Genomic DNA, 217,630 nt, shown 5'->3' on the forward strand with positions numbered 1-217,630 from the left:
CTGAGATACGAACATACTATTCGGTTGCCCTCTCGAGGGTCACAACTGTACGCTCCTGGCAAAGTGGGCCTGTTCCTTTTCAGAAGGCAGGTGAGACCCGAACAGCGGGTTTCCCCAAGTCTAATGCACGCGTCGTTAACGCAAGCCTGAGGTGCACGTAGCAGGCTGCGTTTCTTGTGACTCTCCAAGACTAGCCTCAGTCCTGGATGGAATCATATAAATAAATATAAGACCCAACATCCACAACCTGTAGATAAAATCTGACAGCAGTAGTTTTCAAATAAAATCACAGCTCTAAAGCTTTCAGTGGCCGTAAAATTGGAGTTCAATCTTTACAACAGAAGTTAAGAGATTATAAAACAGGCGAGGTCTGTCAAGCAGACTGGCTAACTGCTCAAATCTAAACTTTTATTTGGGATGTACTTCTGCTTTTTAGCATATATTTTTCCTGTTATTTCATCTCATTCATTTTATATTTGGGCACTGTTCATGCTATCATAACTTCAGAATTACAAAATCAATCAGGCCGTTATGAATGTAGTCACTTGTTTACAGTGACAGGCAATACAAAGTTATTTCCAACCACATCAGTTCCTAATTTAGAAACTGCATCATTCTACAGGGACAGTTTAACACGTAATTTGCTAGCTTCAGTTAAAAAAAAAAAACACACATATCTGTTTTTCTTCTCTTCAGTCAGCCTTTCTGGCAATTTTGTTTTTCTGTGCTGTCTTTATTTGTCTGTATTAAGCAGCACCCATAACTGGAGCAGAAGGTCAGTCATTCCAGAGTCAGAGAAAAGAGAATACTTTCCAACTGCCTGACATTCCTAGGCACAAATTTAAGGGTTTCTAAAGCAAATGCTGTAGTGCTGTTTGTTCGGCATGACTCTTAAATGCTGTAGAATGTCGTTCTACCCAACATTCTTGGATTTGCCACAAGACTAGTCATACTGCTTTAGCCAAGTCAAACTTACATTGAACTCAGCTCTAAGATGAGAGAACAGCAGGAAAAACATTACAGAAAGTAACGGCAGGATTAATGAAAACAGGTACATGTGGAAGGTCTCAAGAAAACTGTACATAGGTATATTTAGGCATTAAGTTAACTTTTTGATGAAGTAGCATCATATGCATCATCATCTTAGGCAAGATGGGAAAATAAACCACTGAGGTTAAGTGTAGGGACTATGCACATTAAACTGAAAAAACTTTCATTTACTGTTTTCAGTGCTCTTACGCAATAATAGCTACAGCCCTCACTGTAATGGAGACAAGATGTGCATCCATCAGGCTATAGCTATATATATCACATGATGAAAGATTTACCCAAAAGTACTCTTACCTACTTCTTTTTCCTGTTGCCATTTGACAATGGGACAAATGACTGGCAGATGGCAAGTTTACTATATTGCCACTTTTTTAAACTCCCAACTTGCACACATTCTGCAAGTCTGCACGTACAGGGCTTGGCTATGACATAAAATCATTCTTTGAATTGTACAAGACACTGCTACAGCATTTTCTAGAGGAGTGTTTAATTACATTACTGTAAATCAATAATCATTATATCTACTTCACAGTCTCGACTTTAACTTCAGCAGAAGTTAAAGTCTTTTCTTTTTGCAAATGTTTTTAGTCATACACTAGAATTTTAGTATTCATATTTCTTTCAGTTTCCAGGATGGAAAAACAAATAATCCATGTATGAACCAAAGACATAGGAGCGTATAAACTCTGCAGGTAATTTTAAGTAAAAGGAGTAAGATGAGATAATGCCATTATCCCAATTAGGAAAATTTAAGTGGGAAAGCCCCTCCACAAAAAAAAAAAAAAAACAACCCAAAACACAACAAAATGAAAAAAAAAACCCCACAACTCTCTTTAAACCAACAAACAAACTTCAGATCATTTCGGCAATCAGTTTGCAGTACAGTGTTTTGGCCCATCTCTAAGAGCAGCCTAGTAAGCTTGAAGGTGGAAATTAGTAGTTGTTGTAAATTTGTTTTTAATTTGGCTTGGTCTCTGAAGAACATTTACTTTAAAAGTATACATTTTGCAAAACTCACTTCATAACATTAAAATTATGTAACCACAGAAGGCCAGTACTATGCAGACACTAACATTTCTCCTTGTGGTTTCTCATGTAATCTCGGTCATATTGTCACATAACCACAGTAGCCAACAGTGACAGAAAACTGCAAATAAACATCTATTAAAAAACAAACAAACAAACAAAAAACAGACCATTAACTTAGGGCAAAGAGATCGTGGCCTGATAGGCATGAGATATTTTGAGCCCCCTCTCAAAGACATACTATTTATGTCCGAATTTGAACAAAACGGGCCTGTGAAGATGACTGGCTGACCCAAGCAATACAAGTACTGATCCCTCTCTCCCCCTTTCTCTAAACGTAAAAAATACAACTGTGCTAACTTCCAGAAGATACCCCAAGAACATATGTAAAAGAAAAGGGTTTTACGTTTGTGACAGTTTTCAATAACTGAGTTTCCATTTGCCAGAGAAGGCATAAGCCTCTGCTTAAGACAGAAATTCTAAAACAGCTGAAGTCAACTGGTCACCAAAGCAGTTACTCATATTTTAGTCCTTGAGAAATGTTCTGTTCTCCAGATTTTCGGTAGCCAACAAGGAAATCAACAAGGTTGAAATCATTGTCCTAACTGCACTGGGGGAAAAAAAAAAAAAGGAAAGAAAAAATTAATGTTCTATATACTACCAGAGGTGAAAACATACTATATTTAACTTAACCTCAAGCAGGAAATATGTTGTTAAGTCATCCAGTTGAACATACCCTCAGCTTTTCATCCAAAAATTCTTTATCATTAGCACAGCCACTCTATCACAGAAAACCCTCTACAATCATCCTTCCACTGCTCCTGTCGCGTTCCAAACGTTCCTCAAACTGTCTTGTCTCTCCTCCCTATTACTGTACCCAGTTTTCTCCTGAAGCAGTTACTCTCCTGCCCCTTGCCCCTTTTTGCAGTTTTAGATGACCTATTTTTACATTCAGAAACTTAAAAAGTCCTGAAAACTCTTCAGGAGGAAGCCAGACTGAGATTGCTTACAGTGCGTGAGAACGTGGTAAAATACAGTTATAAAAAAGTCACAGTGTAAATAACTTAAAAGGTAGGAAAATGAGATTAGAAATATTGACTACTAAGCAATGTAAAGGAACAGAGAACATTATTTGGATACAAATAGATATTCTACATTGACAAAATAACATCACTCGCTAAAAATGTTCTCTTTAATAAATATAATTTAGTTTGCAAATCTAAATCTAGAGAAAAATTCACCTACTGTTAAGATAGTCCCAAGAAGTACCCGTTTGCCAAAGGTTTGTTTAATCCACAAAGGTAACTTCCTGGCCTGTTAGAGGCAGTCATCCTACGTTTGCATAATGTGTCTGTAAATTAAGTCACAAGAAGCTACTGTCGTATATCTAACAACGTACGAACGTTGTAAGTTCATTAAAACATCCTAAATTAATCATTGAAAAATGAAGCTATACTTCATATTAAGATCACAAACAGAATCAGAAATGTTAACTAAAAGCACAGCTAATTACGAATATTTCTTAAACAGGGGAGGAATACAGCATAGGCAGCTTCTGCACAGCTATTTCAGTGAGTTTGATTGTCCATGGCCACAGCTACACTTTGTTTTTAACCAGTTGTGAGATGGCTGCAGAACAGTTCACTGATTAGGCTATATAGGGGAAAATTTTGAGCCAGCTTACATATTTGGTCTGTACCTATTTATACTTTTTAGGAAGAGGAAGCTGGCAGCTCCTACCTATTGTTTAAAAACCGTTTTCATATTGCATAGGCTGGCGAGGTAATGAACTCCACAGTCACAGCAGACCTACAGCTGGACTTTACTTGCTATGTCTAGCTCCAGGTTAAAACCAAAAACACTGGCGTTAAACAAGGTATAATATTATTACATGCTGTAGTAAACATACGTAGTCAACCTGTGCCAAGACACTTCCTTCCATAAATAAACTTATGTAAATCCAAAAAAAACCTAAATACTGGCTTTAATCTGAACAAATTTTTAGCGAGCTTAATTTACTCCAGGACAGGCTCATCTTATATTTAGGAACTGAAAATTTGATACACTTTTAAGGTTTACATTTTCCAAAGTGTTACTTTTTTGTTAAGGCATTTTCCCTTTTTGAAGCAATTAACTAAATTAAGTGAATTCTGTTTGCACCATTTTCTACATTTTGGCTATTTAGTCTATAATTCTAGATCACAACTATGTTTCTCTTCTCCGCATGATCTTTTCCCGTCAGATTTTAACAGAACATTAAAACTGTATTCATTTCCCAGTCACCTTTTCTAGAAACAAATACATGTATGAAAAATTTGCAGAAGACCACTTCAGAGGATGATATAAAAAAAAAAATACAAAAAGGTTAACATTACTTTTGCAGAAATAAGTAAACATAAATCCTTTTTTTCTTCTTGTTATAGATTTTTTCCCACAGGAAAAAACAGCTGGGTTTGAGCAAAGCATACAGTCATAGTCCAGAACATAATAAGATCTAGGTTTTTTTTTTTTTCCCGAGAACACAAAAATAGGATTCCCTAAAACAATCTTTGCTTTCCCAACTATTAAGATATGACTGGCAGTGGTAAACCTGAGTGCAAAGACTACACAGAATCCAAAGCCAGCTACTAAAATGTGGCTACAATAAATTAAATTTTTTAAAAGTCAAAGTAAAAGAAGTGATTTCAAACCATTTTGCAAACCTATTTCTTATTATATATAGATTTTCATTGTAAGAAAAGACTTCTCTTTGACACAGCAAAACCTACCAAGGTCCTCCCTCCTGCCCTTTTTACTCATTGAAATTTAACGCTCCTTCCTGCAAGTTTGATGGTGGTCCTTTATACTCAAGTTTTCTTTCACTTTTTAAACGTCTCTGTTACTCAGTTTTTCTGTTACCAATACTGTTGTGAAAGCCATGCTACCTAAGCATCATGTGACATTATTCTTTCATCACCTTTACCTACAGCTATGGAAACTTGGGTACCTACTATGCTACCACGTTTTCCTGCTTCAGTTTACATACAATGACTGAGAATAGTTTAATAGTTTTAATAACCTACTGAAAGCTGACTAAAAGGACTAGCCTGAGGAATGCAAGACGGGTAAACGCAATATTTACTGGTTGTTTGATATCCTTGCACAAGATTAATACTTGTGCTGATCTTTATGTCATTTCTTTGGACACTGGTATATGAACTAGCTAATATACTAGTACTAGCTAATCGCTAATATAGTACTTTTTAATTGATTCCCTTGTTTCCCTTTGCTTCTAAAATATGAATCTGCAATCATACTTCATACAAACTGTGGTTATTTGTGCAATTTCTCTCTCAGCTTTGCGTCTAGCAGTAATTCTCAATACTGTTGGCGAGAACAATGCCTGCTGCATTTTTTCATGCAGTAATCATTTTCATGCAATGGTATCGTACAGAACTTCCTGGGTTAATATTTCCATTTTTAACAACATTTTATGTACCAGAACAGGACTAGTTTATCTGAATATGAGCCAGTAATGCCTCTTTTATTACAATGCTCAGATTTCTTTCCAGCCTTAAAGAACTGGATATGATCTATACAGAGAGAGAAAAAGAAATATTGCGGCTAAATACTATTTCTCAGTTTTCAAACATACATTTAATACTGCATATACGTGCTGCCACCTTGCCATTTTTAACAATACAGTACATCTTTTCGATTTAGAGTCAAATCCCAGTAGTTACTGTTGAATTAGGGTATTCAAGCTCTTTTAGTAACAGCTACTAAATTTTCACACTTTTTCTATCATCTCTTCTACTTTAGACCAGTGCGTCTATGTACTACCTGTAGCTGACAATGTACTCCAGAGAGCGCCTTCTATCATTGCATGTGGTTCTGCAAAAGGAAACAGAGAAGAAAAGGGGATGTTTCTTCAGAAAAAAGCAGGGTTTTTTCCTGCTCCAAGGCTACTGGAGGACTTTGCTGTCTGTTTGCTCTGCAGGTCTCCCTATGGACCAGTAGTTGACTTGCTTAGTTTGTAAAGCTGTGGTATGTTCCCCAAAGTATTTAAAGCTTGTCTTTCGACGTTCCTGTCTCACAGTGCAATTCAGGCAAGGACTTTTGCTCTGGATATAGTCGAAAAGCTTCACAGAGCAGCGCCAAAGTATCTCCACTTCAAAACTACCCTAGCGACTTTCTTAGCAAGGTTTGTGTTCTTACCCTGGACATGGGCCTCAGAGAGGGTCCTCACCCTCCACCCAGCGTGTTGTCTGGGCTTACTCTGACCTCCAGGGAAGGCCAGTGTTGCCCCTCCTGAGAGTTCCCTCCTGTCTATCTTTTTTCCTTCAGGCAGCAGCACTGTCTACGCAAGCTATTGCAGACCATCCTGCTTAGCAAAGCACCCAGGCATTTCTCCCTAGAGGACAGCCAGACCCAGGAGGGGCCGATGGGATCACTCCAGCCCCGACAACTCACCCTGGCTCCCCCCCTGTCCTGCACCACACGCAGGCCTGAGCTGCTGGGATCACAGCACTCAAGGAGATCAAGGGTCCTGCTATAACTACAGATAATCCAGAGAGGGAGGCAAGCAGAGGCATTCGCTTCCTTTATCTGGCTGCAAGAAGGATAAGCCTAAATCCTCAATTATATTTCCCCTCCCTCCCACCCCTCCTCTAGTCCAGGAGACATAATCTGGCATCTGGCCGAGGCTGAAAGGCAATGTTTAGGAACAGGTACAGGAAAGACTTGATGTCTCAGAGGGAGGGGAGGGAAAGAGTAAGCCTGCAATCTAAAAGCACCCCTCCCAGCAGACCCTGATTCTGCAGGCTCTCACCTTAAATCAGCCACATGAACGAGAAATCTCTCCTGCCCCAGAGCCTGGAGAAACTAGCCATGGTCGATGCCCCCGGGAGATGGCAAGCTCAGAGGTGACCTGCTCCTCCTTCAGGTAGGACTGACCCCCTCTGTCCTGGGCAGTGCCATCTTGCCCAAGCCTGGCTCCCAGCTTTGAGGCTCTCCTCAACTCCTACCAGCTGCAACCCTGCTGAGGCAATGTGGCTTCCCTGCCAGGAGCTGCCCTGCTCAGACACCTGCACTGCACCGGCACAGCCCCACCGTCCCCATGAAGCTCTGCACTATGAGCAGAGCCTACTGGGGATTCCCAAACCAGATGGTTCAGGGACTACCTCTGCTTGAACCTTTCCCCCAAGGCCAAGCAGCCCTAGGAGCTTCTCAGCACTTCCCTGCAGAGATGGGCTGAGGAGGGCACTCGGCAGAGCAGTGCCACTGTCCCATCCTCAGCATGGGGTAGGGAAGCCTTTGCTTCAGGAGCCCTGAAACAGGGGGTCAGTAACTGTCATCCCCAGGGGGGCGGTGGGAAGGTGGTCCCAGGGTTTTCCATCTTCCCCTCCACATCTCCAAGTGAGATGGCTCCCTCCAGCCTTCTGCTGGGGGTGGGGAGGAGGGTCTGCAACTGCCCTCCCCTCTGCTCACCCGCCCATCGCCTGGAGCGGCTGTCATGGCAACACGTGCTGGGGACTTCACTTTAGTGAAACCTGTAGGCAGTGCCTGGATAGTTGGAACAGGGAAAGGAGCAGGTGAGCAAGCGAGACAGCCTTGGCTGCAGCTCACAAAGAGGCTGACCTGGACCAGCCCCTCTGCATTCAGTGCAACAAACCTATTTACCAGTGTTGGCACAACACACGCAGGTTTGCAGCCTCCTGCACCCCAAGAGAGGGGGTTGCCAACATTAGCCATTCAGCTCTCCTCCTTACAGCTTGGCAACATGCCCATACTGACAGTGATATTGCCCCAACACCACCCCAGGGCCCCACGTGAAGATATGGGCAGTGGAGGGTTTGAGCTCCATTGGACAAAACTGGGACCAAGCACCCAGTCTGCATGACTTTCTGGGTGCTCAGCATCCATCCTGCTCTCCAAAGGGCAGACCTGACCTCTTGACTCACTGAAACACCTTGGTAAGTTTTCTCCCTCTTAAAAGACCTCAAACACCCGTTAGGCACTGCAGAGAAAATATCCATTGCCTGGCACTACCAAAAACTCTTTGGGTATGGTGGTGGCTCCCATGGTGGTAGGTGGTGGCTGCCCTCCCTGGCCATTTCCCAGGAGCAGTCCCAGGCTCTGGCACCAACCAGCATCACCCGTGGATAATGAGAACAAGCTGAGAACGGAGCTTTTTCTTAGGAATCCCACTCAGAGCTACAGGAGAGGCAAGCAGTGCTTTGCTTTCAGAGCTATCACGACCAAGTCATTCCCTCACTTCAGCATACAGTTGCCTAGCAGCCTGGTGATCTTCCTCACCATCCAGCTTCCCAGCCCTTGGAGAAGGGATGCAAATCCTGCACACGGCACCCACCCAGTGCGGTGCCTCGCTCCCAGGAACACAGCACCAGCAATGCAGTGGGCAGTCCTGACTCTCCCTGGGTGCGGAGCAGGTAGGAGCTGGGGGAGGCAGATCCATCCAGGGAGAGCTCCAAGAGGCCCATGCCAAAGAGCTTGGAGCTGCCTCTGAGTTTTTCTGATCTTCAGGAGACTACAGTCTGGCTGAGCCCACTGGAGAGACATGGTGCCATCAGGAAGACAGAGCGAAACCGGAGCTTTCTCCCTGCTTCTCATCATTGTTGGACCCCATCTCTAGCAAAGCAGACTATTGCATAGCTCAGCACTGTGAGGAAGGCCGTCCGTGACTTCAGCAGCATCTCTATCACACGACAGGCCAGAATACCAGTTGCCAGGGATCCCAGCAAGCCATCAAGCCAACCATCCTCACAAACATTTCATACCTCTCCCCCTGGCACTGCACGCACTATGACGAACCTGCTCACCAGGGTGAGCTTGGTGTGCTGCAAGAGCCCGAGGCGTAAGGGCTGAGTCAGACACAGGGCTCCAAGCCAGAACCCCTCTGCAATCCCCAAATCCAGTGGTCCAGACATATACAAACCCTGCTCACAGCTTGCTTACCTGATACCACCTATCTTACCTCTCTAGAGAAGGGGCAAAGCCAGCAGGTCTCCCTGTGTTGCGATCACCAGCCCTGCTGTCCAAAGCCCAAGGAGAAGAGGTTCATTTGGGATCTGCTCACATTCACAAAATGATCTATTCACGGACACCATAAGAAAAAAAAAAAGCAGGCAGTCCGCATGCAGAAGTTACTGCCATAATGTTCTGGCAAGATCTCTCCATTTCCCCCAGCTGTAAAATAGAAGTACTTACATTTACCAAAGGCCCATGAGAGATTTTTTTCTGGGTATCATCCAGACATAATTATCTCATTCCTGGAACTACTGCTCAGAGAGAGGGGAGGAAATCTGGTACAACAGAAAGCATTTGTGGTTGATTTGCCTGAAAATCTCAGCCTTTTTCCATCAACTAAGCTAGGTCCCCTATGCACCCCTTGGGCTGGATCTTCACGTAGCAACAGATTTGCAGAATACATCTGCTGAAGAAGTCAGTGGGCTTTCCTGGTTTGATGACACTTGAAAGGGCTGCTGCCTGGCGAGGCTGGGGTCCAGGGTCAGTGGGTGCACGTCAGATGGCCCAAGAGAAGGTGCAGAAGATGCACAAAGTTCTGCATGTAGTTGCCTGCCACCAAGGGCCCACAAGCAGGCCTCAGCAACCAGCTGCAGCCAAAAGGACATCCATGCTCACCCCAACCTCCCCTCTCTGGAGGCAAAGCAGCAAAATATGTGCTCTGTATTTGATGCATCCCGCTCGCAACACACAGCTGAGGAAGAGCTTCCGGTTTATAGGGGGATTATTTTTTGAAATGGGAGACACCCAGAAGAAAACTTGGACAATATATTGTCAAAGCAGCTTAACACTTCATGGTGCAAGGGCAAATCTCCGCAGGCACTGAGCAAGGTCCTTACAGTGGGCACCTTCAGCTTTTCTTCCCAGATGCTGCCCCTGAGGAGCCTTTGACAGCCCTCTGCTCCCCATCTCAAGGAGAACCTCACAGGGCCATGGTGGTTATTGAAACCACCTGTAAAATGGGCAGCTGGCAAAGCTGCATCTGCTGTGCACTGTGTCTGCTCTGCTGGGAATTTAGGCAGCCCAAAAGTGCAGCTGTGCCATTGCGCGCTTTTCTCCAACATCTGCCTGTCCTGCTAACTGGAAAATCATGGAGCCGCTGCTAATTTCATTAGCAGGCCCATCAAGTGGTTCATCAGACTGTGATTTCCTGGCTTGCCGCCGCGAGAAAACAGGCAGGATCTGTTCTGAATTCGCAAAGCTGTCCTCTGGGGTAGTTTGTCTGAAGGCTTTAAGTTTCCCAAGTGGATTATTATCTTGGATTAAAACTGGGGAAGGGAGTACTTCTGTCTCCCCAGGGAGAAGCCAGAATATCCTCTAAGCTACGAGCAGCTCCCCAGCCCAGAGGCTGAAGCTCTGCTTGACCAGCGACAGGGCCAGGGCCGGGCAGGGGCGCAGGCTCCCACAGACCGCAGCTGCCACTGCCTCCGCCCCGGGCAGCAGAGGCTCCGCAGCCCTCCCGGAGCTGTCTGCCGCTGCAGCAGCGCTCACCACGATCCCTGAGCCACGGAGGGCAAAGTCAGCTCAGAGCTATTGTCAGCAAAGAAGTGACACCCGCTGGTTTTCAACCTGCCGCCCGTGGAGAAGGGCAGGGATTATGTGCACGGGGCAGGCAAAGGGCAACCGAGAAGTGCCAGGAGGCTGGAAGAGGCTCCGATGTGCCAGTTGGAAGGGGCCACAGCTCCATCCGAAAACACTCAGAGCTGTGTTTGCAAATGCTCAGCTGCTGAAACACGACCCCACGCTTTGCACAGAGGCGCCCGGTGCTCGGGACTGAAATCACAGCCCCTTCCCTCCCTCTGCCCTTTCTCCACGGTCTCCGTTTCGGGGGACATGCCAAGGCCAGGGTGCTGCGGCTGCCAGGCACAGTGCCGTTCTGCGGTTCACAGCACCCTCTCCTGGCTCCAGCTCTGCATCCGCAGGACGAAAGCCGCAGATGTGCTCAGCACCCAGTGGGACAAACAGGTGCTTCTGCAGCCCCTGGCCCACTCCTGCACCCCGAGCGGGGCTGGGGAGAGGGGAGGCTCTGCCTCCGCCACTTCTGTGCCCTCCCCACTGGCAGCAGTCGGAAAATGACGAGCAGATGATGTTAGTGTTAAATTACAGGACACGGAAACGCTGGGAAACAGGGATTCCAGCATTAAATAAACAATCAGAGTAGAAGTCAGTTCATCTTTAACCAAAATCAAATTTGTGCTAAAAAAAAAAACCCAGAAAACTCTAAAATTTAATTCAGAGAGAACAACATCAAACTTTTCATTTTACCCCAAATTGGTAATTTAACCTTCCCAAACACATGCTCCCAAAAAGAAAGGCCATTTTTTGAAAATGGATAACTCCCACCCAAAATGAAGGGATGTAGCCTCATTTTGGAGGGAAAAGGAAGGACAAAGCAAATAACCTAACTTTTCCACCATTAACCTTTCTGGGCTGATATCTCCCCTTGTGTCTCCCCATTATTTTAGCCAAACTATTTGCTGAATTTGGCCCAAAACATGAATTTCCCCAGCACCCCTGAAATGCCTGTCTCCAGTGAACTTCCTTCTCCTGGGAAAATAGCCCCAGCCCTGCAAACTAGCCCCTGCAGACTAGGTGGAGAGGCGCAGGAGGTCCCAGATGCCTGCACACAGGATCGGAGCGACCTGGGCAGCAGAAACAAGAAAGCAGGTTGCATCTCATAGTCCCAGCTCTTGCCTGGCACCATCAACCCAGTACCAGGAGGCCAAACCAGTTCGTCTAGTGACGACAAGCACCATAGCAGAGACTGGAAGGCAGAAAGCACAAGGCCAGTTCTTGGCCCTGAGTGATTTGTTCAATCTGCATCTAAAGTCATGTCCTTCCATAGGACAGAGAGCTTGCCAGACCTTGCTGTTCCCAAATTCAGTGACGAACACTGCAAGATATCGAGTTAAACAGACCATATTTTTATGTTAAGGTGCTAAATCTGTGAACCTAGGACCAAGTGACTGCTGTACGGGCACCAATGAAATGCTCCCCACTCACAGACAGTTACTACAGGGACTGCTAGGGCTACAGCAGTCTCTGAAGGTTGGCCCAGCTCGCCCCCGCACAGGAGCCGCACGTACGGCAGGCAAAGCCCCCCCTAGCCTCTCCTGGCCGGGGGCTGGGGCCAGCTCTGGGAGCCAAAGTTGGCCGTGGGGGACTCTGGTTTAGGGTAGGTGCCTCAGGTGATGTTAGTGCTTATGCTGGGGTTCCTGTGTGAGAGTTTGCAGGGTTGTGGCGGCCTTTCCTGCCTTGCACCTCTCACCAGCAAGCTGCTCATGCCATGGAGCCCATAGGGCACAGTACAGCCAGGCAGAGTTTTGCTGGCGGCTTAGAGGGCACCACATTTTCTCGCACAAGCAAACACTTCCCCTTGACTCTGCCACTCATTTCTCATCCAGAAGGCAACTGGCCTGAAAGACCCCAAAACTCCCACAGAGGGCAAGGAAACCTCCTGCCTAAGAAAATAAATGCGCTCTGCGCTCTCTCTGAGTTACCCACTCCAAAGTAAGTATGGGCACAGTTGGGTCCTACCACTACTTTGTTCCTTTAAAATATATCATTTCAGTAAAACTTTTCCTGGCACCTCTAGCCATCACTACGTAGATGAGAGAGACAGTTACTGTCTTCCCTCTGTACGTAGCGTAACAGGCACTGTCAGTCCAAAGAGCAGTGTTTTTTTCCCGATGTATTGTACTTGTCATCTGAGACTTCTATAGTCAAAATGAAATTCATGCTGCCTCTGGAGCAAGAGGGTAGGAGGGCTTGGAAACACCATCCTCCAGGAAAATGCGACGCTGTGGGGCTGCCTGCACCAGGTGGAACTCAATAGCTCAGGCAGCAAATACAGCAGAAGGGGAAAAGAAGGTGGGTGGGAGGGTTGCAACTGCCTGTCCTTCGAGCAAGATGCTCAACTTCTGCAACACTGTGGAGATGACCTATGTAGTGACAGTGACCCAGACAAGCCTCCCTGTTTACAGACATGAGAGGCCCAGACTTAGCTTGCTTAGCTGGGTTTACATGCCCCACAGGTGTGGAGTTACTCAGTGCACAACGGGTATTTATCTACTGTGGTGTGATTTACAAAAGCCAGACCCAAAAAGCATTTGTAAATATCTAGCCTGTGATTTGGTCTCTCTCACTGGGACAGTTTGTTATCTGACAGGAATCTGACATCTTCTAAAGGCCGTCTTCCTCCTTGGCCCTGTTGTGAACGGGGAGGTGGCACGCAGCAGGCTCTGTCCACTGCCACTCTGTGCCTCCTTGGCGTGCATGAAAGGTCAGCAAGTCCAGGTATCCCTCCACGCAAGAACCTGGACGATGATGTCCCACGTTCTATTAAGGCAAAGGGAAAGAAGGAGGTGTGATGAGTAGAGACCTTTTGCAGAAACTGGAAGGAAACATTAGCAGTAGCATAAGCCATCCTCCTCTTTTTACTGATCCAAGCCCAAGATCTCAGATCAAGGCAGTCAGAGAGACAGGCCTGAGGGAGAACAAAGACAGTCACCTGATTTGGAGCCATGTCAAGAGCTGCACCAAGGCAGTAGCAACAGCAACGCTAAGGACTTGAGACTCAAGTCCCTAGTAAAGCAGCCAAAGGAGCTGCCCTGTGAAAAAACACTGCCTCAGTACAAGGCAGGACATGGTCTAGCTGACCAGCGTGTCTCCTCATTGCATCCCACCGGGATGTCCCTCCCCATTCTCAGACAGGCTGTCTGAGCTATCGGAGAAGTCCTCCAGATCTTGCTGCCTCATCTTGGACTCCAGAACAGTGATGCGCTGCTTAAGTTTCATCTGGGCAGCATTGTACTCTGTCAGGAGCCGGCCAAAACGAATGTGCAGTGTGTCCAGATTCAAGGCCAGCCTGTCCAGCTTCTCCTCCACGTTCTTGTCTTCCATGCTTTCCTCTGCAGCTGACTCATCCAGCAGCCCTTCCTTGATCAGGATCTCCCGGCCACGCTCCTCCAGGACCTTTTTGGCATCAGGATACTCCGTGACTGCTTCCATCAGGTCTTCCTTCGACAAGCAGAAGAGATCGGAGTAGCCCAAGCTACGAATGTTGGCAGTGCGTCTGTTGCCCATTTTGCTCCCTTTAATATTGAGGATACTGATCTCACCAAAGCAGCCTCCTGCGGTCAGCAAAGCATATTGTGTTGTTCCATCATCTGCTACCACAGCCAGCTTCCCCTCCTTGATGATGTACATCTCCTTCCCGATGTCTCCTTTCCGGCAAACATAATCCCCTGGGCTGAATACCTGAGGACGAAGCTTCAGCACCAGCTCCACCAGTAGACCTGCTTCACAGTCCTGGAAGATCCTCACCTTCTTCAGTGTCTCCAGATGAACGTTGATGGCAATCTCTGCCCTTAACTTGTCAGGGAGATTCTTCAGCACTTCCCGTTCATCCACTGCCTTCTTGTTGGTCCACAGGTAGTCAAACCACTTGATGACTTTGGTTTCCATGTCTTTGCTCACCTTGCGGAACTGCATGTAGTGTTTGATGGCATCAATTTTTGCCTGGAACTCTGCCCTGGTGGCATTCATATTGGATATCATGGATCCCACATTCCCCACAATGGTGGCAAAGATGAGGACACCAATAAGGAAATCAAAGATCACAAAGAGGTACTCTTCATCACGCTCAGGAGGAGGGGTTTCTCCAATAGTAGTCAAAGTCAACGTAGACCAGTAGAGACAGTAGACATACTCCCGGGTGAGATACCCGTATTCAGGGTCTGTGACGTTGGGATAGACCCAGGTGTCCTCTCCAAAGCCTATGGCTTTGGAGATGGCATAATAAATGCATGCATTCCAGTGGATGATGACCAGGATGTAAAGAACCAAGTTGCTGATCCGAAAGATATTGGGGTAGCTGGTTCTGGTCTCAGTCCTATCAAAGAACTCAAACATGCGGGAGAAGTGCAGCAGCCTGTTGAAACGCAACTCAGGGCGGTGCAATCCCACAGCAAAGTACACCAGGTCTGTTGGCAAGATGGAGAGAACATCCAGCTTGAACTGTAAGGTGTGGATGTAGCTATCCCGTAATTTCTTCAGGTCCTTAACCAGAAGACCCTGTTCCAAGAAACCTAACAGAGAAGCAAATAGCAGAAGTACCCTGACTTATGTGCAACTCTTCTACAGACTTTTTGATAAACATTTCACAGCGTGCCTTTCACATGCATGCATATACACACAGAGTCATTCAAATATTACTAATTCCACCTGATCTACGGAGTCTACAAGCTTTCGTTACCCCTAAAGCTTTTCATCTGGCAAAAGCCATGCAAAGATATCACTTAGGGATTTACTCTATTGCCTCAAAGAAACTGGGATGCAAAGGTTTCCCTCCTCCGGATCATGAATTACTGCAAGTTCTGGACGAAAAACATACAGTGGCCTGCCCCATTCTGAGAACGTTAAATCCTACCATTTTTCCCTTTAGATAATCCATTAACTGAACTGATATAAAATCAGAGATACCGACCTTCAACTATGCCCGAGTACTAATACTAATGTGAGTAATTTTGTACAATTATTCAAAGGTGAAGTTGAAAGCTAGCATGAGTAATCTTTCATTCTGAAGCTTACTCTATTTCTCACGTCTTTTAATTATATTCTTTCTCTGGAGGCTCCTTCATGCTAGCAAGTGCCAAGGTAGACCAAACCCCTCCTTCTAATGCACCTATAGATCCCATCCCTTGCAGCTCATCTCCACTTTTAGGGAATTAAAACAAAGCACTCACAAGCTAGGATGCTTCCTCTCCTTACCTGTACGCAGACGGATCACTATGTCCCCTATATAGATACAGTCCGAGATGTAGTCTAACACCAGCCAGAGGACAACATAGGTCTTTTGTAGGTCACTGAAACAAGCCCTGGAGGAGGACCACATAATGGGGTGGTGAGACCACTGAACACCCTAATCATCTCCAACTATTACCATCTCCAGTGGTTCCAGGACTCCTAAACTCTACAGCTGAGCTTGGTAACTTGCCCCCTCTACTCCTAGAAATTAAACCCCTCTTCTCTGAATCATCTGCCCTCCCCTGACTTAGGTAAAGAAATGCTCTTGAGCCACCTCCCAAATGCCCCTCGCAACCTTGCAAGCAGCTGCATCCTGAGATGACAGTCCTTTTCCGCCAGGGCCAGACAATGGATGCTCTGCCTTTGCACTGCTGCAATCACCACAAAATGGGAGGTCCCTTTCCTTTAGGTTCCCACAGGCCCCAGCCCCAGCATGGCCAGCTTCAGTTGTCTGATACCAGCCTGAGCCACAACTGCCAGGTGAATAGGCGGGACGGGGGAGACAGGGACCCTATAAGCCTTCCAGCTCACCTGGCCACAAGCAAGCACCAGTTATAGAGGACAGGAACTGCAATGACAGCCAGCCAACGGTAATACCAGTCCCCTGCAGGGTCCACCACAAAGATCTGCCATTTCTTCCTGGAAGCAGAGAGAACCCAGGGCTGGCATGCAATGTGTGGATCAAGGGCTAAATGTAGAAAATAGGGTTGGAAGACAGCATCCAAGTCACCTCCTTCATCCTTTGTACTAGACTGGCTTAAACATAGCTGCAGCTTGAGTGCCAGTCTCTAAGCTAGGACCAATGCCAGGAGTGCTGAGTAAAAAATTTCAGCACTGTTTAAGCCCCTTTATCCCCAAAACTGTGCTTGATAATGTACCAGAAAAGGAAACTGTAACACAGCAAGGCAAAGCAGGTGGCCTACGTGCACACAGCATATTAGTGGCAGAGCGAGAAACAGACGTATAGAAGAAGGTAATCTGAAAACTTCTCATTAGATGACATTGCTTTTCCCAGAAAAGGTAGGGATTGGAGCCAGACAGATTTTTAAGAATAATATTAATTAGAGCAGAAAGAAAAGTGTGCTGCCAGGTCAGCGGGAGCACCAGGAGGGGCTGCCCAAACAACAGAGCAGTGGCCTGGGCGGATGACATTGCAGGGCTGCCATCGCCGCTCTGCTCACAGCTGCCTTCTTGCAGTCTGTTCAGCCCTGGGTCCAGTCTTTGAACTGTTCCCAAGTGCTTGATCCAGCTTATCTTGGGACTCTGAGATAAGATGTGTGGGCTCCTGTGGCCAGATATCACTGGAGAAGCCGGGGAACAGAAACTCTGCAGCTGAACTGATAGGCTGCTGCAGCCTGGTAGAGCAAAACTCCGTCTCGCCCTCCCTCCCTTCCAGCTTTTGAACATGCAGAACTCCCTCCAGCAACGGGAAGAACAACTCCTTCGCCAGCAGATTGCCCTGCACACCCCACTGCTTCTGACACCTTCAAAGGCAAAACCTCTGCCTTGAAGCCTGCTTCCCTGGTGCCACGCAGGCAGCAGCGCCCACGGTGCCCAGAGCGTGGGGATTAGCGCCCCAAGCAAAGCCAGCAGCCATCATTCGCATATGCTTTGGGTACAGCCACAGACAAGCAGGTGGTTCAACCTTCCCTTTAGAAGTGGGGAGAAAGAGCATCCTTTTTGTTCAGAAATGGGTCAGTGTAGAACTTAAATGTTTTCTGAGAGAGACTGAGATGTACGACAGCTGACACAAGGGAAGCATTGGCTCACCTACAGCCAGCAAGTAGTGTTGTAACACACACACCCCACAAGCACCAGTAACCTCAATAACTGTGTTAATCATGCTAGCAATTTCAGCCCTAAATCACCAGTTGTGACTACAGCAGGTGGCCAGAGTCACTAACGTTATTTGGCGGACATATACAGTACAGCTGTCCCCTCTGACAGCAGGGCTAGGGTAAAAACCAGAGGCTGGAAAACCAGGGGCTGGGTTAACCCAGAAAGAGGGAAGAATCAGCTGCCTGTTTGTGAAGGCTTTGCACCCAGTCCTGCAAACCACCGAGGCTCCCGCTGCCATGCCTGGCAACTCGTGCTCAGATTTAGCAGAGCTGGGCCTTTCATCCAAACAGCTGAGGACCTAGAAAATAGCAGAAGTTAGCATGATCTCTCCAGGGGTTGCTTCTGAGAGCCACAGTGCTCTGCCTTCCAGAGATTTGTGGGGTAACTCCAAATATACAGTCCTTCCCCCCCCCTCCCCCGGGCCTTTACCCGATCCCTTAAATAGAGTCAAGCTGGCAAAGAAGTTGCATTTATTGGGCGTGATGCAATAGCACTTGGCTCTGTTGCCACATCACCTGCGGACGCAGGAAACCCTCATCCTGCCAGACTCACCTCAGAAAAGGAACAGCTTCCCCTACGGAGCCACAGCACCAAGCAGCCCCTTCACAGCAGCCTGCAGCTCCCTCTTCCTCTGATAATTAACAAGCTCCCTTAAACTCGCAGGGCAGAACATTTTTCTCCATGACTAGTAAAGTCCCCGATACAAGCCTCAGATATTTTTCTGCTACGGAAAACAATTATTTCTTGGTGTTCTAATTACCATGTAAAATAGTAGGGTCCAAGCTAGTCCATGAGCTTTGCCCTTTAATTAGTCAGCAGAAGAAAAGCCTGGTTATTGCTTTTCACCAGGTGCGTGAGCTGAGGAGATGAAAGGGCTGCAATTGAAAGAGCCTTTTTAGAAAGCTGCCCTCACAGTGTCCGCTCTTGGGGGAGGCAGAGGCAGCAATGCACTCCCTTCATCTCCCTTTGTCCTGCAGATGATGAAATGAGACTTGCGAACGCAATGCCTTCGTGTTTGCAATGGTCCCCTGAGGGTTTCTTCTGCAAGCAGCTCCTGTTGGGAGAGGGATCCTGGCCCCCGCTCAGGGCCAGGGTCAGAAAATGTCCCAGACCAGGGACAGGGGCTGTGTTGCCTACGCAGCAGCCTGGGAAGGCCAGGCTGGCTGCCAGGAGAAGGTTTGGAGAAGACAGGGGACCCTCTCCACGGCTGCCTTCCTCTCGAGGCAGATCTGCACCTTGGGGCCCCGTGACTCGTTCCCAGCCCCATTCCTCCCCTCCCCTGGGACTTGGCACGCCCCCATCCGTGTCCATTTGCCTATGCTGCCCGGAGGTCCTGAGCACCATGCACAGCTGACCTCCAGCCAAGGACAGCAGAGGCCTCAGGGAAGGGACTCTACTTTTTGTTTTTTGCCTCTGTCTCCTCGCCCTCTGGATCGCTGCTGACATCCGCAGCCACCGTCTGGAGCTCGGGGCCCTGGATCCGCTCAAGGAAGGGGTCAGGCCTTTGCTGCTCCTCGTGCAAGCTTTTGCTAGCCCAGTCTCTCAGCACCAGCACCAGGCGGACTATCCTGGACAGGGGAGAGAGGCAGAGTCAGGGAGGAGGTATCTGTGGAGCCAGAAGAGAGCAAAAACTTGAGAGCAAGCCCTTGTAGGGAGCTGAGGTAGCGCTCGTGCTGGTGCAGAAGCCCATGGCACGCTCAAGGGTGTTTATGGCTGAGAGGAAAGGTCTCACAGCCCCCTGTCAGGCCCAAACATGGTCTTTTTGCCCCTTGCAGTGACAGCATTGGAGCAAGACTATACGAGCAAGACAGCGCGGGGCCCACCCTCGTAGAGTCCAGCGGGCCCTCCCCAAATCCTGCTGTCACTTGCCACGGGGACATGAGCGTGTAGGTGACTCAAGCAGAGCTGAGGCTGCCTGCAAGGGAAAGGTGCCCTCGGGCACAGCCAGCCTCCAAGCCCTCCCGGGGCGCTGGAGGTGATGGAGCCATCCTCTCCTCCGCTCTCTCCATGCACACTGCTGCATGCAGAGCAACAGTTTGCAGAAGTCAGTCCCTGCTGCACTTGAATGATATAAATTGTGAGTGGTGAGCCCACGCAAGCCCCCAGTGTGCCTCTGCCTGCAGGTACACTGGGGAGCACCCAGCTCTCTGCAGGACAGGGGAAGCCGTCTGCGCACTGCCTCCTTCCAGGCAAGGGAGCAGACAGGCAGCCTGTGTGCTCCCTAGCCCAGCGTGGTGGGAGATGGCATGTACCACTTTTCAAGGCAAACCCAGAGCAGGAAGGATAGAGCACTACTTATTCAGTGTCCCTGCAACATGATGACGTTTGGCAGCCCTTTCCCCCATTTTGTCATGCATATTTCAAAGTCAGGCTCAAAAGACTCTGACTCAGCCTGCAGCTCACAGGAGCTGTCCTGGCACTCGGGGTCCACCGCGCACACGAATACCTGGCCAGGGCTTGCCGCCCTTGGAAAGTGGGAGCAGCCAGCTGCTCTCCGCCATCCGGAGGAGCATCTCCCCGGGGCTCCGAAGAGGCGTCATCGTGGGGAGAGCAGGCCCTGCAGCAGGGAGAAAGAGGGTCACGGCCAACTGTCCTGCAGCAGTGCCTGCCTGCCTACAGCCGCCTTAGGCCAGCTGGAGGAAGCAAGCACTTGGCATTCGTCATTGCAGCCCTGCCGTTGCCCCCTGTGGCATGGGCCCATCAGGTTTTGATATGCACACTGAGGTGGTCTTCCTCCTCTCCCCCTGCCCCACTGGCACCAGAGCAAGAACCATGAGCCCCGTCCCAGTGGCACGTGGCCAAGGATGGCCGCTCTCCACTCCCAGACAGGCTGGGCTCTCCCAGAAGGTCCCCAGTGCCCAGAGCCTCCTTGAGCCCTTCCTCAGAAATGCCCCCCCTTTCCTGGACCAAGGACTGGCCTGACCTCTGGGTGCAGAGCGCCACTGTCCCCTCGGTGTCATCCCCAGCTTGGGCTCGGGCGGGCAGATGGGGAAGGTGGTTGGCTGGCGAACTCTGCAGGCCGTTACTCTTCATCGTGGTCCTCTATGTGAGGGGACCATGGGTGCACACCCTGCCCCAGGAACCTCGACAGAGCAGAAAGCAGCTGAGACCGGCTGTGCGCGGAGCAGGACACGCCATGCACTGTGTGGGGCCAGCCCCCTCCTGCTTTACACACAACACACTGAGACATGGCACGACACGGGAAGAGAAGGTAGAAACTCACGGGATTTGCCCGTTCAATGTTTCCATCACCGGCCACCACTGACATGGCAGAGCAGGCAACAGCAGCCCCGCAGAGCATTTCACCATCGCCAAGAGATCTCGCAAACCACAGCAGTGCAATTGCACCCGCCCACGCCATGCGGCCCCGCGGTGATGCTGAGCTCTCTCCGGCTCCACAGCAATTGCTGGGGCAACAGTGCTGATGTGCTAACAACAACGAGGGAGCTGCTCCCCATGGAGCAGCAGCAGCCCCAGGGCAGGAACAAGGGTGCACACGGCAGCCCAGCACAGAGAGGCTGCTGTGCCGGCAGTGCTGCAGAGACATTGCACGAACAGCACTGTTTGCATTAAAGCGAGCTGACCACCTCCCCTGGCACTGAGACCTGCTGGTGCTCTGGCCGGCAAACCCCAGGTCTAACAAGGGCTGAAACCTCCTCTGCATCAGCAATTAAGGTTTGCTCTTGAAAGAAAATGAGCCTTGCTGACGTTCTTGCTGGCAGCAGCTACCCTCTGGGTTCAGGGAGCGGTGGGGAAAACCATGTATTTATATACGAAGGCTGATGCGGAGCTGTTAAATCTGGGATGTCACTGGAGTTTCTTATCCAAAGAGCAGGAGATTGCCCTGCAGAGCTGGCTCGGCTTTCCCTCGTGCTGGCTCCCCCACACCGCACACAGCCATCGCCGTCCTGCGCCGCCCCTAGGCACCTGCAGCCTCACCTGCCTGGGGAAACAGCCCGGGATTTCAAAGCCGAAGTCACAGCAGGGAAGAAAGGAAGGGCGCCAGGAATGCCCTGCCCGAGCCAGCCGTGCCCCGGGCCGGCACAGGGTCTTGGCACAGCCTGAGACGCTCCTGCCCACCCAGCCTCCGCGGTCCGATGGCGGCTGCATCTCCCCGACCGGGAGCCTAGCTTTGCTCCGCGTCTCCTGCGCCCGCAGCGACCAAGCACGACCAGCTGCGCGGCGCTCGCGGGGAGCGTGAGGTTCAGCACGCCGCACTGCCGTACGTGCAAAGGCACCTCAGAAAACACAGATGTGTGCCCTCAGGGCTGCCCGGGCACACGGGCAAACGCCGACCGGTGCCCACCTGCACCGCCGACCCCTTCCTCATGGCCCTGTCTCCTCCACACCCTGGGCACGCTAAGCCCTCCAAAACCCCCAGACAGGGACGAGACAGGGAGCAGGTGCCTGGGACAACGCGCTCCCGCGCTCACACACGCAAGCGTGACCTACCCGCAACCGGAGCATCCCAAAACGCACAAGAGCCGCCTGCTCGGGGCAGGAGGAGTCGGCACAGTGGGAACCGCGCGGAGTGGCAGCCGCCGTCCACTTACGAGTCTGGCGTCCCGGTCGTGCGGCCAAGCAGCCCTCGGCCCCGAGACGTCGCGGACCCACGCGTGGGCCAGCGCTGCGCTGCTGTCAGCGGCTTTGCTCCTGCCCAGCGCGGGCTCCGCGCGCCCCAGGAGCGAGCGGGGGCTGCCAGGAGAGCATCCCTCCCCAGAAACCTCCCCGGGGGTCACTCCAGAGAACTCGCGCTTTTGATACGCCTGTTGATCTGCCGAACAAACCCAACGAGGCGAGCAGAGCAGCTGGCGGTCTTGCCCCTCTCCACAGCCTGAGCAAGGCAGCGGCGCCCCGGCGATGGCAGCGGGGCCTCTGCGGCGCCCCGGGAGGGCGCCTGCCTCCTCGCCGCAGCGCGCCCGTCCCCTGCGCGGCGAGGTGCACCTCGGAGGAGTTAATCACACCGGCTCTGCGCCCAGAGACGAGAGGGGAGGAGGGAAAGGCTGCGCGCAGGGCTAGGCCCCCCCATCTCCCTGCTGCACACCCCGCCGGCGCGCAGCCTCCCGCCTCTCCCTTCCCCTCGCTGGCACCGCTGGTGTCTCCCGCAGCAAAGCCCGGCCCGAGAGCGCAGCCCCCCTCGGGGCGCTGGGGCCGGGCACTCGCGAGCCCTCGGCAAAGCCCGGGGGACGGTCGTTCCCGCGCCTGCGGTAGGGGTGACCCCCAGCTGGGAACCGCCCTTCCCTGCTTCACAGGCTGCGCCACCGCTACTGCTGTGCTTGCGGATTTGCACGTGCATCCAGGTTTTAACATCCTCCATCCAGGTACCTCTTCTCACAGAGCAGGAGGGCAAACGTACTGCTCCGGACTCCCAGAGAAGAGAGCTGCTGAGCTTGAAAACGGTCATGAAAAACATCTTTCACCGATTCCTGCCCTCTTAGTTTGTTTGTAAAGCTGTTCTAATTAGCAGTTGACAGAAAATTTGTATCCCCAAAGCACACAGGAAAGAGGGCAGAAGTTTCCCCCTTTCTCCCCTTCTTTCCCACAGCATCCAGCCGCTGGCTGTAGCTAAGGTTAAACCAGTCCCTGCCACGCATGCGGCGTCATGCACAGTGTGCAGGGCTGGGCTGAAAGCGCCACCATCCAGAGTCCCTTGGCTATTAGCAGTTTTATTGCTTTCCTTTCAAGCCTTAATTTCCACCTCTTCTGATCTCACTGAAAACCTGGAAAGCAGGAAGCCCCAAGGTTCAGTGCTCAGAAGGAAATCGGGAACTTTTGCCCTCTCTCATCAAGCTCTTCAGGCTCCTATGTGTCTTCACACGGTAGAGCAGCTCCTTCGAGCGCTGTGCTGCACAACACACTTGAAGCGCTTTGCTGCAGCAGTGGCCCTAGGGGACACCCCGCGCTGCCACACAGGCCTGCCCTGGTACAAAGGACAGCCAGGAGGAGGAGGATGGGAAGAGAGAAAGGGAATAAATAAAAACATCGCACCCCCAGAAAGTGAGGGCAGGGACACTGCAGCAGGAGAGGCCACGGAGAGGTGCTCCTGTGATTACAGGTCTTGCTCTCCTTCTTAATCCTCTTGCACGCGCACAGCCCGTGCATACACGCAGGACACAGCTGTCTTCCCAGGCGCTTGCTCCTCATTGCTGCATGCAGCCCATCTCCTGGCTCCCGCCAGCATCACCCCCTCTGCCTCCAGCACTGTGGCATGCGAAGGAGCCATGCGAGAGGGTGGCACATCCGAAGCAGCAGCTCCAGGAACTCGTTTATGTTATTCATAAACGAGGAAGCTTGAGATCTCCCTGGCTTGCCCTTCTTCCACCCCCAAAATATTTGTCACTGACTGTTTGGTCCTCGCTGCCCCCAGCTCGATTTCCAGGTGCGGCTATGTTTTAGTCCGGGTGGACTCCTGCAGCCCAGCTCACCCACGCTCTTTTCAGCCACTTCTGTGCCTCAGTTTCCTTCCCTCTAAAGCACATGCACGCTGTTAGATTTGGGCTTTTTCTGTGCCTTCTTTACAGATAAAGCTAGGGAACATTATTCTCAAGGGCCAGCTTTCCCAGGAGCCGGGGGAACAGGCCCTTCCTCCTGCCGTGAGACAGCCGCTCCGGACGCGTGCATCCAGGTGGAAAGAGGGCAGCGAGAGATACTGGGGGGCTCGCCTGTGCAGGACTCGTGCAGCATCTGGGCAGCCTGGCAGCTGGCCTGACAGAGAGGTTTCAAGCCCTCATAGCAGGCGGCTGCCCTCAGCCAGGCAGAAGTAGCACCGTTAACCAGAAACTCTCCTCCAGATTCTCCTGGCAACCGACATTCCTGTTTTACACCAGCAGGCCAAGTGGCTTGGCACTCTAGAGAGATCAGGAGCCAACATCTGATTAAATATACACGCACGGCACCAGCTCAGGGTCCTGCTGACAAAGGAACAAATCTTACCCTTTCCCAGTCATGGGGAAACCAGGATCTGACTCCTCGGTTGGTGGAAGAGACATATCCAGACACACTCAGTTTATTCACACACATATTTTTATGGATCAGTGTTTCCAGATTTACACCAGGAAGCATGCCTTATGAAAAAGCCATATTGTATCCTCTACAACTTGTCAATAATTAGCCTTCAAGAACACATACGGGGTTAGATCCAAATGTCTCCAATGCACACTTTCAAGGTGTTGTGTCCCCAAAGGGTCAGCCCTTCTCACCTTAAACTACAGCTTGGGGAAAAAAAAAAAAAAAAAAAAAAGCTTCTTCAGAGCACATTTACAGCTCACAGAGAAAAGAAACCAGCTGAACAAGTACTTTCCAAACAATGCATTTTCCTGGCATGGCTCTCACAGAGGCTGTGGCAGCTCCCTTTTCAAAAGATGTGTACAAAACAGTCCATGTTGCCACCTCTCCTTCTCTATTTCCTTCTCCTGCCCCTCCAGAAAAGCCAGTGAGGAGAGCTGGAGTGTCAGCCCAGCAAGCCACACTCCAGTCACCCTAGAAGAGCCGCAGGCAGAATTTGTATATGCATTTGTGTAAGGTCGCCTGGTAACCCTGACCGCATCCCTTAGCCACGAATCACATGAACCATCTGTGCAGCAGTGCTCACACAGTCCCTTATGTGCCCCCTGCTGCTGCACTCTAAGCCAGCCCAGCCATCAGGAGATCTTGGCTCTCATCCACAATAAATCTCACCTCTCTCCTCAGCTCAGATATTGGCCACAGAGCCACAGGTTCAGACCTGCAATTACTTGTGGGACAGTTATTTATTAGTAAATGTCTGGCTGCCAGATTTACAGGCACAGATAGTTGATGCAGCTGCAGGCACAAAACACCTAAGTATCCATGTCTGTAACTAAGCAGCTGGGACATCTGGATGTCTTGCAGTTCCAGCTACAACTATTTATAGGTGGAACAAAGAGGTCCTGTTAAAGCATTGCCAAGACCCGATTCCAAGCCTGCAGGCACAACTCCAGCAGATGTTCTGGATAAACCACCAAAAGCATCTCAAAGTCACCTCACTACAGCCTTGAATTTCAAGTGTCATCACTCACTATGGGCACAAAGCATCCCTCGACCTCCAGACACTGTTTTCTATGTGTTGGTTCCCTTTCCTCCACTCCTACCTTTTCCCCTTACATCCTAAGGGTAAGCATTGACCTTGTCTTCATGCAGCTCTCTGAACAGCCTGCGGCTTTAGGGTGGTATCAACAATCCCAGTTCACATCCACCCAAAACCACGCTGATGGGGAGGTCGTGGCAGGGGCGGGGAGGAGAGACCTCTGCTGAGCTGGTCCAGCCAGGCATGTGGGACCCAGGTGGCAAAGCCCACTGCAGATGCAAGTGGGCTAAGTTCCAAGGAAGCAAAGAAATAGCAAAGCTGTTGAACTGGGCTAGTCATTAACTAAAGAGCATCTGGGCCAAGAATTCCCCTCACCTGTATTATGCACCATTGCTAAAGTTACAGTTTGGCAGCTGCTCTAGGAGTGATCTTGCCCTCCGGCACTGCCAACCTAACAAATTTATACTGCTGCCCAAGCGGACAATTTTCCGTGAACTGTCTGGTGCTATTAATGTTGTTATGAGGTCTTATTATCCAGAGACTCACCATGGGGAGGTTTTTCATTTAAATCTCACAGAGAAACAGCCAAGCTCCTGGATAAGCCCAGGCCTCGCTCTTACAGTCACTCTGGATCTCAACATTTGCAAACCCTTTGCTGAACTACATCCAACAGGATGAGAGCCAAGGAGATGGTGGCACAGCAGTGGATGTAGGGATGGGAGCTCCCAGCTCCACCAGATTCATCCCTCCTAAGCAGGCATAGGAGAATTGGCAGTACTGCATCCACTTAAGAGCAATTGCTCAAGGAAGAAAAGAAAATCTATCAGTGTAAAAATGCACAACCACTCTGTGCAAGCTTTGGGGGCAAAAGATGAGGAAGAGACTATAGTAATTGGCTGAGGAATTTTTGAGGTCTGGACTGAGTTGTCCAGCCTAGGATGCTGGGAGCCTGGGAAGGTAGCCAGGCCCACCACTGCCCAAAACTGTAACAGGACCTGATGCCAACAAACACTCAGCACCTTGGTTTTGCATCTCCTCTGGCAGACAGCTCAAGGAGTAGAGCATGTCTCATTACTTCACGCACTACAGACACTTACTGCATCACCACCTACTTCTTGTGAGACCTTCGCAGCATCTTCCCAGGCAAGCATTGACCCCATCAAACAGGCAACATGGCTGCTGGTGTTCACGGAGCATTTACAGTCATAGCTCAGCCCTGGGACTATGCCTGTTGGGCCATATTCAGTGTCATTCCCCATCTCTCCCTAACACCCATTTCCAGGTGCTCTGGCACAAGGTCCAGCTTCATCCTTTTCATCTCACCTCCCTCTGATGCTAGAGTATGAGAGAAGGATGCCATCTTCATTGTAATCAGTGCCTAAGGGACACAGATCCTCAAGGGCCTACAGTGTGAAAAGCAGATCAAGGGGAAGAAACACATAATTTTACTGTTCGTAAATATTCGAGCAAGGATTCTTTCCCTGCTCTCACCTGCCCTGCCAGGATGGGGAGGGAAAATCAGGGCACAGCAAATCTTCATCTCCTCAGCCAGAGCCACGTGTTGATGAGGCAGGCAGAGATCAGCACGGAGTAGACAAGAGCTTCCTTCCGACGCCAGCCATTGCACTGCTCCTCCAGCACCTGGAGCCTCCCCGAGATCCTTGTCAACTGCAAGGAAAGCAGCGGGTCCATTATCAGTCCTGGGGCAAAGTGCAGGACACTAGCAACGCCCCAGAGATGCAGGATAGCAATGGATGAAGGGATGGGAGCTGCCACCTGCTTCAGGTCCTCAAGAACAGATGCTTCAGGAAAAGACCCTTCCCATCTGGACCCTTTACTGCAAGCAGATGGAGAGTCTGGCTGCCTCCTGTAGCCCCACAGCCCCTCAGTGTAGGAGCCTGAAGGGTCAACAAACATCTAGGTCTTTTCCTGCTTCTCCATTAGAAGCATTATCTGGGTCTAGCCTGGCAAAGCCAGCAAGCCAGGATGGAGCAACAGACCCCTGGAGCATCCCCATCTAGCCTCCTGCAGCTTTCCCAGGAGACATCTGCAGTCCTTCGCCCTCCTCTCTCACCTGTTTTCTCATTGCTGCCATCTCAGCCATGCCAACCTCTTCCAGGGAGCTTTCCAAAGCTGGGCCTGTCTCCTGGGAACTGGGGAGAAAAACAGAGAGGCAAATGGGCAAACATTGCTCAAGAGGTACAATTACCTTCCTGCACACATGGCCCTGCTGAGGAAAGCACAGGGGCTCAGCCAGCCCAATTGTGCAGGCAGCATGTGTGTGGCAAGGCCATACCACCCAGGTGCAGCATCAGGAACAGGAAACAGCACCTGTACAGCATGGAATGATTTCTTTTTAATCCCCATCATGCATATTTAGACCCCTCCACCATGCACCCCACAGTGATCACAGCAAAACACACATGCTGCAGCAAACAATAAAATAAAAAAGCACATGTTTTTATTTCTTCAGGGGTCCAACAGAGAGAAAACACAGTATTTATCAAGCATCCGTTTTCTATAGCCAGGGGAATTCACTGGGGATTGGATAAAGCATCATTAGAGCAACTCAGGCAAATACAGATCATAGGGCCAATGCCGCAACGGAGGGATGATTCTCATTTACATCGGCAGGTGAGGATCTAGCTGGTGGGAGGCAGGCATCAATGGGGGAAACTATCTGAGCAAGTGCATCAGTCAGCAGAAAAAGGGTCCTGTATTTACTTAGACAAGGATTTGTTTCCCTTCAGTACCTCCAGATCCCAGAAGCTCACTTTGCCCTCACAAAATGTTATCACGTTTTGCCCTTATAGCAAATTTTACTTGCAACTTTAAACATAAACAAGCAACACAAGTATGCACCAGTTTCTTCATCCCTGGAGACAAAGCAGCCACCCCTGGGGTTAGCGAACAGGCTCCTCTTAGAGAGGCAACCTGGCTACAGGGCCCACAGCACAAAGAGCTGCATCTTAGGAGTACCCACAGAATACAGTAGATCCACAGAGGAAATCAAAATTGCCACGTTCTGTCTGCTGTTCCCAACGTCATAGACAGCCTTACAACAGTTCATTTATAATCCAAAATTCCCCTGTGCACACCGATAACTCCCACGGACACTTGCTCTGAAGATCTGACAGAGTGTGAGTTAATGAGCATCTAACACCGCTCCCTTAGAGACCACGGGGAGGAGACCATTTATTCCCATTTGCAACATGACATTGATCTTGCTGAAGACAAGCCAAAACAGTGTGCAGAGATTCAAGGTGTCTAAGTCTGAAAAATACATTCGTAAGCTATCACCTCTACATAATGTAGGTGCTGTGTAAAATGAAAGTCACGACAGACCGAATATCCAATTTCCCCCAGCACAAAGCCATTAAAAATGGACACATCCCACAGCGTTTAATTGAAAGATCTCAGTTGATAGAAGTGAACACCCATTACAGGAGAGGCTAGAAATTACCTTCTGATGACTCATACCCTTCAAGAGGTCACTGTAATGGAAATATTCCAGTCTCTGTCCAAGTCCAGAGTTTTCTTTATTAAAATTTCAGGAAAAACAAGTTGGGTCAGTCATCTTTTATTTTATTATTGTGTGGGGGTACAAAGTTGTCACACGTTAAAGAAGACAACTTACGCATTTGAAGTGATGCAAACTATCAAGAACAGGCACTCCAAGGTTCTCAGTTTCAAAGGGAGACCAAGACCTGGGGCAGAGGCATGGGACTGACGCCAGCTACGTTACAGCAGCTCACCAAGTTACCACCTCTCATGACACCATAGCCTAAACCTCCTCCACTGCTGAGGGGAGGAGGGAGAAGATCTTAGAAGGCCACTAACAAACCAGATCTGTTAGCATGCCCAGACTTCTTTAAAAAGCCACATCTGAAGATAGTCAGCTTCATGGGTTTACAAGCAGGGATATCATTTTGCATCATCCACAAACAGGCCTCAACTTTGCTGCTTGCACCTTCACGCCAGCTGGTGAGGGAAGATGCAATGTGCCACTGATGGCATAGATGATGTATGTACATTGTCATATCCCTCTCTCCTCTCTTTCTGTCTGGAGATTTTGCTCAAGGAGAATTGGAAGAATTGAGACACTCCATGACTCCTGAGTGCTCAGCAGCCTTAGAGCAGTGGGGACATGTAAGGGCTGTGAAGAAGGCTGTGAATATTTTAAACTTGCTGCAAAAGCACAGCTAACAGTGTGGTACACTGAGAGTGGCTCCAGCATGTCCTAAGATGCTGAGGTCACTGCCTACCTGATCCATGGAGCATGCAGGCATACTGCCTCCTGGGAGACCCTGGCCATAGGAATTGGCTATGGGTTAAGTAACTCAGCGCAGCCAAAAAGCAGTGCAGCAGTTCTTGGAAAAGGTAATTTGACGAGGATATAGCCAAGGGTGCTGGGAGATTGCAGGAGACAGTGTCCTGGTGATAGGCTCCAGGTCAGGCAGCCTGTTCTGGATCTTGATTCCTTTCACACATTTCTCTCCATCGAGCTATCAAAGCATGCAGAAGAAGTAGCACTTGCTTCGCTCTGAAGACCAGTTGAAATCCCAGGAATCTCATAGGAGGTATTAGATCACTTAGGGTAACCAAGGCAATGGTATTAAGCTAAGCAGGAGACTAAAGCTCGGCTGTGTTAACAGGGAATATGCAGGCTGACTGCACTAGACACTCCGGAGCCAAGGCACCCAAAGCTGGTGGACAGGATAAGTAGGGCATAGGGACAGGAACAGGCTGCACAGGATCATCCTGCTGCACTGCTCCTGTGCTCTGCAGCCCTGCGAGTTACAAAGCTCATGCCTGGTTCATGCCATAGTAAAGCAAAGGCAGGTCCTTGCAGAGCGACAGGACGTGGCTCAGGACAAGCCAAAGTCACCTGGACGGCACTGAGTCTTGCAGAGTGTCCCGGACACGGTGGAAGAGCACCTGGCCCAGGAGGCACATGGTCTGGAAGATGTTCTGCACAGAGTAGATCCTGCCCGTCTGCGTGAGGAGGGGGAGTGGGGCGCTGCGAGTGGGCAAGGGGCACGTGTCCAGCCTGAGGTGCACACAGAATCACGCCTGTCATTTCCCAGCCTGGTACAGCACAAGCACAGTTTAATATTTGGTGGTGCCCTTCATCCTTAGAACAGCTCTGAGCCTTGCCAGGAACACCGCTAAGGAGGCCATCAGCACAGACCTCCACCTCACTGGGCGGGAGAAACCCCCTCCAGCAGCCAACAGGTTCTGAGGCACTAGTTTGACTCATGCCAAGCCAGTTGCGGCAATGGATGGTCACCAGACCATCATCTCATAGGGATCGCAGAGGATAGCTCTCCTGCCACCCTGATGCAACCCTTGACTTACAGGGGGAAAGATGGTTCTGTTTTGGGATTAATTTAGAGACAGTCTCCCCACTGGAGAGAATTTCTCTACTTTCCCCTTAACTAGCTTTGTGCAAGAGTAGGATTTGCCTGTCACTGCCTCGCATTGATCTGGATCCTCACCCCACCTTGGGGCACCAATGCCAGAGAGCATCAAAGAAATGCAGACAGCAAGAGGTGCTGATCCCTACCCACCCCAAACAGTTCTGGGTTAGTGCTCACCGCTCGTGGTGCTGGCCTGGGCTGTGCAAAGCCAGCTGGGCATAGTCACCTGGAGCCCTCTCCCGCCGTGACCTGCTGCTGTGATGGCCCTGTTGGCATCAAACACAACCGTATTAGTGCGGAAACTGCACAAGGCAGCTTAGGCCGGCACGCGCTGTCTGCAGTACAAGCAGCACAGTTAGCATGAGGAAAGCATTCAGTGGCAGTGGCATTATATGAGCCCCGAACCTGGAGTGCCAATGCCAGAGAAGGTGGGAAGACATGCTCGGAGCAGGAGGAGGGTTAGCAATGAGGAGGCTGCCTGATATGGGACTCTATTCAGATGAAAAATTTCTTTTTTTTTTTTGTTTTTTCTTTTTTCACCTTACTTCACTGCTTATTTCCTCACGTTTCACTTGGCAACGTTAAACTAACACAAACCTGGGAATAAGCTTAAAAGCGGGTTGTTTCCCAGTCTCCTGCCTCCAGCTGATGGGGCATCCCTGTCCTTGCAGCAGGTGTGAGGCCAGTGCTCCACGTTCGCCTGCCAGCTTGTGTCCTGGAGTTGCGTTCTGGGGCGCAGCCATGCCCCATGTCTCCAGGACAGCCCTGACACCCCACGCCTCTGGGACAGCCCTGACCCGTCACCCTCAGCAGTGCCCCTCCGAGCAACGCTGCTTGGTCTCGGCCAGTCGTTGAGGTGGTTCCCTCTAGTTTCACCCGTAGTTAGGGGCTGTGCAGCACCAAGGAAGGGGAATTTAAAATTTCAGCTGAGAAGGTGGATTCTGAGGAGAAAGACCTAAAACTAACAAAGCCAGGAAAGGCTCTTGAATCCTAGGTAGGTAAAAGCACTTCAGAAGGCAGAGCAGCAGCTCCAGGCAGTCAAAATAGCCCTACTCATGTCAGAGGCCTCTCTCTGAATTAGTGTACACAAGGTTAAAATCTGCTTTTAAGCCTGATACCAGATTCTTTTATGCTGCAATGATGAAACAGCTGTCTTACACTTGACCCAGGAGAAACAGTGGTTGAAACACGACTTCAAAAGTACCAGGTGGGGGGTGGTGGAGGTCTGAATCACAGCTTGCACCTACTCCAGCCTATTTCCCACTCACAAAAAGTGGTCGGAGACCTGGCTCAATCCATGTCCCAGCATACAGCAGCCCAGCACACAGGTGTGTACTGGTTATGGGGAGAGAAAGAGATCCCAATGCGCCTACACCCTAGCTCCCAGGTAAGGGTGTAGGAAGTAGCACTCCAGAAAATGAATTCAGACTTGGGCTTATAACAGATGTCTGGAGAAAACCAAACCTTGGGATTGCTCCCCTCCCATGCTCCCACGGGCAGCCCCATCTGCTCTCAATACAGTACCGATCGTTTGCGTTTCTGGGTGCTTGATCTGCTGGCTACACGCAGAAAAGGGAGTTCCCCAAGTGCAGCAGGCTGAACGGAGGAGTCTGAGGATTCGTGACCCACAGTAGAGGGGACCTTCCTTTGCTGGTCTAGCAGGATAGGCCTCGGACCAGTATCCATTATTTCTACAGAGAAAACAGAAGAAAGAATTAAACCAGCTGGAATGTGCCCCTTTGCGCTCAGGACAGGATGGAGGAGAGATCCACCTGTGTAGGAGAGCCAACCCTGTGTCTAGAGTTACCAGAAAGTACATCAGAAAACCAGGTCTTACAGATGTGAGATGCGGGATAGCCAGGGGAGGCAAGGAGGAAAGCCATTGGATGCATTGCTCCAGGAAAGCAGCAGCACCAAGGTTTGGGGGCTGTCTTTCAAAGAGAAGGGCCATGGGTCTTTGCATCCCAATGTGTGGAGTCTACCAAAGGCCAACAGGGAACTATAAGAGATGTGGAGGGACAGATTCCTCCTTCCCAAACGCTCACCCCAACCCCCACTCCATTCTCAGCCTTGTCGCCTGCAAAGATATCCTCTCAGGCACGCACTAAAATATCTGTTCACTTAACCACCCCTTTTCCAGGGAAACATTCTGGTCCTCATCTTTGGGACCAAGACCTGTCCTGCCTTCTGTTGGTTCTATTTGCCCACCTTTCCCACCATGCTGCCCTACCTCGTGGAAGAAAGCTGACATCTGCCTTTTTCCTCTCCGCTTGCACAGCAAACTGGTGAGGTCTTTATAATGGGATCCTTCTCCCTAGGGTGTTACAGAGTCCCACCAAACCTCAGCTACCCCAAAAATAACCCAAATCTTTACCTGCAAGAGAAATCCTATCCGGGATGTGCATCCGAAAGGAAGGAGGCACATCCTCTGTCGTCGGCTCCTCGTTGACAGGGCTGAAGCCATCTGCTACCTTCAGCCTGTTGGGTACCTGCATGCTTTGATTGATGGCTTCTGTAAAGAGCAGGTCACAGCGGACTCGATTCAGTTCCAGTCCCCAAAACGGCCACATCTTTTTTGTTTTCCTCTGATCGCTTAGGCAGTCTAGGATTTCATATAGAGGAAGAAAAAGCAGCAGACTGCTGAAAGATAGTGGTAGCAAACACCTCTTCAAAACCTGGCATTTGCCTAGGACAACGTAAGTGCTGCAAGGCAGTTAAAATATAGAGAGAATCAAGGTGAAAGACAGACACCAGAGGAGCTATCCCAGAGAGCGGGGTGTCCCGGGAAGCCCAGCGGCTGGGGCAGGGGTACAGGGCCCCAGGCAAGCTGACAGCTGCTACAGAGGGGAACTCCAGCCCAGCAAGACGAGAAAGGAGAAAGGTCCTACATCTGTTAGGAGCACACCTAGGAGTTTAGCACCGAACAGCTCAGTTTATAATGAGTAAAGGGCAATAGTTCAACACATCCACGGGAGGAGTACAGCATACAGTAAGAACTAGTGAAAAAAGAAAAACATTTTCCTTCCTGAAATTTTCCTTCCCCTCCTTTGCAGGGGGAGCTCATTTTTGTGTTCAGATGCCTTCAAGGAAAAGTGAGGCTTTCAAAGAACAAAAGACATGCTTGGATGATAATATTCCAGATTAACACAGGAAAGAACCTGCTCTGTGCCTCAGTTTCCCCTTGGGGGGGGGAAGGGGGGGAAGGACAAGTTGCGAAGTCCCAGGGCTTTACCGCTGAGAATCGCCCTGGGACCCCTACCTCCTGGGTGCAGTTTTATGGGGCAAGACAAGCAGAGGGCGAACAAGGCATATGTTTTGGGGAGGGAGGCAGGCGAGGGCTGCAAGGCCAGCCCCCCGGCGCTGATCCCCAGCGCCTGGACGAGCCACGCACACGCACAGCTCCCTCGGCTCTCCCTGCTGCCGTCCTCGGATCTCGCCATGCCCAAAAAGGTCCCCCTTTGCTTCTAGGTCTAAATCTCCACCATACAAGGCACGCTTGCTGTCCAGCGCAGCCCAAACAGCCTTGGGAAGGGGAGGTTTGCTCTTTAAAGCTCAAAGGGGAAATACAGGAGGAGTCAAGCAAGCATGAGCGCACATGGGCCCTCACTGCTTTGATTACATCCTGGGTCTATTTTTAGCACCTCAGTGTCTGATTTCCAGCCCGTCAGGCTCACTCCAAGCCCACAACAGCAAGTGCTGCCCACCGCCACCTTTACTGACGGCCCTCTGGGCATTTTGGAGCCCTTCAGTTCCCTCCCTCCTGCCCAGCCACGCTCTCCAGCAGAGAAGGCCCTCCGGGCACGACAGGGCCAAGCGTCTAGACCCAAAGCCCAGGAGGTGCAAACAGTCTTTTCCCTGCTCCAGACTGGAACGGGGGCTGGTTCAGCCCTTCCCGGCCCAAGCGCTGCCAGCGCCAGAGGTGGCCAAGGCAAAGCCGGACGCACAGCTGGCTGGTTTTCAGCCAGGTTGGTGAATTCACGGGCTTCTGAGCGGGCCAGCGAGCACCGGAGCAAGGAAGCAGGATGTGTCCTTAACAGCAGCAAGCTATTAACTCACTCCTGTTGTCCTGACCAGCATCCAGCCCCAGCCACATTGGTCCCACAAACGAGTGGATCTGGCTCTGGGAATCCATTGTGGCCAGGCAGGGTGGGAGAGACAGTGCCTAGGATGATCGGCATCTCCAGCGATCACCTGCCTCACTCTGCTCTTTCCTCCTCCTTCATTAAAAACTTTTTAATTAAAGAAATGGAAACTCACCCAGCATTAGCTGCAGCAACCTCCTGCTTCCAGCCGTGTGTAAATAAGAGCCCATCTCCACAAGCTAGGTTTGCAAATGCCAGCAACAGAGGTGTCTGCGGGCACAGCAGCCCCTGGGCTCATGGGACCCCGGCCGCCCCACACTTTCTCCACTAGCCACCTCACAACCCCTGCCCAGGTTCAGCATGTCTTCGCATGTGGGGTAGGTAGAGGATCTGAGGCACCAGCATGGGTGACACCAACCAAGAACTGTTCAGGCATCAGCAACATCCCGGTCCAACACTCCCTCTTCCATGGGCCCCTCATGAGACCTCCCAGTGCCTGTGGCAGCAGAGGCCGCCCTGTACTCTCCTGCCCCAAACCCCCGCTATACCTCTGCCCAGCCATGATGCCCACACCCTGCTTCTGCCCACCACGGCCCCAAAACCATAAGAAAAGAGGATTTTTCCAGGGACCTCCCCCCACCCGGGCGGGGGTCAGTAAGTCCCAGGGCTGTCCCAGAGCGGTGTCAGGCACACAGAAGGAGCGCACGTCAGGCCTTCAGCTCCACAGCCTCCGGCCAAGGAGGCCAGAGGGTTTTCTTTAGCATTTCTGATGCTTTAGAGGAACAAACACCCGCACTGTTTTCATGGCCTGCTCTCTGTGAAACCAGCATATATTAATAATAATAAATCTAGAGGGAAGATCCATTCATTTTCTAATCACCTATGAAACAGCTGCAGCTCCCAAAGAGCAGAGATGGGAGGGGAGTGAGAAGCAGGCTCTGAGAAGACTAAGCTATTAAGACAAAATAAAATTCAGCTGTCAAAATCCATGAGGATAGAAGGCTTAAATGGCTGGATTTCCTCCTTTAACTTTCTTTAGGGCTTTTCTATTTCCTGCTGAGCGATCCCCCTCACGTCAGCAGAGGGAGACGGCTTCTGAGGCTCAGGTCCTGCCGTTCTCCTTGCACGTGGAGCGGCAGGGAATTTCCGGCTCACTAAGCCTGTGTGAGCAGCTCTAGAGCTGGGCAAGCCAGGAAAACCTACCCGGGGGGGAAATCGACACTCTCACCCTGCTCTCCCCACCAGCCTGGGTGGCCCCATACAACCTGACTCGGGGTACCAGCCCTGTTCAGCACTTGTCCTTTACCTCATGGGACCAGGATGCTGGCAGTGGTGGGAGGTGACACTGCTTGCAGATGCACTCTTTGGCTTGAGGCTATACCTTGTCAAACCAAGAAGAGATGTACTAACACAGAGAAGGATGGTTTTTCACCAGGCTCAGGTCCTACAGGCTACCACAGACAAGAAGCAGAGCCAAGCAGGCCACAGTAAAGCCCAGGTAACCCGCTTTGCCTTCAGCATTGCCCAGCCTCAGCTTTCCTCCAGCAAGCACCGCGGGATACCCCAAGCAGCCAAGGGCTCAGGGATCCTAAACACAACATCCTTGCTCCGATCAGAGGGACTCCAGGAGCAGCCCTGCTCACAGAGGAACTCATGACGTGCGCATGGAGCCTGGCTAAACACGCCGCAGCGGTGAGACCTGGGATGAGAGCGGTGCAGGGCTAAGGCTGGGTCCGCAGCCACAGCTACCCTACGCAAGAGCTCGCAGGCCGGCAGCCTGCTCTGGGTAACGCTCGCGGCTGTGGGCTGCGACAGGAGACAAAACACCGCCTCAAAGACAGGGTCTTGCTTCTCCCTGCCTCTCCCAAAGACCGCAGCTCAGGCCAGGGAGCAGCAAGCATGGGGCAGGATCCCACGGGAGGGAGCCCCCTCCACCCCCCGAGGGCGCTCCTGCCAGCGCTGCCCTCTGCCCCGCCGAGGCCAGGGAGCTGGCAAAGCCAGTACCTGCCGTGGCTGGCGTGGCCAGGAGCCCCGGCAAAGGCTGCCGGGAGCTGCTGAGCACTCCCCGCTCCTCCAGCCCGGAGCTGCCGGTGGGCCCCTGCACCCTCCAGCGCCCCAGCTTGCAAGGGGCAGGGGAGGCAATTACTTTTTTTGCAGTTTAAGGCAAGTTAACTAACCTGTAAACAACTGCTCTTCCTGCCCCGTGCAGCCAGCCAGGAGGTGATGTCAGCTAGGGCCCAAACCCTCCCATCCTGGCAGCTCGCCTGGACACGCTTAAAGACACAGCCGGGCTGGTTAATGAGCCGCAGCAGGTACTAATCCACGTGGCTCCTTCCCTGCGACAGCCAGACATCTGCCGAGCTGGTCTCGCAGGCAGCCTGGTCCAGACCCCCTTCCTCTCTGGCTCCTGCCCAGCTGTGGCGTAGGACGCGAGGCAGCAGCACGCGGCCAGCGTGTCCTTCGTGGCTCCGCACACCGCACAGCCCCAGAGCGTTTCACACCGAGCCCCGGCGGCTTTCGCCTCCTGGAGCTAACGGCTTGTCTCAGGCCATGGCCACGCAGCAGCACCAGAAATAGAAATCAGAGCCACGCTGCAAGCACCAGGCCGTGCAGTCTCCTGGAAGGGCTCCAAGATGAGGCTCTCCTGTCGGTCCTAGGAGCTTTTCTCTCCTTTTCCACAGAGAGACTTTATTGTTTGTACCAAAACACTGCACAGGCGCTGCAGCTGTGCACAAGAGCTGCTTTGTGATGGGGCCTGCGTGCACAGCCCACGGGCTAGCAGGCACTGTCTAAAAACTTGCATGAAAGTGGCATTTGTAGGGGTGCAGCTCCTGTTGCATGTTCCCCAGTTAACATCTCAGCTCTGCTGTGCATCTCGGTGCACCTCTGATTACACAGGGCGACCTATAAAGGGGAATGAGCTGCACCCACATCGTGCCAGCAGCTAGGAGACAAGCAGCCTGGGAGAGGAGAGACAGGACAGCAGTAGTGAGGAGCCACGGATTCTACCTGGGCTGCCTTCTGCCCTGATCACAGAGGTAATGAGTTTGCTAGCCCAGTCGAAAGGACTGCCTTTTCCACGGACAAGACCCTGGATCACAGCACTGGGCCTGGCCCATGCAGATCTCCGGGCTGAGGGAGGGGGAGTTTTCACCATGAGGTTGTTTGTCAGCAGGGCATCTCTTACGTTCAAACCAGATCCTTCGCGTGGCTCCCAGAGATGCTCCCAGTGCATCTCTGTGCAGCTGTGAGGATGCAGGGGCCCAGCTCCTTGCCAGGCAGGAGGGCAGGCTTTGGCCATCTGAGCACGGAGCTGTGCCAGAGCTAATCTCGTCTGCCCCTCAGGGGAGTCTGCAGCGATAAAACGATCCATTTGGGATGAACGACAGTTTTAAATACTTCTGAATGGGGACAGAGTCCAAGGCCTGACCGTAAAATCCGGTTTTGAAAGAGCTTAAAATAAATCCCATGCTGCCCTAGACTTGCTATTTAAAGGGGATTATCTAAGAGGTTTAGGAGCATATATGGGTACATCAAGACAACCTGTGTACCTAAATCCCCTCAAAGACTTTAGGAAATGCCTCCACACTTCATCTACCAGTCAGGGCTCGCAGGACGCTTCTCAGATCTCACCACGTGCCTGGGAAGTTAGATGCTTCTCTATGATAGGGGTGACTTAGGGCTTCATTCCCAGCCCCACTGCTGCACACCCTGGCTCTCCAGCCCTGCACCCAGCTGCACGGGGGAGCCCGTCCCCTCCTCGCTGCTGACCGTGCTGCAGCCGTGCCCAGAGGGGTAGCGGCACCGTTGTCCCACAGCTGCCTCCATGACCCGCACACCTCCACCCCACCGTGGAGCTGAGCCAAGCGCCCGCACAAAACACAAACCCAGCTAAGCCCAGGGAGACATCCCCGGTCCCAGGACTCTGGGAAAAAGCAACCCTGCACCACTCAGACAGTGAGGGTTTTTTAATAAATAACTTTTTGCACAGAAATATACCAAGTTTTACAGAATACAAACTGCAGGGACAACGACCAAGCATCAAAGACAGAGGATCGAAGAGCGCCCTTCTGTCTCCCTCTGGTCTTTTCCAGGCTCTGACCCTGACGCTCATTGTCAGGTCTTCACATAACCCTAGTTTGCTAAGGCCGAGAGGCAAAGTAAAGGCCTGGGAGGAGACAGACAAGGTGCCGGCAGCTGCAACCCCCACAGAGCTTGTGTCCTGCCCCAGCAATGGCCACGCTGGGTAAACCTTGGCTCTGAGCTGAGCGGACCTGCTGCAAGAGCATTGCTGGGACCAAGGGGGACGGTGGGGTGCAAGGCCACAGGCATACAATGGCCTTTCGGTGCTGGTGGAGAGATTGGTGCTGGGGTAAACCCCCAAGGGGTGGCAGTGCTGAGTGTTTCTGGGCTAGCCTGGGCCGGGGGTGGTGAGCAGGACCTCTTTTTTAACGCATTGTACCTGGGAAAGGCAGGCCCATGGCTTGGACTCTGCAAGTGGCTGCCCTCTTGGCACAGCTCCAGGAAATGGGACACGCTTGTCCCATAGCAAAGTGCCTGGCTGAGCCCTGCCTTGCCACCGCAACCACCCAATCAGAGGTGCCAGGGCTTGACCCTGCTCCCATCCCACGGGGGTCCCCAGCTGCCGGTGCCCAGGACGTGCCGTGATCGGTCAGTTCTCACCTGTGCAGCTGTTTCTCGAGGCAGCTCTGATTTTGTGTCATTTCTCTTCCTGGTTTTGCTGCTTTCCGGGGTTGTGAGGTCTCTTTGTTTCTCTCTGACTCATTCCTTTCTCCACTGAAGACTGGGAAAGCAAGGGAAAAGCCCCAGGGTGGCCAAAAGGAGATGAGAAGGGTGGGGTGGGGGGGCCAAATGCTCCACTTAGGCCCTCAGCAGTCGCATGGGGTCTGCCCCCTAAGCCAAGGGCTCATGCCCCAGTCAGGGGCTCATGCCTGCAGGGAACGGGATTGAAAGGAGAGGAAGGGCAAAAAGCCAGCCCAGAGCATCAGTTCCTGTAAGCCCTTCACCTCCTTGCGATGCCCCGGGGAGGTGAAAGCCATGGGTCGAGGTGCCCTGGGCTCAGGCCAGGCAGGACAGGGCAGGGAGGTTGCAGACCATGTGGTTAATGGGTCCCCTGTTCGTGCACACCTGCCCTTGTTTTACCCCGTTAGCCTGTGGTCCTGAAACCCAGCACAACCTACTAGGCCCTGTCCCCTGCTCCCAAGGGACCAGCCCAGGAGGGAGCACTGCATTTTCAGCTCTCCCAGGGGCACCAGCATGAGATCTCCCCATGTGTTCCCAGACAACAGAGGGATCTCTCAGACCTCTAAGATCTAGAAAACTTCTCCACACCCTAATATTTCCCTATGCGAGATGTTTTTGCCCTCCCCTCCAATAAGATGAAATCAAGGGCCCAAGCAGGGTCTGTTCTTACAGATGAGGAAATTAGAGGCAGCGTCGGAGCAAGAGAGCACCGACTCCAAGGGGACAGACCCTGTCCCACCTTCCAGGCTGCAATACAGCAGCTGGGTTGGCAGCTAAAGGCACTACCCGACCTGTCTGACGAACAATCCCTGTGCTGCAAGTCTAGGTTGGGGCTGCCTGGGCTCAGCTACACAGCAGGGTCCCACTGCAATCCTCATTGCCCTCACTACTCCTTCTAGTGCCCCCAGCTATGCAACCAGCCATGAGATGGAGCAGCAGCTGGCCCTCCATGGCCATGGCCACCAAGCTTTCTGCGCACCCGAGGGTCTTGGAGCACAGCAAGTCCCACAACTTGCCTGCTCTGTGTGATGAAAAGCATTGAAGAGAGGGCCAGGCAGGACAGAGATGTTTGGGGTAGGGAAGGAGGCAGTTTTATCTGCTCCCGGTAGAGAGGGTCCATCGACATTCTCCTGCCTGAAGGAGACAGTGGTTCACAGCTGAATGCTGGGAGAACAACTGAGACGTAGGCCTGCATGGGACCAGGCCAGGCAGGCACTCTGTAACTGCATCACACCTCTGTGGGAGACATCCCACCTCTGTTCAAAGCCAAAGGATCACCTTTGGCTCAAGGTCAAAAGATCTCACAAGCCAGTTCCACCACAGCCAGACCCCCTGCTCCCGTCATACCCTGGAGGGCTCTGCACCCGCTCTCCACTTGGCACCCTGCAGCAGGAAAGCAGAGGCCATCAGGGAAGGAACTGCTGGGACACTATTCCAGAATGACTTACCTCACGGACGAGATCACCACAGGCCTTCCCTCCTTTCAAAAGGGTTCTAGATCACAAAACACTTCCCAAGCTGCTCCTCCCTGTTCTCCAAACAAACATTATCTCCACAGGCATCACAGGATAGACGGAGCTACCCACCGTCACCTGGTAGGTAACCCACACATGGAGGGAACTTTCGCTTCTGAACACAAAGTGTGGACACTGACTGTGAGAACAGAGAGGAATTTGGAGTATCCCTCCTGCATCCCCAACTCCTAATCAGAGCCCCAAGCAGTGAAACAGGGTCTGGTGAAGACTAAGGTCTCAGCGCATCATGAATCAGCCCCAGCCAACTTGGGCATGGAAAGGAACAATCCCAAAGACCCCCTCTGTCCCAACACCCATGGGTGCCTTCAGGCTTGTGAGCCAGTGTGCCCATATGGTAGGGGTCTGCAGAGCCCCAGGGAGGCAGCAAGGCTGTTTTAATCATGGGAAATGTTATGTCTGTTTGAAGGGGAGGTGAGGAAATCAAATGCACCATGGGGAGACCCCCACATTGAGCCAGTAACAAGCTGCCACTCTGCTCTGGCTGCTACAGCACTTATGTGAGTGGGGAGCGGGTGGAAGGAGATGTCCGGCTGGACTCCAGAGCCATCCCCATTCCCTCCCCAACCCCACTTTGGGACAGCTGTTTTTGGTAAGGAGGGTAAGGCTATTCTGTGATGGCACCAGCTTGTACAAGTGGGATGGGGTATCGATTGGCACAGGAAGCGGGTCCCAGGCACGGCGAGGGGTGGGTGTGAGTGTGAGAGTGTGTGAAGTGGCAGGACAGAGGCATCAGACCCACTATTTGCCTGCAGCAGGGGCAGCGGCCACGATCTCTTCATACTTGGGTGGTGGGTCATTGTAGGAGATGCTGGTCTCTTCACCACTGCTGCTCTCTGGGTGCCCTGTCACCTCCTCATAGGAAGGTGGAGGGGTGGCACTGGACAGTCTGGAGAGGACAGAGACCGAATGCTCTGGTGGGTAGAGGGTGCCATCTTGCTGGGGAGTGCCCACTGCTCTGCCGTCTCCAACCACCCGGTTGCTCGCTTCTCGCTGATACTGGGTTTCCCCTTGGCTTTGCGACCGTTCCCGGTACACCATGACTCTGGGGAGGCTGCGCCCTGTTCGGCTGGCCAAGTAGCGGTTCTGGGCATAGGAAGGGCGGTGGCGGGTGGCCTTTTGAAGCTGGCACCTCCAGATGATGAAGAGGGCAATGACTATCAGAAGAGCCACTCCTAAGAGGGGGACCACCACATACATAGCGTCTGAGCGCTCTGTGCTGTGTCCGGGGTCCTTGACAGAGTAGACGGAGTTGGTGTAGCCTTTCCAGAACTCCATCTGCAGGAGGAACAGAGAAGCAATCATCATGTGCTTGCACGTGGGACAAGCACTGACCACCACCAGCCCCGGTGACAAACACTGCCATCCCTGAGCCCACAGAGGAGGCAGAGCCGTTTGACTGTCCCCCACCACCCTCACCAGGGCTCTGGCCCATTCTGCCAACATCTGAGGCACTGTGGCAACGAGAGCAAAAAACTATATTTATAAACACACCTCCACAGTGGCCAACAGCCCTCATGCAAAGCAGATAACAATTTGGCTAATACCAGCCCCAGCCTGGAGAACTGCAGACAACAGGAATTTCTTATACGTGCTGTGTGAGTGCCAACTTGACCTGGAGCTGTGGTCAGGGTGGCCTGATGCTGGCAAAGCTGACAGCATTGCCTGGAAAGGGAAAGGGGTACTGAAGCATGCTGTCCACAGACAGAAGACAAAAGAGGACAGCACAGACCATTCCTTCCTGTGTTTTTCTTCTGTACCCCCAGCTCACTGAGGTGTAAGCACCTCACACATCCACGGGGGAGTAGGGTGGGACACACATACCGTCTTCTCTTTGTTCTCGAACACTTCCTTGACCTCCTCATAACTGCAGACCTCCTCAATGCACTCCCGCTCAATGGTGCCCTGTCGTATCTCCTCCAGGAAGCCATTGGCTCGGGGAAAGCGCTTCAGGAGCGAGTGGGCATTCCTCGCCCCCAGGAACACTGCAACACACAAGGCAGAGAGATGATGAACAGAGACAACTCTGTGCTCACCTCTGCCCAGTCAGGCTTTCCCCATCTGCTGGGCTGCAGCACAGGATTTTGGTAACGCAGACCGCGAAGAGGCATCTGAGACAACAAGTAAACCAGGGCTGCAATTCACCCAAGCTCCTAGTACAGCAGAGTGCCCGTTGAGGGAGAGCAGACCCAGAGGTGAGCAGGGCTCTTGGGGTCTGCCTGGAGACTCCAAGCACCAGTAATATCCTTCCACCTGGGCTGAGATGCTAGAGACATAGGAAGTGACAGGTTCAGAGCACACAGAACAGCTTAAGAAGAGAGAGAAGGCTCTAAGAAGACTCGCTTTCAACTTCCTGCCCTTGACAAGATTTCATCCCACTTGCTGGAGGGCAAGCAAGATCCCAGAGCTGCGGAGTGGAGCCAAGCCTATGTGGCGTAACAGAGGGCCAGCACCAAGCCCAGCACAGTTTGTCACCTCAGTCACCAACACACAGTTCATTGCACAGCATTTCACAGTCCCCCTTCCCATCACCCCAGAGCCTCCCCTCTTGCTTCATACATCCACAGTCCCCCTTCAGGCTCGTTCAGTCCCTTCAGAACTGGGGATGAACACAGGCACCTCAAAGCAGAAGAGCCACCCAGCGTTCCTCCAGCGAGCACCTCACTGGAGCGCAGCTATACATGCGAGCAGATCCAGCACTGAGGAGGAGCCAGGCTGGGGATAGGGGAACTCCCAACAAGGGGACACTGGGCCCCCAACTCAACAGGCTAGAGCACACCTGGCAGTCAAGCTGCTTGAACAGATTTGAGGAAGTCTTTCAGCATTCCCCAAGGACGATGGGAGAAGAGGCCAACCTCCTCAAATCCTCAAGTGCTTAGCATCACCTTCAAAGGAAGGTGGGCCAGAGGCCAAGCAGATCTTCAGCAAAGCAGTCAGGAGGGCACGAGACAGCTGCCCCAGGCCCAGCAACCAGCCACCATAGCCAGGACCAAGCAGTACCACCAATAACTTGAGGACATTGCCTGCCCACCAAATAATTTTTTCAGGACAAGTAGGTTCTCCTGAGTTTCCAGGAGGGCTCTGGCGGTGCAAGACCAGGCCCCTGCGAGCAAGACAGACTGTGCACTGGAAGCTGGCATCCAGGCTGGCAGCTGCTGCAGGGTCATACAGTCTCAGGAGGCTTCAGGAACTCTGTAGAGAGCCCAGAGGAACAGGTGCACCTTTGCCCTGGACCAGGCCCAACAAGGGCAAACATGGGGACCACACAGGGGAGAGTCAAATGTTGAAACAGACCTGAGAAACTTCTCATCAAATAGCCTCACATCCCCATTCCTATTGAGTTTTGGTGCAGAGGCCTTGCAGATCTTCCTCTGCTCCCAAAGCCAGGAGGCTCTACCTTGCCCACATCAGCCACCGAGATCTCACCAAGGAGCATGCAGTCAGGAAGCCAGCGCCGGCATTTATTTGCCTGCAAGATTCAACCCTTTCTTAGCCTCTCCTGCCATATTCCGCAGTAGGGAGACCTCCGTGGGCTGCAGGGAACAAGCACCTAACAGGACAAGCAGCAGCCCAGAAAGAGGCAAAGAGGAGAAAGCAACTTTCCATTACAGATCGTGACCCTCCCAGCATCCAAACAGCCTGTGCACGTATTTCATAAGAGAGCATTTCCATAATGCAGCTCAGCACACCCAACTGCAGGCAGCCACCAAAATGGTGGGATGGCATCAACTCTTCCCACCCAGCCACATAATCCTGCCACTTCCCTTGAGCAAGATGAATCAGTTCAGCTGGCTGATCCACAGAAACCTATTCACCTCAGGCTTCACCCTCAGGCTTAGTCTTCCACTGGATCAACCAGATGAACCAACTCATGCTGTAGCAACATCAACAGATACAGGACGAGGCAGCAAGGGAACAACTGGATTCTCCCATTAGACCAGCTTAGCTGTAATGCAAAAACACTCCTTCAATAAGGAGCTTGGTAAAGGATCAAATGTAACAGTAAAAGGTTACCCACTGCTGTCATTAGGAGCCTTTTACCAGAGAGAGTGACAGGTTTCTTTCTGCTTAACTTTCAATTTATCCAGCTCCTAAAACAATACAGCAAGATATTTGTGAGAGTATTTGCAAACGCAAAGACAGGGATAGGGCCGTCGTCATAAGCAGTTACTGCAAACTACGCCAACCCATGCTCAGAGGGCTTTTTTTTGTGCTGTGTGGGTACATTTTTCCCCTCTGAGATTTATTAATGGCTTGCTTCAGTGAGAGAGTTTGCAGAGGGTTGAACCACTGAGGTGTGAATGAAGAACAGCATGAATGATGTGAGTCAGAGACTTTCCGTTAGAACCAATTTTATTATGCAAACCTTTTTTTCCTTTTTTTTTTTTTTAAAAACAAGGGCAACCAAAAAAAGCGTTAAGAGACACAGAAGATATCTCACAGGAAGGCAGGGGTCAGCTTGCCTTGGCTTTCCCAGTTGAGGAGGACTATGCCAGCGGGACAGGGAGCAGATTTTCAGGCCTTCTCTTGAGCCTTTCCAGAACAAGAGATTTCACAAAGACACCATCTATTCCGCAAACATCCCATCCTTCACTGGAGAAGTCTGGCCTCAACTCCTTTGCCTCGATCAGGCTGCAGTACCAACTTTCCCCTCCTCAGCGCTTCAGTCTGAGCCTCTTTCCAACTTCCTTGGCACATCTTGGAACAAGAGGCTTGGCTGCACATCTCAGGCTGTCACGGTTTTCCATCCCTGCAGATACCAGTCACTTGCCCCATTCCCTGCTTTTCTGAAGTGGCCACTAGGATGAGAAATAACAACAAACAGGCAGGCAGCTATCAAGAGCGATGTCTCAACTGAAAGCACCCTGGGATAGAGGCTTGTGCCTCTCCCCCCACCCAGTCTCCCTGGAGGGTTCTAGAAATGGCAGGACAGTAGAAACATAAGTTATTGCTCCCTCCCCTCTTCTACATGGAAAGAAAGTGCAAAGAGTTCTCATATGCCTGGGGACAAGAGCAGGAACACCAACAGCCTTAGTAAACAAGAGCCTTGAAAACTCTTCTCTTGTCTCCTGCCTGGGACCCTCAACGCTCGTGAGAGGCAGACAGCTGAGCAGGAGCAAGTACTGTCCCCCAAACTACAGGGCAGAGGAAGGACTTCCCACAGCCCAGCAGTGTCAGTACTGACCCTTTGTGCTTCCCCAAGTCTTCCTGCACCAGCTAGAGCACTGGTGTTCAGGAAAGGTCAGAGCTTTAGGCAGGGGGAACAGGAGCCAAGGATTGGGTTCACTACCATCCTTCCTATGTTTCCTAAGGTGCTGCTGGCTCCTTGCGGCAGGCAGACTGGCTAGGCCATACCACTACCCTACAGCTCTCCTCCCTGGCATGCAGAAACACCCTAAGGGCTGCTCCTCTGCAGAGTGACATGCAACTGTGTCTGGAAGGAAGCAGCCAGGGCTCCAAGCCAGGCACTATGGGAGAGTGCAAGCAGGTGACCATGCTGGCCAAGGGGACTGCTCAGCAGCCAGGGTCACTGCCACCACGAGGGGTAACTCCCACAACTAGCACGGGCTGCTGAGCAGGAACCCAGAGGGTGAAGCTCCAGGAGGGAGAAAAGGCAGCAGCTGGAGGAGGGCAGGGACCTGGCTGGGTACGCTCCTCATTAACAGTGGATTAAAACTGTATTTTAAAAACATTATTTGTGACAGAGTTTGAAACAGCCTGAAGATCTCTGCTCCCTCCCCAACATAGCACAGCACAGATGATAAAAGAATGCATACCTGTCATCCCTGGAGTCCTCCTCCTGCCCAGCTGGACTACTGCCTCCACCTTCATAGCTGGCTCCGGTGACACCCCGAACAGATCCCGAGATCACAGATTTCTAGTACCTCCCTGTCCTGTCCATCATCGTCCAGGCAGTTGAGAACCACCGTCTTCCTTGTGTTCCCATCACATAGCTGCGTGCAGCCTCCATGCAGGCTGCCCAGAAGAGCGAGGGGGGAGGGTTCAGTCCAGCTCTTGACAGACCACATACCTTTTTCCACCCTGCACCCTAGCTGGGCTAGCCTCAGCCCAGCTTTAACCAGGCCAGCCCCAAGGCCTGCTGGTCCCGAGCAGCCACGTCTGCTGGGCACTCATTCAGACGCCAAGACCCAGCACGCTCCCAGCGGAGCTTACAGAGCTGTTACACAGCTGCCGAGTCTCCACTGGAAACAGAGGCCGAGTGAGCGTCATCGGCCGCACACACTACGGGGCAGCAGGGCCCTCAGGCTGCGAAATTTGTGGGATGCAACTCATGGGCCACCTCCATGAGGAACATCATTGTTAGGAGATCCCTGTGCAGACCAGCGACCCCTGCAGAGGGGCCAGTCAGTCCAAAGAGCCTTAAGGAGGCATGTCTTGCACAAATGAACCCAATACAAATAAAGGAACACTGCAGCATACAGGGAGCCCTGGAGAGGTCAGTGCTTCAGCACCACCTATCAGCTTCCACCTTGCACAGGGAAGAGAGAAGCACAAGACAGACTGGACCTCAGACCTTGTCCAAAGATAACAGCCAGTGGAATCTGCTCCCCACAGAGAATAATAGCCCCTCTCCCCTCAAAAAGCACAGTCACAGGCACCCTTTCCTTGAGAGGTGGCTGCAAAACACTCCCCTTCTCCCCTGCAGCGCCACTGCCACCTCTCTGCCTTGAGTGGGGAACACTTACTTGCCATGCTGCCTCACTCGGCTACTGGGGGCTCCCACCTACCTGCAGGGAAGAAAACAGGAGAGTCACTGACAGCTCAGACTTCAGCCCAGCAGCCCCTGAAGCCCAAGCCCTCCAACACCCAGGGTCAGATCCATGGAGAAAGCAGGGTGCTATCTGGTGGACTGGAACTGTTCTCAGTCAAGCACTACCTCTTCATACAGCGAAGGGCTCAATCAGCCTCCCCACCCAACATATGGCTGGACAGCCCGAAGCTGCCCAGGGCACCCTCAGCTCTCAGGGAACAGCCCACATCAGCACACTCTGAAAGAGACAGCAACCTTCCACCACCCACTAGGAAGCTGTTTGGACATGGCCCATCTATGCTGCATCTCCAGGGCACACGGCCAGAACTACCTTGAGAGCCCCCTCAATAGGAGACAGGTCTGTAACAGGAGTACCCACATGACACACAGGAGAGAGGTCTGGAGGAGAGACATTCAACAATTTGTTTCACCGTTACTGGATTTTGTGGTTCATGTTTCCAAAATGCTTCCAAAAATCCAGCGTCCTCAGATTAACAACTTGCCTAGCCAGAAGATATCTGCTCCTCACTCCCTATTTGCAGCCCTCCTAGGAAGGGAAGGCAGAAAGAAAAATCAGGCCCAACCTTGCAACCTGTCAGGCACTTTGCTTACTTTGAGTCCACAAAAATCAAGGATGCTCAGACAGGGTCAGCTTCCCCAAAAGACAGACTTCAACACACCCAGCATGGGACAAAGGGCAAAAAGGAAGAGGCTTCCCTTCACTTGGTTAAGACATCCCTAAGACAGTCAGTGAAACATCTCCACCCAACAGAGAGATGTACATGAAGAGCAATCAGGGATGCTCTGCTGAGTGCAGAAAGTGTCTGGCACCACATTCTTCCTTTGCCTGGCCTGTCAGCTGTCATCAGCTGCTTTGGGCACATCTCTGCTGTACTTGTACAGCAGCTAGGCCATCAAGGGCCAGGTCCCTGCCCAAGAAGCCCAGATTGCTGACAGACATCCTAACTAGAAAGGGAAGAAGAACTGAGATCAGGAGAAGCCCAATATCTCATCAGGAGATCCAGCCTGTGTATCAGAAGCTGCTGGGAACAGTCTGCTACTCTTCCCTCCCAAAAGAGATTGATGGATACAGGTAAGGCAGTCATCTTGTTTTAGATCAACCTCACAGTCATACCAGTTCTCACTTCTGCAACTCCTACCCACAAGCTGCAATAAAACATGGCTGTACTGTTTCCTCCACTGCCATAAAGCATACAGCATACTACATAGCAGGAGAGAAAAGGATATATACCTCTTCTAAAATACATTTGGCCAAGTTCAGAGCAGCAGCAACAATGCAAGAGCTGCACACCTGCACACCCAGGAAGGCAGCACACCCCGGAAGGCAGCTTTTCTGCTGGAACATCACCTTTTGCACTTCAAAAACTAAACTAAACTAAGACCTGTAAGAGTGAAAATGTATTTCTGCAGAAGCAGAGTATATCCTTCTCTGCTCATAGGAGGAATTTCTTACCCATTTTTTGCACTTTGTCTTTTCACTGTGCTCTAACGCTGAGCTAAACACATGAGCAGCGAGCCCCCTTCTCCTCCACTCCCACACACCACCTGCAGATCAGACCCTGGCCAAACTCAGCTCTCCTCACCTTCAGCAGGGCATCTGTGACAAAAAACACAACTCAGTCAAAAGACACAGGTGACAGGACCAGCCAAACTCCTACAAGGATTTATTCTGGATGAAGGAGCAAAGGCAGTTAGTAATAGCAGGAACTAAAACATCCAGGAGGTCAGATATCCAGTCTTAACCCAAAAGCACTTTAATTAGCTCACCTGAAGTGAGATCAGTGACAGCCATTCAATGGGTCAGCAGTGCTAGAAACAAATTTCTTAAAAGGCAAGAATCCAGACACACAGAGGTGCTGAAGCATCACCACCAACACAGGCAGTATTCATCCTCACCAACAGCCCACTTCTGAGTAAAACTAGAACTTCTCCCTGCCAAAACAAGGCTTCATATGGCTTCTGAGATTCCTGCACCAAGAATCCTGGCAAGAGGCCAGGCAAGCCTGGAGCTGTGTGGCAGGCAGCGTCCAGAGCCAGAAAGCAACCCCTTTAAAACAGTTTGTGAAACTCAGATTGCAAAACTCAGACTGGAATTCAAGCAGAAGCAGAGGAAAGTAGCAGAACAACAGAATTACATAAATCAGATCTGCCATCTACTGCGCCTCACAGCCCAGACTCAAAGGCTGTTTACTTTCCTTTTGACAAGGAATTGCATACCTGATCTTGCTTCTCTAAGTCATTTTTATGGATCCCTAGGAGCTTTTCACAGGGCTCCAGGATCTGTGCATCCCAGGTTGACACTCACTCCCCCACACAGGCTGTGTCATCTATAAGCAGAGATTACCTGACCTGCTTTTTCTGTGATCAGTTTTTATTAAGAAAGCCAAGCCCACAAGATTAAAGAATACACCACATGGAAAACTTGCCATAGTTTCCATAACACAAAAACTTTGTACCACAGGTTATTACAGGCAATAAGCACCACATCCCCCCATTTGACAGACAGCAGTATCGAGTCACAGAAATAACACTGGACATTCAAGACCCGATTTGTCAGTGCCACAGGCTCCACAACCCATGTGGTTCATCAGGCAATGTATTTCAGGCATAAGAGCACAGTGATGATCAGTTTGGGAAGATTTCTTTAACTTTTTTCCAAAGAGGAGGGCTGACGCGCCCAGTATTAGAGCTCAGAGATTGTTTATTCCAGTGCAACAATAAACCTGGTCTACACAAGCCTAGAAGCATGACAGGTGCCAACCTGGGTGTGTGTGAAAAAGGAGGACATCCCAGATACTCGGTTCTATTTCCACGTGCAAATTCCTAACCACCTCCACCAGCTCCAGCACCTCAGATGAGCAGGAAAGCTGGACCACCGCCCACTCTGACAACACAGGAGTAACATCCGTTCTCTCTCCGCTCAGCCAAACAAGCTGAAAGAAGCCTGAAGCTGAGGAGGCTGACCTCAGCAGACGCCCACCCCATCCAGGTCCCCCCTGCCGCCAGCTCCCAACATGCAAGCAGCATTCGCCTCCTCTATAAATACCCCTATCAATAGGAGGTTGCTAAGGCAACCGTGAGGAGGCGCGAGGGACACAGTGATGAAAGCGAGGATGATGCAGTCACACATTTGTGTCTCCCCCGGGCTCCCCCCATCTCCGCCCCCGCTCCCGTCACTGTTGCCAAAGGAGGAAATCGTGCTGGTAAAATATGGTGCGTGCGCGGCCCCTGCCCCCAGCAGACTTTGAGTAGGCATGCGGGGAAGAAGCGGGCAGACTGGGAGGCAGCGTCTCCTTGCCAGGTTTGGGGGCGCTGGTACGGGTTGGGGGGGTGATGTGCGGACCATAGCACTCTGTAAACACCGATGACGTGCCACAGCATACAGGGAGGCTGCCGGATCTCTTGGTATCGCACGGTTGCAGCTGCCAGCAGCCCAGCAAGATTCTAACAATATTAGGGGTTTCCCATGCCAAGATCCACACTGAGGAGAAGAGGCTGCACTGGCTCTGCTTGCCAGAGACTGTGGGGTCCATGCAAGGTGCCAGGCAGCTTCAACCTCCCAAAACAGCCCTCAGAGCCAATCTCATGTGGCCTGCTCTTATGCTGCCCCCCAAACAGCCTCCACCCTGACCCACAGGACCCCCAAGGCAGCCCTTGTCCTCCCCTCCCTCCCGCACCCTTCCTTCCTCTGCTCCTCTCCATGTCAGCCTCCTCCCTGCCACAGCCCCAACATTGTCCCTGCTTTGCCTCAATGCCTAAGCCCAACCCCAATCCTTTCCATCATCCCCAGTTTGTTGTGTCATCCCATGTTAGGGTCTCCCACTTAACTTCCCTGCAACCTCTTATCAGTCTAAATATGTCCCTAATATGTTCTTCCTACTCCCAAATGAACCTCATCTTCACATCCTCTGCCCCACATCCATGGTTCTTCTTTTCTCCAAGTGCCCAACAGCACCTTCCCTCTCCAGCTCCGAGTCTCGATTCCCATCTACAAACCAACACTCTCCTCCCTCCCTAGCCGCACCACCTTTCCTCCCCTCCCTATAGCTTTTGCCCCATCGCCCCATCAATCCATAACTCTTTCCATATGTGTACCTTACAACTCTTGCCCTAAGCACCCCATAACCCTCCACATCACCCCAACCAACAGTTCTTAAACCTCCATCATCTCACAACCCTCCCCTCACCCACAGCTCCTGCCCCATCCCCATAAGCCCCCCATCACTCCACCCTACAAGTCCTGCCCCATCACCCCATGGCCCACCCAGCAACTCCATAGCTCCTACTGCCATCACCCCATAATCACCGCTGTCATCCCACCCCAAAACTCCTAACCCTCTTATCCTATAGCCCTATAATATAGCCCTCCTCCCTTCACCCCACAGCTCCTGCTCCCAACACCCCATAACTCTGCCCATCACCTCACCTCCGAGCTCCTGCCCTCATCTTTCTCCTTGTCACCCCACCATACAGCTCCTATGCTGTGCACCCCACAGACCTCCTCTTCACCCCACCCCATAGCTCCCTGCCACCCCACAGCTCGTGCTTCCTCAATCCGCAGCCCTCCTGCCACCCCACAGGTCCTGCCCTCACCCCACAGCCCTCCTGCCACCCCACAGCCCCTGCCCCTCACCCCACAGCCCGGCCCGTACCTCATGGCGGCTCCCGCCGACCCCTCGCCTCGCCTCGCCTCGCGCGCCGCAACCGCAACCGCAGCCGCTCCCGCTCCCTCCCGCCGACGGGAGGGGGAGGCGGGGCAGGGCCGCGCTCCCGCCTCTCCTCGCCCAGGCGCCGCCTCTCGGCCAATCGAAGCGGCCGCGGCCAGCACGCACCGCCTCCTCATCTCGCTTGCCCAATGGGAGCGCGAAGGGGGGAGCGGGCGGACCTCTAGTGCCATCCCCCTCCCAATCCAAGAGAGATTGGGCGAGCCTGTACCCAACGGGCGAGTGCCAGGGCGGGACCGGGGGGGGGGGGTTGCCGCGGGGGGTGCTGGGAGCTGTAGTTCCGCCAGCGCCCCCCGTTGCCGCGGGTGGCGGGCCGGCTGGGCGCGGCGGGGGGGAGGCCTCATGGCGGCCCAGAGGCGGCCGGGGCCGCCGGCAGGTGCCCCGGGGCTTCCCGCGCCCCAGCTGGGCAGGCCCGGGAGGTGCCTCGGGCAGGCTGCGAGAGCTGCCCACGCGTCGTTTCACTGCCCACGCTGCATTCCTCTGCCGGGGCGGCCGAGCCGGGGTGGGCTCCTCGGGCTGCCGCAGCCCCGCCGAGCCCCGCGCGGCGCACGGCCGAGGGCAGCGCCGGCGTCCGGCTGCTCCCGCTCCTCTGCCCGTCCCTTCCCCCGCCCCCGGCGGCCTGCCGTGGCGCTCCCCGGCCACGCTGCCCTGCGCGGGGGCCGCCTCGGTTGGCTCCTCTGCCAGCCCTCCCTGCCTGCCTCGTGCAGCCTGGCCGCACCGCCCGGCCAGCACAGCCCTCCTCAGGGTGCTGGGCCACCCTCGGCCCGGGCCAGCTGGGCTCCTGCCTGCTGCCTGCGCGTCCAGCCCCGGCTCCCCGCGCACGGGGCACCCTCACACTGCGGGGGCTGCGCGCCGCAGGGAGCCTGCCTCCCCGGAGGGCACGGCCTCCTCTTCGGCCTCCTCTTCCTCCTCCTCCTCCTCCTCCTCCTCCTCGTCCTCACTGTCCGAGTCGTCGTACAGGCTGAGGGTGGCCTGCACGGGGAAGTTCTCCAGCAGCTTCTCTCCGACGCTGTACAGATAGTCGAAGGACTTGGATTTGGGCCAGAGGAGCCTGCGTGGGGAGAAACGTGCCTGAGAAACCCCTGTCTTTCGAGCAGCCCCAGCCCAGGCACGGGGCATGGTGCAGAGCTCTGCTGGCCACCACTGCTGTGGCCCTGGGTGGCAGAGGACCTACCTGACCGGGTGCTGGAAGAGCGCCAGCGCCTTGTTCCCCATCCCGTTGTTGGGACCGCTGTCCCCTGTCACCTCGTGGGGCCGAGCCTGGGGAGACACAGCCCAGAGTGGGCACCTGCCCTGGTCCCGCTGCCCCCTCCTCATGGCCCCGCACGCGGGCACCAGCCAGAGCACAGGGCCAGGAGGTTTCAGGAGGGTGGGCGGCAGCAGGGTTGGGGACGTTTTTCACCCACCGGGATGGTTTAACACCCCCCCAGACCTCGCAGCCCCAGTGCAATGCCCTCAGAGGCTCAGCCTCCGCTGCGACCTGCCTCTCCCCTGGCCTGCGTTGCGTGCATCATGGTCCCTGCACCCCCCCAGGGAGCTGGCATCCAGACCTCACCAGCGGGCTTTTTGCCAGCGTAATCTCCTTGCCGTGCTCAAAAGCTCCTGCCCAGACACCTGCTAACCCCCTGAGGAATGCCCGCCGGGCCCGGGAACAGGCGGCCCTTTCAGGCCCCCACAGAGCCCTCTGTGCTCGCCGCGCTGCCCGCCGGCTCTGCCCGGCGCTGCCCCCGGGGCACCGCCGCGTGGGTGCGCAGGCTGCTCCGCCAGGGTTTCCCCTGCTCGCTGGCCCCTTCTCCTCCGGCATCTCCTTGTGGGGCCCCACCACCCTCCACGAGGCAGATGGGCTCAAGGTGACCTCGGCTCGGGGCCGGAGGGATGTCGGGATGCAGGGACCCTCCAGAGCCTGGGGGCCCTTGCAATGGGTGAAGGTGTCTGGGGCAAGAGAGGGGTTTTCTGTCTGCCCCAGAGAGGGACCCCGATCCCTGCGGTAGGAAAAGGGGGACCTGGCAGGGAGCATAAAACTCACGGTATCTGTCTGCTGGCCGATCGCCTCCTCATCCCGGGGCAGCCATGGTCTCCAGAGAGGCAGGGCTCTAGGGGGAGAGCAGACTCAGCGTCGTGGCAGCCCTGGCCCGTTCCCCCCGCGCCGTCCTCGTCTGCACCCCAGCTGCACGCCCGCAAGGCTCAACCCAGGCTGGGGCGCCAGACGTGTGCGGGTGCGTTCATGCCACCCCGACAGCAGCGCCTTGGCGCTCCTCTCCCTGCTCCCCACCCAGGGATGCGGCACCCCCTGGCATTGCTCCCTGGGGCCTGCGCCCTCTCTCCCGCCCGCAGCCGCCGGGGTCGGAGCGAGGAGCAGCACAGCCTTCGCCCCCAAGCCTGGCTGGAGCCTCCTCCGCACCCATCGCTGCGAGGTCTCCCACGCGCCCCTGCCCTCACCCACCCTCCTCCAGCCCCCAGCTGCAGCACCCGCGGTACCTTCCCCCTCGCTCGAGCGGCTGGGCAGGGCCAGCCGCGGCCGAGGGCAGCCGGGGCCAGGCGGCAGGCAGGCGGCAGGCGGCAGCTTCCATGGTGGTGGGTAGAGGTGGCAGCGGTGTCCCCTCCGAGGTCGCAGGCCCTCTGCGAGGACGCCTTTATAGCCCTGCCCAGGCTGGTGACTCACGGATTCTTCAGGGCAGGGACAGGGGAGTGAGGGGCCGGGGGTGCAGGGGACAGCGGTCCCCCGGGTGTGAAATTTGTCCCAGTTGTGTAAACAGAGGGTCAGGGGGAGGCTGGGAGCAGGGTGCTGTGATCTCCGGTGGAAAAGCAAAACACAGAAGGGAAAAGTTAGACACCATTTGTGAGAAAATCCCCGGGGGGTCAAAGGGGCAAGGGAGGGCAGAGGCAATTAACAAGGATGATTAAGTGCTGTTTGTAGCCATTTGCATAAGGCAGGGGGGACTTGGGGAGGGATTGGGAGTGCTGGGGCAGCATGATGGGCATGCGATGGGCATGCAATGGGGACAGTGTGATGGGTATGAAATGGGAACAGTGTGATAGGTATGAAATGGGAACAGCGTGATGGGCATACATTGGGACAATGTGACGGGCACGCAATGGGACAGTGTGATGGGCAAGCAATGGGACAGTGTGATGGGCATGCAATGGTGGCAAGCACAGAGCAACTAGGAGGTGGCTGAAGGGACGCAGAAGAGAACAGGGAGGGAAGATGGACCTGCAGGAGATGCACCTCAGCCGTAAGGCAGGGCAATAGCCATGCTCAGAGGTTCACAGACCCTGTTGGGCTCACCCAAGGGAATGCCAGGCCCTGTCCCTGCACTGTCAGAGCAGCAGGAGAGCAAGGGCTGATCCCTCACCCCAGGGCCAGGAGCAGGGCTGGCCCCAGTGCGAGCCAGATGAGGGTGCAGGGTGGCTGTTTGAGATGCAGAACAGGACAGGAGGAGTGAGCAGAGCCCTGGGGACCAGGGCCTCCCCTCCAGCTATCTGCTCTGGGTGCTTGCACCTGTGTCATAGGTTGCTCCAGGAACAGCCTCTGGGGACCAACTGCCTCCCCAGTTTCTCCCCTCCGGCAGGAGAGGCCTCAGCCTGCACAGCCCACAGCAGTGCTGCGGCACAACAGTTCCACTTTAGGGCTGGAGCAAAGGAACAGTGGGATTCTCTTTGCTGAATCAATGCAAAAACCCCACACAGAGCTGGCTTGACCAGAGACCAGTTAGGACATTCTCCGTTACTGAGTGTCACCTTGCCCGAAGTGGCAGGAGCTGGAGGCCCCAGGCACATTGCATCCTCCCGCACTAGATCCAGACTGGCATCGCCTTGGACAGTCCCACGCACCACTGAGCCACAGCACGGCACACGCTCGCCATCCTGCAACCCACCGTATCGTTCCCTCTTTGATCCTTTGCTGGGTTCACCAACGCTAAATGCATCCGCAGAGCGCCTCGAGCCCCTGGGCAGGCCGGCAGCCTCGCCAGTGCATGGAGATGGAGACGGCAGGCACGCCGGGTGCTGAGCACCGGGACAGTCAGTCCCTGCCTTGGAGCACGGCAAAGCTCAACCGTGGGTGTCCCTAAATGTTCAGCACCCACCTACTGGCTGAGAGAGCTCGGGAAGCGCTGAGTGCCTGCCCTCGCCTGGGAGGGCAGAGCTGTGCGCTCCCGGCAGCGCCTCCCGGCCGGGAGAAGACACCATCACGGGCCCTCTCCCACTACATGCTTTTTTCATCAGAAAATGTCCCAGCCCAAACTTTGCAAGGCAACATTCCCACTGCAGGCAAGAGGAGAGGGTTTCCTCGTGGATACAAAGCGGAGGAGAGCAGGAGCATAGTGAGCCCTGCTCGCATGTGACGTGGGTGCGAGGACCTTCGGCCCCTCCCGAGACCCTCCCAACCGTGTAGAAATGGTTCAATATTTACTGCAGCAGAGACGGGACATTCGGCCCCCGCGGTCCGTGCTAGGCCCTGAACGGTGGGCCGTGACCCCAGCTCCGGGCGGGCAGCTCTTCCCTCTCGCCCCCGCAGCGAACGGCCGCGGCCGGGAGAGCGGCACAAGGCAGCCGCACGTGGGGTCTGCAGGCAGGTGAGGGGAGTCGGGGTACCTGAGCCCCCCAAGCTCAACAGAGCTCCTCAAACCAAGAGCTGGGGGAACCGTGAGGGGCCTCCCGCCACGGCGCTGCTCCCCGGGGCTGCGCTCCCTGCCCGCCTGGCTCCCCCCGGGCTTTTCACAGTCTGGACGGTACCCGGAGGTAGAGAAAAGCTTCTCCCTGCCACGCGGCGAGGCGGCCGCCGCCGGCCCGGCCCCGCCAGCCGGTCCTGGCGCTCGAGGTGCTGCGGGCAGGCAGGTCGGCCTCCCGGTCCCCAGAGAGCGAGCTCCAATTTGGAGCAGAAAAGGAAAGAAAATAGCAAATGGTGCCTGCCCCTCTCCATCTGCGGCACCGCGACACCGCTGGAGGGGGCACGGCGCGAGCCCAGCCCTCATTACCGTCCCCATTTGCTCCTCATTTGGGCCAGGAGTTTTACAATAACAAACCCCGGGGAGGACGAGCGGGGCCGGGAGGAGCACGCCGAAGCCTGAGCCTGCCGCGCGGCCGGGGAGGGGGGGGTTTCCTGGCCCGCCGACCCCAGCACCGGGCACGCAGGCCCGACACGGGCACGTGGAGAGGGGCCCAGGGTGGCCCGTCTGTGTCGGGGCCGCCGGGGAGCCGCGCGGCGTCCTGCGCCGCCGGGGGGGGCAGCCGCGCGGCAGCTCCCCTCGGGCCTCGGGAGCCGGCTGGGCCCCGGCATCTAAGGGGCACGAGACGCGTGCGCCGTGGGGGAGAAGGAGGATCCGGCGCCCACGCCGGACGGGGGGTGGTCGGCCCATCTCTCGGGGCGCTGGTGCGCTGTGGCGGGGCGGAGGCGATATGCCAGGTCCGAAGGGCGCCGAGCGCCGCGGGCGGCCATGTCCCCGCTTTGCCCGCCGCGGCTGGCTCCCCGACGTGGGGCATCCCACGCCACCGGCCCGCCGCCGGGACGGAGGCAGCAGGGAGGAATTCAGCTTCGCCTCCGTAGCCCGCAGCAGGTTCCCGTCCTCACCTCTACTGCCCTTCGCTCCACCCCGTCTTTTCTGGCTATCTTTCCCCCCCGCCACACAAGCCCCCCAGCCTGTTCCCCAAGCCGCACGAGCAAACACCTACCCTGATAATTCATACGAAACAAGCTAAACAAGGCATCGCAGCTCCCCAGTCCTTCCCGACCCCGAAAGGGTTTAATTCTGCTCTGTGATAAGCCTCTGAGCCAGGCTAAGATTTGCGGATGGATTTTGCAAAGCTGCAGCTAGCAGTTCGCAATCCTTTATCCCTGCGGGCCGGGCCCCCTTGCCGCCGGCGCTGCCCCAGGAGCCTCCTTCCCCGATCCCCGACCGCTCGTGTCCGCGGCTCGAGCTCCCCTCGGCCGCCCTCGGCCCAGCTCCGCGTCTCCGGCCACCGCCGTAAGTACAGCAAAGCCCCGGGCACTTCCCCGCGAGTGCACCCCAAGGAGCCCCCGCGGCGGGCTACCTTACACCCCGTTAGCAACACCCGCAAGAAGGGGGCAGAAGGGCCCAGGTTGGGGCTTGGGAGAGGAGACGAGAAGTTGGGAAAGTTTGGTACCAGACGTTTGAGGTGCCAAAGGGGAAAAGGAAAGGAGCAGAGACCTGGGGAGGTTGTTACAGCCTCAGCCGGGAACTTTCCCAGGGACCGAGGCTGACGGCCTGGCGGTGTTAGTGTTAATACAGCCTGGTTTCGCAAGACACCCCAGGATAGGAAATTTTGAAATAAGGTGAAGGGAAAGACAAACCACCCTGCGGGGCAGTGTCTGCCAAAGCCCGGCCGCCCGTGCCCAGGGCAGCGGGCTGGAAGCGAGGAGGCAGCAGGGCCCTCGGGCGGTAAAGGAGAGACTCGGCCACCACAGGCCCCCGCGAGCCGTGCCCCGAGCGCGCCCACCCCGCGCAGGACAGGCGGGTAAACATCCCCTGGCGTCACCCCACTCGGCCCGGCGCTCCCAGGAAGCGGCCCATGGGCTGGCCTTGACGCGCCGCTAGTGAGTGCCTGGCCCTGATGTAACTCTGCCCTCCGCGGACCTCCGGGCTCTCCCGATGAAGCAGCCGTCACTGTCACATGCCATCCCTCCCAGTCATCCCCCTGCAGCTTGGGCGGGAGGTTGGACAGCAACAAAACGCCTTAGGTGAGCCCAGCACAGAAAAGGGGACAGGGAGCAATCCCCTCCTCCAGCTCTCCAGGGAAGCTTCGGGGCCGCCACCCAAAATCACCTCCGGCAGGTCCTGAATGAGCAATGCACAGCTGTAATTTTGGCTTTCTTGTCAGAGGACGTAGCGGAAAGCTCAAGGTTGTCTGGATTCTCAAAAGCAAGTTGATGAATTCATAGCAGTAAAGGAGTATTTCCATGAAATGCAGAGATACAACACATGGGTGCCGCTAACACCCAGCCGTCAGCCCTGCGCCAGTGATGTGCCGTGGGTCCCCATGTGCCAGGACAGCCGGCTGCCGGGGGAAGGCAGTGGGCCCCTCTACACTGCGGAGGCCGCCGGCGCTTCACTAGCGGGGCCAGCTCAATCCCTTCCCGCGCCCGGCAGCAGCGCAGCGCAGAGGAGGGCTTTGGCGGTCTGGCGTCCTTCCCGGGCAGCGCCGCTCTGCCTCTGAAGTTCAGCCGGGAAGATAGCAGAGGTGAAAGGGCGCTTGGCATTTCTCCGGAGGCTTGGGTCAATCGTTAATCAGGGAGGGATTGCTTTTCACTCCTCCAGGTAACCTCTCCTCCCCTCAGCTCCCACCCACACGCCGTTGCCCGCACAAAACCAGTGCCCCCGGGAGCAGGGTGGAGAGGAGCTGCTGGCCGGGCCATGGGAAGGTAGGCACTTGTGGGAGAGCAACCAGCGAGCCGGGTGAGAGGTGGCGGCACAGCGAGCCTTGGGGAGGTGACACCTGTGTGCCGACATGGTCTCCATGGGGCTCCAGCTGGTGGGCTATGCCGTGGCCTTCCTGGGCTACATTGGCACGCTGACGGCCACACTGCTGCCCAGCTGGAAGATCAGCTCCTACATCGGCTCCAGCATCGTGACGGCCGTGGGCTTCACCAAGGGGCTGTGGATGGAGTGTGCCACATACAGCACGGGCATCACCCAGTGCGACATCTACAGCTCCCTGCTCAGTCTGCCCGCCGACATCCAGGCAGCCCAGGCCCTGATGGTGAGCTCCAGCGCCGTCTGCTCCCTCGCCTGCCTCCTCGCTGTCATGGGCATGAGGTGCACCGTCTTCATGCAGGGCTCGCCGGCCAAGGACAGAGTGGCGGTGACAGGTGGCGTGGTCTTTGTGCTCGGGGGGCTGCTCTGCTTCATCCCCGTGACCTGGAACATCCACGTGGTGCTGCGGGATTTCTACAACCCCCTGCTTCCCGACAGCACCAAGTACGAGATCGGCGAGGCGCTCTACCTGGGCATCGTCTCCTCCCTGCTCTCCCTTATCGGTGGCTTTATCCTCTGCGCCTCTTGCCCTCCTCGGGACTCGCAGGACACCTACCGCAGCACCTACCAGCCCCGGCTGCTGGCAGGTAAGAGCCCCCGGCCCTCCATCAGCCAGACGCAGAAGACGAAGAGTGAGTTCAACTCCTATAACCTGACAGGATACGTGTAGAGGGGCCCCACAGCTGCCTCAACGACACGGTGGGAACCTGGCCGGCACCTCTCCCGGCTCTGCGAAAACTTCTGAAGGGAGACCAGTAAGAGGAGAGGCCACAGCAGTGTCTCTCATGCTCAGCCCTCTCACTCGCACACGTGCGCTCCAGGGATTCCAATCTGCTCTCCCCACTGTTCCCCCGAGAGCCTTGCTACTGTTCTAGAGATCTCAGCTGATTACCTGAGTTGGTGAAAGACCCCGAATTTGGCTGCTGTTACCTGCTCAGCACGGTGCGGCACTGTCGGCTTGCAGGGAGCGCTCCTCATGAGCCTGGACGGGTGGAAAAGCAGCAGTGCCTCAGCCTGGGCACGGGCAGCCGCGCCACAGGAAGACCTCGGCAATGCAGCGACAGCAGCCCCAGCAAGCGTGCCAGCCCCAGCCGCCTCCGTGGGGTGTTCTCCAGCGTTAACCCGTTGGGTCGCTGCATGTCCTGCGTCACGGGGCCGAGCCGAGGTGTTGCGGGGGGAGCTGGGTGTCCGCGCAGGCCCGCTGCGGGTCAGGAGTCACCGCTGGAGGGTCGAGTGCTGATTTCAAATTGGTGTTGCAATAAATCTGTGTTTCTAGCTGGGCTGTGGCTAAGCTTTCCTCCAGCACCGAAGGGCTCGGGAGCCTCCCCACGCTGCAGGGGAGCCCGGCGGGGGATGTTTCGGAGGGACAGGGTGAGCACATGCCCACCCACTGGCTGATCCCACTGCAGCCAGGCACTGCACCACCGCGGCATGACGGCACCATGGGTGCTGGAGAAGGGAAGGGAGCAGACCAGGGAAGGGAGCAGACCGAGGAGGTGAGCAGCAGCACCAGTCCACTTTTGGCCCTGCATAAGCGCCGGGCGGGAAAGCAGGGGCCAGCGAGGCAGTCCTGCCTGCAGGGTCCGTGCCCGTGCAGAGGCCGCTATCACCGCGGCTGTGGTCCAGGGCCGCCTGCCCCAGGCAGCGCTTCTCGCCCAGGAGAGACGTGGGGCGGCAGCAGATCTCACGGGGAGGGTCAGGCAGGGCTGTCGGGGGGAGCGTAGGGAGCCCCTTGCTCTGCTCTGTCCCCCTCCTCTCACCGCACAGCTTTGCCCCAGGAGCCCGAGGGGGACGGGTGCGCGCTGGCCGGGGGCAGTCCCTGCCCGACTTGCCCTGGGAGGCTGCTGCGCGGCCGCGAACGCCAGCGCAGCTCTCCTGGGTGCTGGTGGCCCCTTCTCACCCGCTCGCTCTCAAAGCACCTGCAAGGACCAGGTGAGCTCAGCTTCATCCTGCTCCCGAACCCGCCCTCCCTCCGAAAACCCTGAAGCCCCTTCACCAAACCCATCATCTCCCCCCATCCCGTGCTCAAATCCGCTGGCCACATGCAGGTGCCACGAGGCCCGGGGCATGCGGTGGGTGGACCTGCCACCCCCAGGTCTCCGTGCTGCACATCAAGGTCCCTGGTGCCTAGCCCCCTCCTCGGCGGGCTGGGCAGAGAGGCAGGACCCCACTGACCCTACTAGCTTTTATTGGAAACATCATAAAACGAGAAATAAAACCATTACCAGGGGAGCAGGGGTAGCTGCAGGTCCTGGCTGCAGAGGGCTCCTGGCCACAGGGGTAACAGCGCACGGGACCAACGAAACCCTGCCCCATCACAGCCCTGGGCTGCTCCAGCGCAGGCGCAGGGCGAGGGCGGAGGTGGGGAGGACGCAGCGGACGGACAGGCAGAGGGCAGGACCCCTCTTCTCCCCGCTCCCCTGCCAGCCCCTCGTAAAGCAATATAGATTAGGTGCTGGAAAGCAGGGCACTGGGTTCCTCGCTCAGGCGTCACCGTTTCCATCATTAACCTTGCACAAGTGAAATCATGTTTACCTGTTGTGCTAACGCTCCTGATAATCGCGTGAGTCACGCTTTCTCCCCTCTTTGCTGAGCCAGAGGCCACCCCAGCCACCCCCACGATAACGGAGAGGCTCCTGAGCAGGGGCCACCGAGGCTTTTGAGGCAAAGGCTGATCACCCACCTTCCACGGCACCGGGACGAAGCCCGAGGCGTTACCGGGCACCGCTCCCACGGGCAAACGCGAGAGCCCGGGCGCAGGGAGGGGAGGCACAGCACCGCCAGCCGCTTCCCGCAGGGGCTGAGGCACGGCTTCGAACGGGGGCCCTGGAGTTCACTCAAGTCCTTCAACTGTAAATGTTTTGCTTCTTGGCAGATGACGCAGAGAGGAGGCTTGAAAATATTTGGCAACAGCCGTGCTGCCTCCGCGTGTCAGGAATGCCTGCGCTCAGCCCTCGCCCCTCGCCTCCTACCTGGGGCTGGAGGGCTGGCGGGGGCCGCGGAGCCGGCACAGCGCTGCCTGTGTCTGCGGCGAGAGACTTCCCGAATTCAACAAAGGGGCGCTTGAAACTCTCCATCTGGAGCATTGCGGCTGCTGCTTTTATTAACGCCTTAATTCAAGCACCAGAGAGAAAATTCCCATTTTTAACAGAGGAAATTCCCATTTTTAACAGCGTTGGCACATATTGCCCACAGGGGAGAGAGGCTGGCGGCAGGGTGAGGGGCCTGGGTTGATAAAGCAAAAAGCTCCCATAGGAAAAGGCCCTGAGGGCGAGACATGACTGCAGGGCCGAGGAAAGCAAGGGGCTGGAGACGTCTCGGAGCACACTGCCCCAGCGGAGGCTCTCCGAGGGCAGCAGGTGCCAGGGGGAGAAGTAGTCTCTGTAGCCACGCTCCTGGCCGCGCCGAGAGCTCGGCTCAGCCGAGCGCGCTTGGGGTCTCGCTCTGCCTTTGAACATTTGGCCAGAGCAGATGTGCCCAACCTCGGCAGCCGGCGCGGGGCCGGAGTGGCTGTGCCTGCACTGCTGTTGCAAGACGGTGAAACCAGAGCCGTGGGAAAGGCAGTGAGGAAATCCCCTGGCTGCGGCAGCGCATCGGCAAGAGGGCCACAGGGGCAGCGAGCTGGGGCTTCTTGCTTAAAGGCAGGCTGGAGGCCAGGGAAAGGCACCGAGTGCACAAAGACAGGTTATCCCCACCTCTCGCCATCGCCCTGGTTCCTGTTACTGAGATAAACCAGGTCTTTGAGGGCAGGTTGGAGGCGGCCCAGCCTGGGGCTGGAGCAGATAGGAAGCTTAGGTTGACCCGGGAGCCTCTTCCTTCTCATGGGGCTCCAGCACCTCGTTGTAGAGCAAATGTCACCAGAACTCAGCATTTGGGTGGCTATGCCGAGCCTGGCCAGAGCGATGGAGCCAGCCCCGCTGGTCCCATGGCCCTGGAAGAGCCCATGGACCGCTGCGCTCCTTGCTGGCATCGTGGGGAGGGCTGGCACCTCTCGGCTCCCACGCTTTCCCAGGACCAGCCTGGTGCTCGAGTAAACAGGTTCTCAGGGCTTTCCTGGCAGGAGAGCCGTGGTAGAGCAGGGCCCCAGATGGGACACGAGGGATGTGAGCGGGACATGGAGTGGGAAGCAGAACAGAGCCACCACCTTGCAGGGCACCATCTTCAGAGCCGGGGAGTCTCGACCTCGCTCAGGAGGGCCAGGGCCTCGCTCCGATGACTAATCCCCTATTGTGGGGAACGAGTCCTTCCCTGCTCACCTTCTTGTGCCGAACGGTGTCTCAGATGAAAAGAGGGGGCAATAAAATATTAACATGCCCTTATCTTCAAAAGCAATAGAGGCACTATAAACTTGCCCAGCACACAGAAACCTGCAGCCGCACCTGGGCCAGGGGCCACAACCTGATCGTACAGCTGCGAGAGCGACGTTTTGGCCACGTTGCCTCCACCCAGCACCTACACACCAGGCTAAAATGACATGTGCTGGCGTCCAAGCCTTTTGCAGCCAGCCCTGTCCCCCACTGCCACCCCTGGGGACCTCTCCAGCCCCTTGCTGTCTTCCCTGCCTGGCACGGCAGTAGTTTCCCGCTGTCCTGCCCTGCCTCAAAGAAGGGAGCGTGTAGCACCCGTCTCCCCCGGGACATCCCACCCCATGGAACACCCCCTAGGAGGGGGCACAGGCTCGTCCCCCTCCTCAGCCAGATTGCACGCCTCCCCAGCAAACCTCACCAGGCCAGTGGAGTTTAGCCCCTTTCAGCACCCTAGAGCTCTGCCTCCTTTCTTGGCCCAGGACCACTGAACAGAGGCAGCAGCGACACATCTGAGTGAGCTCTCGGAGGAGGAGGAGATGAGGCACTGGCAGGGACCATCTCTGCCCACAGTCCTCAGTGCAGCCCAGGGAAGGTACTCGGACGTGCAAGGCAGGAGGGGAAAGAAAATTCAGGCCAAGTTCCTTGTGGGCCGAGGCACCTGGAAACAGCCTCCGCATTCCTCCACCCTCCGCCTTTCTCCCGGCCATGGCCCACAGCAAGCTCCTAGCTCCCTCCCTCGCTGTGCCTGGGAGCTTCCCAGCCCCCTGGCAAAGAAGGGCTGCCTTTTCAGAGGGGTCTGCTAGTAAGCAAGAAGGCAGTATGAGGAGGAGGTACTGGAGTACCTGGGGGGCAAGGCACCATCCCCTTCCCTGGGTGTAAACCAAAGCCAAAGATGCAAGCTCACATCCTCCTCTCTAGGTGCTCTGAATCACCGCTGGTCCGTCCATAACCAGCACCCTCTGGAGATGTCGGGGAAGGACAACCTCATCCTACCCCAGTGAGCTTCTAAAGCAGCCGTTCAGGGGAGCAGAGGATACTTAGCAGGTTAGGCTATGGAGGCAGGCTGCTCTCAAGCTCTTCAAATCATAACTTGCAGGCTGCAGTAGGCATTCACCCAAGTCACATCCTGTGCTGGTGGGAAATGGAGGTATACCCTCAAACCTAACCATGCCCCAGACCCCACTCTAACACCAGTGCTGGTGGCCATGCTCTAGCCCAAAAAACAGCAACCTCAGGGTGTCTGTGCATGCTGCTCGGTTGGGAATTACATCATCCTTTACTCTCAAAACATTCTTGCCCTCGCAAAAACCTGGGGACAATTTGTCTCGAGTCACACAGCTGGGACAGCAAGGCAAGACTGCCAGTGACCAACTGTTCTGTTTTTGCAAAGGAGGTGAGGGGGAATGAGAAATCAGCGGAAGGGACCAGGGTTGGGATCTGAAATGAAATCATTGCCCTCTCCTACACGGGAAGGAAGCAAGGAGCTGTGGGAGGACCCTGGGACAGATGGGGGAACCTGGCAGTGATGCAGGAATACGAAGCCAAAGACCATGCCAGCAAGACCGCAATAACAACAGTCACTGCACAACTAGAGTGCCCTGGGGTTGGGGAAAGCAAGTCACAGGAGTGAAGACTTAAGGTGCCAACAGGCAATAATAGCAGCAGCAAAATTCACCTGATATTAGGGAGTGCTGGGAATCCCACAGGACATCGCACCGAATCACCAGCAACTTCTCTGTCCCCACACTGAGGTGTGAGAAGAAACAGCCACGGCACCTTTGTCCAAGGGATGACTCAGAGCAGGGCTGCAGGAAAGAAAAAGCAGCAGCAGCTCAAGAACACAGAAAACAGGGAAGGAGGAAGATCTTTAAAGAAAAATATGAGGGAAATGGCGCAGAATGAACTGCACAGCACAGCAGGGGAAATGGATCTTTGGGCACAACAGAAGAGACTGCTAGAAAGCGCCTTCCTAGCTGGGTTGGGATGGCAGCTCAGAAAGCTATCAGGAGAATTATGAAAACTGTTTGTCGTAGAAACCCACATGTTGCACCCGTGAGGAAGACAGGGGTTTGATCTTAAAGGCATTATACTAACTTAACAATCATATTTCTCTGTAATTTGAGTGCAATCTACACTAGAGAAGTTTCAGATTAGTGATCTTGGCAAACCTGGCACACATGCCCTCTATAGCACCAAGAACAAGCTTTATCAGTAGAGCCAGCACCAATTCAGCAAGTAAAATCAGCTATATCAGCAAGAAACACTTTTATAGCAGTATAAAATAAGCTATGGCAGGGATTTTAGAAATATTGGTAAAAGCAGATCATTCACCTTTAGTGAAAATCGGTCCTGGAGAACCAGGAAGGACCTAGAGAACTGAGGACTAATTGTACCGCACCCTCAACAATACCACCACCGATCTCTGGTTAAACAGCAGGGCACCACAAGAAAGAGATCAAGACCAGAGGATCCTAAGACCAATCCATGAACAAAATGAGCCACAACCACATTAAACGGTCCACGGAGTAACTCCAAGCAATCCAATTTACGTGCTCTTTTACCTCCATGCTCAGGGTACATGGGGACACTTGAGGGCTGCAATCCAGGAGCACTAACATTTTGGGAACTGCTAACCTAAATTCACATCTACAAGATATTTAGGCCCAAGACATAGCAGGGCTCCTCCGGAGAGCTTGACGTTGCACACCTAGAAAGTGCCAGTTGACTTCTTGGAGCCTGTTTTGTTGGGCCAGATCTTTAGAGACTAGAGCACCCAGGGAAGGTGCTTCCCAGCAGCCCCATGCAGGCCATGAGAAGAGCCCATGGAGGTGCTAGCAAAGTAGTTTCGGTCTTTCATGCTACTCTGCTGTGCCATGGCTGCAGTTAGGAAGCAGCCTTCTCACTCCAGCTCCCTTCCCCGGAGAGCAGAAGTCTGAGGGGCTCACTGACGGCACCCAAGGACAGACAGCAGCTCTCGTCTGCACCTGGGTCAAGGGACAGGGACCCTCTTCCAGTTTGTGGGCAGAGATTTCAACCTCCCAGAAGCACCGCCTGGAACAATGGCAGCAATGTCCCTGCAAAGCATGCCAAGAGACTGCAAAAAACAAGAAGCCATCCCATAAGCACAGGAACCAGGGACGCCAATAGGGTTTCAAAGGATGGGCGTGCTCTGATGAAGCTTTTCTCACACAGGGGAACTTACCTTTTCTTGAGGCAAGTACCTTTTTTTTCCCCACAAAACTCATAATACCTCCCATTTCTGGGATGTCCAGACCACTGGAACCAGGCCAAGACACGCATCATAAACAGCACGATTGCATTAAACTCACTTCTTTGGAAAACCTATCTCTAGGTATTTCAGATCACCAGAGCAAAGTCCCAGAACTTACTATACCTGGTAGATGGCTCCTAAGATGGCTTTGACAGATGTCTTTTCCTCACCCAGATTTTTAGCCCTTTCCTTTCTGGGGAGAGGGGAACGAGGAGGAATCTCAGCACTGGGGCCAAAAGCAGCTCCACCTTTCAGTCTGTTTTCCAAGCCGTACAGAAGCTCAGGGAGTTTGTGGGTCTTAAAGACCAGGCCAGACCTTCACCACCACTGGCTCCATGGCCCAGGTGCCCCTGTGCCCTTTGAACTATTCCTCTATATTTTTATAGGCAAGACCACAGTGCTCTTACTTAGCCTTGGATTTTCCCCTGGCCTCAGTAAAGGCCAGGCTCTAAATCTCCAGAACCCAAGCAGGAGACAGGGCAATTAATCTCTGCTCAGCCCTATCTTCCCTGTGATTGCAGGCTTCCTCATTGACATTCTCCACTCCCCAACACACCTCACGTCTGCGGGGTTTCCAGATGGCAATCCAGAAGTCAGGTCACTCAGGCCACGGCCGCTGGCCTGTCCCCATCTCCACGCAGGCAGAGGAAACACAGCTGATTAGAGGCAGCAGTTGGTAAAAAAAATAAAATAAAATAAATAAAAATAAAACGAAATTAAAATAAAATAAAAATAAAACAAAACAAAACAAAAAACCAGATCCTTGATCTTGAGGTGAGGAGAGTGAGCCTGTTGTGACCGGAGGCATTCCTCAGTGAAGGGAAGGACCTTGGTGCCCCAGGGCAAAGCAAAGGAAGAGGCAAGTGGCTCACAGCACAAATCCCCTCCACTCCGCACTAGGGGACAAGGTAAAGAACTGCTGCTGTGGGGGGTCTTAACATAAATTAAGTCTCCCCAGGCAGAGCTGTCAACATGAGATCTTTGTGGGGCCACGCAGGTAACATCTCAGGGCCTGCTCACACACAAGGATCTTGCTGTGAATTATATGACCTGCTTCCTAAAACTGCAATATCCCATCTCCCAGGCATGCTATAGGGGCTAGCATCACATCTATGCCCCTTGGGCTGATTCCTGCTCACAAATTTTAAATTTACAACTGCAAATAGGTTAGTGTTACTGCACAGACAAATCCAGATAATTCTCCTAAATTCAGCATTGCTACCGAATAAAAGCCTTATTGGGGGAATAAACATGGCCACACACACAGGAAAAGCAACTCAGCCTTGTAGGAAGAGACAAGTTTATCCTCAGTTGTCCTTGAGTGCAGCTACCCTTCCCAGCGGAGGGCTGAGCTCCCACCTTTTCCTACAGGAAATCTCTGTAAAATGGGAGGAGGTTGCCCGCAAAACACCATGCTAAAACTCCCAGCTTCCCGGTGGGACAGAGAAACCCACACCACTTGCACTGCTCTCCTGGCTGAATTAGGCTCTTCCCTGCCTCCTCATACCTCCTGTCTGAGCTGAGGTTGCAAGGGGACACTTGCACACTTTGTGTGCAACATTGAGAAGTAAAGAGTTAAAACAGGTTTAAAAACAAACAAACAAACAAACAAACAAGTAAAACATCCCCACAAAACAGGCCATATTTCCCTTCTGAGCCAGGGCTGCCTGCCGCAGTCCCTCTTTTATGAGGGACAGCGTGGTGCTGTCTGGGCAGAAGCTGAGAGCTCCGGGAGCAAAAGGGTTTGCCAAACGGGCTTATCTTTGAGATCCTTTTCAGACTTCCTCACCTGCAATGAGCATTTATCTTCGATATACAACTTAATCTGCCCAAACTACTACGGCACCAGCCTGCCTTGGCATGGGTGCTAGCGAGCGAGCTTTGCAAGATGTAGGAGAGAAGTGCCAAGTTTCAAAACCAGGTACCTTTGATACCAGCTTATCTAAGGAAAATAAATAACTGTACTGTTTGCCAAGCTACATTCATTTAGGAAATGCCCCATCACACAACTGTTTCTGTTATTTCTTTATGTTGTCATTTCTTAATCTGATTTATTTTTCTCAACGACCCTGTATCAGGGCAGAGAGCATATATTTTGCCTTGCTGGTAATGTAAGACACAGTGGTGAGAGTATGAAACCTGCAAACTGCTCAAAAGCTGTTAAAACACTTCTAAAGGCTCCCGGATCTGCCTCTATCAACGTTTGCATCGCAGCTGCCCTTTGCTCGCCACCTCCTCACTCAGCACAGCTCACTCCTATCACTAACACCTGCGCGGCTGTTTGCTGTACATCAGGCAAATGCGTCACCCTTTCCCCGGGGCACAGGAATTAAAACAGGAGGAGCTTCGAGCTGTGCAGCCCCTGTGGATTTTCCCCGCTGCGGCAGCTGGGTTGCTGTCAAAAGGCACAGTCAAGGGAGGGTTCCACGCCTGCAGGCCTCTACCGCGGACCAGATCATTGCCAGCCCCACTGCTATCAGGTCTTGGAAGTGCTGGTGCATTTTGGCTTCTGCTCCTTAGAGGATCATTAATGCCCCAAATTGCCTCTGCTTCCTCCTCCCCAGCAAGCACCTTACCTGCCGTCAAAGACCACAGAGAAACGGTGACGTTTCGAAGGCTCCCGTGCAGAGGCGAACGCGCTGCTCCCCACGAGCGCTCACCTCCATCCCTGTCGAGGAAAGCTGCAAACATCCAGCAGAACGGTGGCACAAAGACCTTCGCAGACAAGAAGCAAAGAGGAACTTAACTCTTCAGACATAAAGTCTGCTCCAAAAGAAATTAATTACCTAGATGATAAGGAGAAGCTGACAAAGGTCTCCAAGTTCCCACCATGACAGCCAGGCTGGCAAAGTATCAGGAAAGCAGTTTTTAGTTTCCATTTATAAAACAAAGTACAGGCTGCTAAGATCAGTTACTAATGCTATTTAACAGCCTTTGCTATTTTTTCTAGCAGTGACTCAAGAGTGTCGGAGTTGTGTTGAAAAACAGGCAGAGTGTGAAAAAATGAGAAACACCGGAGGTGTCTGGAAATAACCTTTCAAAAAATAAGGTCACAAAGTATTAGGGATAAACCTCAGATCTCAGAGCTAGCTACAATGGGATGGAACAAACAAAATGCAAAGAGGAGCAACAACTGAGGTAACTAGCTTAACATATACATGCTGAGAAGAACATTGAGATCAAGCCTGAAGGAGGTGTGCACATTTCCTGCTTTAGCAGCATCTTTGGAGAAGAAAATAAGGTTCTATCTCTTCCTTTACCAAAGGTAGATGATTCAAAGGAGGACTGGCATATGGGATAAAAAAACGCAGCACAGTCAGAACGGTGACAGCTCCCCACAATAGCTAGCTATTTTGCACCTTGGAAACGGCATTTCATGCAACTGTAAAATGAGTGTAGAAGCATCCCAACCATGCAAAAGGGAACTCTGACTCATCAGCATTTTCCTGATGGAGATTCAGTCTCCTCAACAGCTCTATTGAAAATTAAATGCCATGAGGGCACAGTATAAACCGCCCCACAGTTTGAGGACCAGCTGGTGAGCTGTAGAGAGAAAAAGTGCAAAAAAAAAAAAAAAAAGTATGAATGGAGATAAGACATGCTACCTTCAAACCATGCATTGAGATAAGGGAGCTAACCTTAAAACTCAAGTATTACCATGCATGATACTGACCTGAAAACACAGAAAACAGCACAGTCTGAAAACATCAGGAGAGGTCACAGAAACAGCTCTGAGATCTAGAAACATGAACTGAAAACAAAATAGGATTCAGCTAGAAAAACAGGAGGAACACAAGTCAGAAATGGTAGACAGGCACAGCATCTACTGACTGCAGAAAAGCCACTGCTGGGGCTCAGCTCCTCTAAGTCAATCATTCTATACCTCCAAGAAAGCACATTTAATTTAAAAAGCTTCCAAGCTGGAAATAAGCAAAGGCTAGAACGATATTGAGGATATATAATATTCTCTTGTCTTGGTCTTTTAACTTCTTCCCATGAACCATGCTGGAGGCAGGACCTGGAGCTACAGCCCACCTTGGTCTGAGCATGGCCATCCTTCTGGGTCGTGGCCGGCTACTCTCAAGCCCCTCATCTGCACCCAAACACCTCACGTTCCTACACATTCCCCTTCCTGAAAGAACAGCCGTGCTGCTGGCTATAAAGAGGCTAAGAAAATAAGCCTAAAAAGAAAATCGAATGGGAAAAGCTCCCACACAAGACAGCACCTGGTCAGCCACGCTAGCCAGCACCCTGCAGAAGAGCTGCCTGCACACCCCGACGTCACTGTACAACCAACGGTTCCCATAGCTACACGGGAAGATAAAATTAGCTCAAAGAACCTTGTCTCGCTCCATTATTTAACAAACAAAGATGCACTTAGGAGAAAAACGCAGGCAAGGACCCAGTTTAGCTGCTGCCTGGGCCAATTGGGCCTGTAACTGGAGATGGCTGCCCAGAGAGCCAGGGTCCAGCTCCTGGGCCCCACCACGTCGTACTAGGGACAGAGCAAGCCAGCCATGTTAGCCACAAGAGGACTCTTGCCCGGCAGTGCAGCGTGTCCGGGCTGCGCTCCCCTGGGATACTTGTTATATCAAGTGCTGGGCACCCGCTGCCAGCTTTCCCTGCCTCTCTGCTACTCAGTCCAGAGTGCTGAGGAGCAAAGAGGCCTTCAGCAGTGCTCGCTCGCCAGGCAGGACACAGGTCAACTGCGCAGAGCTGAGTCCGTGCTGCAGTCCCCACTGCTCCCACCGCCACTGGGTTTCCACTGCCTGGGGAACGCCAGCTCCCAGCCATGAGAGCAAAGAGCCCTGCTGGTCCTGCAGGCTGGGGCACGGCTAGAAGGGAAGACTCTTGCCCCACCAGAATGATGGCCTAGAGCACAAGTAAAGAAACCAGGGGTTTATTAATGATACTCTACAAAAGCACAGCGGCAGGAGAGAACGGACTACTCCAACATGCGGTTTGTCTCCAGTACAGTCTGCAAGATCTCATCCACCTGATCCGATTCAAAGTTAATCTCCTGGAGCTCCAAGTGTGGGAGGACCAACGAGAGAAGCCAGCTCACGTTCATACGCAGGTTCTTAAGTTTCTCCATAACACTGTGGGCAAGAGGAGAAAGGCCAAGAGAGGAGTCAGTGGCACAAACCTAGATCCAGTTCCTCCTGTCACACACTCAGCTGCTGTCCTCCTTCCTCCCAGGAGTACTATGTGCCCCAGGGGTTCTTTGCTCCACCCCACTCTTATCTCCGCTACAGACCCAACACTGTGCAAGTGATTCAGCAAGAACATGTTACAGTGCAGGACAAGCCAGAGTAGACAAAGCACCTTTTTGTATGGCATTTCTGAAGCCTGATCAACTATTTGGATTCATCTGTTGATTCCACCCCCTCACAACAGCAGGATCCTCAGTTATAATCCAGTCATCAGGGTGATGGATACCAGGATAGCAGTGTCCTATGGAAATGGCAGCCCACAATTACTCCTGCCCTCTCCCCCACCTTAGGACCAACAGGGACAACCAAACCAAGTTCTGACCTCTTCACATCTCCTCTCTCTGGGCCCCTGCAGGAAACTTGTGCCTCTCTGAGCACTTCTAAGTGCATCTCTGTCTCCTTGAGTCTCTCCATCAGCTCAGCCTTCTCCTCTGTGGACCTTTCCAGCTTTGCTTTCAGCTCCTGCACCTCAGCTTGGCAGTAACCCATATGTTTCTTGCTCCAGTACAAGCCTTCAGTCTCCTGAGCTCTGAGCACTGCCAGTTCCTGCTGGCTTTTCAAGAACTCTGTTTTCAGGTAGCACTTCTCATGCTCTATTTCCTCCACCTGAAATGGGAGAGGAAGGTGCACGCATAGAAATGACACCAATCAGCAAGATAAAAAGAGCTTTGTCAGGCCTGAAGGAGAAATGAAGAGTCAGCAGATAAAGGAAGAAGCCCACTACCTTCTTTATGGAAACGTCTCTCCTGCGCAACCAACTTGGACCAGCCCTCTCCAGTACCCTTCTAACCAGTTGGGATGCACAGCCACAAATTAGTTACCTTGCACCGGAGCAAATCCCGCTCTGCTGAAATATTCTTCAGTTCCACAGAGATATTCTCCACTGCTCTTCTCATGTTCTGCTCCGTTATATCCTCTTGCTCCCCTGGGTTCCAGACCTGCAATTGTCCTCCTCCTCTGTCTCCAATCCTGAGGCATGGGGCCTTCCTCACCTTTGGCCTGTCAAGTCTCTCTTTCCACCCAAAAGGGAAGAGTTGAATGGGAGCTTCACCACCCGCAGCAGCCTTCGAAACACCAACAACTGCCACAAAGGGTCTCTTGTCCATGTCCTTTGTGCTCCTGTATGCGTTCACACAAACGCTCAAGTCTGCAGCCTGTCTTTCTGCTACTAAGTCTGGCATTTGGTTTTCCAGCTCCCCCTGGACCGTGCCAGTCCCTTTCTCATCTCCTGCTGAGCTACTGGGTGATGCTGGAGTGTCTTCCCTGCGACAGCATCCATCCCAGTGTGATGCACTGTTAGCGTGGCTGGGGCTGCTGAGGGTGCCCGGCAGTCCTTTGAGCAAATAGGTGTGCAAGTTGCCACCTACATTTGTCTCCTGTTTTATGCACATAAGGTCTTCCCTGTCTTGGTAAGGTACTGCAAAACTCTTCCCAAGTGGGGAAGGAGGGGGGCTGGGACAAGTCAGATCTGGGGGTGAAACCTCCATCTGCTCCTCATGCTTTTCCAGCAGCTCTTCTTTTATAGTCAAGTTGGGCTTGCTACAAACCAATAGGAAAAAAAAAAAAACACAGAAAACAAAAGAGACAGAGAGAGAGAGGGTAAGCAGGCAGGAGTGCCCCCAATCCACAACACAACTAACCTCATCCACCAAGTAATTTCTGTTCGATACCTGCTGGGGGAGAGATAAACCAGCAATCTCCTAGGACCACAGGGATTACAGTGGGATATAGCCCACTGCAGGGGGTAGCCAAGGCTGCCTTCGGGGTGGAGGGAGGAAAGAGTTTGTTACAGGGTTGTGAAGGTGTTGGCACTGACTGACAGAGAAAGGACGCTGGCTGAGCTGAAACTAGGAGTACTTAAAAATACCAACTTGACAAGCGTTTCTGTTCCTCCTTCTGTCCCACCCTGCTTCACTTCCATGTCCGGATGTGAGAAGGTGAAGCAGCATTTGAGTCCCGCAGACCCATCTCAAAAAGAGAGGATGGGGAAGATGACCAAGGACAGATCCATGCTCTCCTTCTACCAAACCACATCTCACCAAGCCTTGCCACACTGGCCTTGGCACAGATCCAAACATGACGACAGAAGATGGGCCATGATGCGGGCCAGGAGCCTGCAACCTACTACCTACCCTGCTGTCAAGGAGGTGTTTGGTTCTTGAGGTCCAACTCCTGTCTGACTTGCAGTGATCTTTTTGAGAGGAGGGGGAGAGGCAGTGTTCCCATCAGCAATCTTTTCCTCAGGCTCCAGCTTCACAGTGCAGGTGAAACTGCTGGTCCGAGCCGGCCAGGGCACTAATGCAGAGGATGACACCTGGGGAAGAAAGAAACACGTAAAAAGGGTAAGACCACAGCCCTCAATATGCCACCATGGGAAACCAAGCCTTAGCCAAGAGGAAAGAGGCACAAGAAGACAACTGAGCCCCTTTTGAGCAGGTTCCACCGGCCAGGTATTAAATCAAGATGCCCTAACCAATAACCATCCTTGGGAGGCAATCAGCAGAGATCAGTTCCTAATCCCTCAGACCATGCCTTCTAGCATCCATTTCACCAGCAGTGACTGACCCCAGTCCTGGCAGCCACACTCCAGGGAGCTCTGCCACCTGCGAGCCCAGCACAGTCCTCCTTGCGATTAACGAACTCACACCAAATATTCAGCGATGCTGTCCCCAGAGCAAACAGTGCTCCCTTCCCATCCCACTATCTTATACCACAGGTGGCACAGTTCGTGCTTCAGGCTGCAAATCCTTGATTTGGGGGATGGTGCTTTAGTTCCTCTGTGCTTCGACAAAGCACCTGTTGCTGTGCAGCGAGAGCTTTCATGCTTGTTATAGATAAACATGCAATAGACAAACCAACTCTCTTTCTACATACATGCACCTGGGATAACACGAGATAACCATGTCAGGGAGGAAAAATGAGCAACGAAGAGGAGAGCGGAGATATTGATGCTACTACAGCATGGAAGAGATGACAAACATGAGTGAGGACAGAGTTACTCCCAGAGAGCCTCCAAGACTCAAGTCAGACCAGATTCTCTGTGACAGTGATCAAACTCTCATTTACTTACGTGCACTGCAATAGGCAGGTTTACTAGAGATGGCTCACGGGAAAAAAAAAAAAGCGTGCGTGGGGGGTGAGAAATCCCCTGTCCTTACCAGGTTTGTCCTTTCCAACTCACTGAGAAAAACACTAGTCTAGCATGCGACATGAAGGTATCTTTGGGAAGAGGGCATGCAGAGACACTAGGCTGGGGTTGGAGGGCCACAGGAAGATATCTGAACACCACGGTGAGTGCTGGGAGGGAACTGTCCCTAACGGTCGGCCAACCTGATCACATGCTGCAGTGTCCAGAGCTGCCCGGAGAACCCATCCTGGGCAGCCGTGTCCGAAAGACAGTTCTCCTGAAAATTCAAAACATCAGAGTCTTTATATAACTGGTTAACCTGAAAAAAGGGAAGGAGGCCACACAGAATCAACCCTGCAACCCCAGGAGAGGAAGCAGAGAGCTTGCCACATCCTCTTCTAGCCAGGAGAGACAGTAATGAACGCACTGGGACTACGCAGGACAGGGTCAGGATGTGCAGAGGGCTAGGACTGCCCTGATCCCTGTTACTGTTAAGAGTTATAAACATAAGCTGTGCATAAATAAGAATTGGTGTCTCATTTTATATGATGCTCTCTCTTCGCCTGTGGGCTTCTCTCTCAGCAGGAGGAGGGAAGGAGAACAACAGTGAAGCAGGGATGAGAACCTGCCAAGCCCTGCAGCGCTAAGCAGGCTCTCCCCACGCTGGCTCTCGCAGTCATCTCCTGTCTGTCTCACCTGCTGTTCCACACTCTCCCCAGAGGACGACGACGACGACCTCCTCCTCTTCCTCTCTGCACTCGGCTCCCTAGACCATGGAAGGGAAAAAAGGAGCAAGTGTGCTGTCATACGGAAGGGTAAGACATTCTCTCTGCCAGAAGACGGAGCCTAGGATGCAGGAGAAAAGCTGCAGACATCTCCTGCACCAGCAGTGACCACGCAGGAGGTGTCACTGCTGGGCAAGGAGACACCTGACTTCCCTCTTGCCTTCTGGCTCCAGGTAGCTGAGCGGCAAGTTGGGACTGGACACTCTCACCCCTTCTTGCATTTCTGGCTGTAGCTGGGGCTCTTCTCCTCATCGCTGGCTTCCTGCTCCTCAGGTGCTGAGCAGTTTCTGCAAGAAAAACAGTCCATCACATCTCAATATGTGAAAGAACAGTTTGGCTCCTCCTTTCACCAAAAATCTCCATGGTTTGGGCATCTGTCCTACTCCTTTAGGAGTCTCTACTCCTTTAGGATTTCAGATAAGGTAAGGCCATGGAAACAGCTGAAGAGTCAAACATTGCACTTAAGGACAGAGGGAGGAAAAAGAGCCACTTGACTCCCAGAATAACACAGATGAAGAGCAATGAAGCACAAACCATGAAACCACAGTTCAGCACACCAAGTAGCATGCCAGCCATTCTGTTTCAGTTTTGAGTGCACTGAGAAACGCATCATAGCCAACCTGGGGAGCACAGACCACTAATACCAGCTGCTTCAAAGGAAAGAAACTGTCACCGTGATTAATTTCATGGCAACAGCCATGTCCTGAAGCACATGGTACAAATCCTGCACATATGAGTTCAAAAAGAAACGTAAGCACTACTGTGGATCTACCACAAGCTGCTAAGTCTCCATCACAGTTACTCGCTTACGGTCACAGTTATCTTTACATCACATCCCTCCTACTTGCACCTCCTCTCCTCTGACAGAAGTGCTGCTCTGCTTCTCAGGATTTGTGCAGACCACCCTTATTTTTTTTAACCTGGCTGTCCACGACCGAGGAAAGCATTACAAGTATGGCCGTATCATGAACTCCAGACAGAAAGTTTCTAATATTCTCTAGCCTTAAAATAAACCTACTAACCCTACGCGTAACTTCTTGATGGATTTATCTTCGCTTTTCTGACAGCCACAGGCACTGCAAAGATTTTCACTGAACTGTCCAAAATATTCTTAAGCCTCCCTCTTCAGATGATACTGCTAACTTAGAAACGATCTGTATACATAGGCAATCCTAATTATTCCTTTCACAGCACGTTACTTGTCTACCATTGTCTACTTTACTACTACCACGTTACTTGTCTACTTGTCTACCAATGGAAGAGCTACTTGCTCTTCCATTAGCTTGCTGTCTGATTGCTTAGTTGAAGCAGGTCAGTCTCAAGATACTCACAAGTCCCACAGCCCATTTGTCTGGCCTGACACAGAACTGTCTCCCATCTGTAATTTCTTTTGCTTCCTCTTTCAGATCACTGACTTTTTAATGCATCAAATAGCTTTAAATTGAGGCAGTCCTATGTTAGCCGCCTTGTCTGTTGAAAAGTGGCTTTATTATCTAGTTTCTATGCCACAAAAACTTCCCCCTCATCCCAAAGCCAAATGATTTCCTTAATGGCTTATCATGAAGACTATTTTATTATAGCCTTTGTGGAACTCCAAATTTCAGTGCATAAAGGCGATTCAGCTATTTAAATTGATTGCTGAAACTTGTTAAAAAGAGAAAAGGATTTTCAGTAAAATCCACCTGGTTGGTCTCAAGTCTTAAGTACTTGTATCAGTTCTTACCACTTGGCACTTCAGTTGATGCTCCTGGTAGGGAAAATTTTTTTAATTCTCCAACAGGTCAGCAGATTCCAACAAGAAATCGTGTTTCGTTCTTAGTTTTGCCACTTGATAGTAATTCAGTTGGCCCATTTAACTAAAACCGATCCTATAATTTAAACAGCTGGTTTCTGCTAGCTGAAAGTCTGCTATTTTAAGTGTATCAAGAAAAAGAGGTCAGGCAGTGACCAAAGCAAGCATGTACTAAAACAGTGCTATAAACACTGGCTTCTGTTTAAGGAAGAGACAGAAAGCAAATACGCTAAGTCTGGAGGAGAATGGGAACAAGCTACCAACAAGTTTTTTGGTAGGATTTTGCCTCCATACCTGCATTTTCCAAGAAGAGACCGGACAAATGCCGGTACGGACCTGACTCTCACGATCTCCTATTTTAAGGGATCTCTGTACTCACAGGTGCATGGACAGGAAGCAGGACACACATTTGACACAAACCATTTGCATTTCAAGGGTGTGGGATGGCAGGGAGAAAAGCCACCCACAACTCTATCCATGAGTCCCTACCTGTATTTGTGGAGGGGATGGAGATAGCAAAACCACTTTTCTGGTAACAATGCGAGATCAACCCGGTCAGGGAGTTTCCTCCATTTCAGACACTCCTCACATTGCACCCACGTCTCATCTGGTCTCTCTCTGCAAAAACCAACACATCGTCTAAATATCTCAAGTGTGCAGCAAAAACACCAGGAAAGGCCGGTCAGTGCAACCGCTGCCACCCGACCCCGAGGCCCGTGTGGCACAGCACAGGGCATGGTCTTGGGTGCTGACGTCCTGCTCTCCCAGGAACACCTTGCCCATGGCGTGGCATCCCTCCCACTAACTAAGGGGCCAAACTCCACAGGTTCAAACCGTGGCTCCCAAAATGAAGGAGGGGTCCAGTCACCTCTCTACTGCCTCTGCCCCTCCTGGTGGCACACCCCCATCCCACCTTGGCTGAGGAAAACCCTCGGGCTGTTAGTGCTGATAAACATCAGAACTGGCTCTCACGCTATTACACAGCCTGCATCCGTGCTTCCCAAATTCATCTGGGCCATCTTCGCTTTCCAGTAGGCGTTGAGTTTCTGTCCCAGCACAGTAACTGTCCGCCTGGAAGGGAAAACACTGTGAGAAGCCAGCAAAATCTCACCAAGCAGCACAAGAGGCAGCATGAGGAACAGCCAGGGCAAACACAAATCTCTCCTCCAAGAGCTCAACTCAGACGTGCAATTGCAGGTTTTATGTTGGCTCCTAAGCAGCCCTATCATCTCATCCTCCCCACAGTCACAAAAAAGGTGCCAATATCATTAAAAAGTATTCAAACTTCCTCTTCCACTCTCCGAGGGCAGCTTTGCTGCCTAAAACGCTTACCTCTCGGGAGTGACACTGCTTGGACGTTGGGAGTTGCACACACCTTCCTTCCAGATCAGGGCAAACCCAAGGCCTCCCAGGGGACCCAAGGGCCAGGTAGCGCACAGGAAACCACTCGCCCTGGCCACAAATGCATGTGTAGCACAAAAACACGCTAGACTGCATCATGTGGCCACACAGAGCCAGACCAAACCTTCGTGGCTAACAAGGTCTGACTAGTCCTATCCAAATTTGAGTTCTGCACAGACTCAAGCTCACCCTCCTCCCCTCACACCCCAAAAAGGGGCCATCACTTCCTTGGGTATTCTGCTATTGAACACATATCACAGCACTAAGTCACACCAAGAGCAAAGGGAGCAGAGACTGCCCCAGCTGCAGCTCGGTATTCAGAGAGACCCCAGCCACACTCAGCACCGAACACGCAACCCAGCCCTCACAAGGCTCTTGCTGTGACTCAGTCTGCGACAGAGCACAGGGTGCAGGAGGCAGGACGTTGGGTCCTTCCCTTCATCAGCCCAAGGGTGTTTCCTTGTACATCCTTTTGCTTATCAGCAAATTCCTAGGGCTCGGCTGACAAAGACCCCTGCCAATCAGCAGCACAACCCTCCTACACCTCGAAAAGATACAGATAACCACTAAACTGCAACGTTAGCAAAGTCTGGCAGGGGGCGGAAAGTTAAAATGGGCAAGAGCACAGATGTCCACAAACATTGCACCTCACAGCCCTCACTTCCTGCTGAGGAAAGAGCCCTGCGAACTCAGCCACTGAAGTTCTGCGCTATTTACTCTAATTTAAGAACAATTTTCTAGCAGCATAGCAAAAATAAATTGCTTTGGTCTACTCTGCCTGAGCCTCACTTAACCCTGGCCCAGGTTTTAGCTTGCCAGAAGTCCCTTTCCCAAGTGCAGCCTTCCCTGGCGTGTGGAGTGCGGCACCCCCGGGAGACAGGAGCCCTGTTTATTTTGGAGGAGTTTTCTTAGGGCTGGATTCCTGTTGGCTGGATGCCAGGGCTGGATGAACACACAGACTGTGTCCATGCTTCAATTCAGGGCTCTACATTTGCACCAGGCTTCCCAGACATGCAATTCTCCTTGCTCTCTAAGGGCAACAAAGATGGAAAAAAATGACCCAGTCTGGAGGTATTTCAGAATAAACAGTCTTAAGAACACGTGTAGTGGCTCAGACCCAAAGCTATATCACAGCAAAACTCTCCCCAAGCAGCAGCCCGGGGCACAGGCCTCTCTTACCGATATTCCTTGCTTTCTTCAAAGTCCTGTTTGTCGTGCGCTGGTTTCAAGAAGTTGCATTCAATTACCCCAATGACACCCACGCCTTCTCCCTGCATCGGGGCCAGCAGTGAAGAAAAGGAGCTGTTTTAGCCAATTTTGCTCACAACAGAAAAGAAACAAGTCCCCTGGGGAGAGCTGACACCCTCCTAATCCCCCAGTTCAGATGTTGCTGGCAAACCCATGGCTCGTCCCTTGCACACCAACGTATGAGCTACATTTGGCTGCCAGTATTTGCATGCGCCACTAGCAAAAATCCCTGCAAGGGTATTTGAGGTAGGTACTGAAACTTTTTCTTCAAGGACACAAGAGCACCGGCTGCCTTAAGTAACATGCCAGAATTATCTGCGGCTGAAGGTGTGCCACAGCTCTGAGATACTCCTGCAAGATAACGGCTAGAAGCAACTGCTTCAGAGCCAGCTTCCCATCAGAGCCAAGGCGGTCCTGCCAGAGCAGATCCACCTAGATCACCCTGGAGGAGAGGCCAGCTGCCTGTCCTCTCACAGCTCCTCTAACCACAGCAGCATCACACATCAGCTGGACACCTCTAGTTCCTAAAAGCCAGTCAGGCTCCCACCGTAAAGATGCACACTCGATCCTTGGGACACAGCCTCAGAAACACCAGGTCTGGTCTCCAGGCTCAACTCTGGCCACCGTGCAAGAGGGAAGCCCTATGTCACAGCTGCTCTTTGCAAAGCCCCATTCTCCCCTCTTCCAAATAAAAAAGAGCGAAAGACCAGTCCAGCCACTCACCTTCCTTTGGCAGCCCACTTTCTCATAGGACTTGATAAGCCGGTTATTGTGGTACATCATGATCCCATAGTGGCTTTTGTTCTTGCAGTTGAATCCAAAGGTGATCTTCACTCTTTTGTTCTGCAGAAAAACTCATCAAGGAGCAATAAACCAGGAGCTTTGGGGAGCGGGGAGACAAGGAGGAGCTCAATGTCCCAGGAAGGCCGCAGCACGCTGCCGCTCCCCTCAGCACAACACCTGCCCTCCTTAGCAGGGAAACAGTACGCAGCCTTAGCCCGCTTCGAATGACATCCCCGCGCACGCAGCCAACAGTCGCAGATAACGGCAAGCACGACTGACTGCAGGCGAGCTGGACACAGCTGCACTGAGTGCAGCCAGCCTGCTACTGCCAAGTCAAAACACACATTGGTGAGAGCTCCCAGAAAGGCTCTGATCCTCATTTATATTACGCTGATAACAGGAGAGTCAAGATTTGGCCAAAGAAACAGCCTCAAAGCATATCACAAACAAGATAAACTAATGACTAAGTTTTACTTGTGATTAAAAGATATAATGGCTAATGTTTATAAAACTAAAACAAATACACACAGTCAAGGCTGAAGAAACCTTAACAACTAGTAATGACACCATGGGCCAGCACAGCAGAAAGAGCTCGCTTTCAGCGCACTCCAGTTTCACAAATTCAGTTCTGGACAGACTGCTATTGGGGATGGGAAACTGGTTTTAGGATTAAAATATTTAATCAATCATTTATTGCTTAAAGATATTTTTAATTTGCTTATTCCTTAAAGTTAGAGCTCTTGTATTTGCAATGTTCATACACACTGCATGCCTTCCACTACATGCCATTGTATATAACAGATGTTATCCTCCAGATCTCAAGGAACGATTATTTCATGCACAGTGACTATGAAAAGCCAACGCATCTTTGACAGCAAATGGAAATGCACTGCCACTGCAGTTTTCCAACCTCCAGTCTGCTGCACTTCTGCAAATCATCTCAAAAAATAGTGGCTCAGCAGTTGCCCCGAAGAGGGCAACAAGCATACAAAATCTTAACTACTGGTAAGCTACAACAGCAGGAAAGGACTTGTGTCTTCATTCTCCAATTCCTGACCGAGTAAATGGAGATGGAATTTAAGCAAATAACATTTTTTCATATTTGACGCAGACACTGATGCAAGCACAGAAACTTGCGACACAAAACTACCTCTTAAGCACATGGGAGGAGGGGGAAAAAGATGCTCAGATGTAGTTCAAAACATCTTAAGCAAAGTTCTTTCTGGAAGCCATTTGAACACATTTGATGGCCATATAGTTCTTTGCACTTGGCTTTGACCTGGAGACACTCTTCTCCAAAAGGATGTGTCCACAGGTAAGCCAAAAAAAAAAAAAACAATCTTACTCCCAAACACCCAATAGGGGACGGAAAAAAATAAACAAAACAACATGCCCTAAGAACTCAAATTAGCAACTTCTAGTCAGTCAGGAAAAAGTAAGCAACCAACTGAGGAACGGGACAGAAAGGCAGAAAGCCTTTTCTGGTCTCTGCTCTCACTTTTCATAACGTGTTTTTTCCACTAAATTGAAATAACATTGTCATTTAAAATACATTTCAGAAACTATTTTCCCAAGCAAAACTGACCAGTCAGCAAAAGCCTTGAGCCCCTCTCCACCCCATCCTCCCTGGACACAGAACGTTGGCCTCAGTGCATGGCAAGAACTAGCTCAAATTCAGCATGAGCCCTGGCACCCCTGCTCCACCAGGAGCAGCTTGGAGGGATCCTTTCTATCTTCACATCAAGACTTCGCTTCTCAAAGGTGACCAGAAGACAGGAAGGAGAAGATATTTCAGCCTGTCTGTTCATTTATATCCTGCATTTCTCTGTGCCTAAACCTAGCTGCAAGGCTGATCTGGACCCCACAGAGTGCTGAGGCTGCTGTGGGAGCAGAGCACTGAGAGGTTGTCAGGAAGGATACGGCAAAGGTAGGCTTGTATACATCATATTCAACGTTCGCCAAGCTCTTGGAGATCAGCTGAGTGCTCACCTTCTTCTGCCGCAGGATGATCTGCATGCGAGGCTTCAGGTACAAGATACTGCAATATGCCTGGGAGAAGGGACAGCACAACAGAACAGGAGAGAGAAATTCCAGGTATGGGGAAGACATCGGACGCTCCATCGGTCCCATATAATCATTTTCAGGCAAACTCAAAATCTGCGTCGGATTCCACATCTTTCATCCCCCACAAGGCACCAGAGGAAGGTGGCCCACCATAACGTGACACTAGACAAGTCACCCACACTGCTTGCCTAGGAAGCACAGAGCAAGCCTGGGGAAGGGCCACCCGGCTCCCTTTCAGCCCTCAATAACTCACCCGTAATGAGTACTCTGTCTCCGGGGCAGGAAACTCTTGGACCATCTCCTGACAGGGCAGAACCTTTTTGCCAGCAATCTCCACATCCTCTGCAAGGAAGTCAGCTAACCGGATATCATACTCGTCCGTATCAAAATCCAGCTCCGGCTTCCCATCTTTATTTCTGAAAAACATCAGACACAAAAATAAGGACAACCTCTCCCATTCATCTCACACCACGGTCCAAAGAGGAACCACCTTTAACACAATCACACAAGAGTCTCACACCTAGAAGGACAACTTAGTGGGACTCCACTACAGGGAAATCAATGACCAAAATCATCCCTTTGCTCTTGAACCTGGCATCAAAAGACACAGCTTCCCTGAGCAGCCTGCTCTTCTGTATCAAGGTCCCAAGGGAACAGCAGATAAAGCAGTGTCTTTCACAAAGCCCACAGATTTCATTAGTCAAACATTTAATTGCAGGTGTTTCTCTGCAGAACACCAAAGTAGTATAACATTTCACAATAGGTGATACACAGAAACATGGAAGTTTTCCCTTGCGCAGAGGGGAAAAGGAAGTAAAAGGATTAATTGGTTTGCTTTAAAAAAAGAATGAGTCTGTAACAGACAGAACTCTTGATTTCTCCCAACTCCCAGGGTGGCATCCCAACCACTCAGTCGCACAGAAGGAGGGGGGAAATCCCTGTGTTGGTTCCCCCAGCACTTCCCGGGGCGGGGGACACAGCACACGCTGAAGGAGGAGGCAACGCTCCTCCCCATAGCACGAATGCTCTTGGTGGCTCTGGCCACGGGAGGGAAAGGGAAGAAAATGAGCTCCACTCAACACAACGCTGAGCCCCCTCTTATCAGTGAAATCCCCTCGGCTCACAGCTGCTCTTCACATGCATTTTACAGCAAAAGACAGCTTCTTCTCACAGCCCAAGGCAATTAGGCCCTTGTGCAAACTCAGTGCCTACAGCACAAGTGCTGCCAGGGAAACCTCACGTGCTGAAACACCCCAGCCCCCTTCCTGCAAGCAGGCTGGCACCGCAGAGCTCGGGCAGCGAGCAGCAACAGCACGCAGCTCAGCCCCAACCCGGTCTCCTTTGGGAAGCAGGTAACCATTTCGCATAAGAAGTGGCTGCACTGGACGAGAGTGGGCTTCAACCCTCCTAGGCCAGGGACCGTGCTGAAGCCACCTGCGCTATGAGCTCTTCCTGCCTTGCTGTGGGTACGCCTGGCCACCCACCACCTGGCTGGCCACCCACCACCTGGCTGGCCACCCCGATGCCTGCCCGCCCCATACCTGCGGATGTTCCAGATGAGGATGCGTGTGCCCTTCTTGCCTGGGATAGCATCAAATTGTGCCAGCAGCTCCTCCCTGGTGTTGAAGAGGGTATGCTGCAGGATGGCCTCCAGGCTGGGCACAGAGTCTTCAGTAACAATTATTTTTTCTAGAAGCCACAGAGTCAAGGAGAACAGGGTTGCCCAGTCCCCCTGCCTCCCTTTTGCCAAGAGAGGTAAAAAAAAAAGCCCCAGCTACAAAGAGCCAGCCCCAGGCCTGCCACACCAGAGAAGCATAACCCACTATGGACTATCGGAGGAGGGTCTCAAAGAAAGACTGAGCCAGGACAGGCATGACAGCAGCGTGTTTTGCAGAAAAATACCCCATGTACCGACCTGGGCGGGGGGCGTGGATGCAACACAGCAACACCGTACCAGCCAATAACGAAAGGGGCTGTGCAAGCAGTGCTGTGGAGCTGCGCGTCCTTGGTTCCCTTGACACGATGGCAACATTGCCTGAAGGTATTCCAGCACACCAAAGCAGCACCGAGGGTCGTTCCCGGTGCACAACGGCAGCACGGAGCAGAGCTGCTGGGCTGGGGAGGTGTGCATGGGCTTGCATGGGGAGGAAAGAGACAGAAACAGGTAGCGCACAGGTCAGTGGCATGACTGCAAAGGCTTTCCAGGAGCCAGGCTGGCCTTGATAAGTGGCAGATACGCCCACCAGATGCACAAGTGACAGCAGCATGCTGAAAGCAGAGCCTGCTGCAGAGGTGCTCCAGATGCAGCACTGACTGCAGTTATTCGCACCGCCGCCAAGCCTCACACCGTGTGCGGGGGCTCAGGGGCAGGCATGGGCAGCTGGACCCTCAGTACCGCGGCAGGGCCCCCCGGGGCCCTTCGGAGTGGGGCGGACAGCTCAGCCACTTGGCTGAGAAAGGATATTGTTTTGCTGGTTGAACGGCACCAGAGGAACTATCACTGTCTCCGCATGGACACGTTCCAGGTAGGTCTGGGAGAGCAGCCCCACGCTGAGGGCCCCGCCGTTCTTGGTGAAGACGATGGCATCCTTCCCCAGACGCATGGAGCCAGACTTGAAGCCACTTCCATACACCCCAATGCACGGATGGTTTCTCTTTACAGCCTTCTCCGTGAAATCAAAGCTGAAAGTAGACGAAGTAGAAAGAGACTGGAAGTAGGGAGAGCCTGCTGCGCTCCAGGCCCAGGTCCACCTTTCTGCCCGAAGCACTTGGCAAGGGAGCTCAACTCCCATCCGACAGGCAGAGAAGCAAAGATTCAGGGTGGAAAGAGGTTTCTCTGCTGCAATACCACCCACAGCATTGCAGCGCACATAAAGCAGCCAAATCTCCTACCTGCCAGTCCTACACTCCTTCCACTGTGCACTGAAAACCACATCGAGGGAGTGGAAGTGCTATCCACAGTAAGCATTTCTTTAGCACCTGGGGAGGGACTCCAAGCCCTAACCAACCCAAAGCACCTCTACAATGTTTTTCCATTAACAAATAAGGAAATCAAGAGGCAGAGGAACAAGGCAACCTGCAGCCCTGCACATCCAGGCCACCAGCCAGCCAGGGAGACCCCATGTGCCTCTTCTTCCTAACCCTGCACCAAGCCCCACCTCTGGCCTCCTCCACAAACACCAGCACCAGCACGGGCATGACCTGCTCCTCCACTACACACCAAAGCATGAAGCAAGAAGCAGCAGTAGGGGAAAGGAGGAGTGCTGCTTTGTGGTTTTGCTACGCTTCAGCCTAGCCTGTTCTGATTTTGCCCTAGACCTGCTTATAATACGTTGCTTCCCCCCCGGCCATCTCCCTCTTACCCTCTTCTTGCCTTCTTGCACTACCACAGGGGAAGGATTTTGCAAACAGCTTCCAGCTGCCACTGCAGTGTTGCACCAGGGCTTCCCCAGCTCCTGGTCTGTCACCCTCCCACTCCAACCCACAGATGCGCCAGGGCCAGCGAGAGGACAAGTGTGAAGCCCAGGGCACCTCCTTCCTCTGTTGAAGCGAGGGTAAGAAGGGGCCAGGGCTTCTGGTTTTCACTTCCTGAACCCCTCTCGCTTTTCTGAAGCACTGTGGTTTTGCACTTGCTGCATTTGAAGAAATGACAGTTGCTCTGCTTTGCTCCCCCACCTTTTCACTGCTATCAAACAAAACAGTCAGACAGGAACAAAATGAAACCCTAAGCCCTTCAATCCCACCCTGGAAATGACCGTGCTTTGCAAAGCCATCTAGAAAAGGAGCAACTCATGAAGCAAAACTGAAGCCTGGACAATTTGCAGTGGCGGTAGTTCTGGGAGAGGAACAGCCACAGTCAGAGCGAGGAGCAGTCCCAGCCAGGAGCCATCCCTGCCCACAAAGGCACTGCTGGCAGGAAGAGAGGGCCTGGCAATACCAAGAAGGGAGACCCCGGAGGCAGGCTGGGTGCCTGCAAGCAACGGAACAGTCTCCTAAAAGCATGAAAGCAGCAGGTTACAGGAAGAAACAGCCTTCTGCTCTATCCTGACTTCAGAAAAATTTATCAGTCACTTGACAGTTTTTGCGTGCTGTAAGTGGCAAGTAATGTCCTGTCCACTTGGGCACATTTAGTGACCTCTGTGGATTTTAAGAGAAGTTCCAACCAGTTTACTACCATCAACAAATAACACTAGTCTGCTCTAGAGTAATTCAACCACCCCTAGCAGATAAGCTACAGCAGAAGGCAAAGTGCAGGGGGGTTGCAATGAAACACTCCTGCCTCCAGCCTTGAAAAATTTTAGTCTAGAGACAATCAAAAGAGCATTCAGAAAACACAGCTGCTGCTTTAGCAGGAAAAATTTCAACCTGGCAAATGCTTCTCTATGTTGAGGCTACAGCCCGAAGTGCCCTGGTAAAGTTATGTTGTCTTTAGAAGGTTGGTATCACTGAGCTCATCCAACTGAAAGCTTAAAACCTATTTTTGTTGAAGTTAGTTATGTAATTAAACAAAAGTCCTAGTGAACTGAACTTCCTTGTCACACAATGTCACACTTAAAATCTCTGCTATTAGCCTGTTTCATTCTCTGTCAGCACTACCAGAAAAGCCTTCCTTACACCACAGAGAAAGATTAACGTGATATAAACACGGCCTCTAAAGCCACAACTCACTTCAGCATCCACAGAGGAAGGCAGACGAGAGGGGAAGCTCCTCTCTAACGCGAGTCTGCAGAAAAAGACTCTTGGTTTGACTTCAGGCGCAAATGTTCGTTTCTAAATAGATCTTATCTGCGTCCCTGACTGAAAGCACTTCCTCTGCTTGCTGCATGGTTTGCACAACACAGCTCCAAATGGCTTATGGCGGGGCATTTAATAACAAGTAAAAAGTTGGCTACAAGTCCCTAGACTACCCATTACATCTTGAGGCAGACTGTGCACCTATATAAGAGTAATCATCTTAAACCCTTGCATGCTGGGGGGCTAGCAAGGAAGGAAAAAGCACGGAGATGTATGCCTTCACGCTGGACGCCTATGAACCGGAGCCAAAAGCAGCAACGCTTACAGGAGCGAGGGGAGTCCAGGGCGGCTGCGGGGTGCGGGCAGGCGCGTAGCTCATACCTGAGCATGCGGTGCAGCTTGTGAGGGGTCATTCCTGCCCCGTTATCCGTAAATGTTAAACAAAGGTGACCCTTGAGCTCCACGACATCAATGCAGAGAAGCTTCGCTGTGACACCGGGATACGAAGCATTGTCTATGGGAGGAAGAAAACTAGGCAGTCAGAACTACGCTGTTACCCTCAATCCCTCCCCAGCCCCCTTTGCCCTCTGGTCAATGCTGGGGAGCAAAAGCAGTTTCCCAAATCTTTTTTCTCCCAAATGCAAGGGCATGTCTAGAAAAAGACGCACCATGCTTGCTGAAGCTGCCGGTGGCAAGAAACGGCTCGCTCGTCCCGGGAGAGGGAGCGGGGCCGCGGCGGGGATGCCTCGCAGCGCCGGCGCCCGGCTGGACGCTGGCGCCGGCCAACGACCCAAGGCGGCCGGGCACCGCTCGCTCGCCCGGGCGAGGGGCACGCGAGTTAGGCGGGTCAGGCCAGCCGCCACTGCAAGCGACTCCTGACAGGAACTGGGCGCTCTCGAGACGCCCGCTGGGCGCGCCTGGCGCGCTCCTGAGACACCGCTTCCCGGGCCGCTTGGAAGCGCAGCAAGGAAAGGTGCTACGCGCCCTCGGCCAAGGGCCCAGCACCGAGGCCGAGCCGGGCGCCGGGCCCGCGTCTCCTGCAGGCCCGGCCCGGCCCGGCGACACCCCGGGGCGGCCGCGGGCTGCCGGCCGGCGGGGGCGGCCGCCCCCGCCCGGTGCTTACCGAGCAGCTCGGCCACGGCGCTGAAGGGCCGCGTGTGGCTGGTGCCGTTGCTCTGCAGGCAGCGGGGGCTCATCTGCAGAGACAGAGACAGCGGCGGTCAGGGCGCGGCGCGGCGCGGCGGCGGCGGCGGCGCGGCGCGGCGCGGCGCGGCGCGGCGCGGCCCGCACTTACGGCGCCGAGGCGGACGCCCTGCTCCGGGCCCGGCCGGCGGGCCATAGAGGCGCCCTCCGCTGCCCGCCGCAAGATGGCAGCCCCCGCGCGGCGGCGGCGCCTCCGCCGTACGGCACGATGGCGGCTCCCACGCCGCCTGCTCGCCTTCACGCGGGGTGGCTTCAGGCGCTAACGCCCCTCCCCGTGGTGTGACATGGCAGCGCCCGGCGCCGTACAACATGGCGGCGCCCCGCAGAGCCCTCCCCGTCTACCGCGGAGGCGCTTTCAGGCCCCCGCGCCCTCCCCTCCCGCCCGGCCCGCGCCTCCAGGCGGCGGGGAACCCATCGCACCATCTCTGTCCCTCCCCCTTTTCCAAATTCACCATTGACCTTCGTGGATAATCCCCAATTTCCCACCTTGCTTGAGAGGGCCACCTGAGCCACGTATCCCCAGGCTTATCCCCCCCCCCCCGGCCCCAGGCTCGTCCCCCCATATCAGGGCTCGTCCCCAGGCCCGTCCCTGCGTCCCTGGGCTCAGCTCCAGGTCTGTCCCCCCCCCCCTGTCCCCCCCCTCCGTCCCTGGGCTCGTCCCCAAGCTGCCCTGCGGCCACCTCTCTGCCCCGGCCCCACAAGCTGGGCCACTCTCGCTCCCGCATGCCCCAGGTGAAGAGGGCCCAGCTGGCGAGTGCACAGCGAGTCAGGCCGGCCCCAGAGGGGACCCCCAAAGGTACCGGGCAAAAAGGGCCTGGCCAAGCTCCCAGCCGGAGCTCGGTGGCACAGCTGCAAGGCCATAGCCTCTCCACAGGCTGCGAGCTTGCTGAAAACCAGATGCCCGTGCTCGAGGCTGGTGCTTTGCCCTCCAGAGGGGGCAGGACAACTTTCGGGGGGAAGGAAACGACAGAGTCCCTGGGGACCCACCTGTGGCACAGGTGTGCCCTCCTGCAAGGCCATGGTGGATGGCTCTGTGTGCCATGGGTTTGCGCTCCGGGGTGCGAGGCCACAGAACCGTCCCCGCGGAGATGCACAATGGCTCCGCGGCGACGCCGGCTCCTCAGGACAGAGCGGCTCCGCAGGCCACAAGCCGCTGTCCCAAACAGTCTCCAAGCGTTTTGCATGCCACATGGCTCTTGAGCCTCCAAACTTTGAAGAGCAAAGTGTGCCAGCACTAGGGCAAAGATGGTTTGCTCAGTGCCTGTCAGGCCTGGGCAAAGCCAAAGCCTTTCTTCTGGGATTTGATTTTCCAGTTTGCTCCAAACCTGAATGCTCTCCTCCCCAGCAGATCAAGCCTTTGCACTGTGCAGCCTTGGCCAGCATCCAGATCCATATCTGTGCTTTTCGTAACTTGTGCATTTACAAGGAGGGTAATTGCAAAAGGAGTCAAACACACTGGAGGGGGAGATGGCATCAGGGAGAAAAATGGCTGTTCTTGGTAACGTTCGTCTCTTCGCTGCATGGCTATATCTAAGATTGCAGAGGAAATCTGCAACTCAATTCTGTTGGGAAAGACTTGGTTCCCTCAATCAGCCTCAACAAGAGCGTGAATGTTGCTCTCCCAGAAATGGTAGAAAAATGTGGGAAGCATATGACATTAGCTTGCCTCGTTCACAAAGAGAGCTAAAACACGTCATCAGATCAACCACGGCATCTGTTGCAATGGTTTCTTATGAGAGCTACCAAGCTATAGGGCTTTTAGAGATCAATATTGAGAAGACAGAAAGAAAGAAAAGGGGCAGCATTTCTCCCTTCTCACAAAGGGCTGTATCTGCTGCTGCCAGAGAATGGGCAGCAGCCTCACCACTCACTACAGCAGTAAGGAACTCCAGCTCCCAACACAGAGGCCAGACACAATCCTGCATCATAAAAATGCAGTACACTTGGTTCTAGAAGAAGGACTTGCACTGGACAAAGGCAAATGAACACATACTAAGAAAACACAATATAAATGCATTTATTCATACGGTTTCCTCTCTTCCTCCTTCCCACAAAGGGCTGAGAAGGCAGATACAGAACTGTAGACCAGGAGGAAAAAGCCAGTATACCCTAACAGAGTAAAGACAGTGCTAGAACTGTATACAGAAGGGCACAAACACAGCTCTGATCCTCACACAACACTTAAAGAGATCCTCAGGTGCCCTCAAACCAGAGTCAAGCCACACACTACACTGGGAGAGGCCACATTCACCCCATCACCCTGACCTTCCCCGCTGGCTCAGGCTAGGAAGGAGCTCTTTCCCACATCACTCAAAGAGCCTAGTCCTAGCTCTCGCCTTTCCCCACTTTGAGATTTATAGACCTGTATGTTAACTCCTGGCAGCAGTCCTTTACCGTCCCAGTTCTGACCAAGGCGTTCCCAAGGCCTGTGCAAATCCACAAGGTCCCCAGATTATCCATCCCTTACTTGGCAGGTGGGTTCTCTCCAGTACAGGAAGAGGGGATGGCAGAGTTGGCCTCTGATGAATGCCCCTTGCTTTTCCCAAATTCAATAACCAGAGGCTTCCCCTGCAGATTGTACCCATTCACCAGCTGCATAGCATTCTGTGCTGCCTGAATATCTGCAACAAGAGAGTAAAATGGGCTCAGGTCACCAGCCCCAACACAAACCCAGCAAGTTCTGGCACAGGCACACGTGATGTTGGCACAGACGCTACTGCCTCACAGACCCTTGGTCAGCACCACGATCAAGTGCAGGGCTGGGATCGCCCAGCCAGAGTGATGGTGAATACAGCACATAACAGACTGCATCCCCTGTGTCTTGGTGGATCTCTCAGTCTAGGAGAAAGACTGCTGACATGATACAAAGGCGAAGGACTGAATTCACCTCCTGCTCCATGGAGCATTGGCTTGCACCAGCCCAGTGCCCTGTGGAGTGGAGGTGGCACCTTCAGGAGTCAGAAAAGAACTGAGAGACACGAAGGAGCAACTCACCAGGGAAGGTAATGAAAGCCTGACCCCTCATCCGGCCACTCAGCAGGCGAAACTGGACCGGTGGGCTGTTCTCCCTCTGGAACCGAGCAAACAAGGACACTAGCTCCTTCATCGTCACTCGAGGACCCAAGTTCTTCAAATACAGCACCTATTCCCAAGAGAGAGGGTCAGCTGGCCTGAGCCACGCAACTCAGTCCCAGCCTGTGCACCTCACATCGATGAATTAGTTCAGCCTCTCTGACACCCCAGAGTTCATCCTTCCCCCTGACACTGACAGTGGAGTTTGAAAGATGGAGGTGGGTGTGCAGAGACAGGCAGCACTGGTCAGCATCATCATGCTGTCTCTGTGCAACTTGCTGATGGCTCTAGTTATTTATAAAACATCACCAGCTCCAGGCACCGGTTAAGCACAGTTTGAACAAAGTCCTGGCCAGTCTCACTCAGGCCCAGATGGGCAGAGGACATTTTGCCTAGAGAGCCCCCAGAGCCAGGAAGGACCAGGGTCTGAAGTGCAGCTATTTGCCAGGCAGGCTGACTTCCTGCTGTGGTCAAAGGGCCCCTTCTCTCCTACAGCAGAGGCTGCTCCCCTTGGCAGGGAGGATCAAGCAGGCACCCTCCAGACAACAGCCATTTAATAGCAAAGATGAATCTGCCTGATGAGAGGGCTTTAGCGCATGGTAGCTGGGAGGATGAACACATCCTGGTTACATCTCAGCATACCTTGCTGGGCTCTCCAGGATGGTAGGAGGCAAACCTGGGGATACTCCGGAGTTCTTCCTCTGAGAGCCGGTTCTTGCAGATCTCCTCTTCTGGAACAAACTCCACGGGGTCTTTTATAGTCACAGGGCTTGAGGGGGGCGGGTGGGGCTTTGTTGCAGGCAGGCTGGGACTTCCTTCCTGCTCTGCCTGCTCTCCCTGGTCTGAAAGCGATGTTTCCTCAAACGCAGGCCGCTTTGGGGCCACAGAAAGGGGCAAGCATGGATCAGTCCTTGTAGGCTGGAGTTCCTCAGGCAACTGCTTGCTCAGCAGCTCTTGATAAACAGTCTCCAGGTGAACCATGGGGTCCTTTTCATTTGCTATCCTCTTCTGAGTGTCATCTAATCCGCCACAGAGAAACACGATAAAGTAACTACCACCAACAACCTGGAAAATGAAGACTTCAAGAAGAAACAGACAGGATCCCAAAAGAGGAGAAGCCTTGTTTTAGGCAAACCTCCATGCACCTGCTATCCAGGACCTGCAGATTACTTAAAATAGGAAGGGAAATAAACAGCACCCAGCAAGTGTTGATATACCAGCTCAGGACAGACCTGCAGAGAGGAGCAGCTTCACCAGTGCTTTGTACAGAGCTCATTTTTCTACAGATGATCTCATTAAGCTTATCTGCAACCACATTTCAGCACAGCCTAATAATTCCGTCCCCACACCTTCCTCCTCCTGCATGACCTGGATGTACCATGCTGATTTAACTTGGTTTTTTGCTTCCAGGACTTCCTCAGGTTAAAGTCATGGATTTAAAGAAGGTCCATATCACGGATATACCAATGATATGTCCTTTACTGTATTTAATGGAAGTGAAGACAGAAATGAAAGGGGCCTCTCCCAGCTTACCAACCTCAACTTTGAGGCCTCTTGGTTTTCCTAGTTGCAGCAACATTGACGTGACACCAGAAGGGGGAGCAAGGACCCGAGGCTGCTAGAGTCAGCTGTACCTTACAGAGCGGTGTTTTAGGAGTTCTTCCTAACCCTGTCGGCTATTTAACCCTGTCTTATACACAAAACCAGTCTCAGGCAGGAACTTCACCTCTGCATGTTCTCCAGCTAAAGCATAAGGAGCAGTTTACATCATCGCTGGACAACACTAGAGTCTCCATCCAAAAAGTCACATTAAACCACAGGCTAGGGGAGAGCACTGCTGAGGTGAGAGGTGGTGTCATCCCAAGCACAGAGCACCCACCTGGGAATCAGCAATCAGGCTCCGTTTCCACCTCTGCTACTGACTTACTGGGGGGCCTTTAACAAGTCACTCCTATTTTTTCCCTGCTCTGTGCCTTTGCTTCCCTCCCACTTTTGTCAGAATGCTGTTAAGTCACAGAAGGGACAACCTGTAGCCCTTCAGAGGCCACTTGTTTCACCCAGTGCAGCTCTGTCCTCAGTGGGGACCTCCAGGCTCTCCAACATGGAGTAACATCGGCTCTTACTCCACGTACTGGGCTGGGCTCTGCACTACGCACAGCACACGTCAATGAGATCCACAGCCCTCCAAGCATGGAGATGGCTATGTAGCGGAGGCTGGCAGGGCGGTTCTGAAGGGTTTATCTGTTTCATACAAGAGAGGAAAATATCTCCTCCTACACAGCGCTAAAACAGAATGATGTCTTCATCAGGGGCAGAAGGCCAGACAGAAATGTGTTGCACTCCCACGTACCTCAGCTCTCCCTGCCGGAGCAAAGGCAGGAACAGCCTCAGGCCCACGTACCTTGGTGGTAGAGTGCCCGGAGGAAGGAATGACGGTCTGTTCCCTGAAAGAGCGCATTTTCAATCTCCATCTCCCTCCGGCTCAGCTGCTTGCTGCCAGCAAACCTCTGGGGTAGGGAGAGTATGCGCTGACGCTCTTCCATCTTCTCCTGGATGGCATGGAGTCGGTCCTGTGTGGCCTCAGGGGCCGCTCCCAGCCCTGAACCCTGGAAGACAGGCACAGCTCTGCTCAGAGGCAGCACATGCCTCCCTTCAGAGGCCTGGCTAGGAGTCAAACTTCACATCCTCCAACTCTGGAGTGGGTGCAGCCAGGAAGCATCTGAAGGGCATTTCTGCTTTTCCCCATGGATCTTTATCAGAATCCAGAGAACACGTTGTCTAGGGCTGTAGGTGGATTTTCTTTTCTCAGACTCTGGCAGATCCCTCTGCCTCAGGCAAGAAATCAGGCTTTCTCCCTCCATAGATCAGAGTCTAACAGAGATTTTCCCAATGGTATCTCTCCCTTCCCTCCTCTTTGCATTGCCCTACATCTGCCCTGCTTCTATTCACCATTTTACAGCTTCCCTGGAGCACAAAGGGCTGTTTATGTGGAAAAGCAGTTCTGGGAAATCATTTGTCACACCTTGTTTTCAATAGAGCTGCAATTCAGCAGCTGAAAATAAGATAAGCCTGCACTGATCCCTTGCTGAGAGCTCCACAGGCAATCCGGAGTCCTCTTTGTCTCAGCTGATTCCTCCTTGATGGAATATTTCACTTGAGGCCCTCCATATACAAAGTTGCACATCTCTGCTAGACTTGAGCTATCTCTCTAAATATTATTCTCCTCTCACGAGCTGCAGGAAATATACCCTAAGGTCACTGACTTTTTCTTCCAGAATAGTGTTTGCCATTCTAATTTTTATTTCTAAATATCCCTGGACTGATTTTGTACCAAATTTAACAGATTGTGCTGTTGGCATTAATTTTCTCTTCAAAAGGAACACCACCCCCCTCCTTAACCCAAGCCTGAATGCAGGCTACACCAGGGCTGGGTTTGCATTTAAATACTGAAGTAATGACTTCAGTTGAAGAGAGGCAAACCCATGATTACCACTGACTTACTGCTTCCTTCCACACACAGCTACTGCTCAGCAAGAGGAGGCTGAGTTGGAGGGAAGCCAAGGGTCAGCTCAAGTCCTGTTTTGTACCTTCTGCTTTGCCTAATTAAGAGAAAGACACTCCAGAGCACTTGACACAGAATGACCCCAACAGCCCTTGTCTCTGGAACTTGAAAGGAATGGGTAAAGGAAGCGAAAGGGGGAAGCTGCTTCCCCAGCCTGCTTTGGCACTGCTTTGCTGCAAACTGCACCCCAAGAGGAGTATGTCATCGCAGTGACGTACTTGGTCAAGCAGCTCTGCACTGCTACTTCTATTGTTCCCTGAAGAATCTGCAAGCCCCTGAGGAGCACGTGCAAACTTCCTTACAAACAGCTATCCCAAGCCTGCCATGGGATCCAGGGAAGTGTCAGAACACAGAAAGGAGGTTTTGGTGCTTTGAAATGTTTCCTCCTTCCCCTCCTCCAGATTTTAATTCCTCCTTTCAGGGATAAACAGGTGAAATGATTTGCTCAAGGTCATCAAGGCGCTCTGTGACAGAGGCAGGAAAACAGTCAGCTCCCAAGGATCACCTTTCCTGTCCATTACAGCTTTCTGCACAGACTCTTTAACCAAAGAAAACAGGCCAGAAAAAATGTCTTACCCTGCTGGTCTAAAGGCAAGAGATCACATGGAGTGGTTGCTCTTTACTAGAGGGATTACACAGCACTTGAATTTTCTATAAAGGTACTGCAGGCTATGAGGTTGAAGAAACTTGAACAGGTACAGGTCACAGAATAGAACGCGTCTCACCTTCTCTGTTGAAGCCCGGTTCTTCCAGAGCAGAATCTCCGAGTCCGAGAGCCCAAGTTCCCGGAGAGAAGCAGTTTCCTTGTCGCTCTCCTGCAGGGCCTGGAACTGTGACAAGGTCAAAGCCCCCGCGGCCTCTTCCCCAAAAGGCTTGTAAAAAGCTGCAGGGGCAAAGCATCTCCGCTTCGATTTGCACCTGTAACCCAAAGCAATACAACAGCAGAAACTCCTTCATGCTGAGAAACAGGGGGAGTGGGAAGGGGCCGGCTTCTCCCACCCAGCCACTATTTGTCCTGCCCAAACTAGGCAGAGATTGTTTCTGAAACACAACCCAGGCACACTCCCCAGACCCCTGCCTGAGCCCCTGCCTAAGTCTGCTTTTCTCTCCGGTAAGTGGCCTACTAGGTCAAAATAAATTGCTGCTGGCATTTGTCCCAGAAGATCCAGAGTGCTTATCTCCCACTTGTAATGTCCAGGCAAAAGATACTATAAAGGAAGCAGGATTTGTGCAGCTGTTTTGGCTTACATGACTCACTGCATGAACCATCTTCCTGGTTAGAAGGCCCCAGCCCCAGTGCCCCGGGCTCTGCTGGCCAGATCAGGACTTACTGTTCGATGGAAATACTGGTATCGAGCTGGTGGTGAAGGAGGCTCTTCAGCTGCCTCTCTCCTTCTGTCTCCAAGTCTTCCACGAGGAGATCATCGTTGGACAGGCTGGTGTTGACCCTGGGGCACACAAAGGCAACACAGAGGTGGTAAATAAGGCAGTAGAAAAAAACACTTACAGTCCACTACCTTTAGTGCACAAGGAACCATAACTAGCTTGACCAAAAAACCTGCCACTAACATTAACTAGCAAAGCATACAGATTTGGGACTATTTTGAGAACTTCAGAAATACCTCAGGGAAGGTGATTTTTTTTCCTCTCTTTTTTCTTTTTTAATTACACATACAATCTTGTCATTTTTATTTCTGGAAGGTAGTTTTGTATTATCTAAATAAATATTGCCTAGTTTCATGTAACTCAAAAAAGAAAAAAAGAAACAACAAAACTATGAACAAGAAGAAAAGAACTTGGGAATTTTAGCAGCATATGCACATATACAAAGTTCAGTTTGCCCTTCCTAGGGACACCTAGTTCCATGCACAGATACCGCCTCCTGCTTGTCACCCAGTACGAAACACACCCTGGAAGGAGCACTTTCGTGTCTCATCACGGGGCTGGAGGGACCAGCTGCTTCCTCTCTCAGAGACCATCCTCCCACATTTCTGGAGGCACCATACGTTTCTGCCGAAAATTTCAGCGATGCAGAATCACACTGTTAGCAAGATCTCCGATCAACCTTTTGTTGGGATGATAGGGGAAACCTATACCTCTCCCGGGTAGCTATTTCAAGCTGTCTCAAAACTAGAAAGGGAGGCAGGCATCAGACAAGATGCCAGCAAGCAGCCCAGTTTCACATAAAAGTTTTCTTTGCCACCTTCAGAACCAGAAACTTCTTTCAGTGAAAGCACAGGCTACGTCTGAAGATAGAGAAGTGTTTGTCTAACACACCAATCTTATCTGAGTTTTCTGTTAAGTAAGAGGCTTTGTGTTTTAGGCCTCTTCCTTATTTTTCCTCTGATAGCTTTGGGCAAGGGGCTATGCAAACGCAGAGGACAGGGATGGCACAGCGCGTGGCCGGGGCAAACAGCACTGCGGAAGCCCTCAGCTGCCTGCGCTCCCATACTGAGGACAGGCAAAATCTGCCTTTGAAGAACGAGCTGGCTGGAAGGACTGACCACAGCACACCTGAAGAGTTTTATTTTTCACCTCCTTCCCCGCAAAACATAAGTTTCAAACACATCAAGAAACCTGCAGAAATTACATGCCCCATTAGGCATTTAGTGACTCCTTGGACCATAGTAAGAGTTTCACGCTAATAAAACACAGCAGTTTTATCCCTTTTGGGTTCTGAGGTAGCATCAGCTGTCAGAGGGTCAGCCCTGGCCCGCGAGAGCAGAAGTAAGAGGGTTTTGCCATGGCCGGCCCTGCCGTCCCGCTCATCTCACAGGGGCCTTGAGCTCGCCGGGCGGCCGAGCGAAGGGGCAGCCCGAGGGCAGCCCAGCGCCGCGGGGACCGTGGGGCACAGGGTTGCACAACGCCAGCCGGGAGCAGCCCCGTGGGGCAGGCGCCGGGAGCCCTGCGCCCCGTGCACGCAAGGCATCCCCTCGCTGTCTCCCCCACGCGCAGGTCGCATGCCCCACGGCACCCGCATCCCTTATGTACGCACCCCATGGCATCCCGGCACCCACCCTATGGCCCCACAGCCCCCCATCTACCTACCCCACGGCACCCCTACGGCCTCACAGCCCCCCACGACACTCCTACAGCTCCACAGCACTCGCGTCTCCAACGCACCCCTCAGCATCCCTGTGGCCCCACACGCCCCCCGCCCCGGCCCCGCTCACCTCCGCATGGCCGCGGCCCCCCGGCGGCCCTTAGCTGCCGCCCGGCCGGGCCTCCAACTCCCAGCAGCGCCCGCGAGCGGCGCTCCGCCCGGCGGCGGGAGGTGGCTGCCGCGGGGGCTGCCGGGACGCGTAGTGCGCAAGGCCCCGCCCTGAGGGCGCCGGCCCCACCTCGGCCACCCGGGTCGCTTCGTAGTCGAGCCCCTTGCAAATAAGTTACGACCCACACTCATTTAAGTAGCGAAATAGCTCCATTGGCCCTTGGGAGCGGGAGGGGCTCCAGCCGCCTTTCGTCTTCTCGAAGGCCCCTGCCCCACCCCCTTAGGGGCAGCAGGAGAGGGAAGGAAGTTACAGAACACCATTCAAATCACTAGAGCATTGAGAATAACTGACCCCCTTCTCTTGTTCCAGGGGCCAAGACATAAGACAAGGTGGGGGGGGAAGGGGAGAGAAGGTAAATGGAGAATAATACATGCTTGCCTCCACTGAGGCGGCTGCAGAAGCCGAAGCCTACATGTAGAGTAAGGCAGAAGGCAGTAGTGGGAGAGGTCTGCTAAAGAACAGTGATTGTTCATTTTCCAGTACTAATAAAAATATACTGGAAGGTGCATTGAAATAACATTTTAATCAGAAAGTGAGGATGTTAGTATGTCTCTTTAGAGTCTTCAGACTTTATTCACTACCTTTTCTGCACCTTTGCAACTGAACAAGCTCCACTACCACTCACAACAGAAATACCATTTTTCTATGTGCACATCTGGTATTTTTAATCACAAATCCTGCTTACATCCAGGTGCTTTAGGTACACTTGAAGGCACAAGCAAAAGAGCAGTTTATTGCCAAAAAAACAGGAAACAAGCCCAATTTTCAGTATATGCCAGCCTGTTATACTGGGTATCTGCATTTGTCAGACTTCTACAGCTGTTGGGAGGACAGCTGCTCATCCAGCCTTCTCTCATCAGAACCTGAATAAAAGCTTATGAGATTCTGTTTGAAAATATCTAAGTTACATTTAGGCCTAACAGAGCTGGAAAGCTCAGCTGTGAAGTTACATAGAGCTCAAGCCCCTTAAAGGTAACAGTTTGCATGCACTTAAAAAGATTAGAGAACAAAAGCACATACTTTCAGCAGAACCTTTATGCAGTCTGTCAGACCAGAGTCACTGAATTCCAGTAAGACAGTACGAAGACTAGCTTTGGCATAAAAAACAAAGCAGAGAGACTTACTGAAATAAAAAACAAAACAAAGAAAATAAATCCCAATCACAATTTTAAATCCATGTTCCCACCAACTTCAGTTCTCTATGTAGACAGGATTTCAGGTTAATATTCGAACACCATTGAGTCTTTCAATCGAATGTGATTCGAAAACTGCGCTCTTGCTCCTTGCGGCGACTCTCACAAACCTTTGTTACCTCTTCTACCTTTCTCTGCAACAGGGCTGGGGGAGAGAAGAAAAGAGTGACCAAACAGCCTCAAATAAAACCCTGCACAGTTTAGCCTGCAGAAGGAGGAAAAAAGCATTTTCAATTTTGACATTTGCTCAGGTTTGACTTGCACAGGGAAAGAGGAAAACCCAACACAAGACACTGCTAGCTCTCCAAGGCAGAGAAGACTGTTCCAAAAAGTATTTGGCATTCAGGGACCAGCAGGCAGATTCAGTAGAGCCTTGGAGCATGATGTGACACTTTGCCAAACTAGTTTTAGGCCCTTGCAGTTTCAGCACACAGCACTAGACAGCAGAGCAAACCCTTCCTGAATAGTAACAGTGGCTGGCCTTCAACTTGAGAGAGTAATTGCTGTACTGGAGTTTTTCCTACCCACCTCATGCTAAATTAGTTTTGAATTTAGCAAGTCACAGGTTAACCACAATCTGTTAGAAGTCTGTATACTTTCTTGCAGAATGTCACAATTAGGACTTTTAACTGTAAATACATAAAAGTGCAATCACAAAGAGCTGCAGATCACTTGCAGTCACATTACAGATCACGCGTTACCTGCAGATCACTTATTTAGCAATATAAAGGCAGCTAATCAAGTGTTTAACAACTTTAAATACTGTAGCCATTGCAACAAAGAATTTTTGGTATACACTAGAGTAATTTAATTCCATGGAACCTTATCAGGTGTTATTCAACAGGTCTATGGCATTATGTCAGTCTGTAGCTTGGAGATATTCCAGTTTAAGTTTTTTCCACAGTGTGCCAAACCCAGAATCTTCTAGTAATATACGAAGCAACATATCCACTTTCAGTTTGGAAGTTTTCAAAGATCCACCTAGCAGAAGTGATTGACATAACTCTGCTTCGCTATCTCATATCTAGTCTCATTTAATTCAAAACTCAGGTACAACCAAGAAAGAGCACCTAGTTGAGGCAAAACTTAAGAACAAGGCTTTGTCCATATCCTCCTTTCACTATGGCCATCTTGAGTAGTGTCAGGCATCTGTTCAGCAAGCCCATTTAATTGGTTTGGCATAAGAGAAGCTGAGCAAATAAATTGGCATTAATTTGATTAAAGTGCCAAAGTTGCATCTAATTCTTGAAGTCAAATAAGTTAATAGTGAAATAGAAATGTATGCCTGGAAAAAGCTAATTTGCTTTTGTGAAACAGCCCTGGAGGGGTCTCATAGGAAACAATTTGTAACTTCATGTACAGTGCAGATGTCTTACTTTTTTTTTAAATCAAGAAGTACTGGGAATGCATCCTTCCCAGGCGTACTCTTCAATTACTAATGGCAAAGCCTATTTTAGTTACATCAGAATTGCACGTTCTTTTGCGATGTAGCATTTAAGTGCATAGAACAGGAATTCTTCTCCTTGCCAAGAACCCCATAGACACAATGAGTCACATAACCATCCCTTAAAACTATGCAATTTGAGGCTTATTACTTCTTTCTTGTCTGAAGGGCTTTCTCTACCACACTGAATCGGAACCATTTCTTTAGAAGATGTACAGCTCCCACTAAAGTAACAAAAAAGATTAACTGACAAAAAATTACTTCCAGCACAAAATGACTGATAGAAAAAACCACTCTCCTTTCCAGTAAGCTTAAAAGAAACAAAGTTAACCTGGAAGACTGCTATTTTCAAATTCACTCTGTAAGCAGAGTCAAAATTCTGATGTCACAGGAGACATAACACCTATCAATTTCATGATGAAATGCATGCTTGGCATACAGAAGTTAGCACAGATCTTCTAGAAAAGACCAAATTCAATCCTGACATAAGCCAATATTATTTTAAAAACAAATCAATGGAAGTGCGCCCACTTTCATCCAAGATGAATTACACCAGTATGAGTACTTTGACAGTACTGCAACCAGAAGACTGCAATTCAGTGTTGGAGAGAGCTGCACCACTTTAGCCAACAACGCCCCCTTGTGGGGGCTAACATCACTTAAAAACAAACAAGTAAAATTCTTGAAACATGTCCCCCCACCCTTTTTTTTTTTTTAAAATAAACTATTCAGCCCTGGAAGCATTCTGGTATACTAGTGAAGAGTGAATCCAGGATAACAGTAACTACGCTATCAATTTCTCACTATGAAGTGCACCTTCTGGTCTGCATTATCTTTTCAAGGTATTATTGCTGTGACACTTTCACACCATTACTCAAGAGTTACTACTCTAGCAGCCAGATGAATGGTGCTCAGAATCTTACCCCAGCTTGGCTTTCCTGCAGTTTTCAGCACGAGGCTGATAACACTAACACCCCTCACACCCAGAATCCAACTTTCCTATTTCAAAGGGAAACATAAGAACATTTCAGAGGATGACATGTTTAAACCTTATTGCTTCTTCTATGAAAATAGTTAAGTCCTCTGCTTTGTACTGATACGTTTCAAGTAGTGTTTTTGGTGAAACATTAGCAGTGCATCAGGAATCACTTCTCAGTAGCACCCTTTTCAGATAGATCAGAAGGAGATTTCAAGCAAGGAAGCAACAAGTGTACTTGGAGGCAACAGGAAAGAGGTTCCTCAATGATCTTCAGGAATTCATTTTTGTTCAAGAAACTTCTGCACATGCATGCGCACACACTACATGCTTCACATTTTTACTCTTAAAAGGCTGCATGAAGACTCTCACCTGAGTTCTGGTCAATCCACTGCAATGAATCCATATGTGCATTCAAAATTTTACAGATCTGCTGAAGCTGAAGAGAAACAGAAGGTGCAAGGTATTTGTTACAGTACATAAAAACCAAACAGCAGCAAAAGACAGCCTATCCCCGCACCGTGAAACATGAAGCTGTCAAGTTTCTCATGTACAGCTATGCTAACTTAGCAGTTACTTTCCCAAAGTCTGTGCAGCAACTATGTTCCATGTCTTGTTGGAAAAGAGAAGTAAACAGATTTGCTTGGAGTATATCCCTGTGGTTTGGTCTTACTCACTTCAGACCTCAGATGCACTGCAACATTAATCACATTAGTCTCAACATTTCAAGAATAAAACTGAAAGGGAAAAAATTGAATCTGCAATACTCTGTTGAGAAGGAAATTTTTACTAGAAAAAAGGAAAACTTATCGGTAAAACCATAAGGAGTATTACAATCAATTTAATCTATGTAATAAAGAGCTTGTAATTCAGATCTCATTTTTTGAGGATACAGTAGGAAAATAAAAAAGCAGCAACAGCTATGGCATTTTGTACAGAACTTACATTTGCCACAAGAAAGATGCAAGTGGCAGAGAAGGCAGCAAGATCAGAACTCTGAACTGCCTCTGAAACAAGTTACCTAGGCAAGAAGTAGATAAGAAAAAAGTAACCAGAGTTCATACTAGAATGAGATATTCTGAAAATTCTTAACGTAAATTCCAAAGGAATTTTATGAGAGCCAGGCTGGTTTGTGTTATGGTAGAAGGACTTTTACCAGAAGAGAACCATCCTGAGGACAAAATAAAATACTCTTCCCAAGGTTGAAACCACAAACTGCATATCCACAGACAGACAAGTGAAGAGTTAGAACTGTTAAAATTTTCTGTCCCTTTACCAACATGCAAACAAAGCTTGGACTTACTGGGTCACTAGTGTCTGCTGGGCCTCCTGATGTATTCAAGTGCTCAATGATGTCCTTGAGATCCTGTGCCATACGCTTTAACTGAGCATCTATGTTTTCAGCCAGTTTATATCTGCAAAATGCATGGAAACCAAGGTCAGAATGTTTACAGTGAACCTCAGAAGACCTGCTCCCATTTGCAGTATCTTCAGAAGTTAGCACTCATGCCTTTCAACCAAGGCATGGCATATACATGAAAAGTACACTGTGCCAGGCATTCTATTACATAGATCAGGCAACACCTAATGTCTTTCCTCTCATGATAATCTATGGAGACAGATGTGCAATATTACCAAGGGCTTTCTCAAAGGTCAATGCCAGAATTGAAGTGTCTTAACCAGCTGGTTAGTTTAAGATTCACACCTCTTGAACCAAACACTTCACCTTGCTAAGATGCAGTACTTATAACATGCTTACAAGGATGCTTGAGCTGCACAGAGCGCTTTCTGCTCTCATCACTTCTGTCATTAATCACTTTAATAGATTATGCCAAAAATAGTAGCCTTTTCCAAAACAGCTAGTTAGGCCCACATTCAAAGAGCTTTCACGCTGATGAAAGGGGCTTCCCATTGCAATTCCTCCATTTCTAATGTGTAAATTGTCATGCATAAAACAGGATTACATATTTGAAAAAGGCTATTGATAGTTCAATATTGTCATGCACCCCAGCTCTACTTCTGAGCAAACATCACCACACTAGTCTGCTTATCACACGTTCAAAGCACATTCGTCTTACGTTCTCTCCCTTTCTTCGTCTGCATGCTGCAAGTAGATAGTCCCACTCTGTTCCTTCACAGACTCCTCCAGAGGAGTCAGTAAGTCTTCCAGCTCTTTCTGTTGCGACAGAATAAAGTCTAGTTCCTGATCCAGTCTGAAAAGAAAAGAAACATTACCCACTGAACACAATTTAGATCAGGTTTAGACACAGCATACATTCTAGGACTTGTATACAAAACCACAAAAAGATGCAAGCAAAACCATCTCAAGTGTCCATAGTTTCTTACCTCTTCTGATCAAGCTTCACTTTCTCTACTTCTCTGTGCAATGAGGTAATCTAGAAACAACACACATTTAATAATGATACCAGGAAAATTCAGAGATCAGATCATCTGGTAAAAAAAGAGTGGAGGAACTAAGATAAGCACCACGCAAATACATTAGAAACAGGTAGACATTTGTAGACTAGAATATTCAATAAAGCTTTGGTTTTGAAGGCTGAACTCTAAGGTAACTTGTTCACATAACTCAGATTTTCAAGCTCTGATGCCTAAAAATCAAGACAGATACGCATCCTATCTTTAAAAAGCAAAGAGACCCACTAGATGGCTTGCTGTTTCTGTAACACTGATGTTTTTGCTTACTTAAATTTTTAAAAGATCGGTATACCAGAGGTCACCTTACTTTTTCTCCGTTCTCTATCAATGTCCGATCCCAGGCATTAACTTGCGTAGCTTGATGAAGGAAGTGTTTCTCTTGATCTTCGAGTTCCAGACTCCACTTGTTTATCAGGCTCTCAAGCTGGGCATAAGTCATCACTGGAGGTGCACTGAGAAGAAGCATGAGACAGTACAGAGCACAAGGTCAAAAAATAAAGGTATAAACATGACTATCTGCACTCATTTCCCCTTCCTCGGACACTAACATTAATATTGCTATTTGCCCATATCAAACAGTTACAAAAAACCCACTCACCTGGTTGTTGCTGTGGTTATACTAGCTGTAGAAGTCACAGCTCCAACAGTAACAGTGGTAGTTAATGGCTTAAGATTCAAAGCAAAGCTTACACTAGGAGCAGAGGAAGAGCCTGAAAGAAAAGACTCATATTAAACAACTGAAGAGGACACATCTAACAAGTCAAGAACAATTTACAGTTCTAACCCCAATGCTGCATGACATCATATGTCTAAGAAAAAGGGAACCCCATCTGAGAGAAGCAGAGAATGATGCACATCTTGACACCATTAATAGTGATGGACTTTAAATACCTGGAAATAGCTCTAGAATGTGAGATTGAATAATGTCCAGGACAAGTGCACGCTGTCAAAGAAACACAACATTAGCATGGCCCACACCCTTTCTCCATCTCCAGTTATTTTAATACTGGATCAAATAAATCTACCAGCACACCCAGTTCTTGCCCCTGCATGATTGCTGCCACAATGCATTTTGCAGATGGATTTCTAAATTTTTTTCATGCTCTAAGGAGCATGAGTCAATACTGTCAGCCAGTCATACAGCACTTGTATCCGTTGATCTCAAACTCTTCAGTTACTCCAGAAACAAGCTTTAAAAAGATCCTGAGAGCTGGGCAGCATCCATGTTACAACACTGGAAACATGGGTAACTGTGGCCAGAAAAGGATGCTCATCCCTGAATCTCAACACTATGTAACAGCAAAGTCCACTGCCAGTTTTCACATGAGGGTTGCCATTTAAACACAGCACTTCTCTTTGCATTTTAGAGGAGAGAAGTCAGTGAAATCCTTCAATCTGAGACAGGAGAAACAGCAGAATGGAAACAGAGGAAAAAGACACAGCTCTCCCTAACCCTTCCACAAGTCTTGACCTCTGCCTTCTTTCCCTTCCACCATAGACACATCTCTCCCTAGCCTCTTAAATCCACTCCATGACTACACAGGAGGGATAGAGCAGTAACTAATCTATTTTACTTGACTTACTCCAAATCAGAACAAAGTCCTAAAGGTCCTCGCCCAAGGTCTCTTTACCGCGGACGCAGACTCTCAGAAGTTGTAATGGAATTTGGGGGACGGAAAAGGAGGATCAAACACCAAACATGTGTTGTGCTACTTTCAGTTACTGGAGGGAATTAGAAATTAGGATTTCTGTGCTGCTACATCAGCATGGCTCTTTACTACTACAGAGCACTGAAGTCAGTGTTTATTTACAGCATTTGGTTCTTACTAGTCACAGTGCTTGATGCTGCAGTTGTTGTTCCAGGAACTTTTAATCCAAATCCAAGAGTTCCAAGACTGGTTGTGCCAGTGGAAGAGGCACCAACTGTAAACAGATGATAAAAGTAAGATTACCCTATTACATAAGCGCTCCCTTTGAAAAGTTATGCTCTTCCCATCTCCCCTTGATCTTTACTTGCATTAGCAATGATCACCATTTAAGTGAGGGAGCGTGCCAGCACTACATGAAGAAAGGCATACTGAAACTATAAAATAGCCAGAGTGCTCTGTGATCCATTCAGGAAGTTCTATCAACTCAGATACCAAGCTACCACCATTTCTCTTCACTTATTTTAAAGTATTCCACACTTAACTGCTATCAACTGCCAAAATAAGCAGATGATACTGGATGCTGGCAGATATGAAACGCTACCTTTGAAGGATTAGCTTCTCAGATATTATCAAAAATAAGGGTAGTCTGCATGAGTATACTTGTTAAAGCAATACAATTTCATATACTACAGAAAGCATGCTGGTTACTTCTTCACTGCCAGGAAACAGCTTACCTATTACCACATACAAATAATGGCTCAGACAGCTTGATACACTGAGTACGCCCAAAGGCTTAAAAGCATTCTTAAATACAAAATTTAAAATTAGTTTGTGAACTAGAGTAAAAATTCAACCATTGCAGAGCTACTGAAAAATTCAGCAATTTATTAAGCATGTATGAAAGATCTCTACAAGCTACAAGTGAATACTCAAAAACTAATGAGTATGGCTTACACATAAAACTGCTGAAGGTCCTTGGGAGTAGCTACCTAACTTCTCAGAGCTGGGTGTAAGACAGTATTATAGTATGAAATAGCTATATAACAGCTCTGCTAAGCATTGATTTTTTTGGCCATTTTGCTGTAGCTAATCTCCATAACCAAAGGAAACTGAAGTGTTTCATCTAAGCAGGTTGAAACAGACGGAAACATCTCATTATAGGTTGGAAACAAAAGCTATTAGGACTCCAACCAAACCCTACATACTACCTAAAGTCACTGGAAGACAGAATATTTCCTGCCACAAAAAATCAGTTTGCAGCAAAAAACATGCCTGTTATTGCCAGAGGAACTTGCAAATATACAGCTGTGTGAATATTTGGCTTCATCGCATTGCATCTCTACTTCCACAAGCCACTCCGCTCCTAAAGATGGGGTGTCAACATCTAACATAAGAGTCAAAGCATGACTTCCATCTGCCTTTAACATGACTCATGGCATTGTCTAGAACATAGCTAATGCACCACTAGAAAGCTCAGCTGTGGTAACATTCCCCCCCCCAAATGAACATACAGCTACAATTGCCACTCTCGCCACTCTCTGCCTGCCCACTGTGAAATTAAATATGCTTTGTTTTGTTTCTATAACTAACCACTGAAGAAAGTTTGCCATGAAACACGAGGGGAAGGTGACAAACATCAAGAACAGCCGAATGTTTTAATGGTCTTATATTACAAGAGCATCTGAAGCTTCATTACTGACAAGATACTAACAAGTGTCCTCATCAATTATTCCTCCAATATATTAATTCTGTAAGTGGTAACTTACGTGAGAGGCCTGTGGTGGTGGATGATGAGGTTGGTGCTGAGGAACTTGCTATAGATGCAAACAGTGTAGGCCCAGTTGAACCAAGAAGGGAAGTTGTGGTGGTAGCAGCAGTTGTAGAAGCTGTGGATGTTACTAGAAACAGAACAGGCATAAGTCTCATACAAGCAGATCCTTGTCAGGCTCTAACACACTTCAGAAGAATCAAGCTGAGAACACGATACAAGTTTGTCCGTTTATGCTGTTTTTTTAATAGGTGCAAGAGAATTCTAAACTTTTTCCCTGTACTCTTCCTCAATTCTATCTTTTCCTAAGTACCCTTTGCACTTGCTTGTGCTTCTGTTCCATAATGCCCTGCCTGCAAAGAACTGCAGAACACCGTTCTGCACACGGGACAGTACAAGATCTAGTATATTAGATAAGATAGTTCAGTGAACTTCCACAGATTACTGATGCCACTGTAAATTCACACTAACAAATATATCCAGCCCATTTCCAGACTCCACTAGAGAGAACTAAAATCGAGATAGGCAGGAGCTTCTCTACACTTTGAGCCATTACTTCTCAAATCATTTCCTACCTCCAAGTTTGGTTCCAAATGACAGAGTGGGTGCCTGGCTTGTACTAGCAGTCAGCGTTCCCGTGGGTGCGCTAGTGGCTGCTGTTGAAGTCAATGATCCAAAGTTTAGACCTGGAACAAGAAGTAGCATAAGTAAAAGAACAAGAAAAGACGAACCTGTTGCTACAGAGAGACTGATCACTGCATTATTCAAGTTAGTAGAGATAAGAATATCTATTAGGAAAATATTAATATTCAGTCTAACAAATAACCTGCACTATCAAGGAAATTAACTAGAGCTAGCAAGTTCCTTTGTTACATAAAGATTTTAAAAGACAATTTTGCAATAGATTAAAAACAATTCTAACCTCAGCCCTCACTGCAGACTGATGATTCTTCCTGAGGCTTGCACTATCACCAACAAGTAAATTGAAAGTTGCAGCCTGAGTTTTTGCTGGACTTTGCAAAAGACAGATGTGTTTCCTTGGTTTAGCAGGAGTTCAGCACCCTGGGCAGGGCCCTCCCCTTCCTACCACTCCCTACCCTGCCTCTAGGCCTCTCCACCAAATCCACCAAAAATATTCTCCAAACACTTTGAATGTAACTGACACTTCTGTTCAGTGGCAGGTTATTTCTGCCTCAGTCTCCAAACCCCTTAAATAATATTTCTCAAACACCACTCAAGAGTCCCTATCCATAATGCTCAAGCCCTACCCACAACAGCCCAAAAAGTACTAACAACAAAGTCATTCAAAATCCTGCAAGGCAAATTGAAACACGAGAGAATCCACTGTTACCTCTTCAGTCATTTTCCTTCTGTGCCATTTTACACTGCATCTGTCTACCTTTATCCCCTCCATAGTTTCAAATTCACATACACAGCCACAAAACAAAGACTGGCCATTCAGAATTTAAGGAGGCAAGACTATAAGCTACTTCATTTCAGCATTAAGATCAAATATCACAAGAACCAGCTAGAACAAGATGCTGTTCTGAGAAACTTCCCCACATAAACAGGTGTTTTGCTTCACCAGATTGACCTAGCCAGGTGACACACTCACTCAGTTCATTTAGACATACATACAAACTCTGCCAATTGCTGCAGGGTTAAGAAACAAAAGGATGCAGGCATATCTGCTTAGGTCCTAATGGGTGCATTTTTGTGCCCACATTATCTTAATGATCTCAAAAAAAAAAAGCATTTGATTGATAGGCAGAGTTCAATATATGTTCAAAAACATATGAGTTTAGAGACAGCTATTTCCCATGAAAACAGCCCGCCAAAGCCTAAACGGTAAGTGTTACTCCTAACTGGAGACCCTGGATAAACATCTAAAGGAAATACCAATCACAATCACCAATTCCATTTCACATCACCAGAAGCTGAAGGGGGCTTCAGAACCTCACACTCCACCCTCCCCCAGGTGCCCTCTATGTTGGCAGGCCTCCCCATTACAGCCTGCATTTCCAGCCCAGGCACTTACCCGAGGACTGTCCCCCAAGGCTGAAGGCAGTTGCCGGCTGTGTTGTTGCTCCTAGGGTGGCAGCAGTGGTGGCAGCTGCAGCAGCAGGCGCTATTCCAAAGGTCAACCCTGTGGGCGCTGCTTGTGGGGTTGCATTGCTTACAGTGCTGATATTGAAGCTGGGCGTTCCTGCCTGAGTCGCACTGCCACTGGAAAAATTAAACCCTCCAGTTGTCCCAGACTGAGTGGTAGTGGTGGTGGTAGTACCAGTAGAGCCAAAAATAAAGCCAGATGGAGCTGCTGCTTGACTTGAGGGCACACTAGTTGGTGCAGAGCCACCAAACCCAAAGCCTCCTGTGATACCTGTAGCTTGAGTTGTGGTACTGCCTCCCAAGTTTAATTTTGGTGCATTTCCCCTAGAAAAAAAAAAGTAATCTATTTGAGACACATTCAGTGAACTACAACAAATCAGCTTTCTCACAGACTATTTGCTGACAGCAGAAGACATCTTAATTGCAGAGACACATACGCTTCAGGTTCATGTTTCAAGCTAACTGCAACCCAGTTTTGGCACAGATTGTATTAGAATTCCTCTCATATGGACTTTGTCAAGTCCACTTTTACTGGACCCCTCCTTAATTACCTCCTCCCATCAAGATATTCTAAAACATTTAGGAGTGATGTAAATAAAAGTTTCTTCTCACAGATCTTAACCATCCTTGCCACCTCTGCTTCAAACTAACACAAGACTTTTTCCAACTACCTTCCCACTGCCAGTCTCCATCCAACTCCCTTTCCAGTGCTTTCGCATGGAAAAGAGACTTTTAATTTAAAAAATAGAAACACTACAACAACAGAAGGCCTTCCTGAGCAGCAGCAGCTACATATTTAGAAAAAAAAGAAAGAACGTAAGGTAAGAAACAAACAGTATTTTTTGAAACAGTGAAACCATTCTTTTGTATGATTTTCCATTAATATAACTAACTGTCCCAGGGACCCTTCTTAGAAATGGTACCATTCTGTAAAGCAAAAGGAAACACTAAAAAACCCCCAAGAAGAACATCAATTACTTACCATTCTCTAGTTCCTTCCCTTTCCAAGCCACGAGGTAGATGACAAAAATAAAATCACAGTTCACACCTACACAACATCTCTTTTCCATTGCTATCAATAAAATAAGATCAAACCTTTATTCTACTTCTATTAACACTACCTAAAGAGCACTGCTTGAGTAAAATCAGAGCAAACAGTATTTTCCTGGGCTGTTTCATCATTCTTCTACTTCAAAATGAAAGCAATATCTGAAAGAACAGACAATTCTACAACTTCCCATTCCAAAGTTCATAGCCTCTTGAAAGGATTGAATGGCCCTGCTTGGGTAAAGAAAGATTCTGAGCATCCCCAATTTTGATCGCAAAGTAAGAGGCAGATGATGCAAGATCCCAAATTATTTTTGTTTTCATTCAACCAGCATAGACTCATGTCTCAAGAGAAATAACATTAACATACAACTTGTAACAACAGAATAAATCACAGAATTGATTGTTCTTAATATCCCATTGAAAAGTGAACACAGACAAAGAACAGGCCTCATTAAAGGCTTTTCTGAGCATACTACATGGCAGCACAGATTCAAGCCACAACAGCAGCGGGCTCACTCTGTCCGGAGGTACTTTCCAAAACGCTTCCAAAGCGCCGGGCCGCTCGGCGGCGCCGGCGCCCCCACCCCGAGAGCGCTGGGCCGCGGGACTCACCCCAGCGAGAACACGGCGCCCGCCGGAGCCGCCGTGGCGGCGGGCTGCGCGCCGAAGCTGAAGCCGGTGGGCTGCGCGGTGGTGGCCGGCGTGCTGAGGGAGAAGAGCCCGGCCAGCTGGCTGCCGGCGGGCGTCTGCGCCGGCGTCCCGAAGCTGAAGCCTCCCGAGGCGGTGGAAGTGGAGAAGGAGAAGCCGGTCGTAGCCGTGGTGGCGGCAGCCGTCTTCGGCATGCCGAAGGTGAAGCCGCCTCCTCCCGCCGCGCCCGACCCGAAGCTGAACTGGTTCATGGCGACCTGCGAGAGAAGGGTCGCGTCGCCGTCAGGCCTCGGGGGGGGGGGGGGGGCGCGGCGGGCCGGGCCCGCTTACACCGCCCATCGGGCGGGGGAGAAGGGGAAGGGGTCCCGGGGAGCGTCCCGGGCCCCAGGCACCTACCGGACCGGCGGCGGCAGCCTCCCGCGCCGCGAGCTCCCGCTCCTCACGCGGCGCTCGCGCCTGCTGATGACGCTATTTACGCAGGCTTCCGGCCGATAGAGCGTGACGCCACCGCTCTGCTACCGCCCTTCTCCCCCACCTGCCAATCGCCGACGGGGCTCTCACCGCCCTTACAAACTATTGGCTTTTTTTGCCGCCGCTCACCGGCGACCACCTCGGATTGGCTCGCGGGGTGAGGCGGAGCGGCGGGCTCCTCGTTACTGCGGCAACGAGGGACGCGGCCGGGGCCGGGGCCGGGCGGCGGTACCGCCGGGGCCGGGGCCGGGGCCGGGGCCGGGGCCGGGGGGCGCTTCGGCCCGCTGAGGCGGCTGCTCGCTGCGTGGCGTGGGCCGGGCGGCCGCGGGAGGGCGGGGGCCTGCGGGGCGGTGTGCAGCTGGAAGCGGCCGGGGCACCGCCGGCTTCTAGCGGCGCAGAGCCGTCCAGCCCGTGAGTGCTTCCAGAAAGTTCCGTGAAGGCCAGAGGCTGCACCGGCCTCCCGGTGCTGCTGTGGGGCAGATGTTAGACCCTGGCTGGCTGGCAGCTGTCTGAAGTGGGTGGGGAGAGCTGACCTTTCCTCGCTCCTCCTCCCCTTCAGACTTGCCCCTGGCTTCCCCTTCTAGGCCCACCGTTGGCTTTTCTGTTTTGGAGCAGGTTATTTGGTGGCTTCAGTGCTCTGTACAATGGAGATGGTTAAATCTCCTAATCTCAGAGCTGTTTGGTCAGGATGAATAGGGTTGTGCTTTAAAGGCTTTGAGATGCTACGTGAATGGGACTATATGGTTATATGTAAATTTATTGAACTAATTGCTAAGTACAATCACTGTTCCTGGATTTGTTCCTGGATTGTGAGAACCTGGGCTAAAGGAGGATGAAAATTCTAGATAACACAGTATTACTGGTTACAAACTGAAAATGGCTTCTCTGGAGGCAGCAACTGGCTTCTGTGGAGGCAGCTCAGATCTCTCTGCACCTCACTTCCCTGTGCTTTATGTTGTTGCAAGACATATGAGCTTGCCTCTGGCACTGTACAAAGTCCCAAGTCAGCTTGAACGTAGAGCTGGGCCTCTCCTAAGCCCCCCTGGAATAAGGAGGCCAGAGAACCTGGTGTGAAGCCCTCTGCCTGGCTCCTCAGGGAGCCACATAAAGTCCACAATGCCAAATATGAGCATGCAGCAAGAAATTCTGCTGCCCTCAACCTGGCCACAGTAGCAGAAAATCCATGTTTGCATGGGGCTGTGCCAGAGCTAATAAGCACTGTTAGACTTTGAGCTGTCTCAACAAACGCTTATGGAGCAAATTTGTTAATAACCTGCGCATGGATAAGGGAAAGTTGATATGTTCCACTGTACGTATGCTGGCATCTCACGTAAGCTTTAGGCCAAAGTTTATCCTTCTAAAACACAGTAGGAAGATAGTTTGCATTTGAGGAAGGACAGTCTAGAAAAGGTGTTGTTCTTTCTTCATCTGCCACTTGTTTTTTTCTGCACAGGTCAGCAATGGATATGGATAGAGATGGTATTTCCTCCGTCTCTTCTCTGCAGTCCCTTGCCAAGCTACTTAGTGAAGCTCAGGAAGATGATGATGACGACAATGACTATGGGGTGAGTCTTCCACAAGAAATGCTGCTTCTTCTACATGTTGTACCATAGTCTAACCGTGTTAACTAAGAAGCAAACTTGGCTTTTCCCAGCATGAGTAAAGAGAGAATTAAAGCCTTACAAAGTTTTGGATGGACTGAAACAGCCAGAAGGTATTTTTTGGGTAACAAGCTCCTGGGCGAGAAAATAAGGAAGATGCCCCAGGAATAGGAGAGATTGTGATCACAGAATGGGAGGAAGATTTATTTTCTCAGCCTAAAGGAAATGAGAAGATGTAGTTGAGAGAGCATTAGGTACTTCAGACTTCCCCCTACTTTTCCATGAAGGCTGCCAGAGATGAAGGCAATTACGGCTAGATACAAAGGAATACATATGAAGAAAAAAGTTGTTGTTTAACTTCTGAGCAAAGACTCAGAAATATCCAGAGACAACTGAGTGTACTAATTCTGTGTGTCAGGCACTGAAGAACTGTGGAGATAATTGATCACTGAAGTACAATAGATATGTTGGAGATGGTAGAATAGGGAAGGGTGAGTAGTCATTCTAAGATGAATGATCTGAATGATTAATGAGAGAAATATCTTTCCATTTGTTCATATCAGTTCATCTCAGGAGTAGATGAAAATCACAGTGCCTGGAAAATGTCCTTTGTTTCCACAATATACTACTGCTGGTTTTATCTAGGTATGCGTGTGTGCTGAGGAGAAATATCTGTGTCTGTTATGCCCAGGAGGACCACAGGTGCCCCGAATTGCAATGTACAAGGCCGCAAGGAATGTTCAAAACTCTTTGAAAAGTCTCATAGGATTTGAACAAGTCTTTTTATGAGCTGGATAACAAAAATGGCACATATCTCAGTAATCTTCCCTAACATCACTCCTCAAAGAAGAGCCAGCTGGCTGCCCCAGAAGATGTGCCCTAATAGTAGCAGTAGTAATAAACACTTAGGATGAAGCGGGTGCATTTCCTTTGAGATTTCTTTTCAGTAGAAGGTAGATGTGATCCTTCACACTCTAAACTACCCTTCAGCTCTTTTATGCTTGCTTTAAAAGGTAGTATTATTGCTGTACACCTTTGCAGTAAACATCCCAATTAAACAAAAAACTTGTTTACATCTTACTAATAAAATGAATAACACTTCAGAGACAGAAATGCAAAATTGCCACAAGTGATGTCAATTAAGTCTGAGTCAATCTTCTGGGTAATTTGAAATCTTTATTTTGATTTAATGTTCTGTGCATATGAGGCACTTTTATTAAAGAATCTTCATATGTATGGAAATGCTTCACATTGGCCTATTAGCACTAAATTGATTCATAATTAGAAGACAATATTGTTGCCTCATATGATTTCCAGTGTTAAAAGGAATCCAAATGCTGTGACAAGATTTGCATGTAGCACCCCTGGCTTGCTGCAATATTTTCATGGCAGGCAAAGCAGGACAGTTTTGTCAAAATGCAATGGAAACTAATACTCAAAAATTAGTGCATCTGTCTGTAAGACTGTAGTTCTGAGTTCTATTTAAACCCAATGTATCAAGGTCACTCTCTGCTAAGTCAAAGTGAGGAACAGGGCATGTTCAGTGGTTCAGTCATGAAGTTGAGAATACTTTTGGATTCTATCACTGATTTGATTGACCCTAGATAATATTTTGTATTTATTGATGTTATTGTTACTGATTTGAGCTCTGTGAAAATTAATTGAAGTTCCATTTGGCTTTTTTTGCAGCCACACTGTTCTGTTAGCACCATGGCTCCGGGTAATATTGGACCAGTAAAGAAAGAGACCACTGGTAAGAAGAGTTGTTTATACAGTTGAGCATTCAGTCGCACATTAGCAGAATAACACAGCTGTACTAAGAGTTAACTACTGACACAGCTTGCTTCAAGAAGTGAGTGGTCACTGGCCTCTGAGACCAGTAGCACTGAGAGGGAAGTAGCACTACCGGTTTTACAATTACCTTGTAAAATACTCCTTTTTCTAACAGCTGAAACACAAAATATGAAGGGCAACAGAAAGGGTAGCTTCAGAAGGTAGCAACCTCAGGTAGAGATGATAAACAGGGTACAGAATACAGCCTGATCACGGGCTGAGGGCAGTCATAACTAAGCAGCGAAAAGCTCTGTATAAGAATTGCCATTGAATTGTTGATGCTCCCTTGGAGCAGACAAGGAGGATGGGCTTTGACATACCCATCCGAAAGGATCTTCAGAGAGTAAACTGCATGGAACTGAGTCCATCCTTCTCAGGAGGATGAAAAGCTACTAAGCTTACCATGGAACAGACATACCGTATTCCCCCCAGAAGTCTCACAAGCCTATTTAGACAAAATACTGGAAGAAAAGTAAGCTTTATTCAGTGCTGCCTTCAACATGCTGAAATTCGACAGACCAAGAGAAAAATGTATTTCAGTTTTCCTCCTCACTACACCTAGCTCTTTGCCAGGAAACCCAGGGCAGTTAAGGCACTTCATCTGACTCCAGGTGTTGGGGCAGTATATAAAAAGACAGACTTTCAAACAACAAGAATCAAAACCTTGAGGGTTCATAAATTTTTTTCAGCACCTTGGATTGTATTCAGGAAAGAAAGCAACCCAAGCATAGTCTTAGCAAAGCTGATATAACGTTCTTCCTGGAGCTAATACCATCACATAATTGGGCAACTTAGTTATGAACCATAAAAAGGTCAACAGGGACCAGGAAGTGTGTAACAAACTGTAGCAAATATAACAAAAAAGACTGTTTTTGCTTGAGAATCCAAAAATAATCAGACATCTGTCTATAAAAACTTTCAAGCTGAAGATTTACCAGCTGAATAAAAAATACATTTTTCCAGGTGGGATAGGCATAAACCATGCTATTCTGTCAGTAAACTTTAATGAGTCTTCAGTACCTTATCTGGGTTGTGCTCAGTGGTTAATGGTAAGAACTGGATTTATATGAGGAGAAGAGATTCTTTTGTAAACATCTCGGCTCACTTCAAATCTGCTGTCATGGGGCTTGGGAAAAGATAAATATTTCAGGTACTTCTACATATTACCCGTTTTGAAATGCTACATATTTTATGCCTGAAATCTGGATTTCCTTTACACAGAGGTTGGGTAAAGGAGATTTAAGCTTAAGAATTGAAAACATCCTCCCTTTGCCAGTTCTCATTCGTATGGTATCCAGGTGAAGGAGACTGCAATTGTTAAAAAATCTTTGTATCAAAAAGATATATCATAACTACAGCCTAGAAAAACATATGTTTTTAGCAAACCTAGAAAAAATAGACATTCTAAAATATGATTGTGTGATTTCCTTCTTATTATCAGTTACAGGCACTTTTCAAGTGAAATCCGAAAATACTAAAACTATTTGGAATACAGCGGAGATACCAGAGGGATCAGAATTTGATGATACCTGGGATCCTAGAGAACAGCCAGAGTAAGTGTAAGCGAGCTGAGACTGCCTGCATGGGTTTTACATAGCTTTGATGGAAATGTGTTAAATAACATCTACTGTGTTTGAGTGAAATTCAGCCATCTGAAAAGCTTGTGTCATGGAAGGACAAAGGAATGAATACTGATTGTTGCCTTTAAAGAAGCAACAAGTGAAGAGGGATTTGGCATTCAGCTATATCTCTGCATACATTTTTTCTTGTTTGAAACTTATCACCTGTGAGGTATAGAACACGCTCTCTATTTGTGTTGTGGTCCCAATGGATGTTTTCCTCGTGCCATTTTTTCTTGACTCTTCCTCTCTCTGCTCGGGAAAGGGTGGCATGCCTCATACAATTATGCACTGCGTTGCACAGATCAGAAGAGTAAAAATCTTTGTAATAGTTCATTAGTTCAATAGTTCATAGATTAATTCATTGAAAATGGCCCAAAAGGAAAACAGATGATTTGAGAGGTGCATCCAGAGCTATTAGATTTCTCGTTGACTGAGAGGAATTGTTACATGTGCACATGAACACTGGAGATGTGAAGAAAACTCTTGCCATACACTTTTTCCAGCAGTATAGAGAATGACTCAATTTATTTTGCTCAATTTACTAGGAGTAATATATGTTCTAAATACAATATTTAGTTGTATTTCCTCATTAATTAAAGCTCGAGAGAACATATGATACCAGATTTTGTAGTGTTCAAAATTAGACAAATTGATTTATAGAGGAAGAAATTGAGTGTTGGCCAAATGCAAAATAATTAACATTAGACAAGAAAACACTCTTATTCTTATGCTCCAAGAGTATCATGAATGACAGAACAGAACAGTCAGAGATGTCATTATGTGACAGTATCCTTTTCCCAAGATATTGTGTTGGTTGACTAGCTGATAAGTATCATATTCACTTAGGGATGCTTTCCCTGCTCCTGCAAAGGCTGATTAGTGAAGTAGAGGGAGTAAAATGAATACCTTGGAAGGTGGTGTGAATGTTCTACACATCTTCCAGGCAACTGTGTCATTCATGGCTCTGAAAAAAAAGCTGGTGCAGATGTCTTGAAGACTTGAAGGGAGATTGGCAAGGAGGAGAGAGAATGTGATAAGTACATGAGTACTGATAAAAAGATTTATGGTCCTTTGAGAAATACAGCCTCCTTTACTCTCCTGCCCCTTCTCCAGTGTGGTGTGAGACAACTACTTTTCTCTCTCTGTCTCTCAGGTATGAGATTTTATTCAAACAGCGGGTGGGAACAGAGGACGTCTTCTTCGGGATGAGCAGGAAAGACCCTTCCACAGCATGCTGTGAAGACATGGTGGTATGCTGAGCCTGTATCTCCCATCCCTTCTCTGTAGCCTCTCCCTGCAGCCTCCTTCTTTCAATCTTGCTCTCTTCTCAAGACACAGAACATAAACATCAAGTTATATTGTTGCCTTTGGCCTCCTATGGGATTTTCTTGTATCTTTCCACACACTTATAGATGATATTTACCCTTGCTAATCTGAAGAACTCATGTAGCTCCTCAAGAACACCGTACTCAAAAGAGAAAGAATCAGTGCAAATGTTTCCCGCCTACAAACTTGAGGGAAATGAAAGCAGCTCCAACATGATGTGAGGGACTAGGAAGGAAGAGACAGTTTTCCTCTGCCTGCATTTATTGCAAAGTATGTGAGTTAGCAAAGTGTTGCAATACTGTGTCTTCAAAGTTACAGGTATCAGATCCTGTCCCATTACTATATAATCAGGGACTTTGCTGCTTTCTAAAATTCAGGAGAGATATAACTGCTGTATGTTTTTTCTTGCTGAAGCAAGCTGGCCTTAGAATATACAAACCCACGGGCTTTTGGTCAATGTAGAATACCTGTTGAGTATGTTATCAGCTCAGGATTTTGTAGAAGATAAGGTATCAATATACATCACAGAGCTATAGAAAGCAATGATTATCACTTTCTCATATTTTCTCTAATACAGATTACCTGTTCTGAATGTTGCTTTTTGACACTAGCATCAAAATGATCATGAAGACAGAAGATCTCTTATGGTTTATAGGGTTGCACGTCTAATCACAGCTTTACTTCTACTTGTCATTTCAGATTAAAATCAAACTGCCAGAGACAAAGTTCTTGGACATCACTTTAGATATCCAGGACAAGGTTCTTGACCTTCGAACCCCCCAAAAGTAAGAGAATCAGAACTGATAGAGGTGTAGTTAATATCTTGTTTCTATGGAAGTTAAACCAAGCCTTCATTAAAATACTATCTGGAAAGCAAAGGTAAAGATGCAGATGGAATTATTAAATCCATCGGGACACAGGAGAAATAAATACAGACAAAAATAATTACAGTCCATTTTTAGGCTTGTAGTGTGCTAGGGTCAAAACCTCTGATACTGGTCTAGCAAGAATAGCCTTAAAACAGTTTTTGACTACTGAAACAGCCAGCCTTTAAGGGCCCAAAATGTTTGTGACAAATTGACTGAAGTTGTGAAGGACTACTTGGGAATTTGGTTTATAAATGCTAATTTATACAAATACACAAATGAAGATGCACAAAAACGTGCAGATACAGTTTCAGAGGTTGACATTGCAATTGCATCCATGCCTGGTTATGTACACAGAGGGATGGAATTATTACAAGGTTTTCCTAAAGAGATTTCCCTTGAGTTCTTGCTTTCTGTAGGGCTGCTTCATAACTACAGCAAAGACAGCTAGAAACTGACTGACATATTCTATGACTTCCTGGGCTTCGCACAATCTTCATGCATATTTCCCACAGCGTGGAATAGCTAATAATCACTTACAGAACCCATAGTTAGCAAAAGATGTAGCTTAATGCAGTACTGCAGATGTCGGAAAGCCTCTACATCCCTTTTTTTTTTTTTTTTTTTTGCAGTCTTACTTTTTGGTGACTCAGATCTGCCATTATCTTCTTAGTATCCAGCTGTCTCAAGTCACAAGCCTAGCAAATAAAATGTTTACTGTAAATCTAATGGATGCTTGGGGACAGTCTAAGCCAGTGCTGACTTCACAAATATAAGTGCAAATCCTGTCAGTATGAAAGAAGTAAATAAGATTTCAAGTTCTACATACCAAAAAACACTGTGTTGTCACAGGGTGGGAGGGGCTCAAAGGAACTGTTTCCAGCTCTGTAGTCCTGGGGCTGATTCTAAGCCTATCTAGTTTTAAAGACTTCCATTTTATGCCAGCTGGCTCCTTTCAGTAGGCAGGATGCAAAGGTGCTCTGACTGTACCTCTTCCTTTCAGCCATGGCTCCTGTAACACAGAGCTGAAAAGGTCTGTGAAAAAGAATCAGCATGACTCAAAACCCAATTTAAAACAACCCCCATCTATGCTACTATGTTGTCTTGCAGGGCTGTATAGTGTTTGGCTGGGCAGGTCTCTTGATTCTCAAGTCTCCTTGCTTCTATTTGCACTGTCAATAGAGCACAGGTCCATGGTCCAATAGAGCACTGGCCCATCGTTCATATTGTTAACATAAAAGCTCTGGGATAAGAGGGGAAAGAGGCCAGACTCTTTGCGTGAGCAAGTGAGTTGAGCTCTCATTAATGAAAGAGTTGATCCAAAAGGCTTACTGGCCATTCCAGGAAGAGCTTTCTGCCTACTGTAGCAAAGGACTGCAGGATGTCTCCGGAGTCCAAGATCCAACATTTCTTTGTATATTATGTGCTACAAGTAGGGGATCACTGAATTTATCTCTAGCATAGGTGGAAAAAAAAGCCCAGAGATTTTATAACCCTAAGTCCACTCTCATACCTGCACTTTACTTTGTAGTATAGACACGCCCTTTGTGTAACTGGACTGGACAAATCCTCTAATTAGGCTGCACCAGTTAATTCTTTTTACTAGGGAAGACAAGCTGCTAAAGGCACACGTTCAGGCCTTAGGCATTATTCAATTTTTTTTCGTTTTTAAACACCAATACAACATTATCAATGCAGCTCCTCCTTCCTCTGCATTTAAAATGCAGCACTATGTAGAAGCAGAACTGTGGAGAGATCCCACAATCCATCATTGGAAACTGTTGTCATAGCCACAGCCAAGAGAAAGAAGAGAGTAGTGTTGGAAATATTCCAGGGCCTGCATAACTGTGCACTGGGTATTGCAGGTGCTCCACAACCTGTCATGAGCAGGGGAATATGCTGAATTAGTGTTTCTTGATATACTCTGATAGGTGAATTGCTAAAGTAAGTTGCAGTCCCATCTCAGTTGCTCACCCAGTCTGAGGCATCCAAACCCACTGTGTCCTGTTTTATAGGAAGCTGTTGCTGCACCTCCCCTACCCTGTGGACAGCAAGAATGGAAAAGCTCACTTCTTCTCTGAAGAGGAGATCTTGGAAGTCACCTTGAGGATGTCAAGAGAATTTGACTTCATTAATTTTGCCTGATGAATAGAGAGGTGGAGAAAGTTTGCAAAAAAAGATCACTGCACATTTGAAGTCTTCTCAAGACCTAATTGGTCATCAAATAGGAGATTGTTCCCCTTGAACAGTCCAGGGGGAAAATCCCTGGAGAAACTGAATGAGTCAGGAGGAATAAAAGAGAAAGGAAAAGATATATTTAAAACACGCATAGGTTTGTAAGCTGGGGCTGTCCAGCTCTTGCTCTGCTCTGGTTAACGTTCTGCTTCCTTCAGTCTGATACAGGCCTGGGAATCATCCATAGGAGATCACAAATTCTATAAGCCAGGGAAAGTCTTTCTGCAGTTGTGGCTGATAAGTAGCACAATGAGGCTCTGGCCCATGACTGTGTTTCTTAGTGACTGTTGCCACACTTGCAAGTGATAATATTCCTACTTGGTCTCCTATTAGAGAAGCTGAGAACAAGGCCAGTTCAGAACTCACTTTTAACTATTGGTGAGGAGCTCTAAGCTTTTCAGGTGTCCGTTTCCACAGCTGAAGCTCCTTTACACTGGCAGAAGAAGGTACCCTGCTATAGTTGGACTGTTGAACAGCTCAGCTGTTTTGAACAATTTTTGACAACGTGTGGTTCAGTGTCATCTATTCACCAGCTATTCTTCTGATCTATCTTAGTTAATAAAAGAGTGTGTTCTAATGAACTGTTCCAGTTACCTTCAACTCTGCCTTCTCTGCATTATGTCCTGAGAGACTTCCTAGAAGTGAGGTAAGAGGAACTTTGAATAACAAAGCATCATTTTCTTAAATGAAGCATGAAGCATGGCAGAAGCTTTTCTATGGCTTTCAGGTCCAATCTAGAACTGCACATGTGGGTAACGAAGATGTTCTTCTTTTACCAGCTGCTGGGCTAATACATTCATTTAACATTTTGTCAGTCATACAGGAAGAAAACAGATATCTGCTCAATGATCCAAATGGAAAGGACAAGCAGGGATGTATTAAGGATGCTTAGCCAAGATCTTTGAGGCCTCTTGATAAAGTCTGTCAGTACCAATAAAAATGAGGGCAGGAGAGGACCAGGTGCCTTTGCAGACAACTTGAGCCAGGCCTAGAGTTAAGGCAGGCCTAAAGTTAAGCAGGAAAGGATGAGATGCCTTTGCAGATCTTGTCCGCACAGTGGCTTTAGTTCCAGTTCTGGGGATTTTTCTGATACATCTACCAAAGCCTGGAGCATTCTTGCTTAAAACATGGAAGACTAGGCTGACTTCCTTCAAAATCTCAGGAGGAGGGGAAGAGCAGCATAAAACAAACACCCAGAAGAGAGACTTGCTGTGGCCTCAGACTGAGCTGCACATCATGTCCCCCTTAAGTCTCCTAGGTCAAGCAGGATTTTGTTTTATTTATTTATTTATTACAAAATGTACCTAAAAGTTGAACAGTGGGCATTGCACCACTGTTCTTGTTCTTAACTCTGGAGGACATGAAACGTGTTTGTGCAGCGGCTTAGCAGCAGCAGCACTCCTTTGTCTAGTGGTGCCCTTCCTTGCCATAAGGCGCTGAGGACAGAACAAGAAAAGAGGGTCCAGGGAGGCTCTTTACCATTCCTGAGCAGTATTTGTCGTCATGACTAGAGACTGAGTATCACCTCATTACAGAATAACTCCACAGTCACCTTAAACCAGCCTTTTTCCTAGTTGCAAAAATCCCTTTGACGGAAGCCAACATTTATGGAAGCTTTTTGAGTCTTTTTCTTCATCAGCACTGGCTCCTCTCCTCTTTATAGATCTCAGTAGGCATCCTCAGATGACTGCAGATCCCTTCTTTTTGATGTCATTTCTTTTACAGACACTTACTGTAGAAACACAAGACAGGAAAAAATACAGGAGCTGGAAGGCTCATTAGCACATTGCTGGACACTTCATTTTAATTTCTGGCAGTGGTTTCCTTCAGGTTAAATAGATCCAGAAAGTTTTGTTTACCTAACCATACACATGCTTGTTCTCTAGTGGCTTAGAAAAAAACTAAATATTGAGACTCTTTAGAGAGTTCAGAAAATACTATTTAGTTACTTCTATACAGCACCTAATTAAAACAAAAAACAAAAAAGAAGTACAACTGATTCAGTTGTTTTAAAGTGCTGATTTCTGTGCAGAAAAAACATCAAATCTCATCAGCCTTGAGGGCGTAGCTATACTAGGATCATTTTGACACTATTTCTACAACAGTATTTTCTTCCCTAAGGTAAACTATACAAGAGAAAATGTTGCACACAGGTCTCCCCAACAGACTTGGCCAGCAGGGCTGAATTAATCAAGGTAAGAAGGGTACAGTCTCCAACGTTACTAGCCCAGAAAAAGCCCTCAGAAGACAGGCCAAAAGTTGAGTAAAAACTGAACTTTGAATGATAGGCAAGTTCTTTCAAATTCCACTCCAACAAACAATAATCAAAACCTAGTCTGCAAATTGTTTCACAACATCACATTCAGAACAGCTAAACATCCCTCTGAAGGGTCATTCACGTGAAAGAAGCTCCTGTGCGACTTTCAGGAACACATCCTCTAGCTGTAAGGGAAATGTTTGCCTATTTTGATCTAATTTCCACTGCCACAACAAATCAGAAAGTTTCAAAATATTCAGCGTATAAGTACTCGTCTGAGCACTTCATCTCCTTTACTTCCTCTCTCTTCTTTCTCCCTGTTCCCCTAAAACAATGCATAAAACATTTCACTATAAAGTCTGCAAATGAAACAAGTTCAAAGACAAAGCTCTCCTGAGTCTTTGACATGTTAAAACTGCACTGGATTTAAAATTTGATTTAAACTGCCCTCTCTCCACATACAATTTAGTAACGCCAGATGTTACAAGAGAGTAATAATAAAATCATAAACAATAGTTTGATTTCTATGGATGATCTTATCAAAAGTGCCAAATCTGAAAGTACCATTAAGGGCACAGAACTCTAGTCATATCGGACCTTTCTCTCTTTGTACCTCTACAGGTGCATGTGCAGGTTAGTGTGCACAAACCCACACGTACATTATTACTGTAAGCTAGAATTTTCATGCATAAATAAAAGGGCAGAGGTAAGACTGAGCATTCAGTCTGATCTCAATGTCCTGATTTCTAAACATTTAATTCCTGAGTTTAAATATTACATTTTTCATTAGGTTGAAAATAGTTGCTCATTCTAATATATGCAAAATGTGGGGATATTTTTAAGGCAAATTTTTTTTTCAATTCTGTATTATGAATTCTTTGCCACCATGTGGCAGTACAGCAACATCTCTCATCACAGTTTGGATGTTTTCCAAAAACATTTAGTTTCAGAGCACCTTCAAATCTGATACTAAATATGTACTGTTAGACGTATTTCCTTTATTTGTCCACCTTTCAGTTTGTCTCAATTCAATTTTTGCAACCTTCTAAGTCCTATCCATCTAACTGTACAAGTGCATTTAGAGAATAATACTTGAGTATGTAAGACTATAATATTCATTATTTCTATGAAGATTTCCTCTGTGTGAGGAAATAATAGTTTCCGTATGCCTCTCTGATGGTGCCAAAATCTCTTGTTGTAATTCACAGTTTCCAGTTTTGGCTTCCAGCCTCCTTGGCTTTATTAGTAATAAGGTGTGTACGTAGCTGTAGTTTAAGAGAAAAGAATCAGGTGAGTCTGTGTGCATCTATATAATACGTGCGTATGTATATATGTAGCTGTACTGCAATCTGGCACTATTTGGGAATGATAGGTGCCACACAGGCAAGAATGCGACTCAGAATGGTGCAGCCCATAGAAGAGGGGTTTGTTCTGGGGTGTTCCCCAAGAGTTAAGGAACCCCTTAACGTGGTGCACCACAGCCAGAGTCACCACACCGGGTTTGCCCTCCAGTGAACCCATGAGCCCTGAGCGAACCTAGGCAGCAACACACAAGTGACGCAGCAGTCTCACACTCTAAGCACCTAGGTACTGTGGAACTTTGCACTGAGTTAGCTGTTGAACATCCATACTGTTACCTGTTGAACATGCATACTGTTATCTGTTGACCATCCTGTTGACCATATTGTTATCAGCTGAGGCCATAGGTTCTGTTGTGCGCGAGTGCAGCGTGCCTGGGAGCCAGTGCGAAAGCCCAGGGAGAAAGCGCCGGGCTGCCACGGTGTGGGGCTGTGACGGGCATCCCCTGCCCTCCCTGTCGCCGTGGCGTGATCCTGGCCAAAGCCAGGCTTGGGCCCAGCTGTGCTGGTGCTGGAGCGTGTGTGAGTGAGTGAGATGTGTGCCCCAAGGCCTGGGCGTGGGTGAGAGCAGCTCATTGAGAGGAAACACCACCCTCACACGGCGTGAGCTCTGCCTCCTCTTGACCTTTATTGCCCCCGTTGCCTCCCCGTGCTGGTGGCTGTGTGCGAGGAAGGCGCCGGCCCGAGACGGAGGAGCGCGGTGCGGGCAGGCGGGGAGGAGGGCCGGTGCGGTGGCCTGGTGTCGGGGCAGGCTCTTGCTTTGCGGGCGCGCGCTGGAGCAGGCGCTGGGGCTGGGCAGCGGCAGCAGGCTCTTTGCGTGTTGTCCGGCGGAGTCGTGGGTGTGCGAGCCGGTGAGTTTGTGGGCAAAGGGGCCGGTGCTTCGCCGGGGCTCTGCTGGGCTCAGGCTGACGTGTTTTGGAGGGCCAGCGTTGCTCTCGTTGTGCCTCAGCGGCTCTGATGCCCGTTTGCCAGAGAAGGGCCCCAAAGTCGGCGTCAGCGTGCCCAGCCGCCCGGCCTGCCGCCCGCTCAGGCCTCGTCGCTGGTGGGTGGTTCGGGTCCGTCTGAGCCAGGCGCGCCCGCGCTCGTGTTGTGCTCGTCCCGCTCTGTGGCGCTGAAAGGGAAGCAGTGGTTGCGTGCAGTAGCTTTCTGAAGGGAATATTGCCCAGCCGCAAAGGAAAGGGAGCGGGAGACTAGGTCTGTAAGCCCACAAAGAGGCCGCCAAAGCCCGCGTGCCCTTGAAAGGGGTGCAGGATAATCTGCCAAACGTGTCTTGTGCTTTTGCGGTGGTGCGTACCTGTCCAGAGAAGCGCTTCTGCTGAAGTCGTCCGAGTCCGGCGTAGGAGGCGGGGAGAGAAGAAAAAGGCCACCGTATGGACAGTCCTCGTCATCGTCCCAGGTGCTGCAGAGCTCTATGCTTGCTGTGCTCGGGGAAGCACACCTGGAGCAGGCACGCTGCAGGCTCGTGGGAAGCTGTGAATAATGACGACGCGTCAGGGGAGGAGCGTTATGTGGGTCCGAGTTTGACGAGGGGAAGGTTGGGAGGGACTCGCTCGGCTGGAGCGTTTTGTGCCGGAGGCAGAAGAGAACTCACCTGCTGGCAGTGGCCAAGGGTCTGCAGAGCGGATGCCTCGACGTCGTTCTCTGGAGACCTAGGAACGGCAGAGAGAGGTGTTACTTGTCCTTTGGAGCGGAAGACTAGCAGCGCGTTGCCTTTCCGTAGGCTAAAGCCAAGCCCTTTGCGCGTCCTAGTGGGGAACGCGTCCTTTGTCCCGTTTGCCAAGGAGAGCGCCTCCGAGACTAGCAGGGCTGGGAGTCTGTGGTCAGGTATGGCGCCTGTAGAAGGGGTGAAAGTGCCAGCGTGGGAGCTTTCTGGGAAGCCTTGACAGTACAGGGAGGCTGAAGGGGAGCACTTTGTGCAGCTGCGTAAAAGCCGCTTTGCAGTTGTGCTGTTCCTTCTGCCTGGCCACGAGAGCGGCAGGGCAAGAGAGGACGCCAGCGAAGGGCGCTAGCTAGTTGGATTTAACGCGTTTAAGAGTCATGCCTGGAAGTCCTTCAGCATCTGTATTTGGGGGCCTGTTGAGGGCAGCTGTAGGCTTCCCGGCCGCTCCGAGGGGTGGCCGAGACCTGGACGGAGGTGAGCCCTTGGCTGTGGCTTTGTGCCCATGTTTGTGCTGTCCGCCAGGTGTGGAGCAGGAGGTTCAGCGCTCCCAGGGAGTTGCCCTGGGTGGAGCCTGACTCATGCTGCGAGTGGCTAAAGCTAGGGACCTGCCCACGTGGGGAGCTGCTTTGCTACCTATCCCTTGGGAAGGGAGGTGACTTTTCAAAGTTACTTTTCTTTGCCGGTCTTGAGTCGGCAGGCAAGCCAAACGCAGCACGTGAAGACGACCACAGCAGCGATGAGCGTCAGAGTGTTTGCGACGATGATGATGGCGGTGTGATTTAGAACGCCCGGGTCATCCTCTTCAAAGCCGCTGAGGAAGGTTACTGCAAAATAACGGGCAGACAGGAGAGTTTATATGAAAGGTGCGTGCTGTGGTAGGTCAGAGAGAGGAGGAGGAGGGGGAGGCTGAAGAAAGAAGAGCCCCAGCAGAGCGGCACGTGCTTTTCTGTTGTGGGGACATGATTTCCCAGCACGGGCAGGATGCCGTGCGGTGTAGGAGTTGAGGGCCGGAGCACTGGGGAAAGAGTGCCGTCCTTCTCCTCTCCCCTCTGTTCCTTGTGGTGGAGTTGCTCCTGCTGTCCTGGCGTGTCCTTGCTGCAGTGGGAAGAAGGGGGAAGGAGGAGCCTGTTGTCATCAGCAAGACGGAGAAGTGCCGGGAGGAGGGTTGGCAGGTGCTTTTGTGTCCCCAGGGAGGGCAGCATGGGAGGGCGGCGCAGGCGGCTTTGGAAAGCCGCGTCTGTGCCCGAGAGCTCCTTCTAAAGCGTGCTCGGCTGTGAAAGGGACGCGTCTGTTCTCGCGGTGCCGGCAGGTGCTCCTAGGCGCCAGCGGAAGCGCTGGCTTCCCCCTGGAAATTCCTCCTTAGCGAATGTTAGTTGGGGGAGAGGAGGTTTTACGTTGGAGCGCGTACCTTCAGACGACGCTGAAGCCTCTCTTTCCTCCGGGATGGGGAAGGCTCGTGCGAAAGCACAAAGCCAGAGGCACACCAAGGCAGAGCAGCGAGCCATGTCTGCTGGTACTGCCAAAGCCGGGTGCGCAAATGAGGCGCGCCGGGCAAGGGGGGCCCTGGGTTGCCCTCGCAGTGCTGTGACATCACAGATGGGCGGAGAGACCTTCTGAAGGTGTCATGAGATCCTCACAACGGGCAGCTGAGCGTGCGCGCGGCCTGCTGGCTCCTTGCACCTGGCAGTGAACAACTGCGCTGTCGGTGCCGCCCGCTCGCTCTTCTCCTCTGCGCTTGTCCTTAGTGCTACTTCGTGGAGAGATGGTCTTTCACGGAGCCAGGCAGGCTGGGCAGATGAGCCTGCGCAGGGCCTGCCTAAGACTGGGGCGGGTGCAGAGAGCGAGGCTAGAAGGCCATTGGGCTCGGTGCGTTTCACGGCAGTAAAACAAGAACCGCAGTCAAAGAATAGCCCTGTAAGGGAGCGTGTGAGTGGGTACCTCTCCTTTTTCCCCCGTGCCAGGCAAACGCTTCCCTTTCCCCAAAGAAACGGAGGCCGCGGTGACCCTCCCGTTCCTTCTCGAGCGGCCACGCTGCCCCGGCAAGGCAGTGACCCCCCGGCCGAGCCCGGCCCCTGCCCGCACAGAGGAGGCAGCAAAACAAGTCCGCCTGGAGCTTCCTGGGCTGTGAGGGAGCCTGTGGGGGAGCCTGTCCCCTGCTGACTCCCCGGGGAGTGCACAGCTGCATTCAGGGCCGCGTCTCTGGCAGGGGTGGGAAGCGAAGGGGAGCGTCTCCAGAGGGAATTGTAGCCTGTGGGGCTCGAGCGTGTCCCAGCATGCCTTCCGCCAGGGTGAAAAGGCCGCTTGGCTGTGCGGGCTGCTGCGCTCTCAGCACAGATTGCTAAGGGGAGTGTAAGTGAGAGCTATGTCGGGGGGCACCTTTACTGGTAGGAAGTCTTTGCACGTCAGGGGAGTCCAGTGGGGCCCTTTCCACCATCGCGTCCCTGTCTTGCGCCTGTGCGTGTGCTGTTGGCAGTCACGCGGGCTTTTGAGGAACAGTGCTGCGCGCACAGACAGTGCTTGCTGTGCCTCAAGAGAAATGGCTGTGGCACAGCAGGAGAGAAAGGAGCAGCTCCAGAGCTGTGCCTGGGGACACAGGCGGATGCTGCTTGTGCCGTGGTGCGTCCAGGGGAGGGCTGAAGGGTGAGCACCTTGTCTCTGGAGCAGGGTGCAACTGAACTGGGATGTGGGTAAGGCACAATTTTGTGGGCGTGGTGACATTTGGGGTGCAGGAAGTGGGTGTAGATGCATTTATGGCCTCCTCCTGGGATGTGTGCTGCCTGGTGGTGGGCGGTGGTGGGTTATTTTTCATGTTGCGATGGCTGGAAGGAGGTCTTGTTGGTCTGAGCACTTGGAGCGCTGGTGTGGAGGCGGTGTCTAGTGAAGACACGGTCAGCAGTTGGTTTGTTGCTTGTGGAGTTGCTGCTCGCATGAGGTGAGATGCTTGAGGGCAGAGAGGTGTTCTTGCAGACTGTGAGCGCAGGGCTTGGGCTTTTCGGCTGCTTTGTGTCACAAGCAGATACCCTGAGTCTCTCAGTTGCCCTCGGGTTGCAACGCAGCGTCAGTAGCAGTGTTGTCTGGGGAGCAGCTTGTGTGAGGCCTGGCTGCCCCAAGGAAGAGTGTGCGGAGCTGCTGGAGCAGAGCTGCACGCAAAGGTTGTGCTGGAAGGCATCGAGCCCTGGAGTAGTAGAGGTTGGAAGGGCCACCTGGAGGCCACCGAGTGCAGTGGCCTGCCCAAAGCAGGTCTACTTAGACCGGCTGGCCTCGTGCAGTCGAGTCTCCAACTGCCTGAGTCTGGGAAAAGCTGGCGTTCCTTCTTCACGGCATTGCAGTCGCTGGACCGCGTGGAGACTAACAGAGGTGGAGCGTGCGCTTTCGGCTCTTTGATGGTGTGATGTGCGAGTTGGTGCAGGGAGCAACGAAGCCGCGACCTCCTTGTGGAGAGGCCCCGGTGGCGCGGACAAGCTCTGCGGCTTGGTCCTCCTTTTCTCCAAGGGGCCGGGCTCCCAAAGCATCTGTGCGAGTCACGTAAGAAATGTGACCCTTTTTGCCAGGAGATGCAGGAGCAGGGGCGCTGTGTGGGTTCAGCAGCTATTTTCGAAGCCCTGTGCAGGGGTCTTTGGTTATTCTGCCACCGTGTGGCTGAGAAAAGGCCGTGGGCCGAGGTTTCTGCAGTTGGGGATGAGAGCGCGATTCTCCGAGCAGGACCAGCCCAGCACGTCCTGGGGGGTCTCGCAAGGGCTGGCCGTGAGGTTTGGGCCTTGGCACAGCCTGCTGTCAGGGAAAGGGGCTTTGCAGCACTGGCCCCGCGGGCACGGTGGCGGAGTGCTGGGAAGGGACCCTGGGCTTGGCTTGGCGGAGCTGGGGCCCCTTTGGCAGCCGTGTGCGTGGGGGAGGGCACGGTGAGCGGCAGAGGAGGGCTGTCAGCCTGCCCGAGAGCTGCGCGCCACCGGGGCGCAGGCGGTGGCTGTGGCAGTGCGGTGGGCTTTGCTGCCCAGGCCGCGGGCCAGAGCACCCGCTGCCTTCGGCCCCAGAGCCATGGCGGGGCTCTGGCCATGCCCCGCGCGGCTGCTGCCGAGGGGCCCTGAGGCTTGGCTGCCGGGACGCTCTCCAGCCCCGCGCTAGAAAGCCCTGGGAGGCGAGTGCTGCTCGCACGGCCGCGGGAGGTGCGGAGCACGGAAAGGCAGCCAGCTGTTGGCAGGGTCACGGTGCTTCCCCGCAATGGCAGGTGGGCACCGAGTGCAGCGTGCCTGGGAGCCAGTGCGAAAGCCCAGGGAGAAAGCGCCGGGCTGCCACGGTGTGGGGCTGTGACGGGCATCCCCTGCCCTCCCTGTCGCCGTGGCGTGATCCTGGCCAAAGCCAGGCTTGGGCCCAGCTGTGCTGGTGCTGGAGCGTGTGTGAGTGAGTGAGATGTGTGCCCCAAGGCCTGGGCGTGGGTGAGAGCAGCTCATTGAGAGGAAACACCACCCTCACACGGCGTGAGCTCTGCCTCCTCTTGACCTTTATTGCCCCCGTTGCCTCCCCGTGCTGGTGGCTGTGTGCGAGGAAGGCGCCGGCCCGAGACGGAGGAGCGCGGTGCGGGCAGGCGGGGAGGAGGGCCGGTGCGGTGGCCTGGTGTCGGGGCAGGCTCTTGCTTTGCGGGCGCGCGCTGGAGCAGGCGCTGGGGCTGGGCAGCGGCAGCAGGCTCTTTGCGTGTTGTCCGGCGGAGTCGTGGGTGTGCGAGCCGGTGAGTTTGTGGGCAAAGGGGCCGGTGCTTCGCCGGGGCTCTGCTGGGCTCTGGCTGACGTGTTTTGGAGGGCCAGCGTTGCTCTCGTTGTGCCTCAGCGGCTCTGATGCCCGTTTGCCAGAGAAGGGCCCCAAAGTCGGCGTCAGCGTGCCCAGCCGCCCGGCCTGCCGCCCGCTCAGGCCTCGTCGCTGGTGGGTGGTTCGGGTCCGTCTGAGCCAGGCGCGCCCGCGCTCGTGTTGTGCTCGTCCCGCTCTGTGGCGCTGAAAGGGAAGCAGTGGTTGCGTGCAGTAGCTTTCTGAAGGGAATATTGCCCAGCCGCAAAGGAAAGGGAGCGGGAGACTAGGTCTGTAAGCCCACAAAGAGGCCGCCAAAGCCCGCGTGCCCTTGAAAGGGGTGCAGGATAATCTGCCAAACGTGTCTTGTGCTTTTGCGGTGGTGCGTACCTGTCCAGAGAAGCGCTTCTGCTGAAGTCGTCCGAGTCCGGCGTAGGAGGCGGGGAGAGAAGAAAAAGGCCACCGTATGGACAGTCCTCGTCATCGTCCCAGGTGCTGCAGAGCTCTATGCTTGCTGTGCTCGGGGAAGCACACCTGGAGCAGGCACGCTGCAGGCTCGTGGGAAGCTGTGAATAATGACGACGCGTCAGCGGAGGAGCGTTATGTGGGTCCGAGTTTGACGAGGGGAAGGTTGGGAGGGACTCGCTCGGCTGGAGCGTTTTGTGCCGGAGGCAGAAGAGAACTCACCTGCTGGCAGTGGCCAAGGGTCTGCAGAGCGGATGCCTCGACGTCGTTCTCTGGAGACCTAGGAACGGCAGAGAGAGGTGTTACTTGTCCTTTGGAGCGGAAGACTAGCAGCGCGTTGCCTTTCCGTAGGCTAAAGCCAAGCCCTTTGCGCGTCCTAGTGGGGAACGCGTCCTTTGTCCCGTTTGCCAAGGAGAGCGCCTCCGAGACTAGCAGGGCTGGGAGTCTGTGGTCAGGTATGGCGCCTGTAGAAGGGGTGAAAGTGCCAGCGTGGGAGCTTTCTGGGAAGCCTTGACAGTACAGGGAGGCTGAAGGGGAGCACTTTGTGCAGCTGCGTAAAAGCCGCTTTGCAGTTGTGCTGTTCCTTCTGCCTGGCCACGAGAGCGGCAGGGCAAGAGAGGACGCCAGCGAAGGGCGCTAGCTAGTTGGATTTAACGCGTTTAAGAGTCATGCCTGGAAGTCCTTCAGCATCTGTATTTGGGGGCCTGTTGAGGGCAGCTGTAGGCTTCCCGGCCGCTCCGAGGGGTGGCCGAGACCTGGACGGAGGTGAGCCCTTGGCTGTGGCTTTGTGCCCATGTTTGTGCTGTCCGCCAGGTGTGGAGCAGGAGGTTCAGCGCTCCCAGGGAGTTGCCCTGGGTGGAGCCTGACTCATGCTGCGAGTGGCTAAAGCTAGGGACCTGCCCACGTGGGGAGCTGCTTTGCTACCTATCCCTTGGGAAGGGAGGTGACTTTTCAAAGTTACTTTTCTTTGCCGGTCTTGAGTCGGCAGGCAAGCCAAACGCAGCACGTGAAGACGACCACAGCAGCGATGAGCGTCAGAGTGTTTGCGACGATGATGATGGCGGTGTGATTTAGAACGCCCGGGTCATCCTCTTCAAAGCCGCTGAGGAAGGTTACTGCAAAATAACGGGCAGACAGGAGAGTTTATATGAAAGGTGCGTGCTGTGGTAGGTCAGAGAGAGGAGGAGGAGGGGGAGGCTGAAGAAAGAAGAGCCCCAGCAGAGCGGCACGTGCTTTTCTGTTGTGGGGACATGATTTCCCAGCACGGGCAGGATGCCGTGCGGTGTAGGAGTTGAGGGCCGGAGCACTGGGGAAAGAGTGCCGTCCTTCTCCTCTCCCCTCTGTTCCTTGTGGTGGAGTTGCTCCTGCTGTCCTGGCGTGTCCTTGCTGCAGTGGGAAGAAGGGGGAAGGAGGAGCCTGTTGTCATCAGCAAGACGGAGAAGTGCCGGGAGGAGGGTTGGCAGGTGCTTTTGTGTCCCCAGGGAGGGCAGCATGGGAGGGCGGCGCAGGCGGCTTTGGAAAGCCGCGTCTGTGCCCGAGAGCTCCTTCTAAAGCGTGCTCGGCTGTGAAAGGGACGCGTCTGTTCTCGCGGTGCCGGCAGGTGCTCCTAGGCGCCAGCGGAAGCGCTGGCTTCCCCCTGGAAATTCCTCCTTAGCGAATGTTAGTTGGGGGAGAGGAGGTTTTACGTTGGAGCGCGTACCTTCAGACGACGCTGAAGCCTCTCTTTCCTCCGGGATGGGGAAGGCTCGTGCGAAAGCACAAAGCCAGAGGCACACCAAGGCAGAGCAGCGAGCCATGTCTGCTGGTACTGCCAAAGCCGGGTGCGCAAATGAGGCGCGCCGGGCAAGGGGGGCCCTGGGTTGCCCTCGCAGTGCTGTGACATCACAGATGGGCGGAGAGACCTTCTGAAGGTGTCATGAGATCCTCACAACGGGCAGCTGAGCGTGCGCGCGGCCTGCTGGCTCCTTGCACCTGGCAGTGAACAACTGCGCTGTCGGTGCCGCCCGCTCGCTCTTCTCCTCTGCGCTTGTCCTTAGTGCTACTTCGTGGAGAGATGGTCTTTCACGGAGCCAGGCAGGCTGGGCAGATGAGCCTGCGCAGGGCCTGCCTAAGACTGGGGCGGGTGCAGAGAGCGAGGCTAGAAGGCCATTGGGCTCGGTGCGTTTCACGGCAGTAAAACAAGAACCGCAGTCAAAGAATAGCCCTGTAAGGGAGCGTATGAGTGGGTACCTCTCCTTTTTCCCCCGTGCCAGGCAAACGCTTCCCTTTCCCCAAAGAAACGGAGGCCGCGGTGACCCTCCCGTTCCTTCTCGAGCGGCCACGCTGCCCCGGCAAGGCAGTGACCCCCCGGCCGAGCCCGGCCCCTGCCCGCACAGAGGAGGCAGCAAAACAAGTCCGCCTGGAGCTTCCTGGGCTGTGAGGGAGCCTGTGGGGGAGCCTGTCCCCTGCTGACTCCCCGGGGAGTGCACAGCTGCATTCAGGGCCGCGTCTCTGGCAGGGGTGGGAAGCGAAGGGGAGCGTCTCCAGAGGGAATTGTAGCCTGTGGGGCTCGAGCGTGTCCCAGCATGCCTTCCGCCAGGGTGAAAAGGCCGTTTGGCTGTGCGGGCTGCTGCGCTCTCAGCACAGATTGCTAAGGGGAGTGTAAGTGAGAGCTATGTCGGGGGGCACCTTTACTGGTAGGAAGTCTTTGCACGTCAGGGGAGTCCAGTGGGGCCCTTTCCACCATCGCGTCCCTGTCTTGCGCCTGTGCGTGTGCTGTTGGCAGTCACGCGGGCTTTTGAGGAACAGTGCTGCGCGCACAGACAGTGCTTGCTGTGCCTCAAGAGAAATGGCTGTGGCACAGCAGGAGAGAAAGGAGCAGCTCCAGAGCTGTGCCTGGGGACACAGGCGGATGCTGCTTGTGCCGTGGTGCGTCCAGGGGAGGGCTGAAGGGTGAGCACCTTGTCTCTGGAGCAGGGTGCAACTGAACTGGGATGTGGGTAAGGCACAATTTTGTGGGCGTGGTGACATTTGGGGTGCAGGAAGTGGGTGTAGATGCATTTATGGCCTCCTCCTGGGATGTGTGCTGCCTGGTGGTGGGCGGTGGTGGGTTATTTTTCATGTTGCGATGGCTGGAAGGAGGTCTTGTTGGTCTGAGCACTTGGAGCGCTGGTGTGGAGGCGGTGTCTAGTGAAGACACGGTCAGCAGTTGGTTTGTTGCTTGTGGAGTTGCTGCTCGCATGAGGTGAGATGCTTGAGGGCAGAGAGGTGTTCTTGCAGACTGTGAGCGCAGGGCTTGGGCTTTTCGGCTGCTTTGTGTCACAAGCAGATACCCTGAGTCTCTCAGTTGCCCTCGGGTTGCAACGCAGCGTCAGTAGCAGTGTTGTCTGGGGAGCAGCTTGTGTGAGGCCTGGCTGCCCCAAGGAAGAGTGTGCGGAGCTGCTGGAGCAGAGCTGCGCGCAAAGGTTGTGCTGGAAGGCATCGAGCCCTGGAGTAGTAGAGGTTGGAAGGGCCACCTGGAGGCCACCGAGTGCAGTGGCCTGCCCAAAGCAGGTCTACTTAGACCGGCTGGCCTCGTGCAGTCGAGTCTCCAACTGCCTGAGTCTGGGAAAAGCTGGCGTTCCTTCTTCACGGCATTGCAGTCGCTGGACCGCGTGGAGACTAACAGAGGTGGAGCGTGCGCTTTCGGCTCTTTGATGGTGTGATGTGCGAGTTGGTGCAGGGAGCAACGAAGCCGCGACCTCCTTGTGGAGAGGCCCCGGTGGCGCGGACAAGCTCTGCGGCTTGGTCCTCCTTTTCTCCAAGGGGCCGGGCTCCCAAAGCATCTGTGCGAGTCACGTAAGAAATGTGACCCTTTTTGCCAGGAGATGCAGGAGCAGGGGCGCTGTGTGGGTTCAGCAGCTATTTTCGAAGCCCTGTGCAGGGGTCTTTGGTTATTCTGCCACCGTGTGGCTGAGAAAAGGCCGTGGGCCGAGGTTTCTGCAGTTGGGGATGAGAGCGCGATTCTCCGAGCAGGACCAGCCCAGCACGTCCCGGGGGGTCTCGCAAGGGCTGGCCGTGAGGTTTGGGCCTTGGCACAGCCTGCTGTCAGGGAAAGGGGCTTTGCAGCACTGGCCCCGCGGGCACGGTGGCGGAGTGCTGGGAAGGGACCCTGGGCTTGGCTTGGCGGAGCTGGGGCCCCTTTGGCAGCCGTGTGCGTGGGGGAGGGCACGGTGAGCGGCAGAGGAGGGCTGTCAGCCTGCCCGAGAGCTGCGCGCCACCGGGGCGCAGGCGGTGGCTGTGGCAGTGCGGTGGGCTTTGCTGCCCAGGCCGCGGGCCAGAGCACCCGCTGCCTTCGGCCCCAGAGCCATGGCGGGGCTCTGGCCATGCCCCGCGCGGCTGCTGCCGAGGGGCCCTGAGGCTTGGCTGCCGGGACGCTCTCCAGCCCCGCGCTAGAAAGCCCTGGGAGGCGAGTGCTGCTCGCACGGCCGCGGGAGGTGCGGAGCACGGAAAGGCAGCCAGCTGTTGGCAGGGTCACGGTGCTTCCCCGCAATGGCAGGTGGGCACCGAGTGCAGCGTGCCTGGGAGCCAGTGCGAAAGCCCAGGGAGAAAGCGCCGGGCTGCCACGGTGTGGGGCTGTGACGGGCATCCCCTGCCCTCCCTGTCGCCGTGGCGTGATCCTGGCCAAAGCCAGGCTTGGGCCCAGCTGTGCTGGTGCTGGAGCGTGTGTGAGTGAGTGAGATGTGTGCCCCAAGGCCTGGGCGTGGGTGAGAGCAGCTCATTGAGAGGAAACACCACCCTCACACGGCGTGAGCTCTGCCTCCTCTTGACCTTTATTGCCCCCGTTGCCTCCCCGTGCTGGTGGCTGTGTGCGAGGAAGGCGCCGGCCCGAGACGGAGGAGCGCGGTGCGGGCAGGCGGGGAGGAGGGCCGGTGCGGTGGCCTGGTGTCGGGGCAGGCTCTTGCTTTGCGGGCGCGCGCTGGAGCAGGCGCTGGGGCTGGGCAGCGGCAGCAGGCTCTTTGCGTGTTGTCCGGCGGAGTCGTGGGTGTGCGAGCCGGTGAGTTTGTGGGCAAAGGGGCCGGTGCTTCGCCGGGGCTCTGCTGGGCTCTGGCTGACGTGTTTTGGAGGGCCAGCGTTGCTCTCGTTGTGCCTCAGCGGCTCTGATGCCCGTTTGCCAGAGAAGGGCCCCAAAGTCGGCGTCAGCGTGCCCAGCCGCCCGGCCTGCCGCCCGCTCAGGCCTCGTCGCTGGTGGGTGGTTCGGGTCCGTCTGAGCCAGGCGCGCCCGCGCTCGTGTTGTGCTCGTCCCGCTCTGTGGCGCTGAAAGGGAAGCAGTGGTTGCGTGCAGTAGCTTTCTGAAGGGAATATTGCCCAGCCGCAAAGGAAAGGGAGCGGGAGACTAGGTCTGTAAGCCCACAAAGAGGCCGCCAAAGCCCGCGTGCCCTTGAAAGGGGTGCAGGATAATCTGCCAAACGTGTCTTGTGCTTTTGCGGTGGTGCGTACCTGTCCAGAGAAGCGCTTCTGCTGAAGTCGTCCGAGTCCGGCGTAGGAGGCGGGGAGAGAAGAAAAAGGCCACCGTATGGACAGTCCTCGTCATCGTCCCAGGTGCTGCAGAGCTCTATGCTTGCTGTGCTCGGGGAAGCACACCTGGAGCAGGCACGCTGCAGGCTCGTGGGAAGCTGTGAATAATGACGACGCGTCAGGGGAGGAGCGTTATGTGGGTCCGAGTTTGACGAGGGGAAGGTTGGGAGGGACTCGCTCGGCTGGAGCGTTTTGTGCCGGAGGCAGAAGAGAACTCACCTGCTGGCAGTGGCCAAGGGTCTGCAGAGCGGATGCCTCGACGTCGTTCTCTGGAGACCTAGGAACGGCAGAGAGAGGTGTTACTTGTCCTTTGGAGCGGAAGACTAGCAGCGCGTTGCCTTTCCGTAGGCTAAAGCCAAGCCCTTTGCGCGTCCTAGTGGGGAACGCGTCCTTTGTCCCGTTTGCCAAGGAGAGCGCCTCCGAGACTAGCAGGGCTGGGAGTCTGTGGTCAGGTATGGCGCCTGTAGAAGGGGTGAAAGTGCCAGCGTGGGAGCTTTCTGGGAAGCCTTGACAGTACAGGGAGGCTGAAGGGGAGCACTTTGTGCAGCTGCGTAAAAGCCGCTTTGCAGTTGTGCTGTTCCTTCTGCCTGGCCACGAGAGCGGCAGGGCAAGAGAGGACGCCAGCGAAGGGCGCTAGCTAGTTGGATTTAACGCGTTTAAGAGTCATGCCTGGAAGTCCTTCAGCATCTGTATTTGGGGGCCTGTTGAGGGCAGCTGTAGGCTTCCCGGCCGCTCCGAGGGGTGGCCGAGACCTGGACGGAGGTGAGCCCTTGGCTGTGGCTTTGTGCCCATGTTTGTGCTGTCCGCCAGGTGTGGAGCAGGAGGTTCAGCGCTCCCAGGGAGTTGCCCTGGGTGGAGCCTGACTCATGCTGCGAGTGGCTAAAGCTAGGGACCTGCCCACGTGGGGAGCTGCTTTGCTACCTATCCCTTGGGAAGGGAGGTGACTTTTCAAAGTTACTTTTCTTTGCCGGTCTTGAGTCGGCAGGCAAGCCAAACGCAGCACGTGAAGACGACCACAGCAGCGATGAGCGTCAGAGTGTTTGCGACGATGATGATGGCGGTGTGATTTAGAACGCCCGGGTCATCCTCTTCAAAGCCGCTGAGGAAGGTTACTGCAAAATAACGGGCAGACAGGAGAGTTTATATGAAAGGTGCGTGCTGTGGTAGGTCAGAGAGAGGAGGAGGAGGGGGAGGCTGAAGAAAGAAGAGCCCCAGCAGAGCGGCACGTGCTTTTCTGTTGTGGGGACATGATTTCCCAGCACGGGCAGGATGCCGTGCGGTGTAGGAGTTGAGGGCCGGAGCACTGGGGAAAGAGTGCCGTCCTTCTCCTCTCCCCTCTGTTCCTTGTGGTGGAGTTGCTCCTGCTGTCCTGGCGTGTCCTTGCTGCAGTGGGAAGAAGGGGGAAGGAGGAGCCTGTTGTCATCAGCAAGACGGAGAAGTGCCGGGAGGAGGGTTGGCAGGTGCTTTTGTGTCCCCAGGGAGGGCAGCATGGGAGGGCGGCGCAGGCGGCTTTGGAAAGCCGCGTCTGTGCCCGAGAGCTCCTTCTAAAGCGTGCTCGGCTGTGAAAGGGACGCGTCTGTTCTCGCGGTGCCGGCAGGTGCTCCTAGGCGCCAGCGGAAGCGCTGGCTTCCCCCTGGAAATTCCTCCTTAGCGAATGTTAGTTGGGGGAGAGGAGGTTTTACGTTGGAGCGCGTACCTTCAGACGACGCTGAAGCCTCTCTTTCCTCCGGGATGGGGAAGGCTCGTGCGAAAGCACAAAGCCAGAGGCACACCAAGGCAGAGCAGCGAGCCATGTCTGCTGGTACTGCCAAAGCCGGGTGCGCAAATGAGGCGCGCCGGGCAAGGGGGGCCCTGGGTTGCCCTCGCAGTGCTGTGACATCACAGATGGGCGGAGAGACCTTCTGAAGGTGTCATGAGATCCTCACAACGGGCAGCTGAGCGTGCGCGCGGCCTGCTGGCTCCTTGCACCTGGCAGTGAACAACTGCGCTGTCGGTGCCGCCCGCTCGCTCTTCTCCTCTGCGCTTGTCCTTAGTGCTACTTCGTGGAGAGATGGTCTTTCACGGAGCCAGGCAGGCTGGGCAGATGAGCCTGCGCAGGGCCTGCCTAAGACTGGGGCGGGTGCAGAGAGCGAGGCTAGAAGGCCATTGGGCTCGGTGCGTTTCACGGCAGTAAAACAAGAACCGCAGTCAAAGAATAGCCCTGTAAGGGAGCGTATGAGTGGGTACCTCTCCTTTTTCCCCCGTGCCAGGCAAACGCTTCCCTTTCCCCAAAGAAACGGAGGCCGCGGTGACCCTCCCGTTCCTTCTCGAGCGGCCACGCTGCCCCGGCAAGGCAGTGACCCCCCGGCCGAGCCCGGCCCCTGCCCGCACAGAGGAGGCAGCAAAACAAGTCCGCCTGGAGCTTCCTGGGCTGTGAGGGAGCCTGTGGGGGAGCCTGTCCCCTGCTGACTCCCCGGGGAGTGCACAGCTGCATTCAGGGCCGCGTCTCTGGCAGGGGTGGGAAGCGAAGGGGAGCGTCTCCAGAGGGAATTGTAGCCTGTGGGGCTCGAGCGTGTCCCAGCATGCCTTCCGCCAGGGTGAAAAGGCCGTTTGGCTGTGCGGGCTGCTGCGCTCTCAGCACAGATTGCTAAGGGGAGTGTAAGTGAGAGCTATGTCGGGGGGCACCTTTACTGGTAGGAAGTCTTTGCACGTCAGGGGAGTCCAGTGGGGCCCTTTCCACCATCGCGTCCCTGTCTTGCGCCTGTGCGTGTGCTGTTGGCAGTCACGCGGGCTTTTGAGGAACAGTGCTGCGCGCACAGACAGTGCTTGCTGTGCCTCAAGAGAAATGGCTGTGGCACAGCAGGAGAGAAAGGAGCAGCTCCAGAGCTGTGCCTGGGGACACAGGCGGATGCTGCTTGTGCCGTGGTGCGTCCAGGGGAGGGCTGAAGGGTGAGCACCTTGTCTCTGGAGCAGGGTGCAACTGAACTGGGATGTGGGTAAGGCACAATTTTGTGGGCGTGGTGACATTTGGGGTGCAGGAAGTGGGTGTAGATGCATTTATGGCCTCCTCCTGGGATGTGTGCTGCCTGGTGGTGGGCGGTGGTGGGTTATTTTTCATGTTGCGATGGCTGGAAGGAGGTCTTGTTGGTCTGAGCACTTGGAGCGCTGGTGTGGAGGCGGTGTCTAGTGAAGACACGGTCAGCAGTTGGTTTGTTGCTTGTGGAGTTGCTGCTCGCATGAGGTGAGATGCTTGAGGGCAGAGAGGTGTTCTTGCAGACTGTGAGCGCAGGGCTTGGGCTTTTCGGCTGCTTTGTGTCACAAGCAGATACCCTGAGTCTCTCAGTTGCCCTCGGGTTGCAACGCAGCGTCAGTAGCAGTGTTGTCTGGGGAGCAGCTTGTGTGAGGCCTGGCTGCCCCAAGGAAGAGTGTGCGGAGCTGCTGGAGCAGAGCTGCGCGCAAAGGTTGTGCTGGAAGGCATCGAGCCCTGGAGTAGTAGAGGTTGGAAGGGCCACCTGGAGGCCACCGAGTGCAGTGGCCTGCCCAAAGCAGGTCTACTTAGACCGGCTGGCCTCGTGCAGTCGAGTCTCCAACTGCCTGAGTCTGGGAAAAGCTGGCGTTCCTTCTTCACGGCATTGCAGTCGCTGGACCGCGTGGAGACTAACAGAGGTGGAGCGTGCGCTTTCGGCTCTTTGATGGTGTGATGTGCGAGTTGGTGCAGGGAGCAACGAAGCCGCGACCTCCTTGTGGAGAGGCCCCGGTGGCGCGGACAAGCTCTGCGGCTTGGTCCTCCTTTTCTCCAAGGGGCCGGGCTCCCAAAGCATCTGTGCGAGTCACGTAAGAAATGTGACCCTTTTTGCCAGGAGATGCAGGAGCAGGGGCGCTGTGTGGGTTCAGCAGCTATTTTCGAAGCCCTGTGCAGGGGTCTTTGGTTATTCTGCCACCGTGTGGCTGAGAAAAGGCCGTGGGCCGAGGTTTCTGCAGTTGGGGATGAGAGCGCGATTCTCCGAGCAGGACCAGCCCAGCACGTCCCGGGGGGTCTCGCAAGGGCTGGCCGTGAGGTTTGGGCCTTGGCACAGCCTGCTGTCAGGGAAAGGGGCTTTGCAGCACTGGCCCCGCGGGCACGGTGGCGGAGTGCTGGGAAGGGACCCTGGGCTTGGCTTGGCGGAGCTGGGGCCCCTTTGGCAGCCGTGTGCGTGGGGGAGGGCACGGTGAGCGGCAGAGGAGGGCTGTCAGCCTGCCCGAGAGCTGCGCGCCACCGGGGCGCAGGCGGTGGCTGTGGCAGTGCGGTGGGCTTTGCTGCCCAGGCCGCGGGCCAGAGCACCCGCTGCCTTCGGCCCCAGAGCCATGGCGGGGCTCTGGCCGTGCCCCGCGCGGCTGCTGCCGAGGGGCCCTGAGGCTTGGCTGCCGGGACGCTCTCCAGCCCCGCGCTAGAAAGCCCTGGGAGGCGAGTGCTGCTCGCACGGCCGCGGGAGGTGCGGAGCACGGAAAGGCAGCCAGCTGTTGGCAGGGTCACGGTGCTTCCCCGCAATGGCAGGTGGGCACCGAGTGCAGCGTGCCTGGGAGCCAGTGCGAAAGCCCAGGGAGAAAGCGCCGGGCTGCCACGGTGTGGGGCTGTGACGGGCATCCCCTGCCCTCCCTGTCGCCGTGGCGTGATCCTGGCCAAAGCCAGGCTTGGGCCCAGCTGTGCTGGTGCTGGAGCGTGTGTGAGTGAGTGAGATGTGTGCCCCAAGGCCTGGGCGTGGGTGAGAGCAGCTCATTGAGAGGAAACACCACCCTCACACGGCGTGAGCTCTGCCTCCTCTTGACCTTTATTGCCCCCGTTGCCTCCCCGTGCTGGTGGCTGTGTGCGAGGAAGGCGCCGGCCCGAGACGGAGGAGCGCGGTGCGGGCAGGCGGGGAGGAGGGCCGGTGCGGTGGCCTGGTGTCGGGGCAGGCTCTTGCTTTGCGGGCGCGCGCTGGAGCAGGCGCTGGGGCTGGGCAGCGGCAGCAGGCTCTTTGCGTGTTGTCCGGCGGAGTCGTGGGTGTGCGAGCCGGTGAGTTTGTGGGCAAAGGGGCCGGTGCTTCGCCGGGGCTCTGCTGGGCTCTGGCTGACGTGTTTTGGAGGGCCAGCGTTGCTCTCGTTGTGCCTCAGCGGCTCTGATGCCCGTTTGCCAGAGAAGGGCCCCAAAGTCGGCGTCAGCGTGCCCAGCCGCCCGGCCTGCCGCCCGCTCAGGCCTCGTCGCTGGTGGGTGGTTCGGGTCCGTCTGAGCCAGGCGCGCCCGCGCTCGTGTTGTGCTCGTCCCGCTCTGTGGCGCTGAAAGGGAAGCAGTGGTTGCGTGCAGTAGCTTTCTGAAGGGAATATTGCCCAGCCGCAAAGGAAAGGGAGCGGGAGACTAGGTCTGTAAGCCCACAAAGAGGCCGCCAAAGCCCGCGTGCCCTTGAAAGGGGTGCAGGATAATCTGCCAAACGTGTCTTGTGCTTTTGCGGTGGTGCGTACCTGTCCAGAGAAGCGCTTCTGCTGAAGTCGTCCGAGTCCGGCGTAGGAGGCGGGGAGAGAAGAAAAAGGCCACCGTATGGACAGTCCTCGTCATCGTCCCAGGTGCTGCAGAGCTCTATGCTTGCTGTGCTCGGGGAAGCACACCTGGAGCAGGCACGCTGCAGGCTCGTGGGAAGCTGTGAATAATGACGACGCGTCAGGGGAGGAGCGTTATGTGGGTCCGAGTTTGACGAGGGGAAGGTTGGGAGGGACTCGCTCGGCTGGAGCGTTTTGTGCCGGAGGCAGAAGAGAACTCACCTGCTGGCAGTGGCCAAGGGTCTGCAGAGCGGATGCCTCGACGTCGTTCTCTGGAGACCTAGGAACGGCAGAGAGAGGTGTTACTTGTCCTTTGGAGCGGAAGACTAGCAGCGCGTTGCCTTTCCGTAGGCTAAAGCCAAGCCCTTTGCGCGTCCTAGTGGGGAACGCGTCCTTTGTCCCGTTTGCCAAGGAGAGCGCCTCCGAGACTAGCAGGGCTGGGAGTCTGTGGTCAGGTATGGCGCCTGTAGAAGGGGTGAAAGTGCCAGCGTGGGAGCTTTCTGGGAAGCCTTGACAGTACAGGGAGGCTGAAGGGGAGCACTTTGTGCAGCTGCGTAAAAGCCGCTTTGCAGTTGTGCTGTTCCTTCTGCCTGGCCACGAGAGCGGCAGGGCAAGAGAGGACGCCAGCGAAGGGCGCTAGCTAGTTGGATTTAACGTGTTTAAGAGTCATGCCTGGAAGTCCTTCAGCATCTGTATTTGGGGGCCTGTTGAGGGCAGCTGTAGGCTTCCCGGCCGCTCCGAGGGGTGGCCGAGACCTGGACGGAGGTGAGCCCTTGGCTGTGGCTTTGTGCCCATGTTTGTGCTGTCCGCCAGGTGTGGAGCAGGAGGTTCAGCGCTCCCAGGGAGTTGCCCTGGGTGGAGCCTGACTCATGCTGCGAGTGGCTAAAGCTAGGGACCTGCCCACGTGGGGAGCTGCTTTGCTACCTATCCCTTGGGAAGGGAGGTGACTTTTCAAAGTTACTTTTCTTTGCCGGTCTTGAGTCGGCAGGCAAGCCAAACGCAGCACGTGAAGACGACCACAGCAGCGATGAGCGTCAGAGTGTTTGCGACGATGATGATGGCGGTGTGATTTAGAACGCCCGGGTCATCCTCTTCAAAGCCGCTGAGGAAGGTTACTGCAAAATAACGGGCAGACAGGAGAGTTTATATGAAAGGTGCGTGCTGTGGTAGGTCAGAGAGAGGAGGAGGAGGGGGAGGCTGAAGAAAGAAGAGCCCCAGCAGAGCGGCACGTGCTTTTCTGTTGTGGGGACATGATTTCCCAGCACGGGCAGGATGCCGTGCGGTGTAGGAGTTGAGGGCCGGAGCACTGGGGAAAGAGTGCCGTCCTTCTCCTCTCCCCTCTGTTCCTTGTGGTGGAGTTGCTCCTGCTGTCCTGGCGTGTCCTTGCTGCAGTGGGAAGAAGGGGGAAGGAGGAGCCTGTTGTCATCAGCAAGACGGAGAAGTGCCGGGAGGAGGGTTGGCAGGTGCTTTTGTGTCCCCAGGGAGGGCAGCATGGGAGGGCGGCGCAGGCGGCTTTGGAAAGCCGCGTCTGTGCCCGAGAGCTCCTTCTAAAGCGTGCTCGGCTGTGAAAGGGACGCGTCTGTTCTCGCGGTGCCGGCAGGTGCTCCTAGGCGCCAGCGGAAGCGCTGGCTTCCCCCTGGAAATTCCTCCTTAGCGAATGTTAGTTGGGGGAGAGGAGGTTTTACGTTGGAGCGCGTACCTTCAGACGACGCTGAAGCCTCTCTTTCCTCCGGGATGGGGAAGGCTCGTGCGAAAGCACAAAGCCAGAGGCACACCAAGGCAGAGCAGCGAGCCATGTCTGCTGGTACTGCCAAAGCCGGGTGCGCAAATGAGGCGCGCCGGGCAAGGGGGGCCCTGGGTTGCCCTCGCAGTGCTGTGACATCACAGATGGGCGGAGAGACCTTCTGAAGGTGTCATGAGATCCTCACAACGGGCAGCTGAGCGTGCGCGCGGCCTGCTGGCTCCTTGCACCTGGCAGTGAACAACTGCGCTGTCGGTGCCGCCCGCTCGCTCTTCTCCTCTGCGCTTGTCCTTAGTGCTACTTCGTGGAGAGATGGTCTTTCACGGAGCCAGGCAGGCTGGGCAGATGAGCCTGCGCAGGGCCTGCCTAAGACTGGGGCGGGTGCAGAGAGCGAGGCTAGAAGGCCATTGGGCTCGGTGCGTTTCACGGCAGTAAAACAAGAACCGCAGTCAAAGAATAGCCCTGTAAGGGAGCGTATGAGTGGGTACCTCTCCTTTTTCCCCCGTGCCAGGCAAACGCTTCCCTTTCCCCAAAGAAACGGAGGCCGCGGTGACCCTCCCGTTCCTTCTCGAGCGGCCACGCTGCCCCGGCAAGGCAGTGACCCCCCGGCCGAGCCCGGCCCCTGCCCGCACAGAGGAGGCAGCAAAACAAGTCCGCCTGGAGCTTCCTGGGCTGTGAGGGAGCCTGTGGGGGAGCCTGTCCCCTGCTGACTCCCCGGGGAGTGCACAGCTGCATTCAGGGCCGCGTCTCTGGCAGGGGTGGGAAGCGAAGGGGAGCGTCTCCAGAGGGAATTGTAGCCTGTGGGGCTCGAGCGTGTCCCAGCATGCCTTCCGCCAGGGTGAAAAGGCCGCTTGGCTGTGCGGGCTGCTGCGCTCTCAGCACAGATTGCTAAGGGGAGTGTAAGTGAGAGCTATGTCGGGGGGCACCTTTACTGGTAGGAAGTCTTTGCACGTCAGGGGAGTCCAGTGGGGCCCTTTCCACCATCGCGTCCCTGTCTTGCGCCTGTGCGTGTGCTGTTGGCAGTCACGCGGGCTTTTGAGGAACAGTGCTGCGCGCACAGACAGTGCTTGCTGTGCCTCAAGAGAAATGGCTGTGGCACAGCAGGAGAGAAAGGAGCAGCTCCAGAGCTGTGCCTGGGGACACAGGCGGATGCTGCTTGTGCCGTGGTGCGTCCAGGGGAGGGCTGAAGGGTGAGCACCTTGTCTCTGGAGCAGGGTGCAACTGAACTGGGATGTGGGTAAGGCACAATTTTGTGGGCGTGGTGACATTTGGGGTGCAGGAAGTGGGTGTAGATGCATTTATGGCCTCCTCCTGGGATGTGTGCTGCCTGGTGGTGGGCGGTGGTGGGTTATTTTTCATGTTGCGATGGCTGGAAGGAGGTCTTGTTGGTCTGAGCACTTGGAGCGCTGGTGTGGAGGCGGTGTCTAGTGAAGACACGGTCAGCAGTTGGTTTGTTGCTTGTGGAGTTGCTGCTCGCATGAGGTGAGATGCTTGAGGGCAGAGAGGTGTTCTTGCAGACTGTGAGCGCAGGGCTTGGGCTTTTCGGCTGCTTTGTGTCACAAGCAGATACCCTGAGTCTCTCAGTTGCCCTCGGGTTGCAACGCAGCGTCAGTAGCAGTGTTGTCTGGGGAGCAGCTTGTGTGAGGCCTGGCTGCCCCAAGGAAGAGTGTGCGGAGCTGCTGGAGCAGAGCTGCGCGCAAAGGTTGTGCTGGAAGGCATCGAGCCCTGGAGTAGTAGAGGTTGGAAGGGCCACCTGGAGGCCACCGAGTGCAGTGGCCTGCCCAAAGCAGGTCTACTTAGACCGGCTGGCCTCGTGCAGTCGAGTCTCCAACTGCCTGAGTCTGGGAAAAGCTGGCGTTCCTTCTTCACGGCATTGCAGTCGCTGGACCGCGTGGAGACTAACAGAGGTGGAGCGTGCGCTTTCGGCTCTTTGATGGTGTGATGTGCGAGTTGGTGCAGGGAGCAACGAAGCCGCGACCTCCTTGTGGAGAGGCCCCGGTGGCGCGGACAAGCTCTGCGGCTTGGTCCTCCTTTTCTCCAAGGGGCCGGGCTCCCAAAGCATCTGTGCGAGTCACGTAAGAAATGTGACCCTTTTTGCCAGGAGATGCAGGAGCAGGGGCGCTGTGTGGGTTCAGCAGCTATTTTCGAAGCCCTGTGCAGGGGTCTTTGGTTATTCTGCCACCGTGTGGCTGAGAAAAGGCCGTGGGCCGAGGTTTCTGCAGTTGGGGATGAGAGCGCGATTCTCCGAGCAGGACCAGCCCAGCACGTCCCGGGGGGTCTCGCAAGGGCTGGCCGTGAGGTTTGGGCCTTGGCACAGCCTGCTGTCAGGGAAAGGGGCTTTGCAGCACTGGCCCCGCGGGCACGGTGGCGGAGTGCTGGGAAGGGACCCTGGGCTTGGCTTGGCGGAGCTGGGGCCCCTTTGGCAGCCGTGTGCGTGGGGGAGGGCACGGTGAGCGGCAGAGGAGGGCTGTCAGCCTGCCCGAGAGCTGCGCGCCACCGGGGCGCAGGCGGTGGCTGTGGCAGTGCGGTGGGCTTTGCTGCCCAGGCCGCGGGCCAGAGCACCCGCTGCCTTCGGCCCCAGAGCCATGGCGGGGCTCTGGCCGTGCCCCGCGCGGCTGCTGCCGAGGGGCCCTGAGGCTTGGCTGCCGGGACGCTCTCCAGCCCCGCGCTAGAAAGCCCTGGGAGGCGAGTGCTGCTCGCACGGCCGCGGGAGGTGCGGAGCACGGAAAGGCAGCCAGCTGTTGGCAGGGTCACGGTGCTTCCCCGCAATGGCAGGTGGGCACCGAGTGCAGCGTGCCTGGGAGCCAGTGCGAAAGCCCAGGGAGAAAGCGCCGGGCTGCCACGGTGTGGGGCTGTGACGGGCATCCCCTGCCCTCCCTGTCGCCGTGGCGTGATCCTGGCCAAAGCCAGGCTTGGGCCCAGCTGTGCTGGTGCTGGAGCGTGTGTGAGTGAGTGAGATGTGTGCCCCAAGGCCTGGGCGTGGGTGAGAGCAGCTCATTGAGAGGAAACACCACCCTCACACGGCGTGAGCTCTGCCTCCTCTTGACCTTTATTGCCCCCGTTGCCTCCCCGTGCTGGTGGCTGTGTGCGAGGAAGGCGCCGGCCCGAGACGGAGGAGCGCGGTGCGGGCAGGCGGGGAGGAGGGCCGGTGCGGTGGCCTGGTGTCGGGGCAGGCTCTTGCTTTGCGGGCGCGCGCTGGAGCAGGCGCTGGGGCTGGGCAGCGGCAGCAGGCTCTTTGCGTGTTGTCCGGCGGAGTCGTGGGTGTGCGAGCCGGTGAGTTTGTGGGCAAAGGGGCCGGTGCTTCGCCGGGGCTCTGCTGGGCTCTGGCTGACGTGTTTTGGAGGGCCAGCGTTGCTCTCGTTGTGCCTCAGCGGCTCTGATGCCCGTTTGCCAGAGAAGGGCCCCAAAGTCGGCGTCAGCGTGCCCAGCCGCCCGGCCTGCCGCCCGCTCAGGCCTCGTCGCTGGTGGGTGGTTCGGGTCCGTCTGAGCCAGGCGCGCCCGCGCTCGTGTTGTGCTCGTCCCGCTCTGTGGCGCTGAAAGGGAAGCAGTGGTTGCGTGCAGTAGCTTTCTGAAGGGAATATTGCCCAGCCGCAAAGGAAAGGGAGCGGGAGACTAGGTCTGTAAGCCCACAAAGAGGCCGCCAAAGCCCGCGTGCCCTTGAAAGGGGTGCAGGATAATCTGCCAAACGTGTCTTGTGCTTTTGCGGTGGTGCGTACCTGTCCAGAGAAGCGCTTCTGCTGAAGTCGTCCGAGTCCGGCGTAGGAGGCGGGGAGAGAAGAAAAAGGCCACCGTATGGACAGTCCTCGTCATCGTCCCAGGTGCTGCAGAGCTCTATGCTTGCTGTGCTCGGGGAAGCACACCTGGAGCAGGCACGCTGCAGGCTCGTGGGAAGCTGTGAATAATGACGACGCGTCAGGGGAGGAGCGTTATGTGGGTCCGAGTTTGACGAGGGGAAGGTTGGGAGGGACTCGCTCGGCTGGAGCGTTTTGTGCCGGAGGCAGAAGAGAACTCACCTGCTGGCAGTGGCCAAGGGTCTGCAGAGCGGATGCCTCGACGTCGTTCTCTGGAGACCTAGGAACGGCAGAGAGAGGTGTTACTTGTCCTTTGGAGCGGAAGACTAGCAGCACGTTGCCTTTCCGTAGGCTAAAGCCAAGCCCTTTGCGCGTCCTAGTGGGGAACGCGTCCTTTGTCCCGTTTGCCAAGGAGAGCGCCTCCGAGACTAGCAGGGCTGGGAGTCTGTGGTCAGGTATGGCGCCTGTAGAAGGGGTGAAAGTGCCAGCGTGGGAGCTTTCTGGGAAGCCTTGACAGTACAGGGAGGCTGAAGGGGAGCACTTTGTGCAGCTGCGTAAAAGCCGCTTTGCAGTTGTGCTGTTCCTTCTGCCTGGCCACGAGAGCGGCAGGGCAAGAGAGGACGCCAGCGAAGGGCGCTAGCTAGTTGGATTTAACGTGTTTAAGAGTCATGCCTGGAAGTCCTTCAGCATCTGTATTTGGGGGCCTGTTGAGGGCAGCTGTAGGCTTCCCGGCCGCTCCGAGGGGTGGCCGAGACCTGGACGGAGGTGAGCCCTTGGCTGTGGCTTTGTGCCCATGTTTGTGCTGTCCGCCAGGTGTGGAGCAGGAGGTTCAGCGCTCCCAGGGAGTTGCCCTGGGTGGAGCCTGACTCATGCTGCGAGTGGCTAAAGCTAGGGACCTGCCCACGTGGGGAGCTGCTTTGCTACCTATCCCTTGGGAAGGGAGGTGACTTTTCAAAGTTACTTTTCTTTGCCGGTCTTGAGTCGGCAGGCAAGCCAAACGCAGCACGTGAAGACGACCACAGCAGCGATGAGCGTCAGAGTGTTTGCGACGATGATGATGGCGGTGTGATTTAGAACGCCCGGGTCATCCTCTTCAAAGCCGCTGAGGAAGGTTACTGCAAAATAACGGGCAGACAGGAGAGTTTATATGAAAGGTGCGTGCTGTGGTAGGTCAGAGAGAGGAGGAGGAGGAGGGGGAGGCTGAAGAAAGAAGAGCCCCAGCAGAGCGGCACGTGCTTTTCTGTTGTGGGGACATGATTTCCCAGCACGGGCAGGATGCCGTGCGGTGTAGGAGTTGAGGGCCGGAGCACTGGGGAAAGAGTGCCGTCCTTCTCCTCTCCCCTCTGTTCCTTGTGGTGGAGTTGCTCCTGCTGTCCTGGCGTGTCCTTGCTGCAGTGGGAAGAAGGGGGAAGGAGGAGCCTGTTGTCATCAGCAAGACGGAGAAGTGCCGGGAGGAGGGTTGGCAGGTGCTTTTGTGTCCCCAGGGAGGGCAGCATGGGAGGGCGGCGCAGGCGGCTTTGGAAAGCCGCGTCTGTGCCCGAGAGCTCCTTCTAAAGCGTGCTCGGCTGTGAAAGGGACGCGTCTGTTCTCGCGGTGCCGGCAGGTGCTCCTAGGCGCCAGCGGAAGCGCTGGCTTCCCCCTGGAAATTCCTCCTTAGCGAATGTTAGTTGGGGGAGAGGAGGTTTTACGTTGGAGCGCGTACCTTCAGACGACGCTGAAGCCTCTCTTTCCTCCGGGATGGGGAAGGCTCGTGCGAAAGCACAAAGCCAGAGGCACACCAAGGCAGAGCAGCGAGCCATGTCTGCTGGTACTGCCAAAGCCGGGTGCGCAAATGAGGCGCGCCGGGCAAGGGGGGCCCTGGGTTGCCCTCGCAGTGCTGTGACATCACAGATGGGCGGAGAGACCTTCTGAAGGTGTCATGAGATCCTCACAACGGGCAGCTGAGCGTGCGCGCGGCCTGCTGGCTCCTTGCACCTGGCAGTGAACAACTGCGCTGTCGGTGCCGCCCGCTCGCTCTTCTCCTCTGCGCTTGTCCTTAGTGCTACTTCGTGGAGAGATGGTCTTTCACGGAGCCAGGCAGGCTGGGCAGATGAGCCTGCGCAGGGCCTGCCTAAGACTGGGGCGGGTGCAGAGAGCGAGGCTAGAAGGCCATTGGGCTCGGTGCGTTTCACGGCAGTAAAACAAGAACCGCAGTCAAAGAATAGCCCTGTAAGGGAGCGTGTGAGTGGGTACCTCTCCTTTTTCCCCCGTGCCAGGCAAACGCTTCCCTTTCCCCAAAGAGACGGAGGCCGCGGTGACCCTCCCGTTCCTTCTCGAGCGGCCACGCTGCCCCGGCAAGGCAGTGACCCCCCGGCCGAGCCCGGCCCCTGCCCGCACAGAGGAAGCAGCAAAACAAGTCCGGTTGGAGTTTCCAGTGCTGTTTACAAGCGCAGACAGGGAAGCATGCGACTCAGAATGGTGCAGCCCATAGAAGAGGGGTTTGTTCTGGGGTGTTCCCCACGAGTTAAGGAACCCCTTAATGTGGTGCACCACAGCCAGAGTCACCACACTGGGTTTGCCCTCCAGTGAACCCATGAGCCCTGAGCGAACCTAGGCAGCAACACACAAGTGACGCAGCAGTCTCACACTCTAAGCACCTAGGTACTGTGGAACTTTGCACTGAGTTAGCTGTTGAACATCCATACTGTTACCTGTTGAACATGCATACTGTTATCTGTTGACCCATCCTGTTGACCATATTGTTATCAGCTGAGGCCATAGGTTCTGTTGTGTAACTGTGGTCTGGCACGTTCGAATGAATAATAAGCTAAGCCCAGGAAGGATAAAAGAAAGCCAGCCACATACCTCTGTGTGGACTTGAACTCACCGTCAGCGGGCCTGCGGACCCAACAACCCACTCATCAGCTGTGACGCCCTTGATGCCAACTGCTGGGAAGAACATGAATCACCTTGGTTCATCTTGAGTGTGGTGAGAACAATCCAGGGAAAACTATACTAGAGGGGTGGCCCATAAGGACAAGGAAGGGTGAGAACAGTCATTGTACTGTGTATCCGTGGCTTAACCAGAGCTCTGCTATGTGTATTGTATTTTTAGTTCTTTACTATGTTTTTTAGCTTTGCTATACCTGTAGATTGTCTGGTGTTAATTGTTTAGTGTTGTGCCATGTCCGTCAGATGTGTAGAACCGCTTAGCTCTAATAAATTCTCCTACTTGATCAATGATGATCTCTCGAGTTCAGTGTGACTAACCTCGAATCCGAAAGAATTTCAGATGCCCCTCTATTGGCACATCACTGTGAACAAAACCACCTTGAATGAAATGGTGAATAGGCTACATCCTGCTAATGCAATATAGTCCTTGTCTCAAATAGGCCCAGTAGGAACCCATCCCACAACTTCCGCCAGTCTTCTGCAGAGAGGGGAAGCGTAGATTCCCTTAACCAGAGATGCTTTACACCATATTTCTTGCAGATATTTTCCTCTCAGCAGTCCTGGCCTTGAAATAAGTGTTAGAACTTTTCTCCTCGCTCCTTGTTTGAACAGCACATTTCCACACCACCAGCACTTGAGAGTCGCTTAGATACTGATTACGTTTGCTCAAGGGCCAAGCAGTCCTTCGTAGCACAGTTTCTGCCAGAATTCCATCGCCTGGTCAAACCAGTCACTGAATTCAATTTGAAGTTACAGGTAATGATATTTAGCTCTTGAGCATTTTCAAGCTCTTAAGTGCCAAGAAACAGTATCATGATTATCAATAACTTAAGTAGTTTTATGATAAACGTCACCTAAGTAGTTCGCCTGAGCTGTTAGTATTGTTGTATGTTAATTGCTTTGCTGATACCTAAATTCATTTTATGGAAATGGAGAAAAAAATTAAAGTGTCTTAAGGATACAGGGATGCAAGTTCTGTATATAATCCTGAACAGCCTCTCCATAAACTAGAAGTGATCTAAAATATTCCTAAGTCTTCCCAATAAACAGTAGGTCTCTTACAGCTTTTACTTTCTTCCCTACCAAAGATAGGCCTAGCTTTATTACTTCTAAGAACAGTGGTTACAACTGTATTCTAAATGAACAAGAAACTTTGAACAAGAAAATTGTTGAAATAAGTACATCGTCTCACAGGTTGCCACAGAAACTACAGTAGAGTTTATGTTGTTTTTCTGATTTATATTTTTTTTAATAAAGACAAAACTATACAAGCTACTGAGAACCTTACTTTGGTTAAAATAGTGTATTTTCTTTTTAAGAACATGAGCTGAATGGCAAACGATTCATTACAGTCAAGCATTAGGAAGCTACGGATTGCCAACAGTTCCCCACCGTTTGACTTGTATGTTACTACCATAATATTATCACCTGTTTTTAAATACTATTTAAATAATTGGCAAATTATTTTATTTTTGTTTGACATAAATGTATTGACTAGTTATATAGTGAAAAGTGAAGAATTAGGGAAGACAGAACATGGCTGCTCTGAAACCTAGCCCTGACATTAACTTAGTTCTTGCATACTTGGAACAGCAGAAATGACACGTGTTCTTCTCTTCTTCACCGTCACAGCACGGTGAAGAAAATTTATCTGAAGATAAATTTTTTTCTAAATAATTGTGACTCCAGCAGCTCCCAACATAATTGACATCTATAAATGGAAGCCTTTTCTATCACAAAATTGCAAAACGATTGAATGGGTATACCTTATAAAATAATGATTCCTAACACACCCCTCTTCATCTTCAAAACACATATCTAAGCATACAAAATTTCTATCGCTCTTAAGGACTAAATGGAAGAATACAGTCTCTAGTTTTATACACATTAATTTTTATAATACAATAATAAATACAGAAACTGAGAACTTCATATAGGAAAAGGAGTTAGTTAACCTTTATTTAATTTCTCCATAGTCCCAAGCTTGACAGACGTAGAAAAATATTCTGGAAGTCTAGTAGACAAATTTACCAGTGCTAAATAGCCCTTTACTCTGACCATTTGGGCCATTCTAGATACATTTGTACAAGCATTATTTCATTTTTTTTTAATGAAAGGTTTTGCCAAACTATAAACAATAAGCTACAGAGAAAAAATCTTGAACCACCAAAGCATGCACATGAAGATATCTTCCAAAACTTTAAAATTTAAAAAAAAGAGAACAAAACAACCTTGACACACATTAGAGGAGGAAACAATTTACAATAATTTTAGGGAAAAAATAATTAACTAAAGGCAACTCAAAGCAAATTTGTAAACTATCTGTGGATAAGTTAAAATATCTATGGCACAAATTTTCACAAAAAATTAAGGCAAGACCAATATTTTATATAAAAATAGCTGACAGGCTTCTAAAGGAGGAAATAAGCATTTCTCATGATGACTCTGTTAATGCAAGATTATAAATACCCTTATATATACAGACAAAAAAAAAAAAATCAATACAAACGTATGGAACATTTCACTAGGCATCCATCTTTCAAATAAGCCAAGATTGGTATGTCCTGGCCTATACTGGAGGTACTTCAAGATTTATAGTAGTTTCCTTGCTACACATACTGATACAAATAATAAAAATGCAATATAAATATTGATTTTCACAGAGAAATTCAGTAACACACTCAGGTTACAAAGCTTGCCAAACTGGCCCAGAAATAAATCATACTAGTTTCAAGACAGATTATTATCTTATGCTCTGTAGGTTAATGAAAACATCCAATGTATACAATAATGTTTAAACTTCCAGAAAATCATTTTTTAATCAAACTGATGCCCTTAAGAGTAACTGAAATGGAAATTATCATAGCTGAAGACTCATTATCTCTTCATCAACACAGCAGTTTATATGCCAAGATTACTTAGAAATATCTTTGTTATGGGCATTTTGATGTATTTTCAAGCTAAAACTTACCAGTTTTGTAAAGAGTTAATCTATAATCAATATTTATATTGATGTATTTAATTTCAAAACTACATAATCAAATAGTAAGACTTACAAAAATGAGAGAAAAGCAAATCTATTTTAGAAGAATTACATTAAGATTTTAAGTGAAAATACTTTTGAAGATGCTAATATGATGATCAAGTTCAGTTTATCTGTGCACATTATGAATATGCATGTGGAATGTTCACACATTCTCAGTAATTCTTAGAAATAATCATAGCAGTTACATGATTTCTATTAGAGAGTACAATTTATCCCCACAGTCGATTTGTCATGACTTTATTATAAACTTTACTTCACAAAATTTGAAAATAAAATGGAAGTTGTTGTCTAAGGTGAAGAAATTTTTCAGTTTATTTTCACATTTTTGAATATCCCTCTGCCCCCAAATCATCCGCCCCCCACCAACCCCCAACTGAAACGCCTGATTGAACTTCAGTCCTTCCCTGCATCTGTTTGAACAGGTTTGTAGAGTCTACAAACCCTCCCAATTTCAGCCCTCCCAATTTCAACCCTCCACATTTCGTAGCAAGAGATGTGATGGGGGAAAACTATAGGGACTTTTTTTCTCTTAGACATGAACTTTACTACAAAATAGGGTCTACATTTTCATTTAAACCTTAGTTTGCTATTGAGTCATTTTAATTTAATGCTTGCTTATAAGCGCATCAAAATTGTTCCTATAAAGTCTCTACACGTATTATGTAAAAAACAAAAGGTGAAGGAAAAGCTGAAACAAAAATATGAGGACATATTTATGAAATGCATTAACTCTTGGAAAATGTGAAATCCTGTCCCTTTTTGTTGCTTTGCTGAGACTCATTATTCGACTCCTCTCTCTCATAGAAGTTAATGTGTTGTACTGAGAAATGTTAGGACAATCCTTTAGTACCAGAGTTTTTCTGATATCCATTATTACAATAGTTGTACCAGAATAGCACAGCTAGCCCATTTACCACCACTTCACCCTTGAGCCTAGTAATATTTATCACCCTTAACATGTGCTATTCTTTCCTCCCCAATATCATATCTTTATTTAGTTCCTTATCAATAGTTTGTGTTTTTAAGAGAAATACATAAAATAAAAAAAAAAAACTGAACGTATCACAATCTTAACTAAAAAATAAGCACAAAATTGAAGAATGTGTATTGGAAATAATTTATTGCCTATAAAAACAGTAAAAAATGTTAAAGTTCACATTTTTGTGTGGTTTTAAAGGTGGTGTTACGTTTCAGAGGTAGTGTGTGTAAAGTTTAATACAGAATTTGAAAAGAATTATTCACTTAGTTCAGTAATACAGTATAATGCTCACTATAGCCAAAGCACTGACCTGAAACCATTTTCTTCACAGGAACATTCTTAAGAATCTGTCTTGAAGATGATGGCTTATTTGTTTAAAAACAACAACCACCACCACATGCCAAAGTTTCTTCTCTTTTTGTTGTCTTCTGAGCAAAATGCCAGCTGCTGGCTTACAGAGAAAAATACTTTTTAGTCAGAATAAAACCCTATTCTGCCTGCCATGGAAAGAACCAATTTTATAGTATCACTATTTTTTTTTTTTTTTTGGCTCATAACTTAAGATTTAACATTTGACCACTGTGCTGAAATATGGATTGGGCAGACAAGTCAAACACCATAAAACAGCTTCATTTTTTCCCCTAAAACTAGCTAGAGTTTTCTCACAAACCATTGATCAGGCATCCCACAACTGATCAACTTACTAATTGTTACTAAGATTTTGTGCAGAAAAAGCACAGTCTTGAAACGGAAGTTGAATATTGGAGATCTGCCAGTCCCTATTACGTGTAAAGCAGCCTCATACTCCAGTGGCTGACCTGAAGGATCTGGGCAGTAGGACTGGAGGTAGTAAATTAAACTTTTGGTTGTAACATTACAAGTTATTAATTCATGTTTCAGATATTCTGTTTAGCATTCCATTTACGCACATTATTTTGTTTCCTTATTTTATCAATATCCTGAGACCAACAGTCAGCTATAACTAAGTACCTATAGAAAAGTTAGTGCTGTTCAATGTTTTCTTTTTAATGTTATTAATACAGTAGTGCAATAGAGATCCAAAATTAGATAGTTGATCAATTTTAAGCAGTGATTTCCACAACAAAGATGTTCATGATACTGTTGGTTTGTTCTGTCATTCATTCCAACTGTAAAACCACAACAGTAGATATCACTGTCTCCACTTGGTGAACAGACTTGATGAGCTGCTTCCCAATTTAAGATAAAAATATAAGCTAATACATTCCTTTTTTGCTCAGAGGACTGCAAAGCCCAGGATCTGCTTGTCATTTTGAGAATTTTTATTGCCTTAGTGAAAAACATGCTTAGAAAGATTAAAGTGCGGTGCTGCTCTGAGAGCCAAGTACTCAAGAAAACTGACACTTGTATAGCGCATCTGTTCTTCACGTACTTTTAAAAATCAAATCTGCCAAAATTTACCTATTAGAATATTTACTATTACTCACTCCTGTTAGAGCTACAGGCTTGACACAAGTATCATCTGCAGGAAAATGAAGAGAGGCATAGCTTCAGGAAACAGCTTTCTTAAGTATCAGCAAGCTTGCTAGCATCAAAGAGTTTCATTGCTCCCAAAGGGGAGAGAGCATCCTCTTTCTGTTTTAAAGTGTCTGTTCTGAACTACTTTTTTCCGCTTTGGTGTCTTCAGAAAGACATACTTAATCATTCATATTCCAATAGACGCATTAGGAATAAACAGCGCCTGGGAAGTCATCCTTCATGGACAAAGCAAGTCAGAGTCTTAGCAGAAAGATGATAAAAGTGTCAATACCTGGCACTTCTGCTGTAGCGGTTATTTAAATTACTGATCCAAAATAGTGAAATAGCAAGGAGCCTTATTTCTTTCATGGTAACACAGCACAGTATTAACCTTATCTGTCATGGAAAGTCTATGCAAATGATGAATTAGCATTTGATGGGTGCTTTTTTTTTTAAATCCTCCTGTGAACAGAGGAAATAATCATAGACCAAAACCCTAAATATGTCAAATACCATGATAGCCACCACTGTCACCTTCCATCATCTGGAGAACTTTCAGAATTTCATCTGGAAATTAGTATCCTGGTGATGCTTATTAGAATTCGGTGAGTCTCAGTATAGTTACTGTGACACAATTTTAAAGAAATATGGCAACAAAACCAAATGCTCTCATATTGTCCTAAGGTCCAGTTAAACCGATACGAGTTACATGGATTTGGATGGAAACTGCAAACTTGATTAGCATATTTAGTTGTCTGTTGGGAAACAAACAAACCAAAAAAGCCTTAAATTACAAAGCCATGAGCTACATGTGTGGTGCTAGTCTGAAGTGCAATATTTAGATATGTATTTTCACAACTTCAGGATGCTTAACTGCTGTTATGATACACAGTCTATAAGCAAGTGTGCTGATTTTCAGCCTCTGTACTGGAAAACTGTTGTTGCTGCAACATTTTAAATAGCGAGCAATGGTAATGAATCAAGTTTTTTTTTTGTTTTACGTATGACAGGAAGTATATTCTAAAATTAAGAATAAAAACACAGAACAACTGTATAGTATTATCTGATACAGCATTTTGTTATATAGGAGCGTAATTTATACTCTTTGTTCCTGAATATTCTGTAGTATTATCAAATGTTTCAGGGTATGCAGACATGACTACTTTACTATGTGTTTTGTCTTGTAACCCTACCATGAGAAAAGGACCAAAGAAAAACATGCTCAAGCTGCAATTCATATGGAGGATTCCAGCTTCCTTGAGCAAAGGGACTCTTATATAGTTGTTTAAATCTCATGGTGGTTCATTCAAAGTGAATCCATTCAATTTGTTTGTATATCAAGTAAAAGCAAGACAGAACAAAAAATGAATTATCATCAACAATGACAATTCTCTTGTAAAAAGGTGAGAATTGCAGCAACTTAACTGACCATGAAATCAAGAGCTCTCTATTAAGAGTACCTTGCCTTTTGTCACAAAAATTTAAGTGGAAGCAACAGGAAAATAGGATCTGAATAGTAGGAAGTCACAGTACTTTTTTTTTTTTTTAAATTTCAGCAATGATTTTTTCAGAGACGGTGCAGAGTTGCAGTTGAGCTCTAGCTTACATTGGAGGGATAGTACTGTGATCTTTGCTCACAAACCTTAAGTAATTTTAGATTGGCGGTCATTTCAACAGGCATGTAAAATACTGCTCTCCCTCTGAATAAGGATGCGTCTGCCAGTCAGAATGTGACATTACAGCTAAGGTATTGAGAGATGAGGAACCACTTACATACTGGTTACACAAAGTGCTGTTTCTATCTCTTCAGATTCTATTTTGAGTTTTAATGCCCTAGCCTCATAACACAGCCCCAACAGTTTGTTTTCTGTAGGGCTACTCTGTAGAATACGTGGGAAGACTTTTTGCAGACTACAAATTAACTGAATTGTGCAGTAATTAGGAACAGTGGAAAAAAAATTATTTTTAATACAGCTTTTAAAATCATTACTATCCTTTGTGCAGCCGACATTTAACAATGTTGTTAAAAGCTCCCCATGCCCAAGGACAACACAGAAACACAGGGGGAAAAAAAAAGAAAGAAAAAGCTCACTATAAATAATAAAAAAGAAAGAATTGCAAAAGCAATTAGGGAGGAACAGAACAGAAAGAGTGAAATAAAGTCATTAGTGAACATCAGATCACTATTAAAGTACTTTTTTTTTTCTTTGATTTTTGGGTTCCCCCCTCCTAACACACTGAACTTTCTCAGCTACACCCTGGACTTCCTTTTTTTTTTTTTTTTTTTTTTTTAAAAAGGATGTTTTTGTTCAAATAGACTCAGAATAGTCCCACTGAAATTAATGGGATTACTTACTGTACTACATGAATAACAATTCACCAGAGTAAATTATTACTTGATATAAAATGGAAAGATCAGGCTTAATACAAGATTCCAAGAGTATCTGTTGCAAAAATGCTTGCTGAGGAATATTCAGATTAGAAGTTATAAAGCATTAATAATATGGGCATACACCTACATGCCCTACTAAATTTATCTGAATGTGCCTGCATATCTATTTATTCAGATGAGTAAGGGGATTCAATGTGAACAACAGCTGGGAAAGAATAAATTCATTTCAGCCCCTGGCTGCAATTAAGCTCACAGTTCAAAAATGACAATTGTATTACAGTTTTCGCCAAAAAAATTTGTCAGATGGAGCTGCTTCCAAAACAGGTCACATTTGGAAGATTTTTCAAAGCTCAATTTGAAACACCCTAAAACACTTCGGGATACAATGACAGCTGTGGCTTTATGACACTGTATTGCTAAAACTGGAGAAAAGTTTATGGAAAAATACTTAACTGATACTTAAAACTTACTGAACAGAACTTTAGCATTCAGACTTTGACAAATAAAAACTGTAACTACATTCATAAAACTCTAAATAGTAGCGTAAACATATGTAATCCCATTGCTATGGTGAAAATATCAGAAAGTCACGCTCTGCAGCTATCGAGCTTACAGTATGAATCTAATTTGGTACAAAACTTAATGATGTCTCTGTATATTAATAATTTATTGATGATAATTCAAATTATTTGGTTAGCCTTTCAAAGTTTTTTCACTTATTTTGGTCAGAAAACAGAAGATTCAACAATTTGCAGTTACATAAGGAAAAGCACTTTAGTTTAATTTCAGATTTCCAAAGGGGTTCAAGGACAATTCATAAAAAGCCCATTTTCCTATCTGGATTCCCAATTTTTAGTCCACCTACCTGAGCGAGAACTGAGGAGGGTGAATCTACAATAAACAGGACCAGTGAGTTTCATATAGCAAGCAACTCAGAAAAATTACCTAGGTGTATAACAGGACATGTGTTTTCCATTCTTAGACCGCTGCTCAAAAAGACTGCGCTACAGAGCAAGAGTTATTCTGGAAAGTCAGAAGTTATCCTGCTAAAAATGAAACCTTTCCTCACACAGTTCTTTCATTTACCACAACCAACATTCCAAATTTTTGTCATTGCAAACTGCAGCCATTACATATGACAGTCATCCTTCAGCAAGGTCTGCTTCACCTTGGGCTTTTTTTGTTTTTTGACTGAAGAACACTGGATAACAAAAAGCTGTTCTCAAAACCTACATGTTAGGCAGTCTTTTTTTTCCTTGTCAATAAAAATCACAAACTGTCTGAGGCATTTTTCTCCGATAAAGACGACAAACTGAATGAGGTATCATCAGGCTCTGGGGATGCATGATTGAAATCCATTTCTTCTAATTCAGGAGGTAAGTCTGACAGCAGTGCCTATAATTAAAAAGTATTAAAATACAGTACTTAACTATATGTTTTTTGTCAACGTTCAAATGTCTTTGTAAAGTGAATGAACGTTCTTGAGCTTTTTAATCAGTGCTGATATAGAATGAGTAAAAAGAGAAGGGGTCAGTACTGATAGATATTGAAAGGATAAACATACTGTCCAATATGAAGTATCTTAAAACAATCTCCAGCGTTCCCTAAGTTATGCTGGATGTGGTTCAAAACATTTTTCCCCACAAACTGGACAAAACAATGTTCTATATTCATTTATTTTACTCAAGTTTTTTTTAACATGCAAAAGCTTTTATATATGTATAATTTATAGAACACTGAGTGTGCCGGAGATAAAGACTAGATTCTGCACACAAGATTAAAATTTTAAGTTGTTTTATTAAATTTTACCTCAAAGACTAAGTTTCCTCCTTTATATTCAGTTCATGTGGTTTTATGAAGAACAGTTTATGAAAGAACAACTTTAAGCCAAATTTAGGTTGAATATAAAATGCTCTAAGTTTCTTTATTACAGTTTATAGTTCCTAGTTTTAACATGTGGCAAACTGCAGATCGTAAAGGTGAAAGGCGAGGGGAAAAGCAACAAAACCCCTTCCCAAATAAAGCAAAAAACATTATTCACACAAGACATAATCCAACCAAATATTAAACAAATGCTAACAACTTGAAGTTCTTTAAAAGGGCAGCTACGTATTAAAGGCAGTGTACTAAAACTGAAGAAACCTGGCTTTTATTCCTAGAGCTGTCTTAGGCCTTACAACAGACAAGTCAAATGCCTTCAGTGTACACTGCTGCATTGGTTCCTCCTTTGTAAAGGTAACATTTTTAATATGCTGTTTGTTTAGACTGCAAGATCTTTTGTTTAAAGTTCAACTTTTCTTGTGTCCATAAGAAGTTCAGCAGAATGCTGCCCTGCTCATAATTTCAGCCCCTGGGCACTATGGAATAGAAATAAGAAAATGATAGAATACTTTGACATTATTAAAGCCTACTTCGAGACCTACCTGCTGCTGTTCTTTATCATCTGATTTAATAGCAAGTATCAAACTCCGAGTAAATGTCTGTAGTTCAAAATACTTCTGTTTGTGATTCTCCAACTCATTTTCAATGAATCTGACTTCTTCATTCTGTGGGGGAAAATTACATACAGTGCTGGAAATAATAAATAGCACTGAATCATTTTAATAACATTTAAATATACTTATATTAAAATTAAATATTTTTACTTAAAAGGAGTAATGAATTTATTATGATTTCTGGCAAAAACAATATTAAATAAAGCCCAAAATTCTAGAATTGTAGAATTCTGGAAAAATGCACACAGATTTTTAGATAAGAGTTTTTTGATGGACCACCAATAACATCACACTAAAACTGCAGTGCCTAAAAAAAAAAATGCATATGCCAGTTCTTTTTTCATTACCCTGCATAAGACATATTTAACAGCAAATCATGTTACACACAGACAAGGCATTTCAAAATTACTGCACACCGTTAAAGCATTAATGACTTGGGCCAATGTTTACATGACCATTAAAAGCACTGCTTTTTATTCTATAAGGGTGACCTCCAATTCCATTTTAAAATAAAGAAAAACAAAAGCTAGGTCTCTTTCCAGAAAAAAGTAATCTTGAAAAGGCAGACTGACCATTAGAAGAGATAGCAACTAAATTCTGTTACTACAGCAGAATGCTTAACACTAAGACCAGGGAAAAGAACTTAAGAATTCTTCACGGCCACCAGATTAAAATAAACTATCCTCTACTGCAACTGAGTTTGATGTATATCATTGAAGAGTCAGCTGACCAACCTCTCCAAGATCCCTAGGGTTACAGAAAGAATGGGAATAAATTTATAAAATAGGAATATACTTGTAATAGAAAATAATCAGATCACATGGGAAATTTGGAAGGATGATGCTTTAGATTTACTCCCCACATTCAGTGATGTATTGATAAAATATTTACCATTCTGTTTTTTTGCAATCAATCCCTACATGGAAATAATAAAATGGTATGAATCCTAATTAGTAATTTATGTCATCTGGGATGCAAGCTCTTGCCTGCCCCACTTCTGTGTTTCTGCAGGGACCTGGATGGTTATCAGGTGCCCCCATCACTTTCTCCCCGCAACATGCTGCAGCTGGGTCTCTCAGCAGGGAGGTGCTTCATACTGGCAGATGTAAAGCCAGTAGGACTCAGGTTTTCTCTCACAGGACATCAGTTTTTTTGTGGCTGTTACTGAACAGTATTTTAAACTGTGTATGTGACATGACCAATATTTTTCTTGAGAATTTTATGTACATATTAGAAGGAAGTCTATGACCTCACTCATGACTCTACCATTAAGAGAGGAAATCTTTACTATCCCAGACTTTTCCCTAGGAAAAGAAATGTCCATCTGCCTCACAAACCAAGGCAGACCTACTCTGCAACCAGGTCACCCACTCATTACCAGGACTGTGCAGTTGCCAAGCCAATCCCAAATCCCTCTGCCGCTACTGCTAAACATGCAGAAGTGCACTTCTATGTATTGTACCATCCATTCCCAGGGTTGAAATCTCAGATAAGACACAGAAGTCTTCAGTGTATGACTGATATTAAATATCATGTGAAAGAGCTGGTGTTTTTTTTCCCCCCGCTTTCAGTTTCCAGTTCCCCATAGCTTTATACCAAAGCACAACCAATAAATAGCTGAGGGAGAGGCAGCAAAGTTATCACCCAATCTTGTTCCTTCCGCTGGCTTCAGCAATAGAAGAAACTTATTAACATTTCAAAAAAACCTGTTTATAAGATTTCTAACTGTACTGGCAGAGAAATATGAACAGCGTGTATACTGTGGACAAAAAGGCATATTTCCAACTTTTCTATAAATACACGTCACTGTATTTGCAAATGATTTTGTTGATACAGAGATAAACTTCTTGATTAAAAATTCAGGTCTGTCTGCTACTTCAGTTTATTCCAAATATCTCCTCTTCTTCAAACTTATCAACTGACTGATATGTAAGACTGACTGATAGATTTAGCACTGCTAAAGCAAAGTTTTCTCTGGTTATTCACCTTTTCAAAGATCATGTAAGCTAAATATTGAGTTTGCTTTCAAGATCAAAATCACTATGCATTTTTGCAAAAGGTATCCATACAACGGCACTGAATTCACACCCTCCATAAGATGATAAAAACATACGAATAAAGAAATTGTTAGGGATACACAAAGACATTATCACAGAGAAAGTAAGCATTTATAGGCTCCCAGCTACCTCACAACTAAGGGTTCCATTTGCTTGTCTCTGATATCCCCGGTAAATTCAAGACAGCTTAATTAGAAATAGTCAATACAGAGTAAACTCTAAGCTAAAGTTTATGACCTAGCTTATCCTGTGGTAAATTATGTGCCCCCATACTCCATACCCTGTTGCATAAGAGCTCACCTAAAATCACCCATGTTGCTCACATGTATACCTGAAATCCTGTCATAGAAGACAAAACTAGAAAAATGAAAGGGTAAAAATCTCCTGTGAATGTTCTCATGAGTACTTGTAAAACTGCATTACCGTAATCTAGCATCTAGATTTGAGATTCTGATTTGCAGCCAGTTCTGATTTTGTGCAGGTTTCCTGTCCTGGTGAATACATTACAGTATTCTGACAGAAGAAAAGACCAGATATTTTATCACTATTTCCTCTTGCCATATTGAATGGAAATGAGAATTAAAAGAAAAAAACAAAACAAAACAAAAACCCCAAAACACACTCTATAACTTGGGTTTGACTGCATAACCATATGATTAATTAGGTTGGCAGTGATAAGTGTAAAACATTCCTTGATGGCTGGTTTGGGTAGCAGCAAATAACTGCAGAAGCAAATTTCAAAAGCAAACTTTACCAGTTGGCATTTCATTTTAACAATGATGAAAATATTTTTATAATATAGAACTGTGCTCCAACATTCACATTTGCTAGACTGGCTGAAATTCAAATTTAGCTGCCATGAGAAGGTGACACCATGATGAATCAGAGGATTTGTAACAAGCCTATAAACATGTACTTTTTTAATCTGAAAAACCTGACGTTCCTTAAGAAAAAAAAAAAAAATAGAAATCACCATACTGTTTCAGGTTATAACAGCTCTGAGAATAAGAGAGAAATATTTGGGCTGTGACTTTGAGGCTTGCTGAAAATCTAGTCTTCATATTTTTTAAATTAAAATATCTCCTTTCATGAAATAACGGCTTAATGGATTTATTACAGATGTAAACTTACAAACTGCCTATTTAGCAAGGGATTTTGTGCAGTAAAAGATGGAATACACATTTATGCAGAAAATGCATAGCCACAAAAACCAATCACTTCTGTCAAACAACAAAACAACAAACAAGGTTCTGTAGGGCACGCTGTCACAACAAGCCTTTCAGTTTGGTGACAGGTGACATTAAGAAAAGGTCATTCTCTTATCCATATTCATTCTGCCCTTACCAGGAAAACACTGCTTGAGGGATTAGTTTTTGTTCTGCAAAAGATAATCTATTTATTATTTCGGTAACTGGTTATTGTTAGTAGAATATGCCTATTTTGTAAATAAGAAAGTCAGTTACATACATTAAAAACATGCTCAAAATACAATACAGAACTTGGCAACTTAGTTCTGAGACCAATAACACACATAACTTTTAGCATTTGGCAGAAGACAGTGGCTGCCAGGTATCCAACTGCTCATATCCAGTCCTGCAGGATACAATGCTTGTGTTCTGCACTACAATATTAGAGCTACTACTTTCTCAGCTCCCCCTATTTTGTTAGGGGATTCTAGCTGTTATTATTTCTTTCCAGAGCTGGCAGCATCCCACCATATGTTAAAAGCATTCCATAACACTCCAGAGAACAATTATGGCACTGAGTGCAAGTTTCATTTTAGACACTAAATAAATTGTTTTCGTTTGGGACACTTGGTGAGAGCTGCAGATGGCTACACTTAGAGTAACGCAGCTGCTCTGTAGAGATGAGACATTTCCTGCCTCCCTCTGTGTTGAAACACAGATAAGCTGACTGCAGATGGGATGAGACTGCTTGGCATGTGACTGAAGGGGACAACGTGCTGCACCGCGGCTACCTGAAGAGAGCAGAAGAGCTCCAGGCTCCCACACACTCCTGTGCTCAATTCCTCGCACATAAACCTGTTCAAATTTTCTGTGAAGGACTGTCTTGTTCACTATTTCATGGCCTAAATTACTTACCTTATAATCCAAGAGGGAACTCATTTGATCCACTTCAGAATTACTTATCATATCACTTTCTTCATCATCTATAATTTCTATTTTCTGAAACAGAAGTAGATGGTTCACTCCAAATATTCTAATTTATAGATTACAGCAACAAACAACAATCCTTATCTCAAACTGACAGGTAAGGAAGAAGGTAGTAGGGTTTTTTTGCCTGCTCATGAGAAATTTTGAGTTCTGGAGCCCCCCATTAGATGGCAATCATGCACCTCAGCCCTAGGAGCTCTAGGAAGACTCCAGACTGGAACTGTGTATACACAGACCTGAGACAGTTGCTGCCATGGTGACTCAGGCTGTTTACAGAGGAGAAGCTACATGCCACCAGGCTTTTGGCAATTAAATTGCATATCGTATCTCATTACATCCTGCAGAAGCCTGCATTTATTCCATAAGCCTTTTGTTAAAGACATCCTAGAGGGCCAAGCAGAGTAAGAAAGTTTATTCCTCTGGAATTAGACAGGGAAAGAAAAAAAAAAAACCAACCAACCAACCAACAACAACATTACGGCAAATGACTGGCAAGTCCTAAGGGACCTACTTCTTGCCTTAAAAAAATAAATAAAATAAAATAAAAGCCTCTCCTTTGGTCTATTTTTGGCCAAAGCGCAAGTAAAATGCCCTGAAGAGTAGAGGACATTGGGACATTGATATGACAGACAGTTTCAAATGCGTGTGTATATACATATATACACCCACACACAGATTTTAATTTAATTCACAAGAGTTATTAGGAGCTTTATTGGGTTCCTAGAGATATCTAAAATACAATGTTAAAGGCCAACCTAAATGCTGTTTGAAACTTGGAAATACATTATAATCACATCTCAACTTTTAAAACATTCCCTTTAAACTACTCAGCACTTGTGTGTTTTGGTTTTTTTCCCCCAACAAAAAACCTTGATATGTGAGAGAATTATGTTAAAACATACTGTGATAGGAGAACACACAAAAGTTATAAATCTTTAGAGCACCTATGAGGGTTTTTTTAATTCATATCTAAATTAGATTGCAAACAGATGGAATGAATTTGAACTACATAGCAACAAGAGACTGGCACTTTTACCAAGAACTCAGAAGGATTAAGCTATAAATTTCACTATTTCAGAGATTTCACATATTAAACTATACATTTCATTATATTTTTGAGAAAGAAGTAAGGGTAGTGCGAGAAGGGGGTTTTATACTAACTTTGTAAACATTTATGAGACTGTGTATAATAAGTTAAAACAATTTTATTATAATATTTAATATACTATTTAGTACAACTTAGGCAAGGACCCACAGTGACAGAAGCACACCTTAATGGTTAGTTCCTGAGGCGTTACTTCATAGGAGGTTACTTCTCAGCAACACATATATATGTTCCTCTGTCTGCCTGCAGACCAGCCATCAGAAATTTCCTCCAAACCTCCACGGAAAAATCCTCAGAGACATGCTAACGCTCTCTCAGTAGCGGTACCCACTAAGCTAACGAGCACGCGTCGCAGGTAAGGAGTATAAACCACATTTCCTGTGCTTCAGGGTCTGACAAACCAGCTGAAGCGGTAACATTTCAAAGGCTTAATGTCACAAAGATCTGCTGTTATCACAGACTAACACTGTGATTTACATAAATTTTTGATTTTCGACTCAGCTTGAGGAAGAGTCTCTAAGTAAATGCCAAACACTCAAGCTCGTCTTTCTTACGATTCTATATTCTATTAAGAGAGCAGAGGATAAACAGATTAGAATTTCAAATAAAAAATTGTATCTGTTATGTAAGTCCAATCATCTTAGTCCAGTTTTAACAGTACATTTTTAAATTGTTACAGTGCTCTTGGAACATGATATGAAAAAGTTATTCCCCCCCCCCCCTATTATATCAAATCATGTAACGTTGGGGTTCAGGTAAACTGGAGAACCAAGTCCCTGTTGGGCATCATCTTTGCAGAGCTTTTCCCTTTGTCATGCTACATTCTGCATCTCCATGGTAAACACATCAGCCTGAAACTCAAGAGTTATTACTTTTAAGGTCACAGCAGGCCATCAGGTTAAACAGAATGGAAAAGGGCAGCCATTCTTTTCAGGCTAACCACAAGAAATATAGCCCTGAAATTTTCGTTTATCCAGAAAGTGATCATATACTAGAAAAGAAATAAAACATTCTCTTTATATATAAAGGAAAGGAAATCTCCTGTTCACCTTCCCATTTCAGATGATGCGTGATTAATATAAAACAAATATTTGAATCATGTTCTGAGCTACGGTAGTTTAACCTCCAACTGAATTAGAAGGGTCTAATTGGGAACTGGAACCATCATTTGTTCATTCTCCAGATAGCTTTTTAAGATAAAAATTACCCTACCACTTGGGGTCTTCTCTCTTCTTCCTCCTCTCCTTTCTTCTAATTTGAGAGAAGACAGGCTAAACAAAGGGGACATATTATATTATTTGCCATGACTCCTCCCTGTCTTTCCTTCCTTGTTCTTATTGCAGTCAATTAAGAACAACAAGAACTGTATTTGACTCAAAAGTGAATGCATGTGAAAAAATAAACATCTGAATAATGCCCTATCAAGAGTATGGGAATGAAGATTATATATCCAGCCCTGGTTTGATCCCACAGATCCAAGGTTAGCTACAGAGAAGAAGCACTAGAGATACCTGACTTTCTCAAAGCTACTGAAAACCATTTTTATTATTATCCTGTCGTTTATTCCTACTGTTTTATTACAGCATGTACTTACGGAGTGCTACCCAAGCACAGTGTTCTGCACTCCAGAAGAATAACATCGGGTTGTTATAATACAGAAAAATCTGTATTATTCAGTTTCTATTGAAAGTGCACAGTTCCACCACAACCAGTTTCTCGTAGTACTCAAGCGATAAGGAAGGACTCGGCACACTCAACTGAAGCTTTCTTTTAGTGAAAAACACTAGTGTTGGACAACAACATCAACAATTAAGGAGGTCATAGTACTAGAACAGGAAAAGTATACATACCACATTATCAGTAGATACTGGATTCTGGTCATCATCTTTGTGACCGATTTCTTCATTTTGAAGAGTATCACTTGTCTCTTCTGCAGAAATAAATTAGTTTTTCAGAATTCATTCAAATTTTATGCTTGAGGAACATTAATAGTCTTTTCCACTAAATATGTCAGATCTGCTATATACAAAAACAAAGTCATGTTATCAGTGTCTACTCATAAAAAATACTGCCTATCATAATAAACAAGACATCACATCATCAGTATTTCAGGCCAAACTTGGGATAATCATAACTTGGAAAGACAGAATATAACGAAATTTCTTCTACAAGAAAAATCCAGCTTGCCCTCTAAATATAGGCTACACACCAGAATCCCTTGTAGGCACTGACTACTTTTGAACAGAAGACTGATCAAGGAGATAATTATTTTATTCTCGTATGGCAAAATTTTTACTCCTGGTGATTCTAATCTTCTCCCTTACATGTATCAGCCAAGCACACACTTGAAAACAGAGCAGATCTTATCCCTAAGTCTCAACCAATTGTACCAGACAATTCCATTATCCCTGAACTATGGCCAACATGAAAAATGAGAAAGATATGTGTATTGATTCCTGTGATTAAGTACATTTGAGATTTACTTTAATTTTCTACATTTAGAATACTGTCAAGAAGAAAGTGGTTGACAGAAATAGCAAAACAGGAAATAAACCAAGACACAAAGGCAAGACAGTTATGATTAAAAACTTCACTGGTGTAATAACAGCTAGGCTATTAAATGGAAATATACTACTTCCAAGTGCAAGCAAAATTACACAGCTGTTCTGCAAAGGGCAGAGCTTTCATAAAAAGGGGCAAAGAGTCAAGCTGCCATACCTAAAAAGGAAAGGAGGGATAGTGAATGGGGAATAGCTGTTCAGGCAGATAATGGTGCAGGGGGGTGTCTCTTCCAAACAAACACAGGGTAACAGGATTTAACTGGAGTTATCCAACATTTGCAAAGCAAGGAATATTTGGGTCAGAATAGCTATACAGATAATTGAATCGTTTTAAATAACTTTTCTGTCTATTAAATACCTCTAACTATTTGAAGTAGTTTCAAATAAATTTAATCTGTCACTGGCCACAGCTTCAGGAGAAAATTTCTGCTAGTACCAAAAGCAAATGGGTACTAACAGGGAGCAACATAAGACTGCATCACTCCACTCAGAGGAACGAAGGTCACCTAAGAAGCACACTCAAGTGACACCGAAACAGCATTTAAAGCACCAGTCACTCTCTAACTTTGACAGTCACCATTTTGTTCATTTGACTCCAACTCCCTACAGCACTTTAAACTCTTTAAATACTCATATTCAGCTAATATAAACTGGCACAGCTATAATGGCCTCCACAGAGCTGCGTCTATTTACGTAAACTACAGATTCAATTAACATAACTTTAAAAAAGGCAAGCTGATATTACTATGAGAAACTTAATGCTCAACTTTGCATCAGACTACAGCTTTTTTAATTTAATATTTATGCACTGCTTTTAAAAAAGCAGCCGCAATCAGCACTTCCTCTCTAATTAGGTGACTAAGAATATCTTTTTATGTCTTTGAGACGTTTGGTGGGTTCTTTTGTTAGGACTAAAAGTTGCAGTTCTCAAAGATTACAAACAGTCACATTTCCATGACTGAATAGTAAACATGATTGTTGGTGGAACTATTTCCCAGGAAGTCCAAAATCAATGGAGCTGCAGTAATAAAACCTACCACTTTGGACTGTGGAAGTTAGTAGAAACTCCTCCTGTGTGAGAATGAAAGAGCGATTCCTGGATGCTAAGAAAAACCTATAGTCTTTTTGCACTTGCTTGAACTTTGATTATAATCATCTACTCATAGTCTTACAGCTCTATCCTATTTTAAGAAAGCCTAGTTCAATAAATGTGCTGTTATTCTTCACTTCAAGCTGCAGAGAATTCAGATTCTTCCCCCACCACCATTTTCTTTTAAATCTTTAGATCTTATTAAATCAGTTCCTTCCACACTTCAGGCAAATCAAGGACTCTCGGATTCTGCATCTCACTTAGCTTTCAATCATTTGACCCATTTCTTTATCATCTTTTTCTCTTTACAGTAGAATCTGACAAAGCTATCACAAATTCACTCCCAGCAAGTCTCCATTTTTCTAGTTCTTTCCTTTAAGTTGTTCAACCAAAATGACAAGATCGAGTCTGGCACGCTAAGCTGAAATAGCGTGCACTAGGTCAGACTTCTTTTAGTTCAGAGAGCAAAGGCTTTATTGATCTCTTCTAATCAGAAGCACTGGGAGCAATTAGTTGAGCTCGGGAAGCTAGTGAAATGTGCAGAGTGGCAGTTCATCTGCCTTAGGCCCAGAGTATTAACGTACGAGAGAGAGGGAGAGAAAGAGAGAAAGAGGGAGTGAGAGGAAGGGAGGGAGAGAGGGAGGGAGGGATTGATTTAATTTGGCCATGCAGTTCTGTGAGGTGGAGTACCCAGGAATTAAGTTCAAGACACTTATCACTCAAGATCAGGAAATGTAGTGAGAACACACATGCATCCTGCATGTGCACTTCAGGGGCTTTCTGCTGAAGCAGAGGCAGTCCACTGCTACTGACTTCGATCTTTTCTACTGATTTGTATTTGCTTGTCAAAGACCACATACACATTGCAAACAGCTTAACGGCAGAAAGCTATGCTGGGTTCTGACACGCTGTGAAACTGCTCTAGTGTGACACGAGGTTTCAGCTAACATATCTTCTGAACATATCTGATCAGCATGCGTTTAGTATCATGAAAACTGCAACTACACAGCTCTGGTGTAGCAAGCAGGTCTGTCACATTAGTGCTTATTTAGACAAACATTTTTGATACGATTGGGCTAATGAGAATAGATATTCAAGCTAAGTAGAACTGGCAAGTTAATTATGTATGTATGTTTTAAACCTGGTTTCCTAGAGAAATTAGGTTTACACATTTGTACTTTCTGTCCATCTGTCTGTTGTACCAACAAATTGTGAACTTGTCAGTCAGCTTCTGATCAATCTAGCAGAAACAGAGGTCTTACAATGCAAAGTTTCTGCAAGCTTTCTGATAACAAACCAACAGATTTCATATAGTGAGCAGCAGAAGAAGGAGACCAAACTGCATCTTCAGCATGGTCAAGATAGGTAATTTGCAAGTGTTAGACACTCTTTCAGACATTGTTGAAAGTGCACAACAGAGAATCCAAAGCATGCAAACTGCACAAAAGTAAAAATATAGGCACAGTAGCAACTGCATTTTCAAATACCTTGTGAGCTTCCTTCAGATAAGCAGATTGATACTTCATCATTCCTATCATTATCATCCCCCACTTCAGTAGCAGTTTCCTCTCCTGGATTAAGTGCTGATTTAGAAACAAATTCAGATTGATCAGAGAAATCAGCAGGACCTCCTCTAGGGGGTGGGACCTCAATCCCCATTAAACGATATTTCCGTCTTCGATTCCCAATCCACGTCTTGTAAGAGAAATAAACATGAATGATATCAGAAACTATAACAAAAGCAACAGGCCCACAACCAAGTGAAATTAGCATATCTATACTATAGGAACAAGAGTGTAGCCAGCAGTTCAAGGCAGGTATTCCCCTGTATTTGACACTCATGAGGCTGCTTCCTGGAATACTCTGTCCAGTTTCAGTCCTCCAATACAGGGGAAAAGGGAGGTTAAGAGGCTGTAGAGCAAAAGGAAAAGAACCAACAGTCACAAGTTGCAGCATGAGAAATTCTGACTGGAGTTAAGGGAAGGAAAAAACAAACAAAAACCACACTTCACAGTGAGGGGAGTTAAGCATTAGAACAGTTTGTCCACAGAAGTTGTAGAATCTCCAACTTTGGAGATGCTCAGAATTTTACTGAGCAACATCCCGAGCAACCCAGCCTAACTCTGATGTTGGCTCTGCTCAAGAGTTGGACTAGATGACCTTGTGAGGTCCCTCCCAACCTATTCTATGAATTTAATGTAAAAATCTATAATCCACGTTCTCCCACTCTATGACTTCCACTACAGAACTAAAGCATCCAGCAACCCACACAGTCAACCTGTCTAAGATTTCCCACAGCACAAATTGTCCAAGTGGTAGCTTACATCATTCCACTTTGCAGAGGAAACATAACTCGGGAGAAATAAGCAAATTCAAAGCAGTATTATCCTTCAGTCCTCTTCGGATGGAAGATGAGTCTTTAAGAAGTATTGCTTGTAGTAAGGTATAAGAGCATACTGTAAACAGTGGTGGGAAATAGAACAGGTCCAGGATCACGGAATTTGGAGAGTCATTCTTGGTCAGATCAGTATTGACACTTTAAGTTCACTTTACACCAACAAAACTGACACTCTTTGCAAAAAAGAAAAAATTACATTCAAAATTCTCCAAGTGGAGCTGTGGAACTGGCAATCGACTTCCTTTCTTCAATAAATTATAAAGAAAAATCTACGATAAGAATTAAGGCTGGAAAAAAAAAGGAGCTTAACGTAACGGACTAGGAGTTGTCTGCAACTCTTCACCTGTTAACTCTTTTCCCTTGCGTTACACAGTCTTTTGACCTTTTGTCCAATTTCTATTCTACTCTTGTCCCCAGACACTCTGTTCCATTGAAGTCAGGTTTTTCCTGGCATCCAAAAATCTTTCTCAGAGCCAGGAATCAATTTCTTTGCCCACTTTTAATTTCCAGTCGTCTTGATCTGGATCTCCTCCTCCCTTTCCACAACATCAAAGACCCCAACAGAAGCATCATTAAAAGTACAAGTAGGACCTTCCTCCTTGTTCCAAGACCTGACCACATACTGGCACAGGAAGAATAGTTATGCAGTTTGCCCATATAAACTACAACCATATACAGTATATTTGATTACTGTGATGATTATAGACATGATTACTGCATGCACAGCATGGTCACTTACTAGGATCTGAAGCATACTAAGTGCTAGAATTTGTGGCTCACTAAAAATCTAAAGTATCTCTAGAAAGCATGGACAATTGCTATTTTTGAAAGCATACGATCATGACACGGTAAAAGGCACATTCTTATCATAAGGTTCCCAGTCTAATAGAGTTTACCATCACACTAAAATATCCTAGGACATTTTTCTTTAGAAATGTACAAGGCCACACTACTTCTGGCCTTACTTTAGAAATACCTGCATTTCTCCTCCTTCCCATTCCACTTCCTCTAAATACTAGGTAGTAATGAACTCAGCAGCAATTTCCCCAGCTTCAGCTAAACAGAGGACCAGCAACAGTTACGGATGAAAGGCTGGAGTCCAGGCAGGAGCCAGCTGATGACTGCCCTGAGGCAGCTTGTAAGAAAGTGGACTGACAAGGAGCCACTTAAAAAGCATAATTACAGCTCTTCAGATACGGAAGTTAAGGTGTCAACTTGCTAGAAAGATTCTAGGTTGGAACCTTCAGAAACGCTGCTTAAGGGGAAAAATAAAGATGGAATATCCTGAGTTATTTTTTCAATGACTCTCCATCCTAACTTGCATCTAGGCTAGGCCTAGAGCCCCCAACAGCAGTGAATTAATCAGCTGTGAAAAATGAATGGCCATTTTGCTGCAACTGATTGATTTGTTAATAAACTCAGACCTAAGCACTACCTTAAACAGTCCAGCTTTTATCTGATGAGCTGCAGGGAAAAAGGAGGTAAACAATCAGCAATAATTATAACGCGAGCATAAGAAATATTGCAAGTTTAATGAAATATTGGCCAGAGTTCACGTATTTAAATGTGACATTCCTTTTTTCTCTTTTTTCTTCCCTCTTTTTGTGTCTTGGGAACATACAAAAGACACCTGGTGGTGGAAACATGCATGATGTGCAACCAGCAGTCACTTTGCAAATCCCCTCTCCTACTACAAGTATCAAAGCCATGGAACAAAATGCCCTGTTCAACCTTCAAAGATCAAATCCGGTGGAACCGTTCATGCTGGTAAACGTCTTTCTTTGAGACAGGAGAACAGATTTGACATATTCTTTGTACTAGATATCTTTCAAGAAAGTATGAGATCATAAAGATAAGTCTTTGCACTTTTGAAAAAGTAACACTTGTCCGGACAAGTCATGAGTTTTCATCAAAAGGCTATGACGAGAAGAATGGGGAAGTGTACTGAATTGAATTAAAAATAAGTGATTTACTATGTATAAATATCTATGTAAAATAGTTATATATTTTGTTATATCACAAATGGAGCAGCAGTCACTAGTTGTACACTGTTTGGAATTCAAAGTACTGTAAGATTTACATAAAGGCAACACATACTGAAAGCGAAGAAATTCTTTACATCAGCATCCCTTTGGTCCAACTGTTTTTGGCTGAGCATACAGTATAGGGCAGAGATACTCTGTGGTTCACTAAGGCCGCACTGCTGACTGCATCACGGCTGTGTCTCGACTCCTTGTTAGAAAGGGACCATGCTGCACACTAATATCCAGACATAATGGTTTCCTTCCAAAGGAAATCCAGGTTGGCAGGTAAGGAGAAAAGCGTAATATGATGTGCCTATCTAGATCCCAAGACAGATTTAGGACAGATAACGTAGAGCACATGGAAAATATCTTTCCCATAGCTGGGACATGCACAATGCCTCTTAGAGGCTAGTCGAAAGGAAGCAGTGAAGAACACACGTCACTGTAGCATAAGCTCAACCTTTACACACCCCAAAAAGACAGAGTAGCATGGTACAGAATGAGGCTCCAACCTAGTTTTCTAATTTTTCCAAGTCTGTCATACAGAGGACTCGGAGGCAGAGGTAGGACAGATACTGCCAACACCACCAGTTACTGTAAAGAAAAAGTGTGCAGGCATGTGAATTCTATTAGAGATCATGCCATGGAGTCTTACAGAGTTCATTCGAGTCTAACAAACTGGGCATCTGCCCTGAAGAGAAAAGCATTTCAAGCAGATGCTTGAAAGGTGCTTACAGAACTCAGAAAGGTGTTTACAGAGTCATCCTGTATGTGCCAATAAGGATGTTCTTAAAGAAACAAATTAAGGGAAGTCAAGCACTGGTGTCAGTCTTACTGTCCTGTGAATAAAGCATTATACATAAAGTGGATGCAGCTTCACCTCTCAGAAAACAAACTGAAGAGCTTGGAAAACATGGAGAAACTTTGCTATCTGCATAGAAAAGAATAATTCTTTTCAGCCTCCAGAGAAATGCAATTTCTTTTTTTGTAATTCACATCTGCTTAGGAAAACAAGCAAGTATATAACCAAATTAGCTTCAATAGCGAAACTAACTTTGGTGCTATTTTAATATACCACCCCCAAAAAAGATATCCACAAAAGGAGAGTTTAAAATAAGGGCCCCCAGTTCCACTTTCACAGTAACGTCAAAGAAAGAGGTGAAAAAGAGAGAACAAAGGCTGAAGAGACTAGTCACGATTGTCATTACCATTATGATGGGAAAGTAAGACTCTAATACATCTTTCAGAAACACAGATTGCCTTGACTGCAAAGACAGTCAGACTATTTACGAAGGAATAAGGGAAGCACTCTGAATGAACGAGACACCCACAGTTTTAGAGTGACAATATATGCCTGGTAACTGTGCATACTGTGGCTACAACTGACACTGTACCAAACTTCCCAACCTCGGAAGAGATGATGTGAAATGGTTCTAAAGAATCACATTATCTACATCAGCCCTGTAGGTGATACAGGAAGGCGAAACCTTCATCAACACTACTTGTACAGACTATCAAGCTGCAGTGACCCAGCATCCTTCACAGTATCTTTTGCCCTCTATCACATCCCCACTTGGCTTCAAGAGAGCATCCGAAAATATTATTTTCCTATCTTTGAATATTCTTTCACATGTTTACAATTATCTTTCCCCTACAAGCATTAATGAAACATATTTTCCCTGTACCTTTAGAAGGGCTTTGTATTTCGATCATAACAAACAACAGCATTTTTCAGTCTTCTAGGATACCCCTATAAGACGGAACTCTTATTTAAAATCGTATTCCAGTCTAAAGAGAATATCAGACCGCTCATAGTGCTACTCTACTTGCTGATCAATAAGACTCTTACCTGAGGGCTTTTTTCTATATATAGACTGCAGAAACAGCAAGACAGCACTTCCCAACATGGTCATTCATTATGTAATACGTGAAATCTATTTCAAGCTTCCTCATGAAATTTTTAAAGGCTTTCATCTGTCCTATTTTTGTTTCTGCAACGAGGTAGGGGAAGACTCTAGATTTCTTACCCGCACTATTTCACAGTCAACATTTAATTCTGCAGCGACAGCTTCAATTTTCTCTCTGCAGACTGAGCCCAGGCTGGTCATGCCATTGTCCCAGTATTTCTTTAGGGTAGCTAAGTCTCGGTCACTAAACTGTGTGCGGTCCTGTAACTGTAAGATAAAAAGATTACTGTTAGATTAAAAAAAATTTCAGCTTATACTGCTCATTTCATCTCCAGAGGTCTTGCATACAGTAAGACACATATGTTATGCTGTCTTCTTGGCTTTTCTTCTCTTTTAACTCTCCCTTAAGAATTTTTAAGTTTGTTTTTTTATCCAGGCCAGTAGAGAGTTCTCTGGGATTTGCTTTAAAGGCAATGGCATTGCTAAAGCAAGTTTAAAGCACGTCACAGCTTTGTTTCAACTCCACCTGATTTTTAAATTTGTTTTATCTCACTGTATATGGCTTACTGAAAATAACTTCTTTTCCACTTGCACTGTTTACTCTCTCCACCCAATTTATGCATATTATTCCTTAAGGCTTTTCAAGTTTCTCACCCTCCTTGCCTAAAGTTCTTTTATCTTACTGCATACTACAATACATGCATAATTCAAAGGATTCTGAGTTCCTAGAGGGAATGCTTTAATGTTTATTTGGTAAGCTTCAGAGTTTAAATTGATTCCACTCTTTATTTGCGAGTTCCCTAACTCTATGTGCATATTTATCAAAATATGGTAGTAGATTAAGAGGTATAAACATAACACTGAGAAACAAATCCTAGACTCCCTACCACTTCTTAAACTGCGATGGGTACATAAGCACAACATGTTGCAAATGTTGTATCATTCTACCAACAGAACTTATAAGCTCTATCAATAGCTTTAAGATCAACAATCTTAATTAAGCTTCCCATTTCTTTGTGACAACCCATATTTGTCATCTCTCCTGCTTTTAGGAGTCCATAAATGCAAAAAAACCAAGGAGTAACAACATGCACCAATTTTGTTATTATTTCAGCCGCTAAAGTTAAACTATGACTTCACAATCTGAAATTAGGGTTTGCTCATTTAAAAACTGTTAAGTTAGAATGAAATTACTTTAAAAGTGAACTAAAAATTTCACAGAACTAGAATCATTTGACAGTCTTATAGGGCTATCAATGCTATTCTTCAGGATACAGCAATCTTTGCATTTTCTCTTTTTAAAATTATTATTTCTCAGAGTAGTATCTGAGTCTCTGATGTACTACTACAAAATAGAGATGTAGCTATAGTCACAGGGGGTGGCTATAGTTTCAGACATTCCAGTACAGAATTATAGCAGCTGTCTCCCTAGTCAGCCTCTCGACGGACACATCTTACACAGGCAGTGCTGCACACCAGGAGCTAATCCGTACAGTAAAGCAGCTGGTGCCGAGACCAGTGCCCAGCCCAAACACGTCACTTCAGGCTTGCTCTTGTCTAGTCCTATAGACTACACACCCATTAGCGGTTGTGGCACACTAGACGCACTCCCAGATGGGATGTTGCAGTTTAGTTTCATTTAAAAGGAATCCAGTTAATACATTTCAAGGCTATTCTATGATAGGAATCAAGCGCAGTAAGTGGAATTCAAGAGCACGCTGCTGAACAGAACTAAATCACTAATACAGATTCACCTTCAGAGCATACTATTTTTCCTCTACACCTGACCTGAGCTCTTCCTACCGGTCAGTTCAAAAGAATGACAGCACAGTCATCTCCTGAGTCACTACAGCAATATCACCTCTTACGGCTGTTGGCAAAATAGACTTTAACTTCGGAAAATGCCTGGAAGAGCTCCTTCTTGTTCCAACTGCATGGAGCAGGGACAGCAAGGCGCAACCAAGCACTGAAGAAGGGGAAGGTAGAAAGGAACGTGACAGCAAAGCTCAAAGGACAAAGAGAAACAAGTCACTCCAGCCATTCCAACCTTCCCGAACAGGCAGTGAGCTCAGGACAACTTCACCTTCTAAAATATGCTGAGCTTTACGATAAATAACTCCAGAACCAACAGCAAATGTTATATATTTTTCACAGATAACACTGCTGCAACAATCTGCCACTCAAATAGTTTAGCATGATTATTATTTTTCAGGAAAATAAAATAGAAGATTTCTACATATTTAATAGGCCTAGCTTAAAGAACCCCCTGGAACACGCCACCTAGATTATCCTACCCCAGCAGAGAGGTGAAATGACACAAGCTAAAGCAAGTCTGCCTAATATTAAGATTTCCTTCACATGCAAAGTAACTCCAGTTAGTCAGCTTCCAGTTGTCTTCTCACAGAGAGTTGCAGCAGCTAGGACAGGAATTGAGCCTCCTTTGGAAAGCCAAAAATGCTGTCTTCAGATAGGTTACATTTTGGCAGCATAAGTAATAACTTTTATACAGATAGCCAGTTTTTGTAGCAATTAAAAGCAGAACGTATCAGGTTACTTGGAAATTTTACCATTTCACAAAAACAAAGCTTCTAGACGTTTAAGGGATCAGATTCACAAACTGGTTGCTAAAAGGGTAAAAGCTTACTATGTATTAAACAAACTACAGTAGCTATCTGCCTGCAGACTTGCTCACAGTAGATACAAGTGGCATCACCTTATCTCACAGAAGTAAGGGAAGATGGGTAAGCTACACTGCTCACTTGCTATACCACCAGAACGTGATCAGTCTCAACTCTTACCCTCGCTAAATGTAAAGAACACTTCAGATTGTCCAAAATATAGCTACAGACCAACTACTTCATATACGCCCTTTCATAAACTTCTTGGAGAAATCATAAACTACATTCAACAACATTATCAGCCCCTTGACAAAGATTATATATAAATTTGACTCCTGTATTATAAGCTGCTCAAAAATTACGTATTGGTCTGATACTGGTCAAGGTCTTTTGTGAAAAATTAAAATTAAAAATACATGAACACAAAACCTCATTTCTATCAATTTAGTTAATAACCCTCCCCTTGTCTGGGATCATCAGAGGAGCTGAGAAGACAAAAAACCAGTCTTACAAATATAACACTGATGGCTAATGCTTCATACAGAATGAGAGGGGGAGGGAAAAAAAAAATCAAAAGATAATACTGAAAAGCTTTATATTTGTGACAATGCTTTTCATAGCTCAAGACAAGCCAGCATTTCAGGTCCTTGTTTTTACTTCATTATAGCAATAAAGTCTATGAATACAAATCTCATTCCCTCTCTTCAGATACAATACCCCCTGATTTGAAGCTTGGCTTTATCCTCTGGAGTATTAACTGTTTGCCGAATACTTTACATTTATCAGTTCTGTTGACCATATTTTGAAAAACAGATAGTAGCTTCTTCCAGCAGAAAACAGTCCATCAATGCACAATGAAAAGTAATCTTTGTGAGCAAATTGAATCAGCAGCTCTGCCAAGCTCAGGGTTAAACCCTGCTTATCCCCTGACCTCTCAAGTGTAATAACAACATTCTTATAAGAGATGACCCAGTTTATTATAGACATTCCTGGCACTTTGCCAAGCACCTCATAATACCCACTGCACATGCAGTATTTGTGGTGCAAATCTAGCGTCTATAATTGGTATGAGTAATTACATTTCAGTGGAGTGTCCTTATCCTGTCTTTTACTACAGCTTCCCTTTTTTAGATCATTTTTTAATGCATCAACAGAAAACGCTGCAGGCCTTTCACACACACACAAACTATACAGAATTTTCAGATTAATAAAAGGTGCGTTTCAAAATGAAGTAACTACAGCTTCATTCTAAATGACTATTGCATTTATGCTGTGGCAATCTGGGCACTGTAGGCAGTGACATATGGGAAGTTGTGTCTGCTTACAAAGCACTGAAATTATATATTAAATAAATTAACTGACTGGGTTCCCTTCTGAAGCTCTAGTGAACCATACTAAGGTAAGCGCTATTTCTAGCGCAAACATCTGCTTAAGCTGTTTGTTCTGGTCTTCCATACAAGGTTTGTATATTTGCATTACCTTGCTATTCAGTGACAGCCTTCTTCACTCTTACGCGTATGTCAAACGAACACGAGGAGAAACTAAGAAGTTGTGATACCATTTCTGATAGAAACTTCATAAAGTTGTTTATTAAATATGAACTGTGTCCCAGAGCACTTGACAAAACGAAAGGCTTCTCATCAGAACTGTAGCTTCTTTCAGGAAAAAAATGTGGGTTTAACTATGATGGCTATGAGCAAAGTAATCTTAAAATCAAAATCAAATCTCTCACAACAAATTTTAGTCCCTACCCCCGAGAGAAACTCATGTAGAATTAGCAAGAAAGCTCACAGACTAATACTGTTTTAGTACATTTTAAAGGTTTTCTAAAGTTTACTAAAAAGGAGAATAGGACCAACAGTCATTCTTCCCTCCAATACTCTCCAGCAGCCCCCAAAATCTTATGAATCAGAGGCACCTTCTACTTCCTACTCTAAATGTCTCTCACAAACATGTTCAACCTCCTTTTGAGCCAGCCTAAAAAATTTTTCACTTCCACAGCAAAAAGTTCCACAGTGTCATTGTACCTCATCTGAAGAGCCACTTGTCTTGTTTTGAGCGCACTACCTTCATGTAATGCCTATTCGTACACTGGAACAAATGAGTCCTCCTTTGTCTTCTCTATTCCTTTCATAATTTGGAAGGCCTCCGTCATGCTCCTCCGTTCCCTCCCAGTCCTCTGTTTTCAAGCCTGAAGAAAAACAGCCTATTTGGCTGTTCGTTATATGGCTATTCCACACCTTTGATGACTGTTACTGCTTCTCCATTGTATTTTGGGAGGAATGGGAAGATCAGAAGCGTATACAGCATTCAAAATGAGAACAAACCCTAGATTTTCTACACTGGCATAATGTTACTTTGCTTTGTTTCCTGTTTCCTTATGATGCCAGCATTCAACTCTGAACTACTGAATGTATAACTGACATTTTCAGAGGAGTAGCAGTTAATAACCAAAGTTCTTATTTGTAAGTGGTAATAGTTAATGCTGAATCAATAATTTCATATAGAAGTTCCCCCTCTCCCATCTGCTCCATTTAATATTAATTATTCTTACTCTTATTTTGTACTTCTTAGTTCTTGATTTCATTGCCTAATATCCATGTGAGGTCCCTTACCGCTTAGCAGACTTCCTATCTTCTTGTCCAATGACTAATACAGTTTAATTCTCTTTCAGGAGGATGGTCAGTCTTCAGTCATTTACATTACTGGAGCATATCAGGTTTGCAATTGTTACCTCATTTCACTCAAAGTCTGAAGGTCTGTGTATTCCCTCAACACTATCAGCATATTTAACCCCATAAATAAATACCATGCCAGATTAGACATTCCTTCAGTCTGAAGGTTTTAACCTCAGGTTTCACCACTGCCACAAAGCTGTCCACCATTTCAATGATATCCAATATTGTGTCACAGTAAAGCACGGAGGCTATCCTGCTGCTTTTGCTAGCCACTAACATACTGCTCACTAACACGTTCAGTACTGTTACCCATGCGAGAACAGTACGTCAGAAGCATCCTTGAAACAACCACGCTGTCTGCATTCAGGTACACTACAGGTACTTCCAGCCAGTAAATCCATAAAGTCTCCCATCTCCCTAATCATTAGAAAGAAAATGTAATTGGCACAGCATTGTACGAGGAGCCACAGTAGAAGACAGGCTTATTGTCCTTTCAGCAACATGAGTGTGTTAATTACATAACCATTCTATACTGGTATTGACCCAGAGTGGACTGGCAACTCGGATATTTACCTTTTAGCCAGCCAGAGAAAGCAGAGGAACACAGACACTCTAGCTGTATCCTCCATGAAGTCACAATTTCCAGAAATTCATTGAAAGCCAATGTTTAACCAGCAGTATGACATAACATCAAAATGCAAAATTTAGGATAGAAAGCCTCTACTTATTTCAGGTACTTTTTTCCCCCAAGTTGAAGCTCTAGGCAGATTCAGCTAACTTACCTAGGGTCAGAAGTTTCCACAAAGTGGAGATGTATACTATTCCAAAAGGTTATCAAAGCTGTCGCTAAAATGTAATGATTTTTGCAGGGGAGGGGGAAAAGGGGAATACAAGACAAGCTCCCTTGTGAGTTCCTCCACTGAAGGCAGCCTCCCTTTGAAACCTCACAAGAGCTATCCTGGCATTAACAAAGAATAGCATTCCTTTCATTTAAAACCACACCCGAAATACACCTTACATACCATGTGACTTTTTTACTGTGCCTTCTTCTGAAGGAGAACGGGCTGAAACAATTCTAAGATCTGAATCTGTTAGCTTTGTGATATTGTATTTCAGACTTGATATCAAGACCACTATAACTATCTCGAATTAGAAGTTAAAAACCTCCCAAACCCCACCGCCTTCTAAAAAACCAAAAGCCAGGCATAGCTTACCTGGACTAGACCTCTACATGACAAAAGTTATTCATAGCTAGCATACCAAGTTATGATATGCCTTCCATGTTTGATCAGCCATGGGGTACCATAAATACTAACCACTCTGCCTAAGACAACAGACGACTTGAGCACAGTTAGTGCACTCAAGATTTCTGAGGACAAAAATGAGGATTTTCATCCTTTTAATTCTTTTTAGTCAGTCTCCTCATCATTTCTGAAATCTTGCTGTCCTTCTAACACCTTATAAAAAAAGAAAAAAAGAACACAAAAACAAAAAACCAATGCATCCATAAAGGGTAACGCATGTTACATGCGCCATGACAGAATACAGAATTCCACAATTTCCAAGTATATGCTCATGAAGAACTAGGAGGGTGACACTTCTGGACTAATACTCATTAACAGTCAGGATTACATCATCTTACAGTATCGCTGAGCAGAACAGCACGGAGTTCTATAGAACTGCACAGCTTTTGTTTGTCTCCTGATGCAGCTGAGGGACAGGGCAAGGAAAACAATACATCAAGGCAAAAATATTAAAAATTCAGAGCATCTAAAAAACAATCTTCCTCACTTCAAGCAAAATAGAGATTAGTCTTTTTGCTGTTTGAATGGGAGTAATTGCCATAATCACAGTTCTACAACTGCATCCATTCAATTTCTGTTCCCTTATGTTCCCTATTCTTCCAAAAAAATTTCACATTTGACACTGAAGGAGTTGAGAGAGAAGTGTTTTTTGTTGTTTTTTGTTGTTTTTTTATTATTATTTTTAAATATCCATGTGTATATGCCTTTTTTATGCTGCCAAAGTGCATCCAAAGTGGAGAAATCTGATCTTCTGGCTTTCTCCTAACAAAAAGAGGGGTCAAAAAGTGCATCATATGCAGTCAGTATATTTAACAGTACTTGTATCTTGTTTGAATGCATCAGGATTCAAATTTGGATTCAAAGGCCTAAGACCCTATTTGTTGATTCTGACCTCTAAATTTTGCCTAAGCCTTAGCCTCCTAGGTCACAAGTACGGTCCCTGCTGTTACAAGCAAGTACATCTTTAGAAATGAGATGACAGAAAACAGTGCCTCTTCTCCAAGTAATAATAATAATAATTTTCAAGTTGTACATCTAAATACCTGTCAACATTCTAACTTTCCGTTCCATTACAAAATACTTTCTAAGTAACTTTGAGAAGCCTATTATTTTAGGTCACAAGGAGATGCTTCATTTAGTGCATTTGCAGACATTTCATTTAGTGCATTTGCAGACAAATACTGGTGTTTTGCATTCTAAAATTGAAGAAAAGCATATTCGCCTTCCACAAATTGAGACTATGCAAAAAATGGGACCCACTGGTCATTCATTATGTTACTAAACCTTCAAGAGCCTTAAATGCTTATTAGTCTAAAGGCTACCTGGAATCTCTAGTAAGCTTAGAAAACACGGACTGCGTGTTGTGGGGGAAGGGATAGCAGGGAAGAGCGAAGCATTTTATCAGCATCACTGTGCCCACGGCTGTCCCAGTTTAAACTTCATGACTTGATCCGAGCAGCTGTAAACATGGCCAATTCAAACCATTTTCAATCACACTGTGTCAGGCTATTTAATAGAAAATTAATATAAAGTTAATTAGTCAAGGATAGCAAATAGCAACCTCTACATAACAGTATTTCCCAGACCAGATTTACAGTTATTTCCAAGCTGTATTGCTTCAGTCAACACATTCTGCTGCTTTCTAGAGCTTTTTTGGAAAGTAAAATCTATTCACAAGGTTTTTCAAGCTTAGAGTTCACAGAAGTCAACTTTACTTTTTTCTTTAGCAAGGTCTGTTATTCAAAAGTAGGTGAGGAGAATGTAAGAGTAAAACATTTTGTTGCAACTGCCTCATCCAACTCCTGTTATGTTTAAGGTTCTTAAATGTCATTTCAAGTACTTTGAAAGACTATTATACTCCTCATATAGCACTATGGGCACAGTCTGACAAACTGGGGTTTTCTGGCAACAATGCCAGCTGGAACTGTCTGGAACCGCCTCTGCTCATTTCTGCTTTCACCTCACCATCTAAGCCCCCCTCACTACAACTGTTCATATGGCTGCATGACAAGCCATATGGTTCACTCTTGAGTTAACCCAGCAGGATGTTCCCCGTTTTAAGAACTGGCTATTTTCAACTTGGATCATTTTCCCAATCTGGCCTCTTTCCTGATCATCTATACTGGCACAGATGATGAGACAGTGCCAAGACAGGAGCTTCTTAAACATTTTTCTTAGCAACAGTATTGGCTATCAAATTCTAGCCTAAAGTAGCAACACAAACTTTATACACTTGCACGCTGTCTTTATGGAAACTCTCTACCGGAACAGCAGTATTAACTGGAGAACAGGTGTAAACTACCCTATTATTCCATTAAAGCATTATTTAAAATCAAGTTTGAGATTAAAGCTAGTTGTTCTACAAAGTGGTGTGACCGGAACTCAAGTGATGCTAACATTCAAAGTAGTAACCAGGCGTGTTTTGATCAGCTGGTTTTGAGTCTAGAAGTAGGTCGTGTTGGTACATTATAACTTATCTCAAACCAGTGTTAATTTGGAATTGCAAAAAAGAAGACGACAGATTTGTTGACTCATATCCAAAATATCAGACACTAGAGATCCTATCAAAGAAACCAAGATAAGTTGATAAAAACATTAAGCTGAAAAAATATTCTACATGTGGAAACAGATACTGTCAAACTGAACTGTATTAACCAATGGGTTTTACGTGGTGTTTTTTTGTTAAAAAAAAAAAAAAAAAAGAAAAAAGGACATGGGAGTGAAAGACTAAGGAAAAAATCCTTAACAAAACTCTCTTCTGGTTGTGCAAACGGAATAGGCATTCCCCTATCCTTGAAGATTTTAACTTATCCTAGAAATTCTATTCTTTGCTTCAGTTATCCAAAATGACGATCATTCCCATACAACCCATGCAGTGCTGTAAAATGTGGGACAACATCATGTTGCTCTGCAGAGTGAGGAAGTCACTAAAAAGTGCACATGCTTTTCCAGAAAGCTCTCCCTGGCTATGTCGACCTGGCATATAAAGCCATCTGAGAGCAGGACTACACCAACAGACAAGCATGGGTATCAACAGAGCCATACATTTAGTCGCAGTGTTCTTCTCTTCATCCCCTCATCTGCTCCTGGACTCCAGGTTAGCAACTTACCCTGTTGAATCACCTTAACTCTGCATGTAAACCACACAGGGCTTGCTCCATTGAAGCATATACAGAAAGTTTAGAGAGATTAGCTGACACTGATGACCCAACTTAGTATTTAAAAGCATGAAGGGTAATGGCTACAAGCACATTTCCCAAGTTTAACATGCCATTCAAGTCTCTCTCTTTCCTCGTGGACAAACTATCTGCTCTTACATACTTTCTTCCCATTAACGTTTCCCTGGTCACCTATAAAAAACTACTCCTCTCAGTACCAATGCACTATAGACCACAAAAAACACAGTTCCTTGATTACACTGTAGTTACAAACTCCAAGCACTGTCTTGCTTACCCTCTACACAGATGCAACTACATAGAAGTCAGATGTCCAAATACAAGTCAGATAAGGGTAAATATTATCCTCAAAAGTAGTTTTATCTAGAGTTCCTGATACAAAGATAGCATCCTTTCTGTTCTGCATAGCGACAGATATCCACCACGTGCGATTCACGCTGTGCTGTGAGGACAGCTGCCTCAAAATCCTATCCAATGCCCACAGCATAACTGCCATATCCATAACAAACTCCCTGTAGCAGCTTCTGCAACTGTTTGCACCAGCATTTCCCAGTCGGGTGTATTCTCACACACTGATGTAAGAAGTAATTGGTAGAGCAAAAAAAGAAGGGGGGAGGGTAACAGTTGCATACTAACTCCCTAAACATAAAATCAGTCTGGTCCTGCATCCAGGTTGGCAGAGCAGCAGGAGAAGTAAAAAGGGAAAGGGATGAATGGTAGAAGTCACTCATGCAGGGACTTCAGGGCAAAATGGCTTGAAAAGCAGTAGTTTACACTGAAAAACAGGTGACTAAATTATGGTTTAGGGAGAGAGACAACGCTAATACAGCTACTGATGTTAACGGAAAAGCCTTCTATTAACTTCAATGTTCTGAACATCTAAAGCCTAAGCTAGCGAAGTGTGAAGTCATAATGCTCACCCTCAAAATAAGAGTGGGTGTATAGCATGCTATGGGGAAAAAGAGCTATATTTGAAATGTCCAAAGAAAGCAGAACCACCAACTATCCCCTAAGAGACACTATTCCTGCAAAGATTTCACTTGTAAACAGTGAGCAGGCTGGCACAGTAACTTCCACTACTACAGAGGATATCAGTTAGCTGAATCTGTAGCTCAACAGGAGGTAAAACGACTTTTCTTGCTGAGAATTGCGGCATCAGCTGCAATAAAGAGACGCTCCTGTGCCTTCCCAAAATTCAAAGAATTTCATCCCCACATACTTTGTCTCATCCTTTGCATCACTTTAAGTACTCTTCAGGTCCAAAGTACCTAATGACCTGAAGTCCATACAAATGTTAGGTGACTCAGCTGGCATACAGAGAAGAGTAGAAACTAAAAGGAAAAGCGTAATATGGTCATTCATTTTTCAACACTGAAAATTACTTGAATTTAATTCTGTCCAAGAGGAACATAAAGCATCATGTAAAGTCTGAATGATAGCAAAAGGATAAATCACTCAAAACAGAATTTTTATCGGCCTACATACTCTGAAAGTTTAAGATGCCCTGTCTAAACACTATCCACTGATAACAAGCAGAACTGGAGAGATGGCAGAAGATTTGGGCCCTTGGATGCTGTTCTCAATATCTTGCATTTGAGGGCTCTGGGCTAGACCAGGACCAGAATCTGCTCCATCCAGGTGCAAAGAGAGCCTCAGCAAGAGCTCCGCTCTCATCCACCAGCTGGTACTCATGCTGGGCAGAGATGGAAGGCACCTAGGGCATATAGGAAGGCACATTTTGAGACTACAGTTTCATAATAAAGAGGGACAATTTAACAACTCGCAGTTACTTCTTGTTGCCCCACTCTCTTCATTGCTCCCAGCCACATGCTCCTGCTGCTTACTTTGAGCCATCTCTGGCGCTCATCTGATCCCTAGTAAGTACGTTCAACTCACTAAAAAGACAAACTCAGCAGAAGAGATACATATCCGACAGGTCAGACACTTGCCCTGGATTACCTTGCAATCAGATACTAGAATCCGGGCTGTGGATGGGGTGGCAGTGCACCAATAGGAACAGGGGAAAAACCTCCCCCTTTCAGCAGTGATGTGCTGTTAAATCAGCTCAGCCAAATGGCGAAACTGTACTCTAGGACACTGACAAGCTGCTTGATGTTTTAAAAGGTCATTAAATGACAGGGGAAAAAAGGTGATTTCAAGAAGTAGGCTTATTTAAATGCAGCCTTCTCAAGAAAACTAGGACTTGGAAAAAGATTGGTGGAATGAACAACAGTAAGACTTGTATAAAGTACCCCTTCCTCTGGAGGATGCTCTTTATATAAAGTGATACTACAAAAGTCTGAAAATACTAGAAACGTACCGTAGTTGGAACCTCTCAAAAGTTTGACAGAAAATGGAATTAACGTCATATTCCACAGACTTCCTACTTATACAGGAAATGTGATCAAACTAGGCAGACATTCTTTGAACAGTACACAGAAGCATCACCAAAAAAAAAAAAAAAAAAAGAAATTAACAGGTACAGCAGAGAGGAGAAGGCAAGGACAGGTTCTTCCATTATCTAGTTATCACTGCTGAAGTAGCACACACGACACTGACAGTTCAATGGTTTGTGGATTATGATCGCATAAATTTGGTTATTGAGATAGCCATCTCCCCGGTTATTGCTTTTGATATAGTCAGAATAATAAGGAACAGCTTCTTGAGAACATTAGAGCAGCTTAGTTGTACCATCAAACCTCAATTTTAAGATGCATTCTCATGTTAAGCAAGCAGAATCTACGTGCTCTTCAAACAGAAGCCATCAGACTACTACTGAACTGAAATGCTGGACAGTAATTGAACAGAAGAGTTGGAAAGCGGTATTTTCCTGCAAAAGTTGTTTCATACCTTGTATTATGCTTTGGAGTCATTTGTGAATTGAGGACACCAACCTGGCTGATTCTGCCTGATGTAAAATAACATATGTGGATAAAATTAGATTTGAGAAAGTTACTACAGATAGCATGGACTAATTCTGTGCATGCACACAGAGTAACTGAAAAGAGCAGCTATTCTCTTAAGCATTCAGTTGTCTCTCAATTAACAACCATTTCAATATAAAAAAATACACTCTGGGCTCCAAACTTTTAGTCCGTATTTATTTAGATGTTATACTTCAGCTAATTTCACAATTCATATACCTGGGCATCACATTACTTGACTTAGGATTATGATTTTAACCTGCTTTTAAAGCTACAGGTCAGCCGTATGGTAACTGAAGCATTATATTTGTAGATTATACTTTGACTAATAGGAACATTAAAACAAAACCCACATGACCTAAATATACTTGACACTTTCAAAAATAAATATAAACAAACTTTTCACTCCTTCACTTGACCCATTAGCTACTTAAACGGAAATATACTTACTGCTCTTTTTCTGGAGCAACCTGTAATCCAAGGCACAGTAAGGTTTCCTGAAATCTGCAGGGGAGGGGAAGGGGAAGGAGAAACAGAACATAAAAAAAAAAAAAAAAAAACAGTTTAGGTCACTGTGATAGCTAACAATACTGAGCAGCTTTCACAAGACTTCAATATTGTACATTCAATTCTGCGAACAACGTGTTTAAGTCAGGGGTTCAGATTTAAAGCAAAATAAAGTCACGCTTAGTCTGATGTAAAAAATCTCTAAGTAAAACTAGAAACGCTGTAGCTCTAGTAATTTTCTTTGGAGGACAGTAAGGTAACACCACGGTATCACAGATATTTCTATATTTTTGCTATTTTCAAAATGTTTCGGAATATAAGTTTTCATCTTAAATCCATCACAAAGCAGGTAAAATGAAGCAATTTGGAGTCAAACAAGGGCCAAAGGTTTGACAGAACTGCCATAACATATTTTTCAATTACATCAATGACACTGTCAGAAGAAGTACTAGAATGTCAGTAACAGAACTATTCCATGTCAGACATCACGGATTTGCGCACTAGAGAAAAGAATGTGGGCAGCAGGTTTGGAGAAGGAAGGGGAAGCGAGGTATGTAGGTGAAGGCTAGCTCCCTTGATTCCCCCCATTGCTCTCATAACTCCATCACTCCCAGACATTGGACTTTATTAAATAATAACCCTGTACTGTTTTCCCTGGAGGGATGAAAAGTTCCATGGGCTGGAATATTTAAAGTTTGCTTAGGATTCCACATTCAGCTTCTGTTGCAGACGAGAAATGCTTGAGAGACTAAACAGCTCCCGAGAGATTCATCAATCTCAAGTCATTACACACGCTATACATGCGAGGAAAAAAAGTCCACTCTTCCTGCTAACTATATCAAACTACGCTAATAGTTTTTGTATCTGGCAAGTGCTCAAACAATCAATCATTCAGCATGAACATACCCAAATATAGATGCCTGGTATAGTTTTATCTATTGTACAAGTGCATAAGATACTTTCCTCCTTCGAGCTTTTAACTGAAAGTGCTTGGAAGTTATCTAATTTGGCAAGACACTTTCTCATTTCAGTGCAAGAAGGGTTGAGAGAGAGGAGCGGAAATGAACACCCTCCCCCCAAAAAAGCAAACCCACATCAGCTTTTTTTCTATCATATTCATTTCTCAGTTACACGCAGGCATTTTAGAGACATTAGGTAAATACAAGGGATATCTATTACAATTATATATCCCAGACAACAGCTTTACATGACAGAATCCACTGCAAACACATTCTCAGGAACTACAGAGTTTGCTTTGAAGTTGTTTGGCTGGCAGGGCTTTTTTGTCATTTTGTTTTTTTATTGGATCAGATACTACAGTGGATTATGTTCTTATTCCTCAAGAGACCAATGGATCTGTAGTGGGGCTACAGGAAAAAAACGTGCTAGTCTGTGAACAAAATAATCAAGTCTGGTAAAGCACGAACAGTTACTCGGAAGACAAATGCACGCAGGTTCTGACAGATACGATGCCAAAAACAATGAAGTTTTTCATCAATATAACTATTTGAAAGACAATATACATGGGAATATTTTAAATTGATTCCACAAAAAGCAGCACAAGTTTGTCAGATGGATGGTTCTCCTGCAAAAGCAGAGTTACCAAGACATATCTGCAGGTGTAACACTAGTCCTAGTCCAGCTGGGAAAGCTGCAGTGAGCTGCAAAAACGACAGCCTAAAATCCTTGTCCCAGAAAGGACACTGGTTCCTCCAGGGAAACAGAGACAATAGAGAAACTCCTGCAGATGGATCTTAACTGAAGAGGTTAGACAGTGAGAGGTCCTTACATAACTTTCTCCCTCATTCTTCTGTGGATTCACTACCCTAAATCCAGTGTGCTGCAACACTTCACATGACCCATGTCCTACTCTTGCTTGTCCTTTTTCCTGGAATTACTTGAGGCCATCCGCAGCGCTGCTGCGGCCTGCTCCGGGCTGCCTTCTTCCCCAGGAGCCCCCAGACTCTCCAGGCTCGTGTGACTGCAAGTACGTCACTGCAGAAAAAGCGCAGGCAAGTCCGGCGCCGTAAACGCCGTTACGCTTCTGTTCCGAGACTGAATGTCAGGGCACACTTTGCACGAGCCACTTCAGAGAAAACCACGTTGCTTGCCCTAGCAAAAAGCCTTGCTGCCCCAAGTTAACAACAACATCCTCTTGACTTCAAAATTCTCTAAGAAAGTACAAAAAAAAAAATAAAAATCACTTTAACATGTCCCATTTCCTTAAATAAAACAAACTTAAAGTTCATTCACATAAGCCAGGGTCCTTACAGTTAATCTTTAGAAAAAATTATCCTATTCTTCTGCGGTACTGGCTATAAGATCTAGGTTTTTTCCCCAATAAGATATCAGGGCCAAATTGGATAATTCCGTGCTCCAGTGTGCATAACAAAATAAAATAAACACACACACACACAATTGCAACAGCATTTTTGCTCCTTCAGGCTGGGGGGGGGAGGGCAGGAAATAGTAAATCACTATTTAGCCTTGAGGACGCACAACTAGTAAGTATAGTCTCTCTAGTTCAATAAACTTAAAGCCAAATAAAAACAAAAAAGTAGGTTGAGCAACCTGTTTACTGAAACTGCTCAGGCATTAAAATTGATGACTTTATTAAATTTATTCTTCAGTTACATTAATGTGAATTTGATTAATTGAACCAGTAAGGGAGCTAACACTAATTGATAATTAGATACCCCACCAATGTACAACGGTAATTACTTCATCAAAACACAGATCACACATTCCCAACTTTAGAATAGTTAAACATCCAAGCAGATGCTTTTAATGATCATGTAACTCAAGTTCAATTTATTTTTAAATGTAGGAGATTTCCCTAAGTTTAAAGATTTTCATTCTTAGGTTGATGAATAAATTAGTTAAACACAGGCAATAAAAATAACAGGAACTGACTGCATACAAAAGAAGTGCCATCCTGTGCAAGTCTAAAAGAATTCAGGCAGTATCCGAAAAAAGCTTTCTCAAGAAGAAAAAAGAATTAAGATACTTTTAAAGTGTTACAAAATACATGTTTCCATATTGAATATATAAAAACCTATTAAGGAATAATTGAGATATCTGCATGACATACCACTCATACTGGACTCTACCTGTGGGCCACAGAGTCAAAATACAACGAAGGCCTGCATCAGGCACCTGCAAGGCAGGCAGGGAGCTAGGGGAGAGGCAGGTGGCAGTAGCCATTCTTTCCCCTTTTTCTCCTTTGGAGCGTCTGGGCTGAGCTGTGACTGCCAGGAGTCTGCAAACAGAGAACTACTTGCTCCTGCAAAAAGACAATCACTTCCTGCAAGGGTCAGCTTTCAACGCAGAAGGGGAGCTACTCCTCCACACACAGCTAGAAGGCACCTCGCAGTGGAGCTGTGATCCATCCCAGCACAACTCGGCACAACTCAGGGAGGGATGCGCATCTGCGCCAGCACGGAAGGAAGGCGGGAAGCATCCAGCTGCTTAAGGAGAGAGAACTAAGGAGAGAGGAGGTAAGAGAGTTCAGCACTCAGGGAGGGCAAACCTTCCCAGCACCCTAAACCAAGGCAAGGGAGGAGAGGGGGGCTGAAAGGAGGCCTGACTATCCTTAACTTTAAAGGGAGGATTTGGTGGGGTGGGGATGGTTAAAGTAGCAGAACTCATGACTTTGATAAAATACGTTACCAGCTTATTGGGGTCATTTTTTGCAATGACTCTGAAGGTAGTAGGTGGTGAAAGCGCTTGGAAGTGAATCACTGTCATACACTTACATGTCTTATGACACAGAACTTACTTCTGTATTGTTCTGGAGCGCTCTAGAAACTCTCATCAAGGAATGGCATGATTTGAAGAAATCAGCACTCTGTCCCATCATCAAGATACTGCAGGATCCGTCCAGGCCCTGGGACACTATTCCTCAGCGGTTCCAACCTCTTTATTGTTAGGTTACTATACTCTGAAACTGAAGAGTGCTATCTCAAAGCTTCACAGCGTGGATGCTTACAGCAACAAATGAATTAATAGTGACCCTCACAGTTTTTTTCCAAGGTTTAAAACTGGGGAAGGGCAAGGGGGACCATGGAACACAGCTCTTCCCTCAATCCAAGGTGCATTCCAAAGCCCGTACAACACTTGTGAGAGACAGGCATGGAAGTCAAAAGGAATGCAGAAAAAAATCTGCTTTTCAAAAACATATACACTGTTTTAACAGTGGCGGTGAGTGGGAAGAGTTATATGGATCTGCTTACTCTGATCCATATCACTCCACAAGTGATAAAGTGATAAAAAGTGTCACATACCATGGACCATTCTAGCTATTTAAAAAGATTCAATCCCCCACCCCCACCCCACCCCCAAAAATTCCAAAACTGGAGTTACTTCAAACTTCATTAAAAATTCAAAAAATTAGCAAGAAATACATCTCAGTGGTGCTTTGTCAAGAGTGAAACAATGTACCAAGAGCACACAGCTGGAGGTATCAATAACACATATCGTTATGTGAAACTTAAGAAGTTTTTAAAAAACTATTATATGCACTTCTGCAGCTTTACCAGCCCATTACTGAACAGATGTATATATTTACAGCTTTTCTTCACCTATGAAACTGGAATTTCAAAAGTAAGCAGCATTTAATCAATTTTGTAACTCAAATAGGAACAGTTATAGCAAACACTGACAGACCATCCCAGAGGAGAGGGGAGAAAGGAAGAAAATAGCTTGCCCAAAGTACTCAAATAGCTTGGGAGAGGCTACAAATACAAATTGCAGATGTTCTATAAACTACAAAAAAATCTACCCTAGATCTACGGGGTCTTAAGATTTCAGGTTTGACAAGAAAAAAAAATCCTGGCGATTTCTGGTGAAAAGCGCCATTTACTCGGACTCAAAAGCTTTGTTTCAAATCCCCACATGAGACAGGAACAGGTCAGAAAAAAAAAAACAAAAACTACTTTATTAAGTACTGTCCCTTACACTAGTGAGCAATACACAGAAAAAAGGAGATGTTATTTGAATATTTCACCCTCAGGATAAGTTTCCCCTCAAAGAGGAAGCAAAAGGCAAAAGCACTAAAGGTAACACAGGTAACACTGTATCATGTCAGTCTTCAGACTTCTATCTCGCTGTCCCTAGACTATATGTCATGACAGAAGGCACAAAGAAAAAAAATCCATGAAAAGATCAATTTGGATGTTTCCTGCACAATTATCTCTCCTCTAGTTTAAAACAAACAAATCTGTAAGTGTCTCAGTGCTCTAACTGCCTCGGAACATCTTCAGTTCTTCAGTTATTTGCATTTAATTTTCCCCTCTCAACACCACTAACGGGACTCTGTTACAGGATGAGGAATAATGAGATTGAATTTAAGACCAATACTTGAGTTAGATGCTGCGGGAGGGGAAGAGTATCTCTTCACCTAGTGCCTGCCATCATCTTATCTAGCTTGCAGGAGATACTAATCTCTAACAGAAGAACAGGACCCAGAGACCAGAGACTGCAGAATGGGTATAGGTAGTGCTGCTAAAGAACTAATCCAAGATGAAATCAATAAGGGCTAGCAACAGTGAGGGACACAAACATTACTGCATGATCCTATGTTTTGCCCTGTGCCACATGCAAAAGCACATCTACAGAGGAAGGAACAACCAAGGGCATGAAACTGTGACATGCATTGGCAAGTCAAGTAAGGACAAAGACTTCAGCATGCATCAGTAGTCATACACGTGATCCTTCTGTAACCAAAGTATATCGTATCCATAAAGCCCACGCTGATCTTCAATATATGGCTACCCATGGTAGCCAAAGGCTCAGCTACACAGATACGGAGTACTACTACACCACAGCCCTAAGGCTGTATTTCACTTTTAAGTGAGGTACTAAAGTGAAATTGTACTTCACTTTTGTTTAAGAAAGTATTACCTCTGCTGAAAGATGTAAACAGAAGACAGCCTGCAGAAATATGAACCTATCACTTATTAGTTTCCAGCTTTCAAAAGAAAATAGTACTTATCTATGACCTTGTCTTCAAGATTTGAAGACCGAGATAAATTGACAGATTACCTGGTAATTATTTTGGTTTTGTGACAGCCTCAGTTGACTTGAAGATGTAAAATGAGGAGAAAAAGTACTTCTTGATGGATTAGCACTGTTATATAACGTACTGGATGCTGTATGTAATGAGGTCCGTGCAGGCAAGTGGTAGTCTCTGTTATGATACAACATATTGTCAGGCACGTCCCTGGCATTCACCATGTGTGAACTACAACTCACATTTCTTCCCGGCCCAGACAAAGCTGCACTTTGGTTCTCTGCTCGAACAGAACTGTTACTTTCACAGTATCTTGAATAGCTTTGTATTTGTGCTCCCATGGATGCTAGTTCTTCTTCTCTAGCATACTCATCATCAACATCTCCCGTTTCCATTGCAATGGATAGACAGCTGCCTTCCACTGAACAATGCTTCTGTGTTGTACTTCCTCCCACAGTTCTCTGCGGTTGATCTGTCACGGCCAGAGAAAACACCTCACGAATTTCCAGGTTTTGGGTGCTACAAGAAGGATCCCTAGTATTAGCCCTTTGTGCAAGGGGCACATGTGATGCAAGAGCTGCATGTTCTGTTTTTTGTAACCTTTGACATCCCACGGGTTCAGCTTTACATGGTCTGTGGCATATCATTGGCTTTTGAGGTAACACCAACTCTGCAGTCTGGACTGATGAGCCACCATAACTTTTTTTAGTGTGACTATATATGGAGTTCGCAGAATTCAGTACGCTTGTTTGCCTAGATAAAATAATAGTCTTTTCCCCTACTAATAGGGAAGCGTTTTTACAGTGTGGTACTTGTCGTCCTATAGGGATATGCTGCTGCTGAAATTCTGTATCACTTTTTCCTGGCAGTCTTGAAATAGAGTTTTTATGTATTTCTGCCACTGAAGTATTTGTCTGTTTGGTGGATCCTTGCCTACTAGATGAACTAGCAGGACCGTATATACCAGTAACTATTACATCGTTATTAGAAGAGGTCCAAGAAGACTGCTGACTTTGGGATCGAGCAATATTTACCACATTTCTAACTGCTGCTTCTGGAGGTACTGAGGGTGTAGTAGGGACAGTCCCTGGAGGAGTGCCTCCAGACTCTACAGCATTCTTGCTGCTCATCTTCCTTCTTTTATTGCCAACCCACGTCTGCAAACAACAAACAACAACAAACACAAAACAAAGCATTAAATAGGCAGAAAAATCATAATTTCATTTTTAAGCAGATCTGATGAAACCTTAAGTGTTCACGTTGAGACATAAGTTTATGAGTATGAAGATCGTTTACTGATTATGCAGAGTCAGTACAATACAGGGTGGAAATCCAGGGCTCATATTCTTTGGGATTCATACTGTAGTACAGATGAAAATCCCAGTCTCAATTCCAAGTCTCCAGTTTCTCAGCAACCCTATGAGATTGCGTCATGCCTCCTATACCAAAGTTAAGACTTATTTTATCAGCCCCCCTATGCCTAATTCTCCTCAAATTCCAGTTTTTATATTTAGCACCGTGTGATGCAAAATCATCCTTGAGATATATAGCTAAACTTTCGTAATCGAGTAGCTGCCAGATATGACCTTCAAAATTGCCTTGAACAGAAACTGTTAACTCCTGGATGCAAGCTGGGTGGAAAGAAGAAAAGAACAGGAACATCCTTCTGCGGGAAAACGTGAAAACAGTTTTGTTAAGTGTTTAAAGCTATGGACTAGTTCCTCCTCCACCACTGGCCCAAATCAGCATCAGGTGCTTTTGACAGACACTGATAGACAAAATCAGGACTAGTGGGATTAGGGTCAAACAGAAGTTTGCCATTATGGCACTGAAAGTGACAAAGATAACATATGGATTTGTGTAAAAGACAGTACTTACATTTTTCAAATAGGTATTTTTTCTACTGTGACAGTTACGCACAAGATAGAATGGACTGCTATTTCAAACACACAGGAAAGTCTGTCCTGCAAGTAATGAATTAAGATATAGCTAAAGGAACTTATTGGGAAACATAACTTCAGTGTTTCGAGATAAAGAGCTATTAATTCTCTGCGAACACTAGCTCTAATACTGAAAGTGGAAGCAACACCTAGACTTTTCCTGGGAACTTTCATGATCAGCAAGACAGGACTTGCTGAACTCCTTCACGGCAGTATGTTTGTGTGGAAAGTGAAGGCATAAGTGAGCAGGACACGAGTGCCAAAGAACTGAAAATAAGCATTTGCATCTGCTTATGCTGGTTACTGAAAAGAATCAGACATACATGACTGCATATATAGATATGATGAAACTGTTTTCTGTACCACTCTGGATACCATGTGCTGCACACCTAAAAACAAACCAAAGCAAGATCTCAGCATTTAGCAAACCGAAATGGTTTATTTAATCCTGGCCCCCCCCAACCCCAAACCAAGCAAACTGTACTGAGTAACTACCTTGGGTTTTCATCTCATCATGTGAAAGAAGTTAAACTTTCTTCACATACTGAACTCATTTAAGATTTAAATACATATTCTACAGCAAAACACTTATGCCTACCATACAGGAGTAGGTTGAAGTCTCCAGCCCATTCTACTCATTTTTGTTGTCAAATTTTATAAAATGCCTAACTTAAAGCATGATATATTGCATGCAATAACCTCTCAGTAACCAGTGATAAAATTTATTTTTCTTCTCAAAAGCAAACTTAGATACACAAATTATAACACATATGATTAACCACAATTCTTGTTATTTTTCCTTCACTGTATACAAAAATTTAGAAGAAACCTCTTTCTTCCTTATTTCTTCTCAGTCAATAAGCTTTCAAGTTAGAAACAATAATTAAAGCAAAGATTTCCCCCCCCCCCAACTTCTCCAAAGTAGAAAACTAAAAGCTAAGGCTTTTCTCTTGGTTTTCCTGAAAAGAAATGTAGTCAAAGAAATGCAAATAACTTAATAGCACTGCTACTCACTTGGGATTAAAATACAGTTTCATAAGACAACCTGAGTCAGACTTGTCGCTAGTGAGAGTCCCTTTCCCCTGACTGCCTCCCCAGCTTCTTGCTCCCACCTCTTCACTAAAAGCAGCTAGGATTCCCACCTGACTGATCAGTGAGCACAACTCACCAACGTGGCATAAAACTGAACTGGATTTAAAAAAAAAAGTTTTGATCAGGTTAGCAAATCAAACTGGGTTGCTCTGAAATTAAATGAATGCAAAAGACGCTCAGTACAAGAAAGAAAGGGAAAGAACTGCACAGCTGGGAGACGGGAAAAAGTACAAAATCTCCCCCTTTTAGCACTGTGAGAGAGTACGGTAGAGAAGAGTTATGTAAAACTATGCCCTTAGACTGAAAGGGAAGCTCCAGTTTGTCAACAGCCTGACAATCAGAGCATGCATTAATTTGGGATGTGACTGAGCAGTCATTAAGCACAAAATATCCATAGAAGGAGGGACATGACTGTTTCAAGCAAGTGCTAAACTAATACATTTTGGAAATGGTCTCTCTTCACTGGAAGTGTTACTGAAATTGTTATTTATGAGAAAAAGAAACTCCTAGAAGAGACAACAAATCAGAAATTCAATTCGTAAGAAAATTACCTGGGATTTAGATCTTGGTTTTATGTTCCCAGCTTGAATCAGGCAGAGAAGGACCTTCAGTCTCTCCTACAATCTAGATACACACCATTAAAGTGGCTTTCAGTGGTTCTTGGCCATTAATTTTGACCAAAAGTTCCATCTGAAAATAAGATTTCCTCAGGAAATCTTTCAAGAGATGTGAAAGAGTAATGAAGGTGTAAACATTCTGACAGCTACTGTTGTATGGGGGGAGGGACCCTCACAACACCTCCCAGATCAGCAACTCTCCCTACTCAGCAACACTAACTACAAAATCAGACTTGCAGAACTCTGCGCTTTACCAAAATACAATGCTCACATTTCATGCGAGGATAAAAAGAAACAGTTTACGCTGATATTAAATCATTTAAAATAGGCTGTTCAAGTCCTACATAGTTCAAATCCATCTATCTTATGAAGAGGCTTAGGGATTTTCCCTTGCAGTAACTCTTCTGTGTTTCCCAGTTTTGGGAGGGACGTTTCATTTTGTCGCAGCAATAAAATCTGTAGAGTTTACACCAAATCATAAATAAGACTTCTTTCCAACTCAGTTCAAGATTAGAAAGACTGTACACAGTTCTATGGGATAAGGCTTTAGAAATCCTGATTCAGAGAAAGAATATATTTGTGTTTCCACTACTGTCAGTATCTACCAGTGCTATCTGTGACTCAGGTATCATTTTGCTAGACACAGTGCAAAGTAGACTAGCCCTTGCTCAAAACTTTAACAGCAAAAAGCAAAAAATGGGGGAAGGGAGGGAAACAGGAGAAGCAAAAAGGAGGAGCGTGAGGAAGAAAAAGGTAAGATCATATTAAAAAAAAAAAAAAAAAAAAGGCAAATGCAGGCCAAACGGTGGCTCTGCTGCCATTACGCTTCATAATAAGAAGAAAGTTTAAGTTTTGCAAAGAAGAAAATAAGAAAGATAAGAAAGTAAAGGAAGAAAACTAAAGAGAAAGTGTTATCACATATTACTGCAGTAAGGGAAATAGAGAAGGAAAAGGAGATACAGAGAGTGAATGAGGACTGCAGTAGAGGAGGGACTGGCTGCCTGCTCCAGCTCCTTCAATCAGTATAAGAATAGAAGAAGAATCGTCCCTGACAGCATCACCAGTATCCAGATCACAACCGTTTACCCCTTCTAGAGCTTTTGAATTTCTGGCTGGCTTTCAGAGCTTCCTACCATCCTGAGTTGAGAAAATAAGCGCTTTATATTTTTAGAGTATGACGAGGGAGGGGAATCGAGGGGAATCCAGGTAAGAGTTAGGGAGCAAGGAGAGGTTCTTTCCTTTAGTTATGCATCAATGGCATAGTGAAAATAACCAGACAGGTTTTACTTCTTCCTCTTCACTGTCCAGTGTTGCAGTAACTCCTACTAGCCTCACTACCGTTGTTATTCTTCCAGCTAATGCTTCGTGATTTCTATTTCTGCTCCGAGACAGCAGCCATTTTGTTGTCTAGTGTTTCACAAAGGGATTATTATTTCCCTTCCTATGGGATTCATAGACTTTGGAAGAGATCCTGTTAGCACTACAACATTCTTCATTTATAAGAAAAGAACGTACTCACTGTAAATAACCATGAGTAACCATAGTATTTATGTTTTCAACAAGGAATACAAACGTGACAAAGCATGTTAGAAGAAGTACCTTTCTTTGATACAATACACTGCACAAGTTTTGCATTGAACAATCCTATTTGCAATTTAATTTTAAAAACCAACAAACAAAAAAGTCACTCTTTGTGCAATATCCAGGCCCCTGCTAAATGCAGCAATTATGTGAAGACATTTAAATGAAAACAAACTATAAACAGGCTCACTGGATAAAAATGGACATGTCATACAGCATACTGAAGTCTGTTTTTAAAGACAAGTATGAAGTTAGAGACTCCAGCCCTCTACAGATATTTTATGTAAAGAAATGAATGTGTATAACTTTAACATATACATTTGGAAGGCCTTAGTACTTACCCTGACTACACTGAAGTCCAGTTTAGTTTCTTGTGCACACTGTAATATGAGCTGAAAGCAATTTTTACTTTGATTTGTCATTCCATTTTCATAATAACGCTGTAATATCCTTTGTTGTTCTACAGTAAATACAGAACGCAGATTCATCTAAAAATAAAAGAAGATACTCTGAAAGTTGGAATAAAAACTGTAATATTTGTAGAACGTACAGGCTCTCATTTATGCTTGCTGTGATAGTGCTAAGTGTTGACTTTTTTTTTTTTTTTAAAAGGAATCCTATATCAATACTTTTACTTACTTTTCAAAAAACTGTTACAGACAGCATTAATGATTCCTTTGTGATGGATTCGAGTTGAATAAGTGAACTACATGTTTGGAATAACACTGCCAGCCTTTCGTAAATAAGTATTACATTGTGTTGCTAAGTCCAAGAGCCTCTAGTTCCTGACAAAGTTTCTCCCTTTAAAAAAGCATTAGGCAAAACAGAGTAACATCAGATGCTGCAACAATACTGGCAGGTTTGTTTACCCTCCCCCACAAGAAAAAAGATAAAATCTGAAATAAAAAACGAGGTCACAGTTTGACACAAGTAAAATCTGCACCGCCTCTGACTTCAGCAAACTCTACGCTCCATTACTGGCTGGTCATTCCTATTCCTTCTGCTGTGTCAGCACTGGCACTTTGCAGCTGGAATGACAGAAAGACCAAGGACCAATACTGAAGGCCAGCTAGTGGGGGTAGGTTTAGCCAGTTTTGGTCCTTCCCACTGCAGTGCAAACGCACTAACACAAAGGAGGGGATGGGATGGACCACCCAAATCACAGCCTGTGTTTAGAAAGGTTAAAATTACTGGGAAGCTGCACCCTAAGGCTATAAATTAGGTCTGTTAAGAAACACTTAAAGGTTGTTTTACAGCACTATAAGCCAACGTCGGCTACTGAACCCAGCCCCTAGCCCCAGACCTCATGAAGTGTTCTTGGCCTCTTTCCTTTGTCCAGAGCTGCACTGACTTTTTCAGCATGCTAAACCAGAATCAAAAGACCCACACTCCTTCCATTGCTAACAGCAGCTCAGCAGGGTGAAGTGTTCTGTTTCAGCATGCCAAAACAGCTCATCAAAAGGTCCCCCCCTCCGGGAGACAGCTTAGTTGTGGAGGAACATACCAGGGGCTGGAGCCAGGGCCGGGGGGGGGGGGGGGGGGGGGCAGGGTGGCCACCCCACAGCAGTGCAGGCCACTACCACCGCCTGGCAGTGCCGCTCGCAGGAGAAGTTCTCCTCCCTGCTTCCTCCCACGAACCACCTCTTGTGCCCACACAGCTGCTGCTGCACACCAATGGCAACTCACGTCAGGACACAGACCAGGCTAAAAGAGGGACCCCTCACCTCTGAAGGAGCAAGGTGTCCAGGCGGCCGGTGTCCCAGCCAGGCTCAGTGCATGACTGCTCCAGTCGTGTGGCAGAGCAGTGCTCGAGGTTGACGCGGCCAAAGCAGCCTTTCAGCAGCAGTTTGCTGAACAAGTTAAAGCAGCTACAGCCTTATTACCCCGCGAAAATTCATGCCTAAGACTGGAAAGGGTAGACAGCTGAACATTACTAAGTACAAACAAACTACTACAGGAGAGATTCCTTGATGGCAAACTTAGAATGTAAGGTCTGGTTATATACTCCACACAGGAAAATTACATATAATTCTCTGGTTATACCATTACCAGTTAATGCTACCAAAACCAATAAGAAACGCCCCATCACCACAGGACTTCCAGAATGGGGCCTTTGTCTTGTCCTAAACAGGAGGCTGCTAGCTGAGACAAAAGGAGCTACTGTCCAGTAACAATTTGCATCTGACTTTGTGCTTCAGAAAGAAACAAAAGAAAAACAAACAGCCACAAGTTATTGTTAATGCTTTCAGTATAAGCGTCAAAATAACGCAGAACAAACTAAAGAATAAGAAACCCTACTACTACCTGGCAGAAAAATAAAGGGAGTGGAGAAACGCTCTGTAGCCACCAAACTTTTACTCACTGTTTCTGGGAACTTGGAATGGAAAGGTGGACAGTAGAAATATACACTAATGTTGAGTCTATCTCGAATTTGTATTAAAGTCCAGAGCTTTCATTCCAGAGTTTACTGTCCTCCATGGATCAATAAATAATAGAAAATAACTAAATAATAAACTTGTAAAAGTTACTATTTTCTTTTCAGTAATACTTAAAGATGATTTTTCAACAACATTTTTACCTCTGCTCCCAATTCTTATTCCACACTCTCAGTTTAGTGCACTGTTAAAGAAAAATCCACCAGATTTATTACAACCTCTGATTTACACATCCCACAGAATCCATATTGTGCCACAGTCTGAAAGCTGGGCAAAAGAGACCCTCTTCCTCTCAATACTGTGTAAAGGCATTTGTAACAAGCTACAGAGAAGACAATTACTAACCCATTAACAAATCAATAAAGTTCATAAAAATCTACTTTATAAAGTTAGGAATAGTCTTCAGATGTCCCATATGGATAAGTGGATGCAGTTATCAACTGATTTATGTTACTTTTAAAGACTACATTAGAGTTAATTCTGCAATTTTTTCCTCACAACCGGCAGGGTCCAGCTCACAATTCTGTGCCTACGACTCTTTCAGTATCAGCGGTCCCCTTTCATTCAGCTGAGATCAGAACCCACAAATGACCTGGTACGACAGTTGTCAGAAATATTTATACGCTTATCTTTCCAGATCCAGAAAATGAGGCTTGTCATCCCATAGCATTACCATACATGGGCTCATTAAAAAGAAATATGTTCTCCAAACAGTTCAACAACTGATCAACTGCAAGACAACACAGACCCCTCCAACTGCACAACAACATTTTGGAATCTGACCTGATGATCTGCAAATGAAGAAGTATGTCAGGTCCTTGACACTTTTTTAATTATGCGGTAGAGATTTGGATTTCTGTATCCAAACTCATCTCTGCATTAAAATATTTTCATTCTTGTATTCAAAGTCTTTAGTTTAGGTAAGGACACAGTGAAGTACTAACGTTTGTTTGAAGATTAAGAGATTTACTTCATCTACATGCACTGCATGACAGACCTCGCCTAGCTAAACTCAAGAGAGGTCATAATCTGGCTCAATAAACATTTCATTTTTGCAGTTTCTCTTCATCACTTAGAAACTGCATCCACCCGTCAGAATTACTGTTAGACTCCTTAGCTCCTTTTACTTTCAAGTCTGACCAAGTACAGTTCAACAGTTATCTGTGCAGAGGCCATCAGAAATGGATTGAAATAAAGACACTGCAGACCCCTACCAATGCAGAACTATTGGAACTGGGCCATAACTTTTGAGTTTAGAATGCAAACTCAACTTTGAAATAAGCAGGTAAACATTACTTTATTAATGCTTTTTGTATTTGAGGTATATTGAATCCTAAGTCAATATATAGCTCTGCACCATTTCCCGCTGCCCCACCTATCCACACACATTTACCAAAATTACCGAAGGGACATTAAATTGATCTTATTTACAGTACCAACTGACAATAAATATCATTAGTTAACTCATTCCGTAAATCAATTTTATCCATACTGCTCTGCCCACTGATTGACCCATATTTTTTAGAAGTGTCTTTTACTGGAGGCAAGAGAAATTTAGGTTTAAATAGCAGAATAATCCAAAAAATGCACATAAGGCTCAGCGGGACTATCCAGGCAGTTATAACTGCCCAACAGAATACTCAGTCCAAATTCTACTTAAAATGTTAACCTCAAAGAAAACTAGCAATTGGGTACCAAGAGAACTGTCACAGCAAACCTTCTGTTGCATCCTAAAATATTCTGAACTACACTACCATTAGTTGGTATAACACACTATTAAAAAGTAAATGTTAAGCACTAGATTGAGTGCAAAGATTAGATAACTCAAGATACAGCACTGAATAAAGTCCAAAGAAAAAGCACCCTCCCACCTCACACAGAGAAACTACAGGATATTTTTTGCTATACGGATTGCAGATGTAGCAAAATCTCACAAGACAATCTATTCAGAGGTAGGCAGGAAATATGACTTCTCATGAAGATCTTCTGTTACACAGAAGAAGAAAGGAAATTGGGAATCACCTTAGTTTCAGCTCATACGCTATGTTTTTCTGTTTCGTTGTTTGTTTTGGGGTTTGTGTTTTGGCAATTGTCTACTTAGTAATTTATGACTAGGAATAGAAGATCAGAAGATTGTTACCAGTATTTCTAATAGTAGTGGTAATCGCCGAGTATTCAATCTTAATACCACAGGACCAGGACAAAACAATAACTGGCACACTGACTTGACAAAAGTACACAGGAGATTTAGCAACAACCCTTGTCTTCCAGGTTAAATAAACCCTGGCAGTACAACATCTGTAAAGCCTAGACAGACATCAGTTTGCTACCAGATTCACTTGTGTTCAAATTTCAGAACCCTATAAATCATAGCAGAGTTCTGAAGCGCTTACATAGAATATCTAAAGCAGTACCCTATGTGGAGTAAAGCCATTACTGAATGTTTAGAAATTTCATTAACAAGCCACACAAACTCCAAAACCATCATATCAATTCATGAAGCATTGCCTCAACACATCCCACATTTACAGACAGAAATTTTGCTTACTCTTCCATACCTGTCAGACCTAGCAATTTATCTACATTAAGTACAATAAGCACTCAAGCATCTACAAGAGCAAAATTTTACCGTCTTTGAGATTATAATCATCCTGGGTATCTTTATCAAAGTGTTACATTGATTTTTTTTGAGAAATGTTATTTAGCAACAATTTCCATAGTTAGAACACAATATTAACATTTAAATTTTCTTTTAACATGTGAGACTCTTGACAGTCAGTGGATATTGACAGCGGAAACATACGCAAACTAGAGTCCAAGTGATGATGTTACAACGTAGCAATGTAGCTACATTAGTATCAAGACAATCACCAGTTAACACACGTTCATAATGAACTCAGTATTTTTCAGAAGTCTTAGTAACTTCAGAGAAAAATCAATGTTTCTTCCCAATTTGTGTACCTATGAAGTAATCTACTTTCTTCAGGATTTCTCACCTTTATCTTGAACCTCAAAGTTAGAAAGCCACTTGTATTTTTGTCATAATTTAATTTTAACCTTGTCTTGACAAGCTCAGAAAGCATGCATTTAAACATGATTTCAAGAAACCAGATGTCCAGCTGGTGGACAACACACTGAAACTGAAAAGAGTTTGTTACAGAAAGAACTTGAGGTTTATTAAATTCAGGAAACGTGGTATGCAAACTGAAATTCCACTGAACCTAGAAGTTATTTTTTTATTTTAATAAGAGAAAGATGACACGTAGCAGTTTTAAGGATTGAACATTTGCCTGCTCTGACAATAAAATGGTGGCTTTGACCAAGTAGGTTGCTGGCTAAGGGGTAGTCCAGAGAACCTACCAAAAATGAAAAAGGTTTCCTGCAAATATTTCTTCCACACTTGCTAAATCTTATAAGCCAAACAACCTCATTCAGTTTTCCACTTCAGTGATCGCCCATGCCTCACCCCTCCGTAAACCCATCAAGAAAGATGTTATTCCTCATTCCTTTTCTTAATTGAATACTAATTAAAAAGAAAATAATAGTAGTACCAAAGAGAACCCCTTCTCTACATGCTGTGATTAGGGAGATGAAAATTCAGTCCAAGCCTTGGAGCCAGGCACCGGGGACGCGACTGCGTGGACTGGCAACAAAGACTGGAACCCAATGCCCTTCCAGTTTCTCCAGGACTGCTGAATACCAGTCTTCCAAAGGAGTATCCTATTAATACGCTTAAACTTGCCACACTGGAAGGCATTCTTACGGCAGAACTTTCCCCCTCCCCCAACACAGCACTTGAGCAAATTTTTCCATAGCATCCTCTTTCCCTTTTTGTGGCAAGAAGGGGCACAAACGGAGAGGGGAGAACACAGAACAATTAAAGAGGAGTTCTGAAGGAGATAGCACATTCACTTTATGAAATAGGTACTTAATGTAACAATTATCCCACACAATTTGCCACAAACGCCAAGTCCTTCTCTTATAGCTAACTTTATTCAGCATCCAGAACAAACAGTCTCCCTAGGAGACTGAGCTGGGTGAAGCTCAGAGATGTTTGGTGCCAAGGAGTACCACAGAAGAAGGCATAACAATGAGAAAAATGGGAATTTTCCTGTGTCCGTGATTCCTCCATAAGAAATCTGTATGCAGCAGTTAGGTAGCTGTTCGGTTATGACTACTTCAAAGATCTGAAAAAATTTTATATGGTCTACCATCTCCCTATAACTTGCAGCATTATAGCATTAGTGTCGTACAGACTAAATATTAAGCCCATTGGAACTACAGTCTAAATACTAAGCCCATCAGAACTACCTAAAATATGCTAAGTCTTTGTAGACTAGTACATTGAAAACACTAATTAATTTGACAGATAGGAAATAAAACCCCCACACTTAAGGACAGTCCTCTCATTCAAACAATTCACATCCGAGACTGGCTTCTGCTAATTATACTTAACAAGAAATTTTTACTCAAGACTATCAGACACCACAAATAACTAAACATAAAACTCTTTATTAAGACATCATAAAAGGTTTAATCACGTCAAGGTTTAATACGTAATGATAAAAGGGAATGGGCAGTTTCTGAGAGATTTTTAACACCAGCAACAAACAAGCGTTTGCTAAAATAAAAACAGTCATCTTACCCAAGTCCATAAGCCTGTTATTTCTGTCTATCTAGCCAAAATAGGTACAATAAGAAAATCAGCATTCCCCTCAATTTATTTTTCCTTCCACAAATCTCTAGCAGTAGGGGAGTGAGGAAGGGGGGAAGACAAAAAAAAAAGTCAACACTAATATATATCTGAGATAAAACTGCAACTGTAATAAGAAATCCATTATACAGATAAATAAAAAATGGCAGTAGTAAAACTATTAACTACAGTCTTAGAAGCCTAAACTGTAACTGCATTCATTCACTTCACCTTCTGTGTCTACCAAAAGCTTAGAGTTTTTTTCCTTTGCACATCCTAAGGGAAATATACACTATGTATGAAGACACCGAACATACATTAAGCATGGAGTAATCTGAACTTGTACATAACTGCCTCTTTCTTATACAGGCCAAAATGATTACAGTTAAAAACCTGTAAGTGTAGTATACTATGCTTATAAGGGGTAATATAGTCTATCTCATAAAACTACTTCTTTTATATATCCATGACTAGCAGGACAGTTGCTGCCTTCTTCACTGATTAGAGCATTTGTAATATTATATCACAGTTCTACTTTTAAAATTCAGCCTTTTGTTAGGGACAAATTAGGTAGTTCTCAGTAACTTGATAGCAGTATAACCTATGACCACAACTCCACAGATTAATGCATCCCATCAAACTTTATTCATGTAAATGAGCCTTCTGACTTCAACGGGATTAGCCACATGTTTTAAGTTAAGTAGGTATACAAGCATTTGTAGGACTTGCACTATACCGCAGAAAGAAAAGGAATACTGAAATTTAGTTTTACTCTGGAGATGTGAGCTGCTTTAAGATGTCACTTTGGATGATTTAGAACTACTTCTGGTTAGCACTTTGGTAAAGTCTTTAGTAAGGTCTAGGGCTTTCTCAATAAACACCGGTGGGATTTTTCTTAAAAAACGTAAAAACAACAGAAGCAGTAAAGACGTCCTTGCCACAGTATGCTATGCAACTATATGAAAACCAGAAAACTCTCAAAAGATGTTTTTGGACCAGATATAGAAAATGAAGACATCTTTACCCTTAATCAAGTCAGCCTACTGTGCCCAACTGGAAAAAATGTATAATATGAGGGGTGGTTAGGACCATTCAAATGATGTCTCAATTGTTCTACTCACAAGTTATCATTGCTTGAAATTAATGTCCAAGCTTGTCTACAAAACACAAGCACCTGTTTTAATTCAACTAACAGTAGTTGTTATTTAAGAAGGGTATGTAAAAGACACTACAGGCACTCTGAACCTCTCTTACTGCTTTATGAACTTATACATCATAAAATACAGCATTATTTAAACCATGTGCAAAACAAATACAGCCTGATATTTAATAATGATAACAACAAGCTTAGATTAAGAGCGTGGAAAAACACCAACCCTTTAATCCACTAGCATGGTATTTCTTTGGAGAACTTGACATACTCCTTTGTAAAACTCAACATAGGCATGTAATTCCAGGGATATGGACACATCTATTAAAGAATATTATTCCACATCTGGACAAGCTGTTAAGAATATATGATCTTAATTCAAATGACGAGAACTCTAGGCTAAATGAATACTGGGTGACAGGGTTGGGGTCTGCTTTTATTCCTACGAGAGGGGGCAGACGCGTTTCTAAGTGCCGCACTTGCAGAGGCTGGATCACCCCGGCCTCGGTGCCATCCCTCAGAACCGCCCGCGCTGCGCCCCTGCCCCTCGCCATCCTGGAGCATAAGGCAAGCACGTGCCCTGTCCAACGGCCACCACGACAGGTTTTGCCTGACAGCAGAACAGGGCGAACCGCACCCCTGAAGAGACAACATCCCGCAGGGAGTCGGGCTGCGAGCCGCTCCACGACCACCCCGCCGCTTCCGCCTCGGCCCCACGCGTGCTCCCGTGGACTGGGGGGGGGCACGCTGCGAGCGGCGGAACGGCCTCCTCTCTCCCCACACCCAGCTCTAGGGGCGAAGGCGCTCACGGAGCCGCCCCGCGCTGCACGAAGGCTCAGCCCGGGGAGAAGAAGGGGGAAAACGGAAGAAAAACGGGCGGCGCCCGGCCAGGCCCCGGGCGCCCACCGGACGGCGCGGGGTGCGCATGCGCGCCGCTGGTCCGCGACGCCCCCGCAAGGAACGCGGCCGCAGAGCGGTGCGCACGCGCGGGAGTACGTCCCTCAGCGCCTCCCGCCGCGCGGAGTGCGCAGCCGCGCGGCGGCCGCTGAGCGGCGGTCGGAGTGGGGGGGGGGGGGAGGCGCCCCGGCGCGTGCGCAGCCACCCCCCCCCCCGTGCGGCGGGCGGCCGTGCGCGTGCGCAGTGCCCCCACGGCGGCGAAGGGCGGCAGCGCCTGCCGCGGCGGGACCGCTGGGGGAGGCGGAGTGCGCGTGCGCGGCCGAGTTTGGTCCGCGAGCGCTCGCCCGAGCGAGCGCCCTCCCCCACAGCCGGGCCTCCCGCCACGGGGCGGCCTCCCCAGCCTCGGCCCCGCCGGGGCCGGCGCGCCCGCCTTGCCGGCGGGGAGCCGCCGTCCGCGCTCCCCCTCGCAGGGGGCGCGCGCGCCCACGCCGCCCCCCAGCCGTGTGCGCAGCGCAGGCTTACCGTGCTCCGCGGGGCCGGTCTGGGGGGCTCGGGGCTCCGGATTCAGCCGGTTTCGGCTGGGTCGGTCCCGGCGTCACACAATGAAATCAGCGCCTCCGATCATTAATTCTCATCATGATCGTGACGTCAGCGCAGACAGCGGCCAATGGGAGCGTAAGATCAGCGCCGGCCGGGACAGTGCTTGCCCCCGCCCCTCCCGCCCGGGGGGGGGCGCGCGGTGCAGGGAACAGCCGGGCTGCGGGGGGTCGCTGCGGGGAACAGCCCCGCGGCGGGGGAGGGGCGCCGCGCTCTGCCCCCCGCCCCGGGGCCGCCGCGCCTCCATCCGGCGGGCGGCGCCCGCCGCCCCCCGGGGCACCGCCGCCCGCCCGCCCGCCCGCCCGGGCTGGGCTTGCCCCTCGTGAGGGGCCGCGCCGTTCCGCTCCGCGCCTGCCCTGCCCGGCGGGGGCGCCCCGCGTTCGGCGGCGGCGTCTCGGCGACGTGCGGCCGCCAGGGCGGGAGCGCGGCCCGCCGAGAGAAGAGGCTTCGCGACATTTTGTTGCGGTGGCGGAGGAGGCGTGCCCGGTGCGGTCCCGACACCTCGAAAGCGCCACGGCCGATCAGCTCTCCGTGCTGGGAGCGTTATGCTAGGCAAGGAATAAACTTCTGGTTGGCTTGGGATGAATCAGTTTGGTCTCACAAGAAACTAAACGTCGGTCCCTTCACGTGGGCAGCGCAGACCCTACAAGCTCGTTAAGGAGAGACACCTTGCCTTTGTCTTTGCTCGTGTTTGTGCTTGCGTTAGCAGCACGACGGAAACTATTATACGCTAACAATGCTGCGTTCATACGGGAATTAACCCAAACCGAAGCGTATAGTCATCAGCACCAGTCTTCGTTCCGCTTGGGTTTCCCATCCAAAAGGAAATCAAATCAATAAACAAGGATGAGGTCTATACTGCTTATCACTGGCAAGATCACATGGTAGAATAAGTATTGAAAATCGTGCAGAGCCATTGCTTATTGGCTATACTGCCCTAGCACTCAAAAATCAAGTGAGGTTTGAGGCCTTGTTGTGTTCGTAATAACAAAACCTCTATATATGTAGTGTCCCTGCCCTGAATAGGGACTATTTTTGCGCCAAGATGCTAATTGGGGCTATTGGCAAACAATTTTGCAGTTTGAAACAGAAGAAAAATAAAGGTTAATGACAGGGCACAGGGGAGAAAAGCAGACAATCTATGTGTATATTTATTTTGAAATACTATACATTATTAATACTGTTTAAACATTTGAATGCTGATTTTTGACACAGATCTAACTCTGTTTCTGCCCACCTGAAATTTTGTCTTAGTTTTCTATACAGAGGCAAAATGTACTGAATGTTTGTTCATACACAAATAAAATAATGTCCTTCTAGAGACATGAACATATTTAAATACAAATTTTTAAGCAAAAGTCCCCTTTTATAGTTGAACATTACTTCATGTTCTGTCTACATTGTAATTACAGTTCCTTCAAGTCTTAAGATACACCACTCTGTAAAAGCTATGGAAAATCAATTAATAAAGCTTAAGCTGTGCTAAAGGTTTTCTATTATTTATTTTCAGTTAAGTGCCGGTCGACTACCTTACTTTACTTTAACCGTACTGCTTGATGTAGCAAAAGGCAGACCAAGGCAGCTGAAGATTAGCATCAGAGAATTTCCTCCCATTACGCTCATCTTTTCTGGTGTAGCTAAGGCTGATAGCTCTGCTGCTTCCTGATCAAGACCCGCAAGAACTACAGCCGCTAGTTTTGGGGGGAAGTGGGTGCAGTAAGACAGCGAAGGGGCAAGTCACCCCCGTGCCCTCTATCCCAACACCAAAAGGGCATAGACGACCTACTAATGCCCATTTACAACCTTAACTGTTGGCGTGAGGTAGCTTGAGAGTAAGCAGAGGTTTGTATGCCACGAGATAAGTGCTTTGCCTCAGGGACTGTGTTTTTCTATCTACTCATACTTCTGGCAAATTAGGATTATGTGGCAGATTCTGTGTGTGTCTCCTCATCCTCCCTTGCATCCTATCCAGTAACCGTGTGGCACAGAGGGAGCTGGGAGAGTGAGCGGGTCCAAATGAAAGATTGTTTTTCCTGGGTGGGACTGGTTACTGTTGGATCAGCTCATTGACAAAGCTTTGCAGCTACAGAAAAACAGTGCAAGGAAGCAGCTGAGGAGGGGAAAAGAGCAGGACTATTCCTCTGGGCAGCAGCCCACAGTCACGTTGGATTAGGTGTAGCATAAACACCCTGAATCTAATAACAGAATCTTATGGGTCACCCAGCTATTTTAAACCTTAAATCTTCTATTATGCTGTTTTTTTTCTGTTACATATATTCCCTTTGTCTATGTGCCATCAACAATTGCATTGTAAAAATTAAATAAAGCAATCATAAAAACCCTTCTTCACTTTCACAGAAGGTACTGTTTTGGAATTCATTATGGCATCGGTCAAGAGAAATTTGCTAGGCTTTCTTCTCACATGATCTGGGGTTTGGGAAACAAAAAAGGTGAGGCAATTTCTCTAAAATCCAATGAAAAAGATATAATGCTATCTGATAAAATACGGCTTATTAAAGTCTTTTAAAATGTGGAATAATAGAAGGTAGCATTTCAAAGGCTGTTCCCTGACTAACAATGGGCTCACAGGTGCTCCTTCTACAGTTTGTATCAAAAAGTCATAGAATCATTCTTAAAAGGAAACATCAGCTATCTATTTAAGTTATCAAAGAATCAGACTTATGCAGACTTATGGCCACATACAAGATTTATAGATAACAGTAAGAGAAATTTGTCTCAGTATAAAAGGTACAACTGGAGCTTAGGCAGAAGTCTGTATTCAGTAAGCAGAATAGGAAAGAAAAAAAGAGATTAAGGAAACTTGAAAAAATATGGACCCTTAGATTTAGGATAACACCGTTGTGTGGTAGTTACCTACTACTACTGGACGTAGCAGAGTAGAAGAGTTGAGTACACTCCTGTGTACCCAACAATACACAGGAGTTCCTTTACAATATAGAAAAGTAAACAATGCATAGGTTGCAAAAGTTAAGAGAAAACAAAAGTAGAAGGGCTACCTGTTAGAAAACACTGGGACAGACTTGAAGCCAGAAGCTGTATCTCATGTTGACTTCTGTTTAGAAACTCAAGTCAATGCTTTGACCAGAAAGCATTTAAAAATACATAGTGCCTGAGGTGAATGTTTACAGTAGCTGAGTGACTAGCTCCAGAAAGAACTTTATACTATTTACTTACTCCCCTGGTATTGCATCTCAATAAGACAAACCCTCAGGGGAAAACTATGACAGGATGAAATAAACCAAATATTCTTCTACTTCAACCAAAACCATATGCTTTCTGATTCATTAATAACAGATTTAAATTAACAGCGGCTGGCAAATTGGTCCAGTGGTTTAAACAGGAGCCCAGGACATAAAAGGACTCTTTACATGAGGGAATTAGCATCAAAGTGAGACTCTCTGATGTAGCTACTTTGTATTAGCTCATTAAACTAATTAGCTCAGCTTACTGTTAGTTACTGAGCTCAATATGAGTTACTATTTCTACATGGTGGAGAAAGAATTTCTCTGCAATATATGCATTGGGTCGAGTTTCTAAACCTTGTGATAGATAGTTCCTGTTTTAAAGACAACCATTGGGTGTGTCTGTGACATTGTTCCCATATTGAATATAGAATAGCTCAAAAGACCTATTTTGTATTCCACAGTCAGAAATCTAACTATAAAATCAAATAATTCTTCTCCCCAGTCCCATGATCTCTCCCTCATTTCCACCAGACAACAATATTCTCACATGTTTAGTAGTTCATACACGTAAGATAGGTCTCTGTCATGGTGCACAAGTTGCACAAAATGGTGTATCCCTACTTTTAGGCAATTTGCTTATTGCATTGATATAAATTGTAGATAACATCAGGCACAAAGTGATCTCATTCTGTTACTGAATCTATCACCCTCTTCCAAAAAGGAACAGTGTCTAACTTGTGCTCAGGAAACTGTATTGAAGAATCCGATACTGAAAA

The 217,630-nt window shown here is 48.7% G+C and overlaps 14 protein-coding genes across 29 annotated transcripts; 2 read left to right on the forward strand and 12 right to left on the reverse strand.

Annotated features, from left to right (window-relative positions):
- Positions 1 to 13,661: 13,661 nt before the first annotated feature.
- CNGA2 (cyclic nucleotide gated channel subunit alpha 2) lies at positions 13,662 to 20,781 on the reverse strand. Its single transcript, XM_009669977.2, has 6 exons — positions 20,672 to 20,781; positions 20,195 to 20,305; positions 19,146 to 19,316; positions 16,441 to 16,548; positions 15,874 to 15,980; positions 13,662 to 15,191 (listed from the first exon to the last, which is right to left on the reverse strand). Exons 1-6 carry the CDS (start codon positions 20,779 to 20,781, stop codon positions 13,774 to 13,776), a joined length of 2,025 nt encoding a protein of 674 aa, XP_009668272.2. The 3' UTR covers positions 13,662 to 13,773.
- A 3,957-nt stretch (positions 20,782 to 24,738) lies between these two features.
- On the reverse strand, positions 24,739 to 39,168 carry LOC104140920 (fetal and adult testis-expressed transcript protein homolog). 8 transcript variants are annotated; one of them, XM_009669940.2, is made up of 7 exons: positions 37,472 to 39,168; positions 33,587 to 33,724; positions 32,737 to 32,903; positions 31,390 to 31,478; positions 30,681 to 30,842; positions 27,867 to 27,945; positions 24,739 to 27,460 (listed from the first exon to the last, which is right to left on the reverse strand). In XM_009669940.2, exons 2-7 carry the CDS (start codon positions 33,705 to 33,707, stop codon positions 27,329 to 27,331), a joined length of 750 nt encoding a protein of 249 aa, XP_009668235.1. In that variant the 5' UTR covers positions 33,708 to 33,724; positions 37,472 to 39,168; the 3' UTR covers positions 24,739 to 27,328. The 8 variants fall into 8 exon arrangements, with proteins under 8 accessions (XP_009668235.1, XP_009668232.1, XP_009668231.1 ...); XM_009669937.2 differs by having other exon boundaries at positions 33,587 to 33,814; XM_009669936.2 differs by having other exon boundaries at positions 33,587 to 33,849.
- A 79-nt stretch (positions 39,169 to 39,247) lies between these two features.
- On the reverse strand, positions 39,248 to 53,338 carry PRRG3 (proline rich and Gla domain 3). 2 transcript variants are annotated; one of them, XM_068957722.1, is made up of 4 exons: positions 53,036 to 53,338; positions 48,298 to 48,339; positions 43,415 to 43,575; positions 39,248 to 42,868 (listed from the first exon to the last, which is right to left on the reverse strand). In XM_068957722.1, the coding sequence occupies exons 2-4, from the start codon at positions 48,302 to 48,304 to the stop codon at positions 42,332 to 42,334; spliced, it is 705 nt and encodes a 234-aa protein (XP_068813823.1). In that variant the 5' UTR covers positions 48,305 to 48,339; positions 53,036 to 53,338; the 3' UTR covers positions 39,248 to 42,331. The 2 variants fall into 2 exon arrangements, with proteins under 2 accessions (XP_068813823.1, XP_009668238.1); XM_009669943.2 differs by lacking the exon at positions 53,036 to 53,338 and adding an exon at positions 48,742 to 48,854.
- RIPPLY1 (ripply transcriptional repressor 1) lies at positions 48,319 to 55,677 on the reverse strand. Its single transcript, XM_068957545.1, has 7 exons — positions 55,586 to 55,677; positions 55,134 to 55,200; positions 54,282 to 54,367; positions 53,943 to 54,158; positions 49,967 to 49,980; positions 49,258 to 49,328; positions 48,319 to 48,339 (listed from the first exon to the last, which is right to left on the reverse strand). The coding sequence occupies exons 1-7, from the start codon at positions 55,675 to 55,677 to the stop codon at positions 48,319 to 48,321; spliced, it is 567 nt and encodes a 188-aa protein (XP_068813646.1).
- A 3,134-nt stretch (positions 55,678 to 58,811) lies between these two features.
- On the forward strand, positions 58,812 to 61,880 carry CLDN2 (claudin 2). The gene is made up of 2 exons (XM_068957724.1): positions 58,812 to 59,073; positions 60,405 to 61,880. The coding sequence occupies exon 2, from the start codon at positions 60,575 to 60,577 to the stop codon at positions 61,268 to 61,270; it is 696 nt and encodes a 231-aa protein (XP_068813825.1). The 5' UTR covers positions 58,812 to 59,073; positions 60,405 to 60,574; the 3' UTR covers positions 61,271 to 61,880.
- Positions 61,881 to 63,676: 1,796 nt separating this feature from the next.
- Positions 63,677 to 90,762, reverse strand: MORC4 (MORC family CW-type zinc finger 4). Its single transcript, XM_068957715.1, has 22 exons — positions 90,620 to 90,762; positions 90,449 to 90,521; positions 89,707 to 89,839; positions 87,055 to 87,273; positions 86,133 to 86,279; positions 84,845 to 85,007; positions 84,448 to 84,576; positions 82,468 to 82,587; positions 81,676 to 81,767; positions 80,068 to 80,166; positions 79,585 to 79,713; positions 77,513 to 77,590; positions 77,215 to 77,284; positions 75,524 to 75,705; positions 74,213 to 74,930; positions 73,714 to 73,997; positions 73,175 to 73,277; positions 71,852 to 71,929; positions 70,755 to 70,893; positions 68,735 to 68,834; positions 66,583 to 66,712; positions 63,677 to 64,876 (listed from the first exon to the last, which is right to left on the reverse strand). Exons 1-21 carry the CDS (start codon positions 90,662 to 90,664, stop codon positions 66,628 to 66,630), a joined length of 3,186 nt encoding a protein of 1,061 aa, XP_068813816.1. The 5' UTR covers positions 90,665 to 90,762; the 3' UTR covers positions 63,677 to 64,876; positions 66,583 to 66,627.
- A 1,767-nt stretch (positions 90,763 to 92,529) lies between these two features.
- RBM41 (RNA binding motif protein 41) lies at positions 92,530 to 100,431 on the reverse strand. The gene is made up of 7 exons (XM_068957725.1): positions 100,336 to 100,431; positions 98,494 to 98,610; positions 97,888 to 98,080; positions 96,002 to 96,206; positions 94,243 to 94,619; positions 93,523 to 93,670; positions 92,530 to 93,149 (listed from the first exon to the last, which is right to left on the reverse strand). The coding sequence occupies exons 1-7, from the start codon at positions 100,341 to 100,343 to the stop codon at positions 92,992 to 92,994; spliced, it is 1,206 nt and encodes a 401-aa protein (XP_068813826.1). The 5' UTR covers positions 100,344 to 100,431; the 3' UTR covers positions 92,530 to 92,991.
- Positions 100,432 to 100,938: 507 nt separating this feature from the next.
- Positions 100,939 to 114,205, reverse strand: NUP62CL (nucleoporin 62 C-terminal like). The gene is made up of 13 exons (XM_068957734.1): positions 114,104 to 114,205; positions 113,672 to 113,964; positions 111,939 to 112,333; positions 110,476 to 110,586; positions 109,899 to 110,030; positions 108,311 to 108,406; positions 107,082 to 107,193; positions 106,791 to 106,935; positions 106,394 to 106,443; positions 106,126 to 106,260; positions 105,351 to 105,462; positions 104,420 to 104,486; positions 100,939 to 101,772 (listed from the first exon to the last, which is right to left on the reverse strand). Exons 2-13 carry the CDS (start codon positions 113,956 to 113,958, stop codon positions 101,681 to 101,683), a joined length of 1,734 nt encoding a protein of 577 aa, XP_068813835.1. The 5' UTR covers positions 113,959 to 113,964; positions 114,104 to 114,205; the 3' UTR covers positions 100,939 to 101,680.
- DNAAF6 (dynein axonemal assembly factor 6) lies at positions 114,200 to 124,259 on the forward strand. 4 transcript variants are annotated; one of them, XM_068957736.1, is made up of 7 exons: positions 114,200 to 114,335; positions 115,632 to 115,743; positions 117,469 to 117,532; positions 119,054 to 119,165; positions 120,388 to 120,484; positions 121,260 to 121,345; positions 123,442 to 124,259. In XM_068957736.1, the coding sequence occupies exons 2-7, from the start codon at positions 115,639 to 115,641 to the stop codon at positions 123,569 to 123,571; spliced, it is 594 nt and encodes a 197-aa protein (XP_068813837.1). In that variant the 5' UTR covers positions 114,200 to 114,335; positions 115,632 to 115,638; the 3' UTR covers positions 123,572 to 124,259. The 4 variants fall into 4 exon arrangements, with proteins under 4 accessions (XP_068813837.1, XP_068813836.1, XP_009668247.2 ...); XM_068957735.1 differs by having other exon boundaries at positions 114,327 to 114,406; XM_009669952.2 differs by lacking the exon at positions 114,200 to 114,335 and adding an exon at positions 114,518 to 114,589.
- A 9,154-nt stretch (positions 124,260 to 133,413) lies between these two features.
- On the reverse strand, positions 133,414 to 135,726 carry LOC138068779 (uncharacterized). Its single transcript, XM_068957383.1, has 5 exons — positions 135,411 to 135,726; positions 135,139 to 135,292; positions 134,400 to 134,457; positions 134,103 to 134,278; positions 133,414 to 133,919 (listed from the first exon to the last, which is right to left on the reverse strand). The coding sequence occupies exons 1-5, from the start codon at positions 135,601 to 135,603 to the stop codon at positions 133,835 to 133,837; spliced, it is 666 nt and encodes a 221-aa protein (XP_068813484.1). The 5' UTR covers positions 135,604 to 135,726; the 3' UTR covers positions 133,414 to 133,834.
- Positions 135,727 to 138,945: 3,219 nt separating this feature from the next.
- LOC138068776 (uncharacterized) lies at positions 138,946 to 141,310 on the reverse strand. Its single transcript, XM_068957374.1, has 5 exons — positions 140,943 to 141,310; positions 140,671 to 140,824; positions 139,932 to 139,989; positions 139,635 to 139,810; positions 138,946 to 139,451 (listed from the first exon to the last, which is right to left on the reverse strand). Exons 1-5 carry the CDS (start codon positions 141,133 to 141,135, stop codon positions 139,367 to 139,369), a joined length of 666 nt encoding a protein of 221 aa, XP_068813475.1. The 5' UTR covers positions 141,136 to 141,310; the 3' UTR covers positions 138,946 to 139,366.
- A 3,167-nt stretch (positions 141,311 to 144,477) lies between these two features.
- Positions 144,478 to 146,842, reverse strand: LOC138068777 (uncharacterized). Its single transcript, XM_068957375.1, has 5 exons — positions 146,475 to 146,842; positions 146,203 to 146,356; positions 145,464 to 145,521; positions 145,167 to 145,342; positions 144,478 to 144,983 (listed from the first exon to the last, which is right to left on the reverse strand). The coding sequence occupies exons 1-5, from the start codon at positions 146,665 to 146,667 to the stop codon at positions 144,899 to 144,901; spliced, it is 666 nt and encodes a 221-aa protein (XP_068813476.1). The 5' UTR covers positions 146,668 to 146,842; the 3' UTR covers positions 144,478 to 144,898.
- A 3,167-nt stretch (positions 146,843 to 150,009) lies between these two features.
- On the reverse strand, positions 150,010 to 152,377 carry LOC138068716 (uncharacterized). Its single transcript, XM_068956827.1, has 5 exons — positions 152,010 to 152,377; positions 151,735 to 151,888; positions 150,996 to 151,053; positions 150,699 to 150,874; positions 150,010 to 150,515 (listed from the first exon to the last, which is right to left on the reverse strand). Exons 1-5 carry the CDS (start codon positions 152,200 to 152,202, stop codon positions 150,431 to 150,433), a joined length of 666 nt encoding a protein of 221 aa, XP_068812928.1. The 5' UTR covers positions 152,203 to 152,377; the 3' UTR covers positions 150,010 to 150,430.
- A 5,476-nt stretch (positions 152,378 to 157,853) lies between these two features.
- On the reverse strand, positions 157,854 to 213,740 carry HDX (highly divergent homeobox). Of its 5 annotated transcripts, XM_068956821.1 has the most exons (11): positions 213,574 to 213,701; positions 204,218 to 204,364; positions 200,910 to 200,975; positions 198,679 to 199,803; positions 192,580 to 192,633; positions 179,550 to 179,696; positions 174,588 to 174,795; positions 171,300 to 171,379; positions 168,273 to 168,356; positions 164,042 to 164,164; positions 157,854 to 163,013 (listed from the first exon to the last, which is right to left on the reverse strand). In XM_068956821.1, the coding sequence occupies exons 2-11, from the start codon at positions 204,362 to 204,364 to the stop codon at positions 162,888 to 162,890; spliced, it is 2,160 nt and encodes a 719-aa protein (XP_068812922.1). In that variant the 5' UTR covers positions 213,574 to 213,701; the 3' UTR covers positions 157,854 to 162,887. The 5 variants fall into 5 exon arrangements, with proteins under 5 accessions (XP_068812922.1, XP_068812923.1, XP_068812926.1 ...); XM_068956822.1 differs by lacking the exon at positions 200,910 to 200,975 and having other exon boundaries at positions 213,574 to 213,740; XM_068956825.1 differs by lacking the exons at positions 204,218 to 204,364; positions 213,574 to 213,701 and adding an exon at positions 202,230 to 202,246.
- Positions 213,741 to 217,630: the final 3,890 nt, after the last annotated feature.

The sequence above is a fragment of the Struthio camelus genome, chromosome 11, assembly GCF_040807025.1.
Source record: "Struthio camelus isolate bStrCam1 chromosome 11, bStrCam1.hap1, whole genome shotgun sequence".
Taxonomy (NCBI): domain Eukaryota; kingdom Metazoa; phylum Chordata; class Aves; order Struthioniformes; family Struthionidae; genus Struthio; species Struthio camelus.

Coding starts and splice junctions, on each gene's coding strand:
- CNGA2 (XM_009669977.2), bottom strand. CDS start 20,781: ATGAAGAGTAACGGCCTGCAGAGTTCGCCAGCCAACCACCTTCCCCAT. Junction 19,317..20,194: donor GGGCGGCAAGCCCTGGCCAG/GTATTCGTGTGC, acceptor TCCCCTGTCCAG/GATAGTCCGCCTGGTGCTGG. Junction 15,981..16,440: donor TGGTGCTTGCTTGTGGCCAG/GTGAGCTGGAAG, acceptor GTCCTCCTCCAG/GGCTTGTTTCAGTGACCTAC.
- LOC104140920 (XM_068957717.1), bottom strand. CDS start 35,524: ATGGGCTCTTATTTACACACGGCTGGAAGCAGGAGGTTGCTGCAGCTA. Junction 30,843..31,389: donor CCAGGCCAGCACCACGAGCG/GTGAGCACTAAC, acceptor TGTGCACCTCAG/GCTGGACACGTGCCCCTTGC. Junction 27,461..27,866: donor TGGCAGCAATGAGAAAACAG/GTGAGAGAGGAG, acceptor CTTTCCTTGCAG/TTGACAAGGATCTCGGGGAG.
- PRRG3 (XM_068957722.1), bottom strand. Junction 42,869..43,414: donor TCGAGAACAAAGAGAAGACG/GTATGTGTGTCC, acceptor TTCCTCCTGCAG/ATGGAGTTCTGGAAAGGCTA.
- RIPPLY1 (XM_068957545.1), bottom strand. CDS start 55,677: ATGGAAGCTGCCGCCTGCCGCCTGCCTGCCGCCTGGCCCCGGCTGCCC. Junction 54,159..54,281: donor CTCTTCCAGCACCCGGTCAG/GTAGGTCCTCTG, acceptor CTCCCCACGCAG/GCTCCTCTGGCCCAAATCCA. Junction 48,340..49,257: donor ATGGCCTAGCTGCTGTACAA/GTACAGCAGAGA, acceptor TCTTCCCTGCAG/GTAGGTGGGAGCCCCCAGTA.
- CLDN2 (XM_068957724.1), top strand. CDS start 60,575: ATGGTCTCCATGGGGCTCCAGCTGGTGGGCTATGCCGTGGCCTTCCTG.
- MORC4 (XM_068957715.1), bottom strand. CDS start 90,664: ATGGCCCGCCGGCCGGGCCCGGAGCAGGGCGTCCGCCTCGGCGCC. Junction 82,588..84,447: donor TATACAAGCCTACCTTTGCC/GTATCCTTCCTG, acceptor GTTTTTCTGCAG/AACAAAAGAGTGAAGATCAC. Junction 73,998..74,212: donor GGGATTTGCTCCGGTGCAAG/GTAACTAATTTG, acceptor CTCCCATTTCAG/GTGGAGGAAATAGAGCATGA.
- RBM41 (XM_068957725.1), bottom strand. Junction 96,207..97,887: donor ACCGGGCTTCAACAGAGAAG/GTGAGACGCGTT, acceptor CCTGTCTTCCAG/GGTTCAGGGCTGGGAGCGGC. Junction 93,671..94,242: donor ATCCTGGAGAGCCCAGCAAG/GTATGCTGAGAT, acceptor TCTTGGGAATAG/GTGCTGTATTTGAAGAACTT.
- NUP62CL (XM_068957734.1), bottom strand. CDS start 113,958: ATGAACCAGTTCAGCTTCGGGTCGGGCGCGGCGGGAGGAGGCGGCTTC. Junction 112,334..113,671: donor GGCGCCGTGTTCTCGCTGGG/GTGAGTCCCGCG, acceptor TTTTTTTTCTAG/GGGAAATGCACCAAAATTAA. Junction 108,407..109,898: donor CACCACCACAGGCCTCTCAC/GTAAGTTACCAC, acceptor ATCTGTTTACAG/TTGGTGCCTCTTCCACTGGC.
- DNAAF6 (XM_068957736.1), top strand. CDS start 115,639: ATGGATATGGATAGAGATGGTATTTCCTCCGTCTCTTCTCTGCAGTCC. Junction 115,744..117,468: donor ATGACGACAATGACTATGGG/GTGAGTCTTCCA, acceptor CTTTTTTTGCAG/CCACACTGTTCTGTTAGCAC. Junction 119,166..120,387: donor GATCCTAGAGAACAGCCAGA/GTAAGTGTAAGC, acceptor TCTGTCTCTCAG/GTATGAGATTTTATTCAAAC.
- LOC138068779 (XM_068957383.1), bottom strand. CDS start 135,603: ATGACAACAGGCTCCTCCTTCCCCCTTCTTCCCACTGCAGCAAGGACA. Junction 134,458..135,138: donor CTCAAGACCGGCAAAGAAAA/GTAACTTTGAAA, acceptor TGCCGTTCCTAG/GTCTCCAGAGAACGACGTCG. Junction 133,920..134,102: donor AGAAGCGCTTCTCTGGACAG/GTACGCACCACC, acceptor CTTCCCTTTCAG/CGCCACAGAGCGGGACGAGC.
- LOC138068776 (XM_068957374.1), bottom strand. CDS start 141,135: ATGACAACAGGCTCCTCCTTCCCCCTTCTTCCCACTGCAGCAAGGACA. Junction 139,811..139,931: donor CCCTTGGCCACTGCCAGCAG/GTGAGTTCTCTT, acceptor CATTATTCACAG/CTTCCCACGAGCCTGCAGCG. Junction 139,452..139,634: donor AGAAGCGCTTCTCTGGACAG/GTACGCACCACC, acceptor CTTCCCTTTCAG/CGCCACAGAGCGGGACGAGC.
- LOC138068777 (XM_068957375.1), bottom strand. CDS start 146,667: ATGACAACAGGCTCCTCCTTCCCCCTTCTTCCCACTGCAGCAAGGACA. Junction 145,343..145,463: donor CCCTTGGCCACTGCCAGCAG/GTGAGTTCTCTT, acceptor CATTATTCACAG/CTTCCCACGAGCCTGCAGCG. Junction 144,984..145,166: donor AGAAGCGCTTCTCTGGACAG/GTACGCACCACC, acceptor CTTCCCTTTCAG/CGCCACAGAGCGGGACGAGC.
- LOC138068716 (XM_068956827.1), bottom strand. CDS start 152,202: ATGACAACAGGCTCCTCCTTCCCCCTTCTTCCCACTGCAGCAAGGACA. Junction 151,889..152,009: donor CATGTCCCCACAACAGAAAA/GCACGTGCCGCT, acceptor GTTATTTTGCAG/TAACCTTCCTCAGCGGCTTT. Junction 150,875..150,995: donor CCCTTGGCCACTGCCAGCAG/GTGAGTTCTCTT, acceptor CATTATTCACAG/CTTCCCACGAGCCTGCAGCG.
- HDX (XM_068956821.1), bottom strand. CDS start 204,364: ATGAATCTGCGTTCTGTATTTACTGTAGAACAACAAAGGATATTACAG. Junction 179,697..192,579: donor GTTGCTCCAGAAAAAGAGCA/GTAAGTATATTT, acceptor TTTATCTTACAG/TTACAGGACCGCACACAGTT. Junction 163,014..164,041: donor ATGATAAAGAACAGCAGCAG/GTAGGTCTCGAA, acceptor TTTTAATTATAG/GCACTGCTGTCAGACTTACC.